We start from the raw sequence: 287,959 nt of genomic DNA on the forward strand, positions 1-287,959 counted from the left end.
TGTTTGTGGAGCGGTGGTGCGGGTCTTAATCAAAGGGGGATGGAGCCGATAGGTGTTTGTGGAGTGACGAGAACGTGCTGAGATCTGTGGAGTAATGAGTTCTTTAAGGTAGGTGGCAGCAGTGCCATGGATTCACTGATGTGTGAGGAGGGAAACTTTATACTCGATCCGAGCGGAAATAGGAAGCCAGTGTAAAGACTGAAGAATTGGTGTGATGTGTTCATATTTACGTACACTCTCATCAGGATCCTAGCAGCACTGTTTTGTATGAGCTGGAGTTTCTGGATGCTCTTGCTAGGAATCCCAAAGAGAAGAGCGTTACAATAATCCAGTCTCGTGGAGACAAAGGCATGAACAAGTTTCTCAGCATCATGAAGGGTGAGTGAAGGACAGAGTCTGGTTATATTCTTAAGGTGAAAAAAAGATGTTTTGCAAAGATATTTAATGTGGGCCTCAAAGGTTATGTGTGGATCAAACCTAACACTGAGATTGGTGACTATGGATGACAGAGGAATCTCCTGGCCAGAAAATGCAATACAGGTTATGGTGGATGATCTGATCTGATGAGGAGAACCAATGAGGATGGCTTCTGTCTTAGAGCTGTTCAGCTGGAGAAAGTTGTAGTTAATCCTCGTCCTTATCTCTTCCAGACAGATGAATGAGTGTCTATTTAATATCTAATTAAATTCCCAAGCGACTGATGACTTTACATAGAGGAGGCATGTAGAGATTGAATAAGAGAGGTCCTAGAACTGAGCCCTGAGGTACTCCGCAACCAGTCGCATGTGAAAGGGACCTTGAGCTACCCATGGCCACAAATTCAGATCTGTCTGTGTGGTATGACTTAAACCTTTGCAAGACAGTGTTATCAAGTCCAATAGAATGTGACAGTCATTTGAGAAGTATCCCATGGTCAACCGACAAGGAGTGATGGTGACCCGGCATCAGCGGTCATGAACAAGTCATTTGTAACCCTCACTAAGGCTGTTTCCGTGCTGTGGCCAGAACGGAAGCCAGATTGGAACTTTTCAAAAATGTTGTTGTCTTTCAGATGGTCCTCGAGGTGCCTGGCAACTACCTTCTCCAAAACCTTCTAAATAAATGGCAAGTTGGATATAGGCCTATAATTAGCAAGAGTTTGAGGATCAAGGGAGGATTTCTTGAGTAACAGTCTAATTATAGCTGCTTTTAGGGCAGACAGTACCCGACCAGACTGAAGGGATTGGTTTATTATCATGGTGATGAGGGAACTGATGGCAGTAATATTTTCTTTCACAAGAGCTGTAGGGAAGGGATCAAGGGGGCAGGTGGAGGATCTCATCCGTCTGTTGAGTAACTTCTGGGAAGCAGCAGAATAGCCTTGAGATACCAAACTGCAGGTCGGCAGTTGGAACAGACATTGAGGAGAAAACGGAGAGGGATGAACGAATTTGACAAAAAAAAATTCTAAAGGTCAAGAAATTCTTACATTGTTCTTCTGTTGACCCAATGAGTGGAGCAATTTGAGGTTTTAGGAGATGATTTATAGTTGAGAACAGCCGTTTGGAATTGCCAGGACTATCTTGAATAATATTTGAATAATACTGTGACCGTGCTTCTTTGATAGACTTCAAATAAGCGTTTTGGTGGTCCCGGTAGTCCAGCTTGTGAACAGTTAGTTCAGAGTTTTTATACCGTTGTTCAAGGGCACGTACAGTTGCCTTTAATTTCCGAAAGTCACTTGTGAACCAGGGAACTGAGCAGGAAAATGTGACTGTTCTGACTTTAATGGGTGCATGGAAATCCAAAATGCTGCTCAGTGTCTTATTGTAGAATTCCACAGACTCAGTAACTGATGGGATATTAGCAGAATCGGGTTGTTGTTCATATATATATATATATATATATATATATATATATATATATATATATATATATATATATACACACACAACCCCAAATCAGAAAAAGTTGGGACAGTATGGAATGTGCAAATAAAATAAAAAAGAAGTGATTTCTAAAATTACTTTGACTTGTATTTCATTGCAGACAATATGAACACAAAATATTTCATGTTTTGTCTGGTCAACTTCATTTGTAAATATGCATCCTTTCCTGTCATTCAGACCTGCAACACATTTCAAAAAAAGTTTATATTATAATAAAACTTGGCTACAGCCTTCTCTTTTATCTGATTCTCCTATTCTGAAATTAATAAATATTTTCTCAATTTATGGCAAGGAGCCATGAAAACAAATATGACAGTGGATGACATGCTCAGAGTAATTTCCCACCATCTCAAACTCACCATAGTCTTGAGAAGAGTTCTGGAAGGGCTGACGTTGAGCTCTGAGGCTTGAGGGCCAGGTGCCACTGGATCAGTCTGAACATGGCTGAAGGAATGAGTTCACATTCCCTGAGGCAATAAGTGCTGAGAAACGAGAGCCTGGAAAGCAGCTCTTTATCGGTGCCTTTGTACAGCAGCACAGGCTTTGAGCATATACAGTACTGAGGCCTACAGCAAACTGCACAAATGTTAAGATGTTAGTGCTTCAGGCAAGTGTATAGCCCCTCTAGGTTGCTTGTGTTTTTGTTTATAGATGCCACTCGGAAACATACAATGCATTTTTTCAGTATGACCTAACAAAGGGGTTCTCAACGCACAGGTCTGTTTTTGGATTTGATTTGTAGACTGTAGAGAAAAAACGCAAATAAGTGCAGTGATAAATGCAAATAATTTGCGTGAGTTATGATGGCAAAATAAATGATTAGCTTGCTGGTGCTATAGCTATAGTTAAATTAGGTGGATGCAACACGAACAAGTGGCGTGACTTTCTCAAAAATCATAAACAAATCTATGCAAAGCATAAAAGACCCACACTGTTTTTATAAATGTGTTATTGTGCAATTTTTGACTGTTAAGAGCATGCAATCCTTGAATTTCAAAAGACATTTAGTCAAATCTTTTCAGATTTGGTTATCAGTTTGTACATTCATCCTATGCTATGTTACTAATTTGCATTTATGTATTATAGTCATATTAATCTATTTCAGTATTTGATTTTAGTCGAATGTTTAGTTACTTCTGTATGATTTTTGGAACTATATTCTTTGCCCCATGATACTAATAGTAAAAGCAAGGACAGATAAGACCCAACTAACCTCTTAAAGTTATGAACAAACTTTATTTTAGTTACAAAGTTTGTTTAAAGTTGTCTGGTCTTTAATATTCTCAAAACGTTAACATAAAAACATTATTTATTCATGGAACGTATCTTTGATGAAAGCATTTTTTGGTAACTCTTTAGTATGGGGAACATTCACTATTAATTATGACTTATGGCTCAATAGACTTTTAATTTATTGCTTATTAATAGTTAGTAAGGTAGTTGTTAAGTTAGGTAGCTATTTGGGTAGGATTAAGGGATGTAGAATATGGTAATGCAGAATAAGGCATTAATATGTGCTTTATAAGTAGACTACTAATAAACAGCCACTATCATAATATGCACTGAACTGAATTGAACCCTAAAATTTTTACAATGATGTTCAGTTCATATTAGTTTTCGTGGACTTTTTAGTTTGTTTTCATCATGTGTTCCTGTGTTCAGTTTTCACGTTTCTCATTATTAATTCATTCTTTTCAGGTGCGCATCATTAATCATCTACTTTGAGTCACTAGCCATTTCTCAATATGCATTCTTGTCTGTACTTGTGTTCTCATGGACTTGTGAATCTTCATCAGTCACTGCCTAAGTACTGTTGCAATTCAAATTTCACATCTAGTCAAGTACTAAACAAACTAAAAACAAGCTCAGGTCTACAAATACAGTCACGGTAATACAAATTATTTACGCTTTGCAGTAGCCATTATACATACCTGTTGGTTTCTTTAAAAATCTGGATAATGGATGCCACTGTGTCCCGGGTTGAGATTTGTCCATAATCTCTGTATGAGATATCCCGTGGTTTATGACATGGTCTATGATTGTAGCTCTTATTTCATCAGTTACCCTAATTTAATAGGCTACCTGCCGTTTTCGGAGTTGTGAAATCCAGTCGGTCAGCAGGCGCTCAGTGCTCGCTAACCCCGCCAAAAGCAGCCTTTCCTCGCCTATAGACCTTCGGCCGTTTGCCGCTGACTCTGTCTCATGAGATATAATTCATCTTGTGTATATCTAATGGGCGATCTTTGGTCCCATGACTCTATAATGTGTTCCCTGGCTATTAGTTTTGAGTGAAGTTTAATTTATTTATTTGATCATTAAAACAGACATTTTACAAAAAAGAGAATGGGTTGTGTTTTATGTCATTTCAATTTATTAAAGGTGCACTATGCAAATTTTCTGACCGTTAGAGGGCGCCTATTCAAAACAAAGGTGTAGTTTGATGATGCCAAGTGTGGGCGCAGCATCTTGGGACATGTGGTCTTCACCTCACATGTTAATGCGAGCAGCGGGACTTTTATTATGACGGGACGGGACACAGTCGCCAGGCGCTGGTGCTATTTCCACTTTTCCGGTCACGAGTAGGAGGTAACATAGCTCTGTTTATTATATTAGATACATTTAAGTGTGTTTAAAATGATGTTATGACATTACTCTCGGCATTCGCTTAGCGGCTGCTGTGACACTTGTTGCACACTGCTAAGATTAAAACGCTTCTGCCAAATAAAACCGGAAACTGAGGGTAACGCAGATATGATGCAATTGACAGGCGACTCCCTCAGACGCTATGCTGAGACATCCCGGTTCCTTGGTTAAAATAGCAATTTTCTCACAATTTACAAATAGTTGGAAACGTGTCATGTTGTCAGAACTCAACTGAACAAAATATATAAAACTGACCTAGTGATTTTTGAATATTTTACTGCCCCCCCCCCTAAATGTCACGTTTAAATAACGTTTCATTCAATTAATCACTTTATATTTACTTTATATTTATTATATATTACGTTGCTCATGCAAGTGGCAAAATATTTAAACTAGGCCTATGTTAAAATCAAAAACGTTTTACATTAACACTTAGGCTACAATAGACAATATCTAGTCTTTAATTTCTTTAATTTTTAAATCTTTTAAGAAATCCTGCAGGTCATAAAGAACTTTATTTCTCCACCTTCAAGAAAGGATGAGAGCTCTCCATTATTTCCTATTTACTCCCTATTCTCCCTATTTACCTGTGTCTGTTTTCTTGCTATACTCGAGGCAAAAAGTAATTGAAACAGATTAGTCTTTAAATTACATGAATCTGTGGTGAAAGAACAAGATTTTCACTTCAATGCATGTTTATTTTAATGCGAACAACGTTCTATCACTTTAATTCAGCGCGTCCAGCACAAAATAGACTCGGTGCAGAAACGATCGACGTGCTGCTGCAAGCGCATCGCTCCTGGAAAGCACTGCCGGACCGCATCCGTGTGTAGTGAGAAAGGTGAAATCCGTTAACATTGGGACGTATAACAGGCGATCTATTCGTGATCAAACTATTTGCGTTGCAGATCTAAGCAGTTCATGGGAGTCATTTATTGGACTACACAATAATAGAAAGACGTGTTTTATTTCTATTATCTCATCACATTTGAAGCGCTGCTAATGTAAATCGGTAGAGAAACATTTTATATTTTATGCATTGGGAATTTGGGATACGCTAGCTGCCTGCTGGGGTGGCAGTGGTCTTTCTTTTAGGGTGGCAGTTGAAACCCCTGTAGATCCGCCCCTGCCACTGTCATATTGTCTTACATTTTCATTCGACATGTTGAGGTGACGATGTACTGGGTATCCGCTGTGACTCGATTTGGGTGTGTGACAACGAAGCTCAACGTACGCATAGGCCTACCTGCATCGATCAAAAAAAAAAAAAGGTAACGCAAAAGAGAATTGTCTGGGGAGCCCCCTGGTGTTCGGGGCCCTGGGCTGCAGCCCATGTTGCCCATTAGGATAACGCGGCCCTGAATATACATACAGACATAACCAGAGTAGCCAGAGTGAGCTGAGTGATCAAAAACGCTGCTGTTCCGTTTGCAGAATTACCAGACTTCCTCTGGAGTTTGTTCTTCTGAGTCAAAGTTGGCAAGTCTGATCTAATAAGGATGTGAAAGTTTGCCTACTTGGTTTTGAGAAACTGACAGTTTTAGTTCTTTCTTCACGGTCTATCTTTGTTAGGAATAGGTCACAGTTATTGTGTGTTGCTCCTGCCTGATGGTCATTTGCATTTTTTTCATTAATCTTTGAATTGGAATTCTATAATCATCGTATTGGTACAAACCACCCATGACAAAAATAAAGTGCTACCTATTTTTTATTTGTTACTTACTGTAGGTTCAGATGTTTTAGAGAACATGCAAAAGTAACACTCCTATAATGACAATGATCAGATGGATTATTCCCTTGTTTAACTAACACAGTGGTTTTCAAACCTGTCCAGGAGGAACCCCAGCCCTGCACATTTTGTACTTCTCTCATATCAGACACACCCATGTAGTTCTGATGGGTTGAATTAGGTATCATAAATGAGGGAGATACACACAATGTGCAGGGCTGGGGTGTCTCCAGGACAGGTTTGAAAACCACTGCCCTGCCATTCGCAAAAAAATAACAACATAAAAAGAATGTTGATGATGTGAGTCGTGGGAGGAACGAGTACCGAGTCCTTCACTGGTGACGCTCATCCTTATATGCCTCCGAGCTCCCCCATGAGAGGACTCGAGAGCGGTGTTCCTCGCAGGTGACGCTCATTCTCAATCACGCACCGGCCTCGCTCGCTCCTCCCACGTCTTCCGCTCGTCAACCTCGCCACAGGCATGTTTAAACCATTAAAACCTGCACATTTTGAATGTACAGAAAACATATTGTTTTCATAACTGAATAGGCATGTTAGCAAAACGTTCTTGGAACAGATGTATGTTTTCTTGGAACCAATGGTGTAAAACCTCAAGGCATCAGATTTCTGGGCTGTTTGTTTAATTGCATCAGTAATACAATCATCTAAAACTTAAATTTGAACCATTGTCTAATAAGAGTGAGAGCTCAGTTTTCACATTTGAATCTATTAGAAGTGTGTCCTCATTTTGCACATCTGTTTTTTTAAATATTTTTTTTATTGATGACAGGAAGGAAAATAAAAAATTTAAATATGTTAATACGAACAGCTTTGCAGCAGTCTCTAAACAGCATCTCCTTTTGTTTTCTTTCATACTGAGATGATGGTAATGCATAAAGATCAAGCAGCATAAACTCAAATGACTTTAGAGACTGTTTCATAATGACCTAGAAGAAACAAATTGTGTGGCTCTGAATTTTTGTATGTAATGTGCTTCGGAGTGCAGTGCTAGTGGGTGATAGCAGTTGGAGCATGTTTTTATTTTAACATTGTTTTGCCCCTCAGAAGCTGGCCACATGAGACAAATATAAGATGTATAAGAAGCTTGCATGTACCAGTATTGTAGTGAAAGCTGATGTAAGTATTTTACTTCAATGCTATTTATGCATAACACTTTAAAAAAGGTAGTATACACCGATCAGTCATAACATTATGTCCACCTTCCTAATATTGCCTTGTCCCCCTATCATCACCTATCATCTAATATTTTAGCAGCAGGTCCTTTAAATCCTGTAAGTTGCAAGTTGGGGCCTCTATGGATTGGACTTGTGCAATGCACTGTGTATTCTGACACCTTTTAATCAGAACCAGAATTAACTTCTGGGGCAATTTTACAGTATCTCATCTGTGGTCTCATCGGACCACACGGGCCAGCCTTTGCTCCCCACATGCATCAATGAGCCTTAGCCGGTTCAATTGTTCCTTCCTTGGACCACTTTTGATAGATACTGGCCACTGCAGACCAGGAACACCCCACAAGAGCTGCAGTTGCTCTGACCCAGTCGTCTAGCCATCACAATTTGGCCCTTTGTCAAACTCGCTCAAATCCTTACGCTTGCCCCTTTTTCCTGCTTCTAACACATCACTTTTGAGGACAGAATGTTAATTTGCTGCCTAATATATCCCTCCCACTAACAGATGAAGTCGTGATGAAGAGATAAAAAATGTTATTCACCTCACCTGTCAGTGGTCATAATGTTATGCCTGGTTGGTGTATATGTCATCACTTTTACTTACTTTTTCTTTTTTCTTTACTGTAAAGTACACTAATTCAGGGACTGTCCAATTAGAGGAACCTGGAGTTAAGGCCGTTTCACACCAATAATAATAACTTTATTGATATAAATTTATTTCTGTGCCATTATTGTTATAGGTGTTGTGTGAACTCTGCTTTCTAAGAATGATTTTTAGCACTACTTATCATTATCATTATAGTTATTGTATGAACAACTTTTAATCTTGCTCAAGGGAATAATGCTGATACAGCAAGGTTAAGTTTAGACTGTCAGTCCAAATCCAATTTTTGTGCATATCCGAAGTCTGATCCGATTTAGCAGGTGTGAACAGCAAAAAAAAAAAAAAAAAAAAAAAATTTCACATACATTCAAGCTACATGTGGTTTGAAATCCTATAATCTAATTTCTGGAAATTAGTTTCAGTCTGACCATTTTGACCAGGTTTTGCGACTTTATGTGACTTTCTCATGAAAAGTGTAAAATTCAGATGTTGCTGTAGGAAATTCGTTACAGAAACAAGGTTGTGTTGTTGCAAAGTGACGGACGAGCAGAAAATGACAATATAATGGAGACATGTTTTGAAACCGGTGGAGATGTACTTCAAAATTTCTGCCGCTGCCTCATGAGACACAGTAGTCCAGCGCGGCGGCTACACAATGTAATGATGTCAATAAGGCAACATCTGTATTACAAACTCCTCCATTTTGTCAATGTTGTTTTTGTCGCATGCCTATTCACACTTGCTAAATCTAATCGGATTTCAAACGGATACGATCAAAAATCAGGATTTGGACAGTGGCGGAAAGTATTGAAGTACTTTTACTTTGTAAGTAATTTTGGTTTTGAAGTATATATAATTTATCAGTGTTCTTCTTTGGAAAACTTTCCAAAACATAATATTGTACTTTTTACTGCAATACATTTCATATTGAATCATTTAATACTTAATTACATTAAAAATGTAATACTGTATACTTTTACTCAAGTAAAAGTAATTCAAAGTTTTACTTGAGTAAGTTTTACAAGTAAAAAAGTACTACATTTTTAATGTAATTTCACGAGTTCACACTTACATATAATTATAGAGTAATATAAATGCGTATTTGGCGTGCTGTCCGGGGGGAGGGATTCGAGCTCGAACTTGGCCCGAACCCAGAGTACCCCCCCCCGTGTAAGTGGTTAGAACTCAAAGAGCAAAATGTGGAGAAGGGGTGGAGGAGGGATGCTGATAAACTTTCAACAGAATGGAGGTAAGACTGCAGTGTATATATATGCACCTCTCGTTGATTAGCTGAGTGCTATCCACCTGTGTCAATTATCTGAAAGCCCTCCTCCCGAATCTTTGTTAATTAACATCGTTAAGTATTAAAGGTAAGAAAACAACAACTTTTATTTATGAAATGTAGAGCAGTAAAAAGTATGACATAATATATTATGCTTTGGAATGTAGTGAAGTAAAAGTTTTCCAAAGGAAAGCACTGATAAAGTATACTTAAAAATTTAGTTGAGTAAAAAGTAAAAATACTCCACTACTCTCCACTTCTGGATTTAGACTCACAATCTGCATGTACTTTTGCAAGTGCAAGCAGCCATTATAGCATATTAGTTGTTGTTTTCACAACAACGATGTACTAAAACGTTTTTTGCTTTGCTTTTTTCACATACAGACAACAACGTTGACAATAGGATCCCCATTCACACGGATCCACAAAAATGATTAAAACACTGTATTGTTCATGCCAGGCCAGTCAAGCCTGCAGTCTCCCTCTCATTTACTGAAGCTTTCGCGCCTCGATCACCCCCCGGTGACCGGTCCCAGTATAGCCGCCCCTCTGTGATTTCTAATGGACGCGAGGCAAACTAAATAATAAAATTACACTTCAAAAATTTTCCCCGAAAGGTAGTTTATGTCACTGAAGGCAGTTATCATCACGATGATTTCATTTCAGGTGTTCGTTTTAAAAATAAGTTTAGTTTGAGTTAGTTATTTGATGCTATAAAAACGGGGGGGGTGACGTCATGATTGACAGCTGAGACTGACGTCTTCTCTGAGTGAAGTTGTCACTGAGGCATTAACGGACTTTTTTCGAAATTTTTGGGAGCAGATTAGAGCTTTAGCTTTAATTTCTACATTTCCATAACTGTTTATTTCACACCAACATAATTAATTGTTCTGCATCTGCGAGAGTGTGGGCGGGCTTTTGATATCTCGACTGTACTCCTGCTCTACTTCCTGCGCTCTACTGCGCAACTCCGGTCCCGAAATCGCTACTGCGCAGACTCGGTCCCAAGATGTCCGCGCCGTACAAGGCTGCCTGAAAGCTTCAAATATGGCAAGCGGAAACGGATGATGTCGAGTCGTCCATATTTTTTTACGGTCTATGAGGCCAGTAGTTGGCGATTTCACCAAAGAAAGGTTACATGCCTATAAGCTGAACCAACACATGGACGCTTGACCAGGACCCCTTGTCATCACTTTTCAACGAACTGGGCGTACCTTTATCGTCAATTTTCGACGCGCTGGGTGCTCCATTCATTTCAATGAGAAACCTTTGGCGTCATACACAGACGCATTTAATTCTTTGCGTTTGTAAAAGCAGACATGATTTTATTAATATTGAAAGGCTACTTTTATATTTTGGAGCAACTAACCCAACTCCTACCCTAAACCTACCCACATCTTAACAATATAAAACACATACCAGGCAAATAAATGTACAGTCACAAGTATTTATTGCAAAATCTGACCAAAACAGTATAAAAGTATTAGCTCATGTTGCATTCCAAGTCTTCTGAAGTCATAAGATATCTTCATGTGAAGAACAGAGTTGATCATGATGTTTTAATCGCTGAAATGATGATCCCGCTGCCCCGTGAACGAACTCATTCAAATCTCATTCAAATGATCCAAACGACTCTTGGGCATGACACAATTGGTCACAAGACATACAAGAGCCAATGACATTTTACAATCAATGCTGACGTAATGACGCAATTGGTCACAAGACATATGAGAGCCAATGCAATTTTTCTCTATGAAATCTGAAGTACGGGCGGCAATATTTGAAATTTGATGTGTTTGTTCATGATCTTCGGCGGATGGAGATGCTGATAGCTTTTGGGGATTTTCTTCATGCAAATCAATCGTTTGGCCTCGGAAATCTTGGATTATTTAACTTTTTTGAATAACTCGTGGATGCAGTCGTATGTTATATCATGTGTTTTATATCATGTTCACACAAATGGGTAGGTTTAGGGATGGGGTGGGGTTGGGTTACATGTTAAAGTGTGTCTAAATAGCGTAAATAAAATAAATGTAAATGAAATCATGTTAAAATGTGTCTAAATAGCGTAAATAAATTAAATGTAAATGAAATTATGCTTGCTGATTAATAAATTTCACCATGACGATAATATTCCCATTCCCAGTGCGTCTGTGTATGATGCCAAAGGTTTCTCATTGAAATGAATGGAGCACCCAGCGCGTCGAAATTTGACGATAAAGGTACGCCCAGCTCGTTGAAAAGTGACGACAAGGGGTCCTGGTCAAGCGTCCATATGTGACGAGTTGGGTGTAAGAATGTGTTGGCTGAACATGTAAAGCGCATATGTATGGCGTTACCATTTTCAAACAATTGCATTTTTTGTAGACTACACAGAGGCAATAACAAGTTTTCAAAAACTTGCACTCTGAAACTCATTTATTTTTACATTTTGCATTTTCTGGTGCCCCAAACAATGTTGAAATATAAATGAATGGCCAAAACGCATAAAAAGGTTTTTCTGTCTGCTTTTTTATGGTCCCCCAAAAGACATTCTACTGATTATAATTAACTTTGCAAGTACAACTTATTCACGAACCCGAAACCTAACTAAAAGTCTACTTATTCTCTTATGAGAGTTAGTTCACATGCTGTTGCAAACTTACTTATAAGCTGGTTGAATGTCTAAAGTGGACCTTCTGAATGAAGTGTAACCCTTTTTTTAGGGATTCAATTGTGAACAGAAACATTTATTTAAAATATAAATATTTTGTAACATTTCAAAGTCAAAGCTTTAATCCTAGTTATAGATTGTTTTAACTAAAACCATTGATATATGTCAGTGTCATTTCATTGTCACAAGATGCACACCAGTAATGTCTTTAAAAGTTACATAAATGCCTAATCCTGACTTAAATCTATGCTGTCTGTGAAACCAGCCCTACAAATTACTTTACAGCAATGTTTATTTCATTGAATGCATCCTTGTTAAATAAGATATGATTATGAAATTGTCATTGTCAATATGAAAATATGATTATTATTTTTATTTTTTTAATATAAAAAATAAACTGACCTAAAACTTTTGGACAGTAGCATATGTAAACATTTTTAAGTGTTCACATGCTTGCTTAACTGGCCTTTGGGTGAAACAGAAAACATTGGTAACGCAATCATTTAAAATTTCTTAATTTAAACGTAGTGTTTGTTTTACACATTTAGTTTTGTGCATTTCTGCTCTGCTTTGTATTTTACCTGACCTGATGTTATTTGAATACTATCAGCGCGTTACACATCATTTCAGTGTTGTCAAGGAAACATGACCGTGGCTTTAACAACTCATTTGCAATGTACCCATATATTTAAATTAAGAAATTAATAATCTCACTAAAGAACAATTGCATCTCTTTAATATATGAAATATTTCTGTAAGAACATTGAAATTCACATAGCCTATTAATATTTATATTTCAATTGTCCCTTAAAAAGTTCTGTGGTGTAACCATGGTAGAATCAGTTTTTTTCTTGTCCTTACTGTATCTTTCTGTCTGTGAGATTAGGCAAGCAACATCTTTGCAGCTACCTGAAGTGACTCTCACTGATCTGAGTAATGCAAGGCCAAGCAATCCAATTAAATCTACAGAGCCAAAGCCTAACATCCTCATTTTGAATGTAAACACGTTTACTGTAAGCAGCGCTGCCTGTGCGCATGAGAGGCGGAAGGATGGGAAATAGAGATATAGAGAGAAAGGTACCTTGAGAATACATAAATACTCAGAGGGGAATTCAGTAAGAATCAATTGTGCCTGCTTATAGGGTTGTCTGTATTGTTTCAACACCCAATTCACTAAAGGAATTATGTAAATTATGTAATAGCACAAACACATCCAAAAATTAGGGCTGAACAATAATCGCATGGAACATTTACCATTTTGCATTGCAGCAACACAATATTATGTAAATTCATGGGAAATACTGTTGTCTTGTTAACACGGTAAACTTAGTTAAAATTAATAAGTTAAAGGGTCATGAAACCCCAAAACACTTTTTTTGAGATGTAAACAGATATGTATAGGCTGCACATTGAAAACACTAAGGGTACTCATTAATGGTATTCATATGTGAAAATAGTTATTTTTGCATTTTTCAGAGCCATTTCTGTCTTCCGGTTTGAAAAGCTTAGTCGGAGCAACGTCACAAATGCTGACGTCGGCGCGGCCTTTTCGGCCCAAGTATGGGCTGCTGGGCACATGCTGACGTCGACCGCTCCGAGCGATTCTCGATATATATTCATGACATAAAGCTCATTCAGTCCAATCCCTGCACTGTAGTATGCATACAAGATAATTTAGTTAATATGCATGAGACAGTCACTTCTGTCAGGCTCGTCTTCCATCATTATTGTAGAGATATGGTGGGGAAGTTTTGGAAGCAGCGTGCGGAAAAGTCACGGAGGAAAGCTTGGCGTTGTGCTGATACGAAATAACGTAAGGGCGCCGAGCGAGCTGTAACCGGCGCCGTCTGTGGAAGCCTTTGCTACAAAGGCTCGGTAAAGTAAAATTCACCTGAGGAATCGCACGCCGAACCTGCAAGCGTTGACTATCTATGTCAGGAGTGCAAAATAACCAATCTGTAATCTGTAGGCTAATGAACAAAAGCCACGTCCTCTCCGTTTTATTTGTGGTCACAGCCATGCACTAAACCGCATGTGCTCGGGCTCTTAGTGAAACAGTGTGCTGCATATTTGGACAAATATAGATTTAGCTGCCGAGTGATAGACAGCGCGGATCGTCACGGCACCCCAGCGCGCGTCGCTCTGCTTCAGATGCGCGGTCGAAACTATGAAGCCTCAAACCCCTTCGCTTTTACCCCGATCTATAATTACACATCTCTATCACATCGCATGTTGGGTGGTTCACGTTCTCTTATCACGTCGGCGCGTTGTTCATCTTGCCAAACAGCGTGCATATTTGGACAAATATAGTTTTATCACGTTTGCAAAATATTTCGTCATGCAGAATAACAATTATTTTCATTTCTCACTGAATTATGCTGGTTTGAACTTTGAAGAGCTGAATGATTTGCGATCTCTGCTGCACGCCACTCATAGCTCTCTCATTCGCTGTACTCATCCCTCATTTAATCTCTCTGTGGTAAACAATGCCAACGTGAGCCAAGAACATGTCTCAGAACCGCTGTAACTGCTGCTGTTGGTATCGCTAATCTTAATGCACCTACTGACACTCCCCTATTTATGCAAACCATTCCCTCTTTCCACACAATACCATCCCACCTTTTCACAGTCGACCACTCCCCTTTTAACAAGCTTTTTCAAATCGAAGGTGTGAAAAAACACCGCTGCAGCAGGGGGGTTTCATGACCCTTTAATAAAGGCTTTAGAAGTATTGTTCGCTATTAGTTAATTTCACTCTTTAATTCACAATTTCAACTAAAATTAAAGACAGGCCTTCATTGACACCAATGTCATTTCCTCTCTCAAAACCAATAAAAGGCACTAAAGACATCGTTACAAAGCCCATCTCACTACAGTGGCTCTACAATCTAAAATTTATGAAGCGACGAGAATAGTTTTTGTGCACAAAAAAACTAAATAACAATTTATATAGTGATGGGCCGATTTAAAAACAAAGTTTCGAACCGCTACGAATCAGCGTATTGATTCATGATTTGGATCATGTGTCAAACCGCCAAACTGCTGAAATCCCGTGAGATTGGCGATCCTAATCCTGAATCGATACGCTGATTCATCACCATTCGAATCTTTGTTTTAAAATCAGCCCATCACTAAATACACTCACCAAAAGGATTATTAGGAACACCTGTTCAATTTCTCATTAATGCAGTTATCTAATCAACCAATCACATGGCAGTTGCTTCAATGCATTTAGGGGTGTGGTCCTGGTCAAGAAAATCTCCTGAACTCCAAACTGAATGTCAGAATGGGAAAGAAAGATGATTTAAGACATTTTGAGCGTGGCAGGGTGGTTGGTGCCAGACGGGCTGGTCTGAGAATTTCACAATCTGCTTAGTTACTGGGATTTTCACACACAACCATTTCTAGGGTTTACAAAGAATGGTGTGAAAAGGGAAAAACATCCAGTATGCAGCAGTCCTGTGGGTGAAAATGCCTTGTTGATGCTAGAGGTTAGAGGAGAATGGGCCGACTGATTCAAGCTGATAGAAGAGCAACTTTGACTGAAATAACCACTCGTTACAACCGAGGTATGCAGCATTTGTAAAGTCACAACATGCACAACCTTGAGGGAGGCGGATGGGCTACAACAGCAGAAGACCCCACCGGGTACCACTCATCGCCACTACAAATGGGAAAAAGAGGCTACAATTTGCATGAGCTCACCAAATTTGGACAGTTGAAGACTGGAAAAATGTTGCCTGGTCTAATGAGTCTCGATTTCTGTTGAGACATTCAGATGGTACGGTCAGAATTAGGTGTAAACATATTGAGAACATGGATCCATCATGCCTTATAACCACTGTGCAGGCTGCTGGTGGTGGTGTAATTGTGTGGGTGATGTTTTATTGGCACTCTTTAGGCCCCTTAGTGCCAATTGGGCATCGTTTAAATGCCATGGCCTACCTGAGCATTGTTTCTGACCATGTCCATCCCTTTATGACCACCATGTACCCATCCTCTGATGGATACTTCCAGGATAATGCACCAGGTCACAAAGCTCGAATCATTTCAAATTGGTTTCTTGAACATGACAATGAGTTCACTGTACTAAAATGGCCCCCACAGTCACCAGATCTCAACCCAGTAGAAATCTTTGGGATGTGGTGGAACGGTAGCTTCGTGCCCTGGACGAGCCTCTCACAAATCTCCATCAACTGCAAGATGCTATCCTATCAATATAGGCCAACATTTCTAAAGAATGCTTTCAGCGCCTTGTTGAATCAATGCCACGTAGAATTAAGGCAGTTCTGAAGGCGAAAGGGGGTTCAAACAGTATGGTGTTCCTAATCTTTTAGGTGAGTTTAAGTTGTTGTTTTTTTGTGTTTTTTTCGCAAAACAACTATTCTAGTCTCTTCATAAAATGATTGTAGAGCCACTGTAATGAGATGGACTTTGTAATAACATCTTTCGTGCCTTTTATGGGTCTTGAGAGAGAAAAAGACATTGGTGTCAATGAAGGCCTTTCTGAGCCATCGGATTTAAAAAAAATATCTTCATTTGTGTTCCGAAGATGAACGGAGGTCTTACGGGTGTCAAACGATATTAGGGTAAGTAATTATTGGCAGAATTTTAATTTTTGGGTGAACTAACCCTTTAACAAAGGGTACAAAATGCTGTAAGAATATATTGTTCATTGTAAGTTCATGTTAGTTGAACAATGTCCACAAATAAGGCCTTATTGTAGTGTTACCTCTGACATTAATAATCTGCACAGAAACAAATGTGTAACACAATTTTAACAAACTAGTACCTACTATTAATAAAAGGTAACACTAATTAATGAGTTAGTAAGTAATATTGCTATAAATTAATAAGGTAGTAAGTAAATGAATGTCAGTGTAAGGGTCCACTCTTCAAAATGCATCCCAATTTTTAATCCAAAACAACAATAAAAATAAGGGGGGATAAAAATACTTGTTTGCTATTTCAGTTAGCGTAATCAACCATGTCCATTTTCAATGAAATATTGATTCTAATTTTTATGCTGACAATCTCCCCTGTACTTTGCACTGTTTCTCTCATTTTAAAACCTCCTAGGTCTCTCAGCTTCAATCATAGGCTTTCTGAGGAGACATCATATAGAGAAAGCACACTGGCTCATGAGCTGTCAATCAAAGCGTCCATGGTTTTCGTTGGATAAAGGCTATAATGCCTAACCAATGCCTTGCCAGCAAAGGTTTGATTGATGGACTTAGTAACCAATCAAAAGGAATTTTGCCCGTTCATTTACACAATGGTGTTTTGGGGACCTGGAAACACAACGTTTTGAAAATTAGTAGTGGGAAGTTCGGATCATTTTACTGACTTGGATCTTTGAGTCTCGTTCAGCAAAATGAACAAATCTTTTTTTTTTTAAATCATTTCATTCATTTCAGCAAAATATAATTAAAATGACATGTTAAATAGCCCAACACATCTAGTACTTATGAAAATTTTGATTACATTTTTAAAACTAAATAAAAATAAACTAGAGGGTACTGCAACCAAAGCCAAATTATAAGAAACTGATCAATGTTTAATTAATTGATTAGTTGTTGGGTCAGGCTATTGCAGTCTAACTCTGTTAGTTCACCTCACCTCCTGGTCCAAAACGTTCTTTCTTTTGCAACTTCATATTTATCACGTTTGTTCTTCGCCTCTCGTGTCTTCGAACTCCTCGAGACGTTAGTTGTCGACTCGTCTGTGTCTGACTCTGATCAGATCTGGGGGCTGGGCCGCCCGGACCGTGCGTGACACAGGTCCGGAAACAAAAATGATTAGTTCTTAAGAGTCTTTCGGGTTTGAGTCTTTCATTCTTCCTGTTAGTCCCATAGAGTCTATGTTGTTAGTAACGGAAACAGAAAAGATTAGTTCTTTTGAGTCTCGGGTTTGAGTCTTTCGTTCTTCCTGTTAGTCCCATAGAGTCAATGCTGTCAGTAATGGAAACAGAAAAGATTAGTTCTTTTGAGTCTCGGGTTTGAGTCGTTCGTTCTTTTGTCACGTGACTTGTCACCGTATTGCACTCTAGTTCCCAATCTTTTTAGTAACAAGCACATAGTTATTTATTTTTATATAATTCTCAGTTAATATCAGATATATACAAATATGGGAAATATATTGACTATTCAAGTCTAACATCACAAATTAAATTAGACTATTACTAATTTTGAATCAACTGTATATACAGCAGCATACAGCATGGGACTGACAGGAAGAACGAAAGACTCAAACCCGAGACTCAAACAAACTAATTTTTTCTGTTTCCGTTACTGACAGCACAGACTCCATGGGACTAACAGGAAGAACGAAAGACTCGCGCGATCAACACAAAATGAACGAAGCACTCTCTGAGACAACTCAGTAGTCCCGAGTCATATTAAAGATTCGTTCAAAATGAACGAATCGTTCATGAACGACACATCACTATTGAAAATTGGTTTCAAAGTGCAAGTTTTTTAAAAGCTGCACCATTGTTGTCTGTGTAAACAACAAAAATGAAAATTTGTGGAAACTGTGATGTCATGCATATGGTCTATAGGTTTTCTTTACAAAGTGACATTGTTTACTACTGGCCTGGCAGCATTAAACTTCATTTTTAGTAGTTTTTGCCAATCCTTGTGAACGGGGATCGTTTTTACAACATCGTTGTCTTGTCCCAAAATATGCAAAGTAAAAAACGTTTTCGTTTTTTAACACATCATTGTTTTGTAAGTGTAAAATAATTCTGCACCATCTAATTTGTACGATTTCACTTAGTCTGCCTATGCCCCAGTGGAGGTTTAGGGATTTCTAAAAACATTTTCGTATGATTCACATTATACAAATTCATACAAAATTTCCACCTCATAAATAGTTACGTTTTCCTGAGAGATTGGGTTGGCGGTTCTGGTTATCTTGCTGTGGATTGGGGGATTCAGCATAACACAAAAATCTGACATATTTTACTGTGACTCTACAGCATTATTTCACTACTGCAAACCAGACACCTAAATCTTAAAATGCAGGAAGCGTTGAAAATAAATGGTGCTGTCACCCTGAGCAATTCATTCTTAGCGGGTCTGTCAAAGTCCTTATGTGCAATAAACACTGCATGCAGCATTGCAAAAAATGACACAGTGCACAACAACAGTCAACATTGCACACGGCACTCATTCTTGAAAAAAATAGTGGCAGGAATGAGTGGCTGAAAGAAAATATGACCCATATGACCTACAGTGCTCTGGGTGTAATAGGGGTAATGTGTTTAGCACAGATCCCCAGACAGAACGGATGTTTCTTATCTATCATCCACCTGACTGACTTCCAGTAAAGGATTTTTCCCTTTAGGCTCCATTACAGTGAGTGAAACAGCAGCGGGATAAGAGCTTCTGTGTTTGCTCATCCGTGTGTGAGGGGCTAGATAATGAAGCTTGCCCCCTGCTTCATTGACTGCTCATAGGGAAGGTGCCAGGCTGGCACAGAACATTCAAATGACTGGAAGTCCTTGAGATAACATTTTCCCAACATTAATGTCCTATTTAAAGAGATGAGAACAGAAACCCAGCAGGCCCAAAAACATGGAAGCTTGTTTCCCAAAAAAGAAAGAAGAAAAAAACGTATTGAATTGTGTGATAAAAACTTTTATAATAGGAACATTTTAACTTCCTGGAGAAAAACAAGTTTCCATTGTGAGGATGGTAAAAGAGGAGGTATCAATTGTGGGAATGCAGTGTTTTATTAAATAAAAAAGGTACACAAAATAAGGAAAACAGGGAGGAAAAGTAATTTAGCACAACAAGTGGTGTCAGAGAAGGTAAATACAGAGCAAATGGCAGAGCAGACACTGACACTGGGGGGATAAATTAGTAAACTCCAAGGATGACAAACTTACAAATGAACACCTGGGGTTTAGCGTGGTGATGGTAGGGAAGAGAGAGGGAGTGAACCTGGAGAGAACAGGTAGGGACCTGGCGGTGGTAGCTGGAATCTTTTGTGGCATGCAGGCAAGGGAGATCCCAAAAGGAACAGCAAGGGAGCAACTGGAAGGATGGGATCTACCAGCTAAAGCAGACAGTCTAGCTGGGGAGAGAAACTTAATGTGGAGGGGTAAAAACTAAACTTACTAGACAGAAGCTAAAATATATATATATTTTTAAAGGAAAATTATCAAAATGTCAAAATAACCAAATAACCAAATATATATAAACTTGTCAGGAAAAGATAAATGTCAAAGATAACATAGATAGATAGATAGATAGATAGATAGATAGATAGATAGATAGATAGATAGATAGATAGATAGATAGATAGATAGATAGATAGATAGATAGATAGATAGATAGATAGATAGATAGATAGATAGATAGATAGATAGATAGATAGATAGATAGATAGATAGATAGATAGATAGATAGATAGATAGATAGAAGTCAATGATAGAAGATCAAAGATACATGTCAGGAACACAAGATAAGACTAAAGCTCTATTCGAACTGGATTAGATTAACATGGGGACGTGGGGGTAAAGTAATTTTACCCCAGGACGTCTGTAATATTAATGTACAATTCGCACAGGATAAGACATCTCAGTAAAACTACCAGAAGTGGGAGGAGTAACCCGCTTTTTGCACCATGGTAACCTCCTTGTCGTCATGTGCATATGACGTTGCTGTTATCACGTGAGCAAACACACAACATGAGCGCCAGTCTTAACTCTGTCTTCTATATATAGGCTATATATATTTGTGTGTGTGTGTGTTTTAATAAACAGTTAGGTCCATTTTAACGATTCTGATTAGATTGTGTTTGTAATAGACACTTTCCTAGAGCTAAAATAAGTGTTGTGCCTCTAATAAGTGCTTTTAAATCTTCTTTTTGCTTTAAATGGTATGCGGAAAATATTGGACGTTTGCCACAGAGTTGTCCCTCCACCTACAACACAACATAATGCTTCAAGCGCCTTTTAAAAAAAACGTTTAAACAGAAAATGACGGAATTTTACCATACATTTTTCAGCGGGTCTATTTGAAATGGGATTAGTATTATCCGAGTTCATTTTTCCAGACTGAGGTAAAAGTCTCGGTGATCTTAACTGACATTAGCCCTATTCGGACTGGATTAGATTAACATGGGGACATGGGGGTAAAGTCATTTTACCTCAGGACGTCTGTAATTTTAATGGCCAATTCGCACGGGATAAGACATCGCAGTAAAACTAGCAGAAGTGGGAGGAGTAACTCGCTTTACGCACCTCCTTGACGTCATGTGCGTATGACGTTACCATTATCACATTTTGCGAGCTTTGAGGCGCTTGAAGCATTCGGTTGCGTTGTAGGTGGAGGGACAACTCTGTGGCAAACCTCCAGTATTTTCCGCATATCATTTAAAACAAAAAGAAGATCAAAAGCACTTATTAGAGGCACAAAACTTATTTTAGCTCTAGGAAAGTGTCTATTACCAACACAATCCAATCAGAATGGTTAGGCTGGATCTAACTGTTTATTAAAACAAACATTATATTGTAGACGGAGTTCAGACTAGCGCTATATAAATGCAGTCCAGACTGGCGCTCGTGTGTTTGCTCAAGTGATAACAGCAACGTCATACGCACATGACGGCACGGAGGTTACCGTGGTGTGTAAAGCGAGTTACTCCTCCGACTTCTGCTAGTTTTACTGAGATGTCTTAATCCCGTGCGAATTGGCCATTAATATTACAGATGTCCTGAGGTAAAATGACTTTACCCCGACGTCCCCATGTTAATCTAATCCCGTCCGAATAGGGCTATTGTCTGTAATGATTACCAAGATGGCACATTCGGACGGGACTAAAATCACTGAGAACCACTGGTAATTATTACTTTACCCCCACGTCCCCATGTTATTCTAATCCAGTCCAAAGGGGGCTATTGTCCGTAATGATTACCGAGATGGCACATTCGGACAGGACTAAAATTACAGAGAACCTCTGGAAATAATTACTTTACCCCCATGTCCCCATGTTGAAACAATCCCGTCCGAATAGGGCTTATGACTAAGTCTAAAGCAACAGTAAGAATAAGATCAAGGTTAAGGTGAACACAGATAAGAGACAGATAACTCAGGAAAGCAGAGATTCAATTTGGAATAGGACAGAAAACAAGAGTTGAATATGGGTGGCAAACAAGCTAAAACAGGTGCAAGCCATAATGAGATAACCAGCAATGTGCTCCAAACAAACAAAGGGCAAAACACAAGAGCGACCCAGCGCACTCCAGGGTTGGCAGTCTTCATCAAGGTGTGGTCCAGGAGAGATCCCGAGATATCCTCTCTTCAGGACTGTACTCTTTCTAGTCCACTAGGTACTAGAGGATTTTCCTATCTACCATGCTTAGTGTCCAACAGCCTCCTAATGGTAGAAAATGACAGGCTTGACGCAACACACATGAAAGCCAGGATGGACACGAGCAAAGACAGATTGGGGCCTTAGCCACACTGCCGGCCGACTTAAGATTTTGGTAATGCGGGATGGCCATAAGAACCTGCGTACCAGCCTGCATGCCAGCACCTTAGGTTGAAGGTCATTAGTGGAAAGCAATACCATCTGCCCACAGACATACTTGGGTGCAGGAGTCCGATGACAATCTGCTGCCACCTTGGCACATCTTCCAGCACATTCCTGTCTCTTTCCCATTTGTGTCTGTACTTCTGGACAAGGGCCTGAGACCAGTGGCATCAGGTTCCTGTGAGGCAAAAAGAGGAGGCTGATAACCAACAGAACTTTGGAAGGGGTGCATACCAGTGGCCACCACAGGGAGTGTATTGTAGGCATGCCCAGCTGAGCTCCTAGCTCCAGGAGGCAGTATCGTTGAATGCCAGAAAACTGAGCAACCGCTCCAGATCAAGGTTTCATGGTTTGCTAGGACTGTCCTTGATCTGCGGATGGAATCCCAAAGTCAGACTCGGAGCAACAGAAATCTGACAAAAGAACTCTTTAGAAAAATGGGAAACAAACTGGCCCCCGCTGTCAGAAACCACATACTGGGGAAGACCATGAATCCTGACATGACATGATTTCCTTAGCAGATGGCAATTTGGTAAGGGGAATCCAATGAGCTGTCTTGGAAAAAAAACGGTCCACAACTGTAAAAATTACATTATTACCCTTTTAGGAAAGGAGGCCAGTGACAAAGTTCAGGGAGACTTGTTAGATGTTTTGTTCTGGGTATGCACCAATCTGGTGGGCAGAGGCCAACATTTTGGATTGCAGGCCAGCCTAGAAGAACGACTCCACTCAAGGACAAAATGATGCAATGGCTCTGGAACAAACAACATTAAATGGTTAACAAGTGGCCACCACCACGACACCCTGGAGTAATATGACGTATATGAAATGTTTAGATGCAAAAGACGCTAAATGCCACATCCGTCAAAAATTAAATAATGATATTGGGTGAATGCTCTCCATGTCAGGGTTCTGCTCTGAAAGCCTTGTCTGCATTGTCATTGTTTAATGTCTCTGGGTTTGTGTAGTGTCTAAGCACATGGCTCTGTTTTTGTTTGTCATGTGCTCCTCATGTCCCAGCTCCTTGTTTCCTAGTACCACGCCCCGTTGTCTAGTCTTCCTTACACTATTTGTGCTCACCTGATCCTGATCCTGGAACCGTCACATATCTTATGCGATTGAGCTGTGCACTATGTGTTGTTGTCTAAAGAGGTGGAATTAAAGTTTGTTTGCAAAACAAGCACACATGGACTTAGCTGGTTTTGCAGCAAAAGTTGCAGAAACGATTAGCCTGATGTGGTCATACTCAATTCTCGTCAGAATATGAGTCTGAAACTGCTCCATTGGGCTGTGATTATGGGGCGTGTTTCAACCGTACCAGGAAAGAACTCAATTGGATAGACCAATCAGACCAATCACAACCAATCAGAGCAACGAAGCGAAGCATTACGCTAGTTGTCAAATGTCAACAGAGCTCAACTGCACTAAGTTGCCAAGTCCGCGTTTTTTTTCCAGCAGGTTGTTTTCTATGTCCATGGGTTGAAGCGACTATTATGTGATATATAGGCCATTGAGTGTGAATTTTAGCAGGCAACCTTGCCAAAATAACACACATTTTACCCCCCAAACACACTTTTTTCCTCTGAGAACCTAATGTCGTTCCACACCGGTAAGACCTCATCTTCATCTTCAGAACACAGTTTAAGATATTTTATATTTAGTTTGTGAGCTTTCTGTCTCTTCATTGAAAACGTATGCACAGTATACTCTCCCTTTCCAGAAGGTCCAGGTAATAAACATATCTTCAAAGTAGTCCATATTTGACATATGTGTGTTAGTTAGAATCTCTCGAAGCATAGAAAATACATTATGGTGCCAAAATAACAAAAACTACGACTTTATTCAGCATTATAAACACAGCGTCCGTGTTATGAATCAGTGAATCAATTTAGAATTCGGATCGCCAATGTCCACGTGATTTCAGCAGTTTGGCAGTTTGACATGCGGCCCGAATCATGAATCAATGCGCTGATTAATAACCTTAGACAAAATGCTTCCCCGGCAAACAGAATTTTCCGTGTTTCCACTGTTATACGCTAGGGGGCGCTTTTACACATCTTCTAAATGATTACAGAATCTCCTGATCAAAACACAGGTGAAGAAGATGCAAAAACAATCCATTGTATGTAAGCAGATGCATATGTAAAAAATTTGAGCTATAGGACTGTGCAAGCATTAGGGGTGTTGATGGATTAGATCTACTCCATCTGTGTTTGATCGTCCTTCTGAATATGATCTGGATGTGGACTTTGGCAAAAACATGATTTTTCGAAATATTTTAATACAACTAAATATTATACGGGCCATTACATTTTTGTGAAAATTATTAAAAACCCTGGAGGTGACTGGCATTTTTTTTCTTTTTTACGCTGGCGCGGAAAGAGTTGAGCTGAAACTCCTCCTTGCACATGTTTTTCGACTTCCAATATTTATTTACTTCAAAGATTCGCATTTAAATCTGAAATATATGTTTTCGCAGTGCCAGTTGATCTGAAAGGGTGAAGTCACTTGCTTTGAGCAGAGTGTTTGTGATTGGTGAACAGAGCCCTGAGAGAACATCTCCTGCGCGCTCTGGTGAGTGCAGCAGACTAGAGGACAGTGGGGTTAATGGTTAGTGCATGCATATTTCATGCCCATATGAACTCCAGCTCAGAGGATGTGTGCAGTGCTCTCATACTCACTCTGTCTTTGTGCTTAGCATACATTATCATGCTTGATGTATTCACTCGTAACAGACAGTAAGATAATGAGTGATCCAGGTTATTTTCGGGTTCAGTTCCAAGAACAGTTAGGCATGAGAATGTAAAGAGAGATTTAGCACTCGTACATGAATAGGGCCTCTTGCACCAAGCCTCGTAATTGTTCTGGGCTTTGCTAAATATATTTTGCCAGTTATAAATTACTGACTAACTCAGTCTCCCAAATTGTGCTTTTCTATTTTTATTTTTTCCTGCCTGGCTGCAATTTAAGTCTCCCTATAGCGCCGTCCGTCAGTCATTTGGAGGTTGTTAAAGGAGAAGGCACTGCAGTTCTTTATCTGACCGAGACGAAATGAGAAATTACATGGTGCTCATTTAAAACATGCGCTGTCTGCATGGCTGTTGTACTGAGAAAAGGACTTCAGAGAGATGTGAACTCTTGGGTGTTTCATCATTCGCTGTTTTTAGCTTTTAGTCCAGGGTTCATAAGGCAGCACTGCATTGTTATTCCTCACACATTCTGCACAGGGTTTGCACTGAACCTCTAACAATTATTATACTTTGGCAATGACTTCAGCTCAAACCAATCTCCAACTTTATGCATATAATTTCACCCAGCAAGCAATATCCGTCATTTCAGCATTTTGGTTAATGTAGAACCGATATAATCCAGCTATGAGGACTTCTACTCAAAATAACCTTGAATATGGTTACATGCTGTTTTTACCAAAAAATAATTAGCAAGATGCATATGCATTCTATCATGAAAGCAAAGTCAACAGTGATTACAAGGTGTTTGATTTAATTTTTTGATATGATCATGTTCTAGATGATTAGTCTATTCTTGGGCTATGGTTAGACATCTAATAAATTCTCATTGACAGAATTTTACCTTGTTTTAACCTTGGCATCAGGGCTGTGTTTGGTCGGCTATATCTTTTAAGTGCAAAATTGATTGCTGGGTAGTGTGACCTTCTCTAAGATTTTATCTTAAAATGTTAAAATGTTTTTAGTGATCAGCGCTGAAACTACAATTTATAGCGATGGCATAATATTTTGAATAATTTGAATTGGATTTGTCTCATATATTTGACCATTTATAACCTGGTTTATATTGAAAAATCTCTATTGTTGTGTCTGAAATTGCATAATTTTATGATACGTGTTGTTCTGCGGAGCCCCAAAAGGCACATGGTAGTGGGGAAAACATAAATGAGGTGAAATGAGAGGAAAAATAAGTGGACCCACTTTATATTAGGTGGCCTAATACATTGTACTTACATTTTAAAAATGACCTGCATGTAATCACATCTGTAATTAATTTCTGTAGTTACATTTATAATTACACTGTTTACACTTCCCTCACACCTAACCCTACACTTAAACTTGCCCAGATCACAACACCTGTCCCTAACTTTTTTTCCATAGTGTTTAGCAATACAATATGAACAGAATAAATACATATACTTATTTTTTATATGTACATATAAGTTAAGGCCACCTAATATCAAGGGTCTAATATAGATGGGACTACATAAGTAAAAGGTTTTGCGTTCTCTCGCAAATGTTTTCCGAACGGAAAACCTCTACCCAGGGTCCGGTCGCAAAACCTTTTGAGTGTAACACAAACGTTTTTGCCAGGGACCGCAAAGTTTATAAGAGGAACACAAAACCTTTGCGAGAGAATGCAAAAGCATTAATAATAATTTTTTCTCCATGTTTTTTTTTCTTTCCCTATATCCCTTTAGGAGCTCTGTATGTATCAAACCCTATTCAACATGTTTACTATGAATACATCCACCATCTTGCCATCCATTTTTACATTGTTTTTATGACTCAAATGTTCTTTTAACATTCTACTGAACCAGCGATCACAACAGTAATGTACACAAGTGTTGTTAGAAACCTTTGAAAAAGTGTTGTTGGCCTTGAGCAGGAACTTCAATGGCGATCCAGGCCACAGCCATGAGAAGCCATGGTGGATGTAATGATACTGTCTGAAATGGAAGGTCGGGAGGGCTGAGGCGGGGCTGAAGTGACCAAGGCTGGAGGCGGAGCCTGAAGATCCCCATGTCCAGGATGATGGGGAAACAACAAAAAAACATGAAAAGCTAAATTCAAAATTGGCGCTTATCTTATTGGTCCTGCCTTCTGTCACAGTTTAAAAAGTATCAAAAGGACTTTAAAGGGACAGTTCACCCAAAAATTTAAATCTGATGTTTATCTGCTTTCCCCCAGTGCATCCAAGATGTAGGTTTCTTCAATAGAACACAAATAAAGTTTTGTTTAATTCCAACCGTTGCAGTCTGCCAGTCATAATGCATGTGAATTGGTAACAACTCTATGAAAAAAAAAAAAACATGCTGAGACAACATGCACAAAAACCCTGCTGCTCGTGATGACACATCGATGTCTTAATACATGAACCGATCGGTTTCTGTGAGAAAAATACATGTTTTTATGTTACATTTTTACCTTATATCCAGACGAATCTCATCCCACCCGCTATTACTTCTGTCTGGTAAGGTCGGAACGCTATATATATATATATATATATATATATATATATATATATATGCCTCATTAGTGCCTGCGCGGATCGGCCGAATGAGGCATCTACATAATATCTATGATCACGCCAGTTTGACTTTACTAGATGGAAGTAATGACAGATGGGAACACTAGATGAGATTTGTCTGGATATGAGATAAAAAAAAAAAAAAAAAATACTGTTCAGTTTCTCAAATAAACTGATCGGTTCGTGTCTTAAGGCATCAATGTGTGGTCACGAACAGCAGGGTTTTTGTGCATGTTGTCTGTTACGAACTGCTCTGAGACAGAAGGTTGAAGATCCACACGCAGTATTTATTAAAGGGTAATCCAAAGTCGTAGTCCATAAAACAGGCAAAAGGTCATACACAGGTAGGCAGTTCAATCAGACAAACAAAACAAGCGACAGAGGCAAAAGGGTAATCCAAGACAGGCAAAAAATCCAAAGGACCAAGAAACATGAAACCATAGAAATGCAGTTGACACTAAACAAGACTTCGCAATGAATGACAGAGATAACCAGGCTTATATAGGCAGAGGTAATGAGGTGATGAGACACAGGTGTAAACAGTAAGTGCTAATGAGTCCGGGGAAAGGATTATGGGTAATGTAGTTTGTGATGGAGTGACAGTCCGGGGTGGAGTGCCCTCTAGTGGTGATCACGGACACTCACACTGGTGAATTGTGACATTGTCTAAGAATTAGGGCTGTCAAAGTTAATAACGTGTTAACGCAGTGCACATTTTCTGTTTGATACCGTGGCATAGCCCGTAGCTGGAAAAGTGAGAGCAGTCAGACGCAAAGGATGCAGCAGCAAACATTAATAGGGAAAGAAAAGGGTTGACATTAACATTAATATTCTAAACCAAAAGTGCAGTTATTGCCTACATAAGCTACCATATTTTCTGTTTAACTATAGACTCCAGAAAGAAAAGCATGCATATTTGTCCATACCCATGTTGATTAGAGTATTAAAAACTTAATTTAAACTTAATTTAAGATACATTTACAATTGCTAAAAATGTGCGAATAAATTGTGATTAATCGCGAGTTAACTCATGACAATCATGCGATTAATCACGATTAAATATTTTAATCGATTGACAGCCCTACTAAGAATGTTTTTTGTTTTTTTTTACTCTCATAGAGTTGTTACCCATTCTCATGCATTATGACTGGCAGACTGCAACGATTGGGATTAAAACATCTTCATTTGTGTTCTATCGAAGAAACAAAGACACCTACATCTTGGATGCACTGGGTTAAGCAGATAAACATCACATTTTCATTTTTGGGTGAACTATCCCTTTAATATAACTCAGGTAACAAAAACAGATTAAACATCTGCAAAGTATTGATGAGGCAGGACAAACTACAGAAGCAGAGAGAACTTAAGTACTTTATTACTTATTTAATGCAAAAATGTAGGGCATTATGTATATACAGACATATGTGGGGGTTGTGTTGATTGTTGTTTCATGACGACATCAAAGTTGCTCTGTTACAGCATTTTATTTCTGCAGTGCAAAAGCCTAAAACACACACACTCTTACCTAAAACACCAACACTATTGCTGCCTTACAAGCACTAGTATTTCCTTTAAGAAAGGAATGGATGGATGCATTTGAAAATATTTGGTGTTCTTGTATAATCTATGCCTCTTTTTACTAAATGTTCACATACTAAAATAATGCACCTCTTTTGAGAATAAATGCTGCTAATAATATTTGCTTCAAGAGATGCAATTGTGTGATATTTAAACAATAAAAGCAACAACACATTGTGGGAAACCGGCAGGCAGAGATGAAGACTAGCTGTATTTCTGTGTTTGTAATCACAGCCTGTTAAGGATAATTACCACATAAATGCTTACCAGCCACTCAAAACAGATGTGTGTGGCTCTTCAAGATAGGGGGGAGGGGTGGGGGAAACACGAGTGAAAGAAAGAAAGAAAGAAAGAAAGAAAGAAAGAAAGAAAGAAAGAAAGAAAGAAAGAAAGAAAGAAAGAAAGAAAGAAAGAAAGAAAGAAAGATGCAGAGGTTATATCGGGCCAGTTTAAGTGGTCGCATTGTATAACAGATGAGGAAAATATATCAAAAATGCCTCCACGCTTCGCTGCTTACATGCAGAAAATACGCATAAACAAAGCAGGCTGGAAGACGGAGTGTGTCCAGATTGCCATTCTGAGCTATTCAGTCAACACTAGATGAATTTATATGAGTGTTTGTGACCGTGTGGCATGATTTTTTGATCACAGGATTATTCACGTCCCCTTCCTCATTGGGATTCCACTCAAGGCCACTTTCATGTTGGACCAGCACACACAACGCACGCAGCCGTGTCCGTCACTGCCTTTGTCGCCATGGTAACAACCTAGTTCCCGTCGGTTGAGGGGAGAGAGCGAGCTGGATCGTCTAATCACTGAGAACTTAACAGACAGTCAGGGGGCTCTAAAGATGGGAGGTGTTACACTAGAACATTTCCCACCTCCTCTCAGTACTTACAGCAGCGGCCTATGGTTAAGCTAATCAGGACTTCTGTAGCTAAAGTAGCTAATCAGCTAATCCATGAAGGGCAGTTTATCCCCATAAATGTTTGTTCTGCTTTAGCATAGGCTGAGATGCTGTAAAATAAAAATAAGATATCACAATGAACTTCGATACTGAAACAACAGTGAGCTGGGGGAAGAAAAAAAAACTGAAGGCATTAGCGTAATGTTAACACTGAAGATAACACTTTCTTTCAAAGCCCATTAGTTAGGAGTAGTTAATCTGGCAGTGATGATTTGATAATGAACACATTATCATAGACCAAGCTGATAAGCAAATGAGCCGGATCTGACACACTGGGCATTCAGAGAGAGAGAGAGAGATGCTGAGACAAGAAGATCATGATGGAGCTGTGTATCAACACGATTATGATGATCTAATAAGATAAGACATTATCTCCAAGACATTAGGATCAAACTGCATTATGTCTCTCTTAAGGATCATCGCTAAATATCTCAGAATATTGGCACCGATTCCTTCCGACAGACAGGGATTTTAATTTCATGTTTACATGACATGATTGTAAATCTACTGTGATGTAAAAATTCAGTGACGTATAAGAGGGACAACATCTATGCACAGTACCATATTGATTTAGACTGGGTAAACCCAGCCTGATCTGTCGGCAATTAGAATTTGCCCTCCAACTCAGTCTAGAAACCTGTACATTCATTTCTACTGCTTCTGTTACACTTTTGCGGGAGCCAATCACAGACTGGCTCATCCACCTGCCGTGCTATTGGCGGGTTTAACATGATGACGGATAGAGAAGCGATGGACCGGTGCCCGTTGATGTGACACTTCTTGTGGTCTGATTGGTTAAAGGACTCTTCATTTGAATTATGCCCGTTGATCACACCTTTTGTGGTCTGATTGGTTGAAGGACTATTTAATTGAGTACAGAGTCATTTGAATAATGCTCTTTTATCATGCCTATTGTGCAGTAGAAAATCCGAGCAGACTCCTCAGACCAATGTACAATTGAGCTTAAATTGATCCTGGTCTGGTGATAGCCAGACAAAATATTGCTTGGTATTGACTATTGAATTTTTCAGTATCAGATATTGATATTGAAATGTGTATGTTCAACACACAATATTTTTACACTTAAATCCACGATATCTAATTTTTGCCACTAGAGGTCGCCTAAAACAAAGGCGTAGCTTGATGACAGTTGTAGTCTTCACCTCTACAGCCGGTGGGAAATAATCCAACGGGACTCGGGCAGCAATCATATTCATGGATGATCAATGTAGATTTATTAAAGTTACTGTAGTATGAAGCAGGGTGGGGCTTAAAGCCATTGGAGCTAAACGAGGCAGCTGGAGCGATTGCGAATGAGAGACGAGCGCAACACACGACTCAAGAGCAGTGGAGCTTTTGTTATGCCGCAGGTGAACGCTTCTACTTCTTTCGATCATGTTTATGTGAGGTAATGTTGCTCTGTTTTACCATGTTAGATACATTTGAGTGTGTTACATGTTATAATATAATGCTACTCTGTGTGTTCGCTCTGCGGCTAGCCGGCTACTATGAGACACTTGTATATGGGTGCTTTGTACCAATCAGAATGTACATAGGCTACGTTGTGCACCTTACATAACACAAAAAATGCGGTGCTATTGACTTTAGACCAGGTCAATGTTGGTCAATGGTGCAATTTTTTTTTATTTGCACCATTAACGCGCCAACAATTCGCCTGAACACACCTAATTTTCAGACAGGTATGTCTAGGCAAACAGATGGGCGTGAATCGCCTGAATGTAAAAAATGATAACTAGCTAAACACTTACATTGTGCCTGCCATCAAATTGCGCCAGTTGTATCATAGGGCCCAATAGCTGTTAGTTTTAAGTGTCTAATGTAGGGAACTGTGTTAAGCATTATGCTAAAAGTTTTTTTTTCACAGTTGCAAACTGAGTGTAGCAGATAATGTGCTTGCAGTTTTAGAGACTAGGTCTCAAGTTTTGGTACATGAGTGAATGGTTTCACTGAGTGGGCTTCAAGTACCACTTTTAGTGTGTAGGCATATTTTTTTTTCCTAGTTGATCTAGTTCGGTCATGAAACAGGTAAAGGCTGATAGGTCCTTTTCATGCAATCTGCAAGAAATCACATCATTAAGCATGAGCATGAATACGTGTGAGGCAAAAAAAATGTCACTGAGGTGTGGGCGGTCATGCATTTTGAGTGCATAAAATCACAATGCTGCATCCAAAATCGCATACAGTACTTACCTAATATATAGTAGGCAGAATTATGTATGGGATAAAAGACCAATGTCCAAACTCACAGTACTCATAAAAGATTAGGAAAAAAGTACCCGGATGACCTACTTCTTTCAGTGAGATTTTGAAATGTGCATAAGATGGACACTTTACTATCCCATGAGGCCCCAGAAGAGGATGTGTGAATAGCGGTGACACGACACAACTGACATTTTTAGTCAGTTTAGTTTAGTACATCCAGGTTACATTCATACACACATTCATACTATATAGAACTACTCAAGAAAATATGTGATTTTGGACACAGCCAATGCTCTGCAGCAGACTTTTACCTGACTGTCAAAGTGGCATTATGTCCAAAAGTTTAGACTCAGAGGAACATTGTGTAGGACAGGGACAATTTGGCATGGTGGTGTGCACAGCATTTTTTGTAACCTTGCCCAGAGATGTCACCCAGTTTGCGTTTGTCCAGGTGAATTGCTTATATTTACAAAATGAGCCTAGAATAGAATAAATAAGCCTTTTTATTAAAAAGTAAAAGCCCATGTTTAATAACAAATAGTTGCCAGCCTCCGTCAGCATTTTTGATCCCCAGAATATTTTGTTGTATAAAAAATCTGAAAATGCAATATATCTAAAGAAAGAGCAGACCCTCTGGTTTTAAACAACGCCAAAAAAAAAAAAAAAAAAAAAAAAAACACTTCATGCATTCTTTTTTTTTTATTATTAACGCTTGAATTTGAGTACGTTTCATAGAAAAGCAAAGTTTTGAGCAAAAAGCTGAGAAAATCAAGGTTTTCTGTGTTTGGTGGGGTTAATGAAATTCAAAATTATTTTAGAGGTTGTTGTTTAATTTAGTTTTTTTTATTTGTTCTCATATCCGTATGTTTGTTTTAATGTCACAAGTAATAATCTCAAAGTGTAATGGGTTTTACATGTTTCGTTGATTATTGTTTGTAGAGTGGGTTCGGAAAAGGGTACTAAAAGCATGTGTACATGCTCTCACTGCTGCTTATGGTTTAGAGCAGTTCTTCTCAAACCATGGGGATCCCCAACTCCCTCATCAGTAACACCCAGTTCAAGTCTTGAGCTGTGTTTGAAATCGCCCCCTATACCCTCATTCACTATTTGCTATGTTTCTTCACTAATACAGTCCACTTTATGGAGTGAATGAAAATGAGTGTGCAAATTCAGACACTGAGTGTGCTGCAAGGGCTGTCACTTTTGCATAGTTTGTCTATTATTTAACATTTAAATTATCAATTAAAAATAAATGTATACCTGATATTACTCTGTACCCCTGAGGTTTGGAAAATGGAGAAATATATGATTTATCTGTAGGAAGGAATTCATTCGGCATGACCCTCTCAGTGCATTATGGGTAGCTGATGAGTGTTCATCAGTTGTACACTCATTATTGTGGTGGATTATAGGATTGTATGAGTGTACACTATAAATGGCTGTCCCCTCAGTTAGTGCCACTATTTAAAGGTATAGGGGGTGATTTTGGACACAGTCTTGCAGTCTCTACTAATGAGCTGATGGGCTGAATCAGATGTGCCAGATGATGGAGACGTGTGTAGATGTAGAGGGTCCCCAGGACAGACAGTTACTTTGATTTAGAGGACAATTACTTCATCCCTAGTATTAAAAAAAAAAAAAACGCTCAACAGTTAACACAACAAGTATCAAAGCCTCATCCATTTAGGGAGGTGTATGCGCAGTTAGTGGGGGCTTGCAGTGCAGAGCCAGGCAAAAGTATAATCAAGGCTTTTCCACATGGTAGAAACTGACTGGCATCTGCTGATCCTGCAGCCAAAGAGATTACTTGCTCAACATTAAAATAGTCTGGTTCAGTGTTTGCTGTAGGGGGAGAGATAAAGGGGGAGAGATAATGTCTCTGGGCCGCTTGGGCATCCTTGATTAGTTTTATGATCAGTTCAGGGTTTGGAGAGGGAGTCTCTAATGCTTTGTTGTGTCAACTCGCTGCTGGAATACATATTCACTATAAATGTTCACAAGTCCCTGTAATCCAAGTCAAGTCTAAAGACTTTAAAGGAACACTCCACCGTTTTTAGAAATAGGGCTTATTCAACTACTTTCCTACATTTAGATATGTGGGCAAATGCATTTTTGTCTCAGTGCATGTATTGTTTTAGTTTGGCAGGGTCGCCATTAGCTTAGCTTAGCTTAGCATAATGAACGGAATCCTATGTTGCTAGCATGTCCCGAGTAAAAGTGACCAAAAAAACAAAAACAAACACCTAATTACTTCTTGTGGCCTGCGTATTCACAACGAGTACAAATAGCAATGCAGATAAAGACTAGGCGATTTCCTAGGCAGATATTGACTTGGGACTATATTATGGAGAAGCACAGGCGAAGCACTGCTACTTGGGCACAGAGATATCACGCAACACATTGTGATCGCTCAACAGCCGGAGGACGATTGTGTTTGCCATGTAAGTGGTCAAATCGGATATTCCCCAGTAAATGCGAGTCGTACGTCATTGAAAAAGGGATGGAGGCGAATGACGTCACCTCAGGTGGACACAAACTGCGAGCAAAACATTGAATAATCATTTTCTTTGGTCCATTGCATATCGCGCCATTTTACTTCCATTTCCGTTTAAGAACGTCATTGGAAATTTCACCAGTGTACAGTGTAAATGCAAATATTGGATACGGGTCGCTTTTATAATATAATGTATAAGCGGGTCATCAAAAAAATAGTCACCAAATCGGAATTGTGCATCAAGACCTGCAGTGTAAATGCGGCCTATGACAATGTTTTCGGAAAAACTTACTACTGCAGCTATAATAGCAGCTTTCTAATGGGTGATGAATTTGCGTGCCTTCAGATGCAGCATGCACTAGCTGGCTTGGTGTGTTTAGAAATGTTTTGTGATATTCACTGTTGCAGCATTTCATATCTGTTAATGAATGAATAATAAAAGCTGGTGTTTGTGTTGTCATGTTGGGTAGTAAATAGAGAACGTAATTGGGAATGTTGTGCCAAAAGACCTGCATTTTTTCCACAAGTCTCAGTCTTCAAGTCCATGTCAAGTCCAACATGACTTGGACTTGCAAACAACTGACCTGAGACTCAAGACTTATCATAGGTCAGTTTTTGAGAGTCCAAGTCAGTTTCCATCTCTGGTTGTTACATTAAATGATTGTCATTAATGGCATTGCAACACCATATATTGGTTCTGTTCTGTTTACCCTGTTTTAAGGGCGGATTTGGCTGATTTCCATGTTTAGCAATGCTAGACTAGTTTAATATAGGCTAAATCAGTGGTGCCCAGTCCTGCTACTGGAGAGAGTTAAGCTCCAACCCCAATTAAAGTATTTGTATGTAAGATTGTGGCCAACACTGGTACTGCAATAACTTTCAAATGACTGTAGAGCAGTGTATCCCCTCTCGAAGTTGCCACATAGGCTGCAGGATCCAGCAGGAACCTTTGTAGCTGTATCTGTGCTAACTAGAGCAAAGCTGGCAACCCATATGGTGAAACACTACTGACTTTTTGATTGGTAGATAGGTGGAGGGTGGAGCTTCAGGCCAAAACATGTCAGCATCAACATCTGTTGAGGGCTGCAACAACAACTTTTAAATGACAATATCCTGGCCGGACTGCTGTTGTCAGTGATATAAGTATTTGAAATTAACATGGTTTCTTAATGTCTAGTGACATATCAGGGCCATTTTATGATTAATTGAAATAGAGGGAATGCACGCGGCGTAACCGTCAGCTGAGTGACTGCAATTACACCCCGCTGAGTGGCAAAAAGACTAAGAGGCAGCACTGGTCTACAGCGTGAATGCAGCGGAAACACACAAAACCAGGCCCGTTGCCAGAGGGGGGGTGGGGGAGGCTTGTCCACGGACCCCATGGACATCGCTGCTCCGAGTTTGAAACAGACTTGATAATAGCGTGCAATTTTCTCACTCAAACCACAGCCAACCTGCTGCTGCTTCTGTTTTTAGAGGGAAAAGCTGCCCATAACTGCTTGTCTAGGATCTGTAATCCTCCGTAAGAATTCACAATAATAGCGTATTATTAGCGAAAAGGAGCTAGCAAAAGATCCAGTGCGGATCTGTATTTGCACTTGTCAAATTATTCCATTTCCAACCTGTTTTCGCCTCGGTGAGTAATGTAGCCAATCACAGACATGTTTGTAGATATCTACAACAGAACTGACCAATCACAGGTGTTGAACTTGTAATCCACTCACCGCTCAAATGTTTGTCCGGGTGCTGAGTTCAGTTAAAGGGGGGGTGAAACACTCAGTTTCAGTCAATCTCATGTCAATCTTGAGTACCTATAGAGTAGTATTGTATCCTTCATATCTCCGAAAAGTCTTTAGTTTTATTATATTTATAAAAGAAATATGGGCTGTACCGAGTCTTTCCAGAAAAAAACGAGCACCTGGAGGCGTATCGTGTGAGCGGAGCTAAAGAATGAGTGTTTACAGGCGTGCATTTGCTCTCTCGCTCTAGTCACGCGCCCGCGCACCCTGCCAGGAGAAGAGCTAGTACGGCCCATACAAGGACCTTCCGATCTATTAACGTCAAGCCGACCCATACTCGAAAAAAACTCTCCGAAACTTGTGAGAAACCGGAAGGAGTATTTTTGACACAGAAATACTCCATCAAACATCCAACATTAGTTTTTTAAAAACTTTGTCTATGTTTAGGATGGGAATCCAAGTCTTTAACAGTGTAAAAAGCTCAGTAAGCATGAAACAGCATTTCACCCCCCCTTTAACAAGCTGAGGGTCATGTGAAAATAAAAGATTCATTGTATACCAGCTTCACAGCGGAACTTTGTGAGATTGCATTTATTGAATAAGTGACAGCTTTTAGTGATTACAGAGCACTCTTTGCTCGCTGTCTGGGCAATATAATTATTATTTATGTTTTATTAATAGGTCTATAATATATTTAGATATTTTGTTTGTTTTTTCATTCGTGACAAGCAGCCACATACACGCTTCAATACACTGACCCATCATATACATGCGGGATTCACTTGAAAAATGTGATGACTGATAGTTATAAATAATCATGTCGAAATCAGGCTCATAAAAATTTCAGGAAAACACGATTCCTGGCTGCATATCATTATCCATGGATCACTAAAACTGTAGTAAGTTGTAAGGACCACTATATCGAGGCCGAACTTTAGTTTAAACTGATAATCGTTTGCTCAACTCGCGTTTTCCTCTAGTAACTCCAGTCACGCAGCAGCTCTTCTGCCACTCAGCCGGGCGTGTTCTGGCGGGAAAGTGACGCCAATGCATTCCCTCTATACATTTCTTACATACAGTTCCTTTAAACACACCTGAACCAGCTAATCAAGGTCTTAGGCCGGTGTGTTGGGGCAAGCTGGAGCTAAACATTGCAGGACTGAGTTTGGACACCCCTGGACTAAATAGTCCAAATGTATCTCAAGCCTTGAAGTATATGCCTTTAGATCAAATATATGTTTGTTTTAAGAGTATTATTTAAGACTAAAATTCAGTCAGTTGTATCTTTTTTTCAATCCTCAGACACCCTCTGACCATGTGTTGGCTGAAGGAACAACTGATTGCATAAGCACTTTGAAGGCAGACAAAGCAACACCACATAAAAAAAGCAGTTATTCAGAACTGAGAGTTCATGTCAGTGGCATGTGTAACGCTTCCTGTTATTGGCATTGCATGTTTATGTTAGGAGAGCTGTCTGCACCAGTTTACGCTGGTTCTGCCAAATAGCTCCATCTCAAGACAGCAGGAAGAGGCTGTTGGGGCCCAGCAGGAGGCTGCAAGGGATGGCAGAGCTCAGCCGGTGATCTACTAAATGTAGGAGAGCTTTCTATGGGGAATACACAACACCATCAACACCATTTGGCTCTGTCTGAACCACCTTTACAGCCTCCAGCAATGAGGGACAAAAAAAAACTGACTGAAAGTGTGAGGTTTCTAGCGGTGCGAAGGTTTTCACTTCTTGGTCCCTACAATAACCTTTGAAAGTTGCCTTTTGAAATCACATATGCTTCAGTGCCTCGAGCACAATTTGTGAAATAAACCATTTCATTCAGGCTTTCAGATGCCACACAAGCGAACAGTTTGAAGGCGCATGTTAAAATGAGTAAAGACCGATTGTGAGGGGTTCAAATGGGCTGCATTGAAAGGAACTGACCCACATTACATTCAATCAGACGACGCTAATCAGTGTAGATGGGTCTCAATGGCTAAAATGTCTTTTTTGTGCCTCCCCAAAAAAGCTTGAGTGACAAAATCTCTCTGTACCTATGGTTACTGTTCCTCATCCGGCTCTCTAACTGCCCTTATTATCATCCTTAAGCACAACAAACAAAAATAAATCAGGGCACTGGTCAGATGTTAGGAAAACATTAATGCTGCAATACATTTCCTCATCTTTTCTTCCTGTGAGTCAATGGAATAAAAGGAAATGTTAAAGCTACACTGTGTAACTTTTTTTGTTTATTCTTAGCTAAAATCACTTGGTTCTTTCAAAAATGTATGTGCTCATTAATGTATATTTACTTCTTTCAAGTAATAATGCATTCTCGTAATTTTATAATATACCATTGAAAATACATACGTGTTGAGGGTTCGGATGGCGGTCGCCATGTTGCTCCTCCATCTTGAAAGTACATTAGCCAAAGAGGGACATATACCCGTAAATTCAAGCTTCACTTTTCGCGTTTTTACACTCGATGGTACTGTGTCGAATGTGAAGAGGGGGATTGCTTGAGGCTGCTATATGATGATGGAGGATCATATGCACGTCGGACCCGCAATATTCCCGGAACATTGCCGGGTCGCCTTCTGTGTGAAAGCAACCACGTCCCGGAATTGATTACCGAATTCGACCCGGGTCGGGGACCTAGTAACATTACGGGATATGTATCAGAGTCGCCAAGGAAGCGGAAAAGAGAATTAAGACGGCAACGCGACAGGCAAATCAACAAGACAAAAGTAAATATTGGAGTGGCCTTTCCAAGATGGAAAGAGCTCATGAGGAGCAACGATTTTAAAAAGAACACCGACGTTGCATGCTTTCTTCTCGACAGGTAATATTAATTCAGCCTATTCGTGTATATTGGAAGTTTTATTGTTGCTTGGCTAATTATATCATGGTGTGCTGAGCATAACACTAGAACGACGTCTAGGATAGTTTTCCTCGCGTCAATGATGAAAAAGTATTGTTCACCTTATAACATAAATCCGTGTTCTATGACAGATAACATGAGATTAATATTTTAATTGCATTATAATTTGTTTGCCTTACGCTAGTGGTGTTGTACAATATACAGAATAACGATAGCACTGATAAAAGTTACTTTACTAAGAGCTTGCATTCGTCTGGGAACCTGATAGCTGATGTTAGCAATGAACTGGTTAAAAATAACGAAAGCGTAAAACTATTATTTATTTTACATAGATTAATTTGATCATAGATCATTTGGTAAATTAAATAACTGCAAATTATAATAGTTTTCAAAAATTACCTCATCACTTGAGTTGAAGCAACACTCACCGAAGAGGTCGAACTGGAAGCCATGACTAAATCGGCCACCGTAGGAGTTGAAACGAAATCGGAATTGAGAGGAACAGAAACTATTATTCACTGGATGGTCATATACCTTTTCACCGCTAGATGGGGGAAAATATCACACAGTGTAGCTTTAAACAGAATATACTGTACTGTAGATGATTATAAGGATGACAATGTTGTTGATGAGCTGATTGGAAAGGTAACTGGTGGCTGTGATGCTAATGAAGATGCTAAGTGATGCTGATCACCAGAATTCTGGTATTTAAAGAATGAGCAAGAGAAAGAACCTCAGCTTGATGTTTATTCTTTGATCCAAGTTCGCAAGTCTATGCTAATGCGGATGAGAGAGCATATGGGCAACCGAAAATGAGCTACAAATAATACAGTAAACCATTATATTGCAGGATCATTTACCACAGCGGTGAACAAATGGCTTGTGTTGATAAATAACACTTGGTCATCCAGTGGAAAGTCTCATTACTTTAGGCCCTCACTACATTATGTGCTGTCTCCAAAAGTGCTGAGACTTTAAAGCTCCTCATCTTTGATGTGAGCACAAAGTAAAGATAGCTACAGCAGTAACATTTCAAAGGTACAGGATGCAGGAGCTCAATAGATTTAAAAAGTAATGAGGCGGAAAATGCAGAAGTAGCAGCTATAACTTTGTTCTGCTACCAACAAGTCGGCCCACTGAGAGGCGAGGGAAGTAGGAGGAAAGGAGAGGAGGCTTTGACTAATGAGGGGTTATTGGGTGGTGAGGGATAAAAGGTGGAGAGATGCATTTAAAGGGGGGCTGAATCCAGCACATGAAGAGTCTAAACATTGTTCTAACCTAGAAAACTTAAACCTGGCCAAATCAAAGCCAAGTTTATAGGGATTGTTATTATTCAGTGACTCGCAGGTTGTTACAAACATGTATGACTTGAAGGAACACAAAATAAACTATTCTAAAGAATGTTTCAGCTGTTTTTGTTCATATAAGGTATTTAGTCATAGGATCCTAGAAAGGACATAAAATGGGCATTTTACATCATTACAAATTGAATTTAGACCATTTAATAAACTATATTATTGCCCATCATAAATCTGCCAAATGTGACAAGGCATGAAGGTATTATAAACAATAACATTATGATATTGTGAAAAGTGCTATTTAAATAATGACTTCAAACTTAATTTGACTTGAAAGTAATCCACACAAACCTAATCGTCTGAAGCTATAAATGTTGCCATTATATTGTTTATATCATTTATATATAATTTGTTTTCTAAAATCACTTTCAAAATTGAGAATTCAAGTTATTTTTGTTTTTAATACATTTATACGTTATTTTATTTATTATAATTTGCAGTACTTTTATTTTGAAATGTCGGTTCAAGTTTATGCGCAAATGCTGACTTTACGTCAGACTCGTAGTTCATGCAGGAAAGCCAAGCACGGACATTTGAATGCTCCGAATAAAAGTGTATTCTCGTCAAAAAGGACTTGAATGGTCATAAAGAAGATTCAGAGATTATTTTCCTTTGCGACAGCATGCAGCCAACAAGGTATTGTATTGTATTTTATTTGTCTGTATTTTGTGTCAGTAAAAGGTCATCTGTTGTGCACGCTTTTGTGCATGCTTTTGCTTTGTCGAGCTAATGTGATTTCTTTATTATGTTTTGTATACTGTGTTTAGTTTTCACGGTGGATTTGGAGAAAAGTCTTTAATTAAACCAGTGGCAAGAAAACCACTTGTGTCTGGAGGGATTTACAGAATCAATACAATATGAGTGGATTACTTTACGAGCGCACAAAGAGGTGACGTCGTCAAGCATGGAGAAGAAACTACCCTAAATCAGATTCAACTAATACATATATCATCCGGAGATCCGGAGGCTGAAATAAATTGAACAGGGGAAGCAACAACAGCAGGACGTCCGTCTCTGTGGTATGTACTGTATTTAGTGGCCTGACAACATTTGTGTGTGTTTACTCGCAGTTTATGAGGACATGATTCGGTTTATGGACTATTGTATGCGACTAAACCTTAGCAGTGGCAAGCAAAACGGTTTTGCACGTCAGACTAGTGTAACGTTATACATAGAACAACAATGGAGTAACGTTAGCGAATTTGAATGACGAAGCACGCGTTGTGAAAACCTCCCCAAGGTTTATTTTTGAGTGGTTTTACAATAAACAAACTGACACCTATATTGATCAGCTATACAAATGTATTTTAACACACACCATAGATCACATGCTCCATTGATAAATTAACTAACGTTATACACGATCGTGTTGTTTACCGATGTTTACTTACACGACGATAGCCAACAGCATAGACATTTGAAGCTGTTTTACTCACCGCCTGCTTCTAAAGCACGACTGCGAACCTTTATCGTCACCGCTCCATCAAAAACACACTTCTTTGGTAACTGTTGATTTCGTGAAGTCCTGTGACAGCAGTGACCATGGAGATCCACTTTGCGACGCGACTGAAGCGTGATGTTGTGCCGCTTCCCGTCATTTCTGTATTCAAATCGGTTCAAATGCAGCGCTGCCTTCCCGGAATGCTGTGCTGAAGCGTTGAAGTCGCTTGATGTCACCCATAGGAATAAAGTGGAGCGCGGTGCGACAGAACGGACAGAACGTTGCACGGACGACTGGATCTGCACCTGAGCGAGTGTTTATGGCCGTGCATTTCCTCTCTCGCTCTAGTCGCGCGCGCACCATTCCGGGAGAAGAGCCCGTGCGGCCTATACAAGGACCTTCCGCTCTATCGACGTCAAGCCGACCCATACTCGAAAAAAAACTCTCCAAAACTTGTGAGAAACCGGAAGGAGTTTTTTTGACACAGAAATACTTCATCAAACGTCCAACTTAGTTATTGAAACTTTGTCTATGTTTAGGATGGGAATCCAAGTCTTTAACTGTGTAAAAAGCTCAGTATGCATGAAACAGATAACAAACGCTGACTCATTTAAGATCCAAAAAACTGTAAAGATGTGTTCTTATCTCATGCAGCAGAAGTACAAGAGGTTCAGTCAAAACGCTGCATCTGGAACTGCATGAGGGACAGTATGAGCCATAAATATCCCGCTGATATGGTGCACGCTTTATTTAAAATCACAACTGCCGTAACATTTGAAAAACTCAGAGTCAGATACGGACATTATTATTTTTGACAGAAGTCCACAGACGTTAAATGGAAATAACCCAGTTTATTAATAAAGTCATGTAAACACTGTTTACTTGCATTGTCAGTTTACTGGTTTGCATGTAAAGAGGGAAAACTGGTTATTTCAATAAGCTGATTTTTTTGAGTGATCAGCTTACTGGTGTGCATGTAAACGCACCCAGTGTCAAACCGGAAACCAGCACCAGTTGTTCTACGCATCATCTGAGTCACTCACCTGCAAGTCCTGCACTTCAGTTCACTCTGCTGGTTCTCACTAATAAACTGCTAACGTTACCTCTTGTCTCTGTCCCTTCTGTACCGTAACACAGACATGCCCAACACAAATATAATGCTATATAAACTTAAATTGAATTAAATAACTTTGTATGATGAACAGACCAAAAGTCTAGTGTTTTTTTTCACTCTGTGAAAGTTAATTTAATGAATGAATCGTTTACATGATCATTTATTTATCTGGCAGTTGTTTTTATTTAAAGCGATTTTTATTGTATTCAAAGTAGGCTGTACATTTTTTTTTTTTAAGTTCAAGCTTTCCCTGGGAATCAAACCTATGTTCCCAGTGTTGTTAATGGCATGTTGCACTGTTTGAGAAAATATAAAATACAATAAAATTATTGTACACAAACTCATCAACACTACCAGTGAAGAGAGCATTGTCATAGGTCTCTCTTCCCCAATGACCTTTCTAATCAAATAACACATGCAGTGGTAGCCAGAATTTCACTGCATCAACGTAATTGTGCTGCCAATGAAGCAATCACTTGTAATGGCACACAAATGAATGAATAACCACAGACTGGCAAGACATTTACTTATTGACATTTAGTAATGAAACAATTAAGAGGCAGACTGTTTTCACAAAGAGAGGTTAGCTCATGCTCCACCACAGCGTATCATATAGCAGAAGCTTCTTGCCATATTATACCCAGTTTTTTTTTTTTGCATGAAAACTGTTTTTTTTTTTTTTTGCATGCTTACATTTTTGCATGCTTACATTACATGCATAAATGTGTATGACCTAATAAGATAATTGAAGTGATGCATTTAAAATATTACTGCTTTCACATGAAAAAGGAAGCAACAAACAAGTAATCGAATCCATCTAATACAAATATACAGACAAATATTTTGCCACACATTTATGATGTAGTTTCGAGTCAGAAATCACTCTAAAGGGCTTTTAAATGTAGCATTTTGTATATATATATATTTTTTTTAATTTGGAGGAACGATGATAATGAAGGGCAAGAGAGGACCAGGCCTGGGACTTTGTTGCTTTGTTTTAGCTTATGCGGCAGTCGTCCATTAGGGCTTTAATTTATGTTTATTCTATCAAAGCTATGTTTGAAGTTCGCTTGTTCACACCTCCTTCTCAACAAACCTTGTGACGAGCTACAACAGGACTTCTACTTCAGTACTTATTTTTTTATAAAAAATTATATAGGGTCACTAACGAACAAATATTGTGATGGTTTGGGTGTGCACAGGAACAGGCTGAAGACTCAAAACCTCGAAATGCAAACTTAAACTTTAATAAGGCTCAGGAACAAACAAAAACAAATGAAAACCCTGGAGTTCTTAGGGACCGCTGTCAGTGATCTGGGTGCTGCTGACTGGCTAGGAAGGCTCCATGGGTGGTACCAGTGCTCAGGAGACCAGGGAGGCCCTGGGAGCTTAACTCAGGGACGGCTTCCTCTGCCATGACAGGGATGACCTCTGTGGACTGGAGCAGCATGCAGAGTCCGCTCTGGATTGGTTGTGGACAGGAGACACTATGACCATTTGAATTGACAATGCTGAAACCTGTGGGCCTGGACAGGAGACACTGTCTCCATTTGAATTGACAATGCTGAAACCTGTGGGCCTGGCTGTACTGTTTCCAGTTGACAAGATAGTGAACAGTTGCATTGGCAGGGTTGTACACGTTTGGTTTCTGTGCTCCGGGGCGGAAGCTAAGGACGGGGACTGAACAAGTTACTGGTGCCAACCAAAAGTCTTATAATCAGTTTTCCTCTGCTAGTTTGCTCACATCTGATGAAGTTACCGCAGGCAATGGTGGTGGCCATTTTGGCCAGAGTGAAATGGGTGACTGAGGCTGAGTGGCTGCCACAATGGACTGCTATGTGGAGAGTTAGGATTTAGGGTGAGATGGAGTACCTACATGCTTTCGGGTAGGGACTGGGCGATGATTGTCCTCATTAACTGCCTCAACTATGAAATCAAAACCATTTATATGTAAATATATGAAATATTTCAGGTCTTTTATTGTTTTAATACTGAGGATTTTGGCATACAGCTCATGAAAACCCAAAATTCCTATCTCAAAAAATTTGCATTTCATGAAAAGGTTCTCTAAGCGAGCTATTAACCTAATCATCTGAATCAACTAATTAACTCTAAACACCTGCAAAAGATTCCTGAGGCTTTTAAAAACTCCCAGCCTGGTTAATTACTCAAAACCGCAATCATGGGTAAGACTGCTGACCTGACTGCTGTCCAGAAGGCTATCACTGACACCCTCAAGTGAGAGGGTAAGACACAGAAAGAAATTTCTCAACGAATAGGCTGTTCCCAGAGTGCTGTATCAAGGCACCTCAGTGGGAAGTCTGTGGGAAGGAAAAAGTGTGACAAAGAAATGCTGCACAACGAGAAGAGGTGACCAGACCCTTGAGGAAGATTGTGGAGAAGGACCGATTCCAGACCTTGGGGGACCTGCGGAAGCAGTGGACTGGGTCTGGAGTAGAAACATCCAGAGCAACCGTGCACAGGCATGTGCAGGAAATGGGCTACAGGTGCCACATTCTCCAGGTCAAGCCACTTTTGGGCTACAGAGAAGCAGCACTAGACTGTTGCTCAGTGGTCAAAAAGTACTTTTTTGCGGATGAAAGCAAATTTTGCATGTCATTCGGAAAAAAAGGTGCCAGAGTCTGGAGGAAGACTGGGGAGAAGGAAATTCCAAAATGCCTGAAGTCCAGTGTCAAGTACCCACAGTCAGTGATGGTCTGGGGTGCCATGTCAGCTGCTGGTGTTGGTCCACTGTGTTTTATCAAGGGCAGGGTCAATGCAGGTAGCAAGCACTTCATGCTTCCATCTGCTGAAAAGCTTTATGGAGATGAAGATTTGGTTTTTCAGCACGACCTGGCACCTGCTCACAGTGCCAAAACCACTGGTAAATGGTTTACTGGCCATGGTATTACTGTGCTCAATTGGCCTGTCAACTCTCCTGACCTGAACCCCATAGAGAATCTGTGGGATATTGTGAAGAGAAAGTTGAGAGACACAAGACCCAACACTCTGGATGAGCTTAAGGCCGCTATCGAAGCATCCTGGGCCTCCATAACACCTCAGCAGAGCCACAGGCTGATCGCCTCCATGCCACGCCGCATTGAAGCAGTCATTTCTGCAAAAGGATTCCCGACCAAGTATTGAGTGCATAACTGAACATAATTATTTGAAAACACCTTTCTTTTATTGGTCAGATGAAATATGCTATTTTTTTAGATTGGAATTTTGGGTTTTCATGAGCTGTATGCCAAAATCATCAGTATTAAAACAATAAAAGACCTGAAATATTTCAGTTGGTGTGCAATGAATCTAAAATATATGAAAGTTTAATTTTTATCATTACATTTTGGAAAATAATGAACCATATCACAATATGCTAATTTTTTTTAGAAGGACCTGTATAACAATCACCAGGAGTAAGTACATGGAATAAGTCATCGTCCAGTCCCATCCAAAAACAGACATTGACCATCTGATCACTCCAGCTCACCAGATAGCAATACTCACAATGCCTCCACATGCTTTTTCAAAGGACGACCACTCTGGTGGATGGAAAAAAGGAGGTGATCTGCAGCCTTTTTGTGTTGGTCTAGTTATCTGTAACAGTTTGGGTGTGAAAAGGAACAGGCTGAAGCTCAGAATGCAAACTTAAACTTTAATAAGGCTTAGAAACAAATGAGAACAAATGAAACCGCAGGGAAACGGACATATCCAGGTAACATAACAGTGATTAGACAAAGACAAAGTGAACAAGAGGAACTTAAATAGTGAACCCAGCTGAACTAAACAAACTAATAATGACGTGACTATGGAAACAATAGCTGTGTCTCATTTCAGAAGGCTGCGTCTTCCGGAGGTCGCATTCGAAGGATGGAATGCGTCCATCTTTCACAGGATTTCGGAGTGTGCACGAGGAGTATCCTTCACGGCTGGAGATAACCCACAATTCTTTGCGTCTCCGTTAACAACCGTCATATTTTTTTTTAATATTATATGAAAAAACGGCACCACCGCCAGATATACATGCGAGCGTAGGTGTGGTGTTTAAATTAAGTAGTTCAAGCTTTTTTTGTTGTTGTTTTTTAAGCTCTATTACCTCAAACAGATAGTTGTGGTAAACAGGATTACAACTGTTTAGTGCATTTTAAACGTTTAGAACAGTACATTGCTGTCAAGACAAGAAACATTTCATAGTAATTTTCATTTTCATAATTTTCATTCATATAACTGGCGTGAGAGCGCAACGAGGCTGAACTTGTTGGCATAGCAACGTGATACTTCCTGCCTGTGTGTCCTACGAAGGACGTCTCGTTTAATTCTGATTGAGGACACTCCGTATACTGCATCCTACACAGGACGTGTCCTCCAGAGGACGCAGCCTTCGAAATTTAACGAAATGAGACAGTAAATGAGTGGCGGGAAACTGAACAAAGGAAAAAATCAATCATGCAACAGACTAAACATGTGACAAATATGTGTAACAGTAATTTTTTATGCACAACTTTTGAATCTTTGATGACTGAATAAGTCTGAATATTGTCTGATACACAATGATGAAGTAACGTTTCACTCATAGTTATCACAGGCAGAAGACAAAAGAATAGGAAATTTCATCAGCAAAACTTGAAATGGCTCAGCGATTTACCACAGAGAAAGAAATGAACGCAATCAGATATTAGTGTTACTGTCATCTGAAAGTGGATCTGGTGATGAGGCTATCAGAGATGAAAATATTGATTTTGAAGATCTTGAAAATAATATTTTTGGATATGTTTGAGATTGGGAATATGAGCTAGATGCTGAATGTACTGGGAAATGAGCTCTGACAAGGACAGTAATGATGGTATAAAACATCTGCTCAAACTAAACCCTTTCAAGCTCCGAAAGGTAACAAAATGCTTTATTTTATTCTGCTGTAATTGTTACTCTAATATCAGGAGAGTTTTATAGTATTGCGAAAGATAAAGATCCATCTGTGTTGGATATAGAATCGGGTCGCCAAAGACCCAAATATGTAATAATGATTTAATAAACATTCATGCATTTAAGGATTGTTTTTTTTTTTAAAGAAACATCAGAGTAATGAAAGTGTACTCTCTTTAGGTGGCCTTTTACTTCCATACTATCTGCATGTTTTTTTGTTTTTAAAAAATATAGTTATACTTTATTTTAAGGTGTCCGTGTAATTAATAAAGTACTAAGTAATAGTAATTAACTACATACTATAATTCGGGTTACGGTTAAAGTTAGGTTGAGGGTTAGTTGCATTTAACTATGCATATATGACTGTTATAACTATTGTAACTACATTTAAAATGTGTAACAAGGAAACTAAATACACTGTGTTACCAAATGAACTGACATATACAAGTGTGTCAGGATCACCATTCACCAGTCACTATACCGGTTTCCTCTACACACCACATTTCCCATAATCCTCCCTGGTCATCACCTGCATAACCCTTTTTAATCACCACATCTGTCTGCCATCATTTTCATCAACTCTCCATAAAAGCCAGCACAACACACACAGGGGTTGGGTTTTCTGGTCTCGTCCTTGCTAAATTGGACTGCGTCATTGTCTATGGCTTGGACTGCCTGTATTGCTAATCGCTACTTACCTGCATCTACCTACGCCTATATCATCTTCCTGTGATCCGTTCTTCTGTGTTCCTGCTTCCCTGGATTCCCGCCTCCTCCATTATCATCTGTTCTGCTCCTACAAAGATAAAATACATTATTATCTTAATCTTCAGCGATTATCAAGGTCTGATGGTGCAACTTACCTGTTTGAACTGTTATAATTCCTCATCAAATCTTGTTGTTGCTATCTATTACATTTGCCATCAGTTCATTCAACCTGTTTGTTAATAAACTGTTTCATGATTGTACTTAGAGGTTCACTTGAGTCTATAGCCACTTTTCCACTGTCGGGCCAAACGGTTCTCATTGCTTAACCGTTCTAATCTGTGCCCATCCAGGCTAGCTGGTGCGGTTCTGGTTTCCACTGTGGGGCTGATAATTAGGGCTGGGAATCGATTCCAAAAAGAATCGATTCCTCGATTCCAAGGCGTTGGGAATTGAGTCGATTCCAACGTTTGGAATAGATTCCATCGAGGGGAATCGACTCCTCTTTTAGATTCTGAATAGTTTAGCATTAATTTGTCTCTCACTCACTAATAATGATTGGAAGTCCATTTAATTTCTGAAAAAGGTTCTTTTGGACAGTTAGTTTCAAATAACCAGTTAAAAATAAAGCAAGCGTTGTTGTTGTTTTTTTCGTCATTGCATGATGACGTCACTAGAACGTAACAACTTATTTTTATGGTATGAAACGTTCAACTAAAGCCATATGTGAGCGCATATCACTGATTATTACCATACCTCTCATTCACTTAGGTTAATGGTGTTTATTGTCATTGTTTCCTTTTGTGATCCTGCATCCTGGAAGTTTACTACGTTTTGCACAAAAAAACAAAATCATTTTAAATCATTAAATGGTTATGTTGTCCACAATGGTAGGTTGAGAGCGCGGCTTACAGATGCAGATGTGAGGGTCTTATTTTCGTTTTCTATTTTCTTTAATCCAATGATTACTCTGAAAGAAAATGCCCCTAGACTAGAGTACAGCTTAATGACCGTGTCTAACGGTGCTATAGTAACGAACGCAACTTGCTCGCGCATCTGATTGACTAATGAACTACGCTCTTATATTACTGTTTTTGTTAATATTGTGGCTATTTTGCCTCGTACATTCTGTGCAAAAGCACTTATTTCAACGTAGTCATTTAACTTAACTCTGCACATGCATTTTAGACGTCATGTAGTTTTAACCATGCAATAAATGCACAACCATGAATAATGTGCTATCCTTTTTATTTATTAGGCTAAATCGCATTTACTGCTGGGCTATATAGGCCATTTCAGGAGCATCTATAATTTAAAATCAATGAGAGTTATTGAAATGTATCTTCATTTTACAAATAACGTTTCGGAGAAACACTTCTACATCCTTGTATCCTGCGGTCACTCCAGGACTAGGTTCCATAATAAGAAGAATCGAAAAGGAATCGAAAACGACAGTGTGGAATCGATTCTTGGAATCGAATCCGTCGATTCCGGAAACAGGAATTGGAATTGGAATCGATTCAGCCCTACTAATAATGGACACTCTTTGGAATGTAATACAAAAAGCATCAGTCGTTGCCTTGGCAACACAACGGTTTACTAGTGATATGAGATGTACATTTTATTTGGATTCACATTATGGAAGATCTCAAGTAGAAGGCTTAGCCAGCTACAGAGAAACTGGTAGACAGGCAATGGACTAGTAACCAATCCTGAGTGGCGACTTCGCTTCACGGATTCTACAGCAGGATTTGGCACGGTTAACTAATTCTAGGCCGGGCACGTTTTTGTAATCGTGCCAGGCTCAAGTGGAAACACAGCTGGAACCGTTCATTACCTATCTATAAAAACGTTCAGCCTGACAGTGGAAAAGCAAGTTTTGCCAATTGATCAAGTGCAAAATCAGTAGAATTAAGCACACTTCTTTTTCATTAAGAACCTCAAACTTTTGAAAAAAAATTAAACTGCTCTGCATTTAAAAAAATGTAAGTTGCTTAACAGCTCTGTTATTAATTTATGGCCCCGCAAGATAAGTCATCAATATTATCCTGCAAAAGTAGGGCTGTTTAAAGGCGGCATATACTTCGCAATTTTGTTTTTTCTTCCCTGTTGTGACATACACCAGTAAGGCCTAATATTATGACCACTGACAGGTGAAGTGAATGACACTGATTATCTCTTCATCTCAGCACCTGTTAGTGGATGTAATATATTGGGCAGCGAGTAAACATTGTGTCCTCAAAATTGATGGGAAAAATGGCCAAGCGTAAGGATTTGAGCGAGTTTGACAAGGGCCAAATTGTGATGGCTAGATGACAGAGCATCTCCAAAACTGCAGCTCCTGGGTCTGTAGTGGTCAGTATCTATCATACCTGGACCACAGAGTAATGGAAGAAGGTGTTGTCTTATGAATCATGTTTTCTTTGACATCATGATGGCGAGAGGTGCGTGTGCCTCCCTTACCTGGGGAACACATGGCAACAGGATGCATATTGAAAGAACGCTGGCTGAGGCAGTGTGATGCTTTGGGCAATTTTCAGCTGAGTAACCTTGGGTTTTGCCATCCAAATGGTTTAGGAATGGTTTGAGGAGCACAACAATGAGTTGGAGGTGTTGACTTGGCTTCCAAATTCCCCAGATCTCAATCTAAGCAAGAATCTGTGGGACGTCCTAAACAAACAATTCCGATCCATGGAGGCCCGGCATTGCAATTTACAAGACTTAAAGGATCTGTTGCTAACATCTTGGTGCTGGATACTACAGCACACCTTCAGGGGTCTAGTGGAGTCCATGCCTCGATGGGTCAGGGCTGTTTTGGCAGCAATAGGGGGCCGACACAATATTAGGAATGTAATGTTATGCCTGATCGGTGTATATATAAGTGAAACGGCTTTTAAAAAAACAAGGTTTTCTGGTTAAATGCCTGAAATCATGTCTGTGGTGGACACAAACTCTTAATTGACTTGAAAAAGGCAGTCTCTAACAAGTAGATAAATGGCACTACAGAGTTTGTCAGGGTCATTACGTCATCAGCTGAAAAGGTAAACTCATCTACTCACTAGTTCGCTTTCACAGCCTTTATTATTAATTATTATTATTATGAGTTATTAATTGTGCTCTTGCAAACTATTTTCAGGAAAAAAAATAAACAAAGGGTTATCGGACGCTTGGTGATGCTGAAGTAATGTGACCGTGGTCTCTTTTGTTTATAGCCTAAATTGTGGACTTTTGCAGATTAAATTTATGCCTAAACATTAATAAAAACTGTTTATTTGTGAAGATTATCACGATGAACAAAACATTTAAGATTCATACGCTTTTGTAAGTCACAGACCATATTTTCTGCAATAATTTAAAAGCCAATGGAAAATCCTGTTGCCTTTTCATCAAGGGGACCAGTGTGATGAAAAATTCTGGGCTGGCCTACAGTAGTACATCCTATAATTTGTCTGGCTATCACTAGACCATAAGCTCAATCTTTTAAGATTGAACATTGGTCTGAGAAGTCTGCTCTGTATTTTCTACTGCACAAGAGGCTTGATCAACGAGCATTATTCAAACAATTCTGTACGCAATTAGATAGTCCTTCAACCAATCAGACCACAAGAGGTGTGATCAACAGCCATTGAGCCATCGCTTCTCTATCTGTCTTCGTGTTAAACCCGCCAATAGCATGCCAGGTGAATAAGCTCTGTGTGTGTGTGTGTGTATATATATATATATATATATATATATATATATATATATATATATATATATATATATATATATATATATATATATATATATATATATATATATATATATATATATATATATATATATATATTTATTTATTTATTTTTAGATAATTTCTATTGATCGCTATCAGGATGTGAAGAGAGTTAAACAGTATAACAAAAAGTGTTTATGGAAAACATTGCCTAACCTATACCTTTTAAGAGATGTTTTGCAAAAGTGAGTTATTTTGATTAAAGATTACAAGGCAAGGCATTCATAAAAAAAAAAATAATAATAAAAAAAAAATACATAAATGCATTAAATGCTAAAGTAAAGCTTCTTAAATTCCTTATAGATGGCAGCAGCACTAACACACGGTCTTAAAAAGCTTTTTGTATGACTCTTTATTTAATTAAATTTCAAGAACATACAAAAACATTTAGCAGCCAAAATACACATTAAAAAAAATATTTTAAAAAAACAAGTTACCTGGTTGCCTTAAGATTCTGAGTTCAATGAAATAAAAAAATGAGTTAATACAATAGACATTTTTGAGAAGTGATAATCTTTAGTCAAATATTATTAAAATATTTTGTAAGCATATTGGGTCATTCTGTGTGTTTTATTTGTAATAATGATGCAGTGAAACATACAGAATTGTGCTATTTTCAGGATTTATCGCATTTTTTATGTGCTTCAGATACAATAATACTTTAAATTTCCTTCATTGTATCAACTCAAATTTTTAATTTCAATAAACTTTAAGGCAACCAGGTTACTTACTTTTTTAAGTAAAACAAACAATATTTATTTACAGTGTAGGGGATATGTAACAATTTGTTCATTCTCACAGTTTCAACCACAGTTGTCACAGTTGCTTTTATTTTCCAGTTTCACACTAAAATGTTCAATTATTTATGTGTGTGTGTGTGTGTGTATTATATATATATATATATATATATATATATATATATATAGTTTGTATAATTGTTTTTTATTATATGGGATTTTATTTATTTATTTCTCATTCTTATTTATTGTATTTGTATTCAATGAGCAATATAATATTTGCAAATCTTAAAAAAACAAAAAATAAAAATAAAAACAAGAGGAGGGGGAAATATTAGCGTCTTACAAAATAGTTGATTCACGTCATGGGGTTACTTGCATTAGCTATTTAGAATAGCACTGGAGAAAAATGCAATATGCCGCTGTAAACGTTTATTTATCTGCTTACGATATTCGTAATGAAAGCTAGCTAATCCAATAGAGGCTGAGATGGTTAGAGCGCCGCTACCTGTCAATCAAGCGCTCTGTGTAAAGAAGCAGCGCCGAGGCTCCGCCCCCTCTACACTAAACTCATCTGATAAAACACCGAGAGCCGGAGAAATCAAAGACAACGACTACACGGTCGTCCGCCACCGCTGTAGCATCGCCACCGACCCCGTAGGACGTCTCCAGCTCTCTCTTTATCAAAACACGCAAACAATAGCGAGTGGAAGGGATCGAGAGGAATATATTACCATCTTAACAGAACAATGAACGCAGGCTGATTTCCCAGGTAAGCCGCGCGCCCATGCCTGTTATAATAGCAGCGTTTTGTGAATGCAATATTTAATTAATTGCGGGGATAAGTATATCATGAGGACAGAGTATTTTTCTTTTTTTCTTCTTCATTGAGCCACATTCACGCTCGCCGTCATTTACTCTACTCCACAATGCTATGTGGACACAATATAAGAAACGGACGCGACATGAAATGATTTGAGCGCGTGATCCAGCTGTGCAGCTCTGCAGTGATGGCTGCACAACATCTGAGTGCTTTTGCTTGTAAACCCAGTGCTGGCGTTCAAAACACACGCAGTGTTGAGTTCAATGTGCTCCACAACCCTACCCCCTCTGTGTTCACTGGCTCTTCATGCTTGCTGAAGTTCAATTAAATACCTTTGGGCATGCAGCCCTGAAGTGTCTGATGGTATCTGCAAGACATGCAAGAGCACTTCATCTGCCTGGTGAGGTGAGCAGCCTTGAGAGAACATGTGCTAGTTAGTTGTGTGGTAGGGATGGAAGTTTTGCATGAATTGTCTCTCTTCCAGATTTTAGTCTTGTATAGATGTTGCATGTATGCGTGGTGCCCTTGTATTGAAAATGTCCTCAAAAAATGGTAAAACCAGTTGTGAGGATTGCCATAATTGGGGTCTTAATTCTTATCTTAAGGTGTCTTCTGAAATTATGCAGTGTGTTAGTTGTTTCTTAGTACAATAGAAATTCATATTCCATATCCGTTTGATGTTTACTGGTTTCTTGGTGAAAGGCTTATGGACCACATGCTACATGTACTGTATATTAAACATTATTAAAAAAGAAGCGTCATTGTTTCGTCAGGCATTTTTCATTTCTTTGTTTGGCTATATTATTATTATTAGTCACATTGTATTTAAAAAAATATATTTTAATGAATCCTTGGTAAACAGTAAGTGCACTGGTCACTTTAAAATGTTTGTCACCTACATTCATTTCTGTTGAGTAAGTGAATTATTAAATTATTATTTGCCTATTAGCCAATTATCATTTGTCCATTTCACTGTGATCATGTGTACTATTATAGTGTTTATCAATTTTTTTTATATTTTTTCATTTTGAATGATTTAATGTTGATTGATGCTTTTAGTTATTAGTTTAAATATTTCTATTTAGCTTTAATTTATGTTCATTTGTTTTAGGAATTTTAATATGCATTTTATTTAATTCAGTTGCAGAGGCAAGATATAAAATGTTTGTGTTCATCTCCCCCTGGCATTGAAAACACATTATTATTATTATTATTATTATTATTATTATTATTAATAATACATAAGTTTGTTATTACATAAATTGGTTTCCGCTAGTATAGGTGTCCAAGTTTGTGTGTGGATGTGCCTTAGTGGGTGAATCTGGGAGATTTTCCAGCATGACAAAAACAACAAGCAGTGTGACAAACTCAATTCAGATGAAGTCAGAAGAACAATGGGACATTTTGTGGCAGATAGAAAAATGCCTATAATGGGAATTGTCTCTAGAGAATATGGGTGCAATTTTAAACTAGATGTAGAAGAACAACAAGACCAGACACAAAGCCTATTGTGCTAGAACACCCCAACATGCACACAGTCCAGACCTATACGAGACACTAAAGTAATGCAATTTAATTGTTTTTAGTATACTATTTAGTTCCTGTAAATCATACTGTTTTTTTGTTTGTTTTGTTTTTGGGCAAGGTGATTTTTTGCAAGGTCGGTTTTCTCCTTGTCAGATGGAAAATCTGGTTAATCTGTAAAGTCTTATGCATAATGTTATGCATAATGTTTACTTTAAAGTGCAGCTACTAAAATGCAAATATCAACAAATGCAAAATACACAATGAAAATCTGATAAAAATGAGGCTTTGCTTTTATATGTGTAGTTAAAATGCCCACACTCGTGATATTTTTTTAAGGTTTTAAATAAAACCGATTATTTGGGTTTGTTCCTATTTCAGGCATATGAAAACACTGGACTCTATAGGATTGCAGTTGGATTTCATTTTGAAAATGAAACATGACACATGCAGGCTTTATTGTCTACCAGGCCAGATCACACATGTGGCTTATTGACCGTCAGTGCATCTTGCAGTTCCTGATCAATGGTACTGTCCATTTGTGTTTTATGTTGTATAGATTGTAAGTGGGGTCAGTAGAACACTGTTGCCTTTTAATAGTTTTCAGGTCAGAGTTCTTTGATCCTGTATGTTCAATAGGCGTCTGTCCCCTGTCATGTTATAGCCACTTGTGGTTAGTGCCATCTGATAGTGTTTTTCCAACTTATTTTAAGAGTGACCCTTTTTCTCTTTAAACTGGTGGGACCTATATATATAACCATTTACATGCAGTCAAGCCATGATGTGCTTCTGTTTGCTTTTTGAATGTAAAATATAAAGAGCTGCTTGCCATTCCCGGTCTCCTTCCCAGAGTCTTGAACTTTGTTGCATGCACATACATTTTCCTTTTATATCCTTCCCTTTTAATCATCCTGGTAAGCCATTTTTATTTTTATTTTTTATCCAGGGTTTAAAAACCTGTGATATAAGACTAAGATCTAAATATTTTAGACTACTTGCACTGCCAATAGTTTCCTCTGGTTCAGTGCTAAAATGTAAAATTATTTTTGTAAAACAAAAATATATATTTGGTAACACTTTTGATTAATGGTCATTAGTTAATGTATTAACTACCATAAACTAACCATGAGCAGTACATTTGTACTGCATTTGTTTCCTCTTTGTTAACGTTAGTTAATAAAAATAGAGATGTTCAGGGTTTGTTCATGTTAGGTCACTGTGCATTAAAGGGTTAGTTCACCCAAAAATGAAAATTCTGTCATTAAATACTTACCCTCATGTCATTCGACACCCATAAGATCTCCGTTCATCTTCGGAAAACAATTGAAGATATTTTTGTTGAAATCCGATGGCTCAGAAAGGCCTCCATTGACACCAATGTCATTTCCTCTCTCAAAACCCATAAAGGCACTAAAGACGTCGATACAAAGTCCATCTCTCTACAGTGGCTCTACAATCATTTTATGAAGCGAAGAGTAGTTGGCGTGCGCAAAAAAACGAAATAACGACTCCTATAATGATGACTTAGTTTGAACGTTTATGAATCAACTTCTCAATTAATGATTAGATACACTGATTCATAACGGTTCAAATCTTTGTTTTGAAATCGGCCCATCACTATAAGTCGTTATTTTGTGTGTTTTTTTGCACACAAAAACTTCTCGTCGTGTCATAAAATGATAGTATTGCCACTGCAGTGAGATGGACTTTGTATCGACGTCTTTAGTGCCTTTATGGGTTTTGAGAGAGGAAATGACATTGGTGCCAATGAAGGCCTTTCTGTGCCATCAGCTTTCAACAAAAATATCTTCATTTGCGTCCGAAGATGAACGGAGGCCTTACGGGTGTTGAACGACATGAGGGTGAGTAATTAATGATAGAATTTTTGGGTGAACTAAACCTTTAACTAATGCTAACAAGATTTGAATAATGTATTAGTAAATGTTGAAATTAACTTTAAAAACATAGATAAATGCTTTATAAGGGCAGTTCATTAGTTAACTAATGTTACCTAATGACAATTATTCTAAAGTGTTACCAAATATTCAGACAGGAAATGGATATAGATGGATTTAAGGAAATGTTATGCACTTCCTGTTTTAACTGTAACTTTTCAAGATGAATACAAATTGTACAATACAATAGTGTGGGGAATAAAACAGTATTTAGCTATTAAGCAATTTAATCTGTTTGATCTTTAAAATAAAAAAATACCAAACATCTCTATACGCTATAGTTTTTTTCTCTCTAATCTCTTCTGCCTTTACGTGGCCTTAGGGGTTAAGTTTTGCATGTTGAATGTGTTAGTCACGCAGCAGACATGCATTGTCTTTTCATTTTTAAGCGACGTAGCAGTCTTTGTGTGTGGGTGTCACAATTGAAAAAAAAAGAGAACAGCGGAGCTGCAATCAGGTTGAGGTAATTAGAAAAGGCATCAGGGTGAAGAACTTCAGTACTGCTGATTTGCAGATTTAATCAGTCATAAGTCATTACATTCCAATGTACACACTGAATATCAAGCAAATGTAATTACCGCACAACAGCCGCAGAAACCTTAACCCTCCAAACAATTAAATCACTTAACTAGTGCAAGGTCATTTCAGAAGGATGGCATAAACGGCAGACCTGCAAAAGACAGCGCAATGGACGTTATTGCATGTTAACCAAATCCCAGATCTCCGGTGTTAAAGACGTGAGGTTTTGTTGGCTATTTGAACACAATTTGGCCTGCCATTCAGTGGTGAGGCTAGCATTTGTTGAGGCGTATGTAACACTCGTATACAGTCTGATGCACATTGTCTACTGATGACTGTTATGTTGTCAACTCGCTGGGTAGTTTAAAAAGTAAGAACCTATAAGATGTCCGTTTATCTTTGAACACAAGTTCAGACATTTTTAATATTCTTGAATAACTTTTTTTCCATCCATTGAAAGTATCCAAAATCATGCATCAAAGTAGGAGAATACATTGCAATAATCCATGCATTATATGAATCAATTGATTTAGTCAGTTTTGGTTGGGACGTAATTGACTTTCAATAGAGGAACAGAAATTCCTTATGTTTTTTAATTTTATTTTTTAAATCACTTAAATTCAAAGATGAACAAATGTTCAAAAGAATGAGTGTGCTTTGGCAGCGTTTTTGTGTGTGTGTGTGTGAGGGGGGGGGGGGGGGGGGGGTTTTGGTTAAGACGCTTTGCTTGCATTCTCATTTCATAGATCTGTTTCTGTATTGTTTTTATATAAAAAAGTATTTGCTCTGGCTTTTAATGATTTTGTTCCAGTAATTATATGTTGCTTGTATCTGTTACCTTTGTACAAGCAGAATGCGATGATTGGTCAGTGTTGTATTTGTCCCGACCCTCCTCCACTGTGATTGGGCAGCTGGGTAAAAAGTGAGTGATGAGCACTACTTTTTACCCAAAGTTGAACTTTCGGTGAACGGTAAAAAACACCCGAGCACTGACAATCCAGACCCACATCAAGATGTGGGTCTGGGAACTCACCATTGACAGGGCTCATTCCGATGGGCGGGATAAACGGTTGTCTTTCAACTCCCTCTGCATGCGGGATGCTAGAACCAACCAGAGCCATGTGAAGCAGAGCTCGTTGATAGATTAAACTTTCGCCGTATCCAGTCAGCAAATCTCTGAACACATCTTCCCTTCTTAAGAATGATTTCTGTGCCGTTCTTTTCTCAAAGAAAAGCTTAACTCCAAGTCTTCCAGAGTCGCGGTCTAAGCCGATTCGAAAGACGGCCGTTCGCCAGCTTCATTGTTTACAAGTAGCATGCGGAACCTCTGCAACTCTGCCATTATTATGTTAAGCCCCACCCACAGACTATACGCGATATGATTGGCCTGACCAGAGTTCGGTTTTTCCAGCTCACAAGTCTATGGAGAGTTGCTAGACGACACTCGCTGCAAATTAGATTTGCTGCCGCTAGCGAGCGTCTAGATTTCTAGGTTAATGATTTGCTTTTGTTTTTGAAATATTCAGTGCAAATTAATTCTGCATGAAGGGGAAACTCTGTCTAAAGTCAAAACACTGTTTTCCCTTGTTTCTTCAGTGTTGTGTGTGTGAAAAAAAATGCTGCAATAATTACAACCACTTTGTTGCAAAATATTGTCTCTGCTTCAGCTCCCACTGTATGATACTGTACTGACTTTCTTCCCCAATTTTATGTAGCATTTCAGCCACATTGGTCATCATGCTCTTAGGTCTTCTAATAAATCAAGTGTAAATGTTTGCCTATTAAGTTTGAGTATGGCTGCTCAGTTGATGAAAATTGAGTCTTGTGCTCAAATCTCGTCTGTCATCTAAATATGCCGTCTAACTGTCTGTTTGTCATCTAAATATATATCTGTCTGCTGTAAATATCAGTGTCTTTAGTATAAATCCATCTGTCTGTCAGTTGTGTAAATGTGTAAATATCTATCTGAAGACTGTAACTATCTGTCTGTCGTCTACATATTTGTCTAAATGTCTGTTTGTCCCCTAAATGTCCATCTGTCTGCCGTGAATATGTCTGTTGTATAAATATCCATCTGTATGTCAGTCGTCTAGATATCTCTGTTGTCGAAATATCTGTCTGTCGTCTACATATTTGTCTAAATGTCTGTTTGTCGTCTAATTATCTACCTGTCTGCCTTACATGTCTTTGTCTGTTGTGTAAGTATCCGTCTGTCTGCCGTCTTAATGTCTTTGCCATCTAAAAAATCAGGTCTCCAATTGAACATTTTCTAGTGACTGATCACATCAAAAATTTTCAGTTGGCCGAATTACATCAATTCACAGAATTTCAATTCGGTCAGCTGACAAATTTAGATGTGATCAGTCACTAGAAAACTTTCAATTGGAGACGTTTCTTTTTTTTCGAGTGTAGCTGTCTGCCATACATATCTGTGTCTAAATAGTTATCGGTCTGTGTCTGTTGTCTAAATAACTGTCCAAATGTCTATCTGTCTGTGGCAAAATGTGTAATTGGTCATCATATCTTACTGCATTAGCAAAAAATTGGTACATCCAGATTGAACTCGCTGGAAAACAACAATGTTACGAGGTGGCGATTTGGTATGAAATTGTACGATGTGAATCGTACAAATTTGGACAATGCTATTACTGGAAAAAAGTAAGCATGAAGGGTTTACCCCTAAACATACTGTACCTGTAACTCGGGTGTAAGTCGATAATAGGGAAATGTAGGAATAAGAGTGGTGGCTAATTTGTATGAATTTGACCAATTTGCCAAAACATATGGTTACAAATCGCCATAAAATGGTGTTGGTACATCCCTGCTATAACAGCGAACAGAAATGATGGTTGCCCTAGTCAATCTATATCTCATAAAATACTAATATGCTTATTTAGTTTAATTTAGGCCATTCATCCACACTGACTTACATTATGCTAATTAAAGGGCTGATTCCCGTGGAGCACCCTGAGGTTAAATGTATTGCTCAGTGGCACAATAAGAACAGGCTAGATTTTGATCACCGTAAGTCTTTAGTTTTTTAAGTCACCATTGCTTGGGATTAGACTTGAGCTTTTCGCATTACAAAGTTCGTTCAGCGCTTTAACCTTCCAAGTCACTTCAACCTGAAGGTATGACGAACAGTCAGAGAACAATGGGCTGTAAGTACATACATCTGAACTTTTGCTTCCTTTGGAGTTTGCTCGGGGCTGATAAAGCATTATGTTCATGAACATGTCTCGACAATTTCAAGAGCTGTACACATCTAAAAGCCCAGATTTAAGATAAAAAGCTCCTGCTGTTATAAACACTGCAGAAAGACTTCCAAGGGCTCAAAAAAAGAGAAAAGAATAAAAATCATTGCATTTTAACAATGTTTTCTTTCCCTACTCCGAGGTTGTGTGCTGTAGATTTATTAGAATATGATTGAACTTGTTGACGGTCTCATTCAAGTCTCACACTTTGAGGAAATCTCGTGAAGTACTCTGCTTTTGAACTCAAAGCTGTGCTGTTGTGTGGCAGTGAGTCATGCAGCCTCTCTGGTCTTAATGCAAAAAGCGAGATTGTCAATCTTTTCAGAGCTTTATAACATCTCCATCTGTTCTTTTAAAGATTATCTGTATTCTGCGTCTGTATTAAATCATAATACTGATTTTTGTATTCTAAAGTCAATTGCATAACATTTGGCAAGATACCAAAATTTCAGTTGGCAACGTCAGTATCCCTTTTTGTTTAGTCATACTTTTTGTACTGTCCCAGAAAGTATTTTGTCATGTTCATAGATATTATTACTTAAATTGTATTGTATATCAGTTTTAGTGGACATAAATACAATGTGTGTAGTAGTACAAACCTGTCAAACTGTATCAGAGAAAAACTTTAACATGCAGCAAACAAATTGGGAGATCTATAAATCAAATACAGCACCTTTGAATACATACATTGAGTTCCTGAAGAAAAAAGAAAAAAAAAGCATTTTAATGAGTATACTGAAGAACTGCGGGGTGAAATTCTTCATTTACCTGTTAATAACTTAATGTAGTGCATCTTACTATATATTGTAAGCTATGTAATACAGTAATGTATTAACAGTTTTTTTTTTTTACTTTTTAATTTACAGTAAAATATCAGTTTCTTTTTCCAAATTGTGCAAGTTACTTTTTCCCATTTTTTTCATAAAAAACAACAGGCAAGCCCATCCCACATGAGAAGAGACGCATTACGCCTGTTTCACACCGCAAGCGTGAGCAGCGCGTGAGCTGCACTTCAGCGTAACTACACCGTGACTGCAGCTGCAGACGCGCGAGTGTATTCACACTGGAAGCGTTGGTGCAGCGTCACAGCAGCGGCTCCCACAATGATAGAGCCTATACCTGTCTGAGTATTAAATACTAAACTAAAATAAATTATTATATTTTCTGCCTAGTTTACTTTACTTTTTATAATACTTTCACCCAAACTGAATAATTAAAACAAGTTTAAATTGGTAAATCTTCTACAGATGATTTTTATTCTTCGTTTTATTTTTCTGCATTTTGAGCGCTTTTGTGATATTATATTTATTTTGTCCATCAAAAGTGTGCTTTCGTTTTGCACCGTGACTGCAGCTGCAGACCGAGAGCCTTTACCTGTCTGAGTATTAAATACTAAACTAAACGAAAGTTTGTTATATTTTCTGGCTAGTTTACTTTATTTTTTATAATCATAACCATACTTTCACCCAAACTGAATAATCAAAACAAGTTTAAATTGCTAAAATCTTCCACAGATATTTTTATTCTTCGTTTTCTTCTCTGACATACTCCAGTTATTGTTCAAATACACTACACGTGCTTCCTGTGTGCATTTTAGGCACTTTTTGTGTGAAATCACATTTATTTTGTCCTTTAAAAGTGTGCTTTCACTTTAATTGAGCGTCAGAAGCGTCAGCAGCGCAGCAAAAATAGGCTCGCAGCCGAAACCCCCGCTTCACTGCTGCTCACGCGACGCTCCTGCTTGACGCTCACGTGCTGCTCCTGCTCCCGGTGTGAATGCACTCATTGATTAACATGGGCGCCGAAAAAAATACGCGCTGCTCACGCGCCGCTCACGCTTGCGGTGTGAAACGGCCGTTACTTCCATAACCTTAAAAGTAACACAATTAGTTACTTTTTCTAGGGAGTATATGCAAACTGAAATGCAAATGTATTGTTACTCTAAAGAACCGTTATGCTTGATCTAACTTAATAAATTAGTCATTAATTTTGATTAGTTGATTGTTACCCTTTGACTCAAGTTAGTTATCGGTTATTTTAATTATTGATTATAACTGACTTATATGGGGAGAGGGAGAGGGAGAGGGAGAGGGAGAGGGAGAGGGAGAGACTGATTATATTACTATAATATTCACATTGTTAGCGGAAAGGGGATCAAAATGAGCATTTAATTATTTTACTTAACATTACACATTCATGTCATTCTGCTCTTGCTTACGCAATACTTTTTTACACAGATTTAAAGCAGAGCTGCATGATAAATCATTAAATATCTCGATTCAAATATCCACAGAATCTCATTCCTAAATGACAATGTTTTGCCTGTCTATTAAACCTTTGACCAGGGGAGCAGTTGTCAAGGATGAAACGGCTTTACAAACCACACAGTATCTGTTACAAATATTCTTATTATCACAGAGTTACAGGTGAATAAATTATAAAAAAAAAATATTGTTTGTGTATATATATACACTCTAAAAAAAATGCTGTGTTAAAAACAACCCAAGCTGGGTTGAAAATGGTCAAACCCAGAAATTGGGTTGTTTAAATGAGTCCATTTACTAGGGTTCAAACAACCCAATTAATGGGTTTGTCCATTTCCAACCCAACTTGGGTTGTTTTTAACCCAGAATTTGTTAGAGTGTAGTGTAACTGGCACAATGTATCACTAGAAGGTAGTGTAAGCATTTCAAATTGCGAGATGCGTTACACTTTCTGCTTAAGTTGAATATGGAAGGTGGTCTGGCGGACGCTAGATATTTTGCTTTATAAAGTTTTAACTGTGGATATTTTTCTTACAAAACCCCATCAATTCGCTTTCAGAAGGCCTTTATTTATCCCCCGGAGGCATGTGGAGTATGTTTATGATAGATATAATTTTTTTGTGTGATTTTCTTTTTTTGAGCTTCCAACTCAATGGACCCAGTCACTGCCATTATAAAGCTTGGAAGCATAATTTATTAAAGGTGTCATGAACTGGCTTTATAAAAAAAGGTCTACTTGTGATGTTCGAATGACTTTTACATTCAAAAGTGTCATAATGAATAAGTAATAGGTTATTTTCTACCCTGGTTTTGAGGCTCTCTTCTGCACGATCTGTTTTGATAGGTGTGCCGCACTGTAGTCTTGGAAGTAAACACCCAGTTTTTTATTTTTCTTATCAATTGGATACGATTTGCATAATTAATGAGCTTCGGCTTCCCTATGAGTAAGTGTGAGGGATTGTTTTAAAAGCATGTGGAGAAACGGGAACCAGAGTGATTCATCCGACAGGGCTCGCGAAATGTCAAACAAACACCACGATTTAACTCTCATCCACCAGCAATTAAAATGAATGTTATTTTATATTTCTTGACCCGATCGGTGGATATATGTGCGTGCCAAGTACGTTGCAGTTAGCAAGATCAAAACTTCTTTTGTCAATATTCCTGAGAGGCCAATAATGCCAAAATCTGAAAATATGAATTAATTTCATCAATTTTCCAGCAAGTGCACTTGAGATAGCCTACACTGAATTGAATGGTGTTTAATGCTGGAATTATTGGTCGCTCCGTGACACGCGCTTTGCATTCTTCAGTTCCTATGGAAGTGTCCTAACCACTGATCGACATAGTTATATAGATTTATATAGATCAGTGGTCGTAACTCTGTTTTTCAGGCACTGGCCAAAACGTGATTGGTTGGAGTGAGAGGTGCTACGATTGGTCAGCCTATAGCCGTTATCTGATTGGCTTAAGTAGATGGTGGGTGGAGTCTACCTATTTGTGGATTTGTTTGAGTCAGGACGCTAGAAATTTATTAAAAATCTACACGATTTACAAATGTGCAAGAAAAGATCCACAAATGCACAGGAAGACATTTGTGACATAAAAATATATGTGTAGATTTTGATGTTATTCACAAATGTCATTGTATTTATTTGTAAATCTAATTCATTTTTGTGAAGCTCCTGCATATATTTGTGGATCTTATGCGATTGATTTGTGAAATGATTTATTTTTTTGTGAATTGCTTTACATTTATTTGTGGATAACAATATATTTATTTGGAATAATGCAACAATAATACCCCCATATAAATTAGGAGATAATTTTCATTTTATAGTGAACTACTCCTTCAAAGCTGCTTGTGAACTGATCATCTCTTCCTTCTAGTTAATTTATAGCATACAATTAACATGAATGAATGTTGTTTCAACCGCGGAAAGATGTCAGTACACCTTTTTTCAAGTTCAAGTCCACTGACATTATACTCCTGACTGCTTTGTTTCAAAAAAGTGGATTTGGCGGATGACAGATTATGATTGGTCAGCTCGCCTGTCAATCAAATTCCCGGCAACATTCCCGGGTGCATTAACATTTTGTCAGAATCTCTAGTACATGATTTTGTTCAGTTGTATGTCTAGAATCAAGGGAGAATCTTGAATAAAAATTGTGATTTCTAAATTTATCCAAATTGTGCAGCTCTAATTTCAAGAAGTACTGTCAAAAAGCTAGAATCAATATTTTCATTTTTTTATTTTTATTTTACCAAAGTATTGGTAGTTTTGACATCCCTGCAAATTTTGTGCAGTTCATATTTTCTTATTTCCGTGGCTGGTGGAGCATGAAGCCGCCGAGCCTTCCATTAAAGTGACTGAGGGATGGATGGCTCACACACAGCCCTGTGTGTCACAGCGCAGCACTGCTTTACACTGCTCTCTGTGGTGCTGTCTAATGGGCTGTCAGGTGTCAGGGGCAGCCGCTGTGTAACACCGCACAGACTCTGGCCCAGGGGAGACAGGTCTGTAATTTCAGATGAAGTTCTGGGCAAGACCTCCAAGCGCCAAGAGGGTAAAATTATCTGGGGTGGGCTTTGGACCTCAATGAAATTGAATGAACTTCAATTAGAAGTACACAACACAAGTGTAATTGAGTCTAACAGAAAGCTTGTAAAGCCCTTAGCTGGGTGCGAGCAGGTCACTGTGGTGGCATGTTCAGGTAATTGCTAATTCTGCAGTGGTGAAAATACTATGCGCAGATGACTTCTCTGCCGAAATGGGAAGCTTGTGATCAAAGACACGGCACCTACACTGTTTGCAGTGGGAGTGAAGGGTGTGTTTATGACTGTAGGCCCGGAAGACCAAAACATCAATTCAAGATATCATTTTGTATGATAGATCTTTGTTTAACTTCCTCTTTGTTTAAATTCCTTTTTATCCGGAGTGTCTATTCACACCAAGTGCAAACACCGTGCCTTGTTGGCAAGTGCCATTCGAAATAGCTCTGTCTTAACAGTCTTCAGCGGCAGAATTAGTAAAGTGTAAGGCTTAAAGGTGTCATGAACTGGCTTTAAAAAAGAATGATAATACTGTTGTCTAAGGTCAACTAATGACATTCATGTGATTTTTATTTTATTTTTTTTAGGATTGGATAAGATTTGCATATTTAATGAGCTTCAGCTCCCAGTTCACATGAGGGAGAGATTATTTTGAAAGTGGCAACCGGAATGATTCTCTCGATCACAGGGCTTGTGAACGTCTTTATCAAACAAACACAATTATTTATTATTTCTCATCCACCCACAACTGATTGGAATATTATTTTTGCATTTTTGCCCGTCTGGAAAACACAGCCCCGGGACTACTATTACATATAAAAAATATGTTTTACTCACATAAGTGTGTTGCACCATTCATGCCGGATTCAATATTGAAGGCACAGTACTATACTGCCCTACAAAACACAAAGGCAGTAACTGCATTTTTGGTCAAAAATTAGTTATTATTTTCATGCTATTCAAGGCATCCTTTGTTATGTGACAAAACATCTCAACTTAAATGTGTGTCGTTTGGAGAAAAATGGTAGTCGTTTGTACAGTAACTGCAAAAATCCCTATAGTGAAACAAAACATGAGTACAATAACATCCGTTATTGTATTCTTATGTTTTATCTAACAAAACAAAAAATTAACCGTGTTGCTGTGAAGTTACTGTTTCCATGGTGAACACAATCTATAGAATAGAATAAAATAGAATAGCATATAACTGTCCATAAACACAGCTATCAGTGTAACAGTTATTCTTTAATTGACAGTTTAACTTAAAACACACTCTCTTCGCAGCCGCAGTTTAAAGACTAGATCCGCTGTTTAGATAAGTTAGCGAGTTGTGTGCAAAACTGGCATCTTTCTCTTTACTGTAAGCATCCATTCTTTCAAGAAAAACACACTTCTGCAGAGCAGTTATATATTTAATTTGGATCCCCTTTATTTATATTAACCTATGAAAAGTATAGTAGAAATAGTTTTGGAGAATCTGTAGTTAGTGCCTTTTACCTTCGTATGGTGCCACGTTTTGGGTAAGTAATACAAAGCAAGAATACAGTAACTGCAAAATAGGGGTAAAATATCAAATTTAAAATGAGGATTGATATGTACAAAGAATAAGCTAATATAAAGTAACAAAACAGTCACATGTCCTGTAATCTACAACTACTTGGGCTGGATGACAGGATAACTTTAAAGTCATTTTTCTCAGTTTTGCACTATGTAGTTACTGCCTTTTTGCTTTGTAGGACGGTAAAATACTGAGGTGTATGTATCTGTCAAAAAGTATAAATTGCATGTAATTACTATTTACACATATTGCAAAGAACTATTATTTTATATGGTGTAAATGTAACATATCACCATTTTTACTCACCATTTTTATATATCACCAAATATACTAAGTATATTTTACTTAGTAAATAGTATCTACGGCTATTTGCACTTAGTGTAAATATCTTTTGCTAGGGTGAATTTTCTAATGAAATTTCTATTTACACTTGGTGTGAAAATATTCTAGTTGCTATTAACACTTATAAATAGCCGCTGCCTTATAACAATATGCTCCGTACTCTTTACCATTTAAAAAAAGTTATATAAATCTTTTGCTTTAGTGTGTCATAAGGAAATATCAGTTTACATTTCCAAATATTCCTTTTGCTATTAATTGTATTAATTACATGCATCTTGGATATGGTGCCACAATTATGGATTTTGTCTCTGGTTATTCGGTCTCTATGTAATCCTCGGCTGACTTTGTAATGGTGAGTGTGTATGTATGTGTATGGTGATTTAAGAAAAAGTGTTTGGATGTTGTAAAGTGCTTGACAATTCTTCACAATAAAGCAAAGTGGTATAAATGACTTGTTGCTTTGAGGTTAAGATTGTTTGTTAACTTTTTATTTTTTATTGTTATATATGTCACATATACTTTCCTTGTTATATGTCGCATATACTTACTGTAGTTAGTAAATTATACATAATTGCATGCCTGTACCTAATATTACCTAGTACTTAAATATATAATTATACAAGGGCATCATACAATAAAGCGTATCCAGTTTAAATGCTTTTGAAGTCTTTTATGCCCACCAGGGCTGCATTTCATCAAAAACCCAGTAAAAACAATAATATTGTGAACTATTATGTTACACTTTATTTGAAGGTGTCCATTTTACAGTGCAATTATACATTTAAGTACAGAGTAATAAGTAATGACATGTACTAACCATAGACTCAGGATATGGTTAAAGCTGCAGTAGGTAACTTAAGTAAAAATGTATTTATATATTTGTTAAACCTGTCATTATGTCCTGACAGTAGAATAGGAGACAGATAATCTGTGAAAAAAAAAAAAAAAAAAAAAAAAAAAAAAAATCACGGTTCTCTGGCTCCTCCCACTGGTCCTATTGGCATTTGCAGAAATACACCGCTCCCTGTAAGAAACAACCAATCAGAGCCAGGAGGAGTGTCTTAGCCGTGTCAATCAAGCTTGTGTGCGCTGATCACAACCCCCTCTCATGCGCAGCTTGCGTACAGGTGTTCAGATTCAAGATTACCGGTGTGCCACAGCTTTGCTTATGGTGGACAAACAATACAAACGGCCAATTCCTCTGTAAATGGAAAATGTTTTAAAAAACCTCAGCAGTATAATAATTTTTTAAAAAGCCAATTCATGACACCTTTAATGTTTTGTATAAATAAATGCAGTGGTAATGACTATTTTTGCATTTTCTTTGAATCCCGTGTTCTCTAAATTAAATGCCTTTAATTTTAACAATAAAACGTTGTGCTCATTTTAACAGCACATGGGCACACAGTTTTACAGTTATATTATTATAATACTTTTTATTATTATTATTTTATTATTATTTTTATGTTTATTCATTTATTTATTTAAAAAAATGTTTTATCAAGCACTTATGTTCAATCGGAATGAGTCTAGTTCGTATTCAGATTCTGAAAATTCTGTTCTTATGAACCCTACTTTGCAATTTGATTCACATATTCAATTGCATGTGCATTAAATCTATTTCGGCGCCCTGTCTGTGCATTCAGAAAGCTACTGCGATAATAGCCTTTTTTTTCTATTTTTTTCTTGCCAAGAATCTAAAAAGAACAAACACGTCAGAAGAGCTTTTTAGCTAAAATTCTGTAAATATACGATCTCCTCCAGTGACCAGTTTGTAACACACAAACACATTTTTAAGACAAATGTAAAAACATGCACATTATATTTTTGATATATTTTGAGCTCAGTGCGATAGATTGAGGTGTTCACATGAGGGCTTTTCAGTTCGTTTGAGCCATCGTCTGATTATTTTGGTGCATATACATGTGCAATAGCTGTTTACAAGAAATGTGCAGCAGTTTCCCACAGCCACACAACCACAGTTCAAAACTGCTCTATTGCAATATTGGTTGAAAAAAACATTTCTACCTCTACCATCTTTGCACGTATATGCCCCAGTAAGCTATCAGGGCAGTCAGTCAGTTAGCAGCTGCTTCTAAACAAGTAGTTAGATGTGGTCAGACATTTCTGTTTGTCATGCTCAAACTCATTTGAGCCTTCCTGTTCGCTTGTATGCACTTGCAGAGAGGATTTTTTTTTTTTTTTTTCACATATGCAGCGTGACAAGAAGTCGTATGCAATTTTCCTTATACATCAGTCAGCTTCATGAAGCATTGCTATTCTGTTTGAGGTTGGTTATTTGTAATCAAATGGGCTTTATGTATTGTGTCTGTGCCAATCACCCTTGAAATCATTGAGCTGGGACTGCTGACGTGTTTTTCTAGGTATTCCAAACCTCCCTGATTACAATAGACAGGAGTGTTGGGTATTTCAGTTAGAACTTGCCGTGTACTCTCTAAAAGACAGTCTGTGCTGTGCAAAGACCTTTGTGTTTCCCAGGAATCTTTTGCGAGGCGTTCATCCCGCTGTTAGCAGATATAGAGCGCTGTCTTCGTGATTCAGAGCTCTGGGTGATTTGTCAGATATGACTGCTGGGAAGTTGGTTTCATTTAGCCTCTTATCACTGCCCCTGGAAATACCCATTTTATCCAGATAACATACAACTTTCTGTTTTTTTTTTCCGTTGGGTCTGTGTAAATTTAGTTTGGTTCAAAGTATTTAGTTGAAATGCGGATCTTATGAAAATTATATATAATTATATAAAATATATATAAAACATTTGTTGGGCTTTTTATCAATATAATGAGTTACAGGGTTACTTCAGCGATTAGCATATTGCTTTCTATCAGTAGAAACCCTGGAGTATATTTGAATGATCTCGGAAGGCATTTAGGCCTGCTCCTGATCATTTCGCAATCAGATGGATACCTGTCAGAGAAAAGGAATAAAGGAACCAGTTGTAAAAAGGCCATAACTCTAGCAGCTGAAGAAACGCGTGCTGCTGTTGTACAATATGGTTTCATAAGCCCCTTTCACACTGCGATTCCGGCAAATACACGGATAATGCGACCCGGCATTTGTTCCCGGACCGCTAGATTTGGTCCATTCACACTGCCAGCGAAATACCGTAATATGTGCGCTTTCACACACAACGCTTAACGGTCCCGGGTCGAGTTGGCACGTGACATCCAGATGTGACGTATAATGGCGAGCGATCTCAGCTTCAGCGCAGATAGTAAGGAGCTCCGTGGACTCGACTTGTGTCCAGTTTGCACACATTTCTGCTTGTTTCATTTTAGTTTCTTTTGTATGCGAACACTCTCGGTATTTAAAACACAGACTAGCTCTTCTGGCACTGCAGGGTTGTATTATTGAAAAAACAAGCTCTAGGAGTCGCACGATAACTACGTACACGTTGCGGCATTAGTTTCGGCTTTTGTTCACACAGCGCTCGTCTCTGGTCGAATCCCGCAATATTACTAGGTCCCCGACCCGGGTCGTCTTTGATTAATAAAATAAATGTAAAATGAAGGAGAAGCCTAAAAACCTGGCCCACGTCCTCCGAAGCCTGGCCCACGTTTAGGTATGATAGGAAAATTGGGCCGAAACCCGTCCCTAGGGGCTTAAAGTCAGGGCCCGTCGGGCTCGGGCATAAATGCAGGGCTCTAGTGTGAATCGGTTTTCTGTTGTTGAGCTGTTCTGTATTCTGCTGTTTGCACAATAAAATAAACACATTAAAAAAGTATTTTTAATGGGTCACAGACACTCATCAGTTGTATTTTTATGTAATGCCAATTCAATATTATAGTCTTATCAGTTAACGGTTAATAATCGATTAATGAGCATCGGTTGTCAGTCATGAAAATGAACTGAAATAAGCATCCCTAGTCTGTTCTATAACTGAACTGATTTTATGAAGATGAACGCGGTGGGAAAGTGAAAGTGATCAGTGATTCAGTAGCGGTGGCTTTGGGCGTGGCCTTGTAGGGCAGCGAAGCATTCTGGGAATTGTTGTCTTTCATCTCCATGAGACATTTGTTTTCTGTCTTTTCTCAATCTAGAAAGCACCAAATTAGAAAATAATTTCACATTTCTAATACATTAATGACCCAGTTTAAATACAGATTCATCTTCCCAGCACTGAGGTACACCTTTAATATTCAATGTTTTGAATCCCCCTTAACCAGAAAACAAAAACAAACAATTTATACCAAGAAGAAGGTTTTGCCAAGAAACAAATTAAATGCCATAAAACTGTAATTGAAATTACCAACGCATGTTTTTGTTGCACTAAATGCCCTTTAAAATATTCACCATAGCAACTGTAGGTAATTTCGATTAACTACTTCATTTTGCCACTTCATAAAACATTTATTGCTGCTGTAAAGCCATAATTAATTATTAAAATGTGTCCGCAGCTGTCTTGGAACTGTAGAAAATGTATTTACACAGACAGATGCCGCACACGTCTTATTAAGCACTTGATGGTTGGCTTATTGATTTTTTTTTTTTTTAAAACATGACATATTATGGTTGTTTCATGTGAGATGATATACACTGCCGTTCAAAAGTTAGGTCAATATGAATTCTTTTTTTCAGCAATGATGCATTAAATGAATTAAAAGTGACATTGAATGCATCAATAATGTTACAAAAGATTTCTTTTTTTTTAAATGAATGCTGCTCTTTTGGACTTTCTATTCATCATAACTGTTTTTGACATTATTATTAATGTTTCCTGAGTAACAAAGGCATATTAGAATGATTTCTGAGTGAAAACAGGTGTAATGAGTCTGTACATATTCAAACCGAAAGGTTATTTTGAAGTGTTATTTGTTCACTGTATTTCTGTTTTTTTGATCAAATAAATGCAGTCTTGGTGAGCTTGAGAGACTTCTTTCAAAAATATTAAAAGATCTTACTAACCCCAAACCTTTGAACGGAAGTGAATACAATCATATTGGTATACTGTATTGTTCCGAACATAAGGAAATTATGTTTTTTTTAAAACACCTGAAGAAAAAAAAAAGTTTTTTATTCAGGGTTTAGACTTTTACATGTCAATAATACACCCGCAACAACAGGTGGCGCCAAATACGGTTAATGTTAGAAGATAGCGAGTGCAAAAAGACGCTAACAGTCAAAGTAATCTTATTCTGCGTCCCAATTCGCCTACTTATACTATGTCCTAAAAGTATGTCCTCTTTTTGTCAAGAAAATGTACACACTTTTGAGTGTGTAGCAGAAGAGTATGCAAGTGTCAGGACATACTACTTCGTCATCTTTAACGGACTCTGACGCTTAGTTACGTGCATCCCGTTGTCTTTTAAAACTGCCAATCATCGTCACAGTTTAAATCCTCCACAGTCAGTTTAATTTCCTACCATATCTCTCTACTTAACCGTTGGACTCACACATCCATTATGTTTGTAGTTTTCCCTAACACTTTTTATCCACGTTTTTAATTCTAATCGAATCCTCGTCCAAATCGAAATGGGTTGTGGGCAATATCAGCCGTTAGAGTGTGCGTCGATCTGCACTTCAAATTCTGACCGGAAATAGTAAACCATCCGTGTAGCTTTGGAATACTCTTTTCAGAATACTACGATTTGGGACATACTAATTCTATTTTAGAATACTAGGAAAATTGGGACACAGGGTTCCTTTCTATGAGCCCTGTGACTTTGCAATTTGTATGCCTCGCTGATGGGAACAAACTTCCACCGTACATGATTTTAAAACGGGAGACCCATTTACAATAAGCTTTTTGTTAATTAAATTTTGGTAGTCTACATGGGTTTCACTACGAGATGGATAGCCTAATTTTATAATTCAGATGGGCTTTATGGTATGCAAGATGTTTTTACATTGTACCAGTATTTGTTAGCTCCATCAGTATTTTACCCTGTCAGGTTTTTGTTAATTTTGAAAGAAATGTTTAATTCATTGTTTCGATTTGTGTAATGTTAAAACATCAATAGAACTACATATGTCTTAAAGGGATAGTTCACCCAAAAATGAAAATTGTCATTTACGCGCCCTCAAGTTGTTCCAAAGTTGCAATAGTTTTTGTTCTGCTGAACACAAAGTTAGTTTTTTTTCTAACCAAGCAGAGAGAGCACCCATAAACTACCATACTGTTACAAGTTGTGTGTCGTAGATAAGCTCACGGAGGCAGGAAACGGGTATTTTAATCAGAAACTGAGAAATACACCGCTACATTCAAACGAGACCCAAAAAACACTGAGGGCAAACTAAGGGTTTAAATATACCCTTAAATAGGGAGGAGCCAAGGGGGCGCCGAAGAGTCAACGGGCCGAGGCGGAACGGGGGGCACCGAGGCTGAAGGCGGAGATGGGAAACCTCAGTGATGTACAGAGCTGGTGGCCAGAAGACACTCGGCGTCCCCACACAGCATGTGGATGGCGCAGAGGGGCAGAAGGGCTGCAGCGAGGGAAGCACTGAGGGGTGGACCAACTGAGGAGGTGGGAGAGGGAGGCTAGGTGGGAATTATTGACCCTCAGGAGACTCGGAGAACACTGGATACACAGGGAAGACAACTCAAAGAAAAAGTAAATTTATTCCACCTCACATACCTTCCTCAGTTTTTCTGTTTGACTGCCACTGACTGCTTGCAGCTCATCCACCGTGTAGGTGTTGTGTGTGGGGCTTTCCTCCCAGCCCTCGAACTCCACAATGACTCCCTCAGCGACGTTCGGCGTTGCCGGCTCACACACCTGGTCAGACCTTTGTTGGTGGTCCTGGCTCCATGGTGATGACACCCTCCGTCCTTGTCCTTGGTATGGGCTCGTCATCCGCGGTGGCCGGTCCCCCCGGTCTGCGGTGGGCTCGTGCAACTCGTGTCACTCACTGGTGGTGGTTGGCTGGTCTCTGGCAGTGGTGAAGTGAGGCTGGTAATGCTGTCCTCCTCAGCGGGGCCGATGATAAATGGCGAGTGGTTATTTAACAGTACCCACTCCACGAATGCGGTGATGTCTTCCTTTGGACTGCCCACTGGAACGCGTGCCTTTGACCGCTTGCTCAGGCCGGCGCAGTAGAACACACTGAGCGAGTGGTCAGGGAAACAGGACAGGCATGTGAGCTGGAGAAAGTCCCAGGTGTGTGCTTCCAGCAGGCGGTCTCCCTGCTCCAGGCAGATAAGCTGGACGTCGGGAAGGGCCATGGGAAGATGGGGCAACAAAAGAAAGAAAGAAAAAAAAAAAAAGCTGCAAAAAACTGTTTCAGTCGGTTCGTTTGTGTCGTAGATAAGTTCACGGAGAGGAAGGAGAAAGGGAACCGGTATTTTAATCAGAACCTCAAGAATACAAAAAACACAGCTACATTCAAACGAGAACCGACAAACACTGAGGGCAAACTGAGGGTTTAAATACACAGGGCAAATGGGGATCACAAGGTGCAGGTGAAGAACAAGGCACAGGTGACTGACATGACTAATTAACTGAACTGGGGAGAAACACACCCTGCGTCTCAATCAGCACCCTAGTTCACTAGTCAGGGCACTGATCAGGACATAAGTAAATGGGCTGACTCCCTGATCAGTACCCTGACTAATGAACTAGGGAGCTGATTGAGATGCACCCTCAATCTAAACCGACACAGACAAAACAGGCATACATGTAACACATGGGGGGGGGGGGGGGGGCGGGCAACTCAAAGAAAAAGTAAATTTATTCCACCTCACATACCTTCCTCAGTTTTTCTGTTTGACTGCCACTGACTGCTTGCAGCTCATCCACCTATATTGGTGATATGTATTTAATATTAAAAGGAAGGAGGAGAATTAAGACATAAACTGGGTTGTTCATAATAGTGTGAAGAGTTTGCTTTTATATACTGAACACCAGTATTACATAATTGTAGATTTGACACTATTTTTAGATTGATTCAATTAAATTAGCATGCTTTTAAGTGTGTCTGAGTTAAATAATGAATAAATTCAATAACAGAGTGAATAAATATCATTTTTAGAAAAAATTTAGGAATAAGCCTGATCCCTTACATGGTTCCTTATCTGAGACCTATGTTTACAAAAATACACATTTTTGATAATGTAGTGTTAACGGTGTCTCTTTTGTAATTGATAACAGCGCTCTGCTCTGCCCAGGTTGCGTTCAAAAAGTTATCAGTGTATTTTGCAGCCCCCTCTGTTGGTGAAAATAATCACTAAAGAATTTATCTTGTAACCATTGATATGTTGGTTGGGCTTATTGTCCCTTTTCTGGGGACAGCTCCAGATGGGGACAGGGCACCAAAAACCGGCACTGTCCTCATCTGATCACAATACTGTGTTTATCCAGAAATGCATTTGGACCAGACTTTCTTTACACAGGGGCTCTTGAAAAGGACTGGTTCCCGTATCAGGTGAAGAGGTTATGACTGTTTGCAGTCTGTGTTAATGGAAGTGTTTGACTAGTCTCTTGGGGACAGTGGCATCCTTTTTTCTTTACCACGGTATGTGTGGTCAGCAGCATGAATGAAAATAAACTTTAACAGAGTCATCAGGAAATCTGGCTCAGCTATCAGACGCTGCCCTGGCACGTTAGAGCCGGTTACTGAAAGAACACTCGCCAATCTGTACTCCATCATGTAGCATGAATGCTACCTCCGTACTTGGCACGCAGCTCAGACAAAAGGCCGCATTCAGCAACAAACTGATTGCACGATGCATGGAAAGAGACAGAAAGTTCTTTGTTGCATGTGCTGCTGAGTTATACAATGCATTCCCTGTCTGAATAACATGTGAGCAATCTGTCTGATTGCACATTTTTTTCCTTGCATATAATTTGCACCGGTTTCACCACCAGGGTTCTGCTGATATCACTAGTGCTTTTTCTGCTGGCTCTGTTCTTCACTGTGGTCATGGTGTGGCCTTATCTTGAATAAGGAAATGAAGGATATTAAACCGTGACAAAAAATGGTAAAATATACCACCTGATCAGTTGTGTCGTTATGGTTACATTACACATAAGAAGTCTCTTTTGCTCATCAAAGCTGCATACATTTGATAGAGTAAAATCACCAAGACTGTGAAATTTGAGGTTTTCTATTTTGAGATGTATACGTGTATGAATGCATGCATGCATTTATGGGTTCCCATTCAAAGTTGTGAATTTAACATGTCCACAAAATTGGAATATCACAAACTAGGGGTGTACCAATACCCTCATGTCACAATTCGATACATATCACGAAATTGACTTTACAATACGATATTATTGCAGTAAAAAAAAAAGTTACTATTGATTTAAAATGCTAAATTTTGTATTACATTAGGGGTAGAGATCATTAGGCTTGGACCTGGTGTTTGTAACCCAATGGACATGACAATGGTTACACCAGAACAAAAAGATTCATGATTCTGAAGCTTAAAATACAGAATTTATTTTAGTTTTGGAATTATTAGGACCGACAAATATTCCCCCACTGCAATTATTATACATGTTTATACATAGTAGTTGAATGTAGTACTAACACTAAAACTGGGAACTTGATTTTTTTTTTGTCTTTTTTCTTCTAACACTATCATTTTTATATTGGCTGAACTGTACATGATACAGATTGTCACTATCCATGATACATATTGTTGCATTTTCGTATTGCAATTATATAGTTGTGACACCCCTACATAAAACACCCCTACATTTTTTTTTACAGTGGTGCCATCTCAAAACCCACTGATGAAATGCAATAAACAATGTCATGTTCTCTTGCGTTCAGGTGCCTGGTGTTTAGGAATTCAATCATGCGAGACCCTTCTGGGGCGTCATTATACCAAATCATTTTGATGACAGACTATGGCTCAGCCATTTCAAAATAACTAAAACAACATTTGAGATGCTGTGCAACAAAAGCGATCCGCTGGCTAGTCCAGTTTTACAAGCAAGATCTGCTCTGCAGTTCTGATGCACGTAAGATTTAGTCTGTAAATATTTTCCTGTCGTGATTTATGCACATATTGGCATTTCCATCCAGCATTATTTTCGATGATAAAAATAGGTCGATGGAAACATGGCTATGTAAAAATCTTGACTGTCAGTGACTTGATAAATAAATGTGCTATTTTCTTTTAAAACAAAGACAATCTTACTAAACCCGAACACTTGAAAATTGTCGTTTACTCTCACACGTTGCTAACCTGTGACTTTCTTTCTTTTGCGGAAACATATTTTAAATAACATTTGGATATAAACAAGTTTTCTTCAGAATACAGAAAGTCATATAGGTTAGGAACGGCATGAGAGTGAGTGAATAATTGTTTTTGTGTGAACTGACCCTTTAAGTTACACCGGGTGGCAGCTATAATAAGACCCCAATCTGCCCTGCATGTGGATTCATTGGAGTGTATGGATTAAAGTGTGTGAGTGTGTATTCAGATACACTTCCTGCTAGTGGACTGGGGTGCATTGGTGGGTGGCTACTTGTGCGTGATAGCGTGATGGTGCCAATAGTCATGTGTGTGAGATTTGGCTTCTGTTCATAAGAACAGTTGGGAGACTGTCTGTCTCCTCCCGTTTGAATACCAGACGTCATCCTGTGCCCAGGTACATGCCGGCTTTCTGGACCGCCACTCTCAGGGTCAAAGTTCATCCATGTTTCCTGTGGAACAGATGGAGCCCTGGTATGGGTAGAGGTGTGTGATTTTCTTTAGTCTTTGGTCACCTTAATAGGCTTTTCTCTCAGAGAATTAAAGATCTGGATAGGAGCATCTTTCCTGTGAGTTTTGGTGTGCGTTTTATTTCCAACTTTCTTATTTGTACAGATTATTTTATTTTAAAACTTGCTGCATTACAACTCTTGGTTTGTTGTCTATCAGTTATTGACTAATATTAAAATGATGATCTATACAAATAAGCCAATAATTATTTTAATGTTATGGCCGAAATCCAATAAAAAAGGCAGAAAAAAATCAATCATTCTAAATGCTAAAAATGTAAGTGTCACGGCATTATAATGTACATTATGAAAAATCAATGTTCGTTTTGATATTTGCAGAAGATTACATTGTTATTAAATGTTTTTTTTTTAAAGATTAACTTTCAAGTTGGTGTTAAAAGGCAGATGCTGATCTAAATATAAAAAGATACATTTATAGTGCAATTTGATATCCAATATAATCTGATACCAATTAATTAATCTCTAATATTAGAAAAAGTAAAGAAAAAAAGTAACAATGTATTATGCCTTCCTAAAGTCAATGGAGTACTGAAGGGGAACGGGTTTATTTGCACTCTGTTTTTATTTGCACTATCCTGCATTCTGTTTCATTCAGTTGTGGAAATGAGAAATGTACAGCTAATTATTAGCCTATACAGAAGAACCGTTAAAGCATTTTAGTTTATTTTTTCTTAGATTCCAAAGAGTCCCAAGAGTGAGACATTTTTCTTTTTCCCTGCTCTGACATGATCCAAAGCTGTTTGCTTTCTTTCCTCTGAGATAGTTGCTGTGCTTCTGCGTCACTCAGAGGAGAGCCCTTATGGAGGATTTGTTTTAAAACCAGGCAGGGAGCGTGTGTGTGTGTGTGTGTGTGTGTGTGTGTGTGTGTGTGTGTGTGTGTGTGTGTGTGTGTGTGTGTGTGTGTGTGTGTGTGTGTGTGTGTGTGTGTGTGTGTGTGTGTGTGTGTGTGTGTGTGTGTGACTGACAGCCTGCTAGATGGTTGGAATGAGGGCCGAAACGGTTGCCTGCAGAGTGAGTGCAATACCTCGTGTTGAGCGCCAACTTGGCACACACTCACACAGATACTATCTCTGTTCCAGAACCTAGTGGACTGCCTAGATAGGTAGCCACCTTCAAAGGTAACATCCTAACTAAAATAGAACCTCATTTCCAGGCTGATTTGGAGCACACTGCATGAACAACTACTACATTTGTCGTAGACATGGAGCTCCTTACAAGCTGCTGTAGAGCAACTCAATACGAATGTACATATTAGGTAGAATAGGTTAACAGTTTTGTAATACAAACACATTAACCATATTAGCAAAACGCTAAGCTAAACAAAATAAATTATGAAAATAATATCCTCAGCGTAGAACACTACTAACTACACTATCTAATAAACAGAACCGCACTTGTCATATCTGGGTCGAGAGAGAGAGAGAGAGAGAGAGAGAGAGAGAGAGAGAGAGAATATCCCGCATGCTACGGTGTATGTTATATGAATTGATATAATTATTCAAGAGACACAAGTGATTTTATATGATGAACAGGTTTAATTAAGGCTTTCATGGCCGTGATCTATGGTAAACTCAACCATATTTGCTTGACACCTCATTATTGTGTAATAGACTATCATAGTCGAGTCCCAAAATAGATAAATAGCCCTGGATAAGATGCAGTAGGCATTTTTGAGGAAAAGTACTTCAAGTGTTGTTTCTATATGATTTTTAGGTGCTGAATCCATTTCTGCCGTATAACAAGTTGTAAACATTACTGTTTTGGCACAAACAATAAAAACAAAATGGCTGCCAAAAACAAACAAAAAAAACTTTTTAGTGCATTTATTGCAGTTTAAAGATTTATCATTAGAACTAAACTCTGCATTCTCAGAATATTTAAATATGTAAACAATGAAAAAACAACATTAACATGAAAGGGACAGTTTTTAATGTTTAAATGGCTGCTGGAACTCACTGAAATTTCGACAATATCAAGTAACAATACTGTGATAACAGATATTCCAAAAGTTATTTGTTCATACAAGTATCATTGGACTTTCTGCATTTGCAAAATGCAGTGCATGGATTAGTTCATGCATCATAATGTTTTTGAGGTTGACTGGGCGTCCTGCCTCATATGCAGCAATGAGGCGTTGTAGAATGTTTGTGTCTGCCTTGACAGTTTTTGCCTTCCCAGTGATTGGGTCTGACTGTTGTACTCCAAACAGGGAAGCAAAAGTCAAATACTTGTTCTTTTTCAGTTTATCCCTGAAAGTGACTATTCTCCCCTCAGATGGCAACATCCTGTCCGCTACAAATGTAAACAGTTGACTTTGCCCTTTCTGTGTAGCTGTCAACCAGCCTGGGAAAACCCAGACAACTTCCGGCAAATTTAGATTTGCTCTGGAAGTAGTCTGGCAAAGAGCCCATTCAAGGCCATTTCTAATCCGTCGAAATCACGGACCAATCAGAAACGTTGCTTCAAATGGTAAAGACAGCACAGCGACAGTGACGCAGATTTTGTACATTACAAAGATGGATGCCGATACAAATGCCTTACAACGGGTGCCGATACGATCAGAGCTGGATGTTTTCTGTTCGACCGTCAATCCGAGATGTTTCAGTTGGTCTGAGATGCTATTAGGTTTTCCAAATTTTGCAAAAAAGTTGATCTAGTGGTGGTGGACACCAGCTTTTGTCATATTTTTTTTTTTTTTACAACAATGGCAAAAGTCGTCAGAAGCCACTGCTACATCTTCCTCAAAATCACAAACAGAGAATTGCCGTCTCAGATGTTTCTCCATCGCTCTGCATTCGTCATCGTCCGTTGGTGACGTCCCTTTGGAAATGATTTATCTATGAAGCTTTGCCAGACCATAATCGAGTTATGACTCGACATAGTCAGCCCGCTAGGTTTTGGAACAGATTATGTATGTTCAGATGTCATGTTTTTTATTTTTTTTATTGCTAACCTTTAGGTCACAGTGCTGTTTTTGGCGATTATAGCGGCACTTCCTGTTCAGGCTACTGTTGAAGTTGTAGATCAGAAGCAGAGAGCCAAGCCAGACTTATTTAAATGTGACGATTTAGTCCTCATCTAAAATAGGGCTGAAACCAGAGATCTCTCTCTCAGACAGACAGAAAGAGGACGACTGAGAGGGAGGAATGGGAGCGGATCACTTCACAGCTGTCCATGTGCAGTGTTTAAAGCTCCTTTGACTCGACTTCATAGGGGTTCCATCCTACCCTCTTTTCCCAGGGCCTGTAAGGCTGTCTGTAAGAGTCGCAGTGGAGTTTACACTGAGCAGATGGAATTTTTTTGGGAGGCATTATTGTCACCACAACCTAAACGTAACACTCCACGGCGCTAGCACACCTGCAAGACGCAAATCGAAAACCATTAACGGTGGTGAGTGGCGCTTTTTGTTATCAAGTTGTTTTCTTCCTTCTCTTTTTATGGTGTTAAATTACGCATGAACATGAATCATGCCTCATTTGAGGGTTCTTGAGTGACACCGGGTGTGATTTTTATGAGTCGCCTCTCATGTTCCACAGGGCTTCGGGAAAGAGGGGAGTGTGTGGTGGGAAATTGAATGGCAGTGTGATTGTGCTCATCCTCGCCCTTTTATATGCAGAAATAAAAGGTAAAGGACCTAAAAATCACATCCTTTTACTCATCTGGATGACTTTCAACATGCGTGACTTATCTTCAGTGGAACTCAAAAGGAGATGTTTTGAAGAATGTTCACGCTGATCTTTTCTGTATAATGAAAGTGAATGGTGACCTGGTGCTGTCTAGATTAAAAAAAAAGAAAAGAAAAACAGGAACATAAAATGGTCCATATGATTGATTCATATATTAAGTCATATATTATTTCTGAAATGAGGGTCTTTTTTTTTGTGATCATCTTGCTTGACAGATTTGGTCCCCATTGACTTCACTGTATGAAAAATAAACACTCCTTTTTTTATTTTTGTTGCATAACAGAAAAGTCACACTGGTTTTGAGAAACACGAGTGACAATGAGAATTTTCATTTGTGGCCGAACTATTTCTTTAATTTAGGCATTCATTTCTAAATCAATTTTCTTTTCACTGACTCTCTACAGCCTCACTCCCCTCTCCCTCTTTTGTATTTTTCAGCCGAGCTATTGAATTGCTCAAGTCTTTGGTTCATTTTGACTCTGATTTGAAGGCGCTTGCGGTTCCACTGTCATAAACGGCAGACAGATCAATACGGTGTATGAATTACTGCTCTCTAATGAAAGTGCTGCTCTGTACTGCCGTCAAGTCAAGACTGCACTGATGTACAGCATTCTCAGGCCATTATGTCATTTTGTCCTAAGCGTCATTTTCAGAGGGCATTGCAAGGCTGTGTCATTGATGGGGTGTAACGATACACTCAAGAGTCATAAATCATGGCGTTGAACTCACAATACTATTGCATTATTTTATAAATAATAGTTTAAATCTACACCGTGTGATATTTTCCCCCATCTAGCAGTGAAAAGGCATATGACCATCCAGTGAATATTAGTTTCTGTTCCTCTAAACTCCTAAGGTGGCTGATTTAGTCCAAGATTAACATGGCAATCCCCCTCTTCACATTCGACACTGTGCTATCGCGTGTTTAAACGCAAAAGGCGAAGCTTGAATTTACGGGTATGTCCCTCTTTGGCTAATGTACTTTCGAGATGGAGGGGCAACATGGCGACCGGCATTCAAACCCCTCACCCGTATGTATTTTCAATGGCATATTATAAACTTACGACAATACTTTATTACTTGAAATAAGTAATTATGCATTAATGAGCACACATATTTTTGAAAGAACTAAGTGTTTTTAGCTAAGAATAAACTAAAAAAGTTACACAGTGTAGCTTTAATGTAGCAATGTCGCTGAATTTTCTTACGCAGTACATTCGTTGGATCTCTAATGGTATGTGCACAAAAAGAGAAGTGAATATTCGCATCACGTTACTTGCTCTAGATTACTTTTTTGCATTACTTGCGTGAATAAAAACATGGCACGATGAGTCTTTACCAACACGTCTTTTTTTATCAACCATTTTGGAGATAACTATGAACTGGTTAGCAGTTGGAGCAGCAATAGTAGTTATGTAAAACTATAGCTAGAGTCGAGTTGCAGACGTATATTTTCATCACTTGCCAAGTAGTCCAACTTCCTCACTTGCTATCTTCTTTTTTTTTGTCTGGTCTCTGTATGAATAAGCATTTGTCATAAATGTATGGGTGCCTTCAGATGGCTGCAATAATGCTCTCAATTTTTTGATGCAGCCTGACATGTCAATAAGCTTGTTACAACCAGTTATGTAGAGACGAGGTTGACGTGAACTTCTAGTTGGTAAAAAGGAAAACCCACCCCAGCTGACAGATCACCAAAGACTCTATTCTAAATTCCACAAAAAATTATACATTTATTAATGGTGTCATGAACTGGCTTTTTAATTTTTTTTAATACTGTTTTATACAAAAAAGTCATAGCTAATAAGTAATAGGCTATTTTTGGAGGCTAGGATTGGAGAAGATTTGCATATTTAATGAGCTTCAACTCCCTTGTCAGTTGACGGGAGGGATTATTTTGAACGCGGTAACTGTAATAATTATCTGACAGAGCTCTCAAAATGTATGTATCAAACAAACAAAATGTATCTCTCATCGACCCGCGATGGAATTGTTTTGTTTTATTATTTGGCCCTCCCAATCGGTGGATATATAAGTGCGAACCACACACACAGGTGTCAAGTCAAGAGAGTGAACAGCGCAGATCAAGAAATTAATGTTATTTCACTATTTAAGATTCACCGGCCTGCCGACGTGCTTACGTTTTGGTAGCCCGTCTGGAAAACGCATATCCCTGGGACGTTGGGCTTTGTGAGACCCCTGGCCCATAACATTACATGTCCGATCGAATCTGTTGATCCTGATTGAACCAACAAATAAGTGATTCCTGTGTAAGCGTGCTAAGGTATGTTATGTTAGACACTGTTTTTTGCCCGTTTAGCTTCACGAGTCGGTGGGCGGGGCTACATGGTGGACAATTCACTCTCCTGGTGCTCGCTATGTCCTGCCTCTCCACACTGATATAAGAATAACCAATAGCCACCTGCATATTCTTATTCAGCCCGGTTAACCTTCCGAACACAGCGAACACGCGTTCTGCTGGACTTTTCCTCATGATAGCGTGTTGGTGTTGTGTGTGATTGGTCTGAATTTCGCGCGGGATTGCACAATTCTAATAATCCGCAGATTTTGTGCTCACATCTGAAGTGAAGCATACAATACAACTGCAAACATTTGCTTCTTTTTCCAGCTTATTATTGGTCAAAATCCTCAGTGCACATCTTGAAGTGTGTAAACACAGTTGTAAACAGTTAAGGAAGAATGAGTAACAGCAACAGTGTTTAGGATCCATGCGTGCGTTAGGACTTAAAGGGACAGCAGTTATTTGTACTACAAAAAGACAAACGATCACACTGCTCTTGACTGATCAACTTGTGTAACTTTAATGGTTTCATCTGTAGGCTATTTCATTTTTTTTAAAGAATATTATCCAATGTTATTTTAAATTGAATTACTTTGCGTTTTTTTTTTTATTATTATTATTCAGTTTCTTACCTGAATGTTAGACCTACCTGAAAAATAAAGCAGTCTATTTCATTTGTATCTTTAATTCTATTGTATTTATTTGTACTATTGGTTGTAATCTCTTTATTTGTTCCTATTTTATTACTATTTACTCGTCTTTTTAAATAAAATTTACCATTCAAATTCAAGCTTCCTTGTGTTGTGTGTAAGCTATTGCAACACAATTACACCGTTGTAAAAAATACATTGAGTTGGCAAATATTTGTGAGAGAGTTTTAATAGTAATTGGTCAATGTTTATATATGAGAAAATGCTTTATTATATAAAGTGATCTCTTCATAAGAAATGTTTGATTGCCTAGACTTTCAATAGATGGACAAAAAAAAAAAAGATTATATTAAAAATATCTGTTTGACAGTATATAGCGTTTCCTCAAAATCGTAATCAAGAATCAAAAAGAACTGGAATCGAAAGTAAGAATCAGAATTGGAATCAGAATCGATCAAATCAAAAGGATGTCCAACCCTAGTGTATAGTTCAATTTTAGTGAAGACTAAGCAGTTTAATATTTTGGTTATTTAATTTCTTTCTTGACTTGCTACTGTAAAATAGACCTAATGTAGCTGAAAAATAAAACGTGCCATATTGTTTGTAATTTGTTTATTTTTTGCTTATTTTTAAAAACATAGTACAAATAAAAATCAATATTATAGTTATAAAATTACATTTAAGAAATATTAAATTACTCGTATCATGAAATAAGATGTTGGTCATCCCGACCTGTTGAGAAGTGAAAGGTTAGTGAATGAAAACATGACTGATAATGTGATCTCTGTATGGATGTTTTTTTTTTTTTTTTACTGTGGTATTGATTTATTATCAGTATCGAGGTATTTTAGTGTGGTATAATATTGAAATCATAATTTTGGTATCATGACAACACTAGTAAGCTGAGCCTTGGATAAAACTTACTCTGTATAGCATTCATATGAAGCTGAATCCGAAATCGCCCTCTATACCCTCAAATTTGGCATTATTTGAGGGGACAGCCATTTGTAGTGTCAGAAATCATAGTGGACGTTATCGAGTGCACTCATTCAATTACACATTGCACCGCAATAATGAGTGTAGAGCTAATGCTCAATGGCTGTCTTTCAAGTGGACTAATCTAGGGAATAGTGATTTAAGAGTTTAGGAGGCGATTTCGGATTCAGCCATTGTTTACATTACTAATGCATAAAGTCAAATTTTTTTTTAGCGAATGTCTCTGTAACAACGTATCACTACACCCCTGGTTGATTTTATGTAGAGAATATCTACGCAAAGTCATTTTATCTTATTTAAAACAACCAAGAATATCAAGAGTCTATTTCACTATAAAATGTAGCCTATATGAACACAACTATAGCCATTATTCCTTGCGAAGAGATGTATTATCAGTCATAACCCAGATAGCAATTGCACTGGTTTATATATTTTAATTGTAAATTTCATTGTGAGCTCAACTTGTGATAATGCTACTTGTGTGTGTGTGTGTGTGTGTGTGTGTGTGTGTGTGTGTGTGTGTGTGTGTACTTGTCTACCTATCTAACAGGGGACCTTGGCGTCGTTACACACTCACCAACAGGGGACCTCTGAGCCAAGAGGGGACATTTTTCAAGTCCCCTGTTGGTCATGCATTAAATCATGTGAAAATGAAGTAAAAAACTAAAGAAATGCTCTGGTGATTTTTTAAATGTTTGACCAAGTAAGGACCTACAGGTGTGTGTGTTTAAATAATGTTAAAATCAAGAAACAACACTCTGGTGAATTTTTAAAAATTTTGACCAAGAGGGGACCTAAGAGTGTGTGAGTGTTTAAGGCCATGCTCAGCAGCTCCCCTGTAGGCTGGAGCAGGAACTGTAATAGCCCTTAAACACACGTCGTTCACACACACACACTCCTCTATTGTTTGAATGGCCTGCTGTCCTCTGACTCTAGAGCTGCTGTTTAACAGGCTGCTTACTAAAGGAACAAACATTATATAGATTATATCTCTTTACTAAATACCCTGACTAGTTTCAAACTTTGCATTACATTAAAATTAAATACTACAGGATCCAAGAAAAAACGATTAAAAAATCTAAACAACCAGGATGTAATTAGAAATACATCTGCCATCAAAATGTGTGTGTCCTCAGTTTCTACAAATAAATATAGTAAATACCATCCATCATGGCCGTGGAGAGACCGTAAAACTTTATTAAATTATTAAGGGATCTCATTCAATGCTTTTGTAAACATTTTTTGTTTCTGTGTGTATATATATATATAACATTTTAATGACAGTGGCCTATAATTATTGAAAAATAATGCATTATTTTATTTATATAAAAAAAAAGGTACGGTAAATGGGACAAACTTTGCATCTAAAGTTCTTTTAAACAAGTGTTAACATAGACATTATTAAAAACATTTTATTTTAGCCAAGTATTTGTAAAAATAATGTGTGACTTTTGGCCCATATAAAAGGCCCATCTTACCACCTTATACATTTATGAGCTTTTTAAACTAACCACTTTTGATTTATTTATGTTTAACAAAATGATGCAGGTCCCCTGTTAGATAGTAAATCACGACGCCTGTGTGTTTGCTGTGACATTTCTTATCATCACAAACACACTGTAAAGATTTAGAGTTTTAACAGCAATAACTGAGTTTAAAGGGTTAAATCAAGCAGAAATAGCTCTCTAATGTATTAATTGCAGGTCATTATTGAATAGTGATTACGTTACACACACACACTGACTCAGGTCCCCTGTTAGATAGTAAATCACGACGCCTGTGTGTTTGCTGTGACATTTCTTATCATCACAAACACACTGTAAAGATTTAGAGTTTTTACAGCAATAACTGAGTTTAAAGAGTTAAATCAAGCAGAAATAGCTCTCTAATGTATTAATTGCAGGTCATTATTGAATAGTGATTACGTTACACACACACACTGACTCAGGTCCCCTGTTAGATAGTAAATCACGACGCCTGTGTGTTTGCTGTGACATTTCTTATAATCACAAACACACTGCAAAGATTTAGAGGTTTTACAGCAATACCTGAGTTTAAAGAGTTAAATCAAGCAGAAATAGCTCTCTAATGTATTAATTGCAGGTCATTATTGAATAGTGATTACGTTACACACACACACTGACTCAGGTCCCCTGTTAGATAGTAAATCACGACGCCTGTGTGTTTGCTGTGACATTTCTTATCATCATAAACACACTGCAAAGATTTAGAGTTTTTACAGCAATAACTGAGTTTAAAGGGTTAAATCAAGCAGAAATAGCTCTCTAATGTATTAATTGCAGGTCATTATTGAATAGTGATTACGTTACACACACACACTGACTCAGGTCCCCTGTTAGATAGTAAATCACGACGCCTGTGTGTTTGCTGTGACATTTCTTATAATCACAAACACACTGCAAAGATTTAGAGGTTTTACAGCAATACCTGAGTTTAAAGGGTTAAATCAAGCAGAAATAGCTCTCTAATGTATTAATTGCAGGTCATTATTGAATAGTGATTATGTTACACACACACTGACTCAGGTCCCCTGTTAGATAGTAAATCACGACGCCTGTGTGTTTGCTGTGACATTTCTTATCATCACAAACACACTGCAAAGATTTAGAGTTTTTACAGCAATACCTGAGTTTAAAGGGTTAAATCAAGCAGAAATAGCTCTCTAATGTATTAATTGCCGGTCATTATTGAATAGTGATTATGTTACACACACACTGACTCAGGTCCCCTGTTAGATAGTAAATCACGATGCCTGTGTGTTTGCTGTGACATTTCTTATCATCATAAACACACTGCAAAGATTTAGAGTTTTTACAGCAATACCTGAGTTTAAAGGGTTAAATCAAGCAGAGATAGCTCTCTAATGTATTAAATGCAGGTCATTATTGAATAGTGATTATGTTACACACACACTCACTCAGGTCCCCTGTTAGATAGTAAATCACGACGCCTGTGTGTTTGCTGTGACATTTCTTATAATCACAAACACACTGTAAAGATTTAGAGTTTTTACAGCAATACCTGAGTTTAAAGGGTTAAATCAAGCAGAAATAGCTCTCTAATGTATTAATTGCAGGTAATTATTGAATAGTGACTACGTTACACACACACTGACTCAGGTCCCCTGTTAGATAGTAAATCACGACGCCTGTGTGTTTGCTGTGACATTTCTTATCATCACAAACACACTGTAAAGATTTAGAGTTTTTACAGCAATACCTGAGTTTAAAGGGTTAAATCAAGCAGAAATAGCTCTCTAATGTATTAAATGCAGGTCATTATTGAATAGTGATTACGTTACACACACACACTGACTCAGGTCCCCTGTTAGATAGTAAATCACGACGCCTGTGTGTTTCTCTCCTCAACCCCCACAACCCCCCACTCACAATTTACATTTCAATAAGGGAGACTTGAAAAACCAGTTTGTGAACTACAGGCCAATAGAGCTCAAACTACCAATGTGGCAGAACCCTTCTCAAATAAACTAGAGAAGATGCTGGGATTTGCCCTGCCAAATTAAACTAAATTACAGTTTTTACAATCGCTAGGCCACATTTCTCAATACTTTGGTCATTTTCAAAACTTGTTCTCTAAACCAACTTTCTGCTTCACATCAGTTATTTCACATTCAAAATCCACAAAAACTAACAAAACACTTCATTCATGTCTCAAATCAAGTGCCAATGATCCTCAGTTTAGCTTGCACAGACTGAAGTTGTGATCACTCTGTGAAGAGTTTTGAAAAAGTGACCAACATTTGTTTGACAAATTTGAGAGTGCCAGAGACTTTGACTAAGGAGAATATTCTGAGCACACTGTGTGATGTTATTGAGATCTTTTATGAAACTTTTTAGAGGTGACAAAAGTGAGAGTTCCAGAGTATCTAGCTGAAGAAAAAAGTCTGAGCACAGCATGCGATACTGTTGAGATCCCTTCTGAAACTTTAGAGGAGACACATATGAGCAATACAGTCTCTCTAGCCAAGGAGACAAATCAGAGCATAGAATGTGATGTTGTTGAGATCTCTTATGAAGCTTTAGTGGAGATAAACATGAGAGAATGTCATTTTTTGTCTCAGGATAAACATGTGAGAAGCAGGAGACTTAGCCTTATGTCTCAATTTGATGTTCACTTGATCTCATTTCTGTCTAGGAGAAAGATGTGAGAAGAGAAGCAGATCTCAGGTTTGATTTTCCTTTCCTCTAGGTTGGCCTTTGGTTCACAAACTGGGTTTTTAGGGCCCTATAAAATCCGTTTTATTTTTTCCCAAATTCCGTTTTTTCCGTTTTAATTTTTGCAGATTCCTTTTTTTCCTTTAAAATGTTTGGTAATTCAGTTTTTTTACCCTTTACTCTAATTTTGGTGAAAAAAGAGTTTGCTTTTAATGTTAATATAATACAACATAAAACAAAAAATAGGAATGACCTTAAATTTATCGAGGTAACAAACATCACATTTACTTTTTAGGACAAATATGATATTTGACATAACACTGCACTTCAAATACTTCAAATATTAATGGTTATTAGCTTTAAACTTTCCGGTAAAATAAATTATAATAGTTTATATAAGTTAAAATGAAAGTGCTCCATTAGCTTTTTCTTTCAAGTAATTTTTTTTAAAAAGAACTAAAAAAAAAAAATCATAAGAATCATATTTTACAGTACTCTTAAGTACTATTAAGTAAAACATTTAAATTTGAAAATTAACATAAAAAAAAAACATTGCACCATGAAATCATGTAGTGAATTGTTCTGTGTGTTTAACAATCACCATAATGATATCCAGAGCTGTGAAAAATAAAAATACACGAAAACACAACACTGCCAGAAGTTTTTTTCCCCAACTTCAAAGGCCCCTTTAAATGATTAAAACTAGATGCTTAATTTTAACTTTAAGGTTACTTATCATGTAAACTACCCATATACAGCATGTTAAATGCATGTTTGGAACAGACTAACAGAGGGGAAAACGGTCGCATTTGCAGCAGATATGCATTGCTGCCTAATGTGCACATTATAAATCAAAGCACAAGATGACAGGGGTCGAGCAGAACACCGGAAAATCTGACAGAATGGACAATATTTGTCTGTATGTGCAATACACGAGCCGCGGCTCCCGCTCTCCATTCGCAAAGCTTCTGCGCCGCCTGCGCGTGCAGTGTGAAACCGCCGTTAGCGTCGAGTTTTTTAACTTTTTCGCTGCCGAAAGCAGAGCCGTGGAGACCAACTTCGCCATACTTTCATTGTTTTGGAGGGCGAGCTGAAATGACGGGAGGGGTTGTGTCGCGAAGATTTGCTTCCCCCGGTCTGCACTTTCCTCAGACATACGTTCTCCACCCACACGACACAGAATTTCATTACAAATATGTAAAATTCCGGGGAAATCTGCGTTAACACCAGATTCCGCGTTAATATGCAGATTCCGCATTAATATGCCAATTCCGTGATTCCGTCCGCGATTCCGTGATCGCGGAAATTATAGGGCCCTAGGTTTTCAAGTCTTCCCTTATTTATTATTATTAAAATGTAAATTGTGTGGGGGGTTGTGTGGATCTACTGTGTTTGTGGGCCCAGTTTACAGCAGTTAGTTCACCTACAAATGAAAATTAGCCCATGATTTACTCATCCTCAAGTCATCCCAAGTGTATATGACATTCTTTTTTCAAATGAATAAAATCTGAGTTATTTAAATTTATATTAAAAAAGTCCTGGCTCTTCCCAGCTTTAAAATGCCAGTGCCTTGTCGGTCCATAAAAGTGCATCTAACCATCATATAACTGATCCACACAGTAACTGATCCATAGACTAAAATACTAGCTTTCGGTTTTCAGTGCCACACGAATCACATTGCGCTTAAAGGACAACTCCGGTGAGAAATGACCCTAGGGGTAATTAACAGATGGTTATCGAGTAGATCGTTCTCTGGGATCCGGTTTCATGAAAATCGAATTTAAAGAGTTTTATCTCTAAACACAGATTAGCTTATAATGTTTGTCTATGGGGCATGGAATAAGTGAAATTAAACCGCTAGTTAATACCACTAACAAGGCTCAAAATAACCTCACACTAACAAGGCAGCATAATGAGGATCCCTACATGCAAACCGCAGCATTGAGAACTTGTTAGAGTACAAACAGTTTAATAAGAAGATACTTTCTAAAGACAGTACATTACACGTTTACAGACTGCAGCCATCTTGGAAAACAGTCTCGACGACTCGAGCCACGAACGTTGTGCTAAGTGAGCTGATCGATAGGAATTAAGTTTGTGAAATCTAATTACATGGACTTTTTTTTCTTTTTTTTTTCTCTACTGCGTTCAGTGCTTTCTTCCGGAAACAACGGCCCATATGAGATTCCAAGTCACAGTTCATCACTTAGCACAGCGTTCGTCACTCAAATCTGTTTTTAGAGATAAAACTCTTTACACTTGATTTCCATGAAAACGCATCCCAGAGAACGATCTACTCGGTAACCACCGTCTGTTAATTACCCCGAGGGTCATTTCTCACCGGAGTTGTCCTTTAAAGAGTAACCCTTCTTCACCCATGAATCCTTGACGTATGTGCACTGACAAACGCAGAAGAGAGAAGATAGAGCTAAACAAAACTTAGCGTCAGGGGTTACTCTTTTCATAATAACACTAAAACACAATTTCTTTCAATAAAAATAGTTTGTTTAGTCTATAAAGTTTAAAATATGGACATTGTTCTTACACAAACGTGCCACTTTGCTTCAGAAGGCTCTTCATTATTCACGTGCTATATGCATAAACATCTGAAGCACACGCCCCAAAAGCTGTATCTCTGACAGTCCACGAATGCTAAACTAAAATGCTAAAATTAATACAAAATTATTTTTAAAAAAATAGGAAGTATCCCAGTAAACATAGTTGCTTATGTCATAGTAGGTTCAGTTAAGTGAACATACACTTTGAGGAAAAGTAACTTTAAAATTATTAACTTATAAAAAAAAAAAATATATATATATATATATATATATATATATATATATATATTTTTTTTTTTTTTATTATTTTTTTTTTTTTTACAGTGAGGACAATACAGTGTTATATTACAACTACTGACAGACCGTCCTGAAAAGCACTGTTTATTTCATGTGTATCATATCTTTTGTATTTATTTGTGCTTTCACTTGTAATGTGTTTGGGCTTGTGGTTTAGATGTGTTCTTGAAATTGGAATAGAGAATAGTGTGTGTGTTGAGTTTGCTGCTCAACCCCCCACCAGTAATTTACATTTCAATGCATGAAGACTCTCACAGGTGATACAAAGAAGCTCACTGCTGTTACCTGTGTCCTAGACCAAATACACTGCCAAAAATAAATAGAAATTACATGATGAAATGAAATTACAATCGCTAGGACATATTTCCCAATATTTAGGAGAACTGAGTGAGGAGTTTATAAATTTGCTAACCAACTTTCAGCTTCACAGCAGTTAATTTTACTTTTACAAATCAACTCATTCTTCCAGAGCACTAGCAGCGCAGGTTTACATCAACACTAACCTCAGGAACATTATACAATTAAAATGTCTTTACAAAACTAGAATGACACTCTCTGCTGCTTATAATTCACTGCATGCTTACAGTACAGTACAACATTATTCCTAAGTTTCCTCTTTTGAATGGATGGTAATGGACTAACACTTGTGTTGGTGTTCAGTTTCATCAAAGTTGCTTTGATAGTGTTTGATTTTTTTAGCAGTATAAATTGCATTACAGTATTACTGTATACATGTTGTAAATTGCTGTCTCATTCAGTTTTGTATTTTGTTATTGTTTTGTCCATAAGTTTAACACTTTTGAAAACAGCATGTCAGGATGTGCAAATTGGCCTGTGTAGAACAAAGATTTGATTGTGTTTGTGTCAAAGTGAGAAAAGATTTCAGGTAAATTGAAAGATGTTGCCATTGAATGCATTTTTTGCTAAAGCAATGTTGATCCACAGTTAAGTTGTGATATAAAATGTTCTTTTACAAAACATTTCTCAATAATAAACACACTTTTTCAACTTTTTCAACTCTTCACACAGTGATCACAACTTCAGTCTGTGCAAGCTAAACTGTGGATCATTGGCACTTGATTTGAGACATGAATTAAGTGTTTTGTTGGTTTTTGTGGATTTTGAATGTGAAATAACTGATGTGAAGCAGAAAGTTGGTTTGGAGAACTGTGTGAAGGATTTTGAAAATGACCAAAGTATTGAGAAATGTGGCCTAGCGATTGTAAATTTTTTAATTTAGTTTAATTTGGCAGGGCAAATCCCAGCATCTTCTCTAGTTTATTTGAGAAGGGTTCTGCCACATTGGTATATTGAGCTCTATTGGCCTGTGGTTCACAAACTGGTTTTTCAAGTCTCCCTTATTGAAATGTAAATTGTGAGTGGGGGGTTGTGGGGGTTGAGGAGAGAAACACACAGGCGTCGTGATTTACTATCTAACAGGGGACCTGAGTCAGTGTGTGTGTAACGTAATCACTATTCAATAATGACCTGCAATTAATACATTAGAGAGCTATTTCTGCTTGATTTAACCCTTTAAACTCAGGTATTGCTGTAAAAACTCTAAATCTTTGCAGTGTGTTTGTGATGATAAGAAATGTCACAGCAAACACACAGGCGTCGTGATTTACTATCTAACAGGGGACCTGAGTCAGTGTGTGTGTGTGTGTAACATATTCACTATTCAATAATGACCTGCAATTAATACATTAGAGAGCTATTTCTGCTTGATTTAACCCTTTAAACTCAGGTATTGCTGTAAAAACTCTAAATCTTTACAGTGTGTTTGTGATGATAAGAAATGTCACAGCAAACACACAGGCGTCGTGATTTACTATCTAACAGGGGACCTGAGTCAGTGTGTGTGTAACGTAGTCACTATTCAATAATGACCGGCAATTAATACATTAGAGAGCTATTTCTGCTTGATTTAACCCTTTAAACTCAGGTATTGCTGTAAAAACTCTAAATCTTTGCAGTGTGTTTGTGATGATAAGAAATGTCACAGCAAACACACAGGCGTCGTGATTTACTATCTAACAGGGGACCTGAGTCAGTGTGTGTGTGTGTAACATATTCACTATTCAATAATGACCTGCATTTAATACATTAGAGAGCTATCTCTGCTTGATTTAACCCTTTAAGCTCAGGTATTGCTGTAAAAACTCTAAATCTTTACAGTGTGTTTGTGATGATAAGAAATGTCACAGCAAACACACAGGCGTCGTGATTTACTATCTAACAGGGGACCTGAGTCAGTGTGTGTGTAACGTAGTCACTATTCAATAATTACCTGCAATTAATACATTAGAGAGCTATTTCTGCTTGATTTAACCCTTTAAACTCAGGTATTGCTGTAAAAACTCTAAATCTTTACAGTGTGTTTGTGATTATAAGAAATGTCACAGCAAACACACAGGCGTCGTGATTTACTATCTAACAGGGGACCTGAGTGAGTGTGTGTGTAACATAATCACTATTCAATAATTACCTGCAATTAATACATTAGAGAGCTATTTCTGCTTGATTTAACCCTTTAAACTCAGGTATTGCTGTAAAAACTCTAAATCTTTACAGTGTGTTTGTGATTATAAGAAATGTCACAGCAAACACACAAGCGTCGTGATTTACTATCTAACAGGGGACCTGAGTGAGTGTGTGTGTAACATAATCACTATTCAATAATGACCGGCAATTAATACATTAGAGAGCTATTTCTGCTTGATTTAACCCTTTAAACTCAGGTATTGCTGTAAAAACTCTAAATCTTTACAGTGTGTTTGTGATTATAAGAAATGTCACAGCAAACACACAGGCGTCGTGATTTACTATCTAACAGGGGACCTGAGTGAGTGTGTGTGTAACATAATCACTATTCAATAATGACCGGCAATTAATACATTAGAGAGCTATTTCTGCTTGATTTAACCCTTTAAACTCAGGTATTGCTGTAAAAACTCTAAATCTTTGCAGTGTGTTTGTGATTATAAGAAATGTCACAGCAAACACACAGGCGTCGTGATTTACTATCTAACAGGGGACCTGAGTCAGTGTGTGTGTAACAATCACTATTCAATAATGACCGGCAATTAATACATTAGAGAGCTATTTCTGCTTGATTTAACCCTTTAAACTCAGGTATTGCTGTTAAAACCTCTAAATCTTTGCAGTGTGTTTATGACAGCAAGAAATGTCACAGCAAACACACAGGCGTCGTGATTTACTATCTAACAGGGGACCTGAGTCAGTGTGTGTGTAACGTAGTCACTATTCAATAATTACCTGCAATTAATACATTAGAGAGCTATCTCTGCTTGATTTAACCCTTTAAGCTCAGGTATTGCTGTAAAAACTCTAAATCTTTGCAGTGTGTTTGTGATGATAAGAAATGTCACAGCAAACACACAGGCGTCGTGATTTACTATCTAACAGGGGACCTGAGTCAGTGTGTGTGTGTGTAACATATTCACTATTCAATAATGACCTGCAATTAATACATTAGAGAGCTATTTCTGCTTGATTTAACCCTTTAAACTCAGGTATTGCTGTAAAAACTCTAAATCTTTACAGTGTGTTTGTGATGATAAGAAATGTCACAGCAAACACACAGGCATCGTGATTTACTATCTAACAGGGGACCTGAGTCAGTGTGTGTGTAACGTAGTCACTATTCAATAATTACCTGCAATTAATACATTAGAGAGCTATCTCTGCTTGATTTAACCCTTTAAGCTCAGGTATTGCTGTAAAAACTCTAAATCTTTGCAGTGTGTTTGTGATGATAAGAAATGTCACAGCAAACACACAGGCGTCGTGATTTACTATCTAACAGGGGACCTGAGTCAGTGTGTGTGTGTGTAACATAATCACTATTCAATAATGACCGGCAATTAATACATTAGAGAGCTATTTCTGCTTGATTTAACCCTTTAAACTCAGGTATTGCTGTAAAAACTCTAAATCTTTACAGTGTGTTTGTGATGATAAGAAATGTCACAGCAAACACACAGGTGTCGTGATTTACTATCTAACAGGGGACCTGAGTCAGTGTGTGTGTGTGTAACATATTCACTATTCAATAATGACCGGCAATTAATACATTAGAGAGCTATTTCTGCTTGATTTAACCCTTTAAACTCAGGTATTGCTGTAAAAACTCTAAATCTTTACAGTGTGTTTGTGATGATAAGAAATGTCACAGCAAACACACAGGCGTCGTGATTTACTATCTAACAGGGGACCTGAGTGAGTGTGTGTGTAACATAATCACTATTCAATAATGACCTGTAATATTCAATAATGTAAATACATTGGTGTACCTGACAATAATCTTAAATGAGAGATGTGGACTGATCATATACTGTAATTATGAAGACACAACAGAGAATGAATTTCTTAAAGAAATGACTTTTCTGTAATGTATTAGGTATTATGTCTAAGGTATATTGTGTTTGTGTGTGTGTGTGTGTGTGTGTGTGTGCCTATTGTGATACCAGATGCCTGTGTAAACAAGTTAACTTATTTTAATGTGTTGACTAACATACTAAAGCACAAGAAAACTTGTGGACTAACTAAGTGTAGTGTGTTACTTGATGTTACATCTTGTAACTTTATTGCGACTGTGTAATAAATATATTTAAAAATAAATTAAAGTATTAAAGTATATTTTAGGTTACAAATAAATACTTCTCAGTACATTCAAAAGAACACAGTTATTATAAAAAGACATATTATTACTTGACATATTATATAGTCTGTACGAAGCTTAACTGCATTTATGTTATTTATTTGTAAAGACATGTAATGGTGGAGATGGCATATATATATGCCAAATGCATATATATATATATATATATATATATATATATATATATATAAAATGAAGACAGACTTGACTGCCAGCTCACTTCACATTCACACACAGCTCCACTGCAGACTAATGGAGGTCCCCTGTTGGATAGGTAGACATCGGTCACACACAAACACACACAGCTCCATTAGAGTCTATGGAGGTCCCCTGTTGGATAGGTAGACATCGTTCAGGTCCCCTCTTGGCATATTTTTTAAAAAATAAAAAAATGCTTATTTGAAGTTATATTATGAATAAGGACCTTAAAAGAAAATTTTGTATGTGATTTTTGTTTCTTCAAAATGACTAGAAACACAGGTCCCCTCTTGGATAGTGTAGAGTGATAGTCCCCTCTTGGTAATATAGACGTGTATGTGTGTGTGTGTGTGTGTGTGTGTGTGTGTGTGTGTGTGTGTGTGTGAATGCATTTTTGAATGCGTACATATTGAATGCATTTTTTTTTTTTTTTTTTGCAAATGAAAAGCTACATTTAGATGAATGGAAATCTCATTCTTAACTCATTGGGTGCTTTCATAGATATTTCATTTCTATAAATAATTAATTTCTGTATGTGCTCAACCACTTACTGTGCACCTGGCATCTGTGCATGTCAGATTGCTAGTTTGTATGATGCAACATCTGGCTTTTACTGCATTTAAAATATTTTAAGGTCATATTTATATACAGCATATAGACTGGCATCTACGAACCCCTTTTGACCCTGACTTAGCAAGGTTTATGGGAGAGTTAAGTCATGAATATTTGAAACTTGTACTAGAAAAAAGAAAACATGGTAAAATTCCCTTCTGGATTTTCAATGTTTTAGATGGTACAAAGAGGTTAAATGAAAGAAACAGAAACATAGATTGCAACAGTCCTTTCCCTTAAGGATTTAATGTTTCTGACTTACCTTAAATTTGATTAAATGTTTCTTTTGGGTCTCACAAAGTAGAAATCATCTTCTTTTTAGCAGTTATCTGCACAGTCACACGCTCGCTTTTTGCAAACATGCTTTGCATTTCATTAGTATCAACCCTGCACAGTTGGTAAAAAGTGTGTTGTGTTGTGTTTGGAAACGTCTGAAGTGTACTTTCCATTATTTTCATAAGGACATCTGCAAATATAAATGTCAATCATGTTATAAAAGAAGGAAGATGTCTACCTTGGAAAAGCTTGCTGCTTTTGGTACATTTCTCAAAAAGTATAGACCGATTAGAAACTCATGAATGCGTATTGTAAAGCATTTATTTTCTGTCGTGCAACCCAATTATTTCCCCATTACGCATGTTGTGCTTGTGTGGGTAGAACTGCCTGCCTGTAAATAAGTATACCATCTCATAAAGTGGTGCCGTCCAAACTCCAAATGAGATCCATTACATAGTAAATATGCAAGGCATCTCGTAAAGCAGAGCGGTCCAAATGAGATCCATTACATTTCATCTGGATGCTCATTTCTCAAGGTCGACATCCTTTTAAGACAAAGCATCCAGGTATCGTTGTTATATATTCTGATTGCTCATGGTCTCATACCTTCAGAGAGTGCTTTCTAATTACCTTATAAAAGCAAATAGGATGTTTACGCCCCTGGCTGCCCGTATCCTCCATCTCCTGTCTCTGAAGCGTCCTGTGATTTGTGCTGGCTAGGCTCGCACATTAGCCATTTAAATGGATGCTTCACAATCCTGTGACAAAATGGATGAAGAGCAATATCCTCCTGAACGTCCTCCGGCACGCAGGCTTTAAGCTTGCGTGTAAAGAAATGATTGTTCATCTTACTTTATCGTGCTTGACTGGGTCTAAATTAAAGGTGCTAAGCATTTACAAAAGCCTGCCAACAATGGAGAAATGTATCTCCCCTTTACAGTTCATATTATTTCGTCAGATTACCTTAGATTATATCGTTAAACGTTTGGAGAGGCATCAGACTGAAATCTATGAATAATGGATGTGTGGGAACCAAGCTTGTTGCTAAGGGAGGTGTGAATTCAACCATAACTTTTACAAGATGGCCTTGGCTTTCCCCATCATTTCAAATGAACACTCTTACGCCACACTTTCATGCCTACCCTTTTCTCCATTTTTCTCTTCGACTTATGCTTATGAACCATCAGTGACTTACCGCGACCAAGGATGCAATTAACAACTCTTTTGACAACTCTTCACGAATGTGTCTAATTATGATTACATCAAAAAAAGAGAAAAAAAAGTCACTGTTTTTATTTCATCGGATAAATAAATCACTTCATAAACTAATACAATTATCTTGCAAAATAATCCTTGCATATTTTGATTGAATAATTATTGCTCAATTATTCAATTCAAATATGTAAGGATAATTTGATTTAAATTGTATGGATATTAATCGAAATGTGTAAATCTTAAAGGCCTTTCCTTTTTTTCTGAAATATTTTACTCCAAATGGTATGTAAATTGATATCATATCATGGGGGACCAGAAAAGAGTATTGTGTGTTCAGATTTACAATATAAATATACTTATTTATATATGTGAATAATAGCTTTTAATACTACTTTTCAGCAACCCTGCATTAAATTACTCAAAAATTACAGTAAATGCACTGTAATATTATGAAATATTGCAATATAAAGATATCCAACATGCAAATAAATTCATTATTGGTAAGCAGAAAACTACTTTAAAAAAAAAATCAACTTCAAATTTGACATAAATAATAATTGTAATTAAAGTAAATTTACTCCTTGGTTTTTGTTGCAGATTAACACTTTTCTCCTCATTAAATCTAAATATAACATCTAAGAAATATTTGATCGAAATATATATTTTGTTCAAAATAATTGTGCTGTTAGTGTTGTTGTTTGATTATTCCCTGTCGCGCTCTGTCTGGTTGATGTGCATGAGTGCTTGCTCACTCCGTGAAGAATGACGTTTTTCTGTAACTTGCTGTTGTTTGACATGAGCAACAGTTATGTGCTGGGGAGAAACATCTCTCACTCCATTAAACGACACAAGCAATCTGTCAAAACACCTGACACTACAACCCACACAAAACTCTATGTGTATGAGCTCCCTTGAAGCATTTAATGCAAAATACTTTGGCTCGGACTGATTGAACTCTGCACAATGCAGCAGTGGTCCTCAATGAATGTGGTGCTATTTATTTTTATATATCAATCATTTGTGTATATCATTTATACTTTATGAGTCAACATGTCAAAATGGTAATGCGTTTTATGTATTGCTCTCTACTGTCCCTAACGATTATTTTGTTAATCAAGTAGTCTATCAATTCTGACGATTAATCGAGTAATCAGATATTTTGGGTGGTAACAAAAATAGACCCAAGCAAACAGCCATTAAAATGCATATTATAGCAACAATGAGGCAATAATATTATACAATAGAAATAATACATAATAATAATAATAATAATAATAATAATAATAATAATAATAATAATACAGCTGTTTTAATTTCTTGAACAACGTGGACAACATAACATGTTAACGCAGATTGATCGTTTAGACCTTTATTTTGAAATTGCGACGAACAGTTTCTATATTTAGAAAAAATGTATTTTCCTGTGTTGGTGTAGGTTTATAAATGATTTACCTTACAAATATGGTGAAATGCATACACTGCATTCCCTGACAGATGTTATACCCATCATGTGTTAACCGGCACACATGTAAATAAATATTAAACCCGCAGCCGCAGGGCATATATTTATTTAATTGAATCGCAGCCTTTGTTAATTCACAATAGCACCATGCTGTAATATGATTTTAAACTGTTTTAATATATTGTGCAGCCTACCGTGTCCTAACTACACGCGATGCGACGTGGTGACATGAGATAAAAGGTATCTTTCCATGTTAATTAGAGTTTTTGTCCTAACCAGCCGCGATGGCGACATGCGATAAATCTGTTTTAGAAACGGTTTCTATTTTTGTGCGACGTCGCAGCTGGAACAACAACACAAAACATGGCAATGTTAATCTCAGTTAGTGTTTATGTGCTTTATTTAATGTTAAAAGTTTGTGATGTTATTCTGAATATCATTTAGCACTCCCAGCTTTGTCATACTAAAAGCAGCAAAGGATAATTCACCTCAGATCTTGAAATTAAACGCATTGAAACAAAAGCGTTCAAACTGTGAACAACAAACAAGTATCGTTTGCAGTATGTAGACTAAGTATGTAGACTTCTTCATTTCCTTGCGAGTGCCGTCAAGATTAATCTCTGGCCGTGCACTTGCCGCTAGAGCCCCGCCCACACACTGTTCTGATTGGCTGTGGTTTTTGATTGATTTGTTGCATCTCGTAGTCGCGTTGCGTCTGGTGTGGACAGACAAGTTGCTTTTCGCTGGAATCTTATCGCGTCGTTAGTAGTTAGGACACGGCGTTAGAAAACGGTCTAATAATGCGGTTTGTGGATTCTCATCCGTGGAATGTGTACTTCAGGTATTTTGCCGGATAGTCAACACGAGTATATTACAATCGAGGCTTTGTTTTGTTTTTTTATCGATTACTCTAATTTAAGCGAGGATTCGTTACAGCCCTACTGTCTACAACGTCGGACACATGACGGTAAATAATGATTATCCTTTTGCTTGACCACGTTATCAAACAGCTAATAATGTGTTGCTAATGTTACACAAACCATGTTCTTATTCGCCATCTCAGAGTCAGACATCTGCCTTCTAAAAAATCCACTTCCTTAAAAATGCTTAGAACAACTTAGAACATCAGTGGATGAAGGCATAGTTATATAGCCTGCTATATTGATACATTTTCCAGACTCTTCATATCTGCAGAAAATATACCGTGATGTCCTGGCTTCTCTTAAGATTCCCCTGCTTTAGAGCAGTCATAGTTAATGATATGCTAAAGCCCGTCGGCACATTGGCATGATTGGTCACAAGTTAGTTTGTCACGTAAGAAATACCACTTTTGAGACTCTTTTTTCAATGCAGTTTTAAAGGTTCTATATGTAGGGATGACAGCTAGTGGTTGAAATGGGTACTGTAGTCCAAATTAAAATATAGTTTGCCTCCACCCCCGACCCCCCCCCCCCCCCCCCCCAATGAAAGCTGAACACACTTAAACACTGCAAGTCAATGAGTTGATATATCCGCGTTAAAATGTGCTTCCATTCATAGAGATTATAGATGGATTCTGAGCCTTTTTAGGTTGTGTAGGACAAAAAAAAAAAAAAAAAAACAGACATTCTGGATTCTGGAATTGCAAAGTAGCATTATTGGCTGTAGCATTGTTTTTCAGAGATGTTTTTCAGCGGATTAAAAGGAGAACTATAATGTACGTATGGTGGAATAACACTTCTGAGAGTACTTCGACTCGGCACTGTAAAAAGTCCCGGCTGAAACATCCTCCCTCACGTCTCCCCCTCCCCCTCTCATTTCTGTCAATGGGGGGAGGGGGAGACATGAGGGTGGATGTTTCAGCCGGGACTTTTTACTGCGCAGAGTCCAAGTACTCTCAGAAGTGTTATTCAACCATACATTATAGTTCTCCCTTTTTAATCCGCTTAGAAAACACATTTTATTTTATGTCACCACACTAGGTCGTTCAACTATTAGTGTAACTGTATTTAAATAGGGAAAACGTGGAGGTGTTTGGTCACTTCTATCTTGATCTCTTTTTGGTACCATAGTGAATGAACTGGGCTTAGTGGGCTAAGCTAAAGGCTATCAGATTGTCACCGCGCGCCAGAGCGATTAAGTGCACGCATTGAGGCGAGAGAGATATGTATCAACTCGTTTTAGTTAAGGGAATAACATAGTTTAATATGAAAAAGTGTCCCTTTAACACAAGAAAAGTTACGGACACAGTATAACAATGAACTAAACCTCTACAGCATTTATCTTATTTAATGACAATTTATACAAAAATAAAATAAAAAAGTGCACGTTTATATCCAAGTTGATTTCATTTTTTCATTTTTTTAAGAATTGAAACATAAACTCACAATTCTGCTTGTGAAAAAGTCAAAATTACATCTTGTCGGAAACGCTTTCATACCACACAGCAGTGATTCAGAGGAACCCCTGTTCAACACCTTCCTTTTTTTCTGTCGTCTTTGTCCTTTCCTCTGCCTGTCTCAGTTCTTTCTCGGGGACATGGTCCAGATGGTGGCTTTATTTCTGGTTGCTGGCAAAATGTGTGTTGGTTTATTTAGACCATTTTTCCAGCTGGTTGAAGACAGCACATTTGTACAGCTCATGTGCATTTGTGCAGTTCTAAATGGGCGTCGGATCAGAAGTGCAGGTGAGATTTTCTCCCTCAGTGTTTTGGACAACAAGGCTTGAGTTAATGTGCACTTGGGGATGACTGCGCTTTTGAAGATGGCTATGGATTTGGAGATGTAACGAATCCTGCACAAGTAAAAATGTCTGGCAGTGGATTGGGTTACTGGAGTGCATTAGCAATGTAGATGAAGGGTTCAGGTTAATGGGTTCACTGTGTGACAGTGAACATGTGTTTGCTCATCAATCTGTTCCCTTTGCTCTCCATACACATGCAGTCAAATGACCTCTGAGTTCATTTCCCCTCATCACTGCACTGTGGCGGGGAGGCTTTCACAGCACGCTGCCCGCTCATCCATAATGGAGAGTGGTGTAAATGTGAAACAGGGTCACCCAGGACTGCATTGAGACCGGCTGTCTCCAAGGTTGTCTGCTCAGAAATCCTTTTCTTATCTCTTCTGTTCTCACTTTTGCTTCTCGTCTTGTATATTGATTGCTCTCTGCAAGGACAGAACAAGCCTCAAGCTCAATCATTGTCTTTGGTGAAATTGATGAAACGCTTGTGGGTTTGTCAGCGTGGGAAAACAAAACCATCTAACAAATTTCTGTGGGATTGGCAGAAGTATGGTTTGCTCTTGCTCTCTGACCCTCAAAATTAAATGGACCGTTTCTGCTACTGTGGCTAAACTTAACAACTTTATATCAGTGTAAACTACAAAAAGTCCATCGTCAACTACTGGCCTGACATGAATAATACAGTGGTGCTGTTATTTTTTGCTAATCTGTGTGAACTGGGATCCCCGACAACATTGTCGTCTGTACAAGGGAAAAACCTTTCAGTTTTTAGTACATGGTTGTGGTTTAAACAAACCCTTAACCCTTTGGCCCGTATGATCACACTGGTGTGATGTATAATATTCAGCGAGTCATGTCATCAACTGCTAAATTCAAATGTGCTTTCGCTCTTTGACTGGTGCTTGTATATCACAACTATTCTGTTTTCAACCACTTAATCTTTATTTTAGGTTTCCGACATTTTAAACACACATACGTACTAACAAAACAATCCATTTATATTTTTTATATACCGTTTATATTATATACACTATACAAATATATACTATTTATATACAGATACATTTTGTAGGTAACTAAGTTTAGTCTTCTTCACCCAATTCCCCAGGCACTTATTTTCATGTATTTTAGAAGAAGTGGACAGATTTTCTTGTTGTAAATCCAACAGATGCGATTCTCTGAATTGCAGGGCAAACTATCATGATGTCGCCCCTCACGCGCTATATATCAGCTAACATGTTCATTATAAAGGTTTTTTTATTGCAAAACACATTCACTTGGATGTATTTGAGAACCTGAATATCAGGTAGTTGATGACCTAGCCAACAAGTTTGTGAATATTTTTAATAAAAAATGAAAAACTAAATTAAAATTGACACATCTGTCATACTGCGATGTTCTGGCTGCAGTGTCGCATGTCAAGCATGTTGTATCGCTATGGAAATAATACGTCATGCATTCTAAAATAATGGTCGCCTTAATTCACGCTGGGGGGTCAGCTAGAATATTTTGAACGTGTAAGAGGGTTAAGCCCTGCCAACACATTCAAAGAAAATACTGTATTTTTTGCAATGGCCAGGAGGGGAAAAAGGTAGAAAAAAAAGAAAAAAAGAAAAGAAAAAAAAGAAAAAAAACTGAATAAGCTTTGGTAGTCAAACTTCTTTTCTTTTTGATTTATTCAAGGCTAATTTTACTGATATTGAAACCAGTGCCATTGCCTTTATTAAATGGAAAGTTTGTGGTTTCTATAAGGACAAACATGCAAAAAATGGTGACTTCACTGTAGAAGATCTGTGGTGTATATAGATATAAATGACTTTTTCTAAGGTAATAAAAACATAATGATTCGTTTTATATATGCAACAATGAAAACATGGGTATGTATATTATATTGCATTTATGTCAACAGATCCTCATAAATACTACACACTGCACCTTTAAAACAGTATGAAAGAAGGTTATGAGGGGTACATGAATAGAATTGGAAAAAAAAAAAAAAAAAAAAAAAAAAAAAAAAAAAAAAAAAAAAAAAATATATATATATATATATATATATATATATATATATATATATATATATATATATATATATATATATGTAAAAAAAATATATAATAATAATTAATAATAATAAAAAAAAATAATAATAATAATAATGTGCATGGATAAATCATTTAACATAAAATAGTTTTTGACCCCTGTTTAAAAAACTGGTCCAGATTAAGAAGCTATGTTGAAGTGCTTTTCATGCTAAACTGCTGCACTACTGCCACACAGCATTCATTTGTCTGAAGCCACGGCAGATGTTTCCAGGGAATGAGGTATGTGTTTGTTGTTGCTTTTGCATGCGCGTGTGTGTGTGTGTGTGAGAGAGAGAAAGGGACTTGCATAATGACCCGAAGGAGCTCTGGGAAGTCACCCGGTTTTGATGGGTCTGCGAGTTTAATGAATAATGTAACTGATGTGCCGTGTAACTCCCTCGCTCTTCTGCACTTTCACTGCCCCTCTTTTCCATTCTTCCGTCTCTTTGTACATTTTCAATATCTGTCTGTTTGCCTTTTTTAAAAAAAAAAAAATATATAAATCTTGTAACAGTCATATCGACTTGCACTTTAGGTTTTCTTATAGATTTCTGCTGTTACAGTGTGTTTGTGTCTGTCACTTTCAGCTCAGCTTAGGTTGAGGCGAAAGGAAATGCGGTTAGCAGACCGTGTCTGAAACTTTTTTTTTTTCTCTCTCATGTTGATTTTTTTAAGACTTGTTTATTCCTCTTTTGTCAGTTCTATTCTATTTTATGTTCCATCAGATATCACGTCAACTCAAACCAAAATTTAGTCTGACATGGCTTTTAATAAGCTAACGTTAATAAGCTTGTGTTGTTGCCTTGAAATTCTAAGCTGTGACAGCAGTGTGTAACACGTTAAACCACAACATCTCATATTTAAATCCCCTAATCTTCAAGGCCCTACAATTGCATATTTGAATATCTGATTTTTTTTTCAACTCCCTCTCTTTCTGTTTCAGTCCTTTTGTCATTAGTTTTGCCCTGTACTTCAGCATTAAACTGCTAATGTCTTTCTGACTCATGAGTTTAACCTTGAATCTTCTTGTCACAATTTCACACATTTCACTGATCACTGATGTGGAAATCCTGCCTCTTCTTTTCTGTGCTCGCTACGCTACTAAATTGGTCTCTAGTTCGTAACATTGAAGGTTACCAAGTGACACAATGTTCCCTAAACAATTAAGTATTTAATCTGGATCATTTCATTTGCGAACCTATAGGGCTGGATTCATTGTGTGATAGTTCAACCCAAAAATGAAATTTGGCAAAAACTGCGCCAAACCTGTAGGAGTTTTCTTTCTTCTGTTGAACACAAAATCATTGTTGAACACATTAAAGGAACTGTATGTAAGAAATGCATTTCAATGAATCATAAAATGACCCTGATATGTCACTAGACATTAAGAAATCATGGTCATTTCAAATACTTATATCACTGACAACAGTAGTCCGGCCAGGATATTGTCATTTAAAAGTTGTTGTTGCAGCCCTCAACTGATGTTGATGTTGACATGTTGTGTTTTGGCCTGAAGCTCCACCCTCCACCTATCGACCAATCACAAAGTCAGTAGTGTTTCAGCATATGGGTTGCCGGGTCTGGAGAGGGGATACACCGCTCTACAGTCATTTGAAAGTGATTGCAGTATCAGTTTTGGCCACAATCTTACATACACAGCCTTTAATTGTTGCTCTGCAAAATGTTGTGAGTGAATTTCATTTATTACAAACCCATGCTGTCATTTTGAAATTGACTTCTGTGTCAGCAGTGATTCACACTTGGCTACACATTCGATAATGGAAACAAAAAAAGTTGCACAAACTAAATTTGACCACACCTTACTAAAATGCAATTATTGAAAGTTCTTAATAACATCTTATTTTCTTAAGAAGTAAATGGCAGGCTTTGGTTGAATCTGGTGGTATGATGGTTCTTGCCGAACCCTAACTGATCAAGTCAATGAAAACACCTCAAAGTGTGTAGATTACTATAATAATCACAATTAATGCAAACACTGTTTTGTTGCAACTTGCTGGGGCGTCTGTAGTCTTTCGACAGTACTGAGGTATATCAAAAAGTGTCCCAATGCTTTAAAGTTATGGATATACATAGATAAATAGACTTTACCTGCAGTAGAGAGTCATTATTAGTATATCACTATCATTTTGTTATTTATATTATAATAATCATAATAAATACAAAGACTATTATTGTTGTGGGTGGCTATTATTGGTGTTTGTTGCCTTTCATCAATACTGGGGGACTTAAAAAGGCATGTTTTAATGTTATTATGAATATACAGAGCCATTGTCTTGAATAGACTGGTTAATAAAGGCCTTTTGAAGCAAATCGATGGGTTTGTGTAAGAAAAAAATCCATATTAACATGTTATAAAGAAAATGATCTAGCTTCCGGAGTTTGTCTCAATGAAGTGATTGGTGTTGTGTTACTTTGTGTCCTCCATGTTCAGATATTTGAAACAAAATCACCAAAGGTTTAATTAATGGGGTTAAGACAATCTGGAGGGATCCTAACTATTCCTTTTAAAGTTCACCTGTTAGGCTATTGTAATGGTTCCTAATTTTGAATGCGGTCTCCTACTAAAGTTTACTTTCATCCAAGGTCATACATACTTTTAATTTTTCATAATATAAATTGGAGCAGCATCGCTTTTCTCTCAGTATCTGAAACGTTCATTGAATTATTTGGTCTCCTTTTCGAGAACCTACTCGGCTCTGATTGGTTCGCTGACCCAGTCTGCTGTGATTGGTCAACCGTTTGCAGTGTGCTGGAAATGAGATGACCATCACCATATGTTTAAGTTTCCTCCGCACTTGTATACACAGTGATATGAACAATAACGATAGCATCAGTTTTACCATATTTTAATACAATTTACCCTATCAACCATGTCTCGCCACACCAGCAGCATATGAATGTCAGAGGCAGCACAGCAGTGCTCACCAGCAACTGTGGCTAGTGGTTTTCCAAAGTTACTAGTCACTCAGTGTTTTCCACTGGCCACAATTTTGACATAGATACCATGTGAAAAAAACAACAACAAAAAAACTGCCACATAGATACTTTTCATATTACAGTGTCTCATAATTTGCCAGCAGGTATATTAGGCTACTGTCACTTTAAGACCTGATGCATGGACCCATTATACTGTTACATATCATCAATATTCAGATATTTCAGTATCAAACTGTATAGAAAATTATTTTTGACAACACTAAATTGCACTTATATTTGGATATTTGGACTTTGGACCACCGAGCAACAGTCCAGTGCTGCTTCTCTGTAGCCCAAAAGTGGCTTGACCTGGGGAATGCGGCACCTGTAGCCCATTTCCTGCTCACGCCTGTGCACGGTTGCTCTGGATGTTTCTACTCCAGACTCAGTCCACTGCTTCCGCAGGTCCCCCAAGGTCTGGAATCGGCCCTTCTCCACAATCTTCCTCAGGGTCCGGTCACCTCTTCTCGTTGTGCAGCGTTTTTTGCCACACTTTTTCCTTCCCCCTGACTTCCCACTGAGGTGCCTTGATACAGCACTCTGGGAACAGCCTATTTGTTCAGAAATTTCTTTCTGTGTCTTACCCTCTCACTTGAGGGTGTCAATGATGGCCTTCTGGACAGGGTCAGGTCGGCAGTCTTACCCATGATTGCAGTTTTGAGTAATGGACCAGGCTGGGAGTTTTTAAAAGCCTCAGGAATCTTTTGCAGGTGTTTAGAGTTAATTAGTTGATTCAGATGATTAGGTTAATAGCTCGTTTAGAGAACCTTTTCATGATATGCTAATTTTTTGAGATTTTGGGTTTTCATGAGCTGTATGACAAAATCATCAGTATTAAAACAATAAAAGACCTGAAATATTTCAGTTGGAGTGCAGTGATTCTATGAAAGTTTATTTTTTATCATTACATTATGGAAAATAATGAACTTTATCACAATATGCTAATTTTTAAAAAAGGACCTGTATATGTGTATGTGTGTGTAATGTAATATATATATATATATATATATATATATATATATATATATATATATATATATATATATATATATATATAATATATTATATATTGTGTGTGTGTGTGTGTGTGTGTGTGTGTGTGTGTGTGTGTGTGTGTGTGTGTGTGTGTGTGTGTGTGTGTGTGTGTGTGTGTGTGTGTGTGTGTGTGTGTGTGTGTGTCCAATTATTTCGGATTTGGTAAATCCATGATCAGAAAAACAAATGGTTCCAATTATTTCATATACAGGGTATCTAACACACCCAGAGCCCAAGTTGAAAATCAAATAGTTTTTTGGAGAATCTGTAGTTACTGTGTTTTACCTTCGTATGGTGCCACATTTTGGGTAAGTAATACAAAGCTAGAATACAGTAACTGCAAAATAGGGGTAAAATATCAAATTAAAAATTAGGATTAATAAGTACAAAGAATAAGCTAATATGAAGTAACAACTTCTTAGGCTGGATGACAGGATAATTTTAAAGTCATTTTTCTCAGTTCTGCACAAAATCTTTTTTTAGCAGTTAAAAAACAACACTGCATTCATTTTTCAAAAAAAAAAAAAAAAAGGTTTGTGCTTGGGCTCTGCATGACTGTGCGAAAGATTTTGGTTATCCTAATGCTCATAAAACATTCACTACTAGGCTTAAGAGATATAACCAATTTAGATGGAAATTATCTTAAGCTGAATATTAATGGGTAAAGCTACAGTAACTTCAGCTAGACATGGTACTTCCTTGAAAAAAATTGTATTGTGCTACCACAAGCATAGCATAATGCTACCACATCCATAATGCAATTACCCTTCACAATAGACAATACTTAACTATGAAGCTACATAATGTAACATTTTAATGTAACGCAAAATGTTAGAAAGGTATTATTAGATAATCAGTTATGCCAGCATTGACTATGTTTATGGGTTAGTCAAGTTTTTAATGTAGAAATTTTAAATGGTTTATTGTTGACAGTATGTATAGGGTTAGTTTAGGCTGAAGTATGACTGTAAATATGGTTGTAAATAGATAGTGAGTTATTGATGTTTAGATGCATATATTTTATTGTTTTATCTGCCCAGGGACTGCGGATGGAAATTAGCTGTAGCTAAATCTGGTGTGAAGCATCTTTTCTCTTGGAAGATTAATGTACTTGCACATGGTCCCTGTCAAATAAATAATAAACATAAACATAAACATAAACATATGGCAATTTATCTGTTCAATAATTTACCTATTGAGTAATAAAGGCCATCTCTGCATCACTAAATTCATCGCCGAAAAGTCAAGCCAATGTTGATTCTGGTTGATTCCCATCTAAAATATAAACGCTTATAACGGTCTTACAATAAAGAATAAGGATAAGTCCAGATTTTTTTTTTTTTTTTTTAAAGTAAACGTTTTGGAAGAAGGATTTATGGTGTTTTTGGTGAGTTCATTTTAAAGAACAACAAAAAGTTATGTAGTGAACCTTTAATGTAATTCATATTTCAGTCAAATGAAACTGGTAAGAAATGGGTACAATTTCTGTACTAAAAAAATCATGGTATTGTTAAACAATTTTAATTTATAAAAAAAAAAAGAAATGCATTTTTTAGTGCTTAGAATCTGCACAAATCTTTGTATTGTAAAAACATTGATTTAATCATTGAACAATTATGAACATATGACTAGCTGTGGAACAAACAATATTCAAATAGCTAAAATATGAGACTGAAACCAACTAGATTTATTGATGAATATATAAACCTAATTATTATGTATTTAAAACATATTCAATTCATCAATACTATTACAAAACTCATATATTTTATTGACTGAGAAATATTCATTATATTATGTTTAAACTGTAATTGTATATGCTATTTAAATATGTGGATCTTAAATGTGGGCCTTTTTTCCCAGTGGGAGTGGGTTTTGAATTTCACAATGTTACAGTAGTAAGAGTTTCTTTTTTGTTTTTGCTCAAAATAACAATGGGAATGGAAAGAGTATTATGACAGCAGGTGTTCTCATGTCTAAATTGAGATCTACAGAGAATAGTGAAAGATACGGATAACTAACAGTGTGATGAGTGGTCTCAGGGGAACCTTTTCTCAAAGGAAAGAGAAAGCTGACATCAGAGACTGTTTTTCCTGTTTTGACAGAATTGGTAACTGTCTATGCCCTGTGTCGGTGTGTCTCTTCTCAAGTGCATCCTTTTTAAGCTGATTTATGATTCAGAATTTAAACATTTGTGAGAAACCGAACAGCATTTCTTATTTTTTATTTTATTTTTTTTACCTCATATCAGACAAATCTCATCTAGTTTTCCCATCTGTCATTACTTCCGTCTGATAAGGTCAAACTGGCACGAACAGAGATATATATTATGTAGATACCTCATTCAGCTGATCCGCACAGGCACTAATGAGAAATCTATATTTAGAGGAATTTAGAGGAACAAAAACTAATATTCACTGGACGGTCATATACCTTTACACCAATAGATGGGGGGAAATATCACACAGTGTACCTTTAAAGGATTTAATATATATATATATATATATATATATATATATATATATATATATATATATATATATATATATATATATATATCATCCATCCATCCATCCATCCAGCCAGTTTGACCTTACCAGAAGTAATAAATAAATAAATAAGTGATAATAAAAGTAATATTAAATAAAAATTGAGTCTCCAAGTTGACATTAGGGTTATGACAAAAAATGTTGTATCCAAATTACTGTAAAATTCAAGTCCAATCGAACCTCGAGTTCCTCTGTCGAAACTTCATGAACCTACAGCAGTAACTCAATCTATATCTGGATGGAAAGAGGAGCATTTGAGTTACATGGCTAACTAAACTGACGAGACTGGTGACCGGATCTAAAACCCTCATGTCTCCATCACTGTAAGTTACTGAAACCGCATACGTTTCTCGCACTGTATGATGTGACGGAAAACTAGTTTTCTGATCCGGTTCTGTTCACACAGCACTGAAAATGTACGGGTGTGAGTTTGGATATAGAACGAGGTTGTCACTGAATAAATTAACTGTGTGAACGTAACCAAATTGGACTCTAATATGAGACTAACAACCATATTCTGGCACCCCTTTTTTGTTAACTGTTTGTGGGTCTAGATCTAGTGGCTTGTGTGTGAAATTGAGGGGCATGCCATGTGCCATGAATAAGCAATTATTATTTAATTTTTTAATAAGAATGTCTTGTCCTGTTGTAGGCATTCTGCTGACCCTTCTCCCAGTTGGGTCTGGAGTGCAGCGGCGTGCGGCTGGGAGGACAGCTAGAAGATGAAGTCCAGTCTGAAACAGTGGCGCCGGCTCACCCTTGGCCTCATGCTGGTCTGGGTGCTGGTGTTCCTGGCTCTCCTCTCCTACTTCATGGAGTCACGAGTGGACGACCCGCACTCCGCTGCAGCACTCTCCTACACAGACACTCGCCGCCTGACCTCCCTCCAGGGCAACCCCCGCACCATTATGACCACCCATTTAGGGCTGGCCACCTCCTCCACCCCCTCCGCCTCCAGCAACACCCACCAAGAGCAAAGCCAGGAGGAAAACCCCAGTGCCGACCCTCAACCTAGTCCGCTCAGCCAGGAGGCTTACCCTTATCCCGACCTTCAGAGCCTGGCGGCCTGGTCCGCATTCGGCACCCAGGATGTGGGCTCGAGATCCGCCGCCATGAGTCGCAACCGTGAGCGACAAGAGTACAGCCAGGATTCAACTCAACAGGAAGAAGATGAGGAGGAGGTGTTGGGAGGGGAAGAGGAAGATGAAGGAGACGAGGGCAGGAGGACGATGAATAAACGGGCTTCAAGGCGTGACGACTCCGATCCGGATGAGTACTACGTCCCCAGATCAAAATCCGTAGTGCACGGTCTGTGGAAAGGGAGATTGTCTGTAGGCATGCTCAGTCCACGCCTGCAGAGGGCTGTGAAAGACTACCTGAATAATAATAAACATGGCGTGTCCTACAGGGGGAACCGGAAAGCTCAGCAGAGCGGCCAGCAGGTGTTGTGCGAGTTGAAAAAGAGGCAGAAGGTTCGAACTTTGGATGGGGCAGAGATGCCTTTCTCCAAGTTAGGCTGGCAGAAAATTGTGCCTGCATTACCCTTGAGCCAGCTCTACAGGCCAGGCTTCCAGACCTGTGCTGTGGTCACCTCTGCCGGAGCCATGCTCCACTCGGGACTCGGCAAGGAGATTGGTGAGTGATTTTTAATTTGATCAAGAACATTTACCCATTTTATTACTGTAGGTAATAGAAGAAAGCAATACCCAAAATATATGAGTTTGGCTTATTTAGTATAGATGCACAATATAATTGATTTATAATCACAACTTAAGACACTTTTTTTAGGATACACTCTTAGAAGAAAATGTTCTATCAGGCGCTACATATTTGGAACCCTTTTTAAGTGCCAAAAGGGTTCTTTCTTGTCATTATAGAACCTTTTTAGCATGAAAGGTTCTTTGGAGTTGAGTAAAGAACCCTATGGTTCTATATAGAACCCCAATGAACCCTTTTATCTAAGAGTGTAGAGTTTATTTTCTTATGGATGCTTAGTCTTGATTTTTCTTTTATGTGTATGTGTGTAAAGTACATTGAGAAACTTCCTTTAGAGTTGGTATATACAACAAGTATTTGTTTAAATCTATTTCTTTAAAAATGTTATGTCAGCCTTTTATCTGGTATCTTTCATAGCAATATAATGTGAAAAATTTCCGGCTTATCAATACCATACAGATATTTAATAGTGGTTCTTCCTTCTTATTGGAGTCAACAGCCATATAGTGAAAGGTTATTTATGTTTGCCATAGACTGTGGCTCATCCAATCAGATTTCAGAGTCAGAAATATAACTCTTTAAATGGGGAAATTGTCAGTGGCTTAATATTTTCCTTTTGACATTTTTTTTTCTAAACAACTTTATCCTTTTTATTTGATCGACGGATATTAATATTTTGAATGCTGATATAACTTCACACCAATTTAACGATCACATGCGTAACAATTTCTGAAATTAAATTGATATTTAATTAACATTAATATTAATAAAACATACATCTCTAATATATACAGATTTTAATAGGATTGCAGAATCAAAGTTGCAGTCTACAGTATTTTTCACAGACAAATTTAAAAATGTCCTTTTTGTTGATATTTTATTCATATTCATTACCAACGTGCACACATTTATCCAGTCTACAAATGCATACTTGAGAAGATCTCACAGCTGGATTTGTTTAAGTCTGCAAGACGTGAAAATTAATTGTTTATTAGCTATTAAAAGCATTTAAATAATATAAATGTGTATTTGTTGAATGCTGATAGATGACTAGGTGTTATAGTGTTTGTCTTGCACTGTAAAAAAATAAAAAAAATCAGGCCGCAATTGAACATTTTCTAGTGACTGATCATGTCTAGATTTTTTAGTTGGCTGAAAAGGGAACTGAAAAGTTCTGAAAAGTTTATGTGATCAGTCACTAGAAAGTTAGCAATTGGTGTCTATTAATATTTAAAAGCTAACAATACTTTTTCGTACTGTATACATTTTTTTTCCTCATTCCTATATTTACTTTTTTTAACAGTCCAATCCAATAACGTGTTAGACAGAACTGTTAAAAAGAGATGTATTTTTATTGTTTTATTTAGATTTATATTTTTATTGTTTTATTTAGATTTATAATTTAATGAAGATAGAGAATGGGTGAGCTATGTTCTGCACTGTCAAAATAAAAGTCCTGCTTCCGAAACATTGCCCAAACATTAAAAAAAACATTGCGAGCCGCTAATAATAATAATAATAATAATAATAATAATAATAATAATAATAATAATAATAATAATAATAATAATAATAATAATAATAATAAAGAAAAAAATCAGTCGCTATATATCAGCCATACTGTATATTGGTCAACAACTACTGTTCCGTTATCAGTTATCTTTTCCCATCATAAATGCTTTAAAAGTAGAAAAGCTGGCCTCATTCAGCCTTCTCAGAAGAGACTCCTGAAGGATTTAAAACGAGGCTTTTTCAAGAAGCCTGCGAAGAGAGGTTGGGTTTTGGAAACGTTTTGTTTTGGTGGGGTTTAGGAACCGATTCCCACTCTCCTCTCTTTTGGTTTCCGTGGTAATGCCAGTTTCTGTGAAAGAGTCAGTGGGATACTGATGCCCTTTACGGTTACATAATCACAAGTATCACAGGGCACACAAAGAGCCCGGATTCTTCCAGCTTTGGCACCTATGGTGGTAGAGCGGTAGTGGGCACAGAGGAAGGCGTTTCCATGGCGATGTATTGTTACTCAGGATAATGGTGACTGTGCCATCTCATGAAGACATTTGGTGATGTTATTCCTTTAGGTGACACAAATCATTTCAAAATCATTTAAGGTGGAAATGCTTTCTAACCATCTCTGCCATCATCACGATTCTAATAACATTGTACTCAAGGGCTTTCTCACTCTTGCGTCATAGCTGCACTAAATATCACACACTTTCCCTGTGGGGCAATTTTCTAACCTTCAATTTTTATATTGTTTTATTGCTATGATTATGATGGTAATAATATGTTAGTAGAATTATTGTATATTATTCGTTTATTGCCGTTATTATGGGCCAGGTGCCATCTGCGCTTACTGTAGCTTCTGTTGTTTTTATTGTGCCAGATTTTTCTTCTTCTGTTTGGAGTCTGTGGCAGTCCATTGAACTATTGAAAAGTTTTGATGTAAGAGACATAGCTTCAGATCATTTATTCCATATACATTTATTTGCATGAATAAATTGTTTACAATAAGATCAATAACATAAGATGTCCCCATTTTCTGGAGCGCTCCCCAGACTGTCCCTTATTTACAGCTCGTTCCAAACAACCCACAAATACACTGAGGGAAAAATCGACCAACATACAGCAAACTGCTGGTACTGTCAGGACCCCTATCGTCAAAGATGAATGATTGACTATTAGCATACAGTTTGGATTGGTGGTATGGTTCTGTTCTGGGCAAGAACAGCCTAGCATGGATAACTGAAAAGAACCAAAAATGTATTGCTGATATCATTAATGTCAGTATTAAAGGGGTGATACATTTAGAAATCAACTTTCTCTTGAGCTTTTGATACATAAAAGGTCATGGTAATATAAGAATATCCTGTAAGTTTCAGAGCTGAACACTTCATTGTTAGTCAAAGAAAAGCTTTTATAGACACCAGGCCCATAAAACGATCTTGACGTCATCTGTTGCGAAACACCGCCTCTGCAGCACGTGTAATTCAGTAGCCCCGCCCACCGAGTCATAGAGCCTTTCGGATCACGCTAGCCAGCAGCAATAAATATGCTGAAGAAGATAGTACGATATTGCGTTTTTCCTGGTTGTGAAAAAACAGTCGCTGCATAAGATTTCTTCGGATCATAATATTAGGTATGTTTGATACTTTTTTAATGAAGTTCCAGCTCACATGGGGAAGTACACTTGTTTGCTTCATCGTTTGTAAAGAAGTCTCAGGTTGTTAAACCTTTAAATGTACAAAATAATTTGGGAATTTAGTCTGATTCAAAGGAGAATCGGGTCACTTCAACCCATAAGTTCATCTTCAGAACACAAATGTAGATATTTCTGATGAAATCCAAGAGCTTTATGTCCCCTCCATATACAGCTATTTAATTAACACTTTCAAGGTCCAGAAAGGTATTAATAGATTGTCCATATAACTCCAGGAGTTCAACCTTAATTTAATGAAGTGACGAGAATACTTTTTGTGTGCAAAAAAATAAAAAAAAATAAAGACTTGTTGCTCTTTTTTTTTATTCTTCCTGGCACCTTTATTTTTAGGGTGTACACTAGCCTGGATGCCAGCCGAACTCAGCCCCGCCCACAACATTTGAGCTCGGGCGGTTCGGTCTGGACTCGATCCGTAGAGGAGTGATTATGCCCAAACAGAAACTGTTCGGACTGTGTTGTTAAAGGGTTACTTCAGCGATTAGCATTTGGCTTTGTATCAGTAGAAACCCTGGAGAATATTCAAATTATTGTGCTTTCCCCCCTCATATCTCCCTGAGACAAGAGATTTATGCATTTTATTTCTGGAAAAATTCCTCCTATGATGCAAAATGACGATTTTTGCATCATAGGAGGAATGTTTGCCCAGAGGCTAAAGACTACAGCCAGCAGAGGGAGCTATTTCCGCATGTTTTGAATCTGCGCATGGGGGATGGGAGATTACACTCAGCTGGCAGGGAGAGCTCAGCTTGCAGACAGGATCATTTAAACGGAGCTATGGTGAGCAATGTAAGTCTTTTAACTTCTCAAATTCATTTCTATGAAAGTTAAGCTTGCAAAGGCATGAACTGAAACGCGTGCCAGACTGAACTCCTGTGTGAATGTATGCCGCGAATGTAGTCGCGATTACCTCAGCTCTCATCACTCCTGCAGTTAGTGCTCAGTGCTGTGACACTCGCGCGGTGACTCACTCATTATATTGAACAGACACGTTCATTTTTTAATTGTAGTGTCTTCTCTAACTCAGTCACAGTAATGAAGTTAGTGGTGTTGGGAATGGCCTCACAGGGCAGCGAAGCATTCTGGGAATTGTAGTCTTTCATCCCCATGGGACAAAAATACATTTTCTGTCTTTTCTCAGTCTAGAAGACACCAAATTCAAAAATAATTTCACATTTCTACTGCATTGATGACCCAGTTTAAATACAGATTCATCTTCCCAGCGCTGAAGTACCCCTTTAAGTGCTCTGTGTATCCTTGAATTCTTTTTTTTTTTTACAATACCGGCAAAGATCGTTTATTCCAGCGTGCGTGCAGACAGGGTTGCCAAGTTTTTACAACAAAACCCACCAACTACTACCCCAAAACAATAGCTTCTCGGGGGGGTTCTCTGAAAAAAATGGCGTTTGGGGGTTAAAATGTGTGTTATTTTGGCAAGGTTGCCTGCTAAAATTCGCATTCATGCGTCTATATATCAAATAATAGTCGCTTCAACCAGCAGACATGGAAAACAACCCACAGGGAAAAAACGCGGACTTGACAACACAGTACAATTGAGTTTTGTTGACGTTGCGTCGCTCCGTTGCTCTGATTGGTTGAAGGTCTATCCAATTGAGGTCTTTCCTGGTTCGGTTGAAACACGCCCCATAATCACAGCCCAATGGAGCAGTTTCAGACTCATATTCTGACGAGAATTGAGTATGACCATGTCAGGTTATGTTAACACAACAGTAATGTACTAAAAACAGAAACGTTTTTTCACGTACCATCAAAAAACGTTGTCAAAACGATCCCTGTTCACATGGATCTGCAGAAATGGCTAAATTGGTTTATCCTGGGGCCAGGCCAGTAGTTGGCGATATCACTACTGGCCTTTTTAAAGAAACGCACATATAAACTGAACACATAATATGCATGCGTGTGACGTCACGGTTTCACAAATTCATGTTTTTGTAGTTTACACAGACAACAACGATAACATTTTGAAAAACGTGAACTTTTGAAACCCTTTTGCTTTTTCAGGCCCCCAAAACGGCGTTGTTTGTGTAAATGAATGGCCAAACATTATTTTATTTTTTACATTGTTGTGTAAGTTGCCCCTACATTTAAAGTTTTTAAAAATTCATTCACTGACTGAGTGAGATTAGTTCATTAAAATTAGAGGCAATTTTAGTAAAATTCGACAATTAATGAATCCGGTGTGCCAAATCCAAACCAGTGAAGTACAGTGTTTATGCCTCTGATGTGCTTCATCATGTAATTGCTGAATGCCACAGTACGGACTGAATTGCTATTGCATGAGTTGTAGAGTTGCAGTTCACACACTATCTGAGAATGGCTTGCATTTGATGTTCCTTACATTTTAATCTAGACTGAGGCTTAGATCAGGTTATACTTCTCCACAGCCTCTTTAGCCTGTCTATTAAATTCAGCTTGTCTTGTCTAAACATTTCCCATCAGCCGTGCCAGCCTAGTGTGCCCTCCAAATATACTCAAGGACGAGCCAGAGAGCCAGCAAATCCACAGCGCAGCCAAGAGCAGATTCCCCAGAGCCCTCGATAAATCTGTCTCCCGCTCTTCTAAACCTTATTTTCCTGAACATGCATCTATGCGTTCGGGAAAAAATAAAAATAAATCTGCCATTGGTGTTTATCCCTTTTTCTCATGACATTTTGTTTGAGATATGCTGGTCTGTTATTAGCACTGTAGTTTGTAGTTTATCACTTGGTTATTTCCAGTTATCAGCAGAGATATTTCAGCTTTGATTCACATTATCACTATCTTATAAGAAGCTTTGTAATATCTCGGCTGTTTCCTTTTTTTCAGCTCTAAATGGGTCTACCATCCCAGTCTCAGACGATACGCCTACAAGGCACCCAAAGTCCATTTGCTAAATCTCTGATGGATATTGTTTACCAAAATGAAGTGTTTTCTCTTAGAAAACCTAATCAGATTAAGTTTCTTACGCAATTTCCTGAATTAAGAGTATGCAGGGTTATTTATAAGTCAGCACACAGTGTTTAATAGTTCTGGGTAAATTCACTAAGCAGTTCTGAGGAAAAAGAAATGCATCATTGTGTTTGCCATGGTAGCTTTATCAAAACTTCATCAGAGTTTGTTTGTGGCACTTAGTACGGTTGCATAATTAATGGGAATAACCACATATAACAAATTTGGTCTTATCAGAAAGATTGTTGTTTAATTATATATACGCTGCATGTTTCAGGGTGATACATGGCACTGTGTCGTTTTACAAATGACTAACTCATTATCCAGTGTTCTAGTGCCTTGGAGCAACTAGGTTCACAGTAAAGGCCGAGTTTGAGCCGCTTTGGTGCTTATTGGAATAAAACGTGCCAACCCTTTTGCAAAACTTGCATGAGAAGCGGGAAACGATTATTAGCCTATTGTAATCATCCAAAGAGGAGCTTTAAGGGCTCCCTACAGTTTTCCGCCGGAAATCGGCACGAAATGGGCGTTGCTATTTTAGTCTTTTCTTTTCAATTGTTACAACATATCCAAGTGTAAGGCTTCTTGAAGAAAAGGACATGATTTTGTCTTTTGGGAATTGATTGGATCGTTGTGGTTCATGCAAGTCACAGGTTAAGCCCACCTCCGCACCATTAAACACAGAGAAGAGATGTCACTGCAAGATGGATGGGAAGTCAATTTTATTAAAGATAATGAGGGCACATGGATTTAAAAACCATTTTTACTGATACATAATTTATTATAATATAATACTGAAGTATTCATTAAAAATAAGAATTGGCTATATTGATTTCACTGTGACTTTAACATTTGAAAATGAGAAAAATTAAGATGGCGGTCTTAATTTCTTCCTTTTCAAATGAATAAAAATGCAGTACTGCAATTTTAGAGTTGTACTGTAAATTATATTGTTTTTATATTACACATTTTAGATACAACAAATTTTAGATAATTGGATTTTAAAATTTTTTTTTAAAAAGGTTCTTATCAGCCAATTTAACAAATGGTCTGTACTTATTATTTATTGAAAAGTGCTGAAATTTTGATTACATAATCTCTACACATCATCCATTATTTTCTTCCAGTATTTTCTGTATGGCTATTTGCAGAGGCTTTTGCACCATTATTTAGGATAGATTGTGGTATCTATAATTTTGCTATAATTTTAACAAGTAGACGACATTTATTATAATGCTTCAATATTCTTGTAAGCTTTTTAGGTATCCTGCTAAATTGAATTTCCTTGGAGTATGGACTAATTAAATAGGATATCAAACAGACTTTGTGTTCAAAACCGTTATCCTGTAAGAGGAGCAACAGTACAGCCTTTTGTGAAAACTATTGTGATTTAGATACATAGAGACCATCTGACCGACATGCAAAATAGGTTCTGTCAAAGATCTGGTTAAATGAGACCATTAGAAGCCTAGTTGTTGTTGGTCATCTTCTGCCACCTAGTGGAATTGTAGAGTCTTTCCACACACACGAACACAATTTATAGATAGATAGATAGATAGATAGATAGATAGATAGATAGATAGATAGATAGATAGATAGATAGATAGATAGATAGATAGATAGATAGATAGATAGATAGATAGATAGATAGATAGATAGATAGATAGATAGATAGATAGATAGATAGATAGATAGATATAATCTCCGTCAGGCATAGCATTATGACAGGTGAAAGGAATAACTCTTAAATAACTCTCTTTATCACGGCACCTGTTAGTGGGTGGGTTATATTAGGCAGTAAGTGAGCATTTTGCCATTACATGTTGATGATGTTGTGTTAGACACAGGAAAAAAGGGCAAGTGTAAGGATTTGAGCAAGTTTAACAAGGGCCAAATTTTGATGGCTTTTACAACTGGGTCAGAGCATGTCCAAAACTGCAGCTCTTGTGGGGTGTTCCTGGTCTGCAGTTTTTATCAAAAGTGGTCCAAGGAAGGAACAGTGGAGAACTAGCAAAAGGGTATGGGTGGCCAAGGCTCATTGATGCACGTGGGGAGTGAAGGCTGGCCTGATCAAATAGACAAGCTACTGTAGATCAAATTGCTCAATAAGTTAATGCTGGTTCTTAGGTGTCAGAATACACAGTGCATCACAGTTTGTTGCGTATGGGGCTGCATAGCTGCAGACCAGTCTGGGTGCCCATGCTGACCCCTGTCCACCAACAAAAGCACCAAAAGTGGCCACGTGATCATCAGACCTGGACCACTGAGCAATGGAAGAAGGTGGCCTGGTCTGATGAATTATGTTTCTTTTTACATTACGTTGATTACATCACTTACCTGGGGAACACATGGCACCAGGATGCACTATGGGAAGAAGGCAAGCTGGTGGAGGCAGTGTCATGCTGTTCTGCTGGGAATCCTTGGGTCCCGCCATCCACGTGGATGTTACTTTGACATGTACCACCTACCTAAGCATTGTTGCAGACCATGTACACCCTTTCATGGAAACGATATTCCCTTGTAGCTGTGGCCTCTTTCGGCAGGATAACGCGCCATGCCACAACTACGCTTCCACTGTGTGTGTGTATGTGTGTGTGTATATAGATATATACAGATCAGGCATTGTTTTTAATGTGACAGACTATTGGTGAATTTTCATAGGGTTTTCTATACCTCTAACATTTGATCTTCTTTTCACATCCTGCATCTATATAATTTCTCAGCATTTCTCTTTCGCACCCATACGTGTGTTCTTTTTCTTTCCTGATGTGACACATTCTCTCAGGAGATTGATGTCCCTGTCAAAATAGCAGGGACATGCTCAATGTCAAGCTCAAATTTACTGCTTTGAAAATATTGCTTGTTGATGAAGGCCAATAAACGGCATGTCAGCTGAAGTAAGAGATAGATGAGGAGGTGAGGGGCTTCCTTCATAAGATCAGTCACTGTCACGTCACATCCGGTGGAAAAGACTGTTCATCATTCACTTTTTGTCTCTCTCTCTTTCACTCTCTCGTTCTACATTGGATTTATACGATCATCCACCAGAGAGCACTGTTGTTTTAGACTACAGCGCTGACTTTGCATTGGCTTTTGTATTCAGAAAATAATCCACAACAATGTTGTGTAATGGTTAAAAGACGTTACAATTACTTTTATCATTGCTTTAAACATTATCTTAGAATATATATATTTTATAGGTATGATTTTGGTAATTATTTAATAAATAATGATTAACAATATTGTAAACTATATAGGCTATATGTTTATGAAAGGAATGATGTACACCAGCTGGTTGCTATTGCAGAATTAAACCTGAGAGTGATCATGACTTGAATTGGGGTGTTGCATCAGCCTGAATGGGTTTATTCTGCGATGGCAACTGACTAGATGTGCATTATCCCACTTATTACATGGCTGCTTGCCACATAAGTAAATAATTAGACATGAAATATTGACTTAAGTTGAAATATTATTAGCAAAGAAAGCATGTTGCTTTCAAACTAGATAGACATTTAAGAGATACAGTAAGTCATACAAACTATTGCACAATATTTCACCACATAAATAATTATAGGGATAAAGAGAGATTGATTTCGAGATTAAACTGGTTTAATAACTTACCTGTTTGTTATCTTATAATCCATTACCATGTACAAAACAATTATTGCAAAATGGCAGCAGCTGCAATTGCATGAAAGAGCCAGTCTGGGATACCCAGGTGACATACTTAAAAAATTGCACACAAAATATTAATTTGAGTTTTCATATTGTATTATCTTGTCAATCGCAAAACTTCCACCAAAAAAAAAAAAAAAAAATGCTCCTAGCAACAACTTCAGTGACAGTTACCCAGATGAGCCGGTGTTATCAGTTTTGATAACTGTTGTTATCGGGGAATCTAATTTGACCAATCAGAATCAAGTGTTCCTCAATGCTGTGTAATAAATATTACAGTAGTAAATGTAGTAAATTTCCCCTTTGGGGCAATTTACGAGGTCATGTACAGTCCCTGACAAAAGTCTTGTCGCTTGTGTACAAATTGACCTAAAGTGCCGCTGAAATATATTTCTAATCAAGATTTTTTTACATTTGACAAGAAATGGCTCATTTTAATCCCACCAGCTTTTGTGATAATGTTTCAGTGAAAAACTAAACTTTCAAAAAGTATTCTAATATTCACAGCTTTGTAAAGCCCATTGAGTCAATTTTTGCAAATGATTTTGCATAAGTGTTGTCACCTTGTCATATGAGCTTCACCTGTGACTAATAATGGATCAATTAGGTCTCAAGTGTGTATAAAAAGAACCCCAGTACACTAGACCTTCACATCAACTGCAACTAGACCTCTGCAAACATGCCTAAGATTCACCCTGAGACTAAAGTTTTGATTATCAAGAGGCTGAAGACCAGATCCACTGCTGATGTGGCAGACACCTTCAATGACTCTCAGCGTCAAGTACAGAGGATAAAAAAAAGATTTGAAGAGACTGGAGACGTTTTTGACAAGCCCATGTCAGGCAGACCCCACAAGACAACTGCTCGAGAGGACCGTTTGTTGGCTCGAAAATCCAAGGCCAGCCCATTTTCCACTGCAGCAGAGCTCCACGAGACCTGGTCACCTGAAGTCCCTGTGTCAACCAGAACAGTTTGTCGGATTCTGTCTCGAAATGGCCAGCACTAAACAAAAGACAATTGAAAAACCGTGTGGCATTTGCCAAGGCCCACAGCCTGCTAAAAGGATGGACGCAGGAAAAGTGGCAGAAGGTGGATTTTTCAGATGAATCTTCTGTTGAATTACACCACAGTCACCGCAAATATTGCAGGAGACCTACTGGAGCCAGAATGAATTCAAGATTCACCCAGAAAACAGTGAAGTTTGGTGGCGGAAAAATCATGGTCTGGGGTTACATCCAGTATGGGGGTGTGCGAGAGATCTGCAGGGTGGAAGGCAACATCAATAGTCTAAAATACCAAGAAATCTTAGCTACCTCTTATATTCCCAACCATAAAAGAGGCCACATTCTGCAGCAGGAAGGTGCTCCATCGCATACTTCCATCTCCACATCAAAGTTCCTCAAGGCGAAGAAGATCAAGATGCTCCAGGATTGGCCAGCCCAGTCACCAGACATGAACATCATTGAGCATATGTGGGGTAGGATGAAAGAGGACGCATGGAAGACGAAACCAAAGAATATTGATGAACTCTGGGAGGCATGCAAGACTGCTTTCTTAGCTATTCCTGATGACTTCATCAATAAATTGTATGAATCCTTGCCAAACCGCATGGATGCAGTCCTTCAAGCTCATGGAAGTCATTCAAGATATTAAATTTGGATCTCACAGCACCACAACTTAATTTGCTGACATATTTTTGTATTTGCAGTAAATTTGTTCAATTTCTGTATAGGCGACAAAACTTTTGTCTTGCCAAAATTTGACTTTTCTGTCTTGATTAAATGATAAATATTTCTTCTGTGAAAATTATTTATTTCAGTGCATTAAACATCATTTGGGAGGGTTTTAGCTTTTCATATGAGCTATTTCTAACACCAATGAATTAATTAAAAGTCAGGTTAATATCAGGTATTTCTAGAAAATAGATAAGCGACAAGACTTTTGTCAGGGACTGTAGTAACAACACAGAGTAACAAATCTCACAATATACATAGGAAACATCATACATTAAATTAAAAACATGCTAAATGTACATACTGAATATAATCTGCTACATGCATATACCTTCAAAACAGTCACCACAAAAATATTTAAGTAAGTATATAATTACAGTTAAATATATAATTAAGAGGGGGGGAAAAGTCACGTTATGGTATAAACAAGGGGTCAGAGATGATTGGGAATGTAAGACCTTTATCACTTTAGAAACTGAGGTTGCCTTCCTCCTTTGTGTCCTACAGCCAGATAGCAAAGCAGTCACTCTGAGGGCAGCCACTCAAAAACAGAAAACAGGACATTATCTTAGAATCAATATGATTGTACATTAAAAAAAATAATAATGAACACTGTACACATACATGTATTATCTAATCGATTTGACAGCACTATATATAATCTGATTTACAAACCGCTGCTGGGAACACAAGAAAAGTTTAGTTTTTGCAGAATGTCATTTTTCCTGAAAATTGTAATTTCGTTACAAACACCACTGATTCTCACCCGTCTCAAAACTGAATGTTATGCACCCCGTTTGAATAAGCGGAAATCCGAATGACATTTTGAAAGCCACAATTGGAGGGCAGGTCTCATATTTTGGAGTGAACTTAATATGACCTTTAAAGTCACTCAATCACACGGCAGATTAAATTGAAGGATATCCAATCAATAAAAAAGCCCCTGAGGTGAACCCAGTAATAAATGGCTTCTGACTTTGTGCTCTGTTAAACAAGCTGCTTGCACAGTTCCTAACAACAGATTACAGGCTTGAGCAGTGTGAGGAACATGTTTACCAGCGCTTCGCACTCTTATTGATCTGACCACTGCTCCATCACAATACCAGTGCACTCTTGTACATGATGTTCTTGATGCGTTCTCTGTCTTTTTGCTTAAAAAGCCTTTCATTCAGAAATAAATTGACTTGTTTTCCACATAATAGTAGTTAGCGGCCTTTCTTTTTCTCTTAGGACATATTGGTTTGTATTATCTGATGATGTGCAGAAGTGAAATGCCTTTGTTGTTCATTCATTGTTCTTTTAAACAGTTGGAGGCACCATGTTATTAAAGCGCCATTCTTTTTTTTCTTTTCTTTTCTTTTTTGTAATTCCAGATTCTCATGATGCAGTGCTGCGATTTAATACAGCTCCTACCAAGGGTTATGAAAGAGACGTTGGGAATAAAACCACCGTACGCATCATCAACTCTCAGGTGAGCAGCATTTGATGTTTTCAGCTCACACCGGTAGTGCTGTGACTTTCACTGAATCTGCCTCATAATTAAAGCAGGTCTCATTTGAACACCCTCTGGCTCGTCCTCCGGCTGTGTGTGTTTTTTTAGGGAGATCTGAGTCATCATGTCCTAGTGGACACATGCTCACCGGGTAAACAAACAGAAACCATGCTGCCAGAAAAGTTATTGAATGTAATGGGTCCTATGACATTTTTCATGAATGAACAGATCAATGAGAATAAAGGGAACTGCAAGTAGTGTCTCAAAAGTTCACTCAAAAATGAAAACTTGGTAATTGTCTCACCTGTGTGCCATTTCAAACAACACTTGTTCAGTGAAGGACAAAGGGAGGCTTTTGAAGGCTGTTTTAAAAGCTGTGACCATGAGCTGTCAGGCTCTAAAGTAACAAAAAAGCTCCATAAAGCCTAAATGTAAGTGGTTCAAATGATTAATGTGCTGTACTGCTAAGTCCTCTCAAGTCATTCAACAGCCTTTGTTAGGAAAAGACTGAATTTAAGGCATTCCTTTTTGATAATCAAACCCTTCCCCGATCATTCTCAAATATTCACAAATCTGCATATTGAAAATGTGCTGTAAAATACCCTTGAAAAGTTACATTTTCTTAACATTTTTGTGTAAAGTCTCTAATGCTTTCCAAAGCTGCATTTATTTGATTAAAATACAGTAAAAATATAGTCAAAGTCAACAAGTTGGATGGACCTTCATTTTGTCTCTCTTCATTCTTTTGTTGGTCTTCTTTGTGTAACACTGTCTGGTTTCTGTGTAGATCCTGGCGAATCCCAAGCACCAGTTCAACACAAGCTCATTGTACAAGAATGTAACGCTGGTGGCGTGGGATCCTGCTCCATACACCCTCAACCTGCACAAAGTGAGTACTGACTACTTAAAATACAGCAAGAAGCATGAATCAGTGGTTTACAGCAAATTTATAACAGCTAAGGGACATTGTTACCCCCTTAGTTGTTATAAATTCGCTGGTTACCACATAATACAAATATTAAAGACAAAATATATTTATCAATTAGGGATGGGACTGTATGAAAATTTCACGTCATGATTATAGTAGCAAAAAAATTATCATGTTTATCAATATTATCACGGTTTTGTTAAAATAAGATGAAATTGTTCAAAAAGAACTGATGCACACACTGAAAACATTTATATTAGAAAATCAACAAAACAAATAAAGCAGGCAGCTCTGTGCACTTTAAGCAAGAATCTATTCTGTGGCATTTCCTTATAATGACCGCCGTCAATAGCAACGCATTATAACAGCACACGTCCATGTTATCACAACGGACACGCTCTCGTTTCATTGAAATGCATGATGAAATCAGAGGAAAAACTATAATATTGCTGTGACCATCTTGTCTGGACGATTGTTTTGTATGCTGTAACATTAATCTCAATTCAATATGTCCCCGTTATTCTTATTTATGTAGTTAAAAAAAAAAGAAGTCTACAATAAATATGTTATTATCCCTTAAATGTAATAGTAGAAAGTATTAGTAAGGGTAAATGTAGGAGAGCTTTGAAGAGGATGAAGAGAGGAAAGGCAGTTGGCCCTGATGACATACCAGTGGAGGTATGGAAGTGTCTAGGAGATCGGCAGTAGAGTTTTTAACTAGGCTGTTCAACAAGGTTTTAGAGAGTGAGAGGATGCCTGAGGAATGGAGAAGTGTTTTGGTGCCGATTTTTAAGAACAAGGGAGATGTGCCGAGTTGTGGAAACTACAGAGGTATTAAGTTGATTTGCCATACAATGAAGTTCTGGGAAAGAGTAGTGGAAGCAAGGCTAAGGGGAGAAGTGGACATTTGTGAGCAGCAGTATGGTTTCATGCCAAGAAAGAGCACTACAGATGCATTATTTGCTCTGAGAATTTTAATGGAGAAGTACAGAGAGGGTCAGAAAGAGCTGCATTGTGTCTTAGAGAAAGCAAATGACAGAGTGCCAAGAGAGGAGCTTTGGTATTGTATGGGGAGGTCTGGAGTTGCAGAGAAGTATGTTAGAGTGGTACAGGATATGTATGAGAGCAGTAGGACAGTGGTAAGGTGTGCCGTAGGTGAGACAGAGGACTTTACAGTGAAGGTTGGACTGCATCAAGGATCGGCTCTGAGCCCCTTCTTGTTTGCGGTGGTGATGGACAGTATGACATGAGGTCAGACAGGAATCTCCATGGACTATGAAGTTTGCGGATGACATTGTGATCTGTAGTGAGAGCAGAGAGCAGGTGGAGGAAAGTCTAGAGAGGTGGAGGTTTGCTCTGGAGAGAAGAGGAATGAAGGTTAGTCACAGAAAGATAGAATACATGTGTGTGAATGAGAGGGAACCAAGTGGAACCGTGAGGTTACAGGGAGAAGAGGTAAAGAAGGTGCAGGATTTTAAGTACTTAGGGTCAACAGTCCAGAGCAATGGGGAGTGTGGAAAAGAAGTGAAGAAGCGTGTGCAGGCAGGTTGGAATGGGTGGAGAAAAGTGTCAGGTCTGTTGTGTGATACAAGAGTACCAGCAAGAATGAAAGGAAAGGTGTACAGGACAGTAGTGAGACTAGCGATGTTGTATGGTTTGGAAACAGTTGCACTGAGGAAAAGACAGGAGGAAGAGCTAGAGGTAGCAGAGCTGAAGATATTGAGGTTCTCTTTGGGAGTGACGAGGATGGATAGGATCAGGAACGAGTACTTCAGAGGGACAGCACACGTGAGATGTTTTGGAAGCAAAGTTAAAGAGGCCAGGTTGAGATGGTGTGGACATGTTCAGAGGAGGGAGAGTGAATATATTGGTAAAAGGATGCTGGGGTTAAAGCTGCCAGGCATTGATCTTCAAGAGGAAGACCAAAGAGGAGGTTTATGGATGTAGTAAAGAAGGATATAAAGGTAGTCAGTCTGAGAGAAGAAGATTGTACTAGATGGAGGCAGATGATTTGCTGTGGCGACCCCTGAAGGGAACAGCCGAAAGAAAAAGATGATCCCTTAAATGTAATAGTCTTGTTTGAACTTGTTCGTTCATCTTTGGCTCAAAAGCCACTTGCTGCTATAAATTAGTGACAGCAACAGAAGTTACATTATTGCTTCATTAGATGGCAGCAAAGACTGTCCGATTCGGACGGGATTGGTTTAACATTGGGACATGGGGGTAAAGTAATTATTACCAGAGGTTCTCTGTGATTTTAGTCCCGTCCGAATGTGTCCCGTCCTGGTAATCACTGCGGACAATGTCAGTAAAGATTACAGACTTTTACCTTCTGTAAAAAGGTCTGGAAAAATTACCTCGGGTATACTAATCCCGTTTGAATAGACCCGCTGTAAAAAATATACGGTAAAATTTAGTCATTTCTACTTTAAAAGTTTAAAAAGCGCGTTTTGCGAGCATGGAGGCACTCGGTTGCATTGTAAATGTTGGGACAACTCTGTGGTAAACCTCCAGTATTTTCCGCACTTATTAGTGGCACAACACTTGTTTTAGCTCTAGGAAAAAAGTGTCTATTACCAACATAATCCAATCAGAAGCGTTAGACTGGACCTTACTTTGAGAAGGAGTTCAGACTGGCGCTCATGTTGTGTGTTTGCTCTCGTGATAACAGCAACGTCATACACACATGGCGACAAGGAGGTTACCATGGTGCGTAAAGCGGGTTACTCCTCTCACTTCTGCTAGTTTTACTGAGATGACTTATCCTTTGCGAATTGACCATTAATATTACAGACGTCCTGAGATAAAATTACTTTACCCCCATGTCCCCATGTTAATCTAATCACGTCCGAATAGGGCTATAATGAGTAAATCAATAGCAAAAACTTTTATATTGAACGGACTAATACTAATGCGGGAACAAGACTCAACTGACAAATGAGCACTGTCACTGTCAGGACACTTAAAGGGGTTAGTTTACCCAAAAATGAAATTTATGTCACCCTAATGTCGTTCCACACCCGTAAGACACCCGGGGAACACAGTTTAAGATATTTTATATTTAGTCTGAGAGATTCTGTCTTTCCATTGAAAACGTATGCACAGTATACTGTCCCTTTCCAGAAGGACCAGAAAGGTAATACAAATATCATCAAAGTAGTCCATATGTGACATCTGTGGGTTAGTTACAATCTCAAAGCATCGAAAATACATTTTGGTCCAAAAATAATAAAAACTACGACTTTATTCAGCATTCATTACCATTTGACTCTTTATTTGAGGATTGAAAACAAACCCAGAAGAGAAGACAATGATGAATAAAGTCGTAGTTTTTGTTATTTTTGGACCAAAATGTATTTTCGCTGCTTCAAGAGATTTTAATTAACTAACTGATGTCACATATGGACTACATTGAGGATGTTTTTATTACCTTTCTGGACATGTGTGTCTACACTTTCATTGAAGGAACAGAAAAGCTCTTGGACTAATATAAAATACCTTAAACTGTGTTCCGATGATGAACGGAGGTCTTACGGGTGTGGAACGACATTAGGGTGAGTTATTAATGACATAAATGTAATTTTTGGGTGAACTAACCCTTTAAGCAATATGGTAAATCTGAATGCAGGTAATACACTTTGTCACAATAATACAAGCTTCATGAACAATATCAATGAGAACAAACATGTGTACGTTGCTAAGAGTGGTTGCAAAGGATGTTGTGCAGTGATACAGAGAACTGTTGTGTGAATTGGTCATATCCGTGTTTTATCAAGAATAAACCACAGCTATTATGACCAATCAGAATCAAGAACAGGAATTAAAACGCATTAAACACAGCTAGAACAGCCGTTTCCTATAAAGCCGTTTTGTTTATTAGTTGTCAACAAGAACTGAAAGAGGACCTATTATGCTTTTAGCATTTAACTTTTTTTTTTTTTTTTTTGGATGTTATGACAAAAGTTTCTAAACTAAAACCTATTTGAGTAGGCCTCAAAAACAAAACCAAGACTTTGTAGAAGGGCATGATATGGCCTCTCTAACATTTAAAAGGTCATTTTTAATGCCTTTAGATATCCTTTGCGCAATCACAGCTCTAGAATTTTTTACGTTTCAATGATATTTCTCCCCACACGTGTCCAGAGAGCAGGCGATGTGGTTCTTTTGCAATTCAGATGAGCACAAGCACCATGCTGGAAGGTGATGCTGATTTGTCTGGTCCGGGCGCTTCTGCTCGCACACCGCTGTGAATCATAAACCACAATACTGGGGGAAAAAAGATCAGAGCGGATTACTATAAATGCTTTCAATCTGTCCTTTGTGCCCTCACCTCTCTGGAACCGCCATATAGCACCATTTCATATGTTAACAATATCGTCATACCTCGTAGTTGTGGACATGAAATGAGGCATTAATGGGATACATATAGAATAGGTTGTCATCGCTATACTGCTTTGCCTTGACTGACTCCCACAGAGTAACAGCACATCACTAAAACATGTGCCATCTGATGACCTCATGATTGCTTGACGATATGACAATTGCAGCATTTTCACAGCAGGACCTTAGAAAAAGAAGGAAAAACAGCCTAAGAGCCTAGGCAAGAACAATTTGCCGCCACCAACCCAACTTATGATCCAACCCGTCACCTGTGATGATATCAAAATTAAATCCACACCTGCCCAGACCCGTTAATATTCGGTGTTAAATTTAGCGTTAAATCACACAAACATCACACGCTAAAAGAAGCATCAACAAAAGTTGCACTGTCGCTGTGGTGGTGACGTGTTGGGTCAAATGTCATATCAGTACTGCGCATGTGTAACGGTAATTTAGACATAGAAATATTGCATTTCATCATTTTTCATCCTCGCTACTACCCACCCGCAAGGAGTTAATTATCTGCCCGTACATTTTAGGAATGTCACAATCCACCTGTTTTAGCTGCTTTTATGCGGGTACCCAAACGATTGCAGGAATCTACTGGACGCACCACAACAGACTTTTAAAAATAGTGGTTGACCAATCAAAATTCTGTGTGAACTCAACCAATCTGCAGGTTCAGCGCCGAACTTAACGGTAGTAAAAAGTACTACCTCACGCAGGGCATTTAAGGGGTAAATATTTACCCGGAACTTCATTTGAACCCTGGTTCCCGGGGTCGAAACATGCAGAGTACCACCCCAGAGTCTCTAGTACCTGGGGAAAGTTCCTGCGATGCAAGAATTGCATTAGATTGCAGGGATTTACCCTTCTTTTAATAGCCATTTCTGCTGTCTAGAATGAAGGAATGGTATCATATGGTCAATAAGTAAGTCTATGTACAGCTGCATTGGTTAATTTTGTAGTTGATTTCTCTCTCTCTCTCTCTCTCTCTCTCTCTCTCTCTCTCTCTCTCTCTCTCTCTCTCTCTCTCTCTCTCTCTCTCTCTCTCTCTCTCTCTCAGTGAACAGTGAACCTGCTGAATTCCTTTTTTATTAAGAAACATGTACATGTTTTTAACATGTACATGTTAAAGGGAATTATTCGTTTTTATGTTGTGCTAATTCTTTTTAGGTTTTATTTAATGGAGTAAGAGCTATGAATTATACTTTTTGGTCACAGTTATATTAGGTGTCTAACTACTATAAACCAAGCAATTATTTTTAAAGTGTATTTATTGTGTTTATTTTGTATTGCAAAACTGCTATTGAGCTGGGATACGGGTTCGGTTAGGAACAGGTTAAGGGTGGGGTAAGGTGTAAGGTATGGGTAGGTTTTAGGGTGGGGTAAGGTGTCGGGTAAGGTGTAAGGTATGGGTAGGTTTTAGGGTGGGGTAAGGTGTCGGGTAAGGTGTAAGGTATGGGTAGGTTTTAGGGTGGTGTAAGGTGTAAGGTATGGGTAGGTTTAAGGGTGGGGTAAGGTGTAAGGGAAGGGTCAAGAGACATTTTTTTTAACATAAATTACTTACAGCTATTACGTGCAGGTATGTTTTCAGTATAAGTACAATGTAAGAACATGTATGTACACAGTATGTGCATCAGATGATTGATTGAAATGTTAGTAGGAACAGACCTGAGTGAACCAAACAGGGCTTGACATTACCTTTTTTGCTCACCAGCCACTGTGGCTAATGGTTTCCAAAGTTACTTGCCACTCAACATTTTCAATAGCCACAAGTTTGACATCGATACCATAGGGGGAAAAAATTGCTGTATAGGTATTTTTAATATAATCTGTATATAGAAGCAGGTATATTAGGCTGCTGTCACTTTAAGACCTGATGTGTGGAACCATTATACTGTTTTGAATGCATTTTCTTTCACAACCGCTTACATTTACTTAAAGGCCGTGTATGTAAGATTGTGGCCAAAACTGGTACTGCAATCACTTTCAAATGACTTTAGAGCAGTGTATCCCCTCTTCGGACCCCTGACTCGAGGTTGCCAGATAGGCTGCAGGATCCAGCAGGAACGTCTGTAGCTGTATCTTTGCTAACTAGAGCAAAGCTGGCAACCCGAATGCCTAAACACTGCTTACTTTGTGATTGGTCAATAGGTGGAGGGTGGAGCTTCAGGCCAAAACACAACATGTCAACATCAACATCTGTTGAGGGCTGCTACAACAACTTTTAAATGACAATTTCCGGGCTGGACTACTGTTGTCAGTGAAGTATTTGAAACCTGTAGTCAAAGATGAGTTTTAAGGGGTAAAATTATTGATCACCAAAATGACATATTTAAAGGTTTTTTTCCTATATCCTTGCCTCATTTAGTATGTTCTAAGTATATGCTTCTATGAATATATGTAAATTAGCACAGCCTCCACTGGCATCAGCTGATAGATCCAGTTGTTGATGATCACACATTGGGCACATTTACATGCACGTTCTTAAGCCTAATAAGTCGACAATGATTATGGTCATGTAAACACTATAACCTAGGTCATAAGCGGCGTACGCATAAACCGGTCGGGACAGGTAGCTTTTTACCCTCGATTTTTGCTTTTTACCCCCGATTTTGCGCAGCGTGTGAACGCATTAACCTGCTTTCTGTCTGTCGGCTCATTGAAATGCGCATGTGTGATGGGTGACAAAAACACAAACTTAGAGCAGATTTAAATGCATTCAGACAGAGCGAGCTAGCGTTTTGCATGAAATAAGGACATATATCACAAACATAGACTCTTTTAAGATGTGTTCTCTCTTCTCATGCAGCAGAAGTAGAAGAGGTTCAGTCAAAACTCTGTATCTGGAACTGCATGAGGGATCATATGAGCCATGAATCGCCCGCTGACACGGTGCAAGCTTTATTTAAAATCACAACTGACGTAACATTTGGAATACTCTGAGTCAGATACGGACATAATTATTTTTGACGTCACTACAAGGAAATAACCTGGCTTATTAATACATTTGAAAATACTCAGCAATGGTGTTGACTTATGAATTTGCACATGGTTTTTCTTAAAGCATAACGTGAATCCTCGCCAAGAACGGCATTTTGACATTTTGCGTGTATTTGACTGTTAAAGCGCAATAAGCAGTACAAAAAAAGAACTCTATTCAGCACTGAGCACAAAATCTGCAGGAATGAGTGAAATGATGCTCAATGTGCACAATCCTACACTGACGTTCAAGCCCTGTAATACCAGTAATATTCATCTGGAGCAAATGAATTGAGTGTGTGAGGGGAGGCAGGTTTGTGTGTCAACTCCCTGTCAGAGAGATGAGAGAATGAGACTGTGCAGCTGGTATCGTCTATCTATTATGTGGGAAAGGAGTATTGGAAGAGTTTCAGACATTTCAGTATTGAAAAATCTGTTTTTCTGACAACATTGCACTTAGTTTATTAATATTTTATGATTACGAGCTCATCACATTCCAGTCAAAATGGGAGGGTGTTTGTGCGCATCTTTACCTATATAGGGCACTCATATTTACGATAATTCAGAGATCATGTGAAGGCAGCATAAATGTCAAGCCCTGAACCCAAATTATGAGAAAAGAAAAAAGTAGGGCACGGCCTTTATCCCCCGTTTGTTGATTGGATTGAGGCAAATCTGAAATGTAAAAGAGGGATAGGTTTAAGCAGACCAAATAGGAGTCTGTCACCAGTTATGACATTTTGATGAAACCATAAAAAGGTCAATAAAAAGAAGCATACATGAATGATTTGGTCACAATAAGAAGAATTTAGAAAATAGATTAACACAAGGCATTAACACTTGTTTTTCTTTGTTTTGTAGTGGTACTCAAATCCAGACTACAACCTGTTCACGCCATACATGGAGCACAGGATGCACTTCCCCACTCAGCCTTTCTACATCCTGCACCCGAAATACATCTGGCAGTTATGGGATGTGATTCAAGGGAACAATCTGGAGAACATTCAGCCCAACCCACCCTCTTCAGGGTTCATAGGTAAGCCCTGCACATGCACACTCACACATGCACATATTCTGTGAATGAAAAGTGAAAGTGAAGTGACATCTGGCCAAGGATGGCGACCCATACTTGGAATTTGTGCTCTGCATTTAAACCATCCAAGTGCACACACACACACAGTAGTGAACACACATACACACACGCCGTGAACACACACCCAGAGCAGCGGGCAGCCATATTGCTGCGGTGCCCGTGGAGCAGTTGGGGGTTCTGTGCCTTTTTTAAGGTCTCACCTCAGTCATGGAATGACAAACAATAAAGTAAAATTGCACAAATAACTGTTTTCAAACCACTCTCACAGTCCCAACCCATTTTAAATGAAACCCATTTCTGTTCCAGTTGGACAGCTCAAACAAACTGATTGCAATTTTTTTTGGTGCCAAAGAAATGACACACTTTACTTCAACTTTACTCTTTATCCCCAAATGCACATCTTGGTATTGTCTCCCAAGAAAGTGGCTGTATTTTTTAGAAATCTGCACTTGAAGAGGTTTTATTTGCCTCTCAACTGTCATGTTTCCATCAACAAATGAGTAAATGGAGACATAGAGAGCGACGGGATGAAAGAGTGCAGAGGGGAAGAAAAAAAAACAATTCCGGTCAGGTTCCTGGACACTGCCGCTCAGTCCTCAGCCAGCCGAGAGGCTCTTCCTCATGATGCCATGCGATGGTACTGGGCTCGATCCTCCTCCACCCCCTGGTGGCCGGCGGTGGCTCCTCCGGTTGAGGGCAGTCGGCAGCGAGTCCCGTGCTCCCTGCTCCTCCCCATCATGGCGGACGGCAGCAGGCTCCGGCCCACCGGTCTTCACTCGCACCAGCACCATCGCCTCGGGGAGCCATTTGTAGTCTTCATTCCCTCCTCATCCCCGCGACCCCATTCAGCAGCATGTCCCTCCTTCCTCCTGGGTTTCGGCACCAATGTAATGACATTCATAGAATGAGGAGGAAGGAGGCGGGAACCGGCAAAAGTTTAAAAGACTAATCAAATGCACTTTACTTTAAAATATGCAGCTTGTCATTCTATATAGTTAAATAATTAAATCTCAGCCTTTTTTAATCAATAATTGCACCAACCTGTGAGTAACACTGGTTCGTATACTAACTGATTTCTACGTTAGCACTTAGTGGGTGTTAATTCCAAACCCTCTCTGAAATAAGGGTGTCCTGCACACTACCACTTGCTCTTTCAGTGCTGTCGAAAACAATTCATCCATACAGAAAAAACGCATTCCTGATTTTAAATATATTGCCGCATGAGCTGCTTACTAAAGGTAATCTTACATCAATGTGTAATGCACTCTAATAAAACCTGTACGCAGATTAGAAATTCTGAATGTCCATCAGTGGAAAAATATATTTTTATGGCCGGTTCCCACAGAATGAATTTTTGCTGTTAAAAACGCGATACAGGGGTCAGTGGGACGGGGGGAAAGGCGTAAAGTCTAGAGATGCTTTTTTTTTTTGAAAGTTGAACTAACTTTAACTTGATCGCCGCATTTTTTGAATGGCGTGTAATGCACGAGACACAGCAAAAGATGCAAGGAGCGAGTGGAAAAACACATTCTGAGAGACCGGCCCCTTGTACTGAATTAATCAGCCAAACCTTCACAACCTGACCTCTTATGTAAAATGCAATTAATTCCAGCTCCATAACTCCCGATTGTGGAAAGTGACCTATAGCAGACTGATAGGTATGGCTTCTGCACTCACAGGAGGTTGTGGGATATTTGCTCAGTATGTGTTGGCTAAAACCACAGAGAGAGAGTGAGAGTAAAAGAGTAGCAGATGGAGACGTGACGTTTATATCCAGCAATGGAGATTTTCAACCCAGAGCTCAGATGAGTCTGACCCACATTCGGCACCGACATAATCGCTCTGACCATTAGTACGATCTCGCAGAATTCATCATAATGTATTAGTCATAGAACGTATTTTCTTCTGTATTGTGACAGACATTAGAGCTTAATGGATTATCGGGGGGGGGGGGGGTGACTAGATTCTACTCATTGGTTGTGTATTGGATGGAGGCAGTTCTGAATGTTTGCTTGCAGTCGACTGTTAGAAAGGGACATGTTAATGCAGACTGAAGGATTTGACCACCCGAGTGGTTTGTAATTTCACTGGAAGATCCAGTTAAGTAGTTGTTTTTTTTTTTTTTTAAATCTCAGGATATCCAAATGAAGAGTCTTCTTGAACAATGTTGGAATGGGACTTGATTTTGTCTATCAGGAATTGATTTAATGGTTGTGTTTTGCTTTTGTTTTGATGTCATTTGAGTGACAGGTATAATCATTTATAATAAATACTGCAATATTCTATTAAAAACATAAAAAAACAAAAATTGTCCATTTTAAAGCTACACTGTGTGATATTTTCCCCCATCTTGCGGTGTAAAGGTATATGACCATCCAGTGAATAATAGTTTGTGAAAAATGGCTTTGGCTAATGTACTTTTTAAGATGGAGGAGAAAAATGGCGACCGGCATTCGAACCCCTCACCCGTATGTATTTTCAATGGCATATTATAAACGTATGAGAATACTTTATAACTTGAAATAAGTAAATATACATTAATGAGCACATATATTTTTGACGACGGAATGATCCGAGCACATCTGTTTAGTCTCAATGCCTTGTGTCTCTGGAAGTCTTGCATCTACAATCATTGGGTCTCATTCACTAATATTGCGTGGATTTTTTCGTATTTGTACGCACAGGAGAAGTTCTCACACTGTAAAAAATTATGTAGAAAAAAAGTTAACTGGTTGCCTTAAAATTTTGAGTTCATTGAAATTAGAGTTAATACAATGAACATTTTTTGAGATTCGGCAACCTTTATTAAAATATTATTAAAAGATTTTTTAAGCATATTGGGTAATTGTGTGTGTTTTATTTCTGATGACGCAGTGAAACATGCCAAATAGTGCTATTTTCATGATTTATCAATTTTTTTATGTGGTTCAGATACAATAATATTTTGAGTTTCTATTTATTAAACAAATTTCCTTCATTGTATCAACTCAAATTTTTAATTTCAATAAACTCAAACTTTTAAGGCAACCAGGTTACTTACTTTTTTAAGTTAAACCAACAAAAAACAACCAAAAAATTTTACAGTGCACGAAAAATCTCCACCTAATTCACAACACCTAGAATTTGTTCTTAACATCGTTCTGATGTTAGTGAATTTGGAGTATTCTAAACGTGTTCGTAAAACGACTTAACTGGAACTTCCATTGAAATTACAGACCACTCTGCTAGCTTATCCCGGACATTTCCAATCATTTAGTCTGTATAAACATGCCCCACACTGTAAAAAATTATTTAGAAAAAAAAGTTAAACCTCAACTCAAATTTTTAATTTCAATAAACTCAAAATTTTAAGGCAACCAGGTTACTTACTTTTTTAAGTTAAACCAACAAAAAACACCACAATTTTTTTACAGTGCATGTGCCTGCTTGGAGAATGAGACCAATTCACTCTCCTCTTAATTGCTGAGCTTGGCTGATAAAATGCAGCATGACATTGCTTCAGGCACAGGAGTAATCACCCATAGCTACAGATCTTGTTGAACAGGTGTTAAATATTTGGCCGTATTGTTGACACATACAGACTCTCCTCACAGATGTGGAGCCTGTTTCTATGGTGATGTCTATAGAAGTGTGGTGTGGTTTGCAGTGGTGTCCAAATGTCCATGTTTGAAAATGCTACCCTTTTGCATTTTCTCTTTGATTGTGTATTTGGGGTAGGGGAGGCGGGTTCATCTTTTCTGAAGCGTAAAAATGTTTGTCTGGGATGCCATGAACCTGGAAACTGTAGTGTACACCATGAGGTAGGAGCACAGGAGACGGACACAGATGTGAATGTTGAATAAATGAAAATGTTGAATGAAGTCATTATTTTTGTCTTTGCACACGAAAAGTATTCTCTTTGCTTCATAAAATTAGGGTTGAACCACTGGAGTTATATGGACTTTATTTAACAATGTGTTTCTTCCTTTTTGGCCTTAAAAGTGTTAATTAAATTGGTGCCTATTGAGGGGTCAGAAAGCTCTCGAATTTCATCAGATAGATCTTCATTTGTGTTCTGACGATAAACAATGTCTTATGGTTTGGAATGACATGAGGGTGAGGAATTTAAATTTGTGGGTGATCCATTTACAGTGGTGTAAAGTAATGAATTACAAATACCCTCGTTACTGTAATTGAGTAGTTTTCTCATGAATTGTACTTTTTTAAGTAGTTTAAAAACAGTGTACTTTTACTTCAGTGCATTTTAAGTGCTGTATCGGTGCTTTTACTGCGCTATTTTCCCTAAACCTGCCGTCGCTACATTGTTTATTTATTTTTCCTGTCAGCGTGATTGGCTAAGATCAATAATCAGTCCTGTACTTCAGTAGCCTAGAAGTCTAGACGCAAAATTTAATCTGCCCGTGAGTGTCGTCTAGCGACTCTCAATACCTATCTGAGCTGTATTCGCCTCACTCTGGACGGGCCAATCACATCGTGTATAGAGTCGGTGGGCAGGGCCATAATGACGACAGCCGAGTTGCGTTTGCGTGCTTCTAGTAAACACAGAAACTGGCGAACGGCGGTCTTTCGAATCAGCTTTGACCGCGACTCTGGAAGACTTGGAGTTCAGCTTTTCTCTGAGAAAAGAATAAAGAACGGCACTGAAGTCACTCTTAAAAAGGGAAGATGTGTTCAGGGTTTTGCTGACCGGATACAGAGAATGTTTAATCAATCAACAAGCTCTGCTTCACCTTCGTTGCTCTGGTTGGTTGTGTATCGTATCCTATCGCGTGCAGAGGGAGTTTGAAAGACAACCGTTTATCCCGCCCCTCAGATTGAGCCCTGTCAATGGTGAGTTTCCAGACCAAACATCTTGATGTGGGTCTGGCTTGTCAGGCTAGTACTTCAGTGCGTCACGCGTGACTCCCTCAAATCAACCATAGCGACCACCAGCCTAGAGTGAGAGATGCACGCGCGCGCTTTATGAAAGGGGGTCGTTGCTGGCTACTGTATGATGATGACTGAAATCGTCAAATCGCCTTAAACAATTACTACAAATGTACCGCAGAATGTTACGTTTTCTAATACATACATAAATGGTATGTGTTCTGTTAGCGCAGCACAAGCTCGCGGTGCCATCTGCTGGAAACTCTTCAAGTGCATTAGGCATTAACCGATCTGCACTGCTAGATTTTTGTCCCTTACATCGATTTTATTTAACATGTAAAAGCATTAAACCTGCTTTCTTTCAGCTTATTGAAGTGCATATTTTAATGTAATGTGTTCTCACGTGGCGATTTAAAATTGTAGGCCATGTATATAGCAAATAACTTTCATAAAACATCAGATTTATATTTAAATCAGGTTTATTTTTTAATTGCAAGCAAAAATTAGTGTTACTCGAATCACTCGAGTTACTCGATTCTGATTTCTAATCTTTTTACAGAGAAAGAACTTTTTTTTTAAAGAACGATTGTTTATACATTAATTTTTATTTTTTTAACATAAAATTGTTATTGTACTACGCTTTGCAACCTTTTTTAATTAACTGCAAGAAAATCTACAGAATGGTGGTCTTAAATATATATATATTTATGAATATATATATATATATATATATATATATATATATATATATATATATATATATATATATATATATATAAAATGTACATTCATTCGTTCATAGATACATACATACATACATACATACATACATACATACATACATACATACATACATACATACATACATACATACATACATACATACATACATACATACATACATACATACATACATACATACATACATACATACATACATACATACATACATACATACATACATACATACATACATACATACATACATACATACATTACACACACACACACACACACACACACACACACACACACACACACACACACACACACACACACACAAAGAATACTGAAAAATACTAAGAAAGTTGATGTCTTTAAAGAATGAATTGTGGATAGGGTAGTGAATGATGAAAGGTCAGAGAGGGTTAAAGGTCTGCTATAAATGAATAGTGGCTGTTGAGATGGTATTCTCTCTTATAACTTAATCAGATACCGCTAAAACCCGTTTGAATGTGAATATGTATTGGTGTGAACAGTGCATAGTTTTTGTACAGTGGGAAACGCATTATAATTTCTGGTTTAGAAAGAGTTTAGAAAATAATTCACAATTCAAACAGTTTAGAATTCAAACACAATTCACAATCATTTAATAGCTGTTTATGACCCCTTGACTTTATAAAAATCACAGACAATTTTGCACACTCTTAACTTATAGACTTCTGCAATCAATCTGCGTAATTCATTGATTTATCGGCATTTGTACTTGAACAAAAATGGCACAACAATTTGACAGGCAGATATCCATTTTGTAATGTGGCAATTACTGGTGTGGGTACTTTCTTACAAATAGACAGATATTTAAATGCAGAAAATCATACATTGTCCCTGGTGTTTGGCACATTATACACAATTATTTCAGTGTTCTAGAGATGGAAGAGATGGCAATGAGTTTAAAGTGTGTCACTGAGTCTTTCCCCATGCATACATTAAGCACATTTTAAAAACACATTTCTTTTCTCTCTTTTTTTGAAAATCCATCTGAGAATGAATTGTTCTGGATCTCAAGTGATTCTTTTATATCAGTGTATTATGCACAAAGTGTTTGATCTTTTGGGAAGATTGCCCCATTGAAAATAGTTCTTTACATATAGCGTTGTGGAAACACTCTGTACTTTTATTCAAAAATTCTTTAGTGACCTGGGTTCAAGACAGCAATAAAACTCATATGAAACTTAACTGCGAGAAATGGAAGAGATAAGAACACCGTCTTTGGTATTGTTAACAAATAACGATTAAAAAAAAGCTTTCTGTTGCACTTAAATAATTCAAATAGTTCATGATATTCATGCATGCAATATGGCTAAATTCTTCAGAGTTCGTATGCCAGACACTCAATGCCTTGTACAATATTAGTGTAGCCAAAACTAAGTCACAAATAACCATAATACACACGGAAAAAGCAGGGCTACAAATACTTTTGATTTAGTGTATAGATATTACACATCTTGTCTAATGTGCAAATTAAGCTGAAAAGAAAGCAGGCAAAAATGGTTTCAAATACTATACAAAAGTTGCAATGTGCTGTGCAGGTAGAAAAACTACTACTTTTTTTACATTTTGAGAAGAGCAGAACAGTTTTAATACATAAAGTGTTAATAATATTAAAGTCAATTTGAAATCATAAATTGGTCATAAACTTCAAACGTGTGGGCTTAGAAAGGTTTTTTAGATCAAAAATGTTATGAAATTATCACAATTTTAAATGTTTTCTCTTTTTTTATTATTAATAAATGTTTTATTCTTGTGCTGGCAAAGCTGAGTTTTTAGTACATTTCTTTAAAAACAAAAAAAATACCCTTTGAATGGTTGTGTATTTTTTCTAGTAATTTATGTGTTAAAAGTGACTAAATGAATTCTTAGCAGATATACACAATAATATACTGTCTTACTCTTCCAACAGCATACAATCATTTGCTGTGAGGAGATGTTTTGTTAAAATGAATGACATATTAAAACTGGATATATTACTAATAGTGCTCACAATTAAGGTGAAACTTGAGCTTAAGTCAGGTAGGAACACAAAAAGATCACATAGGTAGCTACATCATGTTGTTGGTGGTGATGGAACAAAATGTGTGTTGTAAAATGTTAAAATGTTGTTGCTATTGGCGGTAACGTCATATTAAAAAAATTAAAAAGTCACAATACTAACTTTGGTGACAGTGTGTCGATGTATATGGTCAGACACTTGCATGTGTCATTTATTAATATTAACATTTTATGAAGTCACGCTCACATGATCATTCTCTGGTCAAAAACGCTGTAACTCTTGCATTTATGTGTTTTGTCCATCACTGGAAGAGCCGTGTCTGAGACGGTCAGTGCCTCTGGGGGGTTGGTTCTGTCTGTGGGAGGACTGCTGCGGTTGTGGATCCCGGTGGAGATCTGAGCGGCACAGGCAATAGTGTTACTGTGGACTCTACGGTTGAGCTGGATGACTGTGGTCTTGGAGGGCATGGACGAGTGACCGTTCTGCATCAAACTCCTCTGACAGCAGAACAAGATGCGGAAACACCTGTAGAACTTTGGACAAAGAGAGACACTTGAGAGATGACACACACTGCCAACATTCTCAAAAATGTAAAAGCCTTTAAAACTGAGTATGGATTTTTACTGCAAAATTTTGGCCTGAAAAGGTTTTAAAAGATCCTTTTTTTTTTTTTTTTTTGCAGCGCATGTTAAATTAGGGTGCAGTCACGCTATCAAAAAGGTCTGTTATCCATTGTCAATAGTGTAGAGGTGAATGAAGCCCCATTCACACAGAAATTCCTTTCAATGCAAGCATTTTTCTGTTAGTCATTGCAAATCGCAAATATGTGAGCTTCAACACAAACAGTATCTGCGTTGGGAACTTTTTCACACTTGCGCCATCATCTAGATTCCTGTTTCTTTATTGAATTGACTGGATTTTCTGGATTTCTAGTTTGCAAAACTAACCTGAACTTAATTGGATTCTGCCCTTGTCCTGAAATTGTGATTGCTACTACTTATTGAAATTGCAGAATTTTGTAAATCTTACTGAGCAACGATAAACGTGCCTTCACAGAAGTAAAATGCAACCCACAATGCATTTTGTTCAAGTATAAATGCCGATCAATCTGTGAATTCCACCGCTTGACTACGATTTACATTTTGCTTTTGATAATGCATGCTGGATTGTCTCAGAGATTGGTGAAACGTTTTGCTGTTCTTGGGATGAATAGTCTTAGTGTGAAATAATTTTCTACTGAGAGTAATTTTGTCTTGTTGATATTAGTGTGAATAGAAGGCCTTAAAGTCAACAAAACTTTAAACTTGAAATCGGATTCGATTTTTTTTATATATACATTATAACGTGCACTGGGTGCATCGCGATAACAAAGGGGGAAAAAATATTACATCAATATGTAATGTCTTTAAAATGATAGAGTTGACTTGCGTTAAATCCCAGAGTAGTAGGAAATATTGATGTCATGCAAGTAATGGGTTGTGAACACATGATTGTGCCCACAGCCTTTTTATAACTTCAGTTGTTTGAGAAGCTCTTGACTGCATACTATAAATAGATTCCTTAAATGTCAGCAGAAGTTGATGAGTTAAATCTAAACGCTCTTGTATGTCTTTACCAAGCAAATGGAATTAAATGAAAATCGCACTTTGCAATATTGTGACAGATTATACTTCTTAAATGAACATTTTGTCAGCTTGGTCTCTTTTTATCGTTCACTGACCGTTGCAGTTTGAGTTTGTGAGCTAGCGATTGACCGATATGGGTTTTCCCTAGTGGCTAAGAGTCTCCCGCTGTTGAATTGGAGCACACACACTGATATTGCATGGCATGTTTCCTCATGTATACATGATATTTTCATAATTTCCAGAAAATCTTGTAAAATAAAAATGTTGCATCAGTTCAAAATTTACATTTGCTGAGAGAGAAAATGTCACGGATAATTTGCTATATGCTATAATTTAACAGACTGAATTTAGGCTTTTCTTTTATTCACTTCATTTATTCATCAACACTTCAGTTGTGGTAAACGGAAGCTCAAACATGTTCTCTTGACGTGTGAGAGCTAATGAGATTCATTCTTGTATGTTATGCAGTGCTTTTGAGCTTCAGCAAGAACCAATGAGATTATTTCTCATGTGTTACGCAGCATGTTTAAGCTTCCACAAGAACCAATGAGGTTCATTCTTGTGTGTTACTCAGCAGGTTTGAGCTTCAGCAGGAACCAATGAGGTTCATTCTCATGTGTTATGCAGCACATTTGAGCTTCAGCAAGAACCAATGAGGATCATTCTTATGTGTTACAAAGCACATTTGAGCTTCTACAAGAACCTCTGAGGTTCATTTTTGCGTTACGCAGCAGGTTTGAGCTTCAGCAAGAACCAATGAGGTTCATTCACGTGTTACGCAGCAGGTTTGAGCTTCAGCAAGAACCAATCATGTTCATTCTCATGTGTTACACAGCACATTTTGAACTTCCACAACAACCAATAAGGTTCATTCTGGCGTTACGCAGCACAATTGAGCTTCCACAAAAACCAATGAGGTTCATCTGTGTTCATTCCCATTGTTTTTCTCTTCCCATCAAGCCTACTATCATGTACTCCTATGTGGTTGTGTGTAGTCTGCTTTGTTAATACCTAGTTCTGTGTGCATTTCAGGCATCCTACTGATGATGTCCTTATGTGAAGAGGTCCACGTGTACGAGTACATTCCTTCACTACGGCAGACGGATCTGTGCCACTACCACGAACGCTACTTTGACGCCGCCTGCACCCTAGGTGCGTATCATCCCCTACTCTACGAGAAGATGCTCATCCAGCGCATGAACGTCGGCTCAGAGGAAGATCTGAAACGCAAAGGCAAAGTCACGCTCCCCGGTTTCAAGAAAGTCCACTGTGAGCCCTGAACAGAAAGACGCAATAACAGACTTTGTAAAGCAGAAGAGATCTGCAGACTGACACAGGACCACGCCGAGCCGGCTCAGAATGGGCCATGTTATGTAGACTACGAATGATGTTCTGCGGGGCAAAACCTTCTGCTGTAGTTCAACTCAAAAATGCATTTCCTGAGCCTATGCTTAAAGAAAGATGGTCAGAACAGCAATAGACGTCGCAAGAAAAGTTTTTTTTTTTGATCTTGGTGTTGAAAGCCATCAAAAAAGTTTTTTTAATGTAATTATTTAAATTGAATCTCTGTTTTTCACAGGGTTGTAAGTATTAGCAGTCATAGACACTGAAAGCTACACTGTCAATAGCAAACATTCACTCAAATGTTTTAGCACAATGGCAAGATTTATTCTCTGACTAAAAATGAGCTTTATCAATCTGTCCTTGGATTTTTTTATCTAACGTACTGACAGATTTGAAGCTTCTCGCCATAACATGAATGATTGTTCTTTTTTTCTGTAATTTAGGTGTTGTTTTCTGCTGTAACATACATTGTGCCACATTCACAAGCCTCTGAGAATGTTTTGCTCTTCCCGAATTCTCGAAACTGTGGCAAATGAATCAATAATTTTTAGAGTACTTACATGTACCTGTTATTGTAGAAAATTGACTAAAGGAGTTTTTGAACGTGACCCTGGTTCATTTGAAGTCTTCTAGCCGTTTTATACTTTGTCAAGACAGGTGGTTTACAGAAAATAGAGTAATCGTTGTTAGGATTTGATAGCCTGTACTATGTACTCCTCGCAGCCCTGTAAATCTTATCTGGGAGTTTAAGGCTGCTGGCAATACAAGAAGTGTGGCGGTGATACAAGTTGTTAAATATAAACCAAGGTTTATAATGTCTTGTAGCCTCTAAAATCAAGAGACTCCCGCTGGAGTCTCCTTTAAAAAGCGAATGACTTGCCAGAGCATCTTTGCGTTGTCTTCTCTTAAATATACAGTTGTTCATTTGAAGCAATTCACTTTGTGGTGCGACTTTTCTACAGATGGTAAAACTTGAAGGTTTGTTATTTACTCGTGTGCATTGTTTCAATGTGTGCCATTTTAATCGAAACAGAACACTTTCGCAAGCTGATTTTTCTGTAGATCTGGTGAGGAGAGCTAACTTCTGTTTTAATCGTGTTGTATATTGTAGACGTAAACTAGTAATTGGTGATCTCACTCAGGAGCTCACGAGACTCACCAGGGTGAATTACTTCATCTTCCTTCTAGTCCTATTGTAGGCTGAGGTTGTAAAGCAAATATTTGACCTTTACTCTGTCCTGTTTCCCCATGTTGGGGGATTGTAGATGTAGAGACACTAAAGAGTGACTTTTTTTTACTGTTGAATACTAAAATAGGTTTGGATGTAAAATTACATGATGGGTTTAGAGCCTCTGAACCTGCAGTGTATCGTCTTCTCTATATGACTTATTGTTGGAGCCGGCCTGGGTTGTTGGGCATGTGACGCCACACTCACCTTCAGTCGGTAATTCAATGTTTTGATTTGGGTTTATCTCCACTTTTTTATTGACAGGAAATGAGCATGCACACTATCGTTTCAAAGTTTGGGGTCAGTCAGATGTTGTTTTTGAAAGAAGTCTCTTATGCTCACCAAGGTGGAATTTATTTGATGAAAAATACAGTAAAACCAGTTGTACAGATTGTTGTAGAAACCAAGATATCGTTTTTCCTTGTTTCTATAAAAATGTCGTTTGAATATGAAAGTGTTGGTTCACACAGAATGCATTTTGCGGTGGAAATGGGATGGGTGAATGGTCTAGAGGCTTTGGGCCCTATCATACACCCGGCGCGATGCAGCACATGGTGCGACACAAGTTATTTGATAGTTTCAGCCTGACGCGTTGCTATGTTGAAGCAACTGAAAACGATTTTTGACCATTGACCAACTAAAAACCTGGTCTAAAGTCATTGGCACAGTATTTGTTTGTGTTATTTAAAGAGTGCGTTAGTTAGATGTGCCTATGGGCGGGTCCACAACGCATGTACACTCAGCTTATTACACACACACACAGTAGCTCACAAACATTTTTAAATGTGAAAAATGAAAGGATTAAAATGTAAAAGATTAGTGTTGTGTACATAAATCTAAAACTGCCTACATGTCATAATGGATAGTCATTGCACGTATCAGAATAAGCCTACCTATTTGCAGTAAGGACGAGCAAGCAGGCGTCACTTAGCGCGTTTCACATGAAAAAACAATGGAATAGAAAAATGCATTTTGTATGAAAACCCCCTAATGTGTCCTTGATCAATTTATTTCATTTTATTTTATTTTTCCAAATAAAAAGTCACTGACCCCAAACTTTTGGAGAATGGTATACATTAGCCATTAGATTTTTTGTATTATTCTACGTGATGGCCAAATGGTCACGTGACCTTATAGAGGGACTAAAACTCTGCCTTCTATTTTCTCTTTAGTCTTTTAGCACCCTATGATCAGAGGCAGAGTTGTATGTCCTTCCTCTGTGAATGTCTTTTTTTAAGCCTTTAACACAAGGTTTTAGTGGCATAAACTCTGTCTGTCTCTCGCCGAGAAGAGACAATGTGACTGGAGATATGACCGTTTGAAGGGTATTATTTTAAGTGTTTTCTGTCAATTGTTTGTTTTTTATGTCATGGGGTGATATGACTATTTTTGGGGAAGAGTGAGGGAGGGAGGGTTGGGGTGTACAATACGGTGCACACAGCATGTGACAAAACGGGGCTTGTTAGTATTCATAGTAAATACCTTAACATTAGGATTAAGCCTGTAATGGGAAATGTGAGCTGGGTCTCTAGGTTTAGCTCTGTTTTTATCTTTATTACAGAAAACAGGAAATGCAGGTGAATTATTATTTTTTTCACTTGTGAACCTCAATGTTGTGTCAGATGTGCACAGTACGATTTCCTGAGTTTGTGTGTGAGAATGTTTGAATGGTACTGTATCTGTGGTGTTGTGTATCTGTGCCAACTTTCCTTATTTAATTGACGTTTTCCATTCTTCTCTACCTTTCCTTTTCATAGATTTCCTTTTTGTACCGTACTTTTTTTCTTCTTTATTTTTGTAATTCCGCACCCCACAGCCTTTTTCTTTCCTGCTACTACTGTATGTGATATCTGTGAAAGTATTGATCTTTAAACTGTAAATATCTGCAATTGTCTATTACAGGCCAGTTCACTTTCAAAAGCCATAGGAGGTTTTAAAATGTTTATTTCTCCATGTCACTACATTTGTTAATACACACTTGGCATTTGAATTTTTAAACCACTACATGTTTGTGTATTTTTTTGACCATTTGTTTCTATAATAAAAGCTTGACCTTTACTTGACCCAGTAACATATGGTGTGTGCTTTTTGTCAATTTCTTGTTAAACGCTGGATAACAGCTTTTATTTTAGAACATGCAGTTCTTGAAACTTATTGAATTGCAAAATGTTTCATGGTTAATTAATTTAATATATGAATACTCAGTTTTTCAGTATTAAAACGGACTATTCTCATGTGTTATGTAATGTTGCAGTAATTATGTAGTATGATGTATCAGTGTTCATCTTTTTCTTTTGTTTTTTATTTTTTATCTTATTATTATCTCTCCTCTCTCCCCCTCCTTTCAGCAACATCTCTGTTTACTGGCGTAAGGACGGGATTAACCTGTCACGTGACATCACAGCGATAGTAAACCACAACCATCCAAACAAAAAACGATGGACAGTCAAATCTCGCTCTACATTTTTTTTCCTTCTTCAAGCAGTCATTTCCCTCGGATATACATCACACTAACTCAATATCGTAACGTCTGTTTCACGCCAACTTTGATTTAAAAAAAAAGGTTTGAAAACGAGCAGTATAAAATGTTCTTATATGTTTTATACATGCATTCAAGCCCTAGTTATGGTGTATGAAATGGATATGATTTAGTTTGTGCTCTTACCTGTTTGTTCATCAGGATGTATATTAGCGGGTTGATGACTGTGCTGCTCTTGGCGAGGAGAGAGGGAACCACGCTGGCCACGGGTGAGATGATACCTGGCCGGCCAAATGTAGCCATCATGGCTATGACACCATACGGCATCCAGCACAAAAGATAACACACCACGGTGGTGATGACCATGAACAAAACATGGTATTCCCGTTGCCGCGCTGCTGTCTTGCGTATCTTCCCTACCTGAGAAAGAGACGGATACAGAAAAAACTTGATGTTTTTACATTGCTTTAACTCATTAAAAAATATTAAGCAATTAACAAAAAAAGTTATACATGACACTTTTTTACAACATCAGGAAGATCAGACCGTTCCTTACAGAGCATGCAACACAGACTCCTGTCAAAGCCCTGGTCCTTTCTAGGCTTGACTACTGCAATGAACTTTTTGCTGGACTTCCATCGTGTGCAATCAAAATGCTTCAAATGATCCAGAGCAGAATTATTATTATTTTTTAAATGAGAACTTAAAAGTTTTAGGCAACCAGCTGTGGAACATTTGAGTTTTCTCAACTTGAGGTCAATAGTTGTACAAACTTTGTTTTGAGTTATCTCAACTTTTTTCATGTTAAATAGCTGAATAAACATTAAAATACTTTTTTTACAGTGCATCTCAAAAAAGTTGGGACAAGACCATGTCAAAAAAGCCAGTCAGTGATGCTCCATCTGACGTACTAGCATACGACTAACTTAAACTAATTTAAATACTTGTATAAAAGTTACAAATCTCTTTACAAAGCTACTGTCACTTTAAGGCCGAATGCACGGATCCAATAAACTGATACACATCTGATATGCTCCTAACTTTACTCTTCTCTTTCTCCCAGATGTTTATATTTTTAATATTTTATAAGACATGCACCAAGTGTATGCCAACTAAACTAATCTTGATTTTTTTTTAAAACTGAAACATACTTTCAAAGTATCGCTATGGGTGCACACACTTGTGCCTAAGAACAGTCTTCTTCCATTTTGCTATGAACTGATCAGTGTACAAAAAAAGTTGGGGAAATGTATATGACCACATAAGAGTGATTCCTGACAGACTGTCTGAAACAACCAAACTAAAAAAAGTCCTCTGACTTTCAGAGCTGCTACAGAAACGACTTTCGACCGAGATAGAAATGTAGTGGAGTAAAAAGTATGATATTTGTCTTTCAAATGTAGAGAAGTAAAAGTCATAAGTTTCCAGAAAAAAATAATACTCCAGTAAAGTACAGATACTCAAAAAGTGTACTTAAGTACAGTACTCAAGTAAATGTACTTAGTTACTGTCCACCTCTGCTGAGGAAACAAGTTGCTCAAGTTTAAGAATAGGAATGTTGTCCCATTCTTGTCTAATACAGGCTTCTAGTTGCTGAACTGTCTTAGGTCTTCTTTGTCACATCTTCCTTTTTATGATGCGCCAAATGTTTTCTGTGGGTGGAAGATCTGGACTGCAGGCTGGCCATTTCAGTACCCGGATCCTTCGACGCAGCCATGATGTAATTGATGCAGTATGTGTTCTGGCGTTGTCATGTTGGAAAACGCAAGGTCTTCCCTGAAAGAGACGACGTCTGGATGAGAGCATATGTTGTTCTAGTTCTTGGATATACCTTTCAGCATTGATGCTGCCTTTCCAGACGTGAAAGCAGCCCATGCAACACACACTCATGCAACTCCATACCATCAGAGATGCAGGCTTCCTAACTGAATGGTGATAACAACTTGGGTTGTCCTTGTCCTCTTTAGTCCAGATGACATGGCGTCCCAGTTTTCCAAAAAGAACTTCACATTTTGATTAATCTGACCACAGAACAGTTTTCAACTTTCAAAGGAGCCTTGGCCCAGAGAAAATGCCTGCGCTTCTGGATCATGTTTAGATATGGCTTCCTTCCTTGACCCTTACACACAGAGATTGTTCCAGATTCTCTGAATCTTTGGATGATATTATGCACTAGATGATGATGAATTCAAACTCTGCAATTTTTCTCTGTGAAACTCCTTTCTGATATTGCTCCACTATTTTTTTCGCCGCAGCATCGGGGGAATTGGTGATCCTCTAACCATCTTGACTTCTGAGAGATACTGCCACTCTGAGAGGCTCTTTTATATCCAATCAGGTTGCCAATCGATCTAATAAATTGAAAATTGGTCCTGCAGCTGTTCCTTATATGTACATTTAACTTTTCCGGCCTCTTATTGCTAACTGTCCCAACTTTTTTTGGAATGTGTAGCTCTCATGAAATCCTAAATAAGCCATAATTTGGCATTTCAAAATGTCTCACTTTCAACATTTGATAAGTTATCTATATTCTATTGTGAATAAAATATAAGTTTACGAGATTTGTAAATTATTGAATCCTTTTTTATTCAAAATTTGTACAGTGTCCCAACTTCTTTGGAATTGGGTTTGAACTTTTTAAGGCAGCAACATTTGTTTTATAGTGTATAAAGAATTTAATTGAAGTTGTTCTCAATCTGAACATATTCTTAATGGTCTTGTGTGTGCATTACTCCATAATAAATGATTGTCTTAATTGATATAAAAATGTCTTACACCACAGGGCTGTTGTTTTATTTGGATTAGTTGATGAACATTCTAAGGTGTGTAATATAATGCCGGAGGGATGATGTACTTTTGCAAGTCATAAACTGGAAACAAGTTACCATTTTAGCTCTGCCAGATCCATCCTCCAAAAGTCAAAAGGTGTTAGTTTGTTTTTTACACTAAAATAAGGTATTTAGGCAGTTCCATTGTAAATTTGGCAACATGTTACATACATGGGAAACAAAATCCAAATGCAAATCATTCAGAATATCTGCAAAGTCTGGAATATCATTCCATAGTCATCAGCCAAAAAGTGAACTCACAGCCTTGTGTATAATCACACTCTAGTCAACTATTATAACTCAAACTTTTAGGGAAAATTATTTTATAACAGACACTGAAATTAAGAAGCTTAATGGTGGTATGAAGTCATGGGACAGTAGTGTAATTCATTTAGTATAGCTTGTTGATATTCTTTTGACTTTCAATTTTCAACTTTCAAAAGCCGAGATTAACATCATGATCCTTTTTTTCCCTGCAAATTGCAGTGATCCATCTGTATCTATTTTCTTTAGCTTTATGCAAGATGAACAAAGATAGCTCTGATGGGTCTATTTTTATGGTAAATCGCCCAACTCTTTCACATTTTAGATGTTTTTTAATGGAATTCAAGCTGAACACTAAGTGTTACCACAGATCTGCCTAATGTGGCATACCCTCTTTTGTTTTTATAATAATTAAAAATATATATATATATAATAAGCAGGGAGATTCATGCATTTCAGAAAGAATAAAGCAACAGTTTGGGTTTTTTGAGTTCTCTATAACAAACATGCCACTATGGTTATTTTTAGTTCCCTACCTGTCACTTCAACGTTGTGTCAAGACTGAAACTAGGGCTTGCATTTGAGTTTTTCTGACATTTGAGAAAAGGCCAATGAGAATTGGCCAGTGGAATTAGTATGCCAGTCAATACGGGTATAAAAGGGGGCTGCCGTGTGCCACTCATTTATCTTTGTTCTCCTGAGCCAGTAGACGCCAATTTCTCCAGTGCTGCCGGATCCTGTAGCACATTTCAGCTGTATCTCTTCATACAATGCACAGATAAATACAGGGAGTTCAATTGGCGGACTGAAAGCATCGATGTGCCTCTAAAAGAGCTGCATGGCAGATTTTTCTATGCTTTTTTATGGTGTCTTTTCCGTCCATGCCCTTCTGGATTTGGACGGTTTCTCTCACCTTCAGACAGCCACAGTCACTGTCTTGAAAGCCTGGGTCATATTCGCTCTGAGACAGCATTTGGGGATAGTTGATTTTATTATTGTGGGTATGTTGCAGCAGCCACTCTCATACTTTTTAAAAAGGCAGTCACCTCAGCCTCTTCCTGTCCTGATCCGTCTACAACCATGTACGAGGCGAGCATTATGGACAAACTGGGGGGTTACAATGGAAGAGCTTTTTCCAAATGAATCCCTGTGGTCCTCCCATTCATACCTCAGCATGCTCGTGCCTTCCGATTGAATTCATGGATGAGTTAGGCAGTCCACCTGAAGGTGAACTTAATTTCTGATTTGGGGATTATGAATGAGTTATCGATTGTAGTATCTGAGGGCAGGTTCATGCCTTCTGAGGTGGATAACTCACCTAGGCTCCCCGTCGGTTGCAGTGGCCCAATCTGAGCTTGACACCAAGTTGGTGAATGTGCTTGTTCGGGCAGTCGCGAGCATTGAGCTGGAGTAGACCCCTCCACCCTGTACTGAACATTCATGGCTGGACGATTGGTTCTAGGGCTTGGAGTGAGAAGTAGAGCCACATTCCTCCCTAGTTCCTTTCTTCTCAGAAGTCCAGGAGACCAGAAGTTGTGGAAGGCATCTTTGTTTCACTTGTCCCTGCAAAACACTGCCACCTGGAGGAATCGTCAAAGGCTTCAATGGGCATCAATGTTTACCTTGTCTCTGGTAGCAAGTGCTTACAATTGCGCTGGTTAGTCTGCCTCCGCCTCCCCCTCGCATGGCATAGCCATCCTGCAAGTTTATCAGGTGAAAGTACTGATAGATCTGCACGAGGGTATTAACAACCTGGAGGTGCTGCAGGAACTGTGCTCAGTAACCGATGAAGGTCAGGCCCCAGGTTTTGGGTCAGGTAATGTCCACCCTCGCAAGGCTTCGAAGTGACCCTGAGATGGTCGAATGCCGGCCTGGGGATGGGCCTCACTTCCAGTGGAGAGACAGGATGAGAATTTTTGGTTTGTTTTATATTAATGCAAGAGCATATGTCTAAGGCAGTATGTGTCGCATTTTAGGCACTCTTTACCTTTTTTTGTGAATACCTTGTTGTTAACTTGTTGATTTAAGGTTTGCATCTGCTCGGCCATGGAAACTAGGGCTGTACGATTAATCGAAATAGTAATAAAATCGCAATTTGAGCATGCACGATTTCTAAATCGCTTCATTTTTCCTGCACTCCTGGCCCCAACCTCCCATTATGCTATCCGAACCAATCAGAATGCAGCGCGCCTAAATTGAGCGCGAGAACGGAACAGACCAGGCATAACATATCAACATATGAAATAAAAAAATTATTATGGGCTAATATTTAAATATCAAAATTCAGTTCATATTTCTAACAAACGAAATTCAAAGCCAAAATAACGAAAACGTTTTTTCTTTGAAGGGTTGAAAAAACCCTTTGAGTTACCACCATGCAAAATCGAACATTTCGTTCTTCTAATTTTAATTAATGCGTGGATAACACGCCTATCCTTCCATTAAAAATAATGTCTATTGCGGCGCTGGGAATTTTTTTGCTGACTTTTTTCTGGGTTGTTTTTTTGTTTTGATTAACCACATTAATCAGCGATGCGCGGGTTGATCCAAAATGAGCAGGTGCCTGCGGTCACCCGCGGTTACAAGTCATCCATAAATATTTTTAATGATATTCGGGTTGCGGATATTGTAATTTTTATAATAGCCTATACTTGACACAATTTCCTATTAAATCCATTGGCAAGGAGGATCCTCGATCTGCGTTCCAGTATAAGTGCAGCCAGTGAGCGCACATTCAGCTCCGCAGGATGAGTCAGAGGAGAGAAGAAACCAGCTCAACCCAAGGACAGTCAATTCAATATCATTTCTACACAGCGCGAGGAAAGCTAAAAATAAGTAGGCTATTCTTCAGTTTTAGGCCACCAACGGTACCGTATAGCCCTTTTAACCCCTTTCCTGACGCGGGACAAAATGCCTGATTGGCGATATCCCACTGTAACGAACTGCTCTGAGACAGAAGGTTGGTTGAAGATCCAAAAGCAGTATTTATTGAAGGGTAATCCAAAGTCGTAGTCAATAGAACAGGCAAAAGGTCATAACAGGAAATCAGTCCGAAAAGGCAAACAAAACAGAAGGAACAGGCAAAATGGTAATCCACAGAGAAGGCAAGAAATCAAAGACCAAGATACATGAAACCAGAGAAACGCTCAGAAATGCAGCTGTAACACTAAACAAGATTTGCAATGAATGACAGAGATAACCAGGCTTATATAGGCAATGAGGTGATGAGAGACAGGTGATAAACATTGAGTGCTAATGAGTCCAGGGAAAGGATTATGGGTAATGTAGTTTGTGATGGAGTGACAGTCCGGGGTGGAGTGCCCTCTGGTGGTGATCACGGGCACTCACACTGGTGAATTGTGACAGCCACATTGCAATGCCACTGTACCATTTTAATAGGCTAAACGCATAGCTCAGTAATGTCAGATTTATGTATTTTCTGAGAGGGGGGTTAGAGCCCTACACGGGTCTCAAATAGTCCCTAGCCCGGCCCGTGTCCGACATTTTATCAAAATTCTCGGCCCGAGTCTGAGCCCGTGTTTTTTTTTTTTTTTTTTTTTTACATTGTTGCAGCCATTAAAATAGTTCAGTTTTGTTTTTAATGTCAAAGTAGTTATATTTCGTTTAGTTTATTTATTAAGTCATTTTTTTTTGTTAAATTAAAGTTTTTTTTTTTTTTAAATGACGGCCAGCAACCGACAGTGAGTTAACCACATGTTTATTCAATTTAGCTTCTCAAATCAACTCTTGACTTGTCTTGCCTATGATAAAATCCATAGATGTAAAACACTTCAAGCATCACAATGGTCAAGAAATCGTGTTTTTTTTTTTTTGTCCATATAGCACAGCCATTCCATTCAGCTCTCTATGCACTGTTCTTGAGCTAATCTGAAGACCGTGGCCTACCACTTAATGGCTGAGTTGCTGTTGTTCCCAATTGCTTCCACTTTGTTATAACACCACTAACAATAGACCATGGAATATTTAGTAGTGGGGAAATTTCATAAATGGACTTATTGCACAGGTGGCAGCCTATCATGGTACCACACTTGAATTCACTGAGCTCCTGAGAGCAACCCATTCTTTCAGAAATGTTTGTAGAAACATCTGCATGCCTAGGTGCTTGATTTTATACACATTTGGCCATGTAATTGAGTGGAGCACTTGAATTAAATTATTTGAAGGGATGTCCCAATTCTTTTAATAGTGTAGTGTGTGGTAATAGTTTTTTCTCAAATATTTCTGGGAAAACTTCTTTCAAATTTGTGAATAGTTTGTATAAAAACCTTTTGTAAAACTCAATTATAAATCCATTGGGGCCAGGCTCTTTTCCACTTTTCATCTGTTTAACAGCTTGTTCAATATCCAATATGGATTGTTCCAGACTGATTTTATCCTCTTCAATGATAGTAGGATTTTTTTTCTTATTTGGCAAACATGTATGCTATGCAAGTATGCCAGCAAAAATCGCACCATGTACGCCTGCCTTTAGAATCTCTTGAAGAATCAAAAATACATTTTGGTCCAAAAATAACAAAAACTACGACTTTATTGAACATTTTCTTCTCTTCCGTGTTTGTTTTCAATCCTCAAACAAAGATTTAAACGGTTATGAATCAGTGTATTAATTCAGAATTCGGATCGCCAATGTTATGTTATTTCAGCAGTTTGACACGCAACCCGGAACAAGAATCAATACGCTGATTCATAACCGCTCAAATCTTTGAGGATTGAAAACAAAACCAGAAGAGAAGACAATGCTGAATAAAGTCGTAGTTTTTATTATTTTAGGACCAAAGTGTATTTTCAATGCTTCAAGAGATTCTAACTAACCCCCAGATGTCACATATGGACTACTTTAATGATTTTTTATTACCTTTCTTGTCCTTTTGGAAAGGGACGGTATACTGTGCATATGTTTTCAATGGAGAGACAGAATCTCTCGCACCAAATATAAAATATCTTAAGTTCCGAAGATGAACAGGGGTCTTACGGGTGTGAAACGACATTAGGGTAAGTCAGTAATGACATAAATTTCATTTTTTGGGTGAACTAACCCTTTAAAATATCTCTACCTCCGCTGTCTAATTCTGACTGTAATACTCCTCTCCTCTTATATATGGTAGTGTGGAAAATCTAGAATGCTCTTGATCCATATAGCATGTATCCATTAGATAATCTGATTGACATGATCCATTCTTTTTTCTTCTTTTTTTCTGCCTGCACTATATTAAATTTGGCCTCCTAATCTATACGATGAGATAAGAAATCAACAAACTTCTCATCTGCCAATAATCTAGAGTTGAAACTCCACATATCCATTGATGGTATAATTCGGAAAGCAGAGAGTCATCACTACAAGACTATGGTCAAAAAATATAATACATGTGTATTCCCATGATCTAAGTAATAGTCATTTGTCTATAAAGATTAAGTCAATCCTTGAATAGAAATTGCCTCGATGTTAGTTTCCATGCATCAACCATACCGGAGGTTGGCAGAAACTCACTGATAATAATAACACATAAAAAGATAGAAAGAGCTTCAGCAGGCCTCTAAGGGAGGCTGTTGGTACAGGGTATTCTCACAAAAATGCGTATAAATAGTACGAGTGTGCAATGTCGTGGAATGTATGCGGCAAAACTCATTGTGGCGTGTCTATGGCACGCTGTTTTTCACGTGCATATGATACGCATTTTATGGCGTATTATACATACGAACCCCCCACCCCACCACCCTAAACCTACCCAAGCGCGTGTCATATATACGCCCCACCACCCTAAACCTACCCAAGAGCGTGTCATATATACGCCCCACCACCCTAAACCTACCCAAGAGCGTGTCATATATACGCCCCACCACCCTAAACCTACCCAAGCGCGTGTCATATATACGCCCCACTACCCTAAACCTACCCAAGAGCGTGTCATATATACGTCCCACCACCCTAAACCTACCCAAGAGCGTGTCATATATACGCCCCACCACCCTAAACCTACCCAAGAGCGTGTCATATATACGCCCCACTACCCTAAACCTACCCAAGAGCATGTCATATATACGCCCCACCACCCTAAACCTACCCAAGCGCGTGTCATATATACGCCCCACCACCCTAAACCTACCCAAGAGCGTGTCATATATACGCCCCACTACCCTAAACCTACCCAAGAGCGTGTCATATATACGCCCCACTACCCTAAACCTACCCAAGAGCGTGTCATATATACGCCCCACCACCCTAAACCTACCCAAGCGCGCGTGTCATATATACGCCCCACCACCCTAAACCTACCCAAGCGCGTGTCATATATACGCCCCACTACCCTAAACCTACCCAAGAGCGTGTCATATATACGCCCCACCACCCTAAACCTACCCAAGAGCGTGTCATATATACGCCCCACCACCCTAAACCTACCCAAGAGCGTGTCATATATACGCCCCACTACCCTAAACCTACCCAAGAGCGTGTCATATATACGCCCCACTACCCTAAACCTACCCAAGAGCGTGTCATATATACGCCCCACTACCCTAAACCTACCCAAGAGGGTGTCATATATAAGCCCCACTACCCTAAACCTACCCAAGAGCGTGTCATATATACGCCCCACCACCCTAAACCTACCCAAGCGCGTGTCATATATACGCCCCACCACCCTAAACCTACCCAAGAGCGTGTCATATATACGCCCCACCACCCTAAACCTACCCAAGCGCGCTTGTCATATATACGCCCCACCACCCTAAACCTACCCAAGCGCGTGTCATATATACGCCCCACCACCCTAAACCTACCCAAGCGCGTGTCATATATACGCCCCACCACCCTAAACCTACCCAAGCGCGTGTCATATATACGCCATAAAGTGCGTATCATATGCAAGCGAAAAACAGCATATCATATGCACGCCAAAATGAGTTTTGGCGTATACATTCCACGACATTGCACACTCGTACTATTTATACGCATTTATGTGTGATCGGGTTGGTTGGTACTACCAGTTTACCTATCCTTCAATTTTATTCACTTTTTTATTCACTTATTTACAATTTTATTAACAAAATAGTAACGCTATCACAAACTGCATTTATCTTATTTATAGGGACAATATTAAATTCTAGCGATAGAAAGACCGAATCTCAAGAATTTGCTACATTCTACAGACTTAACCTTCTTCAAATGTTGAGTGTCATAACTAATAAGCAACCAAGCAATATAGTCAAATGAATGAATGAATTAGCTATTTGTATTGCTACACGTTTGCATTATGGCTTCAGAGTGTTTTCACAAGGTCCATAGCCTGCTTTGGGAAGCTCTGCCTCACTCCATCTTTTGCAGTGATTCTAAGCAGGGTAGAACCAGTTGTAGCGTACACAACCACAGCGTCTGAGTAGACCTTGTACCTTGTTGAAGGCTGATTGCTGGTCTCATGACCTTTTGGGTGTAGTCTGGCTGAAGATGTATTTTGTCTCCATTCGAGTTGACAATCTTGCTCTCTGCCTGGCAATAATTGCACTATAATTGCCCTTGGTGGCAGATCATCATCTTTTCTCGATCTCAAGATCCTGTGTGAATCTATCACAGGCATTATCCAGCTGGAACAAGCCCTTAAGCATCACGGAAATAAAGTCAGGAATATGCTTTCCCTCCTCCCATCTCCCCTTCACTCCCAAATTGCAGCAGCGAGATCTAGTCTCTAGATCCTCATTTTTTTTTTAAATTCTAGTATAGGGACATCCGATTTAAGTTTCACCACTTCCCGCTGTAGAGTACTTCTGCCGTCCAATGCCCTCTCTCTGCCTCTTCCAGCAAAGAGCACGAGTTTCAAATACGGCCATTCTCGCGCATACCAGGCCCATCACAATCGCAAACGTTCATTGTGCCTCTATCTGTAGCCTGGACTTTGGCTTTTTCATCTATTTTCAAGAGTAAATCAGTTTTTAACATTCTTATCTCACGGAGAATGAGTTCTTGATTAGTTTCCATTCTGCTTTACACTGCATCCACCATCTTATTTGGTTTGCTGTGTATTGACATTTTCAATAAACCTCCAAAGTGGCCGCTTGCTTATTCAAACTGTCCTTAAAACGGTTTCTCCTCTTTTAATTATCTGAGATCCCCTTAATCTGGTCGAGAATGTGTTTGTGTTTAATTCATTATATACAGTTCAGTATCAGAGACTTGCCAAACACATCTTCACATGTTGCCATCCAAACTGGAAGCTACTAACTGGAGGTTATAATAATGAGACGTTCATAATGCATTTACATCCAAACACCCCCACACAGTAAAATAATGGATAAGAACATTAAACTTGTAAAATGTGTTTACAATTTTAGCTGTTTAATGTTGATGACATCTGGGTAAACTTTTAAATAGTAAATCAATAAAAAGCAGCAGCACACACACACCTACAGAACTCCACTAACTGACAACTGTAGGAACACTTGCTTGGTGTAATTGTACAGCTGGGACAAAATCAGACTTTTTGTTCCATGCGATTGTCTTCTTACCATGAGACATTAAACTCTTCACCAGTTATCGATCTCAGCTGTCCGAGATAAAGTGAAGAAAAAAGTGAAGGTGAAGAATCTAAATGAGGGGGAATGCATCAGCAGTGTTCCACAGAGAGTCACAAATGAAGGAAAGTACAGAGACAGCATTGGAATGGGTAAGTATTAGAGCCTTATGCTTTTAATAAGTGAAAATAAGTTTTTTTGTTGTTGTTGTTGTTGTTGTTGTTGTTGTTGTTGTTGTTGTTGTTGTTGTTGTTTAGCATACTTTTATTCAACAGAGATGCATTAAATTGCTCAAAAATTTGAGTACATATATTTATAATGTAACAAAAGTTTTATATTTAAAATAAATTGAATAATAATGTTTCTTTTTTTAATAAATTAAAACTGTTTTACAAATTAAAATTGTTATAATATTTTACAATATTTCTGACATCTTTAAAAAAATATCTATATATCCATCCATCCATCCATCCGTCCATCTGTCCGTCCATCTATCATCCATCTAACCATTCGTCCTTCTGTCCGTCATCCATCCATCCATCCATCCATCCATCCATCTATCTATCTATCTATCTATCTATCTATCTATCTATCTATCTATCTATCTATCTATCTATCTATCTATCTATCTATCTATCTATCTATCTATCTATCTATCTATCTATCTATCTATCTATCTATCTGTAACAATATAATTTTATGTCTACAAATATGCCAAGAAATCACCCTTATTATGTTGTAAGGTTAACACATGACATTCTACCTAGCATACATTTTCATCTGGATCAAGCTGAGATAGATTTTGTTTAAAAGAAAATTAAATATTTATTTTCATTTCAACTGAGCTGTGAGTTAAATTCTTAATGGGTTACTAGGCTCACTATGAAATTGGCAAGGCTGTCTAATTACGTTCACTATATTTACAGAATATTGACAGAAACTCCTCTTTGATCAGTGAACTAAAGGCTCCTTTATTCGTAACAAGCAGCCGTCCACCCTCTGCGTAAATGAAATTAATTTGCATGTGATTAAGGGTGAGATGAGATTAATGTCTGAACGTGTTATGGTGCCCAATTTATTATATGCACCCTTCACATTATATATGAAGCATCATATACAAGCTCCAGATTTGAACCCAGCTTGTCACAGAAGTGAGTGTGAGAAAATCTTGATTAATATTACATCAGAAATATATCAGGATGTGTAAGGATAAATTTGTCCTTCTCGAGCCAGAGTGATATTTTATCCTCCTCACAGGAGCCAACTGAGCCCACTTACACTCCAGTGACTGGGATGCCAAGATAATACAGCATCCAAATCCAATCGCACAGCCATACACACAAATGAGATTAGAAGCACTCTTAACAGGTTTCTAAAGGAAACAGCCACTTGGGCATACATTATAAACACACACAATAATATTTTTTCCCATGTTTAAAATATAGAAAACTGCATCTTTTTGGCTTGTTTTCTTAATGTATAGTTGCAATGACAACACATAGCTTCTTTGTTCAGGTTGCAGGTAAGCTTTTGAAAGCCCTTTTCAGTTCTCTTTCATTGCTTTCAGGAGGGAGAATACATGTATTCAGAGTTGGCATCTGACAAGGTGTGTATTTTACTTCTCAGTTGGAACTAATCACTAGATTTAAAAAAGTGTGTCTAGAAAAAAGAATGCAAGATGTTATCGGCTGATGTTAATACAGATCTTTCTTGTCCAGATGTAAATTACTTCAGTGTTTGAGATTATATAACATACAGTCACAATCCTGGCAAGTTTTCCGGATGGTTTGATTATTCTGTCTCTATAGGTTTCATTATCGCTCATGATTCTAAAAAAAAAACAAAACCATGGGTTTAAATGAACGGTTAATAAAGTTGGATAACCATTTTTCTGTTCCAGCAACCAATTAAACAGTCTACTTCCTCCTTCCTCATCAGTTTACCTGTTTGACAGCATAAAGCAGTCTTCCATAGCAGTAGACCATGACGACCACTGGTAAGCCCAAGCAGAATATAAACAGGCAGATGATGTAGGCATGAGACTGGGCCGTGCGCTGGGTCCATGATACAGAGCAGCTGGTTCCCGCCCCCTCCAGCCCGTAACTACTCCAGCCCAGAAGAGGGGGCACTGTCCAGATCAAAGAGTAGAGCCAGGAACCCCCAACTGCCAGGAGAGGTTTGCGATAATCTGGATCACGTTTATGGTACATCGTCAATGTGCTGTAGCGGTCGTAAGAAAGAACCACCAAGGATATCAGAGACACGATACCTGAGAGAGAAAGAGGATTAACGGTAAAGGCCTGTTCACAACAAGGACGTTAACTATGATGATAAAAAAAGAAATGTCCTCTCTTTCAAAAGCTTTTCTTCCAAGCTAAACATAAAAAAGATTCAATAACTGAGGCATACAGTGCATCTGGAAAGTATTTGCAGCACTTCACATTTTGTTATGTTAGAGCCTGTGGTGGAAAAATTGTAATCACTAATGAAGAATATTGATCATTTAGATAATTGGTTGTTATAATTGATTATTGTTATAATTGATCATTGATTATTAAGATAATTGGCTAATGTTTGTCTCTTATTCAGAAAAGCAAAGGAGATCATTTTTTTTTCCATTATTTTTTTCATTTCCATCAGATTCCATTGTTTTCCCCCTAAATTCTACAAACAATTCCTCAATGACAACGCAAAAAAAAATGAGTTTGTTTGAAATCTTTACAAATTAATAAAAAAATATTTTTAAAAATCACATGTACGTAAGCATTTACAGCCTTTGCCATGACACTCAAAATTGAGCTCAGGTGCATTCTGTTTCCTCTGATCATCCTTGAGCTATTTCTACAACTTGATTGGAGTCCACCTGTGGTCAATTTGGTTGATTGGACATGATAAGGAAAGGCACAAACTGTCTATACAAGGTCCCACAGTTAAGAGTGCATGTCAGAGCACACACCAAGTCATGAAGTTCAAGAAAATGTCTGTAGACCTCCGAGACAGGATTATATTGAGATACAGATATGGGGAATGGTACAGAAAAGCATTTAAGGTCTCAATGAGGACAATGGCCTCCAACATCCATAAATGGAAGAAGTTTGGAACCACTAGGACCCTTCCTAAAGAGGGCCGTCCGGCCAAACTGAGCAATCAGGGGTGAAGGGCCATGGTCAACGAGGTGACCAAGAACCCGAAGGTCACTCTGCCAGAGCTCCAGCGTTTCTCTTTGAAGAAAGGAGAACCTTACAGAAGAACAACCATCTCTGCAGCACTCCACCAACTAGGCCTGTATGGTAGAGGGGATAGACGGAAGCCACTCCTCAGTAAAAGGCACATGACAGCCCTCCTGGAGTTTGTCAAAAGGCACCTGAAAGACTCTCAGACCTAGAGAAACAAAATTCTCTGATCTGATGAAACTCTTTGGCCTGAATGGCAAGCATCATGTCTGAAGGATACCAGACACCGCTCATCACCTGGACAATACCATCTTTACAGTGAATCATGGTGGTGGCAGCATTGTGCTGTGGGGATGTTTTTCAGCAGCAGGAACTGGGAGATTAGTCAAGATTGAGGGACAGATGAATGCAGCAATGAACAGAGACATCCCTAATGAATACCTGGAAGCTCTGGACATCAGACTGGGGTGAAGGTTCATCTTCCAACAGGAAAACAACCCTAAGCGCACAGCCAAGATAACAAAAGGGTGGCTACAGGACAACTCTGTGAATGTCCTTGAGTGGCCCAGCCAGAGCCCAGACTTGAACCCGATTGAACATCTCTGGAGAGATCTGAAAATGTCTGTGCACCCACATTCCCCACATTCCCCATCCAACCTGATGGAGCTTGAGAGGTCATGTAAAGAATAATTTGAGAAACTGCCCAAAAATAGGTGTGCCAATCTTGTAGCATCTTACTCAAAAAGATTTGAGGCTGTAATTGATGCCAAAGGTGCTTTAACAAAGTATTTAGCAAAGGCTGTGAATACTTACATTTGATTTTCTTCATTTTTTATTTTTAATAAATTTGCAAAGATTTCAAAAAAACTTTTTCCACATTGTCATTATGGTGTATTGTTTGTAGAATTAAGGAAAAATATTATACTTTCCATATGCGCTGGAAACTGAACAAATTTCACAGACGTTTCACAAGCATAAATGGAACGAGTCCCTGAACATAGGCAGTTTGATATCAAATGTAGCAGTCATTAACTGATGGGGCCACATGCTTTAAGGACTACAGAGCATCTCATCCTAATGGACTGGATCACATATTTGCCAGTTCTTGCTTTGAGATGTTACTCCACTCTTCCACCAAGGCATTCTTGAACACATCTGGTGGGGCATATGGTTGCACCACGTGGCCTTATATTATGGGCATAACTTGTTCCTCCCTGCAGCAAGACTATGGCATGTTCACAAAAAGAGACCCTGGGCAAACTTTCTTTTGATTTTTTTCAGCCTCTTTTCAGGTCTGTTTAGCATCCTAAGTTATTGTAACTGTGACCTTAATTGTCTAGCACCTGCAAACTCTTAAACGCTTAAAAAAATTGAGATATGAACAGATATGTAGAGGCTACACATCACTGAAAACACTAAAAGCACACAATTTTACCAATAATTGGAAATTGGTTGTTTTTGGATTTTCTAAGCGATTTCAGTTCTTCCGGGTTGAAATGCAGTCGAATGCAAGTCGAAGCAGTGTCACGGAATGTGAGGTAGAGACATGCCTTCAGAGTTCTAAGTCTAACCAAGTAAATCTCATCAAGTTAGTGTTTTTAAGATGTTGTTGTTGTTGTTTTTTATAAATCATGGCATTATCTATTTAAACTGTACATTGTATTTGTGAACAACTGATGTTCAGCTGTTCTTCAATTTTCGGATCATGAGTCATCAAAGTTCGGTAAACACTGGCCACAGACACGAAGACATACCTTTAATTTCACCAAGCTGGATTATGTTTTCAGGCCCTTTCATGTTTTATTTTGACAGTATTGATATACAAGTGGGTGAATTGTTTACTTACTTTTTAATTAGTCTTTCCAGTAATAGTATTGTTTATTCCTTCAGGCTTATTGAACTAAAATCAGGATCTTATCAGTTTCTTATATTAAATTGAAGAGTTCTCTTTGTGTATGTCTCTCTCCAACATACACACTTTTATGGTCTTTTTCGTACTTTGCTTTGGGGTAAAAAGAACTTTGAAATTCCTTTGCAATGTTAGGCTGTTAATGAATTTTTTGACATCGTCAATAAATGTGCATAACTATTAGGCTATTTTTATTTATTTTTTAAACAGATAAAATGCAACATGACATCAAGACGTGTGTGTGTGTAGGTTTAGGGGTAGGGGCAGTAGGGAGATAGAATGATACAACGTTGATAAACACGCTAAAAAGTGATTATGGGTCTTGATAGGCATACGAATTGGCGTGTCATACATACTCCATTTCATGAGATCAGTAAAATGAGCAAAAAAAGACATTTAACTTAGACTGAAAAGTCAAAACTTATGGCAACACTTTAGTAAGGGGAACACATATTCACTATAAACTACGACTTTTGCCTTAATAAACTCCTAATTTACTGCGTATTAATAGTTAGTAAGGTAGTTTTTTTAGCATTTAAGTTTAGGTATTGGGTAGGATTAAGGGATGTAGAATAAGGTCAGATCATGCAGAGTAAGGCATTAATATGTGCTTTATAAGTACTAATAAACAGCCAATATCCTAGTAATATGCATGCTAATAAGCAAGTAGTTAATAGTTAATATCTGAACCTTAAAATAAAGTGTTACCAAAATTATTAAATGCTCATGAGAAGGATGCAATACTAGAAATCGCAGTTAAGGCATGACCGTTGAACACTGAAATGTTCAGCATAGTCAGACAAAAACAAGTGCTGAAGAAAAAACACATGTTAACTGCAAAAGAGTTAAGAATTAAGGTGAATAATTAAGTGTGAAATCATTAGGAACCCTTTATTCTCCAGTGCCACCATTTTACAAAACTGCAACCTATCTGGAGTCTCCAGAAGTGAAGGTGTCAGGATCTCAGAGACCTAAGTCAGGTAAGGAATCCTAAAAAAAAAAAAATGGCTTTATCAGATGACTATCTTGAAGGACCAGCGCCACATCCTCTTGTATCATTGTTTCAAGAATTCATCTTCCAGAATCTGGCAGCAAGTTTTGGGATAAGAGATGGACTGAAAATGAACTCCCAAAACTCACTGCCGGATTCTGGAAGATGGATTCATCAAATAGTGATATAAGAGGATGTGGTGGTGGCACTTTCAACCCATCTGTCTATAAAGCCTATAACAAAAACAGTCCAAATTAATAGTAGTTAATGTGGTTTGGAATTGGTAAAATGTGCCTGAAAAAAAATAAAAAATATGATCAGAAAATCAATGTGCCTAATAATTATCCACGCACTGCATGTGTGTGCACTCACAATAACAACAAACTGTTGTGCTTTTGTAAAATAATAAACATAAAAAAGGGTGCGCTTTGAGCTGGCGATAATCTTGCACGTCTCAAGCATGAAACACACGTCTAAAAAAAGCTTGAAATCAATAATACATGTAAGAGTGTGAATGATGTGTGATTTCAAATCTCAAGCCAGCACATTTCATTTGAAATGCGAGCATAAGTATCCTGCGGAGTCACTTCACTCCAGTCATAACGCGATGGAAGCATTGCCCCCTCTCACGTGACTTACCCCCCATTCATTCTCAATTACCAAACCCACCATACACATTCTGGGGACTGTTAAGCTCAATGGGCTCAGGGGAGGCAATGACTATTGGGGCCACTATAGATTCTCAAAAGTCGTGGTTGATTTTCTTTATTACTGTCTCCAGTACACCAATAAAGACCAGGTCCAAAAGGTTATACAAGTAATTGTGTATCTCTGAAAAATAAGCTTTTTTTAAGGTCTTCATTGAAAAAGCCACATAGGGACATGAACTGTCATTTCATATTTTCCACCTCAGGGCTTCTGATGCAACAACATCCCTTTCAGCTGTTTCACCCTTTGACCTTTCCAGTACACACACAGACACAAACTTGCTTGAAAACTTCTGGTGTACTCTTTATTATTCCGCTGTTTAGTCGCAATTGCGCCCTGTGTCTCCACTCCAAATATTCTTTCCTTCATGACTCATAACCATAGTAAAAACTAGAGATGCGCTGATACTAAATTTCTCAGCTGATACCGATAGCCGTTTATTCAGAATGATATCGGCCGATGCTGATACCGATACCTAATAATTTGTATACAAAACGGAAATGTTTGTATACAAATCCATTGCACATATAATTTATTTTTCATAAGCACGTGTTCATGGCAAATGTATTCAAACATATATAATAATAACAGCTCCTCTCTAGTATTCCTTTATTGCTAACTAACAAACTGTGACCATCAGATGACTTTCCAGAGGTAGGCCAAATACAATGTTAAGTGATCTATTGTTTACAAGTTGTTTTATATATGTCTTGCCACATTTGAAACACTAATAGAGTGATCACATGAGTCACGATTTCGGTAAGTTTTACAGACCTTTTGAAATTCTTGCATGTTTTTCGAGCTGAGGCACTACAACGATCTGTCACATCACATTATGCATTCATTGTTTGTATTTTGTGATAAAATGGACAGAATTTGAAAGATGACATTTTGTTTCTTTGTAGAAGTAACAGTGCTATTTGCAATTATTGGATGAGAGGCGTGCTACAAATAATGTTTAAAAACTGCAGACCTGGCAACCCTCGTCTCACATGGCCAGACCTACAGACTGGCGGCAGAGAGCCTGGACTCTTTCGCAGCTTTCATTGGTCAAGGACCGCCCAAGAGGACATTTGACTGACATGTAACGCCAGTATTGGGCAATAGCGAGCTACAAATAGCAACACTATTAACTTAAATTGGTGGTAAAACACGATTTCACTTTTCTAACTTTAGTTAGTGTGTAATGTTGCTGTTTGAGCATAAACCACACCTGCAAAGTTACAACGCTCAAAGTTTAAAGCAAAGGGAGATATTTGCTTTTAAAGAAATTTAATTTCTAAGGACTAATAGCAAACGGCTGGAAGGGAACTACAGCCTTTTCCTCCAGACTCGTTGACCTCAGCAGCTCCAATATTTACATAAACCCCTCCTCCGAGAATATTAAATGGTATTAATGAATATAAAACATTTAATCTGATGCTGCACAAAAACGAACTAATCTTTGACATGTCCAAGACTGTGATAAAAGGTTAAAAAAAATCCAGTCCACAATTACATTTTTTATATTGAAAATCAATCATTTTTTTCTCCACATCATTGACATAATTTATGAAATTTGCAATTAAAGTTAAAATCCTGATTTTTTGTTTATTTTAACATTTAGTATTTTTGATCAGGACTAATGTTGATTAATAGATTAAGCACAAAAAAAAAGTAAAAAAATAAATAAATAATTATCTGTTACATTTTTATAGCACTTTAATTTAGTGGCTGTTTTTAGCCATGAGGGTAATGAAATGGTAGTGAATTTGCCCACAATGTATCATTGACTTTGTAATAAATTTCAATGCATTTTTCCAAAATATGTGTGAAAATAAGATTTGTCACCAAAAATCATTCCATTTGCTGAAACAGAGAGAAAGTTATGGCCAAATTAAGACTCAAAAACAACCCATAGTGGCTGAAAAGTCCCCAGGGATGCATAAGGGTTAAAACAGTGCAGCTTTTCCAGTAGTTAACTACTTTAGCCAGAAAGCAGCAGTGTAGTGTGACCAAAAGATACATTCCGTTTTGAGTTCTGACGACCGACCGGAACGATCTTGTAAGGAGCGTACCTGAGTGGCGTTACAGACGCTCAGCTCAATAATCCACTCTATGCAGAAATTCACTCATGATCCGCTCACTGGTAAAACTACGTTCGCTCAAATCCTGCTCAGACATGACATGTATTTGTAGGTCTACTATAGCCTTCTATACCTGTTGTAGCCATTAAGCAATGTATTTTGTTTCATATTTGTGTTTAAATAGTATAATGCTATTTATAAATAACTTCTATGCTATATCAATTATGAAAAGTGCAGAGATGGGTAATATGTGTCAAAGACAGAATGGGTCAGAAATTATTTTGACCATTTCATTCTTATAAAGTTTTGAATAAGCCTTTCTTTAAAGTGAATTTCATTTTATATAAATTGTATGTTAATTTTAATCAATGTTTCATCAGAAAATTGCCTAGATTTAATAAATAAGAAGCAAATAGGCTATAATTGTGACATGAAGGCACCGGAGCGGTCAGATGCGTTGCACATGAACTGGACAGTGTGTCTGATAAATAAACCAAAATTCAGCAGGCTACTTGCCTCTCAGACATGACAAAATATGTGTATAGAAAGCCTGAAATGTCCACTTTTAAACTACAATTTGAAAACGAAAATAAAAGAAATAGTCAATCAAAGTGTGTGCAGTGTTCACGCGAGCAGCTCATGATACTCAGAGCGGTTCCGATCAGAATGCAGCGCTCTATCACTGCATGTGCTGTGAGTTTAACCAGCATCTTTAGATTAATCCTGGCTCATGAGTATTTCACTGACTTGATTCTGACAGTTTTTGCCACTGAAAAGACTAAAAGTGTCCCAATAAACCCGAATTCACACTATACTCTTTGAAATAAATTACATTGGATTATGTTGCTTGAAACCTTAAATAGTATAACATTCTTAAATCCTTAACAATACAATGACATTGTATTAAAAAAAGAAACAAAAAAAGAAACAAAAACAAAAAAGAAAAGCAGTTTAGCTACTTTTTGATAGAAACTTGTTGTGTAGCTAACTACTTTTTCAAAAGGGTAGCTTACATGTAACTTAACTACTTTAACTTAAAAGGGTGGTGAAACACTCAGTTTCAGTCAATCTCATCTCAATCTTGAGTACCTATAGAGTAGCATTGCATCCTTCATATCTCCGAAAAGTCTTTAGTTTTATTATATTTATAAAAGAAATATAGGCTGTAGCGAGTCTTTCCAGAAAAAACGAGCGCCTGGAGGCGTATCGTGGGGGCGGAGCTAAAGAATGACGATCGCGAACAAAGCGGTGATGTCCTCAAGCGTGGAGAAACCCATGGCTATCGATCAGATTCAGCTAATACAGATAGATTCGGAGGCTGAAATAAATTAACAGGAGAAACAGCAACAGCAGGACGTCCATGTCACGGTTCATCAATCCATCGTCTCATTCACTTTGTGTTGTGTGGTTGTGTTGGGGGCGTGGTTTCTGATTAGTGCCTGAGCACTATCACCTGCTGCACTCATCACCGCTGCCTTCATATACGTGTCACTGACTGCACACATTGTCAGATCGTTACAGGCTTCTGTGGTCCTTGGTGTCGGCCGTGTTTCTCCCGGGAGATCACCTCTGTTCCGGAATCCAGGATTCCTTCGGTTCTTCTGCCCACTGCTTCCCCTGCGTCACGAGCCTCTGACCAGCTCACCGTCTTCTCCGTCTTCTGGACCTGCCTGATCGTTCTGGACCTTGCCTGCCCCGTTCTGAGTTTCTCTGTGGTCTTCGGACTTTATGAACTTTGTAGAGTTCTGTCAAATAAATGAGTTTATCGCATTTGGATCTTTCAGTCTCTTTCTAGAACCTGACAGTCCATCTCTGTGGTATGTACTGTATTTAGTGGCCTGTCAACATTTGTGTGTGTTTACTCGCAGTTTAGACCAAACCTTTATCGCTGGGACCGCTCCGTCAAAAACTCACTTCTTTGGTATGATTTGGTGAAGTCCTGTGACAGCAGTGACCATTGAGATCCACTTTGTGACGCGACTGAAGCGATGTTGTGAAGCTTCCTGTCATTTCTGCATTCAAATCGGTTCAAATGCAGCGCTGCCTTCCTGGAATGCTGTGCTGAAGCGTTAAAGTCGCTCGACGTCACCCATAGGAATAAAGTGGAGCGCGGCGCGGACTATAAAAACATAAGTGTTTACGGACGAGTGGATCTGCAGCTGAGAGTGTTTATGGCCGTGCATTTCCTCTCTCCCTCTAGTCACGCGCGCGCGCACCCTACCGGGAGAAGAGCCCGTACGGCCAAGGACCGTCCGCTCTATCGACGTCAAGCGGACCCATACTCGAAAAAAACTCTCCGAAACTTGTGAGAAACCGGAAGGAGTATTTTTGACACAGAAATACTCCATCAAACGTCCAACATTAGTTTTTGAAACTTTGTCTATGTTTAGGATGGGAATCCAAGTCTTTAACAGTGTAAAAAGCTCAGTATGCATGAAACAGCATTCCCCCACTGTATCGCAAGCAATCATAGTTAGTTTGTTCCGTGGCATGTTTAGGGGCATGAAAATGTCGATGTCCCTGCAATAACAGACCAACGTGCATCTATAAATTATTCATTCAAGAATGTCATGCAAGTTTCTGTGCACGGTTCGGAGAGGGCACAGCTGGAGAGGGCACAGTCCGGTGCACGGGCTGGAGCCATCTCTGGACGCTGGTCAGTGGCTGGAGACAGGGGACGTCACTGGCCTCTGGACACCCACTCTAAAAGCAGAGCCACTCAGCTGCAGTGCAAGACCTATGTTATATTCCAGTGTCCAGTAAGGCTCCCATAGCAACATGCGCGAACAGACCAGCTCTGATAATTCCCGCGAAAAAAGACCATCAGACATCCTTTGTTCATCTTAGTCAAGCGAGCCAGCCTGAAATATTCCCAAACATAGTCCTCAGTGATGTGCTCTCTGTGACGGAGACGTACTAATCTCCCTGCTGGATCCATTAATTGGATCATTCGTTCTGTCAGTGAATGGGGAAAAAAGACAGCAGACAGAGATGCAGGATCCAAATGCCAGGGATTTTAATGAAAATAAACAATCAAAAACAGGACTCGGGAACAAATAAAACAAACTGAAAAAACACAGAACTGAGAACAGGGAACAGGATAAACATGACGTGATAATGACTGACAGAGAACAACTGAAGCACTGGGGTAAATACACACAAAGGGAACAAGGTTAACACGATAACAAGGGGGAGTGGCTAATGGGGAACCCCTGGGGGAAACTAATCATGACGAAAAACTACAAAGAAAGTTTCCTGGGAATTTCGTTGTTCTTTTGTAGTTTTTTGTTTTTCACAAATAAACTTCCAGAATGCCAGAAACATAACAGATATGACACAATGGAGCCTTGAACTTCACTTTTTTTTCTTTTCTTTTTTACAGAAAATCCAGCATTTATCTGCTCCTGGTAAGTGCTCATCGTCACAGTTGTCAACGTCACAGTATTTTGTTTAACGAGGCGGTTTGGCGTCACAGGATTCATTTCCAGGTGGACTATTAAATAACAACACGCACATCTTGTGAACATCCTGTAGAATTCAACCAATCAGATGACGACTTCGAAACTCGAAGAGTGTTTCTATGTAAGTGTGCCACATCAGACGTTCAGCCAGTGGTCCGTGTGTGTGATGTCTGAGGCTGAGACTATGGGAACCCTGGCTTAAACTACGGGTTATTCATAGAGTCAGATAGAGCCTGCTTTTATATATTTATTTATGTTACTATTTTTAATGCGCTATTGTCGCGTTAACTTGCCCTAAATTCAACATTTTCTTTCTTTGTGTGAATAAAACTGCAAAAATATTTTTTTTCTTACTTAGGATCTTTTTTCTTGTTTCCAGTCCAAATATAAAAAAAATACTTACATTAAGAAGAAGCATTTACTAGACAAGCAAAAGTTATTGTCTTGTTTTTTGTTTTGTTTTTGTTTTGTTTGTTTTTGTTTGGGGGGGGGGGCTTGAAATTAAGTGAGTTTTTGCTTAAAATAAGAAAAGAAAAATAATCTTGTTTTCTGTTTGAATTAAGATTATTTTTCTTAACCCATCGGTAGATTATTTTGCTAATTTTGATATTTATAACAACATAAATAATAAACACATCTTTATTCCGATATCAGAATCGCACGCTTTGACATTTGTAATGCATACACTGAAGTGCCTCGTGCGGCAGATAATCTGATGTTTACTACTTTAATGAATATGAACATAACTTTTTAATAAGCAGGGGAAATTCCAGATTTTAAACAAATAGCCATTTACATGCTTAGGACATTTGTATGAACATACAGGGAGACCAAGATATAAAAACAGTGCCTCCTTAGGCAATGTTTTCTCAATAAAATCATATAATTTCCTATTAATTCAATAGAATATGTGATCTTATGATACCAATGTGGCAGGGTGGTTATATGCACGATTAAATTTTTACGATGTCATGAGCAATCCAGTTCTCTAGATCAATGGGTCAAACTCACAAACACAACACACACACACACACACAGACACACACACACACACACACACACACACACACACACACACACACACACACACACACACACACACACACACACGTTTGTTTTGTGAAATGTGGGGACATTCCATAGGAACAATGGTTCTAATACTGTACAAACCGTATGTTCTATCCCCTTACACTGCCCCTGCCCCTAAACCTACCCATCACAGGAAAAATTCTACATTTTTACATTCTTTAAAAACAAATTCTAAGCATTTTGAAAATATTTCACCCTCTCATTGTAATACCTATGTCATACACATGTCATTATACACAATTGAGCCCTCATATTTCATAAAACATGCACACACACACACACACACACACACACAGACACACTTTTTGCCCTTTTACCCTGCCTATTGGTCCTATCTCTCCTTAAGGGGGGGGGGGGGGGGGGGGGCACCCAGTTTCAGTCAATCTCATGTCAATCTTGAGTACCTATAGAATAGTATTGCATCCTTGATATCTCCGAAAAGTCTTTAGTTTTATTTATAAAAGAAATATGGGCTGAACCGAGTCTTTCCGCAAAAAAACGCCTGGCGTATCGTGTGGGCGGAGCTAAAGAATGACGAGCGCGAACAAAGCAGTGACGTCCTCAAGCGTGGAGAAAACCATGGCTATCGATCTCAGCTAATACATATATGATCCAGAATCATTCGGAGGCTGAAATAAATTAAACAGGAGAAACAGCAACAGCAGGACGTCAGTCTCTGTGGTATGTACTGTATTTAGTGGCCTGTCAACATTTGTGTGTGTTTACTCGCAGTTTATGAGGACATGATTCGGTTTATGGACTATTGTATTGTACACGCAATGTTTACTGATGTTTACTCACGCGACGGTAGCCAACAGCACAGACATTTGAAGCAGTTTCACTCACCAACTGCTTCCAAAGCAGGACCGAACCTTTATCGCTGGGACCGCTCCGTCAAAAACACACTTCTTTGGTATGATTTGGTGAAGTCCTGTGACAGCAGTGAACGGTGGAGATCCACTTTGTGACGCAACTGAAGCAATGTTGTGAAGCTTCCCGTCATTTCTGCGTTCAAATCGGTTCAAATGCAGCGCTGCCTTCCTGGAATGCTGTGCTGAAGCGTTGAAGTCGCTCGACGTCACCCATAGGAATAAAGTGGAGCGCGGCGCAGAGTGTTTATGGCCGTGCATTTCCTCTCTCGCTCTAGTTACGCGCGCGCGCACCCTACCGGGAGAAGAGCCCGTACGGCCCATACAAGGACCTTCCGCTCTATTAATGTCAAGCCGAGCCATACTCGAAAAAAACTCTCCAAAACTTGTGAGAAACCGGAAGGAGTATTTTTGACACAGAAATACTCCATCAAATGTCCAACATTAGTTTTTGAAACTTTGTCTATGTTTAGGATGGGAATCCAAGTCTTTAACAGTGTAAAAAGCTCAGTATGCATGAAACCGCATTCCCCCCCCCCCCCCCCCCTTAATAAGAATCAGGAATCAGTTCAATCATATCTGCAATGAAAAAGTAATGAGCAAGACAGCACAGTATGAATCTCTCCAGTCCACATTACAAACCTCTCGATAAGCACTCAACTGATGGACACATGCAGGGATAAGTCCTTTAGAAATAGAAAAATTACATGCCCAGGTTTGTACAAATAGCCACAATGATGTAATGGCCACGAAAGCCATGAAATATTAGAGACACTGACTTAATGAGTGTAGGTCCCTCATAATCAGCCGAACTTGAGATATTTTAATGAGTTGTTCTGCAACCTGTACTCAAGTTGATTATTAAGACACAAAATGTTTAATTTACATTTATTAATTTAGCAGTAACTTGCAAATGAAGACTATAATAAGCTATTTATCACATAACATTTCTGTATTTTTGAAGAATGTCCACTTATCAGCCAAAAAAATCTCTGTCAAAATATTATAAGGAATATTTAGTTGGGAGGTCTGTTTGAGTTATCTGTTCGGGTAAGAAGATAAAGGCAAGAATGCATAAAGGAAAGATAACAGGAGGTAGAACGTATAAGGTAGAAATGAATATGGAGATAGAAACAGAGGAGTAGCTATAGAGTTAGAGAGTAAAGAGTAGAGGAAGAACACATAAAAACAGCCAGGTTTGGCTTCATCACAGATGCAGTATTCTCCTGCTGCAGAGCCCTGCTGTGAACTGAAGCTGGATGAGATACTGCTCAGCAAAGAACACCTTCGGCTTTGTCTAAATTTGCCATGAAGCCACCATATACAGTATATATACCATATACAGTATATATACAGTATATATATATATATATATATATATATATATATATATATATATATATATATATATATATATATATATATATATATATACATTCTGTTACGTGTAGATGTCACACTGAAGAAGATTCCAAGACTTCCGAAACTCAAAGGAACTTTATTTACAATTATCTTGACTTTGCATGAAACATCTAACACTTTATCAAACCGTAGCAAACATAGAGAACCATCAAGGGTGTTAACAACATCAAGACCGGACCAAGACATAGTGAGACCTAGGAACTTGGGAGAACTAGAACAAAAGAACGTGACAAAACTGAAACCAGGAAGAACATGAGGAATACACAACAGACGAAGACTAGACTGTGACAAATACACTGTATATACAGTATGTATATACACATCGTGTACATTTCCTTTATGCATTCTTGGCTCAATCTTTATAACCTTCATCCTCAGATCACCCAACATGTATGAAAGGGGTGATGAATTGAGAAATCAACTTTCCCTTGAGCTTTTGATATATAAAAGGTCATGGTAATATAAGAATATCCTGTAAGTTTCAGAGCTGAATTTTGAAGTGTCTTTTTATATATATTTTATTATGTTTTAATTTTAAGCATAATTAATGTTGAAAAGTATTTTTTCTTTGTATGTTTTTACACATTGAAGGATGAATCAAAACTAGTTTCTGTTGTAATTAATAGCAACAGCAGTATTCTTTGTGGTGGTAGTTTGCTTTTCCCCTTTCGTGCACTGTATTTTAATGCTTCTACTCGTCGTTTACTGTGATAAGAGCTAATTAAAGAGAGGCGCTATCTGCAGACAACAAACAGGCCCTTGCCGTGTGATATGGATACATAATAGATCTTTGTTTTTTGTTTGTTTTTTGTCAAGGAAATTCTGTAATCATTATTAACAGTTAACACTAACCTTTGGACATCCAATGCAGTGTATATTAATTAAAAATTGCTAAATTAAAATAAAAACAAAACTCATTTTGCTGTATATATTCCACAACATTGCACACTCGTACTGTAGATACACATTAACATGTGATCATGTTTCATAGTCTCACTTAACCAGTACTTTACCTGTCTGGGCTCTATAGAGTGCCACAGTCCTAAATCACCCTCCCAAACTCAATGTTTTATGCAGAGATTGTCAGGACATTAAACATCATCAGCCAAACAGGTAAACTCATTGTTCACGCTCTTGCAAACTACTATGACTTAAACTTTCCAAATTCCCTTCTCAGTAAGTTCATTATTATGGAAGCCAATTTCCCCCATTAAATTAAAAATTATAAAAGTAATTGCGACTTATCTCAGAATACTTACTTTTTTTCTCACAATTGCGAGTTATAAAGTCAGAATTCTAAGATATAAACTCTCAATTGCATGATATAAAGTCCGAATTGTGACTTTATTTCTCATTCAGAATTGTGACTTTATATCACGCAATTTGGACTTTATATCTCAGAATAACTTTTTAATCACAGAATTCTGGCTTTATAACTCGCAATTGTGAGAAAAAAAGCCTGAATTCTGAGATAAAGTCGCAATTACTCTATTTATTTTTTTATTTAGTGGCGTAAACATGCTTCCATGCATTATAGATGTGAGAGGACACACACACAAAAAATCACTTGGGAATCCAAAGGCTCAACCAAGCTTGGAAAAAGACTTGCCTCGATCAAAGCACTTGAATGAAGCCATGAACTTCACAAACTTTTTTAAATCAAGATTTTAGTTGCTGCTCTGAAGTGCTCATTATCCGGGAAATTGTAAACAGCGATTTTGACTACCAAAAAACGTGTACAAGTAGCCAATAAGATTTAGACTTTTGCCTTTACATCAGATATGATAGCCTGACGGCGTCATCAATTCTAATCAGAATATGAGTCTAATAGAGATCTTCTGGGCTGAAATTGTGGGGTGTGTTTCAACCAAACCAGGAAAGAAAATGCCTCTGCACTCAATTGGATAGACCTACATTCAATCAGAGCAACGGAGTGATGTATATTGAGCAACGCATAGTTGTCATTGGAACTCAATGCTGGAAGAATTAGAAAAAGAGTGTAAACAATCTTTGCCGGTGTTGTAAAAAGAATTTAAGGAGTGCTTACCAACACAATTGAGAAGTAATAAAGGTGAATGCATTCACGAAGTTTAATAAACAAATTCAACCCAAACAATCTTTGGGGACATGAATGATTACGTTAATGTTGATCATCTGGCCATCATTGTCTAAAACCGGCTCTGACAATTTGATTGGTCCAAACAGCTCTTGTTCGAGCATAGCTGCTCCACAACGGATCAAGTCCAGACCGAACTTCCAAACCTCAAATTTTGCTCAGCAGCCATCCAGGCTGCAAATATTTTTGTATACATCAAATGGTCAGTGATCATAAAGTCTGAAGATGCTACTACGAGCAATACTTTTTTTCTCAAAAAGTGAAGCATGACATTAGCGGTGTGGGCAATATACTGGTAAAACAAGCAATTTGTTAACTGACATACATTTCCGAGTATCGCTTATGCAAGCAGCAGAGTCTCCATCAACATATTGTGAATGTGATTCATCCTGTCTTCATGACCTACATGCCAAAACAACAATACAGTGTGAGCATTTGAGCAGGTTATTTTAAAAAATCTCTTTCACTCATTACTGAGTAAATGAATCAAGGTCTGATTCAATCACTACCACTACTATCTGCAATGTCTGCCTCAAAGAGAAAAGTTGTGTGTACTAAAGGTTTGTAAAGATACAATCATTTTAAATTACTGAATGGTTGTGACCCTACAACCTTGTCATCATGTGTTTTATTGTGAGCCTGTACTGCCACTGTCAAACATTCAACAGAAAGCGATCACATAGAGATGGTTTGACCTCAGGAATATATGGACAACCTGTCTTTATATAGAACCATTTCAGCTATGAAATTCTATTCAAACATGAAACTGGAAACCGCATGGTGGAAAGGCTTCCGAATCAAAGAAACACTCGCCACACTCAACTAAAAAGTTTCAATTTGAAAAATGTAAAAAATCTTCTCGGTGGGGAGCACCACATAAAATAAAATCTCATTGGAGTGAAGTACCATTCTTCATGAATACTTAAAGGCCCACTGAAGGAAGTGCCTTGAAACGCGCCACATTATTCTATGTGTTGACGTAATTTCCCCAGAAACGGATTTTCAGCCATTGAGCCATTTACCTCAGAAAAAACATATTCAGTGACCATAAACAGCTAGAATAATTAACTGGATTATTTTGCTAACATACACTCTGTTTACATACATTCCAAATTCTGGGTAAAAAACAACCCAATGTTGGGTCAAATATAGATTAACCCAGCAATTGGATTGTCTTAAGCAAATAGTTAACCCATCCGCAGGGTTAAAGGTCCCATTCTTCGCGTGTTTTCGAAGCTTTGATTATGTTTACAGTGTGCAATATAACATGAGTTCATGTTTCGCGTGTAAAAAAACACAGTATTTTTCACACAATTTACTTATCTGTTTCCTCTGTCCTAAAAACGGCCTGATGATTTCCTTATTCTATGAAGTCCCTCCTTCAGAAACACGTAACAAGTTCTGATTAGGCCAGCGCTTCCCACGCTGTGATTGGACAGCAGCTTAGTGCACGTTGCACGGAAAGGTCCCGTCTCTTAGGGTAGATACGCACGCTCAATGTTATTGCAAAAATGTCTATATTGCCTTATCAATTTGAGTCTGAATCAGACCTGGAGAATATCAAAGAGGATCGATTACAACCTGCTCAGGAAAGACTTTTGCTGGATGTTTCAGAATGGTAAGCTGTCTATTCAGTGCTTAAACTGATCATTACAAACACCAACAATCGATCGTGTCTGAATGAATTACTACACTTTTATATGCTAAGTTTTTCGGATTAGTTTCAATTACCATCTAACGTTAGTTAACAAAGCTAAACAGCGTTGCACTTTGTGTCATGAGTTACATAAACTGTTAAACGGACCGACTTAAATAATAAAATACACTTACCGGTTGTGCACCATAAACAACAAAGAGGGAACTGCGTCATCTTTTAAGAATAATCTTTCTGCGAAATGTGCTGCACATAGTTTTAAATTGTGATTATAATTTTCCGGAACCGAGTTAACCATAAACTGTAGCCACGATCTCTACGTACAGCGTCCGTGGGAAGGCCAAACAAAGGTGATTTGACTCCGGGATGAAAATAACAGCGGTTCAATGGCATGGCGAACAACACACTCTACAAAAACAACGCTTCCTATTCTCGACCTGCGAGAGCAAAAGGACAACGCCCCCGAATTTGCGTGTTCTTGTGGGTGGAGGGTTCGTCAACAAACGGTTTTAGTTTATGTCATTAAAGCAGGAAGTACAGAGGTGTAATCCAAACCGGCCGTTCGCTGTAGGCTTTGAAAGGGAACTTCTGTTAAATAAAATATCTCGCTTGGCATTGATCTTTGAGCTTTATAATTTTACAGGTATTATTTATGCTCTAAAAGCAACATTACACACTAACTAAAGTTTGAAAGATGGAATCGCAAAGAATGGGACCTTTAAAACAACCCAATTGCTGGGTTAGTCCATTTTTGACCCAACATTGGGTTAAAACAATCCAGCATTTTTTAGAGTGATATATGGACCAGATTAGATATTATTTTAATGTTCTTCAATATTCTGTAAAGTTTTTATGACAGCCACTATTTCAATGTTTGTAGAAATATTTTATATAACTATTATTATAAAATAAATATTTGAGTGTAATTGAAGTGTTAGTATACAATTCAGTTAATTATTTTTGTCATCAATAATATATGCTACAACTGACTCCCATAGTTCCCTTTCAGTCGGTCACGTTCGACGTACGTCAGAACTGAACCGACGAATGGGATCTTACTTTAGAGACCAATCCTACTTCGAGCATCTAACAACGAGCCAATGAAATTTGGCATGCGATCACGCATTCCACGCTCCGCCCCGCAGCGCGGGTATAAAACAGGAAGTGGAATGATAGATCAGCGCTTTCTACTTCGGAGCCGAGCAGTGCTTACTGTTTCCTACGAAGAGTGTCTGACTACGAGTCAAAGAGTGTTGAGTGAGAGAGTCTGCCAGTGCGGGTGATACGGCGCGTCAGTGAGAGACCGTCTGATCAGTGATCAAGCGATCTAAAGGAGCTTGTTGGTTCGCTGAGCGTTTCCCATACAAACTGTTTGTTCGCTGAGCGTTTCCCATACAAACTGTTGGTTCGCTGGGCGTTACACACACACAAATACACATCACTGAGAGCTCACACAGGCTTGCAGAACGAACTGTGTGGAGCCGCGGTCATCTCCCTGAGTGCTTCAGCACACTAAAAGAGCAGCTTTCCATTCACAAAAGAGCAACACGGTTTGACCCTGCGTCTTTTTCAAGATGTCATTCAAACCGTGTATTCCTGGTATGCAACTGTTTCCTGTCCCCTTTGACGGCCACGAGCGCATGTGAGATTGCGATCGTGGGTGATTCATATTCTGGTAAAAAACATGGTCACGTCGGCGCGTTGTTCGTCTCCCCCTTCTCATAAAGGGCTCGAGTATTCAGCGCGCCGTGTGCCGTCGAGCGACCGGCTGACAGCGGTGGTTGTCACAACAACCGGCGCGCGTCAGTCGGCGCTCTAGATGCACGGTCGAGACTATGAAACCTCAGATGGGGTCGAGTCCCTTCGCCTATCCCCCGATCTAGTTCATTTCTAGTGTTACTGGAAAAGGGCTACTTTGGCTGATAAGCGCTGGTGGCCTGAGGATTACAGTGGGGATTCCCCGCCGGGTAAATCCCCTCGGGCCCCCACTCCTCTATAGCATCAAAAGCATGCTGAGACTCTGTTCGTGGGTGGTACGGATTCTCTCATGAGAACACGACCACGTCAGGGCATTGTTCGCCTTGCCTTCTTCATAGAGGCTTGAGCGCTCAGTGCGCTGTGTGCCGTTCTGACGGCCACGTTCACTGTCTCGCATGCCTGCTGGTAGTTGAAGGTGGAATCGCTGGTCCTAAAGAGAAAAGGGCTTAGCGTTCCATTTTTGGCTCTGGCAGAGGACAGATGTCAATTGCTGCATCGGAGAGAGGGAAATATGGAGGGTCAAAAGGGCCAAAAATGAGACAAAAAAAAAAAAAAAAAAAGTTTCATTGTTTTCCCTCTCTCACTGCCCTCTGCCCTGAACGCATGAGGGTAGTCCCAGCCCAGGGGTTGTGCAGGAACTGCGTGCGGTGTTGGACCTCGCCCTATGGGCGACGAAAATCACTGCACGCTCCCTGGGTCAGGCGATGTCCACACTAGTGGTCCAGGAATAGGGGGCTAACCTGGCAGATATGCGCAAGAAAAGCCTGTCTGTCGGGCTGGCCTCCTCGGCGGCACCATCGAGAACTTTGCCCAGCAGTTCTTGGTGGCCCAAGAGCAGACGGAGGCGTTGCACCAGGGTGCCGACGACCAGCTGCTCGGTCGTCGGTCGCAGCGCCTCTGCCGGCTCGTCGCCGAGGGCATCCCCTCCTGCGTCCGCCTCCACCCTGCTAGAGCCGAGCAGCAGCCTCCACTGGAGGAGCAGGGTGCCGGACGCGAGGGACGCCCAACCCGTCCAGGGCCCGCTAACCGGCAGGCAAGCGCAAGGGGACGCGGCCCTGAGACGGGCCGGCTAGGGAGAACAGGAGCTGCTCGGGGGAGACGATGTTCGCATCCCTCCCCCACCCCCCCGGAGGAGGACCGGGGGGCCCTGACTGGTTTCGGTTCTGCCACTGGCTCTCCGGAGTCCAGCGCTACCCACATTTTAAGAGCAGTTTCCTCTCTCTCTGGGCCCCAAGAGGGTCAGGTTGGCAGTGTGCGACGCCCACGGGCCTTGTCACTCCTTTCCTACCCTCCCGTCGCCAGGGGGCAGTTGTGTGGGCCTCGAGGACGCCCCCGGGCCTTCTCACCCACACACTTCCTCTCTCGTGAGCACTCAGTCAACACTCCGGGCCGCCCACGGGCCTCCCGGGTCGGGGCTGAGTGCTTCACTTCCCTGCCTCCGGGCAGTGGGCAGCAGAGTGGGCTCCGAGGACGCCTCCGGGCCTTCTCACCCACTCTCTGTCCAAACCAGGAGTGCTCAGGCAACACTTCGGGCCGCCTCCGGGCCTCCCGAGTCGGGCCAGAGTACTCCGCTTCGCTGCCCCACCCCGGGCACGTCTGTGGTGCGGTTGGTCCTGCTTGCACGGTCTCTGGGGGCCTGGCTAGGTCTCCCCGGGCCGTCTTGCTGGCTCATCCGTACCATCAGACTCGGCTACGCGATTCAGTTCGCGCGCCGGCCGCCCAAGTACAGGGGCATCCTCTTCACCTCCGTGCGAAGCAGCGATGCTCAGGTCTTGAGGTCAGAGATCGAGGTCCTACTGGCGAAGGACGCGATCGAGCCGGTTCCTCCAGCCGATATGAAGACGGGGTTCTACAGCCCCTACTTCATTGTGCCCAAGAAGGGGGTAGGTTACGACCAATCCTGGACCTGCGAGTTCTGAATCGGGCCCTGCACAAGCTCCCGTTCAGGATGTTGACGCAGAAACGCATTTTCCAATGCATCCGTCCCCAGGATTGGTTTGCAGCGATCGACCTGAAGGATGCGTACTTCCGTGTGTCTTTCTCCCTCAACACAGACCGTTCCTACGTTTGGCGTTCGAGGGGAAAGCATATCAGTACAAGGTCCTGCCCTTCGGGCTGTCCCTGTCGCCCCGCGTCTTTACGAAGGTCACGGAGGCAGCCATTGTTCCGCTCTGAGAACGCGGCGTTCGGATTCTCAACTACCTCGACGATTGGCTGATCCTAGCCCAGTCGAAGGACAAGTTGTGCGAACACAGGGACATGGTGCTCACTCACCTCAGCCAGTTGGGCCTTCGGGTCAACCGAGAGAAGAGCAAACTCTGTCCCACACAGAGGATCTCTTATCTCGGTATGGAGCTGGACTCGGTCAACCGGACGGCGCACCTCACCGAGGAGCGAGTCCAGTCGGTGTTGAACTGCTTGAATATGTTCAAGAGCAGGACAGCGGTCCCACTGAAATTCTTTCAGAGGCTCCTGGGGCATATGGCATCTGCAGCCGCGGTCACGCCGCTCGGATTGCTTCATATGAGACCGCTTCAACGCTGGCTCAATGGCCGAGTCCCGAGGTGGGCGTGGCAGAGCGGTCAGTACCGGGTCCCAGTGACTCCTTACTGCCGCCAAACCTTCAGCCCGTGGTCCAACACTTCGTTTCTCCGGGCCGGGGTGCCCCTAGAACAAGTGTCCAGGCATGCTGTGCTATTCACGGATGCCTCCACCACAGGCTGGGGGGCCACGTACAACGGGCATGCAGTTGCTGGTCTGTGGACGGGGCCGCAATTGCATTGGTATATCAATTGCCTCGAGTTACTGGCAGTACATCTGGCACTCCGCCGCCTCAAGGGGCCGCTGCGTGGCAAGCATGTACTGGTCCGTACGGACAGCACCACGGCCGTTGCGTACATCAACCGTCAGGGTGGTCTACGCTCCCGTCGTCTGCTCCAACTCGCCCGCCACCTCCTCCTGTGGAGTCAGAAGCAGCTGAGGTCGCTTCGGGCCATTCATGTCCCTGGTGTGCTGAACCAGACAGCCGACGAGCTCTCTCGTCAGCCGACACCTCAGGGAGAGTGGCGACTCCAGCCCCAGGCGGTCCAGCTGATATGGGACCAGTTCGGAGCCGCACAGGTCGACCTGTTTGCCTCTCCGGACTGGACCCATTGCCAGTGGTACTATTCCCTGACCCGGGGTACCCTCGGCACAGATGCACTGGCACACAGCTGGCCCCGGGACCTACGCAAGTATGCGTTTCCCCCAGTGAGCCTTCTTGCACAGACTCTGTACAAGGTCAGGGAGGACGAGGAGCAGGTCTTGTTAGTTGCGCCGTATTGGCCCAACCGGACCTGGTTCCCAGAACTCACACTCCTCGCGACAGCCCCTCCTTGGCCGATTCCCCTGAGGAAGGACCTTCTTTCTCAGGGACAGGGCACACTATGGCACCCGCGTCCAGACCTCTGGAATCTTCATGTCTGGTCCCTGGACGGGACGCGGAGGTTCTAGATGGACTACCACAAGCTGTCGTAGACACCATCGCTTCAGCTAGAGCCCCCTCTACGAGGCGCCTCTATGCTCTGAAGTGGAACCTGTTCGTTGAGTGGTGCGCTTCCCGCCGGGAAGACCCCCGAAGGTGTTCGATCAGTGTCGTGCTTTCCTTCCTGCAAGATGGGTTGGAGAGAAGGCTGTCTCCCTCCACCCTCAAGGTATATGCTGCAGCAATAGCAGCGTACCATGATGTAGTAGAAGGTAAGTCCGTGGGGAAGCACGACCTAATCGTCAGGTTCCTCAGAGGTGCGAGGAGACTAAATCCTCCTCGTCCATCCTCGATACCCTCTTGGGACTTAGCTCTAGTGCTCAGAGCACTTCACAGCCCTCCCTTCGAGCCTTTGGCGTCTTGTGAGCTTAAAACCTTGTCAATGAAGACAGTGCTCCTGACGGCATTGGCCTCGATCAAGAGGGTAGGGGACCTGCATGCACTTTCGGTCAACGAATCGTGCCTAGAGTTTGGGCCAGGTAACTCTCACGTTGTCCTGAGACCCCGGCCCGGATATGTGCCCAAGGTTCCTACCACTCCCTTCCGGGATCAGGTGGTGAACCTGCAAGCGCTGCCTTCGGAGGAGGCAGACCCAGCCCTGGCTTTGCTGTGTCCGGTCCGCGCTCTTCGCGCTTACGTTGACCGGACCCAAAGCCTTCGGACCTCAGAGCAACTCTTCGTCTGTTACGGAGGCCAGCAGAAGGGAAAGGCTGTCTCCAAGCAGAGGTTAGCCCACTGGATAGTGGATGCTATAGTCTTGGCCTACCAGTCCCAAGACGTGCCTTGCCCGTTCGGTGTAAGAGCACACTCCACTCGGAGCGTTGCTTCTTCCTGGGCGCTGGCTCAAGGCGCCTCGCTGATAGACATATGTAGAGCTGCGGGCTGGGCGACACCTAACACGTTTGCTAGATTCTATAGCTTACGTGTAGAGCCGGTATCTTCCCGCATCCTCGCCCCCAGTGGCCAGGAGCGTTAAGTGCCCGTTCTAAGTGTCGGCTTGCGAAACGCCACTCCCGCCCTCTGGGCCGGATACGTGCGTCTATTGTCTCCAGTTGTGTTCCCCGGGAAACCGGCTAACCCTGTCGAGCTCCTCCGTCACCCCTCCGGTGTCAGACGTTGCGGACCGTCTGACGCCAGGCCTGCACCCGTATGCTTGTGAAACGTGGCTGTAGGCTGGGTTCCATATGTAGCGGTTCCCTCACGGCAACCCCATATGTGTATTCTTCCACGGTACCAGCTACCCTTCGGGCTAGCCCCGTGTCTTTCCCTCGACAGAGCCCGCTCTGTCGTCTCTGGGCGTGTTCTTTCCCCCCTTCAATCAGGCTGGAACCACCCCAGAGACTGCCATTTGTTGCACTACCCTGCCAGGTTAGTCCTTATGTGTATTCTGCCACCTCTCCTTCCCTGAAGGACGTGGCCCCGCAGCGTACCCTCTCTCTCGAGGTAGGCACGCTTCCCAGCGTTATCCAATAGTCATTCTGAGTGGGTCTTGCAGAAACAGCAGTGACTGTACTCCCTGCTTGGAGCCCTGACTTCCGTACCATACTAGACGGTACAGTGTGCTCAAGCAGGACGCTGGAAGGGCCAGCATCCTGGCGTTTTCCATAGGGATCCCATTCGTCGGTTCAGTTCTGACGTACGTCGAACGTGACCGACTGAAAGGGAACGTCTCGGTTACGTATGTAACCCTCGTTCCCTGAAGGAGGGAACAGAGACGTACGTCCCGTCGCCAGATGCTGTGCTTCCGCTGGGAGTCCGGTCACCTTTCGGCTCCTCAGCAGGAAAAGCGCTGATCTATCATTCCACTTCCTGTTTTATACCCGCGCTGCGGGGCGGAGCGTGGAATGCGTGATCGCATGCCAAATTTCATTGGCTCGTTGTTAGATGCTCGAAGTAGGATTGGTCTCTAAAGTAAGATCCCATTCGTCGGTTCAGTTCTGACATACGTCTCTGTTCCCTCCTTCAGGGAACGAGGGTTACATACGTAACCGAGACGTTTACAGGCTTACAGCATTATGATTTGTTTTCCTTGAGAAAATGTGTTATGTATTGTACCTGATATACTATAACCAAAATAATCTCAAATTGGGTTGCAAGCTTGTGAATCGAAATCTAATCAAATTGTGAAATCTGTGTCAATACCCAGCCCTACCTGACGCTGCACGCTAATAGTAAACCATATTGTGACTTATAGGGCTGCAGGAATTAAGAAGACCTATCCCATAATTTAATGCTGACTGGGGCTGGATGTTATTAATCATCACCACCACCCTATTGTTATTTAACTTTAAACAAGGGCTATTAAATTCTGTTGCTGACGAGCCACGACCTAGAGAGTCTGATTAAACACGTCAGAATCAGCTTATTTAAAGGTGTGTTTGACTTCACCTGTGGCTGGATTCAAATGATCGGATTTCATGAAGATTTGCCCCTTGCAGTTAAAGAGGATTTGAGTCTGATACTTTCTCCTTCTCAGTGAAGCGTGTGCAGTGTTTGCATACTTTGTCACAGGTGAAGTGGATTAGATACAATATTTGTCGAATACACAAACCCTGCATCCCAACTAGCATACTATCCATACTAAATAGTATCCGAGCATAGAATTACTCTGTCCCAAATCGTAGTATGCTGAAAAGAGTATTCCAAAGATACCCGGATGGTTTACTATTTCCGGTCAGAATTCGCACACTCTAACGGCTAAAGTTGCCAGTTGGACGAGGACTTGATTAGAACTACAAACACGGATAAAAAGTGTTAAAAAACTACAAACATGACGGATGTGCGAGTCCGGCGGTTAAGTAGAGAGAGATTTAGATAAAGGAGTTTGAGTGATCAATTATCAGTATTTAACCTGAGAAAACTATATATTCCATGTTATCCATATTATATTTCACCTGCAGCAGCATTGTGAGCTTTTGTAACTTTTTGTAATGACACGTTTGTCCATTAACTTTTAAATACATCATTATATTTAAACTGCAAACACATGAGGAGAGTCTCTGCATTAATAAAGACCCACACATGGCAGATCAACGTGGGGCTACATTTCTCTCTAATACGGTAGGAAATTAAACTGAACGTGGAGGATCTGAACTGTGAAGATGATTGACGGGGCAGTTTTAAAAGACGACGAGATGCACGTAACTAAGCATCAGAGTCCGTTAAAGATGACGAAGTAGTATGTCATAAAAGCTTACTCAGAAGTATGTACTTTTTCTTCACAAAAGAGTACATACTTTTAGGACGTAGTATAAGTAGGCGAATATGGACGCAGTAAGACACTTTTTCATTCAATGCTTTATGTACACTGCTTAATACAGCACCTAAATGAACAAGAAGTTTGACATTAAGCCTGTACTATTTAAATACCAAAAAAGTGTCTATATACATATATATATATATATATATATTTATTTATTTTCCATCTGCCCATCTTTTGCTTTGAATATAATTGGTTGTTCTTTAACGACAAGTATGTAATGTGATGATCAATATAATTGTAGCTCTGTAGGTTATGATGAAATTTGGAAACATTTGACACAGTAATAAATTCTTAACTGTAATGTAAGCAATAAACACGGCGCTCCAGGAGCAAATAATCAATAATTGTGAGCAGTTAAGCAGTGGTGTTTGAACATAGCACATAGTTATTGTTGTCTTTTAATACATAAATAAATGCACATGTACATTTAGCTAAAATATAAGCAGGTGTGCATTATCAGGTGATCCATTACAGAATCAATGGACTTTATCTATGTTCGTTATTCTTTCTAACGTGTCAGGGGAATGTCCTTAAAGACTTCTCACAGAGATATCTTACCGTCTGTTATCTTCTTAAAACAACCCACTACACACTCTTTACAGCGGAAGCTATGAAACTGCACATCCTCTCTGAATGTTCATGAATACAGTTCAGCATGAGATCCAGAAATATTATGCTTTGAAGTAGTGATTACAGTAAAACTAGCAAAATAAAAAAATAGTTTTTGTATGCAAAACAGCATTTCCGTCAGACGGGGATAATAATTTGGATGGAGTGGCAAGTTAAAAATAAAAACACATGGCACATTGCCTTGGGTATGAGCCAGCAAATTAAAACTCCCCATTACTTCAGTGCACACACCCTTCTCTCCAAACCCTTCACCCCAGAGACCTGTCAGCAAACCGGAATTTTTATTTTATTATTATTATTTATATTGCAGTTTACTGAGACTAGTCCTATGACAGATTTCAGATTTCTCAGGACACTTATTTCAGTGAAATATGTCCGCTCATGCATGCACTCAAAAATGCTTTTTGGCCATTACTGGCACACTGAGCAACAAGCAAATTTAGTTGTACAGGCTGGAGGGAAAACCAATGCATCGTGGGAGCTGAATTTTTCATTACATGTAGTATCTTTTTCAGTATCACTAGCTGTGCAGTCTAACATGCTGCTAAAATTGTCTGTCATGAATCTATGCTAAAGATGGGAATAAATTAATGCTGAAATAGCAACAAAAAAAATGTAACAATGATCTGTAATCAGTTTCTTGCCTGTTGTGAGTTTGTATTCTCTCTCTCTCTCTCTCTCTCTCTCTCTCTCTCTCTCTCTCTCTCTCTCTCTCTCTCTCTCTCTCTCTCTCTCTCTCTCTCTCTCTCTCTCTCTCTCTCTCTCTCTCTCTCTCTCTCTCTCTCTCTCATTATCAAAACCCATTTTTTTAGGTGTAACCTCAGTTTCCAGGAGACAACAACATTGTGTGTCTGATAATGACTAGAGCACATAATGAAGTTTCTCATACACAGGCTATTTGATAAAGAAATACAGATCATTTTAGACATTATGATACAAGAGAAAAGACACAGACACAATTTAAAAATGAAGGACTTATAGGGCTGTGTGATCCATCTGAAATGTTCGATCCATCTGAAATGTTCAAATACTGCAAACGGACAATAAGATTTATATATATTTCAGATAACTGAATGATTTTAATGCATTCATCCGTAAAGTTTATGGAGATACATATAGCCGAGAATCGCCAAGGTGCATGTTTGTCCTCTGGTACGGCAAGCTGCTGTGAAGCCAGGGCTTGTCTCAAATGAGTGGACCTGATGACCAAGACAAGACAGATGCTGCAGCTGCAGAAGATCTAGTGCCAAAATGAGGAAAAGTGGGAATATTGGTTTTAAATGTTATGAACAAATCCAAAAAGAAGAGGCATTGAAAACCTTTCGATGACCTTAAAGTAGGGTTCCTCAAGCTGTCCTGGAGGGCTGTCCTGCAGAGTTTAGCTACAGCCCTGATCAAACTTCCTTACCTGTGATTTTCTAGTGCTCCTCAATACTTTGATTAGCTGGCTCAGGTGTGTTTGATCAGGGTTGGAGGGAAACTCTGCAGGAGAGTGGCCCTCTAGGACTGAGTTTAAAGGCCGTTACATACTGCACAAGAACAGAGAAAAAAGATCTCGCTCCCAGAGCTATGTGAACAAAGTTCTCGTCATTTTGTTCTCTTGTTCTCGACAAATCGCCATCGTCAATTTTTTTCTTGTGGGTGTGCGAGAATTATTGTGTGATTAGACATACATTCAAAGTAGGCGTGGCTAATGCGGAGAAACACAGAGGTTCCAAACCTGTTTTTCTCATGAAGATGGAATGTACTGGCCAGAACAAACTTTTTTCTTGTTCTTGCCACCTTGAGAAAATGAACAAATTTCTTTGTTCTTGCAGAGCATGTCCCAAGCTTAAGGAACCCTGTCTTAAAAAGATGATTTACCTAAAACGAAACTCATTCTTATAGTTCCAAACTCAAAAAAAAAAAAAAAAAAAAAAAGATCCTGGGACCCAGTAATAGACTTTTGTCCACTGTAGTGGACATTATATTTTAGTGAGTTTCTGTGACATCACACACGTCACAGTTTTGAGTCAGTATGTCCTTTATAGAGCACATTCAGGGCTTTGCACAGATACCAAATGTTTGGAGGTTTCACCAGGACAACAACAACTTCTTGGTCTTTAAAAATGGCTGACATTAATGTTTAGCACTCTTATGGAAATATGATAATATTTTGTAATTAAAATTTAAATCTGATTAATTTTCGAATTGTTTGTTATAAATCAACATCTCAGGAAAATGCAATGGGGTTTCTAATCAAAATATGATTTTTGTTGCAAAACAGGGCATTGATTTTATAAATGTCCACTGTAGAGGACACTGGGACTTAAATCATGTTTATCAGGCATTTTGGAGACACAAACAGTAAATAGGGAAATAAATTACATAACAATATTCCTATGAAATATTACATATTATTATGAAAATGTTGCCAATTATTACTCCCCTTATTACACTTCTTTTTTTCATTACATGTTGCACCAAGAACACAATAATATGCAAATTAGATGCAATATACCGATACATTGTATTGAATGGGAAAATCCAAGTATGGCCATTTTACCCACATATTGCATAAAGTAAGATGGTATATCAAAGCATTCAGTAATATCTTTTATAACATAGCTCAGAATCATCTTTTAAAAAAGTTTGTTTTAAAAAAAATCGTATTCGTGAGTTAAAAATAAATCCCATTGTTTTGGCCTATACATGCAATTTCATTTCATTAAAAAAATGTAACAACTGAGTCCTGGTGTCAACTACAGAGGACATATCATAAAATATGAATAAAATATAATTTTCCCAAAAAACAAATGTGTCCATTTGTTTCTTATGCTCTAAACAATCTAATGACATGAAAAAATACAAAATTTGAAAACCCTTTTTTTTCTGGGTCCCAGGAGGATATTTTTTTTAAATGTTGGTACCCAAACAGTAGATGACTACTTCCACTGTGTAAAGAAACAAAACTCTGAAACAATTTCTGAACTCTGAAATTTCTCAAAACATCTTTTATGTTCCACAGAATAATTTATATGAATAGATTAATTAATTGACTGGCATATCAATTTATTCAATTCAAATTGCCAGCCCAAGGTTAGAACTCAAAAGAAGTCAGAACGACAGATCTCTGGTGTAGCAGGAAATTAGAGCTGCAGATAAGATTGAAGGGAAATTATGTCAACTCTGTTCTCCTCCAGATGACTTTCTTTATTTTGATGTCCTTATGGTTGTTTACAGATATATATTTGTATATCAAATGTCTTTTCCAGATTGATGGTAATTCCATATAAATTAGTAATATGGGGACAGATAATGTGGGAGTGAAGGGAGTTATTTAAAAAAATGAAATTGAAAGTGAAGGCTGCATTCTCCTCTTAATTTGTTTAGATGTAATTTTGCAAGAAAAAATAATATTTTAATGTTTTAATGGTTGCCATTAATGGTACAACCTTTTACAGAATGTCACACAAGTACAATATCTGCCATTCACTGAGCATTTGAATGTTGATGATTGATGTGTTGTTAGCAAGCAAGCAAGCAAGCAAGCAAAATTTATTTATAAAGCACTTTTTAAAAACAACTAGTGCTTAACAAAGTGCTGTACACATGTATAGACTGAGATACAAAGCAAACAAACAATTAATAATAGGGGAAAAGAACCAAAACAGAACAAAACACAAGTAAGCAATAAGAAAGCAGTACTCAAAGAGTGTCAAAAGCCAAACCATAAAAATAAGTTTTTTAACTAGTTTTAAAAATGGCAAGTGTATGAGCCTGCCTAATATAAAGAGGCAAACTATTCCAGAGCTTCGGGGCCACCACGGCAAAGGCTCGATCCCCTCTGCTCTTCAACTTTGCCCGTGGAGCAACTAAGAGCAAATGGTCAGCGGACCTTAAAGCCCTTTGTTAGTGCTGGGGGGTATGACCAAACATTTATATCACAGTATTTTTCTAAATTATATTGGTTTTGCGGTATATGACAGTATATTTTTTCCTATGCATGGCCAGGTGTTAACCACATTTTCTACTGATTGAGAGAGGAAATACTGCAGCAGATTGACTAGAATGCCTATTTTACTGCCATGAGTGAATATTGTAGAAATATTCCACACTAGAGTAATACAGAGTTTGTGAAACCCCACAAAATGAATCTGTGGGGAGGCAAACAATAAAACACAGACCTGCAACAAGCTCATTATAGATGCATGAATATTAAAATATGACCACAGAGAGAGAGAAAAAAACAATAGTTGATGGAGCCCTTAAGCATTAAAAAAAATCTAATCCAATATAACAACAAACTGTTAAAACGAGGGAGAAACGCAGACAAACATTTAAAAGGTCTAGGTAGGATATGTTTTCAATACATCTAAGAACACAGTCTCAGAGTCTGAACAAATGACAATATTTGCCCAATATTGAGTCTGTTTATTAACTTACTTTATTGTATTCTGTGTAGGAGAATTATCTATGGTGTCATCATTGCCGTGATCAGACGTATGTTGTATGCGTGTCATTTACATTTAATTTGAAGAAAACGTGATGAAATATGTGCCCATACACGCTGCTATTTATGTTTAGAGCACTAGAGTATATGAAATGGGTCCATAAAAAAAAAACTTAAACGCATTCGCTCCGCTCTGAACCTTATCTGGAGAGCGTTGTTAATCTCAACGTGGCTCTCTAAACAGAAACCTCTCTCATGCGCGCGCCACGTGAAATTTGAATTCTCGACTGTAATCAAGGGCTGAATCTGAAACATAGGCCGTAAAAAAATATGGATGACGAGACATCATCTGTTTCCGCTTGGCAATTAAAAGCTTTCAGGTGGCCTGCACAGCGCTGACATCTTGGAACCGAGACAGCACAGTAGATATTTTGGGACCGGAGTTGCGCAGTAGACAGCAGGAAGTACAGCTGTGATATCTAAAGACCGCCCACACTCTCACAGATGCAGAACAATTAATTATGTTGGTGTGAAATAAACAGTTATGGAAATGTAGAAATTAAAGCTGAAGCTCCAATCTGCTCCCAAAAATCCTCAAAAAAGTCTGTTAGTGCCTCAGTGACAACTTCAAGACATGACATATCCCCCCCCCCTTGTATTTTCAAAAACTGATTTTTTTCCAGTCTATTAATTCAGAACAAAATATCTGCTGTTTTAAAATACATGTCTATACAATTTCGACATAAAAAACATTTCAGATGTGTTCAATTTCAAATGTTCTATATTCAACATTTAAAAATTCAAATTCAGAACTATGTAAAATGCAACATAATATTCAATTTTGTTAAATTACACTTGTCAATAATTCAGATTTATACCATTCAAAATCAGATCATTTTGTCATATTTCTAGCTCCATAAGAAAACGGCTGTCCGACTTCATGCACTCGTTTTCATTCACTTCTTCAAGTGAACAAGTGGATAACATAGAATAGTGAAGGATGCTTCAGTGGGTGATTTGATTACGGATTCAGCCTTGCGATCTCAGCTGTGTTCTCACAACAGTGTAACAGTGAAAAGGGACCCTTCTTAAACAGTGTCGCGCTGCGCCACGTTCCGTACGTTGTTTAAAGCGGCATATACCGGTATTGCGGTATCATCAAAATTCATATCATAACAAAATAAATACATTATCATTAATTTTTAGCGTAATCTTAACGCTAAATGTGTGTCTTTTTTTATTATTCCATTACAACTTTGAGCAAGTCTACTATTAGGCCTCATCACATAGTAGGACATCAATTTTTAGCAGCTAGCCCGCTAGTTTTAGGTTATCACTTTTTAATCAAATGAAAAAAAAAAACATTTAAAACATACAAAAATAACAATGGAGACATACAACCATCACATCACATTTAAACACAAAACATCACACATCAGTCTTTCTACATTCCGTAAGAATAGTATATGCTTTAGCATCTGCCCTTTTTTATCTTTTTTATTTGCTTCTTCTGTTACTCATAAGCTGGATAACGTCTCAAGTTACGTATGTAACCATGGTTCCCTGAGAGGGAACGAGACGCTGCGTCGAAACGCTAGGGGACGCCTCTGCGTGCCACGTCATGAAGCACTTGTGTAATCAGTCCAATAGCGGGACGATACGTCACGGGCGGGTGACGTCATCGACCAGGAAGCTATAAAGCATGCCCGGACCAAACAGTCACTAGCTTCTGAAAAAGTCGAACAAGTCGATCACAGGCATGCCGGGAGTATGGCATCTCGACGCAGCGTCTCGTTCCCTCTCAGGGAACCATGGTTACATACGTAACCTGAGACGTTCCCTATCTCGAGGGAACTTCGAGCTGCGTCGAAACGCTAGGGGACCTCAATACCCACGTCGCCAGAGTCCCAAATGTCTGTTTGTGTGATTTAACCCAGAAACACCCGGGACCCCGGAGTAGAGGCTACGTCCAGATTGTAAAACCTCACAAATGTATGCGGAGAGGACCACCCAGCCGCATCACAAACCTCTGACAGTGAAACTCCCGAAATAAGAGCCATAGAGGCAGCCATACTCCTAGTAGAGTGGGCGCGGACCCTCATAGGTGAAGGATGTCCGACCGACTCATAAGCGAGCGAAATAGCCTCGACTATCCACTTGCTAAGCGTCTGCTTTGAAGCCGGTTTTCCCTTATTGGAGGACCCAAAACATACAAACAACTGTTCTGACTTTCGCCACAGGGCAGCTCTGTGGACATATGCATCTAGGGCCCTGACCGGACATAGCAGATTTAGCTTCTCTTGGTTTTGACTAGTGAACGGAGGCGGACAGAAAGCCTGCAGCATTACTGGTCCCGGCACGTTGGTCGGGACCTTGGGAACATATCCTTCCCTCGGGAAGAGAAATGCTTTCACCATTCCTGGTGCAAATTCAAGGCAAGAAGGTGCTACTGATAGAGCCTGTAGGTCTCCTACTCTTTTCAGTGATGAAATCGCTAGGAGAAACACTGTTTTTAGTGTGAGGAACTTTTCTGACACTTCCTCTAACGGCTCGAAGGGAGCCGACATAAGGCCTTCCAGCACTATGGCCAGGTCCCAAGTCGGCACCCTGGAGCGTGCCGCAGGTCTGAGCCTCAAGGTACCACGGAGGAAACGCGTGACCCACGGGTGTCTCCCTAATGATGCGTTATCTAATGGATTATGATACGCAGATATCGCCGACACATACACTTTCAGAGTCGACGGGGATAACCCTGCGGAGAATTTTTCTTGCAAGAACTCGAGAACTGAACCGACCGGGCAGTTAACAGGGTCCAAAGTCTGGTGCGTACACCAGGCGACAAAAACTCTCCATTTGAGTGCGTAAAGTCTCCTTGTGGATGGTGCTCTGGAGTGCAACATGGTCTCTATCACCTCAGTCGATAGACCCGTGTTTATGAACTGGGCCCCCTCAGGGGCCAAGCCCACAGTTTCCACAGTTCCGGGCGCGGGTGCAGTACTGACCCCCCGGCCTGTGAAAGAAGATCCCTCCTGACTGGGATTTCCCAGGGAGGACCCTCTAGGAGAGACATGATGTCTGAGAGCCATACTCGGCTCGGCCAGAACGGGGCTACCAATAAGAGCTGAACCCCGTCCCGGCGGACTCTCTCCAGCACTCCTGGGAGCAACGCCAGAGGGGGAAAGGCGTACAGACGCAGCCTCGGCCACGTCTGTACCATTGCGTCCAGCCCCAGTGGGGCTGGATGTGTGAGGGAAAAGAATGCTGGACAATGTGTCGTCTCTCGAGACGCAAACAGATCCACCTGGGCTCGCCCAAAGCGGATCCACAGCTCCTCCACCACCTCGGGGTGGAGCCTCCATTCCCCCGGCACCACTCCCTGCCTCGACAGGGAGTCTGCCGCTACATTCAGGACCCCCGGGATGTACATCGCCCTGAGCGAGAGTATCTTGCCTTGGGCCCATATCAGAATGTGATGCGTGAGCTTCCACAACCGACGCGATCTCAATCCCCCCTGGTGATTTATATACGAGACCACCGAAGTGTTGTCTGACCGAACTAACACATGGCGGCCCCGTAGGTCTGGGAGGAAGTGTTTGAGTGCTTGAAACACAGCCATCAGCTCCAGCTGGTTTATGTGCCAGGAGAGCTGATGGCCCCTCCACAGACCTTGGGCCGAGCGGCCACTCATGACCGCTCCCCAGCCAGTTAGGGAGGCATCCATCGTTAGCATTACGCGACGACAAGGAGCCCCCAGAACTGGACCTTGGGAAAGGAACCAAGGATCTTTCCACTTCACCAAGGCACGTAGGCAGCGCCGCGTGACCTTGATTAGGCGAAAAGGGTTTCCCCTCGGGGAGAACCCCTTGGTCCTGAGCCACCACTGCAAGGGTCTCATGTACAGCAGGCCAAAAGGTATCACGTTGGACGCTGCTGCCATCAAACCCAACACTCTTTGAAAGTGTTTGACAGTGAGTGACTGGCCTAGCTTTATCTGGTTGACGGTATTCAGGATCGTTTTTACCCTGGGCGGAGATAGCCGAGCCGACATCGTTCTCGTGTCCCAAACTACCCCCAGAAAAGTAATGCTCTGCTGTGGCGCCAACATACTTTTCTTTTCGTTCAACCTTAGCCCCAACACCTTCATGTGGGCGAGAACAGCATCTCGATGCTGAACCGCCAGTTGTTTCGACTGTGCTAACACTAGCCAATCGTCGATGTAATTTAGCACGCGGATGCCCTGGAGTCGCAGCGGAGCCAGAGCTGCATCCACGCACTTCATGAAAGTGCGGGGCGATAAAGCTAGACCGAATGGCAGCACTCGATATTGGTACGCTTTTCCCCCAAAAGCGAACCTGAGGAACTGTCTGTGCTGCGGAAGGATGGAGATGTGGAAATACGCATCTTTTAAATCTATCGTGACACACCAGTCCTCGGACCTGATGTGACACACGATCTGTTTTATCGTGAGCATTTTGAATTTTAATCTTTTTACTGCTCTCTTTAGATGACGCAGATCTAAGATAGGCCTTAACCCCCCATCCTTCTTCGGAACTATGAAGTACCGGCTGTAAAACCCCGACTCTCTGCAGTGGGGAGGGACCCGTTCTATAGCCTCTTTTCGCAGAAGAGTCTGTACCTCTTGTTCCATTACCAGAGCCTGCTCGGGGCTTACTACCGTGGCAGTAACCCCGTTGAACACGGGCGGGTGTAACCCGAATTGAATTCTGTACCCTTTTTCTATTGTACGCAGGACCCATTCTGAGACATTCGGCAGAAGTTTCCACGCTGCCAGAAAATCTCCTAAGGGAACCAGCCTCTCGAGGCTGGTCTCTGGATTTTCCTGTGTGGTCAGCCCGGTGTCCTGTAACGGATAACCGGCAGGTAGCAACCGAACTGACCACCCAGGGGCCCTCCCGAGAGGGCGCGAACATCCCCAAGCCGCTACGTTTCCGGGCGGACATGGAGATATGCGTTCGCTGGGGACTGCCGCGCCCTGAAGCACCAATGGTGGCAGGGTTGGCAGACCGGCCCCCCGATGGCACCGGGAAAGAGCGGGCGCCTCGGCGAGCCGCACTTTCCCGGAGGGGACTGCCATCGGAAGCCCTGCGCTCTTGGCGTCAGGACTTCTTAGCCGAGGCCTTCCTAGCGATAAGGACGGTCCTCAGATCCGTCCTACCGCGGGAAGGTGCCGGCTGAGCGTGTCGCCCGGACCCCCGTTCTCTCTGCGGGGGGGGCCGAGCGGCCACGCTCTGTTTCTGTTGCGCTCGATGCGCTGCGGAGGAGGACGTACTCGGCTGGGGCTGCCCCCGCCCGGCAGCCCCTGGGGGATATGATTTGCGGGGGAGAAATTTTGAGAACGCCGCCGCCTGCTTCCTGGCCTCCTGGTAACGGTCGACGACTGTTGTTACAGCGTCACCAAAGAGGCCAGTAGGCGAGACGGGCGAATCCATCAGAAACTTCTTATCCCTTTCTTTTATATCTGATAGATTTAACCATAAATGTCTCTCCGTGGCCACCAGGGCTGCCATAGAGCGGCCGATGGATCTGGCCGTCTCCCTGGTGGCACGAAGAGACAAATCTGCCGCCCGTCTAATTTCGGCGATCGTTTCTCTCCCCACTTCCTCAGTTTCTTCATTTATATCCCCCAATAAATCTGCCTGATATGCTTGCAGGACGGCCACCGTATGTAAACAGGCGGCCGCCTGCCCGGCTGCCGAGTACGCCCTGCCCACCAGCGCTGATGTTGTTCTTACGGGCTTGGTGGGCAGCTGCGGGGCTTGCAGCGACGATGCTGACTCGGGGGAGAGATAGCTCGCGAGCGTCTCTTCCACCCGCGGCATCGCCGCATAACCATGAGCCTTCAACCCGTTTATATTTGAATATTCAGATGTTGACGGGTTGAAAACTCGGGCTGACGCTGGTTTGGCCCAGGACCTCGACACCTCGGTGTGAAGGTCCGGGAAAAATGGCAAGCCCCGCTTAGGAGGTTGTGTATATGAGGGCAGAAATCTTTCATCTAGCCTGCTTGTGTGCTTTTGTGACTCATAACGCTCGGCCGGCCAGTCTAAACTTAATCTGGCAACGGCGCGAGTGACAACCTCCATTAGCTCCTCCTGTGCGTGTGTGTGTAATGGTGGAAGTAGTTCGTCAGTTTCATTTACGCTTACAACATCCAGTTCCTCGGAACTGGAGTGCTGCAGCTGATCTTGTGCCTCAGCGCGAGCGGAAGAAACCGCAGAGCGTGCTTCCAACTCGCGAGCTGAGGCTTGAGATCCAGCGGGTAAGGGCAGAGATAGGGGATCACCCGTCTCTAACCCCACCACCAGATCTAACTGCGATCCCCAAGACGCGAGCCTTCGCTGTGCCTCGGCAGCAGCGGGACCCGAGCCCTGAGGACCGCGAGCCAAAGCACTCTCCTCGAAGAGTGCCCGGCGTGATCTTAATGTACGCATTGGGAGACTCTCGCAATGCTCGCAGCCAACCCCCTCGAGAGCTGACTGGGCATGCTCGAGCCCCAAACACATAACGCACAGGTCGTGTGTATCTCCACCCGTGATGTAACGAGGGCAGGGAGGAACACAACGCCTGAACTGACTAGACATTCTCTTTTCTCTTTTGACACACACACAATAAATGGACATACAATATCACACAGAGCGCTTGTGAAGACACAGAAGCTGTTTGGTCCGGGCATGCTTTATAGCTTCCTGGTCGATGACGTCACCCGCCCGTGACGTATCGTCCCGCTATTGGACTGATTACACAAGTGCTTCATGACGTGGCACGCAGAGGCGTCCCCTAGCGTTTCGACGCAGCTCGAAGTTCCCTCGAGATAGGGAAGCTTATTTTTATTTATTTTTTCAATGTTTTTTCTGCACTACATGGACTCAGCAATCATGTGAAGGTGATGTAGAGTTTGACAAAAAAAATTGTGTCTTGACAAAATCCAGAAAAACTAAATTGCTCAGTTGATTTCGATATTGGTGGTTTGGGGCTTCCGAATTGTCTTTATGCAGCCTGTTGAGCATTGACGTACTGGATTCAATACACTGTGAACACAAGGATTTTTTTTACAATGTTATTTCCAAACATTTTAAGTGTGAACCCCCCCACAGCGATTCTAAATTTCATCATTAATGTCAATCACAGTGCTGATTGCTCACACAATTCTACAACAAATACTAAGCCCTAACCTTAACCTATAAACCTTATATAAGAACACTTTGAGTATGTTTATATGCACGTTCTTAAGCCGATTGTGCCTAAAGGGGGGTCGCACACCAGACGCGAAGCTCAGTGCCACGTCTCAGGTATCTCACACCGCCACCAGACGCGCACATTATATACATACGAGCTCAATTTTGAAACGACTTCTGACAGAAGAGCTGCACGATGAGTGTATCTTGTAGCACAGGGTGAAATCAGTATGTACATTGATGATTTGAGGGGAATATAATATACATTTTATATAAAACCTTGAAATGGTGCTCTGTGGTGCGGCAGGATTTTAAACAACTTCCTGAGTCGGCGCGGACAGGCAGCGAATGCCGCCACCGGTGTGTGTACACTCATTGAATGTGTTCGAATTTCAAAGGTGCGCCGCAACGCTGAGCTTCATTTCGCGGTGCGAAGCTACGAGCAGTGCGTCCAGATCTTCCTCGCGTGCACGCAGTGTGCACAGCCACGACCACTGTCAGTGTCATTTTGACTCCCCACCCTGCCTCCACGTTGCCCCCGAACTGCTCTATGAATACTTCGACCTCATCTAACATACCCAGTGGCATTAGACAAAGTCTCCACCACAATACTGTCGCCGCGATCGCAGAGAGGCACGCGGTCAGAAGACGCTTCATTGCGAGCGCGGTAAAAATCTCCCGCAGCTGCCTCGTTCCCAACACTAACACACCTGCTAACTTTGCGATGAACACTCCCTGGAAAACATTGTCCCACCAATGACATTGGGCAAAGGATTCACCGTTTGTGCTTAGTGTAACTTTACGGTTAGTTTCACTTTCAGAATCACCATCCTCTGATATTCCCCTTCAAAATCAGGGTCCGTGAAATGGTGGGTAAGCTTTATTGAAACCATTAGAAAATAATAATAGTAATAATAATCTAATGCAAATACTCACTGACATTGACAATGCTCTGATAAAACGGCTCACTCGTACACCAGCTCCGCTTTTGTTTGCACAAAAAAGTTTGAAGTTTGAAAAAAATTGTTTGCACATATTCAATACGCTCTTGCTCGAAGATTTTTTTATAGAATCATGATGTTGTTTTGAGTGGGGGGAGGAGTATGACATGTCTGCCATCTAGTGGAGGAGAGGTTGAAGGAAATTTGACACCTTATTTGAAAAAATCGGACGTTTTATTCAGTGCCGCATCTTGTCGAGTAAACTCGACCGTTATGCCTAGAGGGTTAAAGACATCGGGCAAGAGTGTTGCTTTGACACTTAAACTCACGGGAGGGCTCAATCTGCGATACTCTCCTTCTGATTACGCTGGTATGAGGCGCCAGACAGTTGGTGGCGAGGAATAAACCTCTGGGAAGAGGCTGATTGTTTTTTTGCCTCCTGAAACTCTTGATGACTAAGCTTACAGCATCATAGTACAGGCCAGGAGATGACAGCAGGGCATCAAGGATGAACGCTCTGTCCCTCTCCTTGATGCTCAAGAGGTTCAACCAGAGGTGCCTATCCGTAGCTACATTGAGTGGCCAATGGCGCAGGCCTTCTCTTTAGTGGCACGGAGAGACAAATCGGTGACCCGACCCAGTTCTTTAATAGATTCGAGCCCCACCCCTTTGTCTTCATCTAGGTCACCTAGCAGGTTGACTTGGTAAACTTGCAAAATAGCCATAGTATGCAAACAAGCTCCCGTCTACTTTGCTGCCATCTACGCCTTACCTACCGAAAGCATAAGTAGTGCCACAGGGTTTGGTGGGCAGTTTTGGGGGTCTTTAGGGATGACACAGCGTCATCCCTAGAGATTTATGCTGTCAATGTCTCTTCAACCCTGGGAATGGCAATCCCATAGCCATTCTCCTTAAGCCCCACAAAATTCTTCTAAAAACAATTCTTCCAGGGTCCACGCTTCTTCCAGGGTCTTGACACCTCGAGATCTGGTAAGAAAGACAGGCCCTGACGTGGAGGCTGTGATTTTGACTAAAGAAAGCACTCATCCAATTTGCTTTTTCTAAGCACTTCATACTTCTTGGCCGGCCACTCAATGATAGGCTTTGTCACGGCTCGAGTTACAACCTCCACAAGCTCCTCATACTGTGAGTATATGGTTGGAGAGTCACCCGCATGACCTTCTCAATGCTGAGAATGTCCAACTTCTCAGAGCTTGACAGTCTCAGCATTAAGCTCTCACTCTGGGCGGAAGAAGCCGCAGAGTGGGTTACTAGATCTCGTGTTTGAGCGCTAGAGCTAGCCAGCAGCATGGATGCAGAGGCTTTTTAGGTTGGGTAGAATTTGCAATCTCTGACCCAGTTTGTTTGTTGGTTTCCATGGCTGCAATATACACTGTGTTTTCTGGCAACTAGAAAACTGGGGTGTCGAAACACTATGGGGTAATTTAGCAGCAGGTGGGATCACACAGACCAAAACAAACACAGACCTTCTGACCAGGAATGGACCATTTAAAGTACAAATCCTGGCTATAGCAATGTTTTTCAGAACATAGCATGTTTTCCTAATTCTCTGCAAATATGGTATTTTTATGCTTTAATTTACTCAAACTATTTACATTCAGCACCTGTAAAGTCCTCCAAGTTCATGAAAGTAGCGCTTCTCTTGGGTTACTTAGATGAACAGTCTGGATGTTAATATGAACACAAAATATAATAATATTCAGTTCTTGTTGATAATGTAATGCAAATGCTGTTTCATTAACCTGAGGATCACCACGTGTCACTTTTACCACGTGTGTATACATAAATGTGTAAAATAATAACTCTTCCGCTTCATCTTTCTGCTAACTATTAATCTATCTTTATTCACTCCAGAGCTTGTGTATTTTGTATAACTTATTCAGTCTTAAGCATATTTCCATTACAAATTTACATGGAAAGGAAAAGTCCCCAAACACACATAAATATCAAACCAACACAAATAGTCTGCTTCACCAATTAATAAATCATAAATCAAATGCACCAAAGGAACATTAAATAAACATGAAATGATCTTACATCATAGCCGGCACATACTAATAAGAGATATGCTACGTCTCACTATGACTACTCTTATGAAAAAGAAGTGTATTCAGACTAAAAATAAGAAAGTATAATTTCAGTCTACTTTGTATGTACTTTTCAGAAATATACTTTATGTACTTCTCAGGGAAAAAAAGGGGAAAAAAAACAAAAACAAATGGATAACATCACTATTTCCACTATATACCATCACATTTAATGTAATTTTGCTGGATGGAGCTGATAAGAGCTTGCGCTTACTGTCGATTAAACTGGAAAAAACCAGCACACATTTCACTGAAGTCTTCAAACACATTGAGTGATGCGCTTGAAATACCACTGCAAATATTTACATTCGTGTTTCCTAATTTTGCATGCTCAACATTTAACAATTCAATTGCTTAAAATATAAATGATTATTTCATAGATACTACTCTTAGATCCTGATTAATCACAAATCACAAGTCATCAATTGGAATTATTTGGATTTAAATCAAACAAAAGGTGTTTATATTTGTATTTTCCAATACAAACTATGAACAGTTTTTCAATTTGAGCCTTGGCCCAGAGAAAATGCCTGCACTTCTGGATCATGTATAGATATGGTTTCCTTTGTGACATATTGAGTTTTAGCCAGCAACAGTGAATTGTGTTGACTGACAATGTTTTCTGGAAGTATTCCTGAGCCCATGTTGTGATTTCCATTACAGTAGCATTGCTGCCTGTGATGCAGTGCCGTCTAAGGGCCAAAGATCACGGGCATCCAGTATGGTTTTCCAGCCTTGACCGTTATGCACAGAGATTGTTCCAGATTCTCTGACTCTTTGGATGAACATTATGCACTGTGGATGATGATGACTATTTCCTGTCGCAGCGTTGGGGAATTGATGATCCTCTGGCCATCTCGACTTCTGAGAGACACTACCACTCTGAGAGGCTCTTTTTATACCCAATCATGTGTCCAATTGACCTAATAGTGTACATAAGCTATGTACCTGGGGGTAGGACACGTGGGGGTGGGACTGGACAAAAATTGTCCAGATACAGTTTTACAGGTCCATTTACAACCCTATAATTTGTCCCTAGGATGTAATGCTCTGTTTTTGCCTTATTTGGAAGAGTCATTAATATTAATGTTGAGCTCTGCTCTGCTCTGATTGGCTTATTTCACCAGCTCCAGCACACAGCAGTTCAGTTGTTCAGCGAAGCGCCTCGTGAGTCCTGACCGACTGAATGACACTAAGCACAAAATCTCAAATGGAGATTGCTAAAATGGAGCTTACTGGTTCATTGGTGTTTTCAGATCATCCACGCGCGAGAGAGAGAGAGCTTGCGTGCATATGGTTGCCAGATTGCACGTGTTTTCTTACTTAGTATTTTTGCCTTGTTTCTTGTCAAAATATCTAAAAATTCTTACATTAAGAAACATTTTCTAGACACATAAAAATTAATGTCTTGAAAAAATAACTCAAAATTGAGAGCAAATTCAAATTTTAAATAATCTGCCAGTGGGATAAGCAAAATAATCTTGTTTTCTGTTTGAATAAAGATTATTTTGCAAAAAATCTCTTAATTTTGAGTTATTTTTTCCCAAAACAAGACAATTACTATTGCTTGTCTAGTAAATACTTCTTGTTTTAAGAATGTTTAGGTGTTTGGACTAGAAACAAGACAAAACTATTATTAAGTACGAAAAGTATTTTTTTGCAGTGTAGAAAAGGAAACAAGGATGCACAAATAAGAATTGGGAAGCATCCTAGTAGTTTACTGAGAGTATACATCAAAGTATACTTTCATTAACAAAAATATTGTGCTAGTATTTGACTAGTAAACTATCAGTGGAGAAACAAAGCTTTTCAAAGCTTCGAATCAATTGAACCAATTGCTTCACAAAATGATTCACCGTTTCGAAGCATTCAAAACACCACATGCTGGTGAGGTGACACTTACTGGCCAGAATAGTAAAATGCAACAAAAACTTCAAACATGCATAAAAACACCTTTTTATAAACCCATTAGAAACTGATATTCTTTACGCATGATTCACAGATTAACAGAAATTGCCCACAAGTAGTTAACCATTGAAATTTTTTAATATTTACTGAAATCACAGTTTGATACACACTCTGAACCACTGATTCAAAACAAAAAAATACATAAGACAAAAGATTCAGCACGGCGGCTACACATTGTCATGCTGTAAATAAGACCCTCCATGTTGCTGTTCTTGTTGATGTTGATGTTTTTTTTTTTTAAATATACCTTTTGTACCAATGCAATGTTATTGCCACAGAAACCTAGATATTTAGGAAAATGAAAGAGCACTACGGGACACAAAAATCAGATTTGAAAAATTGCAATATACAGTGTGAACAGTCAATCAGATCAATCAGTCAAATCAAATTCTAGGATGCACAATTAATCAGATTTGGACTGACAGTGTGAACGTAGCTGTGATTTTGCCATTGTGATTTTGATCATGTCACCCAACACCTACCTCCAAGCCAAACCAAACCATATATATATATATATATATATATATATATATATATATATATATATATATATATATATATATATATATATATTATAAAACATAATTCACAGGCTATAACAGACAGATACAACTACAGTCACAATTTATAAAAAAAAAAGTGTACATATTCCAAGTGTTCTGAGGCCAAACTTTTGATTTAAATGACCCAAAAAGTGATCACTGTCACCATCTACTATAATCTCAGATCCTGTGCACACATTTAATAACTGGCACCAGAAGTTACATAAGCTTTGGTTGTAAAATCGCATTGGCTTCCAGTGGCGCCTGCAGCCCTATGGCTGTGCACACTGAGCATATAGAGAGTGCTAGTTAAGCCATTTTTATTTCTTATGAGAGAATGAGAATAAAAGGTGCAAATTTGTGTATCTGTGTGAATGGGTGGGCAATGGGTGAAAATAAATATGATTGGCTAGTTTAGTTTTTTAATTGGTGATTTTTCCACACACAAATGATATATTACAGATAGTTAATGTTTAAAACCAGGCTAAAAATGAGTGAACGGTCACTAAAACAGCTGAACTTGATTGAAACATTTGCAAAAAGTCCTCAAACTACTAGTAGTAAGTATTGAAGCCTCTTAAATCTTTTAAGCTGATTGTTTAGCATCAAGAGTTTCGAAAACAGGGCATTCGTGTGGTATAGGTCAATATTAGAGAATAAACCGGAGTGTGCAGCTATGTTCTTTTACTCATTAAGCACAAATAAAAGCCTACTGTACAACGCTAAATGTGTTTAGTTTTCTGATAATATAATTCACATATTAAAGCGTGGCAATAATTCAAATGTAACAAGAAAAACAATAATTATAATAATACTTATTAAGCTATAATAATACCAACAGAGTTGTTTGAGGTAAGTAAATAGTACTTTCATTATTTTATGCTTTTCATACTGTTCATATGACAGAATATATTATAATGTAACATAGGCTTATATATAAAAAACAGTAGCTATTTACACCAAGTGCTCCACCTAACAAAATCTGGTTGGGCCAAAAAAAGATTAAAAGAATAAAGTGTAAGGCTTAAGGATCTTTGACGCGATCGACCTGGGTTCGAATCTGCCTTTGCAAACCTCGCACTTCTTGTGATTTTCACATCACATACCACATCAGAAAGGCATTTACTTTCAATAAAAATTAAGCAAATGTTCAACAAAAAAAATGGAAATAAATTACCTAATAAATGTTTAAAAATAATAAAAGCATTTGGGTAGTGGCAGGGGTAGGGAGGGCTTTTATTGTCACATTAAGCACAACATCCATTTAATAATTTTAATAAATATAATCATTTATACTCTGTATTATTTATATTGTTAATATTGCATTCTGTTAATGTACAACAATACTGAGATGCAAATAGTATGTCAAAATAAAGTATAAATTGCATGTAATAACTTTACACATATTGCAAAGAACCGCTCCTTTTATATGTTGTAAACAGAATTTATCGCTAAGAAAAAAAAGTTATATTTACACTTGGTGTAAATAGCATCTATCACTATATGCACTCATAATAGCATCTAATAGTGCAAATAGCATCTAACAGTGCATATAGCATCTAATAGAGCAAATAGCATCTAACAGTGCATATAGCATCTAATAGTGTAAATAGTATCTACTGTAATAGATGTAATGGCTGTTGCATCAAAGCAACATTTTTTTATCCATATTGTTTTTTTGTTTTGTTTTTTAGCAATGGATAAAACCATGCAAATCATTTAGCTAAATATTAGCCTGAATTGGTTAGCTAGTTAGTTTTATCCAAAATGGCAGCTATGGGACAAAGTGAGCCAAATGCTGTGGGGTAAATTGAGTCAGGGTTTTAACTAACCCCACTAAAAGGCACTGTAGTTAAGTTAAATCTTTGAAGAATAAACTGGTATAATTTTAATGCAATGTTACACAACTGGTCTAGTTGACCATGCTCTTAAAAAATTGTTGTACTTGCGTTTATTTAATAGGAACAATGTGCAAGTACCAAATCCTTCTCTGATAAGAAGCAGATGCTTAATCATATATGGATTTGAGGATTTTCTTCCACCTGTAATCCCTAATGGCCTAACATGTTTGACATTGCAGAAAACCTAGCATGCCAAGAAACTTTAAAATATTTCAGTGACATTTATTCATTTATTCTAATTCAGCTTTTATTTGATTTCATTTGTATTTAATTTTACTCAACAAACTCTGTTCAGTCTTTGGTGTTCAACATATTGTTTCAGAAAATAAAGATATTGAAATTTCAAATGAATTTGCTTGTTTTATGTTGTTTAAGTTAGCTTTAAGAAAATAAATATGGCTATTGTTAAAGGAAATTTGATAACTGATGTTGTTTTAAAAAGAGGTAAATTATCTTTTCAATTTCACACAGGTTTGACTGAGATTCAACGACACATGAGTGTCAGGATTCTGTCGCCAAACTAAGAATAAGACCAACCCTGACAAGACCAAAGTTTGCAGTGTAATGCTATAATTAATATGACAATAATCCAAAAAATATCTCAAACTTCATGAGACAAGGTGAGGAGGGATGAGTGGAAGGATGAGAGGAGTAGAGCACAGAAAGAACTTATTCTGATATTAACTGACAGGAGAAAGGAAAGGGAATTTGGCAAGCAGTCACCCACAGAATAACCGAGGCATGAGGATGCAGCACAATTTTTGATGCCGGTCACAATTCTCTAGGAACCCAGTCAATAAACTGCACAGCTTTTACACACAGACACACACACACACACACACACACACACACACACAAATACACCAACTGAACCTTACACACGCTACTGCTCCACTGACCATGATTACTCCACTGCATTTCAGAAGACTTCCTCCTCATTCTTAACCTCAACCTGACTTCTAACAGAACACTTTTCTCCAGAGGTCACCTTTCGGAGTAACCTTTGTTCACTCTCATCCTCCAGCCTATCCCCTATGGCAGGGCTATTCAAATCTTGCCCTGGAGGGCCAATGTGCTGCAGAGTTTAGCTCCAACCCTAATCAAACACGCCTCAACATGCTAATCAATGTCTTCAGGATCATTAGAAAATCACAGGTGGGCGTGTTTGATCAGGGTTGGAGCTAAACTCTGCAGCGCATTGACCCTCCAGGGCAAGATTTGAATAGCCCTGCCCTATGGTTTCATCCTCACTTCCTTCACCGAATCAGTCCTCATCACTAGATACAGTGCTACTGAGAGGAAAATCCCACTGACTTTAATTTTTTTTTTTTGTGTGTGTGCTTTTGACATGGTTAACCACCAGATCCTCCTGTCAACCCTTATGACAATGGACAATCTCAGGAACCACACTTCAGTGGTTCAAGTCGTATCTCTCAGGGAGGCCCTTCAGGGTGTCTTGGAGGGATGAGGTGTTTAAGTTGCAACATTTAGCAACTGGAGTGCCTCAGAGCTCAGGGCTTGAATATTTTTTTTATTTATTTTTATTTATTTTATTTTTTATTCCACATGTCATGTTCAACTAATTCTCTACCATTCTCCCACAAAAAAACCTTCTGGACAACTTGTCTGGCTTCAAAAGCAGCCACATAAATGAGACTGCCTTGCTCTCCATTACTGAAGCTCTGAGACTGGCAAGAGTCTTTACAGAGTGTTTTTCTTTACAAATTGACATCGCCAATTACTTGTCTGGCATGCATAATACAGAATTGTTAGTTGCTGTGTTATTGTTTCTGTGGATCCGTGAGTATAAGATTCTTGATAATGTTTTCATCTATACAGAAGAAAAAAACTTTTGTTGTGAAAAACACTTCTTGTGTCATTGAGGCCTTCGCAGGGGATCATCTATAGTTGACACGGTCTCTGCTGATACTCCAGAGCTGTCTTGTAGTCATGTCTAGGCATAGGTCCTTCATCTGATCTGGATCCAGATCCGACTGACTATGATAAACCTTGTGATAAACAGAGAAACTAATAGTGTAGATGCCATTCTTCTTATGATGTAACGAGTACATCAGGTGTTATGGGAAGTATTCCCAGTTCCCCCTAAGCTAATTTATGCAGCCTAACAATCATTTTACATTATTTTAATTAATTAAATGTATCATGTGTTATGTGTATGCCAGGTTAAAAAATATGTTTTAGTCTAGATTTAAACTGACAGTGTGTCTGCTTCCTGAACAATGCTAGGAATAGGAAAGGAAGGAATAGGAAAGGGATCTACTGCCAGCAGTTGATTTTGATATTCCAGGTATTATTATTAGCTGGCCATAATTTTGAGATTGCAATAGACGGGAAGAACTATAATCCATAAAGAGCTCTCTCAAGTAGTAGGGAGCTAAACTATTTAATGCTTTGTAAGTAATTAGTAATTAAAGGGGCGGTGAAACACTCAGTTTCAGTCAATCTCATGTCAATCTTGAGTACCTATAGAGTAGTATTGCATCCTTCATATCTCCGAAAAGTCTTTAGTTTTGTTATATTTATAAAACAAAAATAGGCTGTACCGAGTCTTTCGGGGGAAAAACGAGCGGCTGGAGGAACACTTCAGTGAAACACTTCAGTGGTTCAAGTCGTATCTCTCAGGGAGGCCCTTCAGGGTGTCTTGGAGGGATGAGGTGTTTAAGTTGCAACATTTAGCAACTGAGGTGCCTCAGAGCTCAGTGCTTGGACACCTCTTCTTCAGCATCTACATGAAATCACTAGGATCTCTCATTCAGAAATATCGCTCTTCCTATTACTACCATGCGGATTACACTTAAAGGAACTGTATGTAAGAAATGTATTTCAATTAATCGGCAAATGCCCTGATATGTCACTAGACATTTGTTACAGTGTCATTTTACAAAGGATGAGGATTCCAAGACTTCCAAAACACACAGGAGCTTTATTCACAATAAACTGGTATTTACAAGAAACACTAACACTACGTGGGTATAACGGGTTGTATAACGGAAGTATAACGGAGACCGGACAAGGAAGGACTGAACACGCGGGAACTAAATACACACACTGATGACAGGGTTAAAGAGGGGGACAGGTGGCACAGATGACTAGACACAGCTGACATTACTTAACAGACGAGGGGACTGAACTGAGGCGGGAAACTGAAACAAAGGAACATGTGACTAACTCAACACCAGGAAACACAGGGGAAAAACCACAATAGAGAGACTAGACATGTGACAACATTAAGGAATCATGTTAATTTCGAATACTTATATCACTAACAGTAGTCCGGCCAGGATATTGTCATTTAAAAGTTGTTGTTGCAGCCCTCGACTGATGTTGATGTTGACATGTTTTGTTTTGGCCTGAAGCTACACCCTCCACCTATCTACCAATCACAAACCACAGCTGCAGCTACAAACGTTCCTGCTGGATCCTGCAGCCTATCTGGCAACCTCGAGTCAGGGGGAGGAGGAGAGGGAAAAGTGATTGCATTACCAGTTTTGGCCACAATCTAACATACATTTCCTTTAACTATAGCTCATTACAGCCAGTTGTTTCTATAGTAGCTGCTCACATCTCTGCCTGCCTGACAGACTTTTTGGACTTAAACTCAACTTAGCAAAGACAGAACTGATTCTGTCTTTGTCAACCCAACACTTCATCACAACTTCTCTATTCAGCTAGGTTTGTCCCTAATTTCTTCCAGGACAGCCAAGAAACTCAGAGTTGTGATTGATGATCAATTAAACTTCACAGACCACATTGCAAGAGAGGCTCTGCAGTTTTGCCTTATTCAACATTTGGAATATCAGGCCCTTCCTTTCAGAGCATGCAACAACTACTTTTCCCATCTCTTGTTCAGTCCAGACTGGACAATTGTAATATTTGTTTGACTGGCCTTCCAGCATATAATACAAAACCCTTTGCAGCTGGTCCAGAATGCAGCAGCGTGAGTGGTCTTTAACAAGCTGAAGAGAGCACACGTCGTGCCTCTCTTCATCAATTTGCACTGGTTGCCATAGCCACTCACATCAATTTCAAGGCAATGATATTTGCTTAGAACATCCACTCTGCAACCCCACTCACTTCTTTAGACTTATGTGCCCTCCAGAAGCTTGTGTTCTGCAAGTGAACAGCGTCTTGTGGTGCAACCCCTTTCAAAAAAATCTAAATCACAAAATCACTTTCAAGACCTTTACTTGGACTGTCTCCTAATGGTGGAATGACCTGCCAAACTCAACCCAAGCAGCTGCAGCTTTAGTCACTTTCAATAAATGGCTAAAGATACATCTTTTTTGTAAACACTTGACCTGTTAACACATACTTTTCTATTTGATCTATAAAAATAAAAACTAAACCAACAACTTGCTATAAGTGTACTGACTAACTGTGGTCTATATTTGGATTTGCATTATTTTCCTTTTTTTTATCACTGTGAAGCTGGTTTGAAACAACTGGCATTGTAAAAAGCGCTAAATAAAGTTGACAAAGACAAAGTTGTCAAAGACTTGACTTGACAATTGTTTATTTGGTTGCTTCTATTGTTCTCCTCATTTGAAAGTCACTTTGGATAAAAGCATCTGCAAAATGACTAAATATAATGTAAATGTGAATGCTGTAAATTATGATTGAAACATCATATTGTGTATAAGACATTCAGGAACAGAGGTGAATTGTAATTGTACTATTTAGTCATCAGATATTTAATCATACTTAGACTATTACATACCTCGAGTCGAGTACACACTTTTTGCAACAAAACAAAAAAAAATTTTTTTAAAAACAACAAATTATTATTTTATATTTACATTTAAATTATATTAGTGGAAGCTTTAAAATGTATGAGGGGGAGGTAGTAAATTATGTCCCTGGTAAATAAAGGGTTAAATGATGCATTGTCTCAGTGGCTCTCTGGTACACCAGAAATGTACCAGAAATGTAAATGGTCTTCCTGCCCTACAAGAAATCCTCTGATATTGTTAATGCAGCCCATAATGGAGGGCACCTGGGAGAACTTCTTCAGGCATCATGAGCTTTGAAAAGTGCTCCAGAAGCCACACTCCAGCGGCTAAGTGTTCAAGATTCAAAACATTTAAAGTAAAATACCACGCTTGAGTATTAAGCTTTCAATATGAGAAGTACAAGTCATTCAGGCTTTATATCTTTATATTTTATGAAACTAATTGAAAAGGCATTAAAATATAATATTGGTAAGAATATAATATTAATAATGGATATAGTGCTTTTGGAAGACTGGGAGCATGTTCAAAAACAGCAAGGATGTCTTGTCTCATGATTGTCATTTCTGTGGCCCACCCACTGGAAAACATTTTGAAATGAAAATCTTTTTGAAAAATACAATAGAGCAGGGTCAGATGTAGTAAGTAAAACAAAAATAAAGTTTTGTTCATTTCATGCTTAAAACAATAATAATTAAAAAAAAAACATTATTTGTTCTAAGGATGTTCAGATATTGTGTAGTTGGTATTAATTGATCATTTGTGAACAGATGGGACTAAAATGCATGTATCAATGTATAATCTATACAAAATGTATACTGCAGTACAAAAGTAGCTTAATAGTCCTATTGATAATATTATTTACAAATATCGTGAACTATATCAACTATACTAAAGGGTTAGGTCCCCCAAAAATAAAAATTCTGTCATTAATTACTTACCCTCATGTCGTCCGACACCCGTAAGACCTCTGTTCATCTTCGGAACACAAATTAAGATATTTCTGGTTGAAATCTGATAGCTCAGAAAGGCCTCTATTGGCCACAATGTCATTCAGCGATGAGAATAGTTTTTGTGCACAAAAAAAGAAAAGAAAAAAGACATATAGTGATGGGCCAATTTTAAAACACAACTTCGTAAAGCTTCGAACCTATTTATCACCCTGAGAAATCAAACAGAGTGACTGTTTAAACCGAGTATTTTTTTACAAGTGCAAATAGCCCACATTGTTGGCGGAGGCTATTTACTCCAAATCTGACCCACCATATTCTGACTGAGCCATACAATATTACAAAAGAAATCGGTGCTGAGGTGAGCTTTTCCTGAACTCATTCTTCTCCCTTTTGCCTTTCACATATCAGCTTGGAAAGGTTTTATTTTCAATTCAAATTAAGAAAATATTTAAAAACTGTTGTAGTGCCTGAGACAGATACGACAGATAACATTTGTTATATTTAATAAATAATCCACCTGGGAGTCATAAGACCTCAATATCAAACAAAGGCCCAAGCAGGCTCTGGCAGAATTATGGTCTCCCACTGAACCTTATTATATTTTAATTCCCTCCTGCCGACACCAGCCAGGAAAAATTATGATACATTCCATGGCATAAAACCTATGCCATGGGGAAGAATGGCCAACAATACAGGCAGAGGAAAGACTAAAACTTATAATAAACATGAGAATGACTTTCCACACTTAATTCATGGTCAGCACCCTGGCAATAATATAAACATCATGTTATATTATATGCTGTTTTTACTTTGTATTTTGTTTTATGCATGGTTTATTATTGAACCTAATGTAACCCCATCTTTATCATTTTTCAAATCATAATTATAATTTCTTAATTTCATGAACATTGGGCTAAACCATCTTTGCATAGCCTCTATAACTTCAATGGGACTCTTGTTACACTAATCAGAGTTTAATGGCGCTCAAATCTGCAGGACAACTCTGAACAAAGAAACTGTTCCCAGCTTAAAATAAATAAATCATAAAATACAGCTTTGCACTGGTCAAGCCATGTTCGAGAGGTGTGACCTCTGTAGAATTTAAAGGTCACAACCCCAGTCAGTCAGTCAGTCCAGAAGTAAGAGAAGTTTACAGGAAGAATCCTCATCACTGCAGGACTTCATACAGGAACTAGCGCTTCTGCAGAGTCAGAAGTTTGTCTTCTTTTGAAAAACCACTGAAAGACTCACCTGCATCTACAAAACCCCGATTCCAAAAAAGGTTGGGACACTGTACAAATTGTGAATAAAAAAGACTACAATAATTTACAAATATCAACATACTTATATTTTATTGACAATATAATAAAGATAAAATATCAAATGTTGCAAGTTAGACATCTTGAAATGTCATGCCAAATATTGGCTCATTTTGGATTTCATGAGAGCTACACATTCCAAAAAAGTTGGGACAGTTAGCAACAAGAGGCCGTAAAAGTTAAATGTATATATAAGGAACAGCTGGAGGACCAATTTGAACTTATTAGGTCAATTGGCAACATGATTGGGTATAAAAAGAGCCTCTCAGTGGCAGCGGCCCTCATTTCTCAGTCTTGCGTAGACACTGGCGTATATGTTGGTGTAAGATTATGCTTACACTCCTCTCACCGCCTGATTTATGAAGCTGTGCGCACCTCTGCAATCCAGTGCTGCGTTCCAGTTCGTTTTTATCATGCCCTTCACTCGCAAACTTCCCTCCGTCTCGTTCACTCGGATGTGCGTCATGCCTACGTTGCATGAGTGCCCACTACTGGCGGAAACTTTGCAAATGGACTGAACTGGAACGCCCTAAGCCCTTGATCACTTGGAATCCATTATGGAGTTGATATATTATTTATTTTTTACCTTTACGAAATTGTTTAATGCAGCATTCTATATGTATATGGATGTGTTTGGGTTGTTTTAAATGTTTTTAAAAATAGTTATAGTTGTTTGTGGTGGGGTAAATTAAACGTGATATGTGGTGACGTCACAATCGTGTTGCATTGTGGTATATGAAGCTGTCTGAAGTGTACATATGAAGTAGACTCGCTCACTCGGTCAAAATCGAGGGAGCAAGGGTCTGTCCATACAAACTTCCCTTGTCCACTTCACGAAGTGGAACGCACTTCAAAATGGCGGCAGGGATTCCCCCAAGGGGAAGTGCTTAGGGAAGTTTGCAAGTGCGTGTCTTAAAGTGGAGTGGAACGCAGCCCAGGTGTACTCAATTTTGCCCTTGATAAATGCGGTGGCTGAAAACGATCGTCATTAGAATAACACGCCCCTATATATTCAAGTCTCCGCCTCCCCCACGCCCTCATTTTACGCCATGGATACACAGAAGACGGCAAAGAAGTGAAACTTCTCCGATGTGGAGATCGGGCGCGTCTCAATCATCTCACAGTCCACTATTCAGGGCACTGATTAGGACATAAGTCAATGGGCTGACTCCCCGATCAGTGCCCTGACTACTGAACTAGTAAGATGATTGAGAAGCGCCCATCAAGACCATCACCAGGGAAGTGGAAAGAAATGAAATTGTTTTATTTGGGAGTAAGAGTGGGATTAAAGGCACCCAAAAAAACAAAACAAATATGGACCCAAATTACGAGTAGCCTACTGTTAATAGTGTGGAGGTTGAGAAGCGCACTCCAGCAGTTTAAATAGCTGTTTGGATGATAAATTAGGCCTACCTATCACAAAGCATTATTTTACAGAACATGTTTTGAAACAATTAGCATTTAATTTCGTATCACGGCACATGTATTGGGGTGTACGATATGATGATGATGTGATGTGGAGTAGCCTACCATTCATTCACATTAATAATTGCATGACAATTTGTAAGATTCTTTTTATTATTATTATTATTATTATTATTATTATTATTATTATTATTATTATTATTATTATTATTATTATTATTAATGACACTTATTGTTATTTAGAAGAAGAATGCCGTTATTATTTATTTTATTATTATTATTATTATTATTATTATTATTATTATTATTATTATTATTATTATTATTATTATTATTTAAAAGAAGAAGAATGTAATTTTTATTATTTTGTCAGTCTGAATTATTCAGTCCCAGTCCATGCGCAGCTGCCGCACAGGCTCGCAACTGGAGTAATACATGCCTCAAATGCTTTGGTATAGTCACACAAATTAAACATTGAAGTCTACGTTGCAAAAAAAAAAAAAAAAAAAACAGGTTTATAATTACTATGTTGTTGTTGTTGTGTTTTTTACAGTGAGTCATATAGGCCTAGCATATCTTGTCAGTGCGTTTTGTGGTGTTAGGAATAGTTTTTCTGCGCATTTTCGCACTAACTCCAAACGTGCGTACACCACCTCCTGAGCTGGCGTAGGATTTGAGCGTGCCGTACGCCAACGTCCATATTGATAAATCTCAAAGTCACCGTGCGTTTGGGTGTACGCAAGGTGTATGCTGGAAATTTGGTGTACGCACTTTTGATAAATGAGGGCCAATGTCTCTCAGAAGTCAAGATGGGCAGAGGATCACTAATTCCCCCCAATGCAGTGGTGAAAAATAGTGGAGCAATATCAGAAAGGAGTTTCACAGAGAAAAAATTCAGTTTGAAGTTATCATCTAAAGTGCAAAATATCATCCAAAGATTGAGAGAATCTGGAACAATCTCTGTGCGTAAGGGTCAAGGCTGGAAAACCATACTGGATGCCCGTGATCTTCAGGCCCTAACACGGCACTGCATCACAGACAGGAATGCTACTGTAATGGAAATCACAACATGGACATGGTTGTCAGTGAACACAATCCACCGCGCCATGTTATCCAGACTAAAGAGGACAAGGACAACCCAAGTTGTTATCAGCGCTCAGTTCAGAAGCCTGCATCTCTGATGAGTGTGTGTGACATGGGAAGCTTACACATCTGGAAAGGCAGCATCAATGCTGAAAGGTATATCCAAGAACTAGAACAACATATGATCCCATCCAGACTTTGTCTCTTTCAGGGAAGACCTTGCATTTTCCAACATGACAATGCCAGACCAAATACTGCATCAATTACAACATCATTGCTGCGTAAAAGAATGATCCAGATACTAAGATGGCCAGCCTGCAGTCCAGATCTTTCACCCACAGAAAACCTATGCCATGAAATTTAAAATCACCTTATTTTCCCTTTATAATATATTTTCTCAGTTTAAACATTTGATATGTCATCTATATTGTATTCTGAATAAAATATTACAATTTGAAACTTCCACATCATTGCAATCTGTTTTTATTCACAATTTGTACAGGGTCCCAACTTTTTTAGAATTGGATTTGTAGCAGTTTGCTACACTACTAAGGGCAATGTGATAAACCTCTATTAAACACAGGTGTTAAGATAAGCTGTTGATATCTTGTTACCATAGTGCTTTCATGACTTCACACAATACAAATAATTAGATAGAATAAAGAGTATGCGTATCTGACGTGCTGTCCGGGGGAGAACTATGAGCTCGGAATGTGGTCCGAACCCAGATTACTCCCCCGTATTCCTAGCTGGGAACCAGCCAACCGTGAGGAGTCGGGGTGGTGGATGCAGTAAAGACTGTTGAGCAACGGAGGTAAGTCAGCTGTGTATATATGTTACATATACTTTTTCACTATTTCACTAAATATAAATTATCTGTAGGCCCTTTACATAATTTCTCTTTTGAGCTAATTTGCTACAATGGAAGTAACATGCCTAATGGTATTTAATGGTAGGAATAAAATGGTCTATAATAGGGGATGGCTTTAGGGACAAGAATGTCTCAATAAGGCAGCATCCATTTATGATTTTAATAAATATAATCATTGAATGTATTGTTATTATTGCATACTCTTTTATAATATACTATAATACACCATGATGCCTGCCATAGAATAAAATAGCATCTAACTACTATTTACCCCTAGAGCAAGGAAATTTGTTCAAATATTCTCTGCTGTAATGAAAACGTGGCCAGCAGTTATACTAAAGCTACACTCATTAAGAACTCAAACCAAGTGGTGAAGATTATTCTAAAGAGGTGCCGTACAGTGTTGTGTGTCTGTGTTCAGATTTGTCTCCATGGCTGACCATGTGTGAGTGGAATTAGAGAAATTAATGAGCCCCATGACTCTTCCAACATTCAGTATTCTTTCTCCAGCACCTCTAGCCTCTGCTAGCAGAACCTTGGTCCCGAATGACTGAAGAGCTGCTCAAATGTACAGGCTCAGACATTAATGTGAGTGTATGTGATTTTAAGGGTTTTATATGAAATATAGCCTTAAAGCAACTGGAAAACTGGGTCCAGGAGATTCAATTATTTACCACATATATGCAGAAATTTGACCCATAAGCAAACGCATAAGTCAGAGTGCCATTTCTGCAAAGTAAATTTATTCATTTAGATGTCAGCTTGACTACTCGTGTTCTACTTTCAAAGTTGCATTTATTCAGTTGGCTCTGGTTCTCAAATATCGAGAAGCCTTCCAAAAGCACTTATATAAGAGATGTTCACTCTCTGTATCTTTGGGTGTCTGTGTTTGTTCCATACAGATTGTAAGTATGCACATTAGTGTCCATTTTTTTTATTCACTCTTTCTGCATTATTACACCAGTAGTGACAAGTGGCTTTCTTTAATTCTCAACCAATTTGTTTAAAGCGCCGATTCATTCAGCAACTAAAAAAATGGCTGGCTGTGTTTGAAATCACATACTCTTGAATACTCTTGAAGTGAGTACTTTTGAATAAGTACTTTGAGAGCGGTGCTTTTTATTTATTATAAATGTGTGTAGTATAAATGAAATCCGGATGCAGTACATTTGTCATGTAACTCTCACCATTAGTTGCATTGCTTCACTGCCATTAACAAATCTCCCATGGCCTCTGTGCACTTCACAATCTCACTGGCAGTCTCATCATTCAGGTACTTTTACATAATGTTTTATGAATACGTAAATTTGAACACACACAAACACACATACACAAAATATTAGGCATACTACATTTTAAATGTATGTATTTGGAGTGCATATTAAATTGTCATCCATTTTGATAACAGTTTTTCATAAACAATCTAATACACTTAACGTAATGAATATTTGTCAGTCAAAAAGCACAGCTGCAAAAAAGATTGCTTTTCTTACTTAGTATTTTTGTCTTATTTCTAGTCCAAACACCTAAAAAATTATTAAAACAAGAAGTATTTACAAGACAAGCAAAAGCAATCATCTCGTTTTGGGGAAAATTGACTCAAAATTAAGAGTTTTTGCTTCAAATAAGCAAAATAATCTGCCAATGGGGTAAACAAAATAATCTTAATTCAAACAGAAAACAATATTATTTGTCTTACTCCATTGGCAGATTATTTTGCATATTTTAAGTAAAACTCTCTTAACCCTTTTGTGGTGTTCATATTTGTGTTACTCAGCCAGTGTTCGTGGGTCTGGTGGACCCGCTGCATTTTTGAGTTTTTAATTCAACACAATCAAAGATTTTATGTTAAAATACTCAACAGATGTTTACTTCATCCCAATTACAAACAATATAGCATATATGGTTAATATTTTTCTTTCCCTTTGTTAGATCACATTTAAGAATTGCAACCTTGTGTGGGAACGGCAGGGGTACAAACAAAACTCACTATTGCACTCTCTCACACTTACACACAATCTCTCTCTCACACGCACGCACACACACACACACTCATGCACGCACACACACCCATAACACACGCACGCACACACACACACACACACACACACACACACACACACACACACACACGCACGCACACCACACACACACACACACACACACGGATATGTGGTGTATGGTTACTCTCCATAGGCATAATGGTTTTTCTAATGTACAAACTGTATAATATATCCCTCTACACTAACCCTACCCATAAACCTACCAATCACAGAAAACTTTTGGCATTTTTTGAATTTCAAAAAACACCATTTAGTATGTTTTAGTATGAGGACAGAGATGTCGTCATAAAACATGTTTACGTTGTAATACCCATGTCATTATACATATTTGTGTCCTCATAAACCATATACATGATCACACACACACTAACAGCAGGCCCTGACAGGAGGAGGGCAGAGTAAAGGTAAACAGGACCTACAATTTCCACACTTTTATTAGCCACGGGTCCAGTGGACCCGAACATCCTGTGTGTAATATAAATGTGTAGGGGGGTGTACAGTGTGTGGTCATTGAAAATGTGTTCTGATAAATATTCCTCACAGAAAATAACCTGCCCTACGCGCAGCGCGTGGTGGGAGCGGCGTCACTGTGCACAGCTGATATGGCATATGACACAGCGCTGCCCATAAGGTTATTGATCCTACATAACAGCTTTTGTATCAGTTCTTTTGTCTTATGGTCGTTATATTTCTCACAGATTTCTGTTCGTTCTGAATAAGATACAGATAAAGTAGCACAATAAAGATTACATGTAATTCATTAGTAAGTGATTGTGTGAATTAATTCTACCTGGCAGTCTCTCTACTAATTGTGAAGCTGTGAATTTAGTTATCAAGAAATATATGCTAGAACGTTTCGGTTTCTAAGCTATTTTTTTGATAAATCACAGAACAGTGTTGACAATACATTTCTGCGCTACTGAATGATTTTGTGTGAGGCGTGCGCGATCTCCGCGTGATGTGCGATCGGCTATGTATGTGTGTGTTGCAATATGCAGCACGCTAAAGCGCGATGATTAACTTACCTGTACAATAAGCGCGCATTCTCCAGATCAGTTTTGAGCATCCAGATGGTAATCAAACATGTCTTGTGGAGAGCTCACGGAGTATGCATTTATTTGTCATTTTTAACAGTTCAAAACAGAGCCTGCGTGTAAGGAATTGCTTATCCTGTTGCGCCCTCTATAGGCCAGCGACTAGTCGACGTCAAGCTTAAAGCGTCATGACAGAGCCTTAAGGTCGACTAGTCGATTAGTCGACTAGTCGGTGCAACCCCTAATGTTTACAAACAATTCCACTGTTAAATGACGCGAACACGTGTTCATGTTTTCCCCACGTGAACTAAAGTTCAACCACACATTCCTAATATAAGGATCCGAAGGAAGCTTATGCAGCGACTGTGTTCCACAAAATCTTGCTATCTTCTGGCTAGCGTGATCCAAACAGCTCCATGAGTTGGTGGGCGGGGCTACTGAATTAGACGTGCTAATTATTCTGTAGAGGCGTGTTTCGCCACACGATGACATCAAGATGCGCACACGATCGTTTTCTAGGCCTGGTGTCTATAAAAAGCTTTTCTTTGACTAACAAGGAAGTTTTCAACTCTGAAACTTACAGGATATTATTATATTACCATGACCTTTTATATATCAAAAGCTCAAGGGAAAGTTGGTTTCTCAATTCATTCTCAGTTTATTAATTGAGACTTATTACAGCTCTTACAGGTTGTTGGCCTTGTTTGTTTCGTTGCTTCTATTGCTCTCCCCTTTTTTGTAAGTCGCTTTGGATAAAAGCGTCTGCTAAATGATTAAATGTAAATGTAAATTATCCCTTTAAATGTATAATTAAAGTGTAACAAACGAAACCTTGAAATAAAGTGTAACCGAAATCTTTATTAAACAAGCAATGTTTATTAATCTAATCCAGAGCAATGGCAGGAAAACAAATCTACAGGCATGTGGACACAACCTACTTCAAACATATTAGGTTTCATCAGAGGCACTAAAGCTGGAGCCAAAGCTCAGGTCCACATCAGAGGGCAGAGCTTCTGACTACTGAAACTGGCTTGGGTGTTTTCTCTTCCATTGAATTAATGGTTGATCTTGCTCAACACACAAAAGACCATTAGCAGTAAAATAGCAAAATTAGACATGCAGAGAGGTACCTCTGCAATTGAGCTTGAGAGGTGGAAAATTCAGGCTGACAAAAATGATAAGAAGCTCAGAGAAATACCGCTAAGATAGAGGATGACTGAAACAGAAATTATTTGCTGTCTGATTTATATATTCCATCTGCTTCCATACAGCTCCAGTGAGATAACATGGCCTTTTATGCTGCCTTCACGTGCTATTGGAATTATCGTAAATATGAGTTTTCGAGGTAAAAATTGCACATGAACGCCCTCTGATGTCGTGTTTACCACTGGGAAGTTCGGAGATAATTTTTATACCCAAGTTCCCGAGATGGCATAAGTGTTAAAATGGCAGATGGGAGACGAATTTCTGCTGTGGCAGGTGTTTTATTCGTTTTTTTCCACAACAATTTAATTGTCTTGTCTTGTCGTTAAAGATATTTACATAAATTAATAATCATTTCAAGCATATTGTGTATTTTAAACACATCGAAAATCACATGTAGTTGACGATCATTCCAGAATAGTGAGCAAGCTGACTATCTAGATAGTGTGGTAAATGTAGCTTTACAATAGGATGTATGGCTGAAAACTATTGCCATTTTAGTCTTTAAGCAGCCTTATCTTGTCTACATTATGCCTTATTGTGAATGTGATTAAACTTTCAGGTTGTGCTAGTGTTTGCCAGTGATTCTATGATTTTCTGGGACCGGGAAATTACTGAAATGGTTATAGTGTTAAAATAACATTTTCCCAAGACGCACAAAAAGCATAAACCATTCTTTCCGACAACAAAGCAGCATTACAGCAGGCCGTTCATGTTATGATCCACTAGGTTTAATATATATATATATATATATATATATATATATATATATATATATATATATATATATATATATATATATATATATATATATATATATGCGTGCCTGTGTATATGTATTCAGAAGCTTGTGTGTTTGAAGTCATAAACTGAAGCCATGCCTTTTATAAAATTATGATCTTTTCACAAACCTTGCAATTGAAAACATCCCTATTTTTGCAACATAAATATGTATGCAACACTGTGCTTATATACCCTACATTTCAGAATCTATATATCATAGATATAGCAAAATATTCAGCCTGGCACATTAAAAGCTTCAGCCTAAATCTACTAATAAAGCATAAACCACTGTGACAAACAAATCTTGCCATTTGAACTATTGCCATAAACTCTGTGCTTTACAGTTTGAACAAACAAGTACCAAGTGCTAGACAATGGTCACAGGTTGCTGTGTAAGTTCACCCAAAAATGAAAATGTGATGTTTATATGCTTACCCCAGGGCATCCAAGATATAGGTGACTTTGTTTTTTTTTTTTTTTTTTTTTTTTTTGCTCTCTGTCAGTTGTATAATGCTTAGCTTGACAAGCCAGACCCACTTCAAGATGTTTGGTCTGGGAACTCAACACTGATAGAGCTCAGTCCGAGGGGCGGGATAAACAGTTGTCTTTCAAACTCCCTCTGCACACAATTGGATAGCGCTGCAATCCACCAGAGCGTAGTGAAGCGGAGCTCTTTGATAGATTAAACTTTCGCTCTATACGGTCGGCAAAAGTCTGAACACATCTTCCCTTTTTAAGAATTTCAGTCCCATTCTTTTCGCAAAGAAAAGCTTAACTCCAAGTCTTCCAGTCGAGGCCAAAGCCGATTTGAAAGACAGCCGTTCGCCAGCTTCTTTGTCGCATACTCTCTTGAGTAGATACTTATTTTAAAAAGGTATGTTCTATTTCGTATGAATGTGTACAGTATGAATGTAATCTGGACGTACTACGTTCGCCATGTTGTCATTATCATGTGACCTAACAGCATCAGTTACATTGCTTTAAGGCCCGATATACTTCAGGTGAAATCGAAGAATTAATAAACAGTTTTTTACTATGACATAATTTCGAACAAAATCAGGCCAAAACTTAAGTTTGTTTTGTATTCACTTCAGGAGTTCGAAGTGGCTTTCTGGAAAAGTTTGCTCTGACTGGTAAACAGCTTTGAACTCCCATTGGTCTGTGGTGATTACATAATAGATAGATGTGTTCTGAGGCTCCACCTACTTTGGAATTAATGTGGAATGTGGAACTTTTCTCTGGTTTATTTCTTCTGTTGAGTCAATCGAGGTCAGACATCCGGGGTTAAAAAACATAAACACATTGTAGTAGAAAATGTTGTATTTCTGATGAAATGATACACTGACATGTTTTTTCATGTTTAATACTGTAAAGCTGCATGCTTTTAAGCAATCTATTGTATAAAGTGCAAACATATCCACGTTGCTTTAATCATATCCGTTTCTTTCTTTACAAAATGGTTGCTGTTTTCTCATTTTTGATGTGCGTTTAGGAAAGCGTGCAGTACGCCTGTACATGTTTAGCTAACCGTCGCTTTCATCAATGTGGGCAGGGTCGGAATGTTTGCTTACAGTATATCACGTATTTCAAACTTCTTTTCGCAAGATACTTTGCCGTAAGTTTATCGGGCCCTTGCCATTCACAAGTCCTCTCGCGTGGCCTTATGGGATAGTAACATGTCCATTGTATGGACACATCTGAATCTCACAGGAAAGGTTAAGTAATCGGGATACTTGTTGCTTTCTCATTTATAAGCACTGTAAATTTGTACGTACTTATTTTGTCATATACTTTGTTTTCAAAAGTAATGAAACTAAGCCAAAACAGAACAGATATGTGACAAAAACACTAAAGCACAAAACAATATCTAATAAATATACATGAATGTCTAATCTATATTACATATCGGTAAACTGTTTCCTAATAAACACAATTTACCTTGGGGAAATTAACTATTGCGATAAAAGTGAAGAAAAACATGAGTTATCTAAAAGGATAGGTATAGAAAGACGGTAGAAACGTTGAAAAGAGCACAGATCATTTATGACATATGTAATTTTGCCTATAGTCCAAAAATCATTTCCTTCCTCCAAGAGTTCTCCTCTTCATGTTACAAACCCACACACACAGACACCATGCAGGGAAAGTCGTGCCTGACTTGAGGTTTTTAGATTTGTAAAGCAGGTCACCCATTGTAATATTTAGATCATAAAAAATGCAGCAGGTCCTGCTCTTTCCACCTCTACATAGCTTGAAAGCCAACACCGTCGTAAGAATACACAGCCTCCAAACCAAATAACATCATTAATATACTTTGCAGCACATGCAAATGGATACATGTTTAGATAATGTAGTTATTATGATATCCGGCTTGTGTCAGAAGCCTCACACAGCTTTTTCTCTGACATCATGAACCTTGCCACTACTAAGTATTTCTTTTCTTTTCTTCTTTCTTTTTCTTTTTTTTTTTAACTCCCAGTCCAGTTTTTCCCTTGAGGCTTTCTTGACATAATTTATATAGCGTTCTTACTGACTGATAATCCCTAGTACATTTCCATGACTCTGATGTAGATGGAAATAGCTTAATTCTCATTTGGGAAATACTTTATTCCAAACCAACTTCAACATTCAAACGAAACATTTTATCAGTTCATGCATTCACTTGTAATTAGACTCATGCCCTATTACCATGCTTTACTGTTTGAGGCACTGGAATACAGAAGAGTTAGAAATCCCTTGGTCTACCTCAGAAGTAGTTTTTGACATATATTTTGGTTTGAAGAAGTTCTATCTACTTCAGCGAAAAAACATCTGAAGGACAAAATAAAAGTAGGCTACTTAGCATACACTTATCTGCTGTACTATTATCCTCCTAATGAGATTTAAATACAAATATGTTGTGTAGTGATTCCAAACACACGTTGATAGCTTCATTATTCAATAAGATCAACATTTCTATAGGTAAATTATCTTTAATTGTACCTCCTAATTTTCCATCTAGATATTTTTAGAGACATGACATAAGTAGCAATTACCAATATTATTTTGATAATTAATTAACTGGTTAATTGTTACTTTGATTAAATTATCATTTGGAATTACAGAATTCAATACAAATAATTTATAGATAATAAATAATAGTGATTATAATAAATAAAAAAGGCTATAGTAATATTGTGCTTGTTTTTGATTTGGCAACATGCTATCAAATGCATTAATATACCATCAATTAAACTAAAGCTAGCATGGAGGAAGCCTATGTATAATTACAAACTAAAGTTACTATGACTGTTATCTATTTCTTAAGTAAGCTACAGTACATGTATGATAGATATTTGTGACAAAGATTCTGTGACAGCTCTCTGACATAGTGTACGTAGTGACATCGATTCCTGTGCTGGAGACGATCCCAACACTGGGGCTATTCAGAGTCAAGGAAACGACTCTTTTAGAGTCAACTCCCTATCACTACCGTTCACACATCAGCTGTAAAATACTGGTAAATTCATTGATGTCAGTCATTTGAAATAATATTTAGACGCTGGACCTGAGGACATCAGGGAGAGAGCTTTAGTTTCACGATCACTTCAATTTGACAAAAAAAATTGTTTCATTGACAGGCATAAGGAGATAACAAGACAGAACACATTTTTGCTATTTAAAACATGAGATACGCATTATATTATCCAACTGCAGAGCTACAACGCTGATGAATGGAAAAAAATGCTAGGTCTTAAGTGTGACACATTGAAAAACCATCAAGACATGGGGCAATGGTCAAAGTGTCTTGCGCATATTTAAACAGAAAAACTATTAAAAAAGCTTTCTGTAAACAATGCAGAGCAATCATGTCATCTCCATAAGAACTATGATTGGCCCAAAGCAGACTTCTTATGTCAACGTGTTCTGACTTGGTATATGTTCATACAGGTAATCTTCATTCTGCGTTCACACAGAGCACATTAACGGTAATTTTCTGGTAAAGTTACAACTTCCCTTATTGGTTAATTGCCAAAACCAAATACTTGAAAATTCTTGAAAAGGTCCAATTCACACAGATTTACTAACAACTTGTGCCAGCGCAAATACTCTTTCTGGTGTTAAAAAAAGCCGTCAGGGTTTTAGTCAGGGTTTTTCTAAAGATGTGCAGTGATAAATTAATATTGAAAAGACTTTTTTACGGCTGACCTTTGCATATGTGTAGGTGTTTCCTTTGTAAGGTGCAAAATGTATGGAAGGAGAGTAGTTTAAATTAATCACGCACAGGGATTTAAAAAGTTTGCGCTCGTAAATTTACCGGTGTTTGCACCATTATTTACTGGTCCAAAAAAGCACATCTTAAACCAGACAATAACGGGTAGATTGTGTTGGTCATTATGGAAATTATCAGGCTTTAATTTGCGCATCATCAGTAAATCATGCGCAGAACTGAAAACTCCCATCTGCGTTGTTATGGAATTGCGTTGTTATGGAATTTGCCGTTTAGTAAATCTGACTCTTGATCTCTTACAAACAATTTACCTGTAATTTACCAGTAAAGAATCTATGTGTGAAAAGGACTATAGTATCATAACAGTATAATGTTGTTTACAACATGCATAGATCCTGATGCAATTATCAATTGAACATTTTCTAGTGACTGATCACATCTAAATTTTTCAGTTGGTTGAATTGACATTTTTGTGAATTGATACATTTTTCTGTTGGCCGAATTGAAATTATAAGAATTGATGAAATTTAATTCACAGAAATTCAGTTCGGCCAACTGAAAAATTTAGATGTCATCAGTCACTTTAAAATTTTCAATTGGAGACCTGATTTTTTTTTTTTTTACAGTGTAGGAACAAGCTCCAAATTATTCCTTAAATGCTAACAAGTCTGCAACATTGTGTTCAAAATAAGTTGAATACATCAGGATGTGTTTTGGCGGGTGAAAACTGCTGGGTGAAGCTCTCGACCGCGTTGCCGAATACCCCAACCTAAAAAAATGGGGAAGTCCGGGAACCGATACTTATTGCCCTCCCTCATATCCAGACTGAGGCAGAAATGGGCCAGCGCCTGGCCAACTAAATGGTCCTTCGCTGCCTGGAGCTCCCGGAGGAGCTGAGGTCAGGTTTACCCTCATGAATGGCAACAAGTGCCTGGGCTTGACACGCCTGGAGAAACACCATGGTTAGCAAGGTGGATGCAGCCAGTCCACAGGCTCTGTAAGCTTTGCCCGTTAGCGTGGACGTGAACTTAAAAGCCTTGAATGGGGGACGTGGATTACCACGGCAGAAGAAAGCAGACACCAGACACAGTTGCATCGCGACAGCCCATTCCACTAGCAGGATCTACACATAACCCTTAGCTGGCCCGCCATCAGGGGAAGAGAGAGGAGAGAGAAGCTCCTGGGCCGGTTTCTGGCAGATAAAAGCCCCGCCAGTGACCTAGTAAGCTCCTTACGTACTTCCGGGAAGAAGAGTGCTGGGCAGGGGCGCTGAGAACCAGCGCGGGCCACCCTGAGAAACCAATCATCCAACCTAGAATGCACGGGTTCCACATGAACCCAACCTTTATGCTGGCCCGGGCAAGCATAGCCATCAACTCTGAGTCCATCTGGGTCCATCTTCCAGAGGGAGTCAATGCAGCCGAGTCTTCATCCCCAGAGGACTGAAGCTCCCTTCCAATGCAGCAATCGGCATCATGGCATCTGCTGGAGCGCTAAAAGTCACCACTGGATGCCCATGTAAGGGGCCAGCAGCTCTCCCGGTAACTCAACCGGCTGTGATGCATCAGAAGGATTAGGGGCCCACTGAGTTTGCCTTGGCAGGGTAGATCTAACCGTAATCCTCTGGTCACCCTGGCTATTTGCCAAAGTAGCCTTTTCCTGGTGGCAACAGGAATAGCTCTAGATCGGGGTATAGGTAAGAGGACTCTGCCTTCCCAAAGGTAGGCGAGTCTCGATCGTACCGCTGAAATGTCATGTTCCCGCAGTGGGTACATGAACTATCCACAAACCCTGCCTAAGTTTGCTGAATGCCCAAATATGTAAGACAACGACTGTGACCTTCAGCTGGGGACAGGGAATGACTGCATCCGGAAATGCACACCTGTGTACTATTTTAGGGGATAAAGCTCTTTAATGTGCTGAATCACACAGTTAGATGGCCATGGCAAAAACACAGGGAATAGTGCAGCCTGTGTATTGCACTAACTTTTATGGATCACCCCACTGAACTGTCAGCATTTGCTCTATCTGTCTTGCCTGCACTCGCAACACTCCAAACGTCTCTTCTCTCTTCAGGCAGCACAAAGATCGGCTCCGAAGGGAATGACAAATGTGCGCATCTGCTTCTGGATTTATACCCGCACTGCTGGGCGGAGCACGAGATGCAGGGTTGCCAACTTTTACAATTCAGGTTGGAGTGAGATTTATTTTTATTTTATTTATTTATTTATTTATTTATTTATTTATTTATTTATTTATTTATTTATTTATTTATTTATTTATTTATTTATTTATTTATTTATTTATTTATTTTCGGGGGGGCTATTTCGAACTTAATTTAGTATCAATTCATATGTAGTATATAGCTTACTGTACATAATAAGGAAAAATGTGTTTGTCTCAGCACTATTTTAAACGTTTCTTGGGTCAAATTATATGTGCTTGAAATCATTAATATTCACTTGTGTGTGCTTATATGTATCATTATTCATTAAAAATATTAGGATACTAAGTTCTAATATGATGCATAAGTTATTAATGTTTTTAAAAATTTCAGATTTAAAGAAATGTAGTGTTTGATCATATCTATATTTTTATTACAATGAAAGACTAGATTAGATACATGTATATTTATTAAAGAGCCATAAGGCACATACTGGGTAATGGCATTAAAAATGAACATTATTTTTTAGCCACAAAATGACTCTAATTTGCCTCTTTGAATTGGAATTCGCTATTTTAACCTTAATTACTACACAAATTGTAATATAAATAACAAAAATATTAGAAGGAATATATTTCAAGTGGTCATTAATTGACAATAATTATTGCACAAATAGTATTTAGTACCAAAAGATTTCTTCAAAATATTCCATAAATATTATTGAACTAAAATATAGAACACTTATTTAATTGAAAAATAGTCACGGTGTATGGTCACCATCAATGAGTATTAGTGTGACCAAGCAATTAGTAAGGAATACCTGAGGGCTAAATACATTAATGTTACAATGTTGCATCTCTATCACTCTCCATTATAAAACGATCCTGTAAATATGGGTGACTTAATCAATGCACACTAAGCTGTACTGTTTACCAAAACTTGCTGCAAACATCTATAGTGAAACTGTTGTGTATCTGCTGAAGCAATTCAAATGCATTGGTACAGCGCTAGAAGTATGTTTGCTCCATGAATGCAAAGATGCAAATCTTGCATGCCAATGTGCTCGTTCTGTATACACTCTAAGATGATAGGGCTCCCAGAAGTGATCCCAATGCATCGACGTAACGTCAAACGTTGATGGGTTAATGTAAGGTGATATTGATTCATTATTTGTTTCTTTAGGACACAGACAGACCAGAGGGGTGAAAGTGTGGATTCGTATTGTAACTCAAGTTTCTTAACTGTTTGGTCTTCTCTTTTTATTTTAATTTATTTTTTACTCTTTTAATTAATTGTTGTAATTATTTATTTATTTTTCGTTTAGAAGTATGGATGTGGTCTTTGACATCTTTCATATTTCCATTTCAAATGGAAAAAAATAGTTTTTGCTGGCTTCTATTAAAAGTTGTAACAAAACTGCAAAAACAAAAACAAAACAAAAACAGCAGATTTACAGACACTCTCAGCATTTCAAGTGTTCACACCATGCTAGTGGTATAATTGCCATAATTACAATATTTCAACTTCTAAAAAGCATTCATGTTCTCAGCCACATTTTTTTTCTGAGTAGTTTCCCAAGGATTTTGCACAATTTATTGATTCTCATCACTGTCTGTCATTACCTGGAGGTTCCACAAGGTTTTATGATAAGTCTTATGTCCTGAGCGGACACAGTTGTTCAGAAAAATCCTCCATGTCCAGCAGATTCTTTGGTTTTTCCAACATCTGCATATTTGAACCAGCAGTGACTGTATGATTTTTGAGATCCATAATTTCACATTGATGAGAACTGAGGGACACAACTATTAAAAATGGCGAAAACATTTACTGATGTTTCAGAAGGAAACATAATGCGTTTAACTTAAGTGGGTGTAAACATTTGCACAGGATGATTGTGAGGAACAATTTCCAACCATCCTGATCAAAGGTTTACACACACTGGCTCTTGATGTATTGTGTTGTCTTGAGCCTCAGTGAATGTGTAAACGCATTCATGTGACTTCAACAGTACATATATTTAAAGTTCATCTCAAATTACTGTTGATGCAATAAATAATCAGTTTCAGCTAAATAAAGTATTTAAAAAAATCTTTAAATGCATTTAATTTAGTATTTAGTACAATTTCATTACAAATCAATCATTCTGAATTTGCCAAAAACATCAAGTGTGACCAAACAACTGCCCCACAAGTTTTTGAAATACAAGGAAACATAAACAGCCAATGAAAGCACAAAAACTATAGTTTTAAAATTAATTTTATATTTTTATAATCTAGAAAAAGGGTGCAAAATTGTACCTTTAAGGGTACGCCAGCTTGTCACTGTGGCAGTACAAGAACATTTTTGTAGTCAACCTTTTTTTACCCTAAAGGTTCATAGAGTAGTAGCTATCTTATATTGATACTCCAAGGCACCAGACAGAGAAAGGCTATTTGAAAAAAATGGATATCATGTCGAAATGGAGGTGGTTAATATGTAGTTTGAGTACGTACCGAAGCAGGAGTTGATGAAGCCGTACCACATGCATCCGTGCCGCCCGAGCAGCCACCGTCCCCGCACACTGGACGCAAAGCTCAGGGTCGTCCCGAACATACACACCAGCATGTCACTGACGCTAATGTTAAGAAGCAGCATGTTAACCGGTGTGCGGAGCGTTTTGAACTTACAGAAAAGAACTAATACAATAAAGTTGTTGAAAAAACCGAAAGTCATTATGAATCCCAGGAACACAGACAGGGTGATGAACCCCGCGCGCGAGAGCGTCTCCACCGGCGAGTCGCTCCAGTCCTCGTCCAGAAGAGTTAACCGGTCTTCCTCGGTCATATTAAAACTGTAGTTTAAATCAGCCTGCTCGGAAAACATCTTTAGGAATAGTTCGAAAAGTTTATTTTTTTAGATAAGCCTACTCTATCCGTCATTTTCCTTTAGTGAATACCTCAGCGTACTCCGACGCATTCGCATCATGATTCAATCAGAAAGGATGATGATGATTCTCATTGACAACGCGCTTCACCTTTGAGAGGCGCTTGGGCTGTTGAATACGAAAGATGCGCCTCGCTTGATGCTCAAAAGAGACACGCAAACTGACTATCTAAGTAGCTGTCTTCTCATTGAGGTCTGCACTGTGGTATCCATGACACACATCTGACTGATTGAAGCATTGAACTATAATTAGTTTTTCACGAGGTCAGAGAGCGCGCGTAGCCGTGTCGCATCAACGCACTGTGGTGAATTAATGTGTCTACCCATTGCATTCTAAAGGCAAACATTTCCTTCTCAGTCCCAGCTGTGCATCAGTACGAAACGCGTCGTTTTGTAGCCTATTCCAGCCGAGTGCGCGAGCTTTGCTAGACGCGCAACAGGCATATAAAGGCATTTTGACGTCACGAGAGACTGACTAACCCACCAGCCAAATGAACAACTAAATATTGTTCTATGCCTTAAAATATTAGCTACTGATAACCAGTGATGCAGGTGGTAGCCTAAAACAGAACTCGTTCCATTAAACGTATTCAATTAACAATTAGCCTACTAATAAACACTGACCAGTGGTAACATCTAAAAAATGCTTAAAACATTAATCAAGTAACATTACAAATATAACATAAAACAACCCTGCAGTCCCTGCTACATCTGTTCACATAATTATCCCCCCAGAGAGCTCACATTGTCAGGGATCAGAATCACAGTCTAAATGGCTTTATGACTGATAAGGACTAAAGCCTTCTGCAGAGATTATTACCGGATAGATACGCTTTCAAATCTCCATTCAGCATTTTAGCTGTCAATGTAAAGGAGGAATCCGAAAGAGGATCCATCTGGTACGCAGGGTTTTAGAAATACCAAGGTCCGAAAACTGAGCTTAGATTTCTTTGATCTCTTTGTACATTTTAAGATATCTGAAGGTTCACGAGTTCATACTTATATGTAATTAGAGTTAAGGTTATGAGTATTTGGCATGCTGTCTGGAGGGAGAGCTCAGAGCTCAGAATTTGTCCCGAATCCAGAGTAGGCCTTCTCCCCTGGGATGTGATAGGAAAAGTTAGAACCCGAAGTATGAGGATGTGGGTGATGGAGAGATGCTGATTAAATGTCAAAGAAGTCTGCTATATATATATATATATATATATATATATATATATATATATATATATATATATATATATATATATATATATATATATATATATATATATATATATATATATATATATATATATATATATCAGACTTCTTGTTCATTGACATTTTATCAGCATCATATCTAGCACTTATCTAGTTAGCTGAGTCGATTAACTGAATGCACTACAGATAATGCGTCTGTTTGTAATTCTGGTCCTGCTGTTTAGAACACAGAGGAATCACAAATACACAATTTTGCCGAAAGTATTGGAACACCCCCTCCAAATCATTGAAATTGGGAGTTCCAATCACTTCCATGGCCAAAAGGTGTGTAAAATCACTAAAAAGAATGGGTTGCTCTCAGGAGCTCAGTGATTGCAAGGGTGGTACCGTGATCTGTTGCAATCTGTGCAATAAGTCCATTAGTGAAATGTACTCACTACTAAATATTCTATGGCCTACTGATAGTGGTATTATAACAAAGTGGAAGCAATTGAGAACAACAGCAACTGTGAAGCCATAAAAATCACAAAGCAGGGTCAGCACATGTTGAGGCAAACAGTGCACAGAAGTCGCCAACTTTCTGCAGAGTCAATAGCTACAGATACCGCCACTGGACTCTAGAGCAGTGGAGATGTGTTCTCTGGAGTGATGAATCACGCTTCTATATCTGGCAATCTCGTAGACGAGTCTAGGTTTGGCAGTTGCCAGGAGAATGGTACTTGATTAAAGGGGTGATGAATTGAGGAATCAACTTTCCCTTGAGCTTTTGATATATATAAAAGGTCATGGTAATATAAGAATATCCTATAAGTTTCAGAGCTGAAAACTTCCATGTTAGTCAAAGAAAAGCTTTTATAGACACCAGGCTCAGCAAATGATCCTGTGCTTTATACTGACGTCAGTGCGCAACGAAACACACACCTCTACAGCGCGTCTAACCCAGTAGCCCCCCCCACCGACTCATGGAACTTTATTTTTAATGAAGTTCCAGCTCACGTGGGGAAGACATGTTCACTTCATTTCACTGTGGGATCGTTGGTAAACAAATCTCCGGTCAATGCTGGATTTGGATCCGACAGGAATGGTGCAACACATATGTGAGTAAAACGTGTTTTTATATGTAATAGTTCTGCATTGTTATAGTTCGTTTTGCTTATGTGTATGTAAGGCTGTCTTTTCTGTGGGACAAAGGGATTTTATTCAAATTTCTCTTTATCTGACTCCATTTAATCATAATTTAGAATTCAGGTTAGAATGCCAATTGGTTATTTGGTCATTTATATTTAATAGTTTAACTACACATTTAATTATTCCGTTTAACCGTTTGTTGAAATTATGCCCATTCGTAACCTGAATAATTCCAGAGTAAGTCAGAATCAATCAAAGTGTAACAATTTATTAACAGTCAGGTAAATGTATAATGCCAATTAGATAATCAATTTAAAGGTAGTCTAATCCATACATAACATCAAATACTCTGAAGTAAAGAATGAAATGTATACCTGACTTCTGAAAATTACATAATGCTGGCTATCTTGAGACGTCCAGCACTACGGGCTGACCTGGGCAAGCCCTGAGCTCTTTGCAACATTCCCTTAAATACACAGAAATAAATGTACAAACTCTTTCAAATGTAAACACGAGTTCATGGTTCATGGAGAAATGGGAATTTGCATTAATCAAGTCCTATAGATTTGTATTGATGCAAAGGCCAAATGGCTGAAAGCCACACCCACCATACTAAGACAAGATATCTCTAAACTCTTAAAACATTGATTATCTTTTGGTTAACTTCTGTGGGGATGAGATCTTTGTACCAGTCACACTGAGAGATTTCAAATACAATTGACATTGTAATATAGAGATTTTGGGTGTATTTTTAGTGATCTCAGCATGAGAGAGGGAAGGAATTGGGGGAGAGGGGGTCAACAGGGAAAGATGTAGATTAGCTGATAGTAAGGTGAGATTTCCGTCTCCAGTGGTGTGTGAGGGACAGTTCAGATGTTAATTTCCTTTATTTTCTCAGAGAGTCCTTGTTCCTCATTTAGACATTTCGGCATCTACTAGTTTTTTCAGCCTTACATGTACGTGTCTAACAGAGCATACCTTTAGTACGCTGGACTCAGACACATATGGGCCAGGCCTCGCAAAGCCCAGAAGGCCGATGAATCTCTTAGTATTCCGTTCTTGTTCTGCTATTCTTTCTCTCTCAGTCTCTCTCAAGTTGACCTCTGAAGGGCGGCGCGTGCCGAACGTGTATGTGTGTGCGTGCGGTTCACGCTTATATCGTCCGAACGTGTGGGCTATGTGTAAAATAAAAATAATAGTCCAATCAATCGCGGGTCGATGAGAAATAAAACATTGTGTTTGTTTGATAAAGACGTTTACGAGCCCTGTGATCGAGAGAATCATCTGGGTGCCGATTCTCCCTCATTCTTTCCTCTCTCATGTTACTGAACTGACAGGGGAGCTTAAGCTCATTAAATATGCAAATCTTATCCAATCCTAGCCGTGGGCGTTTACTTCCAAGTCTCCAGTGACGTGCCCATCAAAACCCAGCGTTCAGGAGAGAGCCTCAAAACCAGTGTAGAAAATAGCCTATTACTTATTAGTTATGATGTTTCTGAATGTAAAAATCACACAAGCATCTTTAGTTGACCTCAGACAACAGTATATATATATATATATATATATATATATATATTTTTTTTTTTTTTTTTTTAAGTTCATGACACCTTTAAAGGTCCCATGGCATGGATTGTTTTATTATTTTATAATGTTTCCTGAGGTGTACTTATATTGTTAGTATGGTTTTTGCATTAAAAAAAAATGTCTTAATTTAGAAATAAAAGGCATTTTTTCTATACTGATATTAACCCTCTGGCTGAAATGCTCTGTTTCAAGGGGCGTGTCTGCTGTGAACTTCAGTGAAAACACGCACTGTTTTGATTGGCTGACATCTTTGCATTTGAAATGAGCTCATGTGGCGGAGGGGGCGTGGTTTAGTCAGCACAAGCAGCGCTGCCATTCCAGAGAAAGACGGATAGCTGGGGAAAGATTGCTGAGAAAGTGTTATTGTACTGAGTTGTTGAGACCGCAAGTTTATTTTGTTTGTATCTTAGAGCTCTGAATAAACACGAGTGAATTTTGCAGCATTATTTCTCTCACAAAATGCTTTCACCACAACTAACAACAAACACGACATCAACATGAATACAGTAAGAGCTTCTGTTGTGCAGTCAAGGGCAGTTTGGACAAGTGTGCACTGCAGATATACGTGATTGACAGATCCAACCATTATAAAGTGTTTTCTTTGATCACTCTCTGTAGTTTAATCACTTAAATAACAGATTTGTTACATGCTAAAGAACATGCTAACAGAAACGGCGTGAAGATGATCGTTTTAGTCACTGGCTTGATTCACTGATGCATCAAGAAAGTCAGCGGCGGGACTGACAGTATTAAACGATTTAGAAAGAAAGGCTGTGTGAACTTGTATGATTAGCTACACATCAGAAATCCCTGATCCCGGATCAGACATTAATGAACACTGTTACTCACTGTTTGTGGCGGTGCTGTCGAATCCATTCCGTAAAGCCTGTGCTGACATCGTGACTGATGAACTGAATCCATTCTCTACTAATTCTCTGGGTGGGCAAAGCAGAGTAAAGGGAGAAATCAAGATCAGCTCGTCTGGGCTCTCATTTTCTCAAAGGCAGAGAAAGACAGCCAGAACTCGGTTTACACCAATCAAAAGCTCTAGCCACTTGTTGACAATATTTAACAATATTGCTAGGGGAACTCATATTGATGCTGAAAAACCTCATAAAATGAAAAGTTCATGCCATGGGACCTTTAACTACAATGTGCCAAAAGTAAAGTTTGGTGGAGGATGGATTACATTCGTTTTTCACGGGTTGGGATTGGCACCTTAGTTCCAGTGAAAGGAACTCTTAATGCTTCAGCATACCATGACATTTTGGACAATTTCATGCTCCCAACTTTGTGGGAACAGTTTCTGCCCCTTCCTGTTCCAACATGATTGCGTACCAGTGCACAAAGCAAGGTCCATAAAGACATTAATGAGCAAGTTTGGTGTGGAGGAACTTCACTGGCCTGCACAGAGTCCTGACCTCAACGCGAAAGAACACCTTTGGGATGAATTAAAGCCGAGACGGCAAGCCAGGTCTTCTTGTCCAACATCAGGGCCTGACATCAGAAGAATGGTTAAAAAAATTCCCATAAATACACTCCCAAACCTTGTGAAAAGCCTTGCCTGAAGAGTTAACACTGTTATCGCTGCAAAGGGTGGGCCAACTCCATATTAAGCCCTACGGATTAAGAATGGGATGTCAAGTTCATGTGAACGTAAAGACAGGTGTCCCAAAACTTTTGAACTTTTGTCCTAAACCATCCATTGTTGTCAGCGCTGTTTGTATTGGAGGTTTGAGATGCTTTACTTTGATGTTCCTCTATAAATGCAGAATCCCCTTGTTAATTTTCCTAGAGAACATGAAGACATGTCTTGCATTGGCTTCTCAAATAATGCCTTTAAGCTGTGTAGAGAAGATCAGAGGAGATTCCTTATCACTTAAAACATACGTAGAGACCAAACATGACCTCAGGGTTCTGTTTCTCATGTAGCTACACTCAAATGGAGAGTGATGTGCAGAGTTGCCATGTTAATGACATGTTAATCATCCTTGTCTGAGGAAAATGAATAATGAGTTTGTCACAGTATGCAAGAAAAGTTATACATCTGTTATACACAGGAAAAGTGAAGGCTGTACAGTAATAATGTATACTTTAGTGAAGTATAAATATTTAGTTTAACTATGTTTAATCAGTCTAATAGGAATATTATTTTTTCAACATTACTGTCACATGTATTTTCTGTTTTTGATTCAGTTTCCATTGTTCTATTTCAGTTAGCTAATTAGGTTGTCATCCTAGTCTCCTGCCTGTTTGTTTCTATGGTTACACATTGATTTGAGTGTTCTGTTCAGGTGTGTTGTGTTTAATTATCTCATCAGCCTCTCTGTTTGCTATCACATATATAAGCCCTCAGTATAGCTTTGTTTAATGTCAAGTGAGAATGCAATATGTTTCTCCTCGTTGAGTCTCCTCTTTGGATTATTCTATTAAAAGTCTGCCACCACACTGTGACAATTACATTAATATGCTAATTAACATTCATTAGTACAGTCTTTGTTGTACTTTGTTGCGGTGGCAGAGTTCAAATGTTTAACTGTATGTCTGGCTACATTCGCAAAGGAGCAGAAAATGTCTATCAGTTTTGATTTTGTGCGTTTGATTTTCCCATGGGTGGGCAGGGCCTTCTTGTCAATTATATCAACTTTACTAAAAAGATTATAAAGAGCCAAGGACAGTTTAAAGCAGGAGTATAATATGTTTTTTAGTTTCCTGTAACAACCAACACATTTTTGCAACAACCTTTTTTTTTTTTTTCATTATTTTAGATTCATATTGGATTCATTATTTTTTATTAAATGTAAAATATAGGGGTTGGGGCTAAAGTAATCATCAAATAATTATAGCAGCTTTGAATAAAAAAATAGTATTGTATATTGGATATCATGTTTATCGTTTTATTTTTTTATTGTAATCCATCTTAAGCATTGAGAACGTTCTTTAATGCTGATCTAACAGCAGAAGAGGCGAGCCGGGGTTTAAATCCCAGTCGTGCAGGTGGTGTGTTGTGACCCCACTACGCTATTATATTAAATACTTTTATGAATTCATGAAACCATGAGAATAGGGTGAATAATGAGAGTGAATGTTCAGAAATTATTCATTATTATGATGATTTGAACTGTATCGCTGTATTTAGGGATTGTGTTTGTTGACAAATTCAATTTTTAAAAAATATTTTAATGATTAAAAAATGCCATTTTATTTTTAAAAGTTAATAATTGTATTTTATTGACAAAATATTTTAGTTTGTCTTGTATTTTTATTATTATATCAGGTAACATTTTAAGCTGTCATTACTTAAGGGGCATGTTGTCACATTTCATTTCCATTCTTTCGGGGTAAATCAATATAAAATTATACACTGTATTAATAAAACAAAACCACATAATTATACTAGATGTGTGAAATTATTATGGGGGAAAAATAAAAACTCTGAACCCCAAGTGGATTTACACAAACTGAGAAAGTCAAAAAGCATTAAGTTGTGTCCTCCTCTCCCCATCTTTAAAAGTTTGTGATTAATGAAATGTATTTTATTAAAATGCCCATTTATCTTGGTTGATCTAGACATATTTAAATTAGGTTTGTCCTTGAATTCTTATTGGATCATCCCCCCTAGGTTTGTCTCTGCTGAATCTAAGATTGGGACAGTGCCATGCCTGCCAGGATGAGATATTGCCAAAAGTTTTGGGAAGCCTGCCTTTGGGACGCTTGTACATGTACAAAGTTGGGAGCTTGAAATTGTCCAAAATGTCTTGGTATGCTGAAGCATTAAGATGTTCTTTCACTAGAACTAAGGGGCCAAGCCCAACCCCTAAAAAACAACCCCGCACCATAATCCCCCCACCACCAAACTTTATGTTTGGCACAATGCAGTCAGGCAAGTTCCATATGAAGGTAATTTTGATGTAAAACAACTGAACACGTGGTAATGAAAAAATGTGCAAAATTTGTCTGTGGCCTCCCATTGTTGATAAGGGCATGTGACTGTGTTTTGCACCATATTCACTGCAGCGACCGTAGCAAAAATGTGAGCGTATGAGTTTCTCCATGTGTGATTCGTAGGATTTGTGCACCTGCAGTGAAGAATGTGTGAAGGTGTAACTGTTGTGTTGTGTTTGCGGGAGAGAAAAAAGTCAAGTCAAGTTTACAACTCCTAAAATATTTTTCTCTGTGACTTCTAATGTATTGATACACAGGTGTGGATATGCTCTACAGCTACAAATTTCACTCTCACATGTGTTCAGTTGTTTTGCACCAAAAATACCTTCATAGTACCGTTTTGGCAACTCCCAAAACCAGACTTGTCCATCGGATTGCCAGAAAGAGAAGTGTGATTAGATAGAGAGAACATCTCCACTGCTCTAGAGTCCAGACACTTTGCATTGTTTTGCATGTTCTTGAGCTAATCTGAAGGCCACACTAAGTGACTTGGCGACTTCTGTGCACTGTGCGCCTCAGCATGCGCTGATCCGACTCTGTGGCAGAGTTGCAGATGTTCCTTATTGCTTCCACTTTGTTATAATAACACTAACAGTTGACCATTGAATATTTAGTAGTGAGTACATGTCACAAATAGACTTATTGCACATGTGGCAACCTATAACGGTGCCATGCTTAAATTCACTGAGCTCCTGAGAGAGACTGATTCTTTTATAAATGTTTGTAGAAGCAGTCTGCATACCTAGGTGATTTTATACACATTTGGCCATGAAGGGGATCGAAACACCTGAATTCAATGATTTGGAGGGGTGTCACAATACATATGGCAATATAGTGTATATCTAACTGCAGAACTGCAGAACCACACGTCACAGCAGAGGACAACAACGGCAGGCCAACAGGTCAAGCCTGAAGTTAGGGTGGCGCTGCCAATCGCATAACCCACCCCAACCACTAGCATTACCATTCACTATGACTGTAAGCTCAACCTTAATAAATGTGAACCCCACCCAACAACTAAACCTACCCTCAAAAGGGTTCTAAATTGAGAAATCAAAATTTCCTCTTGTTTTTTTTTTTTTTCTTTGATAAGAGGTCATCTTACTATAAGAATATCCTTTAAGTTTCAGGAATGAAAACTTCCTTATTACTCCAAAAACAGTTTTTATTTTGGAAAATGGACTGCATTTATATAGCGCCTTTATCCAAAGCGCCTCACATTCGCCCATTCATACACCGACGGCGATGTCAGCCATGTAAGGCGCCATCCAGCTCGTCGGGAGCAGCTGGGGTTGGGTGTCTTGCTCATGGACACTTCGACACTTGGTCAGGTGGAACCGGGGATTGAACCAACAACCTTCTGGTTTGTAGACAACCTACATGAACCACTGAGCCACTGCCGCCCCACATTTTATGTGCCTATAGGTAAAAGACCACATCTGCAGAAGTTCAACGCCTACATCTACATTGTTACTACTGTAGCCCTGCTCACTGATTTGTGCATGACAAGTTGTAGGTAAATAACGTACCGTATCTGACACTAACACTCAAGCAACTAAGACATGCCATGAAGAGTGCAAAATGTTGTGCAATGCCAGGTTCTGAAAAAAATCACAATCGCCGCATAACCTTCCTTCTAAAGCTGTATTTGCAGAGACAATAAAACAACAACAAAAACAATGCTGTGTATTGGATCTGATAGGAACGGTGAAACACATTTGAGTAAAAAAAAAAAAAAAACTGTTTTTGCTGTCTCTATTGCTTTGTTACAGATCGTTTATGTTAGGATTATGAGTGCATGCCCTAAATCACCAGTCACCAGGGATTTCTGATATGTAATGATCATGCACAGTCAGATGTTCTTTGTCTCAAAAATGTTTATTGCAAATGTGTCAGTGAATAAAACCAGTGATTAAACGGTCAACTTTACATTGTCATTTAAACTCTGATTAAATTATAAAGCAATCAGAGAAAGTTCTGTTTACAATCATGTACATGTTGAAAGCATTTGTTAGTGTGCACAAACTGAGTTGCATTGAAGAGATCATGTCTGTGTTACAATATACAGATACAATGCTCATTACTGCAATATTTCATGCCACAATATAAATACCATTGATCAAAATATAATTCTATAATCAACACTTTTCACTATTATTTAACCTTAAGAACTGTAATAGTAAAAATGTGCTAAAAGTTTTCAAGAGAGTTCCACATGTAATACTTAGCTATTTCAAGATGTTAGCCAATGGACAGTGGGCATTTTCACCTCAGGCACATTAAAAAAATTTATAAAATAATGCAGTCCATTAAAAAAAGTTATTAAAATAACCATTTCAAAAGTTTATGAACCATTATTTTTAATACTGTTTGTTGTTTCTTGGATGATCTACAGCTGGGTTTTTTGTTTTGTTTTTTTGTTTTTTGTGATGGTTGTTCTTGAGTTTCTTGTTTGTCATGAGCAGTTAAACTGCCCAACATCCTTCAGAAAATTCCTTAAGGTCCTGTAAATTCTTCAGTTTTCCAGCATCTTTTGCATATTTAAACCCCTTCCGGCCCTGACTGTATGATTTTGAGACACATCTTTATACTCTGTGGACTGAGGGCCTCAAACACGACTATTAAAAATGATTCAAACATTCAATGATGATCCAGAAGAAAACATGATGCATTAAGAGCCGGCGGGTGAAAACTTTTGAACAGGGTGATGTCGTCCACATTTTACTTTTCTATAAATATAAATTGTATTCATTTAGTACTGCCCTTTAGAAGAAACAGAATATACTTATATGTTTCTCAGAAGACAAATTGAGTACAATTTACCTTGATCTTTAAGTTCAAAAAGTTTTTCCTTTTTGAATTTGAAGAATTCAGTATTCATAAAGAATTGAATTTGAAAGTTTTTATAATGATCTCAAAAAAACATTGCCCCAATGTTTCATAATAACAAAGGAAGAACATTATCTCTGCCACATTAGGAAACTGTTATAAGGAAATCATTGAGGCCTGAGATGACAGAAGCATGTGATGGGCCCCGAAAACTGGGGAGCACTATAATCATCAACAACTTTCAACGTGATGTACCGCGAAGGCCTCTGGGACAGATTCAATAAGTATCGGATTGGAACTCTCTGGTTGACTCTTGAGGGAACTGCTCTTGTAAAACAGTTTGAAGATATCTTAGAACCTAGCAGTTTTGGGAGTTCATCTCCCCGAAAGGTCCATTTAGCTCATTGATGGACTTTGGTCTAGTCCTTGTTTCACTAATTGTGCTGATTCGCTTGTGCTCTGGTCCCTTTATGTTGTGTTAACTTCCCTCATGTCCTTCCTGGTCCATTGCTTTTATGTGCGTTTTTTGAACGCGTGCAGTCCTCTAGCTCCCTGTCAGTCAGTGCTAGATTTAGTTTTCCCTTGTCTGAGATTTTCTTTTTTGATTTATTCTTATTTTTCTTTGTTCCTGCATTTTTACCCATGCCTCATTCTAGTCTTTTTTTTTTTTTGTTCTCTCTAGTCTTATTGTTTAGTTTTCTTGTTTTTGATAGCTTACCTTTCTTTAGTTCAGTCATTTTTAGAGATTGGTTTTGAAATATTTGTCCTCTTTTGCTAGCTCTAGTTGTTATTTTTGTTTTGTTTAGTCAGTTGTTAGTTTGTCTGTTATTTCTTGTTGTCTTGTCTTGTTCCTGCCCTGAGTTCTCAGTGGTCATCCCCCTGCCTGTCACCATGGCGTCTGTCCCTGCCCTGCTGTCTCAACTCACTTCTTGTCACCTCCTTGTCGTACTCTGTCATCAGTCTTATTAATAAAGTGTCATTTATGGTTTATTCTGTGCCTGGGTCCTCCATTTCAGAAATCCTGACAATATTGTTCTAAAAATGTTATGTGTAAAATATCACACAAAAAAAATGTATAATGTTTTTATAGAACGTTATCCTAACTTTCAAAAGAACATTCTAAGAACAAAAATAAAACTACCCACTGAAAATGTTATAAGAACGTTCAGATGTTATAAGAATGTTAACATTAAACATTTTTAAAATGTTTTGAATAATGTTATCCTAACTTTTAAAAGAACATTCTGGGAACAAAAATGAAACTACCCACTGAAAACATTGATAGAACAATGCATGGTAATGCTCTCAGAACATAAAAAAAAAATTCTAGCCATATTATTTAAAATATGTGAGGGGGAAAATGGTTTACTAAAATCTAAATGTACAATTGAATTGTTAAAGTCATGGTAACATGGTGTGTGAGACTGTATAAATAAAATAGGAATATTATAACATCTCCAGTGATGACTCTTTTCACTCACAAGATCAAACCACAACAATTGCTGTAGCTCGAAAGCTCACAATTACCCTTTGGCAGTCAAACAAATAAACCAATCAATGTCTCTAAAAGCTCAACCTACTTTATAATAACCATTTTGTATTTTGTCAACACTGTTAAGTGTGTTTTCAATCTAATTGCAGGTAAGGGGGCTATATAATGGTGATATTCAGTAAAGATTATTTCAGCCAGTCTCAAGTAAAAGAAAATATATAATTATTGGTTCCAGCAGTTGATGACGATGACTTGCAAAACACAAACATATTAAAAAGCAATAACTGACTCCAAGCACAGATATGTTAGCCTGACAAGCCTGACCCACATCAAGATGTTTGGTCTGGAAACTCACCATTGACAGGGCTCAATCCGAGGGACGGGATAAACGGTTGTCTTTCAAATTCCCTCTACACACGATTGGATAGCGCTACAACCAACCAGAGCAACGTGAAGCGGAGCTCGTTGATAGATTAAACTTTCGCTGTATCCGGTCGGCAAAACTCAGAACACATCTTCCCTTCTTAAGAATGACTTCAGTGAAAAAAAGCTTAACTTCAAGTCTTCCAGAGTCGCGGTCAAAGCTGATTCGAAAGACCGCCATTCGCCAGCTTCTGTGTTCACTAGTAACACACAAGCGCAACTCTGCTGTCACTATGTTAAGCTCCACCCATCGACTCTATACACGATGTGATTGGCCTGACCAGAGTTTGTTTTTTTACAGCTAAGAAATGTATTGAGAGTTGCAAGACGACACTCACAGCAGATTAGATTTGCTGCCACTAGGCTGCGTCTAGATTTCTAGGCTACAGATATGTAATATGGTAACAAAATCATTGGGAGAATAAGTTAAAAATGTTCATAGGACAGACATTACTTTAGGCACATATTTGTGATTAATTAAGACTTCAAACCACTTTGATGGTGTATGATGTGTAAACTAATATTTATTTTTTTAAATATTTGCATTACATAACCAGTTCCATATGTTTGGCTTTTCTTACTTAGTAACTCACCTGGTACAGCATTAAGAATGCTATGATGTGGAGCGTTTGAACGTGAATCTCATGAATCAAAAGTCACAATAAAAGAGCTCAAAGACTTGATGGCTTGGTTACTTCAGCTAGTCTGTTTTATTTCAGTTTGCTTTTTTATTAACACTTATTGGTTATGTTTAGGGTAGTTCATGTAGGTGTACATTATTAAAAAAAATTATAATATTTTTTTAATAGGCCTAGCAATAACCTTTTACTGTCACTTACTATACATTTCATTTCCAAAAATGCTCAGATATGTACAACAACCAATGCAATAAAATGTTGCCAGATTAATCTGTTTCGGATAAAACTGAATGCACTTTTAGATTTTTTAGAAAATGGTGGTAATAAATAAAAATAGATTATTACCAAAATCAAAGGAAAATAAACTTGAGCCCTTATTATGCGGAAGTTGTGCTTCTATCATAAGCAGATGCTGCAGTGTTCATGAGCAAACTGGTATCCTCAAAAGCCTCAAGCAGATGGGTTTGGGATCAAACAGTGATTAATGTCCTCAAGCGAGTGTTAATGGATCACCGAGAAAGCCGTTTCCAGACTTTCTAGTCTGTATTGCACTTTCAAGTGGAAAGAATAAAAAAAATTATAAAAGCTAATCAGAAAGTCAATCGGCAATTTTAAAGCATCAGTACCCAAATGTGGATATTTTCTCAGAGTTGCGCAATTTTGTAAACTCATAACTTGCACTGTAAAAAAAAATATTGTTGGTTTAACTTTTAAAAAGTATATAACCTTGGTTGTCTTAAAATTTTGAGTTTATTGAAATTAAGAAAATTAGTTGATACAATGAAGGAAATTGGTTTAATAAGTAGAAACTCAAAATATTATTGTATCTGAACCATACAAAAAATGTGATAAATCGTGAAAATACCACAATTTGGCATGTTTCACTTCGTCATCAAAAATAAAACACACAATTACCCAATATGCTTACAAAATCTTTTAATAATATTTGAATAATGGTTGACGATTCTCAAAAATGTTTATTGTATTAACTCAAATTTTTAATTTCAATTAACTCAAAATTAAGGCAACCAGGTAACTTATTTTTTAAATATGTTTTTACTGCGTGCCAATGCATCACATCAAATCCATTTCCAGTTAATATGCCTATTTAGATGTTGATTGCAAGCATTTTTAATACATTTAGTTTCTTACATGTACTCTCTATCATTCTGTCTTAGAGTCAGATTGGTCTGAGCCATCATAAATAATTAGTCCATAATAATATGTCTAAGAAACCTGCTTAAAATTGATAACATCTGATGACGCTTTTCACTTTAAAAGATCAAACCACAACAATTAACTGTAGCTCAAAACTCGCAATTACCATTTTGCATTCAAACAAATAAACCAATCAATGTCTCTGAAAGCTCAACCTACTTTATAATAACCATTTTGTATTTTGTCAACACTGTTAAGTGTGTTTTCAGATTAAAAAGCCATAATGATCATTGTGATGGTTACAGTTTTTTTCAGTCACTTTGGTGCATTTCTCAAATTATAACTGAAATTCTCAAAACTTCCACATTATCTAGCCACTTGTGCACATCATAAAAGCAATTTTGCATTCTTCTGAAGAAGTCGCAAATGATTTGATAAATTCATGCATTTGATTATGTACAATTGTCTTCTGTTTCTGACATTATCAATTGCGTGTCATGACAAACAAAAAAAAAACATATATTAGCTATACTTGTTCCTTGTTGAATAGAGGCGGAAGGGTGCAGAGGCAAAACAAGGGAAGAGGCCAAGATTGCAGACATTTTTTTTTTTTTGATTAAATACACTCACCTAAAGGATTATTAGGAAAACATGTTCAATTTCTCATTAATGCAATTATCTAATCAACCAATCACATGGCAGTGGGCCAGGCAGCATCAGCCCTCCACTTGATGGCTTTCAGGCAAGAATGTGACCCTGTCTGAGAAAACCCTCCTAAAGTCATTTTTTTGTGATTCACTGTTTTCTACATAAAATCATTCTACATAATGTAAAGAACATTCTGTTAAAATATTACCTTGATATCTCTAATATTAACTGAGTATGGCTGTTAAAGATTTGCTGAATTTTGGGCTCAGAAAATCATGTTTTTGAGAAATTCCAATGTAAACACAAGCTTATTTTTAAAACTGCAACACATTTGATGCATAATTATCCTGCATATGAGCCATATACCACATTAAAGCTGAGATTCTCCCATTTTCAGTGATATATGACACATTTATGGGAAAATTCTTAAAGGTTTGTAAAACAGGCCTATTTATTATAATGTCCAAAAAGCACAAAAACATTCAAACAAATTGGGGAGAGCTTGATTATAGCAACAATTACCATGTCAATTAATTTAAATTATTTGTATAACTTTATTAATAAAATTAAATATCCATGGAAAAAGTCATTAATATATAAATTAATTAATATATTACATTTCAGTAGAAAATCTCTAACTTAAATTATTTTACTGGGCTACAATGTAACATTAAGTACAATACTGGAGTAAAAAAAAATAGAGGGATAGTTCACCCAAAAATGAAAATTAATTCTGTCATAATTTATTTACCCTCATGTTGTTCCAAACCTGCACTTTCTTCAATAAACCCAGTTATATCATTATTCGGGGTAATCCCACTGAGATTAATATTGGAAAAGCTGTTTAAGCAATCAGCTATTTTCTGTGCCTGCTTGCGTTTAAGTGCTGCCATGTCAAATAGCCTAGATAACTTAATTCATGAATCCAGTGTTTCCCAACCTTTTTTCAGTCATGGCGCACTTTGAAAATGTTCTAAATTTTGTGGCACCCCCTCGCATACGTTACGCTAGGAGTGTAAAGGTACAGATTGCTCACGATTCGGTTTTAGGTTTTAGGTTCACAGTTTCAGGTTCACGGTTTCTGTTTGGTTCGATATTTGCTTTGTTCATGGAAAAAAGGACTACTGTCAAATAAAAATAAAGAAAAGAACAAATAACTTAAATACAAGCAGCAGCACACATAATTACTATTGAGCTAAGATAATAAAATAATGCTTTTTTCTTTTCTTTTCAGGTAGGTCTAACATTAGTTTATTAGGTAAATAAATTAGATTAAATTAATAAATTAGGTAAATAAATTGAATAAAGTAATCAAATGAAAAAATACTGCATATTTAACTGTTTAAATTAAATATTAATCCTTATTACATTTACAAAAGCTATTCAATCAAGAGCAGTGAGTGATTCCTTATCTTCTTTGACATTAACCAGACAGCAGTAAAGGCTACTGCTCCTTTGAGACCCAGGGGTATCGCTTTCTCGACTGTATGTTAACTTAAGGCATATTCAGACTACAGTCCCTGACAAAAGTCTTGTCGCTTATCTATTTTCTAGAAATACCTGATATTAACCTGACTTTTAATTAATTAATTGGTGTTAGAAATAGCTCATATGAAAAGCTAAAACCCTCCCAAATGATGTTTAATGCACTGAAATAAATAATTTTCATAGAAAAAATATTTATCATTTAATCAAGACAGAAAGGTTAAATTTTGGCAAGACAAAAGTTTTGTCGCCTATACAGAAATGGAACAAATTTACTGCAAATACAAAAATATGTCAGCAAATTAAGTTGTGGTGCTGTGAGATCCAAATTTAATATCTTGTATGACTTCCATGAGCTTGAAGGACTGCATCCATGCGGTTTGGCAAGGATTCATACAATTTATTGATGAAGTCATCAGGAATAGCTAAGAAAGCAGTCTTGCATGCCTCCCAGAGTTCATCAATATTATTTGGTTTCGTCTTCCATGCATCCTCTTTCATCCTACCCCACATATGCTCAATGATGTTCATGTCTGGTGACTGGGCTGGCCAATCCTGGAGCATCTTGATCTTCTTCGCCTTGAGGAACTTTGATGTGGAGATGGAAGTATGCGTTGGAGCACCGTCCTGCTGCAGAATCTGGCCTCTTTTATGGTTGGGAATAAGAGGTAGCTAAGATTTCTTGGTATTTTAGACTATTGATGTTGCCTTCCACCCTGCAGATCTCTCGCACACCCCCATACTGGATGTAACCCCAGACCATGATTTTTCAGCCACTAAACTTCACTGTTTTCTGGGTGAATCTCGGATCCATTCGGGCACCAGTAGGTCTCCTGCAATATTTGCGGCGACTGTGGTGTAATTCAACAGAAGATTCATCTGAAAAATCCACCTTCTGCCACTTTTCCAGCGTCCATCCTTTTAGCAGGCTGTGGGCCTTGGCAAATGCCACACGGTTTTTCAATTGTCTTTTGTTTAGTGCTGGCTTCTGGGCACTGATTCGACCATGGAGGCCATTTCGAGACAGAATCCGACAAACTGTTCTGGTTGACACAGGCACTTCAGGTGACCAGGTCTCGTGGAGCTCTGCTGCAGTGGAAAATGGGCTGGCCTTGGATTTTCGAGCCAACAAACGGTCCTCTCGAGCAGTTGTCTTGCGGGGTCTGCCTGACCTGGGCTTGTCAAAAACGTCTCCAGTCTCTTCAAATCTTTTTTTTATCCTCTGTACTTGACACTGAGACACATTGAAGGTGTCTGCCACATCAGCAGTGGATCTGGTCTTCAGCCTCTTGATAATCAAAACTTTAGTCTCAAGGTGAATCTTAGGCATGTTTGCAGAGGTCTAGTTGCAGTTGATGTGAAGGTCTAGTGTACTGGGGTTCTTTTTATACACACTTGAGACCTAATTGATCCATTATTAGTCACAGGGGAAGCTCATATGACAAGGTGACAACACTTATGTCTTTGCAAAAATTGACTCAATGGGCTTTACCAAGCTGTGAATATTAGAATACTTTTTGAAAGTTTAGTTTTTCACTGAAACATTATCACAAAAGCTGGTGGGATTAAAATGAGCCATTTCTTGTAAAAAAAAATCTTGATTAGAAATATATTTCAGCAGCACTTTAGGTCAATTTGTACACAAGCGACAAGACTTTTGTCAGGGACTGTATGTCTGCTTGGATACTCATCAAGATGGACATGTTGACATAGGCTACTTCTTGTGAGTTTGTCCGTTCAAGCGCAAGACTTGAAAGAGAACTCAATATAGTTGCGCGCTGAGACGTGCATGTGCGCGCTTTCGGATGACTGCACAAATACAAATCTTCTCACATCGCGATAGCACGTGAGTTCTCAATCGCGTCTTCTGGCTCTACACCCCTATTTATGTTCAAAGATATGGCAGCACTCATATGCATTAAACAAAGTTTACTAAGAGAGACCGTTTGCCCACGTTTTTCTTTTATTATCGCTGTTGTTGTAATGTATAACTCAGGAGCCAGCACGTGTATCCATCGACAGAAACATACATAAAGCATTATTTTCAAGTTACAACCAGATGCGTCATCAGATGTGAGATGATTCGCGATGCAAGTGCGTGCTGAAACCTTTTATACGGCACCCCGCGCACCCCGGTTGGGAAACACTCCATTAATCTGACGCACCACCATCCACAATATGTTTTATATTGACACATAGCAGGCCTAATATGACTTTAAATTAAGATGGTTATTATTGGCACAATGTTGAGCTACAAAACAAAGAAAAAAATATTAAAATATTAGCGATGACACGAAAATATCTCGCCAGACATCTGAACCCAGCTTAAGTCGCAATGACCTGATTGCCGCTCGTGCCGTTTGATATTAATGTCTTTTTCTTCCTAATGGTAAAAAAAATAAGTTCCTGAACCGATCTATCATACGAATCAGCTGGTGTTGTTGTGATGAAAACCCCCTGAGATGATTAAAATCGACGTTTAGAGAGCCCGCATCCGATATTTTTTTGTGCAAAAGTATAAAGTGTAGTGTCAATAAAATCACTAATTTCAGTATTTATAATGTTATGAATTAAAAAATGAGTATTGTATCTCAAACCCCTTGGTATAATTTATCATTTACAGCAATAAACACAAATTACCTATTTTTGTCATTTTTTTTTTGGCTATGGCACTTTGATGATCAAAATCTCATAATTAAATTTTGCGACTTTAGCCGGGGTTTCACAGACGGGGTCACAAATGCTGAAGCATCTTGATTAAAATGGCCACGACCCGGAGATATTCAGGGAGATTTGCAACACCACAGACTTGGCCTTATGTGCTACTAAGTTGACAACAAAGCTCATTGTCTGGTATATTGCTCAGCAGTGGCTTACTTTAATGGATGTGAAGGACGTGGAAAGTCTATCCTCCTGGGAGCCCAATGAGACTGTTTGGCTCAGTAGCTGACCAAGGCTGAGAATTGAAAATTGGTGCAGAGTTAAGTCTTTGAGAATTGGTGCAGCCTGAAGGGCCATGACCCTGTCAGCTGCCCAGTTTTCTATCATTTTGTCTTTTCTACTGGAGCATCTGGATGACGGCCATACACCTTTTATGCTCAAAGGGAATGTGGCTGGCTGCTTTAACAGCTTGTCACACTGAATTTGATAAGCTGTTAATGGGGAAAAAATAATCTGGTCATGAAATTTCTATGAGGCACGAGGCGGTTAACCATCCTCGCCAGTCCACGTTCCCCAATCTGGTTTCACGAGAGGGCTCCAAGATTGGCCATAAGGTCATGATTGAGAACATGGTCCACAATAGTGGCACTTACACTCACCTAAAGGATTATTAGAAACACCTGTTAAATTTCTCAATGTTGCCTGGTCTAATGAGTCTCAATTTCAGATGGTAGAGTCAGAATTAGGTGTAAACATAATGAGAACATGGATCCATCATGCCTTGTTACCAATGTGCAGGCTGGTGGTGGTGGTGTAATGGTGTGGGGGATGTTTTCTTGGCACACTTTAGGCCCCTTTAGTGCCAATTGGGCATTGTTTAAATGTCACGGCCTACCTGAGCATTGTTTCTGACCATGTCCATCCCTTTATGACCACCATGTACCCATCCTCTGATGGCTACCTCCAGCAGGATAATGCACCTTATCACAAAGCTCGACAACAAAAACCACAAATTGGTTTCCATTCCAACCATTCATTCTGCCTATTGCGCTCAGGCTCAGCAGGAGACCAACCCAAGTCAAGCTTCTAGGCCACTTTGCATATGATACATAGGATATCTAGCCTGACAAGCCAGACCCTCATCAAGATGTTTAGTCTGGAAACTCACCATTGACAGGGCTCAATCCGAGGGGTGGGATAAACGGTTGTCTTTCAAACTCCCTCTGAATGGCGTGCACACAATTGGATATCGCTACAACAAACCAGAGCAACAAAGGTGAAGCGGACCTCGTTGACAGATTAAACTTTCGCTGTATCTGGTCGGCAAAACTCAGAACACATCTTCCCTTTTAAGAATGACTTCAGTGCCGTTCTTTGTTCTTTTCTCCGAGAAAAGCTTCGAGTCGAAGTCTCGAAGAACTCAAAGTCTTCCAGAGTCGCGGTCGAAGCTGATTCGAAAGACCGCCATTAGCCAGCTTCTGTGTTTTTACTAGAAGCACACAAGCGCAACTCAGCCGTCATTATGTTAAGCCCCGCCAACCGACTCTATACACGATGTGATTGGCCCGACCAGAGTTTAACGTTTACAGCTCAGAAGGGCATTGAGAGTTGCTAGATGACACTCGCTGCAAATTAGATTTGCTGCCGCTAGGGTGCGTCTAGATTTCTAGGCTACAGGAGATCATTGTCAATGTGGCCAGAGGACTCACCAGCATTACTACGTTTGGAAGCAGAGTCTCAGATTCTGATGCCACCGCTGACATGGCCTCATCACACTCTGTGCTAAGCAGGAGGGCTATTTGTCTCCGGAGAGTCCTCATGGTCATAGAGTTGCATGGAGGGCAGTTGGGCACCTCAATGGCCACTTCTGCATATGAGCAACTCAGGAGCACAGCATGTGTCTTGGTCCTCTGGGAGCTCTGTGGGTCCCATGCAGGCAAAACAAAGTTTGAAGTTCATCATGGTTCCACCAGAAGGGGATCCTTCTTGGAGTAGTCCACTTTTAGCAAAGACTTGACGGTGAACAAGAGGCTTCTGTCTGGAAAAAAAGAAAGAGCCGTGAACCTACACAAACTCTTGAGCACACACATATGCAAACACACACACACCAATGAAAGTAAATACTTGCACTATTCACATATACTATTCACCGGAATATGATGAGCTCTGTCATATACCAGGGTTTTTACTAGCTTCAACCCAACGCAGTTATCATTTTCACGTCCAGCACCATGTTATTTAAATAGCTGGTCTGAAAACAAGGTGTGTTCAGGCGCATTGTTGGCGTGTTGCTATTTGAAGGCAAATGAAATTGACTGCACCATTGGCCAACAAAAATCTGGTCTATAGCGCAATATTTTTTGTGTTATTTAAAGGGCATATTAGTAATAAGCTCCAATAGGCAGGTGCACAACGTGCATACACTCTGGTTATTACACACACAGGGGGAACACAGTAGCACACAAACATTTTCATATATTAAAAAATAAATGGATTCCTCTCTGGAGAAGAGTTCAATCTATCCACGCTCAAATTCCGCCATGTAAATAGCGAATCAGCTTTTAAAGGGAATGGTAGATGAGACTCCAAAACCAACCAGTGTTATTGCACGTTATGCCCAAAACACACCCATGACTCTTTAAGAGACTAGTTACACTTTTGGACCATGTACCGGGTGTGCCAACCATTTTTTTCGTCGTTAATCTAGCAAAAGTAGATTTGGACATGCCCTAAGTGCACCTGCACCATGCGCTTCATGCCATGCGCCCAGATCATTTAAAGAGGGCACAGAGTGTTAAAAATAAATGGAATCATGACCATTTAGCACTGCCTTTAAATTAGTACTTCATATCAATCTTATTGAGATATCTACTATTCCTTTTGTGCAATAACCTACGCATTTACTTGATCCATGTCTAATATTAATACATGCCATGTTTACCTTCTGGCTACAATTTTCACTAAAATTTCCAAATGAAAAATTTTCAGCTTGAACAAATAAGAATCTCATGCGTGGGCAATTTATAAAGTCTGTATGAAAGCCTCAAATGCCCCTCAAATGCTCTTTGAAGGACAAGCTTTTCTTCCTTTCTTTCTTTTTCATCTCACAGGCTTTTATGGCATTCTCCTGAGCTGATTCACATGAAGCCACAGACAAAAAAAGTTTTTTTTCAGCTTTTTGTGAAAACTTGCACAAAATCTTCTAAATGCCAGTATCTCATAAGTACCGAGCTCTGTTGTATATGAGAATATATTTAATTGAACCATACCATTAGCATTGTAGTATAAAATTAGGCATTTTGGCTAGAGGCCAAAAGACAGTGTTTAACAACAAAAAGGACCTTTAGGCCTATGGGGCAAATTAACCCTTAAAATGCACATGTGGGTTTTGTTATGTTGAGCATGTGCTTGTGTCTGTTAGATCCCTCCCCTCTTGTTATCTCGTTATTGGTTTCATTTGTCCCACCTGTTCCCTCCCTGTATTCCAGTGGATTGTATTCCGGTGGATTGTATTCCGGTGGATTGTATTCCGGTGGATTATATTCCGGTGGATTGTATTCCGGTGGATTGTATTCCGGTGGTCCCAGTTCCGGTGGTCCCAGTTCCGGTGGATTGTGTGCCGGTGGTCCCAGTTCGGGTGGATTGTGTGCCGGTGGTCCCAGTTCCGGTGGATTGTGTGCCGGTGGTCCCAGTTCCGGTGGATCGTGTGCCGGTGGTCCCAGTTCCGGTGGATCGTGTGCCGGTGGTCCCAGTTCCGGTGGATCATTTTCCAGTGGTCACTGTGCTAGTGGATCGTGTCTCGGTGGTCCCAGTTCCGGTGGATTGTGTCTCGGTGGTCCCAATTCCGGTGGATCGTGTGCCCGTGGTGCCAGTTCCAATGGATTGTATGCCGGTGGATCATGTGTCAGTAGTCCCAGTGCCGGTGGACTCCGTGCCGGTCCCAGTTCCAGTGCCCCCAGTTCCGATGGACTCCGTGCCGGTCCCAGTTCCGGTGCTCCCAGTTCCGAAGGACTCTGTGCCGCTCCCAGTTCTGGTGCTCCCAGTTCCGGTGGACTCTGTGCCGGACGTGCTACTCAGGCGTCCTGCTCTGCCTGTGCCCTGGGCACCTAAACTTTGCAGGCCATCATGGCCCCTTGAACATTTTATTTTCCGTATTCCTCCCTTGTTTACCCCTCCCTTGTCTGTTCCTTCCTTGTCTGTTTCGTCTGTCCCTCCCTTCCCGCCCCGGTCTGTCCCTCCCGTCCCGCCCCGGTCTGTTTCTCCCATCTCTATCCTTAGTGGAGCGTCTGGTAGCCGCTCCTTAAGGAGGGGGTAATGTCACATGCCTGTCCTGTCTTGTGTGCACATGTGGGTTTTGTTATGTTGAGCATGTGCTTGTGTCTGTTAGAGCCCTCCCCCCTTATCTCGTTATTGGTTTCATTTGTCCCACCTGTTCCCTCTTGATTTCTTCCCTTCTTAAGCTCCTTGTGTTTGTCAGTCCTGGTCGGATCGTTGTTCTGTCTGCGTGTCCCGTTTTCCCCGTGACCCTTCCTGGTATATGTTTTGTATGTTGTTATTCTGTTTGTGTTTTTCCCCCCTCGTGGGTTTTGCTTTAAGTTTGTTTTATTTGTTAATAAATTATCATCTCCTGCACTTGAGTCTTCGCACCATTTTTCCTTGTGTGTAAGGTGACACCATATCGCTTTGAAATGCAGCTTTCTGTGCAGAATTAAAATGGGTCGATATGTTTGTTATCTGCGCCGACTCGCACATATGATCCGTGCTGCGCTCATGTCTGTAGTCTAAACTTAGACCATCGTTGGTGTGTGCGCTGCTGCGGTCCGTGAAACTAACATGAAAACAGACTTCATTCTCCTCAAATGAAAGCATATTTACACTGAATCGTTTCCTATCACATATATAGTGTGCCATGTGCCTTTCACCATGTGAGTAAAATGTGTAACACCAAATGAGTAAATGTGTGTTAACAACTGACCAATTTCAGCCACCGCTTCAGCAGCATAGGGGGCGGGCTTTAGATTCTATAGAGCATTTTGATTGGACAGAAGATTTGACGAGAAGGTCAAGTCTGCGATGATGACATTAAAATCTGAGATTCATTTTAATGAAAGTGGGAGACTGTAAATTGAATGCTTATATCTCCTAAATGCAATTTTTTTAATTTTTTTGGAACATACCAGCTTATTCATAACTTTAAGGCTAACACAGACATACTAAAAGCTAAAAAAAACTTCATTTTGCTTTCAGTGGGCCTTTAATTACTCAATGTGTTAATTCTTCATATTCTTCAGCCAAAAATGTAATTTCTAAAGGGAATTGCTGATACCTTTTTCCTGCCCTGCCACATCACATTCCTCTTTTAAAATTGTACTGACTATAATGGAATGTCATATCTTACATGGAGCAACAGAGATATTTGCCTTAAGCAAGAAAAAAAAAAAAAAACAACAACAATGTATACGTATTTAAATACGATTTTGAAGATTTTAACGGGAAATTCTATAGACATTCTAATGACAAGATAATGCAAAACAATTTTTTCTCCTGCACAACACATATTTACTTCTAAACCTCATAACTCATAATGGTTTTGTGTTGCTTTAGGGTAATGCTGCAGTGGAGTGCTTATTACTACAACGTATATGTAAATTTGATTTATAGGTCTGTAAAAGAATGCAGCTTTAATATATACTTCTCTAAAAAAATATATATTTATAGTGGCATGCCCAGCACAAATGCCAGTATTGACACGCAGACTGAATCACACCCAAATTAAAAAACTAATACATTAAATATTGTTGGACCTTGGTGTCTTTGACATATGATTAAATATATATTAATAATAGTCCATCTCAGAGGGTTCATCAAAACCATGTGCATTGCATATTTAAAGGTTTATCATTTGTGAAATGTCATCCATTTCATATGAGAGTTATAGTGTTTCTGATGATTAATGTACAATTATCCATGATACTGTCATGAAATGTTTATGTGAAGGTGTTTATGAGAAAATGAAAATATTAATGTTTTTGAACTAAACATTATACAAGTATATATATATATATATATGTATATATATATATATATATATATATATATATATATATATATATATATATATATATATATATATATATATATATATATATTATTGTAAATACATTTAGCCTTTTGGAAAGGTTTGTTTTATTTCAAATAAATTAATGTTCTCGGTTGCACTTAAACTTACTAGGTCATGAACTGAGAAATGTAATTTTCCTTGAGCTTTTGACATATAAGAGGTCATCATACTATAAGAATATCCTGCAGTTTGCAGAACAGAAAACTTCTTTGTTAGTCTAAAATCAGCTTTTATTGTTACCAAGCTCAGCAAATGACTAATTGCTGAATGTGCCTATATGAAATGGAGGAAAATCAATGTCTACTTCATCATTGCAACTTTGGCCTTGCTGGTGTGTTAGCGAGATGACAAGGAGAGGAGAGCGACACAGGATCACTGCACTAAAAATAACATTACCTTCCAAAGGATCCTAATGCTATGATTGTAGTTATTTCTTTTCAAGGATGTGAATGTCTCAGTTGAGTATTATTTATTTGTATTCAGTACATACAACTGTACGACTATGTTAATTTCAGCCGGATCTCACGAAAATGTGTATAAATAGTAAGAGTGTGCAATGTCGTGGAATATATATATGCCAAAACTCATTTTGGCATGCATATGCTACACTGTTTTTCATGTGCATATGATACGCACTTTATGGCGTATTATATGCACGAAAAACTCACTCCACCTAGCCTGACAAGCCAGTCCCACATCAAGATGTTTGGTCTGGAAACGCACCATTGACAGGGCTCAATCCGAGGGGCGGCATAAACGGTTGTCTTCCAAACTCCCTCTGCACGCGATAGGATATCGCTACAACCAACCAGAGCAACGAAGGTGAAACGGAGCTCGTTGATAGATTAAACATTCGCCGTATCCGGTCGGCTAAACTCCGAACACATCTTCCCTTCTTAAGAATGACTTCAGTGCCGTTCTTTGTTTTTTTCTCAGAGAAATTTTCGCGGTCAAAGCTGATTTGAAAGACCGCCTTTCGTCCAGTTTCTGTGTTTACTAGAAGCACGCATTAAACACTCGTAATGTTTATACGCATTCAAATATGATCGGTTGGTTTATTCTAGCACTTGATCTGTGACCAGTGATTTCTGAAATATATAATGATTCATGTACAGTCAGATGTTCCTTGTCTATGTGTCAGTAAATCAAACCAGTGACTAAACATCAACTTCACATTGTTTCTCTTAGTACGATGAAAAATAATATGTTATTTAATGCTAAACTCTGTGATATTTTCCCCCATCTAGCGGTGTAAATGTATATGACCACCCAGTGAATATTAGTTTCTGTTCCTCTCAATTCTGATTTCATTTGAACTCCTACGGTGGCCGATTTAGTCCAAGATTAACATGGCAATCCCCCTCTTCACATTCGACACGGTGCAATCGAGTGTTAAAGCGCTAAAGGCGAAGCTTGAATTTATGGGTATGTCCCTCTTTGGCTAATGTACTTTCAAGATGGAGGGGCAACATGGTGACCAGCATTTGAACCCCTCCCCCGTATGTATTTCCAATGACATATTATAAACTTACAAGAATACTTTATTACTTGAAAGAAGTAAATATACATTAATGAGCACATATATTTTTGAAAGAACGTCTCGGTTACGTATGTAACCCTCGTTCCCTGAGGAGGGAATGGAGACGTAACGTCAGTGACTGACGAATGGGGGTTTCGCCTAGAAGCCAATCATCTTCGAGATCTTAGAAAACGCCCAATGGCAGAGCCAATGCCATGGGCATGCGAGATTTGCATGCGTAACTCCGCCTACCCACATGGGTATATAAGGAAGTAGCTGGCATGATCGCATTATGTTTACCTGCTAAGGAGCCAAGACTGAACTCTCGGCCATTCCAGCGGTACAGCAGATGTGGCAGCGGGACGTTACGTCTCCGTTCCCTTCTCAGGGAACGAGGGTTACATATGTAACCAAGACGTTCCCTTTCGTTCAGTCACTCCGACATAACTTCAGTGACTGACGAATGGGGGTCCCAATGTAATCACGCCACTCGGCTGTCTTCCAGTGCCCTGCGCAAGCGTGAGTGCCCTGATGCAGGAAAGACGGTCAAAGGCCTCGACTTAACGCAGGAATACCAAGGTACACTGGGAGGCATATTCCAGTTGGAGATATGCGCCAAAATGCCTACCCGTAGGGAGGACTTAAGGATACACGTATGACCCGAGGGGCTGCATACAGAGAACACTGGGGTACCAGTGGCAGGTGGATTTTTAACCCCAGGGGGTGGCAAGGTTGCCAAGGGAATACACCCGCTCAGGGAGGCTTATGGTGGAAATACACATGTGGGGGTCGCCGGAGGGGAACCATGCACATGGGGCACCTGGCCGGACACGAGTGTCTGGGCTAAGGGCAGACTTACTGGCGTCGGCGTCGTCAGTGCTGGAGGAGCTCAGGGCTCTCGGGGAGCTCACCTGAGAAGAATATCGCACGTATCCAGTCCGTGGAGTGGAATGGCGAGCAAGCGAAGACACCTGAGCCAATCCATTACTGGTCACTTGTAGAGGTGAGTACATAGTTGGATACAGACTCCACTCAGAGATTGTAAAATCTGGCGAATGTGTGTGGTGTCACCCAGCCTGCAGATGTCTGTCAGTGGAGCACCATGCGCTAAAGTCCATTAGGAGGCCACACTCCGAGAGGAGTGTGCCCTGACCCCAAGGGGGCATAGGCGCCCTGCTGCTGGTAGCCAAAACAATGGTGTCCACTATCCAGTGAGACAACCTTTGCTTTGAGAGAGCCTTCCCTTTCAGCTGCCCACCATAACAGACAACGAGCTGGTCTGAGGTCCTGTAACACTGCGTCCTGTCTATGTAAGCGCGGAGGGCGCATACTGGACAGAGCAGTGCCAAGGCTGGGTCTGCCCCCTCCAAGGGCAGCGCTTGCAGGTTCACCACCTGGTCTCTGAACGGAGTGGCGTGAACCTTGGGCACATATCCAGGCCGGGGTCTCAGGATCACGTGAGAGTCACCCGGCCCGAATTCCAGGCATGCTTCGTCAACCGAAAATGCCTGCAGGTCGCCTACCCTCTAGATGGAGGCCAATGCGGTCAGCGCTGTCTTCATCGACAATAACTTAACGTCTACTGACCGCAAAGGCTCAAACGGGGCCCTCTGCAGTGCACTTAAACTACTGAGAGGAGCACGAGGAGAAGTAGTCTCTTCGCACCCCTCAGGAACCTGATGACCAGGTCGTTCTTACTTACTGGTTTACCGTCCAAGAGGTCATGGTAGGCAGTGATAGCGGCCACATAAACCTTCAGGGTGGAAGTAGACAGCCTTCGATCCAACCCTTCTTGGAGAAATGAGAGCACAGACCCGATTGGGCATTTCCAGGGGTCTTCTAGGCGAGAAGAACACCAACTGACGAAGAGGTTCCACTTCAATGCATCGGCCTGTCTCGTTAACTCGGCCCGAACGGAAGTGATGGTAGCCACCACTGGAGGTTGAAGGGTACTCAAACCTGCCGCGTCCCGTCCAGGAGCCACATGGAGGTTCCAAAGATCAGGACGCGGGTGCCACAGGGTGCCCCGTCTTTGAGAGAGGAGATCCTGTCTCAGAGGAATCGGCCAGGGAGGGGCTTTCGCAAGGAGTACTAGTTCTGGGAACCAGGTCCGGCCGTGCCAAAACGGGGCGACCAACATGACCTGCTCCTTGTCCTCCCTGACCTTGCACAAACACGTGCAAGAAGGCTCATTGGGGAAACGCATATTTGCGTAGGCCCTGAGGCCAGCTGTGTGCCAGTGCATCCGTGCCGAGCGTGCCCTCGGTCAGGGAATAGTACAGGCTGCAATGGGACGAGCCATGGGAGGCAAACAGATCTACCTGTGCGTCCCCGAACTGATCCCAGATCAGCTGGACCGACTGGGGATGGAGTCTCCACTCCCCAGGGATTGGCTGAATCCGTGAGAGCTCGACGGCTGCACGGTTCAGGATGGACAGCACGAAGGGACCTCAGGCGCTTCTGACTCCATAATACGAGATGGCGGGCGAGTTGGGACATGCGGCGGGAGCGTAGACCGCCCTGTTGGTTGATGTACGCTACAACGGTTGTGTTGTCCGACCTGACAAGTACGTGTTGACCCTTCAGCAATGGTAGGAAGCGGTGCTGGGTGACCGTACTGCCAGGAACTCGAGGCAATTGACATGCAGGCGGCGCTGGCTCTCTGTCCAGGAGCCCGCGGCCGCACATCCATTGCACATGGCACCCCAACCCATAGTGGAAGCATCTGTTGACACAACAACATGCCTGGATACTCATCCTACGGGCACACCTGCCTGTAGAAAACTGAGGTTCGACCACTCGGTGAGTGTCTGTCTGCAGGCCCGAGTCATTGGGACCTGGAGCGTGCCAGACTGCCATGCCCATCTCGGGACTTGATCGCGAAGCCAGTGCTGAAGCGGTCTCATATGAAGCAATCTGAGTGGCGTCACCGCGGCTGCGGATGCCATATGCCCCAGGAGCCTATGAAACAATTCAGTGGAACCGCACTCTTGCTCTCTATCTGGCGGAGACAAGTCAGCAGTGACTGCGCGCGCTCTTTTGTAAGCTAGGCGCACATGGCGACCGAGTCGATCTCCATACCGAAAAAAGAGATCCTCTGCACTGGGCAGAGTTGCTCTTCACCCAGTTGACCCGAAGGCCCAGACGGGCTAAGTGGTGGAGAACCAGGTCTCTGTGTTCACACACCCGCTCCCGAGAGTGGCCCAGTATGAGCCAGGTGTCGAGATAGTTCAGGACGCGAACCCCTTGCTGCCTGAGTGGCGCAAGGGCTGCCTCGCCAATCTTCGTGAAGACGCGAGGAGACAGAGCTAGCCCGAATACAGCATACTGATATGCCTTCCCCTCGACGCAGGCGGACCTGACACCATCCCCTGAAAAGAACTGCCCATCCTAGAGCTGTCCGCGTCATGAGAGCCTCTTAGTCTGGTGTTCAGCAGGCTGCGGGGCTGGCGCGGACTGGGGCGGCTTCCTGCAGCATGCTCCGCGGCGTGGCCCGGGTGAAGGCTGCTGCTGTGGCCACGCGGGAAGGGGTCGCAGGAGGTTGTCCTGGCGGCGAGGAGGCTGAGGCAACTGTGCCGGCGGCGCTTAGGTGCAGCAGCGGGCTGCCGGGGCAGATGGCCTCAGTCTGCCTCTGGGGACGGTCAAGAACTGTTGGGCGCAGTCCTCGACCGTGCCATCGATAAGGCCAGCCTGGGATATGGGTGAGCTGAGGAAGTGGGCTCACTCAGCCTTCCCACATCGACCAAGTAAGGCCAATTGTAATTGTAAGGCCAAGTAAGACCACAGCTCTGTCCTCGTGCATACGCATCGGGTGGCAGCTTACCCCATAGCACTGCTGGACTACGCCACCGAAGTAGACGAGGGGTGTGGCAGAGGGGACTCTCTCTCTTTACAGAGATCATTGAGTCTTAACCACAACATCGCGATGGTCATGTTCCCGCAGAGGGAACACAGCACGCAAGTTCTTTTGAGAGGAAGCTCTGCAGAGTGCTGAAGTGCCCAGGGAAAACACACACAGCTGTTGCAGATCACTGCACAGATCAGCAGGCAGGCAATGTGAGATCGCTGGAATGCGCCGTTACACCAACACCCTGGAGAACCGCTCGTCTCGAAGACTGAAGAGAGGACTTCAGAATTCAGGCTTGCAGGAGTGAAGAGATGCTCTTGGCTCCGAAGCAGAAACATAATGAGATCATGCCAGCTACTTCCTTATATACCCATGTGGGTAGGCGGAGTTACGCATGCAAATCTCGCATGCCCATGGCATTGGCTCTGCCATTGTGCATTTTCTAAGATCTCGAAGATGATTGGCTTCTAGGCGAAACCCCCATTCGTCAGTCACTGACGTTACGTCGGAGTGACTGAACGAAAGGGAACTAAGTGTTTTTAGCTAAGAATAAACTAAGAAGGTTACACATTGTAGCTTTATGGTGATTACACTATAAAGTGACGCTCCCTTTAAAATCCCTGGAGCTGCCAATCAAACAGCGCACGTTTCACCTCAATCTCAGAAAAAAAGGTACAGTGCCGTCACTGGGGTGGTACCCTAAGGTACAAAAGTGAAAAGGTATATTTTTGTAGCTTACTAACCCCTTAATGGTACATATTAGTATTGTGACAAGTGTCCCGAGCGCTCATCAGCGTCGCCCTGGAAACAAGGCGGGAACACCTGCACCCGCTCATCACAGGCTGAGCCGTCACAGCTGCAACTCATCAGCGGGCGGCTTTATAAGCCTGCCCGCCGCCCAAAGAGGTGAGAGATGTCTCCAGAAGACTCGGCTAACTGTTGTCTCCATTCTCCCTCCAGAGAGCAGCGTGTGACGGCCAGCACTCACTCTGAGCACGGATCCAGATCACCGCGAGCACCGAGGACGCAAGAGAGACGACACCGAGCACGGAGCACCCCACTCAACGCACTTTCACTTTCACCTTTGTCAATAAATCCACCCTTCGGGGAAATTCACCTGCCCCCCTGTGTCGTGTACTTCTTCACCCCGTCACACTGGTGGAGAATGCAGGCAAGAGTGTGAAGAAGTACCGACATCAGGTTCACGTGGAGTGGTTCCCGTTTCCCCGAGACTTTTTCCCTGGATTTATTTTTTCCCCACACTTATTGGTTTTTTCCCTCTGTTTCCCCAGGTGGCGCTCCTCCCTGCAACGATGGAGGAACTGTTGAAACACCTCACCGAGGTGAGCATCCGCCAGCAGCAAATTATGGAGCATATGGCCTCTCGACAAGACACTACAGAGCGGGAGCTGCTCACACTGCGGGCGGCCGCTGCCCAACGCGCTCCGCTGCCTGACCCTCGCGCCCAAGCAACCCAACTCGTGCCACGGATGACTGAGTACGACGATGTCGCCATATACCTGGAGATGTTTGAGACCATCGCTACCCGCGAGGCGTGGCCAGAGGATGAGTGGGCTCGCATCGTCGCCCCGCTGTTGACTGGGGATGCGCAGCGGGCGTACTTCGCGCTTCCCCCTGCGCAAAGCACTTCGTATGCGGTGTTAAAGAAAGAGATCCTGGGCCGTGTCGGGCTATCCGCGATCAGCGCTGCACAACTCTTCCATGACTGGTCCTATGACCCACGGCGCCCACCCAGACTCCAAGCCGCGGATCTCTCTCGTCTGGCACAACACTGGTTGCTGGCCGAGGGTTCCACCGCCATCCAGGTAGCGGAGCGCGTCGTCATTGACCGCCTCCTGCGCGCGCTCCCGCGCCACCTCCGTCAAGCCGTGGGGATGCGGAAGCCCACCACCAAGGATGAGCTGGTCGAGGCTATTGAGCTGGCGGATGCCACCTTCCACCCGGAGGTCGGGGAGCGAGCGTCGCCTTTTCCCCGAAGGGTGGTCCAGGAGCGACGCACGCCGGAGGGTACCTCGCGACCAGTAGGCAGGCCGGCGGTTCCCGGGCCTCCGGACGAGCCCATGCCCACCGAAGCCCCGCGATCCCCTGGACGAGCATGGCTGGCAGGCTGCGCCGTGCACACAGAGAACGCGCCCCGGGCGGAGGTGAAGATTAACGGCCGTCCCTTCCTGGCTCTCCTGGACTCCGGCAGCGCCATCAGCCTCGTACAGGCGGCAATCCTGCCGCCGCGAGGAGATTCGAAGACCTCCGTCCCCGTTGTGTGTGTGCACGGCGATACCCGAGAAGTCCCCGCACGTCGCGTGTCCATCGAGGCCGCCCCGGGCACCTGGGCCATTGAAGTCGGAATCGTCAAGGATCTGCCGGTCCCCGTGTTGCTCGGAAGGGACTGGCCGGGGTTCGACCGTCTCCTCACCGCCGCCACTCAGCCTGTCAGCCAGCCCGGGAGCCGCCCAAAGCGCCGGACCGCGCGGAGACCCAGACGGCGTCCTGTGCTGCTGGCTTCAGACAGCCCCCGAGACGGTGAGTCCACCCCCCAAGCTGCTAACCTATTCTATGATCTCTTCCAGCAGGTCTCGGGGGCCGGGGCGTTCGCCCGCGAGCAGCACGAGGACGACCGTCTGAAGCACTGCTGGGCTCAGGTACGGGTCGCGGAGGGGAAGGACCTACAGCCCGCGCCGCACCCTACGCCCCACTTCAGAATTGAACAAGGCCTGCTCTACTGTGTCGCTCAGCGAAGGGGGGAGGAAAAAAACCTGCTCGTCGTGCCTCGCAGCAAGACCGAGGCAGTGATAGAGATCGCCCACGCACACCCCATGGCAGGCCACCTCGGGGCTCAGAACACCATCCAATGGATCCGAGATCGCTTCCACTGGCCCGGCCTGGAGGCCGAGGTGAAGCGCTTCTGCCAAGCCTGCCCCACCTGCCAGCGGACATCGCCACGAGTTCCTCCCCCCAGCCCGCTGATTCCGCTGCCCATCATAGAGGTGCCCTTCGAGCGAATCGGAATGGATCTGGTGGGACCGCTGCCGAAGTCCGCCCGGGGGTTCGAACACATCCTCGTCATCGTGGACTATGCCACCCGCTACCCAGAGGCCATTCCCCTCCGGAAAGCCACCACCAAGGCCATCGCCCAGGAGCTCTTCCTTCTGTGTAGCCGGGTGGGCATCCCCGCCCAGATTCTGACTGACCAGGGCACCCCGTTCATGTCCCGGATGATGGCAGATCTCTGCAGGCTCCTGAAGGTCCAACAGCTCCGCACAACGGTGTACCACCCCCAGACCGACGGCCTCGTCGAGCGGTTCAACCAGACGCTCAAGCAGATGCTGCGGCGGGTGGCCGCCGAAGACCCGCGGGACTGGGACAAGATGCTGCCCTACGTCCTCTTTGGCATCCGGGAAGTCCCCCAAGCGTCCACCGGCTTCACCCCGTTTGAGCTCCTCTTCGGCCGGCAACCCCGCGGACTGCTCGACGTGGCCAAGGAGGCCTGGGAGCAACAACCGGGGGTACACCGTTCCACGATCGAACACGTGCGGCAGATGCGCGACAGGATCGACCGCGTGATGCCCATCGTCCGGGAGCACCTGGCCAAAGCCCAGCAGGCCCAACGGAGGCACTACGACCGGGCCGCCCAACCCAGAGAGTTCCAGCGCGGGGACCATGTCTTGGTCCTGGTCCCGACCGCCGCCTGTAATTTCTTGGCCACCTGGCAGGGTCCCTTCACGGTCGCCGAGAAGGTCGGGCCCGTCACCTACCGGGTCTGGCAGCCTGGGAAGAGGAGAGCCGACCAGCTGTACCACATCAACCTCCTGAAGCGCTGGGTCGGGACCGGGCCCCAGCTCTCCGCGTTCACGGACTCCCCACCCGTGATGGTAGACATGGACCCCCAACTGTCGGCGGCCCAAAAGTCGGAGCTGCAACACCTGGTCAGTCAGTTTTCTGCGGTGTTCTCCCCTCGCCCCGGGCGGACTCACGTCCTGGAGCACGACGTCCGGACGGCCCCAGGAGTCGTCGTTCGGCAGCGGCCCTACCGTGTTCCGGAGGCTCGGCGACACGCCATTGAGGCAGAGGTACAGGAGATGTTGAGGTTAGGGGTCATCGAACCATCACGCAGCCCGTGGTCCAGCCCGATTGTGATGGTCCCAAAGCCCCGATGGCACCTTCCGCTTCTGCAACGACTTCCGCCGGCTCAACGAGGTCTCGGAGTTTGACGGCTATCCCATGCCCCGCGTAGATGAGCTGCTGGACCGCCTGGGGAGGGCGCGGTACATCTCCACCCTCGACCTCACGAAAGGGTATTGGCAGGTACCCCTCTCCGCTCAGGCCAAGCCAAAGACAGCCTTCTCCACTCCGAGCGGCCACTGGCAATACCGCGTCCTCCCTTTCGGCCTGCACGGAGCACCCGCCACCTTCCAGCGGCTCATGGACATCCTGCTCCGACCCCACCAAGCCTACGCGGCGGCCTACTTGGATGACGTGGTGGTACACTCCGAGACCTGGGAGGACCACCTGGACCGGCTGCGGAAGGTGCTGTCGGAGTTACGTCGGGCTGGGCTGACCGCCAACCCCCGGAAATGCCACCTAGGACTCGCGGAGGCCAAGTACCTCGGCTACCAGGTGGGACGGGGCCTGATCCGACCCCAGGAGAAGAAGGTCTCTGCGATTCTCTCCGCTCCCCGTCCCGCCACGAAGACGCAGGTACGAGCCTTTTTGGGGTTGGCGGGTTACTATCGGTGCTTTATCCCTGACTTCTCCTCCTTAGCCTCTCCCCTGACAGACCTGACCAGGAAGGGGCAGCCAGAGAAGACCCAGTGGAGCACCGAGGCGGAGGCGGAGGCGGCGTTCCACCGCATCAAGTCGGCCCTCACCTCGGCACCGGTCCTACGAGCGCCCGACTTCAATAGCCCCTTCCTGCTGCAAACGGACGCCTCCGACACCGGGTTGGGAGCCGTCCTCTCCCAGGTCACCGACGGCGAGGAACACCCGGTGATCTACATTAGCCGAAAGCTGACCCCAGCAGAACAGCGCTACGCAACCGTGGAACGGGAGGCGTTGGCCGTCAAGTGGGCAGTCCTGGAGCTCCGGTATTACCTCCTGGGCCGCCACTTCACCCTGACCACTGACCACGCACCACTACAATGGATGGCCCGGGCCAAGGAGACGAATGCCAGGGTGACGCGGTGGTTCCTGGCGCTCCAGGACTTCAACTTCACCGTCCAACATCGTGCCGGGACGGCCAACACCAATGCCGATGGTCTTTCCCGGATGTGGTCAGCTTTCGCAGGTCTGTCAGGCTCCACTCCCCAACCCCCCCCCAGTTTCCCCGCTTCTCCGCAGGACCAGGACGTCGCTTAGGGGGGGGGAGTGTGACAAGTGTCCCGAGCGCTCATCAGCGTCGCCCTGGAAACAAGGCGGGAACACCTGCACCCGCTCATCACAGGCTGAGCCGTCACAGCTGCAACTCATCAGCGGGCGGCTTTATAAGCCTGCCCGCCGCCCAAAGAGGTGAGAGATGTCTCCAGAAGACTCGGCTAACTGTTGTCTCCATTCTCCCTCCAGAGAGCAGCGTGTGACGGCCAGCACTCACTCTGAGCACGGATCCAGATCACCGCGAGCACCGAGGACGCAAGAGAGACGACACCGAGCACGGAGCACCCCACTCAACGCACTTTCACTTTCACCTTTGTCAATAAATCCACCCTTCGGGGAAATTCACCTGCCCCCCTGTGTCGTGTACTTCTTCACCCCGTCACAGTATCTTGAAAGGTACAAATCATTACTTTTTTAAGAGTTTACTATCTTAAAGGTACATAGTAGTACCTTTTCAGTTTTCTACCTTATTTCGGTCTAAATATAAGCTTCATGAATTACATTACAATTTTCCATCCATTTGGATTCCATTGTTTTAACATAAACAAACTAATAAACTTAATGTGATTCATATTTGTCAGTCATACATAAATGAAATAGATACGTTTTATGTAATAGTACAGAGCAAAATGCCAATGTTAAATTAACACTGCCTAGTCCACACTACTGAAATAAAGTACAATTGAAGCAATGTTCAAGTTAATGAGCTAATTACTTGAATATTGAGCATTAGTAATGAACACCTGATGATAATGAGCTGAAGGAAAGAGAAACGAACTAACTGACTTCAGCCACAGCCATAATGAAATCAACTGAAGATAATAGAAGACAATACATCTCTGAAGATCTCAGCAGTGGATTAAACAACTACACAAACAGCATCACCAGCTTGACTTATTACTAGTTTTACTTTATTTCTGTCAAACTGTTAGGGTTCAGGGTTAGTCATTTTTTAGTCATCAATATACATACCAAACTCATTTCTAATAAAGCAGCTTTGGGCAAGGTGTGGGTCAGGGCATTTGTGATTTTAAACCACATCAAACAGGTGCATACTGGTTTTGTCACAACCCCAGGCCAACAAGTGTGGGTCAAAAATGTCAAAAGATAATCATACATGATACACCAACAGACCTGCACTGCTAAGAAATATTGAACCGTTATGGAGTTGCACACACTATAACCTCAACTCCTACTTTAACACAAACACATACAATACATGCTTGCATGTTGAAACATTTAGTCGTTTCTCTGTAATTCTTCTATTTTCTTGCAGCATGAGAAGTTTTGCGAGATGGAAGGCAAGCAAGCCTTTCAGTTCATTCTTCGTAAAAGGCTTTTAGTCACACTGCCTTTCTGCTGAGTTGCTTTTCGCTGTGGATTTAAAGGATTGAATCACAATCATGTCAGAAACAGCTTTTGTTGTCTCCCTCCTCCATTATGAGCAAGTTTGTGAGAGTGTATTAGAGAACAGCATTTACTTTCTAAACTGTCAGGATGCCCTGTTTCGGTCATGCTTTTAGACAGAACAAACATTTTCTAATGGTAAAATATGGCATCTTAAGTTACAATGTTTTTTTTTTTTATTTTATTATTATTATTATTATTTTTAACTGTCATTGCTTTGATGCGTAGATGAATAGTTGTGTATCTTTATGTTTGTATCTCAGCATCAGTGTTTGCTTGGTTGGCGAACCTCTCCCATATGTCTCTCTCCCTTCCTCTTTTCCTGTCTCTCCGGTGATGGAGGTAGGGACTCTGCTCTGGATAATCCCTGCATGGTTCCGGTAAGGTGTGTGCATAGGGTGAGGTATTTGTTAATGCCTGTCATAATTCAATTTTGAGGGAAAAAACATAGTGTGGAGTTAGTGGTTAGTTCCCAACTCAGGCATCCGCAAATTTTGGAGACAAATTGGCCTGCGTTTAAGTAATTATTGGGTTATATAGGTGTGGATGTCTCTTGGCGGAAGAGAGCAGGGAAAGAGTGCGATCGTGCAGCTAGGGGAAGCTGAACGGGACCACTGGCTGCTGAGCCAGAGGAACGGAGCGCTGTTGAAAGACTAATCCTTACAGAGCGAGATGATTTTCCTCTGGAACAGTCCCAGGATGAGTCACTCAAAAATGCCTTTGAACAGGTCCGATCTATTGACGGCAGCTTCTCCAACCGGCTTGACAGCTTTCTTATCCTTATTTTGCTATTTTAAAAGATAACCAGATACTCAGACAAAACAAGATGCAACTTATATTAGTGCAAAAAAGGTGTCAGAAAATACTTTTCCAGGGAGCTCACTGTAATCCCATGAGGATGATTACGATATTAGCCTGCACAAGCTTTATTGAAGAATGTTAACCAATAACCAAATAGCTTTTAAAAGCTTTGTGGTTAATTCCACAAATTGCATTTTTTGTCATTAATTACTTACACTCATGTCGTTCGACAACTGTAAGACCTTTGTTCATCTTCAGAACACAAATGAAGATATTTTTGTTGAAATCCGATGGGTCAGAAAGACCTCCATTGGCCACAATGTCTTTTCCTCTCTCAAGACCCATAAAAGGCACTAAAGACGTCGTTACAAAGTCCATTTTACTACAGTGGTTCTACAATATTTTTATGAAGTGTCGAGGAAAGTTTTTGTGCACAAAAAAGAACTAAATAATGAATTATATAATGATGGCCGATTTCAAAACACAGCTTCCTGAAGACTTTCACTTCCTGAAGTGCACTTTATGAATCAGTGTATGGATTCAGATTGCCAAAGTCACGTGATTTCAGCAGTTTGGCGGTTTGACACGTGATCTAAATCCTGAATCGATACGCTGATTCATTAAGTAATTTAGAGTAATTTAGTGTAAATAAGTTACTTTGTAACAACAAATGCCAAAATGATGCAAGTATCCAGAAAGTAGATATTTTTTAAGCTTTCAGCCACATATGAGGTCAAAGCTCCTCCACAGATATTGAAAATGTACAGTATATACTGTTCTTGGACCCTGTACAGGGTCTGCAGAGTTTAAGAGGTTAAACTTCCAAAAGGAGTGCAAGTAGATGTATAAACAAACAAGAGACACTCTCAACCCATCAGAGGCATTGGAAAACTGTATATTTAGTGGAAAAACACCAGGATATTTGTTGTTCAAAGGTTTTCCAGCAGTTAGGGAAGCTGTGCTTAATTAATTTAATATGATTTGAAGCGCTTAACCAAGCTAAAATTAACCAATGCACAAATTAATTTCATCCTTTATAAGCTCCTAATTAGTCATACTGTGTGCCCCTGAATGTATGAGAATACAGCTTAAACATGGTTATGTTTAACTAGCTTTAATACCAGCTTCAAATTCAGAACCTTTTTCACCAGTCAATTTTCATTACTAATATTCAATAACACACTTTATACAAATAGTTTTTAAAACTGGAGGTTTACCCTCTAGTACAGGGGTTTTCAAACTTCATGATGCCAAGGACCCCCAAATATGAGGAACCTTTATGGGGGACCCCCTTCCTAAAATGCATCTATATATTTGTATGTATATATATATATATATATATATATATATATATATATATATATATATATATATATATATATATATATATATATATATATATATATATATATATATATATATATATTATATTTAAAAAAAAACTTTTAAACTGTTAGATAAATAGTAAGTGTGACATTATAAATACAACATGTTGTTTCCAAGCTTAAATTGGCTATGTATTAACCTGAAGAAAACATTTTCAATGAAAATGTATTTGTTTAAGCAACTTTCATAATGTAGGTCTATGTAAGCAGCTTACGTACCATGTTAAGAACCCAAGTGAGTAAGATATAAAGGGGACTATAGTGAGAAAAACTCACTAGAAAGATACAAAGCAAACATATACAAATACTGAAAGTATGTATATGGCAAACAAGGAGATAAACAATTAAACCATTCGATTTTTCGGTAGACTCCATTTTTTGCTTTGTCTTTAAATTCTCAGAAGTTTTCTGGGGACCCCTTAGAACCTTCTGGAGGACCCCTGGGGGTTCCCGGACCCCAGTTTGAAAACCCCTGCTCTAGTAAGATATAGGTTGTCACACAGGGTTGCAAAGATGAGGTGAGGATCTACTTGCAGCACTTTAGCTTTTATTTTCAAGAACATAAAGAAATAAAAAATAAAAACACTCAGGAATAAGTGTTAAATAACTCTTTAATAGGAACAGAACCACCAAGCATAACACAACAATAATGGACCATGAACAGACAGAAACATGGCTTTAATACACAGATCAAACAAAGGAGCTAATGGGATAATTAACATAAGACACAGGTTAAGGAGATTAATGAATCAAGCACATAGGATAACTAATGTTGAGACAGCGGGTGAAAGATATTAAACAATTAAACACATGGGTAAACTGGGTCTAACAGGCAAACATAAACTGATCACAATAAAAATTAAAAATAAAAATAGAGCCTATACAGTGCCTTGCGAAAATATCCGGCCCCCTTGAACTTTGCAACCTTTTGCCACATTTCAGGCTTCAAACATAGTGGAAACTATAATTTTTTGTGAAGAATCAACAACAAGTGGGACACAATCATGAAGTGGAACGAAATGTATTGGATATTTCAAACTTTCTTAACAAATCAAAAACTGAAAAATTGGGCGTGCAAAATTATTCCGCCCCCTTTCTTTCAGTGCAAACTCTCTCCAGAAGTTGAGTGAGGATCTCTGAATGATCCAATGTTTACCTAAATGACTAATGATGATGAATAGAATCCACCTGTGTGTAATCAAGTCCCCGTATAAATGCACCTGCACTGTGATACTCTCAGAGGTCCGTTTAAAGCGCAGAGAGCATCATGAAGAACAAGGAACACACCAGGCAGGTCCGAGATACTGTTGTGGAGAAGTTTGAAGTCGGATTTGGATACAAAAAGATTTCCCAAGCTTTAAACATCCCAAGGAGCACTGTGCAAGCGATAATATTGAAATGGAAGGAGTATCAGACCACTGCAAATCTACCAAGACCTGGCCGTCCCTCTAAACTTTCAGCTCATACAAGGAGAAAACTGATCAGAGATGCAGCCAAGAGGCCCATGATCACTCTGGATGAACTACAGAGATCTACAGCTGAGGTGGGAGACTCTGTCCATAGGACAACATCAGTCGTATACTGCACAAATCTGGGCCCTCATTTATCAACAGTGCGTAGAAAAGGTTCTATATTTCGTCGTATGACTGAAATTTAGAATGTGTCTAAGTACAAGAAAATCCGTATTTATCAAACGTGTGTACACAGTTCTTATGCACATGAGTAAGCAATCGTTGTTGATGAATGCCACATGTGCGTAAGTGCCATGCTCGTTCACGTTCACAGTCATTAGCATTCAGAAACGCCTCCAAAGAACCATATATGGCAGAGTCCTGCAACGGGTCGGGTACCCGCGGATTATGACATTTATAAAATTCACGGGCGGGGATGCGGGCGGATAATTAACTCTGTGCGGGCGGGTAGTAGCGCGGATGGGCGGATGAAAAATATGTGCAATATTTCTGTGGCAAAGTGAACACGAGAGCGAGAGAGAGACCAGGGCGTGATTGTGAATGAGCGTCACCTGCGAGCCACACCGGTCTCGAGTTCTCTGAGGGAGCTCGGAAGCATATAAGGACGAGAGATCACCAGACCTGGATTTGACGTTGAGTTGTGTTTATGTTTTATTATGCGTGTGCGCATGGGAGATGTCCATGAAGGGCTACGTTACTTTCGTTTTGTTTGGTTAAAGTCTTTTAAATGTTCGCCGGTTCCCGCCTCCTTCTTCCCCCATCCAACATATTGTAGGATATTACACTTTCTATGTCCAAATTACCATTACACATACACGCAACAATGATATACCATTTGACCCATCCACGTCACCACCACTGCGACATTGAAACTTGTTGATGCCTCTCGTAGCGCAGAAGGAGCAAGCGTTGCAGGAGTAGCAATGGATGAAGTAAAAGTAAAGCTGGTGAGTGGAGTAGCTATATGAAATTGTTGACAATGAGTCTTTAAAGGCACTTTTGCCTGTTTCATTAGCCCATTCATGACGCTGTTGATGTTGAGAGAGGTGTAGGATAAAAAAATAAAGCATTTTAATTTGAATGTTTTAGCGTGTGTGATTTATCGCGGGCACGGGTCGGGTAACGGGCCAAATATTAACGGGTCTGGGCGGGTACGGATTTAATTTTGAAATTTTCACGGGTCACGGGTCGGATCTGGTGCTAAACCTTGCGGGTACGGGCGGGGGCGGGTCTCCAAAAATGGACCCGTGCAGGACTCTGATATATGGTGACAACACATCCCTTTAAAAAATCACGAGATTTTTTTTTTCCCTCACTGCAATTATGGCAAAAAGAAGAACTTCACAAACACAAAATGAGTCAATCATTTTGACGTTGACGACAATGACGACAATGACGTTTAACAACAAAAACAATAACAACAAATTTGCAACACAAATGATTATTTGTCTAGCAGAATGAAACACTTTTCTATTTACATAATTAAATTTGTTGGTTTATGATGGTGCTTTTATGGCAATGTGGGTGCAGTCTGTGGCTCCAATTCTGTTTGGAAATCTGGCGATAGCATGAGTAGTAATATAATGTGGCTTATGACAAAAAGATTTATGGCTTTGACCTTTTGACCTTTTGACCGGTTGAACTTCTGGAGTTGCAGTCATGGAGGGGTTTCCGGTATGATTTATGACGTGCCCTTTTGAACTTCCAGGGGTTCATGGGGGTTACCGGTATAATTTATGATGTGCCCTTTGACCTTCTGGGGGGTTATGGGGATTACGGGTATAATTTATGATGTGTCCTTTGACCTTCCGGGGTTCATGGGGATTACGGGTATAATTTATAATGTTTTAACAGATGGTTTTATCCTTCGAAGTGGGTATGATATATTTGTGACAGAAAGTATTATCCTTTGAAGAGGGTATAATATATATTTGTGACAGAAAGTATTATCCTTTGAAGAGGGTATGATATATATTTGTGACAGAAAGTTTTATCCTTTGAAGAGGGTATGATATATATTTGTGACGGAAAGTTTTATCCTTTGAAGAGGGTATGATATATATTTGTGACGGAAAGTTTTATCCTTTGAAGAGGGTATGATATATATTTGTGAAAGAAAGTTTTTTCTTTTGAAGTTCGGAGTATCAGGACCCTCCTCCTCATCCTCATTATCACGCAGTACTGCGAAGAGTATCTCACAAGCATTCTCTTCTTTTCAACTAATATAAACGAAAATCTACCCCACAAAAGTTGAATGTTTATAAAATAGTTTTTATAAAAAACAATAATTAAAAAAAACCTGAACCAACCATTTTTGTTTTAAATAAAATGGAGTCACAAATACGATGTATGAAACGGTTCACAAAAAAATCATTTAGAGATATTATTTAGTAATATTTAGTGAGTCTGCATCTAACATTCCACATCTTTTACAAATAAATAAAGTTTCCTGCCATGCAGGCATCCTATTTCCTGATTGTCTCCGGAAGCAGCCTCTCTTACCCATAGGGTGGGGTGTGTGGGTGTGTATTCCTGACACCTTGTTGCCATCCGCTTCAGATCTCGCCTAATATATGGCTCAATTCGTCCCTTTTGAAACGTACCTCATCCGTGGGAGTTGTGCTATAGGGCCTCACAGGTCACGACACGCGTTAAATGTTTATTGAGTTGAAGAAAAAACATACTGCTTATGAAGCAACGCAATGTATGAAACGGGTTCACAAAAATCATCTAGAGATATTATTTAGTAATATCATAATCATAATATTAAGAGAGTCTGCATCTAACTTTCTACATCTTTTAAAAAATAATTAAATAATAAATTAATTAATATAATTTATAAGCTGTTTTGCTCATGGGTCAAATTTTGATCAGGGGAATACCTGAAAAACACACACACACACACACACACACACATACACACACACACACACACACACACACACACACACACACACACACACACACACACACACACACACACACACACGGTAATTGGTTCTATAAAATTAACTTTTCTCTATTTTAAATGAATAATAACAAATGTTACAAAAATTATTTGAATAATAAGTCATAATTTTAGCTAAATATAATAATAAATATTTTAAAAAAAATACATATAAAAATACCTTTCATTTTTAGAGAGTTGAAGAAGATAAAAAGCAAATAGTTTAAGCCAAAACACCCTCCGATCCTCCCAGAGTACTCCACTGTGAAGCGAATGCTTCAGACCCTCTCTGGACGGGAGCGGTTAGAGCTGAGACTGCATCATGTCACAGCACATGTTAAGTTTGTCTGCCAATGCCTTTCTAAAGCCAATATTTAGTTTGTACTCATTTTATTTCAAAATATAATCTTTAAAGTTTAAATGAGATCTAAATCCAATCTTTAAAGCTTAAATAAAATCATATGTTCTTTATCTTGCTATAAGACATCAGTATAACATCTGATGCTACATTGTAGGAATGATTTTCCTTAAATTCAACCTAAAGTATATTCTTACTAAAATTGTCTGTTCAAAAACTGTAGCTTGTTTAAAATGTAAAATCTTAGATCTTATTTCTACAAATATTCAAAGCAGGTCTTAAACGATTAACCATGTATGAACCCCATGCTATGAAACACATCGACAAAGTTTGTCATCTGTGGTCAAAGACACAGTATAAGTAACGTTTAATTTTACTCTTCTTATGTCTAAGCACGATCTTTAAATAATAACCGGTCATATCTTATACTACTACTACAATAGTCAAACATTTTATGGTCATCGTGATCTAGGATTGTAAGTTGCATATGATTTTTATTTTCTTGCGTCTTCCAAACTGGTCTTCATCAGTGTCAAACATACCCTTTACATAAAATATACTATCAGTTATCTACTTAAAATGCATAGAATTTTGAAAATGTAACCATGTCGTTGAGACAGATGGTCTGTTGGCCTGCATGAACAGACTTTGGAGAGAGCAGATGACTCTAGCAGGGAGATTGCCCTTTGACCCCAACGATTTTGCAGGCTGTTAAAGACCCTGCAAGGTAGTCATTCATTTCAGTTGTTATTCACAAAACAGCACAGAGTGAATCTGTAACATTTAAAATTGTGCATAAAAACCTTAATATTAAACTTACATTTTACCATGGTACATGTCCCATGGATCTATATTTTACTTTTCTTAGTTCTACAAAGTTTCAATATCAATTAAACTCCTAGTTGACCATTATGTTTGCTGCAATGCACACAACTGTAAGATACACTACATTGTAAAAACTGTTACTTAAATAAAACTCAAAAAAATTAAGGCAACATTTTCCAACTACTTTTTGTAAGTTTAGTGAACTTCTTGGTTTTTTGAGTTGGTAAAAATCAGTATTATCTATTTTACTGTATGCTAAAAAATTAAGTAGAGTCTACAAGATAAAGTAAAACATTTGAGTTTAACCATTGTGTTAATGAGCAGCATATCGACCAAATCATACTTAGTTAAAATAAGTAAAATTTAAAATAAAAATTGTTTTTATTTTAATTAATTAATTTACCAAATCATACTTAGTTAAAATAAGTAAAATTTAAAATAAAAATTGTTTTTATTTTAATTAATTAATTTACTCAAATTAATTAATTTATTATTATTATTATTAATTTAGACAAATTATTTCTTAATCCACTTTAAATAATTAGTTACCATTGCCATAACTTTAATAAATAAGGAAAGCGATGTATTCGTTTCCAACGTTTATTGCTCTATAACAGCTGTCATAAACAATTGGGTACATTTTCTGTAATCAATTTTAATGTAACAATAATGGTAATGTAAACATTTGTAACATAAAAAATTACAGAAACTTCTGACCTCATCTTTAAGTGCAGCATTGAACACCTTCAAAGTTCAATCTGTGTACTCTTAACACTGACATTAAAATACAGTGACTCTTCACCTGAGCGATACATAAAATGTACAGTACATTACCTTTTCATATTTATTAAAACATAATAAATTAATACAAGAACACATTTTAAGTACAATCTGTGCCATATTCTACTAGCCAATTAACAATTAAACATTCAGAACAATCTTCTGAAAAACACAAGATTGCCATTTATGAGTGTGAGGCTGGCATTTGACCAACTAAATCAGAAGTTTGTTTTTTAATGTCATGAATCAAGAGGAAGGTTTTGGGCGCAGTGTGTCAAGTCCCACAAAAAGTCTTTGGAACATCTCAGATGTTTTGCAGAGTTGTGGTGGATACTGCAGGTTCAGAGCATATGTCATACCCAGAAGCAGGCAACATGCCCTAGGATTCCCTCAACGATGATGCCTACTGCATCTGGTTCACGACAGACATATATCTGCATATTGCGCAAGTCCTTGTGCACACTGCTCTCTGTTTTTCCCTGTATGAGACATAAACAGAACAATAAATGGCAACAGAGAACAATCTTCAAAAGCCTTCAATAAAATCACACATTAAAAGTTCACAAAAGGTTTTAAGTTTGGTCGAGCCAGCTCCTGCACAGTAAGCCTGGCCTGTTGAACTGGCTTCATAGTACAACTTTCAGTACAGTCTCACTTGACACAACAAACCTGCGAGACTAAATCACATACACAAGTCACCTCCAAGGCCTAAATCCTTAAAGGGGAGAGGGGTTCAGCTGGTAACACATAGGTGTGGTTAAGTAAAAGTATCTGAAAATGCCACTCTTACAGTTATATCAGCAGATAAATAATGACTCCTGCATTCATGTAAACAAGGATTTTACTTCTGTGAAGCTGCAGTTGAAAAATATGACAGTATATTTTAAATCAAGTTTACTAGCCACTGGAAGACCAAAAGATTAATTTTGATAACTGGTTCCTGTGCAGACATTTGGTTGTTTGTAGGTGTGTTTTTGAACTTTTGACTGAGCCATCAGACAAGCCATTTCCACCCAATTATAGTATTTGTTCTTAGACAAGCTAACCAATCCTCAACTCCAGCTCCGTATTAAACTCAGACAGACATAAGATTGATATCTGAGGAATAAATGCTTCCCCCCCAAAAAAATTAAAACTATGCTTTTTAAACAATACTTACATAGTAGTCAGAGATGAGCTCTTGCCCACTCTCTCCCATGTTTTCACATCTCAGAGTCTCTCATTCACCACAGAGGTACTTGGATCCTATAGTTGGCAAATGAATAATGAAAAACTGAATCTTGCAGGCAATATGACTACAATGCAATTATCAGTGTGGGTCTGTACTACCTATTTAACAGAGCTTACCGGCATATTTCTTTCTTTTATATTTAAAATTAATTAGCAGCTGTAAACAAAAATGTTTTTTGCAATATTCATCTATAGGCAAGACAAGAGAATAAAGTACGTATTGTATGAATATGCCCCTGCAACATTGTTACCACTTTCGCCTCACCTGTATCAGTTCCATTAACAAGTTATTGATGCGTTGACCAACCGCTCCACCCTTCGCACTAAACAGGTCGAGAAGTTTTGGAGTACTTGTCCAGCTGGGACATAAACACTGATTCTAGTGGAACTGCAGCACACCTTCAGAATTCTTCATTTACCTGTAATACATCAATTGTTTAACTGTTATTTGGAACACAAGAATTGACAACCTTTCATTTTAATGCAATCCAAAAATCAGAAAGGGATGATACTTTTTTTTCCGTTCCTTTTTTCCTGACACTCAATAACTGACTTTTGGTTACCTTAATTCCTTTAAATGACAGATAACAATAAACCTCTGAAACATTTATCTCAATTCAACCTACTAAAAAGCTTACCTACTCCATGAACTTTTCCTCCCAATAGATTTGATGGTCTTCTAAAGAAGCAACACAGATGAAACAAAAGTTTATTTAGGAAAATATCAGGATCATTGATGTTAATGCAACGCAAAATAAATATATAATCTTTTTTTTACGAATTTTAATGATACCACGTTGCAGAGAGACACACCAGGAATATATTATGTCATGTCCTCATATTTTTCAGCCATGCGGGGATAACAGTAACTACAAACCTAACAGTTAACGTAACTTTTATTGTTAATTTCATGACCTTCGGTAGGCCTCATGCGGCGCCAGCAAAACTGACAAACTTAATGCTGTCTGAAACAGGCGACGCTTTTACATTTTAGTTAAAAAATGCGTGCTCATTCGGCTAAAACCTAACTTGCAATGTAAATAGCTATACTTACATCGGTTGTACGTTGTAAGATCCTCAAAAACTCCACAGAAACCCGAAACTGGTCCGGTACAGCCAGGTGACAACGCGCAACGATCTCGTTCGTTGTTCTGCTGCAGCATGTGGGCGTGTCGTGACGTTTTACTTCAGATATAAACACTTAAATAGAGTTTTGTAGAAACAATTTATTGTGAAGGTCAGGGAAATCATTTTTTTGATAGGTAATAATAAGTTGCAAAAACATTCACACTTTTTACTTATGTAAAACTTAAATTAATTCAAAAAGAAAAGAAAATCAATTTATTGGAATAAATATACTTTTTAAAATAAATTCCTACAGACAACACCCTGAATTACTTTTTACAGTGTACATATGTAAGATACTCTTTTAAAATTTGAAGAAAAAGTTTACCAAATGCATCTACATATTCGTTGTGTTCTCACACAAAGCCGGTACGTTTTGATTTATAAAATGTACTTTTCCTATTTCTGCAAAGTTTCATGCTACTTTTACTAGCCTGATAAATATGCAGTTAATACATTATGAAACAAGACAATCACGCTACCAAATACATTTGATTTTAAGAAAAAGCGATGTTTTAAAATACAACTAAACCAGATTATTTTCTCTTTTGACAAACTATTAGAAAAAATACTTTCCCTGTGATGTTGGCCTTGGTCTTTTTTAAGTATCACATCAGGCATGTAACATTCATACAGTACAATGATCCAGATGAAGCTTCTTATCAAACAAAGACAATTATATTTATCTTTCACTTGTGAATATTTGTACGCTAGTATCACACTTGCCATTTTTAATATTCTTTACTATTGCCTTACGCATCCCAATCCAGCTAAGTTATCCGTTATTTCAACTGTTTATGTCTTTTTCCTTTAGTATTTTTGGCACAATTAAATCGATATCGATTAAAGCTTGTCGGCATTGCTTCTTCCCTAGACACATACAATCCAAATATGTTCTTTGTAGGAATTATGTGGGACACAAAACTCTGCGTAAATTCAAGAGGCCTAGAGTAAGAAAGCAGTGACATTGTATAAGAAAAAGTGCCCGCTTTATTGCGATACGCATTTTTTCCCCATTGCCTATTCTTAGTCGAATAATCAAGATTACTGTTCACATTTTATTTATCCGGCTGTATTTGTTTTTAGGTAAAGATTCATATCTGGTCGTTGTCAGTGCAAGCTTGTGCAAATCATTTTAAGCATTTTTATTAAATGTATGACTAAACTTATTTGTTTTCTTTTGACAAACCTACATTTCAAACGATTCACCACCAATGTTCCACAACCACAGGGAAAACATTTTGTTTCTCAACGTTCCTGAAACCTAATCTTGCTCAATTTTTCTCACCTAGAACACAAAACTTTGTTCATACCCAACAAGTACGTTTTACACATGTTGACTATTTAACAATTTTTTGTAGGTATCATGACATTTTAGAGGAATTACTAAAAGATTAAAATACCAGAATCACAATGTTTGTTGATGATTTGATTGTCATATTTAGTTACATTTCAGAGGATCATTTTGTTTGTTAAAATTTTTGACTAAGGCTCTTCTTTGAGCACCATCAACATTATAGGAATAAATGAAAATTAAGAAATGACACGACAGTCTTTCTATTTGACACTTTCTGTTTGACTAGTGATATTTCTTTTACTGTCACTACAGTCTCAGTCTAATCTAAGATGAGGAATCACATGAACCATCACCGTGAAAAGTAAGTCATGCATGTATTTTGAACATTAGCCTTATGCGGGTTTTATCCATGCACAAATCTCTATGTAATTCGAGAAGTACATTTACGAAAGTATCATTTTATAATCAATTTAGGAACAAAACATTCACAAGCAATTGTGAAAGTTTGTTATTTTGGATTTGTAAATAATGATTTTTACTACTCCACCGGATAGGCATGAGGTTTGGATGATTTTAAATGTGTGACCAAACTCTTCTTTTGACAAACCGACATTTCAAATTATGTAACGACATTAAAGATTGTGACATGTCGTCAACTATCATCGACATCTGACCCTGACGTACAACACATCGGTTGTAAAGATGTGCTAAAAATTCCGTCCGATTTGTTAGTGGGATAATACCGCATCAACATAACCCGTTCCTGTTTTAGGTTATAGGTCAGTTCAAGCATAATCTTTATGCAACAACTAGTACGCGTGCACAATTTACCACAAATGTTTACCGTGGATAAGATAAGAGACATTTAGCTATAATGAAATCATAATACAGAAATCCTTTCTTCTGATCTATTGTAAAAGTTAGTAAAGTAGATTTTTCCCTGCCAGTAGAGGACAGTTTTACATTTTGTTTCATAGACTACTCTTTGAGCATAGTCAAACAGGCATAATACAGCATTAAACAAAAATTAAACTATGTTATTTTAGGGGGTCTGTCTGCATAATGCGTCAACATGAAAAGCGAGTCTTGATGTTTTTGAAATATTACGGTTACCATCCACAGAACAGGGGTTAGAAGCTGTGACATGATTAATGTCACTGAGTGAGTTAAAGCGGCTGGTGTTTTATGGCTATCGAAAGCACCACATTCTTGTTAGTCACATCAAAGCTACAGCCCCTACCTACTGAATTTAGTAGGCCTATTTAAAGAAGTTAGGAAACGGTCTGCAACTCTAGCGTTACAATGACTACTGAAACATCTTTGGTGGGTGTAACACCGACAAGAAGTTCTGTTGAAACAGAAGAAAACCTTCCTTACGCACTACAGAAAAAACAGAGGATCCATTTGACCAAGTTTCTTCATGAAGATGAAGATTTTGTCAAACAGGAATTTCTGCTAGGTGATGTTTATATCGGGGGGCTTTGTTTTTTGACAAGACATCACACACGGTCAAACGCTACGCTATGGAATTTTTTGAAGAAGAGCTTACATCGGAGACACCTTGTGTGCTTTTCCCCGCTAAAGACTGGTCATTTTTCTACAACCGTGTTTGGAGCGATCTTAATGGGGTTGCTAGTAAAACATTCTACATCAAAGAATGGGATGGAGCAACGCACAATGTCTGGTACAAGGTGACAAAGGACAGTGAGGAACCAAAGCCTAATGATTACGTAGGCTACTCGTATCAACCTGCAGGAACAAGACGCTACATTAACAAAACCGCCTTAAGTTTCGTAAATGTTATGAGGAGGCCGAAATTCAAAATTCAAAATATTGGCTTCAAAGCAGCAGTGATTCCGACTCTGATAATGACTTCCCAATTCCAGAGGACTA

At 39.3% G+C, this 287,959-nt stretch overlaps 2 protein-coding genes and 1 long non-coding RNA gene across 5 annotated transcripts; 1 reads left to right on the forward strand and 2 right to left on the reverse strand.

Moving 5' to 3' along the window:
• Window positions 1-54,330: 54,330 nt before the first annotated feature.
• st6gal2a (ST6 beta-galactosamide alpha-2,6-sialyltranferase 2a) lies at window positions 54,331-151,839 on the forward strand. 3 transcript variants are annotated; one of them, XM_067443439.1, is made up of 6 exons: window positions 54,331-54,544; window positions 114,425-115,407; window positions 128,436-128,533; window positions 129,342-129,443; window positions 137,709-137,883; window positions 148,237-151,839. In XM_067443439.1, the coding sequence occupies exons 2-6, from the start codon at window positions 114,495-114,497 to the stop codon at window positions 148,482-148,484; spliced, it is 1,536 nt and encodes a 511-aa protein (XP_067299540.1). In that variant the 5' UTR covers window positions 54,331-54,544; window positions 114,425-114,494; the 3' UTR covers window positions 148,485-151,839. The 3 variants fall into 3 exon arrangements, with proteins under 3 accessions (XP_067299540.1, XP_067299541.1, XP_067299542.1); XM_067443440.1 differs by lacking the exon at window positions 54,331-54,544 and adding an exon at window positions 54,887-55,000; XM_067443441.1 differs by lacking the exon at window positions 54,331-54,544 and adding an exon at window positions 82,523-82,650.
• On the reverse strand, window positions 143,938-236,784 carry tmtops2b (teleost multiple tissue opsin 2b). Its single transcript, XM_067443443.1, has 4 exons — window positions 235,941-236,784; window positions 165,817-166,142; window positions 152,442-152,675; window positions 143,938-146,112 (listed from the first exon to the last, which is right to left on the reverse strand). Exons 1-4 carry the CDS (start codon window positions 236,308-236,310, stop codon window positions 145,822-145,824), a joined length of 1,221 nt encoding a protein of 406 aa, XP_067299544.1. The 5' UTR covers window positions 236,311-236,784; the 3' UTR covers window positions 143,938-145,821.
• Window positions 236,785-282,218: 45,434 nt separating this feature from the next.
• LOC137076015 (uncharacterized) lies at window positions 282,219-284,323 on the reverse strand. The gene is made up of 4 exons (XR_010905162.1): window positions 284,283-284,323; window positions 283,910-284,063; window positions 283,574-283,659; window positions 282,219-282,893 (listed from the first exon to the last, which is right to left on the reverse strand). It is a non-coding gene; the product is annotated as an uncharacterized lncRNA (long non-coding RNA).
• Between the last annotated feature and the right edge of the window lie 3,636 nt (window positions 284,324-287,959).

The sequence above is a fragment of the Pseudorasbora parva genome, chromosome 5 (genome assembly GCF_024679245.1).
Source record: "Pseudorasbora parva isolate DD20220531a chromosome 5, ASM2467924v1, whole genome shotgun sequence".
Taxonomy (NCBI): domain Eukaryota; kingdom Metazoa; phylum Chordata; class Actinopteri; order Cypriniformes; family Gobionidae; genus Pseudorasbora; species Pseudorasbora parva.

Bases quoted from the DNA above. Each gene is read 5' to 3' on its own strand.
- tmtops2b (XM_067443443.1), bottom strand. From the start codon at position 236,310: ATGTTTTCCGAGCAGGCTGATTTAAACTACAGTTTTAATATGACCGAG. The intron at 166,143-235,940 runs GTACGTACTCAA...TTTCTCTCTCAG, and splicing joins CTTCATCAACTCCTGCTTCG to GTATCGTGTCTCTGATATCC. The intron at 152,676-165,816 runs GTAAACTGATGA...TCTCTTTCTCAG, and splicing joins TGCTTTATGCTGTCAAACAG to GTAGGGAAGATACGCAAGAC.
- st6gal2a (XM_067443439.1), top strand. From the start codon at position 114,495: ATGAAGTCCAGTCTGAAACAGTGGCGCCGGCTCACCCTTGGCCTCATG. The intron at 128,534-129,341 runs GTGAGCAGCATT...GTTTCTGTGTAG, and splicing joins TACGCATCATCAACTCTCAG to ATCCTGGCGAATCCCAAGCA. The intron at 137,884-148,236 runs GTAAGCCCTGCA...TGTGCATTTCAG, and splicing joins ACCCTCTTCAGGGTTCATAG to GCATCCTACTGATGATGTCC.